Source organism: Amphiura filiformis, chromosome 3, assembly GCF_039555335.1.
Source record: "Amphiura filiformis chromosome 3, Afil_fr2py, whole genome shotgun sequence".
In the NCBI taxonomy this organism is placed as follows: Eukaryota; Metazoa; Echinodermata; class Ophiuroidea; order Amphilepidida; family Amphiuridae; genus Amphiura; species Amphiura filiformis.
The window spans coordinates 5,002,351-5,240,512 of record NC_092630.1 but is presented as its reverse complement, the minus strand read 5'-3'; the positions used below and the strand labels follow the sequence as shown (position 1 = coordinate 5,240,512).

General features: G+C 37.2%; 5 protein-coding genes and 3 long non-coding RNA genes across 10 annotated transcripts; 5 read left to right on the top strand and 3 right to left on the bottom strand.

Moving 5' to 3' along the window:
- Positions 1 to 9,575: 9,575 nt before the first annotated feature.
- Positions 9,576 to 49,111, bottom strand: LOC140147919 (molybdate-anion transporter-like). Of its 3 annotated transcripts, none has more exons than XM_072169715.1 (13): positions 48,961 to 49,111; positions 44,477 to 44,726; positions 43,065 to 43,209; positions 36,841 to 37,009; positions 34,350 to 34,468; positions 33,034 to 33,170; positions 27,981 to 28,141; positions 27,056 to 27,181; positions 22,883 to 22,985; positions 20,379 to 20,446; positions 19,416 to 19,495; positions 18,002 to 18,086; positions 10,344 to 10,429 (listed from the first exon to the last, which is right to left on the bottom strand). In XM_072169715.1, the coding sequence occupies exons 2-12, from the start codon at positions 44,622 to 44,624 to the stop codon at positions 18,017 to 18,019; spliced, it is 1,326 nt and encodes a 441-aa protein (XP_072025816.1). In that variant the 5' UTR covers positions 44,625 to 44,726; positions 48,961 to 49,111; the 3' UTR covers positions 10,344 to 10,429; positions 18,002 to 18,016. The 3 variants fall into 3 exon arrangements, with proteins under 3 accessions (XP_072025815.1, XP_072025816.1, XP_072025817.1); XM_072169716.1 differs by having other exon boundaries at positions 10,349 to 10,429; positions 17,986 to 18,086; XM_072169714.1 differs by lacking the exon at positions 18,002 to 18,086 and having other exon boundaries at positions 9,576 to 10,429.
- Positions 49,112 to 56,733: 7,622 nt separating this feature from the next.
- On the bottom strand, positions 56,734 to 99,627 carry LOC140147918 (histidine ammonia-lyase-like). Its single transcript, XM_072169713.1, has 20 exons — positions 99,102 to 99,627; positions 88,549 to 88,615; positions 86,518 to 86,545; positions 84,822 to 84,896; positions 83,420 to 83,492; positions 82,517 to 82,583; positions 77,720 to 77,883; positions 76,306 to 76,445; positions 74,573 to 74,620; positions 73,269 to 73,320; positions 71,901 to 71,996; positions 71,016 to 71,170; positions 69,874 to 69,954; positions 68,091 to 68,156; positions 67,186 to 67,264; positions 65,971 to 66,057; positions 65,355 to 65,489; positions 62,925 to 63,033; positions 61,753 to 61,822; positions 56,734 to 60,455 (listed from the first exon to the last, which is right to left on the bottom strand). Exons 1-20 carry the CDS (start codon positions 99,331 to 99,333, stop codon positions 60,303 to 60,305), a joined length of 1,977 nt encoding a protein of 658 aa, XP_072025814.1. The 5' UTR covers positions 99,334 to 99,627; the 3' UTR covers positions 56,734 to 60,302.
- A 10,376-nt stretch (positions 99,628 to 110,003) lies between these two features.
- On the top strand, positions 110,004 to 201,964 carry LOC140147922 (fibropellin-2-like). Its single transcript, XM_072169719.1, has 6 exons — positions 110,004 to 110,085; positions 113,906 to 113,990; positions 197,292 to 197,546; positions 198,452 to 198,706; positions 199,591 to 199,845; positions 201,092 to 201,964. Exons 2-6 carry the CDS (start codon positions 113,915 to 113,917, stop codon positions 201,130 to 201,132), a joined length of 882 nt encoding a protein of 293 aa, XP_072025820.1. The 5' UTR covers positions 110,004 to 110,085; positions 113,906 to 113,914; the 3' UTR covers positions 201,133 to 201,964.
- Positions 114,504 to 122,157, top strand: LOC140147924 (uncharacterized). The gene is made up of 3 exons (XR_011858419.1): positions 114,504 to 114,667; positions 118,302 to 118,400; positions 122,137 to 122,157. It is a non-coding gene; the product is annotated as an uncharacterized lncRNA (long non-coding RNA).
- Positions 122,184 to 127,518, top strand: LOC140147923 (uncharacterized). Its single transcript, XR_011858418.1, has 3 exons — positions 122,184 to 122,330; positions 122,857 to 122,968; positions 127,481 to 127,518. It is a non-coding gene; the product is annotated as an uncharacterized lncRNA (long non-coding RNA).
- LOC140147917 (uncharacterized) lies at positions 181,933 to 195,162 on the bottom strand. Its single transcript, XR_011858416.1, has 4 exons — positions 194,886 to 195,162; positions 188,407 to 188,506; positions 183,519 to 183,602; positions 181,933 to 182,014 (listed from the first exon to the last, which is right to left on the bottom strand). It is a non-coding gene; the product is annotated as an uncharacterized lncRNA (long non-coding RNA).
- Positions 201,965 to 203,580: 1,616 nt separating the features above from the next.
- On the top strand, positions 203,581 to 209,706 carry LOC140147916 (uncharacterized). The gene is made up of 4 exons (XM_072169712.1): positions 203,581 to 203,663; positions 206,769 to 206,853; positions 207,870 to 208,121; positions 209,185 to 209,706. Exons 2-4 carry the CDS (start codon positions 206,778 to 206,780, stop codon positions 209,232 to 209,234), a joined length of 378 nt encoding a protein of 125 aa, XP_072025813.1. The 5' UTR covers positions 203,581 to 203,663; positions 206,769 to 206,777; the 3' UTR covers positions 209,235 to 209,706.
- A 21,964-nt stretch (positions 209,707 to 231,670) lies between these two features.
- Positions 231,671 to 232,834, top strand: LOC140147025 (succinate receptor 1-like). The gene has a single exon (XM_072168797.1). It carries the CDS (start codon positions 231,671 to 231,673, stop codon positions 232,832 to 232,834), a length of 1,164 nt encoding a protein of 387 aa, XP_072024898.1.
- Positions 232,835 to 238,162: the final 5,328 nt, after the last annotated feature.

Below are 238,162 nucleotides of genomic sequence, written 5' to 3'. Positions count from 1 at the left end.
TACAGGTGCACATGATCAGCATGATATGGTTCAATGCAGAGGTTATCGCGTGAACACACCAGTCAGCACGGTATATTAAAAAATTGTTTTCACCTATTGCTATGGTAGTTAATCCGATTATTACATCACCTCGCCAGCATATATGTGTATGGTTTTTTGGGGGGGTGGGGGTGAGTGAGTGTGTGTGTCAATTCTGTTGTCAGTGTGCCATTAGCTTATTATCAATGTGCTAGACTTTTGTAATTTTGATAGAAAAATAATCTCAAAGCCATGATAATACGACATGGTCCACTCAAACGAAAGTCAAAAGTAGGAAATTAAAAAAAAATGAGTTATTACCATTACTTACTTGCTCAGTACCTAAGCTTAGGCTAAAAAAAAATGTTATGTCTCAAAGCCCACGAGCATGTTCGTTTTTCTTAGCGTTTCCATGTCAGCTGAAACAGCAAATTCTTTTTTTTTTCCTTTTTTTTTTTTTAGTTTTTTGCTATAAAATCAAGAAATTCTGTGACAAATTTAGAAGAAAAGTTACTAGATTTGATACTCGCATTTGTTTAGGTATAAACAACTGATATTTGTACTTCAATTGTGTAAATCAACCACAATTTTATGCAGTGTACTGGTACTTTTGAACAGTCAAATGACATCTTAATTCCATATTAAGTTTTTAAAAAATCTTTATAAAAAAATAAAAATCTTTGAAAAAACCTCACTCCGCATTCGTTTTTTAAACTGCCATGGGCTTTGAGACCTAGCATTATTTAATTTTTAGCCTCACATAAATTGATAAGTCCCTGGCATACTTGGTTGCAAAGTTATGAACTTATTTTTGCCTCGATCTCAGATTTCATTATTGCCAACTTTGGTTTGATTGGATCAGATTGTGTCATTGTAAGTTTAAATTTAAAAAGTGTCAAAGCTTGCAAAAAAATGCCAATTATAGTTGTGCCTTATTATATGTGAATGGTATTACAATTGAATGGAATATGATGAAATTTTAAATGACTCATTGAACACCAGTCACTTGATTACTGGTCAAGATCTACAATGTAATACTACACAGTAACACTATTGAGTTTATAGATGGTGTCAGGCATGAGAATTTTCAGGTTTAAACCTGAATTCAAGCTTTTTTGTTGTCCAAATTTCCGCACTTACTTTTATTTTTATTTTTTTCAAATACTTCTCATGCCTGTGACCTATGACCATTCTCATGCCTGTGGTGCTCGGATAATCTTGATTATAGTTTTTGGCAAGGTTCTTCAGCGGTCTGCCGATTTGGTGCTGTTTTATAGTGTAAACTCAGAAGTGGGGTTCTTATTGGCTAATTAAATAAGTCATTGCATCTGCACTTCATTCGCTGATCAAGCTGCGTAGCAACGCATGATCTATTTAGTTCTTTTTACAGCAGTCAGACACCACTGAAGGAATTTGCCAAATACTGTTGCCATGACTGCCCACTTTCTCTTAGGCACTTAATGGTGCTGAATTCACTATACAAGAATTTTTTTCTAACCCCATCCCCCAATGTCAAAAAGACATGCCTCAGCAACAAAATATGTCAGTAAGATACTTAGGTCAGTATGCACAAAAGAGTTAGACCGGGTCTAAAGTTAGTCTAAGTGGAATTTAGTTCCAGGAGAAAGGATGTTTTCCTTTACAGTTGCTTTAGTTATTTTTATTATTTTTGAACATTGCATTAAAATCTTTATCTGTTTATTTTGTCAGTTTGCCAGAGCTTAAATTTACAAGTAATGGAAATGGTAATTTCATAGGCTTGCATTCAATGCATTGTTTATTTCCGATCCTCGCATTTGCTAAGGGACTGTAAAACACGTATAGAATAAAAAATAGCAAATGCGAGTACCTAGTAGGCCTACTTTTTAAAATTGCCAAATATTTTATGCATGCGTCCAGGTTCTTTTTGGTGTATTTGTTTCCTTGGCCCTGTATTTTAACTCTTGCACACTTTGAACATTCCACTGAATTATACCTGTAGCCAGAGGAGGGAGGCAGATCCCCCCCCCCCCATCCACCAAGGTTTAAAAAATCCCCTCAAATCCACCAAAATCAATAAAATTCCACCCAATTCACCAAAATTGGCCCCATATCACCCAACAATTTTCACAGAATCCACCCAATTTTAGTGTAGCGCCACATCGGTCCACTTTAACCAAAATCTGCCACCCAAAAAAAATCCTGGCTACCTGCCTGCACTGAATCATGCATGCCTAACCTTCAGTTTGTGTATTTTTAATAACAATTTTGGGAAAATGATAATTGTATGTACTGCTTTTCAACTACACCTTGATTTTTTACACATTCCAGTCTTATATTTATATTTGAATATACACCTTGATTATATTGAATATTAAAAAAGTTAATAAAGTAAATTTGCAATTTGTCAGTTGTGATTTATTTCAACCAAAGTGGTCAATCAGTAGCAGTAATTACATTGTTTAGAGGTCTTGTGTCTGAAAATATGCACATGGTGCATCTGGGAGCCACTGTATGCATGTGTGTAACTGTTTAGTAGTGCTGTTGTCAATGTGTTATGTCGACAACAAATATCTTGACATGTCATCATAAATTTGATATTTCGACATAAACAGACAACTTTATACCAAGGAAGCAGCTGTGCTGCATTTTTGGTATTTTCACAAATTTTAATACTGCCAATGAAATATTGCACAATGAAATATTGCACATGGTCTAAATATATATATGTAGCCTACCAAGCAAGTCACGCTGGTCACTGGATATTCAACCAAATTACAACAGATTTGTTTCATTTTGTGATTGGATGTTTCTACAAATATTTCTACAATAGCACTACAGTCGGTCTACTCTGAAGTACAAAGGCGGATGCACACATTGTACTGACTTTGAAAGCATGCATACCTGCAGCAGAGACGCAGCACTACGCACTCTTAATGTGCTGTATATGCACGTGTTGTCACTTAAACTTACAGAGTGGACAAACTGTAGTAACAGATTTCATCTCGTCCAAACCAATTACATTTTACTGAACTGACATTTTTTAGATGATGACCATCTTCAGAGTGGTTTCCAACTTCAGTTCACCAACAGAGGTAGAACTATATATCCAGAAGTGGATATTTATATGAGGTTGGATCGAAAAACATTCTGAAGATGGCCATTGCCCAAGATGGTTGAAACTGTCCGGTCAGTAAAATATAATTGTTTTTGACAAGATGAAATTTATATTATGAGTTTTTACAAACCTAATGAGCCTCTAATATCCTGGGGATAAGCTTACTTAAAATAGCCTTAAATTGAGGGTGCCTTAGATAAAAGTGGTCGTCCCACCTGGTCCGTAAACAACTGTGCCATCTGACTAAATAAATCCCTGATCTCCTCTGTTTTTACTCGACAATGCTCAGTTTTTACAACCTAATAAAAAATAAAATTCAGTATAAATTACTTGTCACCAATTAATTAAAGTTGAGTTTATTGTAGATTTAAACACTCAAAATACGATTCAATATTCAAGATCAATTAATACAAATACTGTTAATTCATATAATTCATTTAGGCACTTCTAACATAGCACAATGTTATATTTACTATATATGACAATTTTGTTCCATTTACCTTTAATAGACCCTTTTTTCCTATATTTCATAATCCATGTACTAATCCAAGGGATACCTACCTGATAAGAACAAAAATCCAAGGGTCCTCCGGACCCTTGCCTTTGAAATTTCAAGGGTCCTCACCAATTTTCAAGGGTCCGACCCCGGACCCTTGTTGTTGAAATTTCCAGAAAGAGAATTAGCTACGGCGATCGGAGTAGAAAACTTGATGGGAAACTAAAATGAAAGGGAGCTGTACGTATTATGTGAATCAGATTTTCCAGTGGAACAACAAAACTAGGATTTTCTGCTCTTTGCTTGGTTCAATTTTTACGGGTCACGCGGACCCGTACCGTAGGAAATGTGCCGGTGCGCGCCTACTTTCACAAGTATTTGACGTAAGGACGCGCCTTATTTTGAGCGCTGTTTGCAGGCACGTTTTTTTCTTATCAATGTTCCAATGTTTGTTTTCATGTGCAGAGATTGACAGCATGTAAATTCTGGAATGCATCAGTAGAGAAAAAAGGTCTCTAGTTTGATTTTGGTAGGCCTGACACAAAATATACCATATATCCTGTCAAAATGTGATTTTTGATGGCAAAGTGTGGCTAAATATTCATGCTCATTAAGGATCTGTGTGTTAAGGTACTGTGCAGTGGCGGCACCAGGAATTTAGGGTTTTTACTGGGGGGAAATAGGGGGCAAGAGTTCTGACTGGGGGGATTTGCCCCCTCATGCCCCCCCAGTGGCACCACCACTGGTACTGTGCCAATTGAGGTAGTGCTTCATGCACAAGGTTTGACACATGTTGCAAGGTTTGACACATGTTACAAGGTCTGTGCATGAAGCAATAAAGTTATTGGCATAATGCATTTAACACACTGTATATTCTTAATGAGCACACAACTTAAAATAAAAGTTTGTCAGTTGTTCATTATTGTAAACGATTTCAGTTCTCAATGCATAGACTAAATCATATTAAAGGGTACTTCGTGATCCACAGCCTCATCCCCCAACTTACTCAAAAAAGTTGAGAAACCATCAGAAACCTAGGACTTTGTAATGTTTGTGCACATACAGAAACCTAGGACTACATAATGTAGTCCTAGGTTTACAATTTTGTTTGACAAATTAAATGAAATTTTGGAAATTAGCTTTTTTCGTGGTTATCTATTGAACCATACACTAAAGGGGGTGCTAAAATCACAAAATACCCCTTTAATATACCATGATATAAGTTTAATACTTCTGAACTTCTGTCTTAAAGACTACATATAGTACTGTATACACAAGGCTAAAACATCATAGTAAAAGTATTTTGTTCTTTTCCCACGACAATCATTAGAAATTCAAAAAAATTATTATGTGTATTCTGTTATAAATAAAAGTTCTAATCACAAGGTTTTAATACCATTACATACAAATTAAAATATAAGTTATATTATTTCATTACATAGATATCAATAGTACCAGGCACATTAATATTTTATAATATCCCCGGGGCCACTTGTATTTTGAGGTGAAAGGGCTAGTTTTTCATGGGCAAGCAAAGTATGTGTTGTGTGTACAGTGGTGACACCAAGAATATTTGGGGGGGGGGGGGCAAAGTGAATTTCGGCAAAATAAATGCAAAATAATGACACTTTCCAGCTGTTTTATGGTAGTAAACCAATATATGTCCTTAGGGTAATGTGAAAGCCCCCAGAAAATACTTTTGAAAGTCCATGCATGAGCATGGAATCCACCTCGGAATACAAGTGCCCCCACCCCCACACCATACATGTACTATAGCTACCATTTGTACATGTATATATATATAGTACCAAAATACAATGTTACGGACAAATGGTATATATTATATTGACTGCATGAGGAACATGGTTCAAGTTATAGGCCCAAGGTGATCTCAAAAACATGGCTATGCCCTGATATGAAGTCCAGGGGCACAGTCATTGTTTTGAGATCATTGAGATCACCACAGGCCTATATTTTTGAACCATTTTAAAAAGCATTCAATATTTGTTTTACATACCAAATAAAATAGATTCTTGTCATTTGATTGGTTTAAAGAATATATGCTAGGCTAGGGCAGGCCCATTTTGTCAGAGAGTGACGACTAGACCGCAGACTACAGCAAAGCCTCAGTATGTAGAACTATGGTTGAATTTAGGATCAAGCATTTGTTTATTCTTACAAACCCTTTTTCTCCAGATGAAAGTATTTGATAATTCTGATATTTGTGGTATTATCATTCAATCAATATCATAGGTAGGACACTTTCAGTGTGATTTTTTTCTAGAATTCAAATTCTGTGTCGATGATTCTTAAGCTTAGGCCTAAGCCTAGTTTTATCAAGTTTAAGCTTCAGTTTGTGTTTTCACTGCACTGCATAATGCTTACAGCTTTGAGCTTGTAGAGTATCTTCATCCGGTTCATCAACACGTTGGATTAAGCGTATGCCCTACTTCTCTACTGATTCAGTCCTTTTTGTCAACAATTTCTCTGCTTGCATGTTTTGTTTTCACCTGCTTAGTTTATCTCAGCATTGTGTTGCCAAAACAAAATCAGTCTCTTCTATATTCTTAATGTAACACTTGGCGGTGACGCATTGTAAATAGCGATATTATTCAATCAAGAAGATGAGATTTAAATGACTATTCCCTGGTAATAGTAAAAACAAATACACGATTGCCTGGGGAATAGTTCAGTTTTGATGTCATTCTTAAAAAGGAGGGCATAGCTAATTCAATGACTACAGTTTTAACCAATCAGATGACAGGAATCTATATATGAGGTACATACGATATCAGAGCACAAAGGTGATAAATGAAAGACAATAAATTGTAAGTTTTCAATCATAGCTTTGAAGATCAGAATGTATCTGACACACCACCAGTTGGATAAAAATAGGCCAATCAGCGATTGTTACTTTTAAAAGCGAGTTAATATAATTTTTTGGTGACAAAACGAGTCGCAAGCATCTGAGATAAAGATCACAGAACCTGATGCGCCTTTACTTAATGAGGTGTCAATATGTAATTCACAACATGATTCAATCAAGAAATCATACCCTACTATGGTATCAACATGCACACACTCAAACACCCTACAATGAAAGATAATAATGTAAAAGAATTGCTTGTTATGCAGAGTTGTAAATTTATCATTTTATGCACACATATGAAATTCATCAGATAGCAAACTTGTCTGAAGTGCATATATTTATACTCTTCCCCTAACCCATGTTAAAGGAGTATTTCGTGATCCTAGCATCCTCTTTTTATGACATTTTTCAGTACATATCCACGAAAAAAGCCTATTCCCAAAATTTCAGTTGATTCCGATTTTGCGTTTGCGAGTTATGCATGATTATGTGTATTACACTGCTCCATAGACAATGCGTTGTAATTTCGTTCTGGTGCACCAGAACGAAATTCAAATTTCACGATATCTTTGCAAAACGAATTAATCTGCAAGAAATATTTGGTACATAAACATTTATGTAGCCAGAGGTTTCCAGTGATATCAAAATCTCAACTTTTTTTGAGAAAAGTGGGGGGATGAGGCTGTGGATCACGAAATGCCCCTTTAAATAATTGATCTATATAATACAATGTAGGTCCATATGCACCAGTTTTTCATATTTTTGTAAAACAAAAAATTAAAAAACCCTAATTTGGTCCAATAAAGACAAAAGCCCCATTTTAATACACATCACAAAGTTTAACAAATACAAAATTTAAAAAAAAATCTGCTTATGTGGAATGATAAAAGTAATTAAAGCAGAAATGCTGTTTCCATAATCTTCCATAATGTTGAGATTTTTATATCACTGGAAACCTCTGGCTACATAATGTTTATGTACAAAATATTTCTTGCAGATTAATTCGTTTTGCAAAGATATCGTGAAATTTGAATTTCGTTCTGGTGCACCAGAACGAAATTACAACGCATTGTCTATGGAGCAGTGTAATACACATAATCATGCATAACTTCAAAGCAAAAATCGAATCAACTGAAATTTTGGGAATAGGCTTTTTTCGTGGATATGTACTGAAAAATGTCATAAAAAGAGGATGCTAGGATCATGAAATACTCCTTTAATTTCAGGAACATGACACTTATATTTATTGTCTGTTATAGCAAACAAACAAGGTTTTTATGACTAAAGCTGAATTTATACTCTATCGCTGAGCGATTGCGATGCACCGCTTTTGGAAAGCGATGGGAAATTGGGCAAATTCTGCGATGCATCGCTCGTCGCTTTTGCATTTGTACTTATCGTGGCGATTGCAGATGACAATTAAAATATTTTAATGCCATACAACATCCATTGCTGTCAACTGTCAAAATTTATTGTTTTGACCTAATTACTAAAAGGTAATAATCGAGAAAGGTAAATTAGTTGGTTGAAAATGACTGGTTGGTGCATTCACGTGTCTAGCGACATCCCCGTTGAGATTCTTCAACTTGCAAAAGCGACATCATTTTTGCCTCAGCAATTTGAATCGATCGATCGGCTTGACGCTCTGGAAATGTAAGTAAACACTGAACATGTGTAAGAATCCCTTTTCTGCAAAAGCAATTGAGTATAAATTCAGATTAAGGCTGCCTTAATTAGTTTACTCAAACCTCTTCAGAAATTGAAAACCAAATGCACAATGCATATTTTGTTTTTAATTTCCTGATTACAAGTTTATCAAGTACTTAAAACTACAAAAAAGTAATTGAATTTGTAGAGTGCAAATATGGATAAAAACATTCCTATTGGTTTAACACTAACAAAAGTTCATTAAATATAAACTACAAAAAAGTTCGTGTTCGAACCTGCAAAATAAACAATTACGGATGACATGGTAATAGTGATGAATTCTATCATAATATACAAACAAGGAAGCAGCTTACGCATCATACACTGGAACATGAATACATTCAAACATTACAAATTAGCGCATAAGATCAACCCAGCATCACAGGCAGGTATGTCCAGAGTTTTTATTCTGGTATATCTGTCTATATGCATGTCATGTTTCCATTTGAAAACTCATAAATTGTGCTAGTGTGCGATGCGTAATTCTTCTTTCCCCTGTATCATAATATAGTTAGCAGCTGAATAAGGGAGCAGGGTCAAAGTGTCCAATGAATGAGCTTCATGAATATACATTAGCAGAGAGTTGCAAAGTTTAGAGTGTTAAACACTTGACACTATAACACATTTAGTACACTATTTTCAACATGAAGATGATGTTACATGATCAAGTGAAAAGTCCTATGATGTTGTGTTGGAATTGCCCTTTTGTTGACCATTAGGGAGTTTTGGCAAGTCCAAAACAACATCATAGGACTTCTAATGAAGATATGTGTTACACTTGTTTAATACTTTAAATGACAACACAAAATGAAATTTAGACATTACATGATACTCTATGTGTAAATAATTAGAAATTGCACAAGTAGTTGTGTTTCTTTGGCTCGCATACATAAATGTTACCGTCCATCACGAAACACTCGTAAAGTCGGCCCCTGGTCAATATTGTTATCTTCCGTGTTTGGAAAATATATATTATAAGCTCTACAATGGTATATCATTTGACTTCAAACGATATCCACAAGCGGAATTATCATTTTATAACTTTGCTCCTTCAGCAAAAGGGTACATTATTTTGGTGCTACGTCATTTCTTTTTTTCCACATTGCTGGTATTAAATATTGTATGCTCATAATTGGCGGTTACTTCAAATAATCCCAGAGTCAACAAGGTTCGGAAATGTCTTCTCATTGTTAATTGTTGGTTAACCCACCACTTGAACAGGATTTAGCCAAAGCAAATAAAGACTAGAACTACTTACGAGTTCTATACATAAGTAGAAGCTTATTATCCTCTTCAACAATAGGATTAATGATTGGTTTAGAAGGTGATTGACTAGCACTAGGAAAATGAGAAAAAATGTCGCACCAACTTGAGGTACATACGAATTCAACAGAAATGGTCCATTGCAAATTTCGGACAGGGTTTGACAGGTTGCATACTGTGTAAAACAAGTGTTATTTACTATCATTTTTTCATTTACCTGTATACATAAAATTGTATATTTGTGACCATCTACCACGAAGTGGTAGTAAAGTCGGCTCTAGATCATTTTCTGTTTATTACAGATTTTGAAAGAATGCACTTTCAGCTTTAAAATGACACCTCTACCAGCTTTATCGGAGATCTGGAAGTGAAGTTATGGTTCATCAAAGGTCAAATTCCTAATATATTTTACATAGAAATCCACATACTGTTTTTGATTGTATCTCAAAATGGAAAATGCCGACTTTACGACCAGTTTGTGGTGGATGGGCACATTTATGATAATATTTTGATACAAAAGGCTTCACAGTCTGCACTGGGCATTGTCAAGTGTTACATTTGGTTTCAGTAATTTTCGGTACTACTCCAAGATAAAATTTCAGTGTTATAGTTTCATATATATTATAAAACAATATAATACAAAGGTGAACAGAGATAATAAAGACACTTTAAATTTACATTGTCGTTCATCTCCATCAGGGCCTAGATTTCGTCTTGGTTTGTGAGAATCAAAATGCTTCATTTATAGTCACTGTACTTATAGATAGAAGTTGATTCTTGCAACCGAATCTTACGAGAATCATTACGAGAATCGATTCTCGTTGAAATCTAGGACTTGTCCATTCAGACTTCTTCATCCACTGGAACCTTTTCTTTGTCAACACTGGTCATCAACGGTACCGATTGATGTTTGCTGGGAATTGAACCTGGGTCTTTGGCTGGTGCTGGTGCTGCTGAAGTTGATGTGGTCTGACTTAACCTGCAATGATACCAAAGAATAAATTGAGGAAAATTACCGTATTAAAGTAAGGAAAAAAAAAATAATGGTTTGTCTCAAAGCTCACGAGTGGTTTGAAAACAAATGCGAAATGCGATTTTTTTTTATTATAAACAACTTTTTTCATGGTATTTGGAGAAAAAATCTGATTTTACGCGAATTTTTCCGGAAAAACTATCAAAAAAATTCTGCATTTCTTTTTGTCCAAATCTCACGAATTTACAAATGCGCGCGCGAGCTTTGAGACAAACCTTCTTTTTTTTTTTGGCCTAATATTGCAAGATTTCTCTCAAATAACACAGGGCAGCTCCATGATGCAGAATTGGGTTATTCCACTTGAAATTCACTCCCCTGTGGAAGATTTTGGAAATATCTTCTACAAGGGGAGTACATTTTTCAAATGTAACTGGTCAGGGTTAATCCTTTTGAAACCCATACTCCCCTTGTATCATGGCTTTACCTATATCTTCCACAACTGGAGTGAGTATTTCAAATGGAAGTTTATACCCAATTGCCTATTCTATTCAAAATTCATACTCCCGATTTTGCACCCGACCTTCCAATGCATAACATTTCATTGGATTTGTACAACTCACAGAATTAAAACCCGAGAATCTGGACCTGATGGCCATCTTGATACGTACATGCTGGAGCAAAAATGTTGGGGTATTTGATTTTGCTCGGAATGTGCTCAAGGCTCGAGGCAATCATTGTCATGTGAGTGTGAGATCGCATACTACACGCGAGAGACGCACTTGATGCTCCCTACGCGGGACACCTAAACACTTCTGGTGAGACGCAGAATTGTTTTCGTTAATTTCCGTGCCACTGTAGACAAGGACTCGAATACCCCAATTAAAACCCGAGAATCTGGACCTGATGGCCATCTTGATACGTACATGCTGGAGCAAAATGTTGGGGTATTTGATTTTGCTCGAATGTGCTCAAGGCTCGAGGCAATCATTGTCATGTGAGTGTGAGATCGCATACTACACGCGAGAGACGCACTTGATGCTCCCTACGCGGGACACCTAAACACTTTGTTTTCGTTAATTTCCGTGCCACTGTAGACAAGGACTCGAATACCCCCAATTCCCCAATTTGAATATTAGCATTGATATTAATAAATATGCAAATAAAATGACACAAAATTATACAGCACATGAGGCCACCATGTCCTCTCACCATACCAAGTTTGAAGCATTTAAGCTGCATAGTGAATTAATGAAAATTGATACAAATATGCAAAGCAGAGGAATAATCATTTGAAATGTTTATGAATTAATTGTAGTATATTTTTCATTATTACCAAATCCAACATGCCACCATCATCCTACGCGCAAACTCGCAATATTGTGACTTGCCTTAGCGCAATATTGCGAGTTGCACTTAGGAAAAGTTAAAATTCAGTCAATTGAAATTGTGATGTGTCATGTCAAAATGAGACACTTTTGGGAAGGTTATCAATTTTGAGATTTTTACATATATTAAATAAAAAAGATATTTTGCTCAACAACACCGTTTTCCTCAATGAAATCGGACATTCCTAAGCGAAGATATTGAGTTCGTAAGTTATGGTATTACATAATTGGAAATTGAGATATTGGCCTTTGAAAATATTATTGATAATGTTGAGAGTAGGAATTACCTTGAAAAATACCTTATAAAATACAAGATGCCAGTTATATTCCGGTCTGAAACTTTCAGACAATATTTTAAACATGAATAACATCACAAATTCGCAACAAACTCAAATTGTGAAAAAATCACCACTGGGCAAATTTTTGGCTATTTCTCCATTTACGATCCTGCACAAAAGTGTCTCTTTTTGATATGACACGTCACAATTGAAGAATTTGAGGTACAAAGTTGTATATTCTCATGATAAATTTTGAGGATGATTAGTATTTTGCTATCAGCAGACCTGAAACTGACCATTAGTAAACAAAGCTGAAACTGCTCAAAAAAGCTGAAAAAACAGCATAGAATTAGGGTAAAATAGCTCAAATTGGGCTGAAAATTAAAAGAAAACACATAAATTTGAGCACCAAAAATGCTGAAATCAGATGATATGCTAAAAAGGTTCAGGTGATTTTTTTTAATTAAAAGAAATGTATTTGCATTTTGATTTTCAGACCACCTATAGGAAACAACTTTTTTTTGGCCTTATACTACGCATGTTGGCAGTGAACAGAGATACAAGGGCCGATCAATAAGTTTGTAGAACAATGTACTTTACTTTGTTGCGAGGTAAAGAATTTGATCTCATTTGAAAGCTTGTTCCTTCACAACATCACTGCAAAAATAGTAGAGTTCTGCATTCCTGTATGTGGGTAGTCAAGTACAATGTATCTTGTTCTACAAACTTATTGAGGCCCCTTGTGTGTGACATGATCAAGTAAAATAAGCCATATGTCAAAGAAAAATTCACTTTGAGATATGATAAAAAAAAAAAGGGCCAAACTCTCGTTCTCTTGTTATATACCAATTTTTATGTTCTTTTAAATATTTGTCACAAACAACTCATTTTGCTTGATCAGCTCAAATATATGGAAGCAGTCTTAAATAATCCTAAAAAATGTATAGTAATAAGAGAACAATTTATTTACAGTTAGACTACAACCCTACTTGTTTAGTAACAAGTTTTAAACAACACCCGATTACAAAATAAAGCAGATAATTATTTCCCCTTCAAAACAAAGACGTACCACAAAAATAGAAATGTTTTACCTAATGTTTGTTATAGGTTAATCAGATTCCACCAATCAGCACTGCTATGGTTATGGGCTACTACATCTTACATTGCCAAAAATAATTATAGGTGCCCTTAAATGGCCTATTCCAGTTGAAAACCATACACCCCCTAAGAAAAACATGACTTTAATCTCCCACAACATGGGGTAGATTTCAAATGGAGCCACTCATTCGGGTAACCCCATTTGAAATCCACAGTTCCTGTGTTGAAGATTGAGGTTATATTTTCCATACAGGGTGTATACACCGTAGAAGTGACATCATAATCGGATTGACTACCATAGCAATTGATGAATACAATTTGTGAATGTACCCCGCTGCACTACAGGCAGGTTGCACTCATCACCTGAGTATGCCCGCAATCATAGATTGAATACAATACCGCTCTTTTCAATGATACTAATCTTACATGTGCGAGTGATTAGCATTTCTTTGACATCTATGGTTCAATGCATCGGTACCACGTGAACGTTGTAGTGCGGGGGCGACATAGTCAGAATATTGTATTTGCCGTGTTCAAGGATTATGTCCGACACAGCATTATATTTTAGGCCTATGGCCTTATTTTGCGGACATGTCTCCGAATCAGTGGAAGAAACTCTACTTGGAACCTACTTATCAGAATATTGTATTCATCCATTGCTATATGGTAGTTAATCCGATTAACTACGTCACTTCTACGGCATATAGATTTCAATTGAAATAACCCCACAAATGGTACCCAACTATGTGACAGTTTCTATTCTACATTCTCAAATGTATAAAATGCCGGAAATACACCATATTGGATTGACCAAAATAGTGAGTGTGCCACTAGCAGGTTTGCACATGAAGCTTGTGTACATGGGACAGTGCATTATCAGCAATTCACCAACAAGCATACACTAAAAATAAATTTGCATATAAGCAAAATAATCCTGAAGTACACTATTTCCCCTCCATGGATGACAAACAATAATGGCAGAGTCCAAATGTATCTTAGAAAGGGGAAAATTGGTTAGACAGTCTGAAGAATAAAGTCTACTGTGGGTCATGCGTGTTAATGTGTCATATCACTTACCACCAATTACAAATTCTATTACCCCACGACCCATTATTCAAAATCGTGCACTGTGATTTGTTGAAACGCGTCACGTGACAGACCATTAATTAGCGATAAAGTGTCAAGGGCAACAAACTTTATGTTCTATCATCACAGCGCACAGCAGAGCGCACAGCACACCTGCTTATGTAGGGGAGAATGGAATGTCAGGGGTGTGTTATTGTATGTGCATACCTGCTTATAGGGGAGAATGGAATGTTAGGTTGTGTTATTGGAATGTGCATACGCTTTGGCTACGTGTATGCGCTCCACCTTGAGGTAAACAACTTGAAATATTTGGGCAAAAAATTTGATATTTTCTCTTTAAATCACACTATTTTGTGGTAATAGAATAGAAATAAAGGGTGCAGCATTATCCTTTACATAAATAATGTGTCCTCGGCAGTAAAAGCGTTTAAATAATGGGTTAAATGCCTCACCCATTATTTACGTTTTACTGCCTCGACACATTATTTTCGTGTAAGGATCATGCATTACCCTTTATTTCTTAAATATAAATTACAAAATATAAACAACCAAAACATACACACTGGTCTAGTAGCCTTGGTCTTGCGACAAATATGACATACCACAATTAAGTGCATCTATTAATAGGCAGTAAAATGTTACTCCTGTTGACAGATGTTGTCAATTCCCCTTTAATCTAACCTCATTAATTAGAAAACATTATAACCTGCTGTTACATATGAAAAAGTATATAGGTATAATTATGGAAAGCATGTACTGTATTCGACCAGTAATTAACGCCCCTCCCCTAAGTGCCCTCTATGAAATTTTGCGAGTAAGATTTGTCTAAGTCCCCCTTTTAAATGTACATGTACATATGTACAACTAAATTCAATCAAATGTCTGAATAAAATCATGTACAACTAACTAAATTCAATCAAATGTCTGAATAAAATTAACCTTCTATTATATGTTCCCACAACTGTTTGGAATAACTTTAATTTTTTTTACTTGCTCACTGACTCCATACTATGCAGTTAGAAGGAAATCAATAATACTCGATTCCGTTACATATTTTGGACAATAGTCGAGGTCCAATGCCCCTTAACCTTTTCCCAACACTCCAATGTGTTATGGAATATATTATATACTAGGCGGTTACCCGTATTTCGCGGTTCTCGGCAGTCATAGTTATTGGCTTTTGCAGATCTCAAACCTGGGCTTCCTTGGCCAAAGTTACACCCACCGACCAAGTTTGAGCTCCATGAGCAATTTGAAATCTTTGTTTTTTGACCTATGACCTCTCAACCGTAGGTCTGACAAAAAGGTCACAATGGAACTTTTGTTTGTTAGTCCAATTTACACCTACCCACCAAGTATGAGCTCCATAGGTAATTTGAAATTTTTACCTTTTTGACCTTTGACCTCTTAACCGTAGGTCTGAAGAAAAGATCACCGTGGAAACTTTTGTTTGTTAGTCCAAGGTCCACCCACCCACCAAGTTTGAGTTCCAGAGGGAAATTTGAAATTTTGACTTTTCTTGACCTATGACCTCTTAACCATAGGTCTGACAAAAAGGTCACCGTGGAAACGTTTTGTTTGTTAGTCCAAGGTCCACCCACCTACCAAGTTTGAGATCAATAGGGACAATTGAAAATTTTGACATTTCTTGACCTATGACCTCTTAACCGTAGGTGTGCCGAAAAGATCACCGTGGAAACTTTTGTTTGTTAGTCCAAGGTCCACCCACCCACCAAGTTTGAGCTCAATGGGAGCAATTTGACATTGATACCTTTCTTGACCTATGACCTCTTAACCGTAGGTATGATGAAAAGGTCACCGTGGAAACTTTTGTTTGTTAGTCCAAGGTCCACCCACCCACCAAGTTTGAGCTCCATAGGAGCAATTTGAAATTGTTACCTTTCTTGACCTATGACCTCTTAACCGTGAGGGTATGATGAAAAAGGTCACTGTGTGGAAACTTTTGTTTGTTAGTCCAAGGTCCACCCACCCACCAAGTTTGAGCTCCATAGGGGACCATTTGAAGTTGTTACCTCTCTTGACCTATGACCGCTTATCTTTAGGTATGCCGAATCGGTCACCGTAGAAACTTTTGTTTGTTAGTCCAAGGTCCACCCACCCACCAAGTTTGAGCTCCATAGGAGCAATTTAAATTTGTTACCTTTCTTGACCTATGACCTTTTAACCGTAGGTATGATGAAAAGTTCACCGTGGAAACTTTTACTTGTTATTCCAAGTTCCATCCACCCACCAAGTTTGAGCTTCATAGGGGCAGTTTGAAATTTTTACCTTTCTTGACCTTTGACCTCTTAACGTTGGTCTGACAAAAAGTCACCGTGGAAACTTTTGTTTGATAGTCCAAGGTCAACACAATGGCATGGCTAGATTTGCCATTTAAAGTATTTGAAATTAGACTTCAATTGAACTTGACCCCGTCCTTGACCTTTGACCTTAAAAAAATATAAACTTGTTCTTCCTCATACCAAGCTGCACCCACCCACCAAGTTTCAGCCCTGTATGACCTACGGTGGCCTCACATTAGCAGTCACAGACAAACAGAGCCACAGACAGAGAATAGCGTATTATTATATAGATAGATCCTTCAGCTTAGGATTATTTTTGTGTCAACTTTAGATAAATTGGCAGCATGGATACTGATATTGGACTCTGTCATTCTTGACATTTGTTTAAAAAGTTACCCTTTTCAGAGTCTTGGTTAGCAGCGACATAGCTTGTGACACCCTTACGGCATCTTCATTCAGCGTAGTGTTTACAATCCTCCAGTCACCATCTACAATGATCTGCTAACACTGGTCAGGTGACCGGAGGATTGTAAACACTAAGCTGAATGAAGACGCCGTGATGGTGACGCAAGCTATGTCGCTGCTAACAAGACTCTGAAAAAGGTAACTTTAGATAAATTGTATTTTGACTGAATCATTATGCAAGTAAATTGATTCCACTTTCATTTCATCAGGTCAATAAGCCCCCCGACTTGTCCGACTTAAGCATAGACCCTGGAAGCACCCAGGAACGCTAATTAGGTCGAATACATACATCATGTTATAAATACAACTGAAGTTTGTGAAGGTGAAATAAAATCTAGTATGCCTCATCTCAGGTTGAGAGTAACTCCATGTTGGATTTCGCTTTTGCGGATTAAATCAGTACACTTACGCTGTTGCTTGTGCACAAATCGCCCTCTTATGCGTATGTATACACCCCACAGGATTAGTAGCGAGCGATTCAAATTGGCCTCTGCAAAAACCAACATGGCGTTACTATCATCTTGAGACGAGACACACTATAGGATTTATTAAGACAGACTGCGAAGGCAGAGCAAAAATAAATAAGCATTAGGCAAACCTATTATGCACAACATAACAACTACCATAAAATGTGTTATAGTTTGATCAGCTTGTAATAGGTGGGAAATGTAAGGCTTTTACTACTATGCTGAAAAATATATCCACATTAAGAGTGATGTAGTTGACCTGTCTGGTCTAAATTGTGTGTGTTAAATAAAGCCGGCTAAGTATAGGACTTTAATTAATAATTCATGATACTTCTGACGAGTTGTCACAGCAAAATTCTTGAAAGAAGATATCGAGTTATTAATCCATGATGTTATAAGGCCCGCCGATAATTTACAAGCTGATCAAACTGTACAGAAATGCTAGATAGACCCCTCAACTATTCAGCAACGAGAACCTACCCATACACATACATACATGTATTCATCGTTACTAGCATTTCTGTCCTAGCTTTCTATCCTGTACTACTGGTAGTAAGATTTCCTGAGCACGACATTCAATCCTGGTGGAGAGGGATGGATATGTATGTATTAATTCTCCTTTCGGTATTATCTTGAAAGCCTTTGCAATGTAAACTAAGAATACATCACTGAGCACATTTGACTGATAAAAGAGGGTGCAATAATGATGTTGAGAGTGCGCAGTGTTGCCAAAACTTTTCAGCATCAAGGCGCGGCGCATTGACTCGCCAGGCCGCGGTAAAGGATTCTCAAGTAGCCCAATTTTTTCAGCTTCCAAAAAGCGCCCAATACCGGATATTTGGGCGGATTTACCCGAATTTAGAACGCAAAACACCCAATTGGGCGGAAAAGCACTTGACTTTAAAACTTCCGATACGTACTGGGAACTTCTTGACCGATCAATAAATGGTCACAAAACCCATTGTAATTTCAATTTGCCGCTTCAAAGACTCAAAACCCTTATAAATCGGCTAAATTGAAAGGAAAATACATCAAATTACTGCCGCGGCCTGAGACTGGCAAAAGTAGCCCAATTTTAGACAAGTAGCGGCATGCTTTTTTAGTAGCGGCAAGTGATCGCCAAGTAGCCCAATTGTGCGCCTAAGGCGCGGCGTTGGCATCACTGAGAGTGCGCAGTAATGATGTGCCAATCGACAATGACGTGTCTCGGATTCAATCATCATCTAACAATCGTAACAACAAACTGATAATCTGATTGGCCAATTTGATAATCTGATTAACCAATTTGATAATCTGATTGGCCAATTTGATAATCTGATTGGCTAATTTTGTGTCAAAGTTTGGTCGGAGCGGCGTCAATCAGGGCAAGAGAGCCATACATCTCTGGAAGCTAGTGTAGTGGAGGGGAAAATACACATGCAAAACCCTTGAAACACCCATGTTGGCATAGACACCAATTATAATCTAATATCCGCCTGTCTCTATTTCTTTGGTTATAACACACCGTCTTTTAAAAACTATGCTCATGCATTATGTATGAGTAAGATCCCATCAGGATGCAAGCATGTTTCTGCAAAATGTTTATGTGTCACTCAGAGGGAAAATATCTGGAATATTTCAGCACGCTGCACAGCAAACTCGAATTTTAAGTGTATGCTTGTTTGCAATCTACATGTAAAGAATTGTGGCAATGTAACAGACTTACAATGGTCTACACGCACAAACCTTTGAAAAGCTGCAGATAAATGCCCAAGGTACATTATTTAAGTCCCCATGCATGGCAAACCAGTAAAGCATGTGGCTATATGAAGCCAGGGCTAGCTGAACCTCTTGGCCATTGGCCATATACGGGTAGATGTTTTAATAAAATTAATAATAAGACACAAACTGTGATTTTCATTTTAACTTACTTATATAATATTTGTTGCATGACAAATGAAGCACACAGGAACCCAACACAACACCTGAAAATCACAACCCTCGGGAAATCCTGTAAAACAAAGATTGGATCAAATATTGTAATACAAATATAATTGGAATGTGTTCTTTAAGGCAGCTGTACACTCTCAGAAATGCATGTAGTAAAAGTGCCATAACTTCTTGATTATTCACACACAACACATAAAAGTATAAATTTGTGGGTCAACAAATCTAAATAAACACAGATTTGGAGAAAAGCACAATTTTCGCCTCTTTTTTTGACAACATCTATGCCTATATACGCAACGAGATATGTTCATGCACATATTTTGGGGGGGGGGCTTTGGGGGCGCGAGCCCCCCAGGGTAAAAGGGGGGGCCAAAACAAAGGGGCGGTGGAAGAAGAGGGGGCGGCCAAAAGAAGGGCGGCGGAAGAAGAAAGGGCGGAAAATTTTGAAAATTGGTACTATACATTGCTAGTGCCTATAATCCTTTTTTTTTTGCTCTTCATTTTTCAAACCACCGGAAAAAAAATTGGGTCAACCTTTTCGGGTTGTTGAGGAGGTGGCGGCAAAATTGAATTTTCTTCCCCTTTGCACAGATCCTCCATCTTGCTACCAAAACGAGGTTTTCTCTGCAAATGCATGCGCTAAATGTGCTTTTCTGTTTCCTGCGCTTTTGTAGTAACGCAACAGAAGGCTTTTGCAAAGCATACGCGCTAATTAAAGTGTTTGACAGGCGTATGTACACACAGCACACACTTTGCGGATAGAACCTCTTTTTGAGATAACCGTGCGATCAGCGAATTGTTTATCTTGTCATGTTGACTCACATTTCATGCATGCAGACTACCAATAGTATCCAATTGGTAAAGATTATTCAAGTTTGGGAAGATCAAATTTAGCTTCTATTATAACATTAAACGTTTACACACTGATTGAATTACATACTTACCTGGAGTAATATAAGGATGACTATGAAGTTCAAAGGTATTCTGAAGAAGTTCATAATAGTTGAACGGACTGCAAAAAGGAAAAAAAACAAGAACAATTTCTTACTTAAATTGACAAGCAGTAGGTGCAAGGTATTATTATTAATACAGAAGTAAAAGGCAATGACACTAAGCATTGGTTTTCTGTAAATTCAATAATGCAAACTCCGCTTCCTACAACATGAAAAAGGGACAACAAGGATATCTAAACTAGATGGACCGCGGTTCTCGGATGTCGCGGTTTTCGACGCACAGCGTCGACCGTGATGCCTCCACCAAAGGGAGCGACGTGGCACTCAAAAGTTGATACAAAGTTTCAAGCCTAAAAGGCAGACTGAATTTGACCTCAGATGACCCCTGGATGACTCGGCTGTCACGTTTACCTGGCTGATGGTGACCCCAAAATGACCGTCCAAAAATTTGGCTCTAAATGTTGACTGTACCCACCAAATTTCATGCCCATACGACAGTTTTTACTAATTGACCTCACATGACCCCTGGTGACCCCAAAATGACCTTCCAAAAATTTGGCTCTATGTTGACTGTGCCCACCAAGTTTCCTGCCCATATGACAGTTTGTACTAATTTGACCTTAGATGACACCTGGATGACCCCTGGATGACCTTCCAAAAATGTGGCTCTAAATGTTGTCTGTACCCACCAAGTTTCATGCCCATATGATAGTTTTTACTAATTTGACCTCAGATGACCCCTGAGTGACCCCAGATGACCCCAAAATCACCTTTCAAAAATTTGGCTCTAAATGTTGACTGTACCTACCAAGTTTCATGCCCATATGACAATTTTTGCTAATTTGACCTCAGATGACCTCAGGTGACCTTGACCCAATAACTAATACAAACTTGTTCTGCCTGTGGTCAAGATGCACCCACCCACCAAGTTTGAGGAACGTGCGACCCCTAGCCTTCGAGAAAAGAGGTAAATAAGGAAAATGGCCCCCTTGTAGGACTACAAAGTATAAAAAAGGTGCCCCGATAAATAAATGAGGGTTTCCATAATGCAGCTATGACCCAAGATTGGTTGCATTAGAATTTAAACTGTTCATATGAGACCAAATTTTAACCAAGTCTCAAAATAATGGTATTTTACAAGTTGACCTCAAATGACCTTTGACTTCAGTATATGACCTTTAATCGCCACCAATTTATGAGGGTTCACAAAGTGCAGCTATGACTCAAGTGTGGTTGCAATAGGATTTAACCTGTTCATAGAAGATCAAATTTACAATTTTACTTTGTTTGACCTCAAATGACCTTTGACCTCAGTATATGACCTTGAACCCCACCCAAAAAAAAGTATCCAGAGTTTTTGACCATGACCCACCTATCCCGAAAATATAAAGTCAATCCGCCCATCCATGCCCGAGATACAGCATCCGGACGGAAGCATGGAAGCTCAGACGGAAGCTCGGAAGCACGGACCTTGCAAAAATAGTATGCCACGCGGTGGAGGCATAAAAACACCCCCCCAAAAAAAAACATACACACACACTCCTACACCCCAACCACATCCACACACAAACACCACCCCCCTACATACACCCGCACACGCACAAAAAACTTGAATCTTATCTGAACCAAATAGTTCATGACTTTTTGTATGGCAAATTCACAGAAAAAAAAACCACTTAACTTTTTAACAGTATTTTTCTGATCATGCTCCAAAGCTAATTGGGCTACTAAATCACAGGTTTGAGCACCCTGACAACAGAATTTAATTCCTTATAACAACCTTTTAACTTTGACAGCAGCCTGATGATCATGATAAAAACTCAGTATGCTGGTGCCTGTCCAAGATGGGCTAATTTCTACTTGTTTTGGCCTGTGATAATTATTGCAGCAAAACATGCTGATGATATGTGCTTGGAGTGAGACATGTTGTGCTTGTGGTATGAAACATGTTGTGCTTTTGGAACGAAACATGTTGTACTCTTGGAACAAAACATGCTGTGCTCTTGAAGCGATGTGCTCTTGGAACAAAACATATTGTGCTCTTGGAGTGAGGTATGTTGTGCTCTTGGAGCGAGACATGTGCTCTTGGAACAAAACATGCTGTGCTCTTGTTGTGCTCTTGGAGTGAGACATGTTGTGCTCTTGGAACGAGACATGTGTTCTTGGAACAAAACATGCTCTGCTCTTGGAACAAAACATGCTCTGCTCTTGGAACAAAACATGCTCTGCTCTTGGAACAAAACATGCTCTGCTCTTGGAACAAAACATGCTCTGCTCTTGTTGTGCTCTTGGAGTGAGACATGTTGTGCTCTTGGAGCGAGACATGTGCTCTTGGAACGAAACATGTGCTCTTGGAACGAAACATGTTGTGCTCTTGGAATGAAACATGTTGTGCTCTTGGAATGAAACATGTTGTGCTCTTGGAGCAAGACATGTTCTCTTGGAACGAAACATGCTGTGCTCTTGGAACTCTTGTGAATAGAATGTCAACTTACCTTGTTCTGGTACATATTTGCCCCTCATTGTACCCATTGAGGGCCAGAAGATACCAACACACACCTCAAACACAAGAAAACTAATAAATACTAAGGACTGGTTCTGCAAGACAAAAAGAAAATTTATTATTTTTTCTTGAACAAATCCAAATTTACACTGCAACATAAATGCACAGAGTAAATTCTGCTAACATTGAATAAACACTTTCTTGCTCATCATGTATTTTGTTGTGAAGATGGTGTTGTGTGGGCTGTGTATGTAAATGTATATGCTCTAATGCCTGTAGGGCCCATATCTCTGTCAAATTGCAGTGACTGGTGGAAACTCACCACACCTCCCACAAACAAGGCTCCTCTAGATACATTTCTAGTGGATAGTATCATGGCATAAATTGTTTATATATGTGGCATGATCTGCTCTATGGGAGGCCAAAGGAGGCATTTTTGAAAATTGAGTTACTATAATTATTACCTCATTACGCTATCATAATAACACCGAAGGTCTAGCATACTTGGTTCTAAGGTTCTTTGATGTTTTTTTTCTTAATATCAGAGGTGTAAGTGAGGTAAATTGACATTCTATTCACAAGAGTTCCATAAATACTACTGACTCTAGCTCAAGTGCAACCATTAGTTCCTTCAGTGATCAATATGATCAATCTTTGCTTCTGCTGAATGCAGGGAAGTATTGTTAACAAAATTGATGAACTAAATTGCTTGATAAACACTATGAACTCTAAACCTGCCATTATAGGCATTACTGAATCTTGGCTCAATGCAAATATTACTGACTCTGAACTCTGTATAAGTAATGAATATTGTATGCTTAGAAATGACCGTGCTACCCGTGGTGGTGGCGTATGTATGTTTATCCACAACTCCCTTAAGCCCAGGATTTGTAATAATTTGTCCATTCCTGATTGTGAAAGTGTTTGGGTTGAATGCAAGTTTGCCAAATGTAATCTGATGATATGCTTGTACTATCGCCCCCCCCCCCCATATCGGAACACTAACACACTTCCTCAACTTAGTTCAAGTATTGCTCAAGCTCTCCGCTCTAGCCCCATGGACTCTAAATTAATTGTCTTTGGGGACTTTAACGTTAACCTGTTTGACTCATCCCATTATCTGTTTGATGAGTTATCTGATCTCCAGCACAGCTATGGTTTGAAACAGCATATATCCCAGCCAACATTCTTTGGTCCAACCTCTGAATCTCTTCTTGACCATATTTATACTAATGATGCTAACTTGATCAGCAATATTACTCACTTGTCTCCCCTTGGTGCTTGTCACCATACTGTCATTCAGTGTTCTATTAACCTTCAGCCTACCCCAACCAAGGCTGTTAGTCGACCAATCTGGCAATACAGCAAAGCAGATTGGGAGGCAGCTAATAGGAGCTGCTTAATTTTCAATTCAATGAATATGATGATGTTGCCCAAGCTTGGACAAGTTTCCATGGAGCCTTTATGCAGACCATGTGTACTTATATTCCTCAAATATCTGTTAAATGTAAGACCAATGACTCTCCGTGGCTGAATTCAGAGCTTCAGAACTCATTAGAAAGAAACACAGATTGTTCAATCAGTGGAAAAAGTCCAAGAAGACTAATGATTATAAGAAGTATAAAGAGTTTAGAAACAAACTTTCTAATCAGCTTAAGTATGCCAAACAAGATTATTTTTCCAACCTGCTTGATAACAACTCTCCTGGCAAACGCTTCTGGGGTTATGTTAAATCCAAGTCCTCTCAATCTTCCATTCCGGACAGTATCCACAACAAAGATGTCACTGCCAACACCCCATGTGACATTGCCAATGTCTTTAGTTGCTTCTTCTCTGAATGTTTCAACCAAGATGAAGTGTCTGATTCTTTTATTTCTAACTATGATACAGTTTCTTCTATTTCTCATTTCAGCTGCTACACTGGTGAAATCCATAAGCTTATCCGCAAACTGAAAAACAACTCTGCCGCCGGTGTAGATGGGATCACCAGTGTGATGCTGAAGAACACAGCCTTTTCTGTCTCTCCTCTCCTTGCGCAACTGTTCAATCTATCCCTTCATACTGGCTGCGTCCCCAGCGCGTGGAAGCTTTCCCGTGTGATTCCGATCTTTAAATCTGGTGACCGCCAGTCTGCCTCCAACTACCGTCCTATATCGCTTCAGCCGATCATCAGTAAACTCATGGAAAGAGTCATTCACCAGCACATCCTCCAACATCTCAATCAGAACAACATTCTCACTCCCCGGCAATTTGGTTTTCTCCCCAAGTCCTCAACCTCTGATGCCTTAACAACAGCCCTTCATGACTGGTATAATGCTCTGGAGAACCGGGCACGATGTTGCTGTGGCCCTCTTCGATCTTACAAAGGCTTTCGACAGAGTACCCCATGGTCCTTTGCTGCTAAAACTCAGATCTGTTGGCATCACTGGTCCACTCATGTCCTGGTTACGTTCGTATCTTTCCAACAGAACGCAGGTAATAGCGGTTCATGGCGATACTTCTGATCCGGCCCCTGTCATCTCTGGAGTACCTCAAGGCTCTGTCCTGGGCCCTCTTCTTTTTCTTATCTATGCTAACGATCTTTGCCTTTGCCTTTCTAATTTCTCCCAGGACAGTGCCTTGGTGCTCTATGCAGATGACACCACACTTTATAAGCCTCTTACTTGCAATTCTGATTTGACGGGCTTCCAAGAGGACATTAATGCTATCCATAACTGGTTCCGTTCCAACCATCTCTCAGCCAATGCCAGCAAAACCAAGACCATGATAATATCAACAAAAAAGGAACCTTACCCACAGATGAAGCTCTATATGAATCAACAGCCCATTGAAAGAGTTAGCTCTGTTAAATTCTTAGGCATATGGATCAGTAACAATCTCTCATGGAAAGTCCACGTTGATAGCATTTGCAAGAAAGCTCGTAGAACAATAGACTTCCTTCACAGATCTTTCCACAATGCCCCACTCCATATCCGCCGTTCTCTATATCTGGCTCTTGTTCGTCCAACCCTTGAATATGGCTCAATCACATACCACCCTTTAAACCAGACGCTCACAAACCGGTTAGAATCCACCCAGCGGTTTGCCTTCCGTGTGATCTTGCAGGAATGGAAGCTTTCCAATGAGGATCTACTTTCAAAGGTAGACCTCCCCCCTCCTCTCCAAACGTCGCGATTTGGCCACACTCTGCCACTTGTACAAAATCCTTCACAAGCTATGCTCTTCGCCAAACCCATTTAAACTGCACCCGCGCCTGGCCTTCGCATAATCTCAACAGCTGCGCCTTGTTATTCCGTTTTCCGTCTCTCCCTGTCTCAAAAATCTTTGTTCTCATATGCACCTACCCTATGGAATTACCTTCCTGACACTGTAGTCAAATCTCCATCCCTGGCTGCCTTTAAATCTGCCATTAATGACCAGGTGTGCTAGCCATCTCCTTCTCCACTTCATTTGTTTTGTCTTGGTTTATTTTTCTCATCCATTTTTGTCTGTCCCTTTTATTTTGTGTTTGGTGTAATTAGGTCACCCTTTAATTTAGTGCATAAGCACTATTGGGTTCTCGCCTGGTCTCTGACCGAATTGTTATAAATAAAAATAAATAAATAAATAAAAAAAGTAACGATCCACTCCCTGAAAAACGTGCGAGCCAAAGGTGAGTGCCTCGCCAAATTTCCGAAAGTGCAAGGGGGCTTGTCCGGGGAATAGGCTGCAGGGTATCACCCCCCTCAAAAAAGTTTTATTGGCTCTTTTTATGACGAATTATCATCATCCATCCAGGAAATGTAAAAAAAAAGAATTAAAATTTTAAAAAAATGTTTACATTTCCGGATTTTTTTTTTGCCACATTTCCGGAATTCCGGGAATTTCCGGAAGACTTACACCTCTGGTCTTATGTATTTTATTGTTTTTTACTCCATATTTTTGCCCATATCTCAATTTCAAAATTGCTGCCTTTGTTTGGTCCCCATGGACCAGATCGTGTCACATATGTATCATAAATCAGAAAGCATCAAAAATCACCAAAAAGTGTTGTGTTTTGTTACACATGTGGTATGATTTATGAAAAATCATGAAAAATCTTAATTTTAATATGTCATTCAATGCTGATGCGTAATCAATAGGCTACATGCTGGATTCAACTGTTTATAAATGAATTGATATATACCTCTGGTATAAAGGCTGGTACACACAGGGAAGCTGCTGCAACAAACAGGACAGACCTCATAAATGACTCCACCTTGCCAAGCTTACATAAGATTGTGAATAATGATGAGCCAATCATTATTGCAACCTGGAAGAAAAATTGTGATAGTAAATTTTAATAGCAGAGCATGGGCCTATACCAGCTATGGTATAATTTATTACCGTAAACACTTGATAGTAAGCATATGTGCTTACTATCGAGCGATTTTGAAAACATGAAATTGTGAAATTGTACCAAATTCCGGTGCTTATACCAATTGAGCTAATGGGATTGAGACACACATTTGCAGGTTTACTTGTTCATATACAAATGTATAACTATGTGTATCGATGATTTGCTCAAAATTCTTCACACTTTTTTGATGGGGCTCTTCATGTTTGCATGTTTTAAAAGTGCTCGATAGTAAGCACATATGCCAACTATCAAGTTTTTACGGTATTATTATTTAAGCTTTAAATGTGGCACACAGTAAATCCAATTTAAAATCATAAGGGAAGCCAGTAAAAAGGCCCTGTACTTGTTAGAACTGTAGCAAGCCTGCCATGAGCCAAATGCCATCCACATCCCCCCTTGCACAAGCTTGTGCACTCTTATTGTTTGCCAATGCAAAATACCTCATTACAGTTGGTTCCAGTCAGGGATTATACGCCCAATAGTTGGCTATACTTGTCTGTCCTGTAAAAATGCCCGACCAGCTATATATCTATGGCGACCCCCTTCACCGGGTCACTTGTGCCTGACCGAAGTTTTGTCAGGGTTATCTACTGGATTTCAGTTGTTAATGCCTAGATATGCTTGACCAGGCAGGGGCAGGCAACGCAAAGGTCACCTCACATCAAAACAGCCCATGGGCATTAGGGTTAATAATAGACCAATGTATACCTACCATAAAGCCAGCAAATATCCATCCATGTGGAATGCCTGTCTCACCGCCTTCAGCTGGTGTGGCTTTATCTGGAGTCAAAGCTGGAGTCCATTCCAATACAAATGTATACATAGCACCTTCAAACAGAGACTGAATCAGCCCTAAACACAAAATCTTACTATCTGCAATGACCAAATACAAGTAAATGAAGCATGTCAATCTCTGTCTCTATTCAAACAAGGCGGTTCTCGAACCACGAGTCTCGCCTGCTTTTGTGACCGCCTGCTTTTTCAATTACTTTTGGTAGCGGTAAATGAATTTGGCGGTTATCGGCTGGGCACGATTATCTGGCTGATGGTGACTGTACCCACCAAGTGTCATGCCCATGCAGCAGTTTTTACTAATTTGACCTCAGATGACCCCTGGTGACCCTGAAATGACCTTCCAAAAATTTGGCTCTAAATGTTGACTGGACCCACCAAGTTTCATGCCTATCCGACAGTTTTTACTAATTTGACCTCAGATGACCCCTGGTGACCCTGAAATGACCTTCCAAAATTTGGCTTCAAATGTTGACTGTACCCACCAAGTTTCATGCCCATACGACAGTTTTTACTAATTTGACCTCAGATGACCCCTGGTGACCCCGAAATGACCTTCCAAAAATTTAGCTTCAAATGTTGACTGCACCCACCAAGTTTCATGCCCATCCGACAGTTTTTATTAATTTGACCTCAGATGACCTCGAAATGACCTTCCAAAAATTTGGCTTTAAATGTTGACTGCACCCACCAAGTTTCATGCCCATCCGACAGTTTTTACTAATTTGATCTCAGATGACCCCTGGTGACCTCAAAATGACCTTCCAAAAATTTGGCTTAAAATGTTGACTGTACCCACCAAGTTTCATGCCCATACGACTGTATTTACTAACTCGACCTCAAATGACCCCTGGTGACCTCGAAATGACCTTCCAAAAATTTGGCTTTAAATGTTGACTGGACCCACCAAGTTTCATGCCCATCCGACAGTTTTTACTAATTTGACCTCAGATGACCCCTGGTGACCTCAAAATGACCTTCCAAAAATTTGGCTTCAAATGTTGACTGTACCCACCAAGTTTCATGCCCATCCGACACTTTTTACTAATTTGACCTCAGATGACCCCTGGTGACCTCGAAATGACCTTCCAAAAATTTGGCTGTAAATGTTGACTGTACCCACCAAGTTTCATGCCCATACGACAGTTTTTACTAATTTGACCTCGGATGACCTCTGGTGACCTTGAAATGACCTTCCAAAAATTTGGCTTTAAATGTTGACTGGACCTACCAAGTTTCATGGCCATACGACAGTTTTTACTAATTTGACCTCAGATGACCCCTAGATGACCTCAGTGACCTTGACCCACTAACCAATACGAACAGGTTCTGTCTCGGGTCAAGATGCACCCACCCACCAAGTTTGAGGAACGTGCGACTCATAGTCTCCGAGAAAATAGGCGGAAAGCAAACTTTAACCAAAACTTTAACCAAATTTGTCACATACGCACATACACACATACACCCCTACATACGGAAAAGTGATTATATAGTCTCCTGCCTTATCAGGCGAGACAATAAAAGGAAAAAACTTCAAACAAACACAATATCAGGAATATGGGGGATGCAGATTAAACTATTGTACTGTTATTTTCGCGTATCAGTACAGAATTGCTCAGCAATTGACTGAGCTCTTTATTTGCAATATTAATAAAATTAAGAAAAAAATCACCCACAAAAGTAATCCCTACCCCACACAAACACACATCCCTATGTGCGATCATCCCCAGCCCGGGACGCAGATTAGGGCTAAGGCCTGGAACATTAAAAATCCCTTACCTGTCGACAAATGTCTTCAAGAACATATCGTCCGCCTGCTACACTAATTGCCTAAAGTTACTTTTTTGTAACTTTGAGAACAAAGAACAAAATGTGGTTCAAATTAAACACGCATCAGTTACGCAATCACCCTAATTATTTCAGATTATTCCCTTTCATTTGTATCATTATCATTAGTTCTTGTGCAAAGATTGGTGAATAAATATGTTTAAATGCATGATTGAACCATATTTTGTACTTTGTTCTCAAAATTACAAAAAATGACTTGGGCAATTAGCGTAGCAGGCTGACAATATATAGTAACTTACTATAATAATAATATTTCTTCATATACCTGTTTACCTACCATTAGGTTACGCCTAGTGATGCAAATAGACTTCCTTGCCAATCAGGATTTTGGGTGCTGGCTGGGAGTGCAAGCCCGTGGAGGTCCCACTAGATGACCCCTGGTGACCCTGAAATGACCTTCCAAAAATTTGGCTTTAAATGTTGACTGTACCCACCAAGTTTCATGCCCATCCGACAGTTTTTACTTATTTGACCTTAGATGACCCCTGGTGACCCCGAAATGACCTTCCAAAAATTTGGCTTTAAATGTTGACTGTACCCACCAAGTTTCATGCCCATCCGATAGTTTTTACTAATTTGACCTCAGATGACCGCTGGTGACCTCGAAATGACCTTCCAAAAATTTGGCTTTAAATGTTGACTGTACCCACCAAGTTTCATGCCCATCCGACAGTTTTACTAATTTGACCTCAGATGACCCCTGGTGACCTTGAAATGACCTTCAAAATATTTGGCTTGAAATGTTGACTGTACCTACCAAGTTTCATGCCCATACGACAGTTTTTACTAATTTGACCTCAGATGACCTCTAGAGGTCCTCAGTGACCTTGACCCACTAACCAATACAAACCGGTTTTGTCTCGGGTCAAGATGCACCCACCCACCAAGTTTGAGAAACGTCGACTCCTAGTCTCCGAGAAAATAGGCGAAAACCAAAACTTTAATCAAATTTGTCACACACGCAAACATACTCGCCTTCACCGACAACCGTGGACACTTTTTGTGTGTGTGGTTGTTAACAGTGAAACCGTGGACCCACACACACGGACATATCATAATCCAAACATGGACTTCTTTGATATTTCACCGCTAACCGTGGTCCTGGTATTACACCTACCATAGAGGACCCTACCCCATATGCAAAGTTATGCTGTATAGCACCCTCTGCCACTGTCCTACGACCGTGGAAGTCCACGTTTCGCAGTTTCTGGTTTTTCACTACATAAGTGTGGACTCAAAGTCCACGTTTGTAGGTGAAAACAAGCGCACACACCCCCACACACACACGCCCCCACACACACACCCCTACATACGGAAAAGTGATTATATAGTCTCCTGCCTTATCAGGCGAGACAAGACAAAAATCCCTTACCTGTCAACAAATGTCTTCAAGAACATATCGTCCGCCTGCTACACTAATTGCCTCAAGTTACTTTTTTGTAACTTTGAGAACAAAGAACAAAATGTGGTTCAAATTAAACATGCATCAGTTACGCAATCACCCTAATTATTTCAGATTATTCCCTTTCATTTGTATCATTATCATTAGTTCTTGTGCAAAGATTGGTGAATAAATATGTTTAAATGCATGATTGAACCATATTTTGTACTTTGTTCTCAAAATTACAAAAAATGACTTGGGCAATTAGTGTAGCAGGCTGACAATATATACAGGGTGTCCCAAAAAAAAGAGGCCCCACATTGCGCCCTCTTTTTCTCCTATTTCTGAAACGTTGATCAAATATATTTTGGTATGTAAAGAAACCCTAAATCGTTAGCTTTAATAAACCAAAACAATTCTTTCAATCAGCTCACAATTTTTGATGATATGCCCTCTTTAAGAAATGTACCCGTTTTTCACTCTGTCCACGGATGAGGTTTGGCTACATCAAAGATTTAAACAAAACACACGGTTAATGACATGGAGAGATAATAGCATTAGTCTTGGGAAAGCATTCACTATAAGCGAGGATCACCAGCTAGCTTCAAACATCTTCGCAACCCAGACATTACTGCTGCATTCGCAAGTATCCGGCGCACAAGGCCTTGAGGATGGTACATAACGCAATTAATGCAATGAGAACTAGGGCTGAAACCTGTATTCGTCAAGGAGGCAACCAGGTAGAGGGCAGAGCAGCACAGTAAACTCACTTCAAAAGAACCAAAGACAAACTAAACAGCCCTTTTCAGGGCTACCTTTTATTCAAAAAAGAGAAATGACTTATGTTGTCAATAAAAAGAAAGCAAGAAACGAGAAAAACATAAGTAATTGCAAGTATAGCAAAAGAAGTCCCATCCCACATCAATTTCGCCCAAATTAATGACACTTAACAAAATCCATAACCCATAAGCCCACCGGTAAAGCCCATTCCTTTAAATAAAGTTGTTATTTTATAAAGTTATCATCGAGGAATGTTTTATATTCATACATGGTATATGCACTTTTCAATCTTTGAAGTAGCCAAACCTCCTCCGTGGACAGAGTGAAAAACGGATACATTTCTTTAAAAGGACATATCTTCAAAAGTTATGAGCCGATTGAAATAATTGTTTTGGTTTATTAAAGCTAACGATTGAAGGTTTCTTTACATACCAAAATATATTTGATCAACTTTTCAGAAATAGGAGAAAAAGAGGGCTCAATGTGGGGCCTCTTTTTTTTGGGACACCCTGTAGTAACTTACTATAATAATAATATTTCTTCATATACCTGTTTACCTACCATTAGGTTACGCCTAGTGATGCAAATAGACTTCCTTGCCAATCAGGATTTTGGGTGCTGGCTGGGAGTGCCAGCCCGTGGAGGTCCCACCAGTAGTCGAGGGCACACACCCTCAATTTCTTGTTGGGATTTTCTGGGCAGGGAGCTTTTCTAGTGGCGAGGGAGCCTATGTGCACCACTGGATGAGTCCTTGCGATAGGTATTTGGGCTTTGCCCTTTCTTAATTATATAGGGTAATTAAAACATTTTCTTCCTCTTTTACGCGACAAAAAAAACCCTGTTCTACGGACGGGCAGACCTTCCCAGGTTCTCAGTAAGTCCCTGGTTGGAATGTAAAGAATCATACAAACATATCCCTGTTCAAAAGTGATTACAAATCCAACCCCAACACACCCACCCTTACCTGTTTTCAAATATGTTACAGCAGATTGGTAAGAATCTGTCATGCTTGCTTGAGCATCACCATAATTCTGGCTCCATAATATGACAATCATCACACACATAATTACAAGCACTGTTAATGATACATCAAATGGTGCCCTGAAACGATGGTAAAACAAAAACATGTATCAACTGAGCATCAAGCTAGGCACAATGTATGTCAGGGAAGCAGGGACTGCCTTTTGAGGGGAGCTAGAGCTATCACTCTTCTACAGCTCCTCTTAAGTTGCATTTGCAAGAGTGATTAATAGCTCCTCTTATTCTTTATGCTTTAAGGTGGTACTACACGCCTGGCCAATTTTGTGCCTATTTTTGCATTTTTCTCAAATATTATAGCACATTGGTGACAAGTAAGATATGTATATTATAGGGGCAAGGACTACAACTGCTGCACTGAAAATTCAGCAACTCAAGGCAAGTAGTTATTGATTTATTGATCAAAAATTGGTTTCCCTCATTTTTGACTGTAACTCCACAACTGTTGTCTGTGTTGAAATAAAATTTCCAGTGCAGTAGTTGTAGTCCTTGCCCTTACATGTATAATATACATATCTTACTTGTCATCAATACGCTATCATTTTTGAGAAAAATGCAAACATAGGCGCAAAATTGGCCAGGGGTGTAGTACCCCCTTAATGGCCACAGGTGCAAACAGCTCTTCTAAAGCTCTTCTTGAAGAAACCAGAAGAGCATTTTACAGCTCTTAACCTGATTTTTAAAAGGCAGTCCCTGGGGAAGGATGTCAAATCTCATGTATTCAGCATGAGTCTGATGCATTTGGTCACTTTCTCACCCTCTCATGCTAAGGTTGTCAAAATATAATCTTTATTTCTCATTTTTAGGTTTTTTTTAGTTTTTGTCATAAAATTATAAAAGCTTGATTTGATACTCGCAAATTTTTATAAAATGAATTGAAAACTAAGTTTTCCAAATTTTTTTTTAAAAACAACAAAAACCTGAACTTGTTTTTGAAACTGCCATGGGCTTCAAGACATAACATTCTTTTTAGCCTTATACATGCGTGCGATAATTCAAGAAAGCTTGTGTTTTTGTGGAGTCTGTTTATGTAAGGCGGGGGTGTGATTGAGGGGTGTACATGTCAACTGCTCAGTTCCAGATGTGGGTAAGTGCAATAGCTGCCCTGTGAACATTTGGCAATTTCCCCAAAATTATACTCATATATATTTTTACATGGCAGCTACATATGGCAGCTATTGCACATTCCCACTTCTGGGATAAGCAGTCGACAAGCTTGGATAACCGTTAATCTGTACTTACACATATCCAAAGTGATCTGCAAATTTTTGGGCCACCAGGCCGGCTATTATTGCTACTATAGAGTTGCTCAGAGTTGCATTGGAAAATATACTACTTAAAAGTTCCTTATCAAAACCTCTCTGTCAACAACAAAAATTTTTTGACATGATAAATATTAATAATATGACAAATGACACTAATAACAACAATATTATCTGGACCTGGGAAAGTTTCAGTTTATACTGCTGCGGATTCAAAATAAAATATCATGAGTACCGGTATTTCAGAATTTCAACCAGACTTCAGCTGGCAATTTCCAAGTACAATTCTACCTGCTATTGATATATGGTCATTTTCACGGTAAAGGGTGTAACTTTGGATTTTTAACATTTTAATCCGTAGTGTTCTAATAAAGCCACAGAATTCCATAATTTTTGGCCACATAAGTCATCTAGTTAGCAGCTACCTTGGGTAGCATAATCAGCTTTGGGAGTTACTGCGTTCAGTTTTAGCAGGCTTAAATGTACTTAATATTGCCATTTTGAAAAACTATAAAAAACAGTAACATTTTTGTAAAACCCTGTGTTTTCTTCAGTTAGTTCATGGATAATTTTTCTTATCCTGAAAGTACAGTCATATGTTCAGTAAACACTGCCACATTAGATTTAATTGTGAACGGCCCTGTATTTTTGAGAACCGGACTTCGATATTTGTCGCTTCGAGGCTTCATTTTCCGTTAACAATTGTTAACAAACTTTGTGGGTGTAGCTTTGGTTCATAATTCTTGGTTATTTCTTCACTTCTTCTTGATTTACAACAGTTGTTATCTTAACTTGAAATGGGTAACAAAAATTAGCCGATTTGCAAGCTTTTAAAATTTTTATAAAATCTTGACTTCAAATAGCCGTTTTCCGTTAACTTTTTGAAGCCTCCGAAACAAACTGTTCAGCAAGCTTGTGCAAATATAAATAAAAGAGCTCATCCAATCTATTTATCAAAATGTAGCAAAGTAGATCCTCAAGTCACATGTTTTTAAATTGTGGAGATATATATCACCGTTTGAAAATGGGACCCAATACAAACTTTCCGTTAACAATTGAAGCCTCCGAAACAAATGAAGCCTCCGAAACAATAGTAAACTTAATTATCATCTATGCATATCTAAATTGGTGTGTTTCATAATGATATCTGCATTGTAATTATTACTTGATATGTGCAGAATGTCATAAATTTATAAAAAAATTGACATTATGGTTAATGTTTGAAAAATATACTGATACCTTAAAAAGCCTGTTTCGGAGGCTTCACATGCAAAAAACACCATACTTAACAAATGGGTGAAAAATTAATGTGTGATAAATCTACAATATCTGCCGCATAGAATCATTGATTCAATACACACAAGAAAATAACAGCTTAGATGATCCCAACACTGTTATTTTCAAAAAACTACTTCTGCAATGTTTAACAATTGTTAACATGAAGCCTCCAAACAAAAAAAATGACTTGCTGTGATAATTTAATTTTGTCACAACTGAAATTCAATACTTAGAAGCAAAGCATGAAAATTGTAATTGTGATATTTTTTACCTATTTTTTATGTCAACTTGTAGTAGTTAGCTAAATATTTTACTTTTATGATCACCTGTGTTGTTAACTGAAGCCTCCGAAACACAAATCGCTTGAATTGCCAATTCTAAAAAATAACTCCAATTTCTGTGAAACTTGGCTGGGAGGTTCCTTTCATCAAGTAGTATTTGTACATGAAGTTAGACATTCAAATTATTTTAGGAACCCAATTAAAACTTAAAAAATATGTTTAAGGTTTGGAAATTTCCATTGTAAATGACACTTGATGTTAAAAATTTTCAAAACTGCAATTACAAACATAGCAAAACATGGTATAAAATTTAACTTATATCTGTTGACTTACTTTGGAATGGAATTTCACATGTATTCCAGCTTTCATGTCAAAATTTTCTGAGGTTATGTAAAATACATTTTTACTTAGAATTTAACCAAAATGTTATGCAAATGTCAAATTTTTTATTAGAAATCAAAAGGTTTAAGCCTTGAAACATTATTTTACTTGAATTGAAGTTGCTTCTATGCATGATTTCAGTAAACAGAAACATATTTAAGTGGTTTGAAATTTTGACCCTAAAAATCAAAAGTTACACCCTTTACCGTGAAAATGACCATATACATGCTTGCATGTAAGCTTAGACCAAAGACAATGTGTTCTATCACAATCCATGTTTATGAAAGCAATCGATGCCCACTTATGAAAATATTTTCGGCATGGGAAGCAAATGCAAACTCTACATTCTGGGGAAGCTTGAGGGGGTATCCCCCTCAAGAGTACAACAAATTTGACAAATTTGTCAAAATCGCTTAAAATTTTGTGACATTATTATGATCTTTTATTGGGTCACCCTTGTTGTTGCATACATATTGTGTTTTGCCCCTGATGAAAACTCTTTAATTATGTCTACACTACATGTATACTTACACTATTATGTTCATAGACCAGCCATGATTCAAATGCGCTATACAAAATGGAGGTAGCCGTTCCCCCTAGCAACCTGCCTAGCATCAATATCCAAAAATTATTAAAATGCTTTGTAAGGCACGACAGCCCATACAATAATCCATATAACAGACAGTTGGTTTTGCGACCACTGAGAGAGAGAGACAAGAGAGAAAAAAAAACACATTAAATTATGATCAAAATACTTAAGGGGTGGGGTATGAACGTTTGGACAGTATTTATTTTGGGACATTAGAGCACATCAGACATATCGAATTGCATTCTGAATACTGAAGAATGTCATTCTGATATCAAATAATTTTGATTTTTGAAATTAGCAATGTAATATACATTTTATGGCAAATCATTTGATATTTTTGATATTTAACAGTACTTGAACTAAACTTTATAAATCTGATGATTTATACTTAAAGTGTATGTAGGTGGGATGAAAAACCGACGATCAATTGAAAATTTTGACCTTTCGTATTGAAGATAAAATTTTCAATTGACCGTCGGCTTTACCTCCCTGCTACATACACTTTAAGAATATATCATTAGATTTATATAATTTACTTCGAGGACTGTTATATATCAAAAATTTGAAAAATATCAAATTTTTATAATTTGTCATAAAATTTTATCCCTTAAAGATACAAATATGATTGTAAATTATTTTTCAAATTTGTCAAAGATTACAAATAATCTCAAAATAAGGTGAAAAATTATTCCTTGATCTTTGTTGGGGAATAATGGAAAAGCAGACACTCTTACATTTGTAAAGTTTCAAACATTTTGGTAGGGACTGCTGTGAATTTCACTGGTTCTTCCAAATCAAGCAGAGGCACAATAATAATACTATCTTACTAAAGCCAGGATGTGCGATTATCTTTTAAAGCCATAATGTGCAATTTGCTGACAGTGACGCCCTCAATTTTTCGTGCATTTCTACTTTATGCACAATTGTAATAATTGTAAGTGCATGACATCCTTAAATACCCTATAAAAGACCAAGCTTGAAATGCTTCAAATACAGGTAAATAATGAATTTTATAATAAAATTGAGATCCCGGTTTTATTCGCCAATGCATTGATACACATAGTGGACGATAGGAGCTGGGATAAAGTACTTAACAATTTTCTCTGTTTTACCTCATTTATTCGGCACAAAATTAAAAGAGGACATATCTGATAGTGAAAACCAACAAAATTTTGCAAAACAATAAAAATCTTATTTTTGATGCAATCAACACGTTTTGCTTTTATCTTTCACTTGAAAAAAAACCCACACAAAACCATGAAGATAAAATTACACTAAAAAGTCAAGTTCCTGAATAGTGATAAACAGATGTTCATAGATCCTTCCTCTGTTTACTAGTATCTGATTCACAAGGTGTTTCTTTGATTAAAAAGTATCACTTTCACAGGACATATCTTGTTCATTGTGTGCAGTTACTGCAGTGTGTCACTTCGCTGACCGAATCACAGAAAACTTTAATCACAGGCCAGGCTACAATGTAGATTGTAGTGAGAACTCTAGAATTTGATAAGGCACGCAGATGGCCATTATAGAGAGAAACCCTAGAACAGGCTTCCTCAAATAGATTTGTTGAAGCGATACATGAAATAAAAAGAAAACTGTAAGCGCCACTCAATGGCTGCGAATTCGCGGGGGGAGTCAGAGGGGGGTTCCCCCTCTGTGAAGCTATCGATTTTTTAATTTGAGGTGCAAATGGCGTCATTTGCTGCAACATTTTGTATTATTTTAGCCTGTTTTTACAAGGACAACATGGGAATCGCATTGTTTAATGTTGAAATGTAGAATATTGGAGATATTCCTGATGGATGAAGTTTGATCAAAGGGTTTGATTTGATTTGATTTTTTTTTTAAATGTGTCCAATCTAACGGCGCCAACCACTCGGAAGCCACGGGCGCCACAAGTGGCGCGATGCCGCTATTTGTGGACCCTCCCTAGAATCTATGATACAGATGACAGCTTCAATATTCATTGCGCATCACTGTTAACAGAAAATATTAATTAAAGCCCACTTCCAATTGTTAGCTTGCAGGCAGTGTTGTTGTCAAGACCTCTATGTCTGAGACCGAGACTGAGACCAAGACCTGCCTGTCCGAGATCGAGACCGAGACCGAGACCAAACCTTCCGAGACCAAGACCACCCCTTCCGAGACCGAGACCTCTAAGTTCCGAGACCAAGACCGAGACCACGACCTTGGTTTAATCCCGGGATACTCAAGTTTGGTTTGGGTAGGGGTGTGCCACTGAGAATTTGAAAGGGAGCCCATCATTGTACCAACTGTTAAAGAAATTTGGACCTGCAGTTTAACACTTTTTGTCTTAATTTTTACAATTTTTCCTCCAAATTTTGGGAAATTTTCAAAAATGCTGGCTATAATGGAGGCAAAATTAGGCTAGTGTGTGAAGGGCCAGTGCTTGAAGCACCAGTGTGTGAGGCGCTCAAAATTGAGCTATTTTACCATATTTGGGCCCAAAACACAATGTTTTTCGTGCTGAAACAAAAATGCACACTGCACAGGGCAACTCTTTGTTCATTATGCTTTTGTGGAGAATGTTCCCCTTGCAAAAGTTGAGTGGGATCCTCGCTTTCACCACCTGCCCACCTATGTTTAATCATGAACTGAAATTGGAAGCTCACATCCGAACATGCTCACTTATGATTCATTTATAACTTTTTAAAATGATTTCTGTATCTTTATTCTGAACGATTTCTTCAACATTCATTGAAATTTAGGGTAAGGAATAAATAATGAACAACAACAGAAAATAATATCTTTTTCTTCAGGTCTCGACAGGTCTCGAACAAAAAAACGTCAGAGACCGAGACTTTTGAGGTCCGAGACCGAGACTTTTGAGTTCCGAGACCGAGACCTTGACATCCGAGACCGAGACACTACAAAACCAGGTCTCGAGATGGTCTCGAGACCGAGACCTGGTATCGAGACCTACAACACTGCTTGCAGGATTCCCAGCATTTCACAAAAACAAAAGTTCCTGATATTTCCCTGTCTGAAAAATGGATACATTCCCCCCTGATATCCCTGAGTGGCTGGGAAACCTGGTTTGCATGTGTAATAATCTCAAGGTCAAATAAATGACAATAATAAATTGTAACATGTTTTTTTAAATACTTTTCTATATGGACAATCAATGATGAAAAAGGGCATTCAAGATATTGATTTAATAATATATTGCAGGTGCTGATTTTGTCATAATAGGACGTGCAATTTCAATTCCACAAAAATACAGGTTTTTTTTGGAATTAAAAAAACCCAGCTAAATCCTGATCATATAGTTAGTTCTAACTGGCGATAAATGTCAAATTTTAATATTTAGTTGAGGGAAAATTGGCAAAATTTCTTACAACTGTAGTCACAAAAGTCTAAGACTTGACACAAGTCTAAGGATTCAAAATCTTGAGTACAGGCTAAGGGTTAGCCCTTAATTTTAAAATTTTCTGTTATTTTGATAATTAGTTATGAAAAAAGATTAGAAATGTGTTTTTCAAAAAAGACAATATGACTTGAAATTAGTCTTTGCACAAGTCGTTGGGCTTGATTGTCACAGCATACGAAAAATGCATGTTTTGGCCCTTATTTCCAAAAATTGACCAAATATAAAATTTGACTTTCATTGCTAGTTTTACTATACAGATTTACCTATGTTTCATTTGGCGAAACATGGTAATATATTTTTAAATCCAAATATATTAAGAGTTGTAGTTATCTAGAATATGGAGTACCGTATTTTGTTCCATTTTAACCGCCCATGCCCCTAATAAGCAGCCAAACTCTTTACTACACACATGATCCTCTAGGTTAAAGACCACTATAGGCCTGGGCGATACATTGAAATACGATGAGTAACTATTTGTTTTCATGGCATTCGAAAAGACTGCATTAAAATTGCTGAAATTGATCAAGTTATATAGCCAAAAAGTACTTTTTAGAGTTTGATGCTTCAAAATGGTACATTTTCTCTCATTATATGACATTTTTGATGTAATAGTACCAAAATTCATATGCACGGCTTCGGTTTTTAGTAAATAGTCGCCCTATCATATTGTAACTTTCAGCTTCGAGGGCGCACTGTCATTTTAAGGTGTTTACGGTTCAGTGCGTTAAAACAAGAAAAGTCTCAGGTCAACCTATGTTGAATTTTTGATCATTTGGCATCTAAATCATATAGTTTCACCTGATATTGGTGGCATTGAACTGTGAGAGTTCTGAATATGAGAAAATTCCACCCGAAATTAGGCATTTTCCCATTGAAACCTGTGTAATACATAATTAGTGGTATTTAACCTCTATATCATTATGTGCAGGATTCATGCAACTAGACACGTGTATCAAACACAGAAGCATGATCAAGCATATGTGACGTGTCATGTCAAAAGGAGACACTTTTGGGCAGGTTATGAATTTTGAGGTTTTTACATATCTTAAATAAAGAGATATTTTGCTCCACAACGCCGTTTTCCAAAATGAATTTGGACATTCCTAAGCAAAGATATTGAGTTCGGAAGTTATGGTATTATAAAATTGGAAATTGAGATATCGGCCTTTAAAAATATTATTGACAATGTTGAGAGTGGGAATTAACTTGAAAAATGTCTCAAAAAATACAAGATGCCAGTTACATTCCGGTCTGAAACTATCAGACAATATTTTTAACATCAATAACATCACAAATTAGCAACAAACCCAAATTGTGGAAAAATCACCCACCAGCAGATTTTTGGCTATTTCTCCATTTACGATCCTGCCCAAAAGTGTCTCCTTTTGACATGACACGTCACATATATGTACACATAAAATCCATCATATTTTGGGTCATTTTTCACATGCAATTACATAGATGTAAACAATATAAAGAATAAGCGCCCACCCAAAATGACTTTGTTAAGTGCCCTGGGTGATAAATGGAACAAATATGGTAGGCACTTTTTAAGAAAGGTCAGAGACATTTTCAACTCAAATGCCCTGATAGGTTTGCTGTGTGTGGTTTTTTCAGAGATTCTCAGTAATGTAGAACTCAAGTCCTGGACTCAAACTTGAGTCAAAGTTTTGAGTTCTTATTTTTAAGGACTTGGGTGTCGAGGCGCTGCCTTGGGTAGGCGGGACTTCAGGACTTGGTCCAAATCAAGTCCAAGTCAAATATGTCAATATTTCTCACATACAAAAATTATTCTTCAACACAACACATCAGCTGGTGTTAAGTTAGTAATTGGCTAATTAAACACATTATATACGGGAGGTGAAAATAAAAAATACTAATGGATATCACCTGGTGCATTTAGTATGTATACAATTTCAAGCCTAATTTGCTTCAAATTTGTATAATCATCAGCTATCAATCATTATGAGTAGAATAATGTGCCATGTTTAAAAAAAATTGAAAGCAAGAAACCTCCCTGATAAAAGCTGTATCTTAAGCACTGCCATAAGCAAATAAGGCTAAAAAAACCGTTTGGTTGCCCTCAACCCACCGACACAAAAAATTGGAAATCTTGGGTCGGGTTTTTTTTTTTTTTTCACTTTTTTTTTAGAAGAAACCTTAAATTTGGACAGAATCAAGGACTTTATATTTGTTATTCACACATTTCATTTATTAAATGCATCTGAGCCTATTTGATTGAAAACAAGAAGTATTTCCATTTAAACCCAGTCCAAAAATACACAATTTTTTACCATAAAATGATCAAGCATTTGTCAATACTAGCCTTTTCAAAATGGAGGAAAAAATCGAGGAAGAGTCGATGAAAAAAAAAAAAAGTTGGACCTACCGACCCTCCAAATTTTTGTCTCGGAAGGGCAACCAAACAATTTATTTTTTTTGGCCTAATGAGAAAGTCAAACACTCTATCAATAATCAAAAATATTAAGATATAAGGCTGGCTATAAAAGCACTGAATGAAAAGGACTCGGTCATGGTAGACTTGACTACAAGACTGGAGTTTCTAAACAAATTTATGCAGGCCTATATATAGGCCTACAGTGAAATTTTCCCAAAATACATTTTTTCACACAGAAAAAAAAATCACTACTCTTCAATTATTTTTACTTACTTTTTTCAAAATTTGATATGCAATTTCATCTTGTAAGTACAAAATGGTAATTTTTTTTCCTTTGTTTGGGTTTTTTTTTTACTATCACTCTACTATCTTACTATTTATCAGCAAATGATCCGACTATCGTTCCAAAAACCATGCTAGCCCCAAATCCTGCCACAAAGAGCTGCTCTATTTCAGATTTGGACATGTTGTAACTGTCATATAAGGCATACACGTATGGGCCTTGGAGCCAATCCGCAGCTGAAAAACAAATGGGGAAAACTTCTGTCAAAGTCTGGCAATATAGCATCTGACAGGTTGGAGACAGCAAATACAGAGTTGTTAAAAGATGAAGCCCGCTTTTGGTTTAAGTTCCTTAGGGAGTTAGTCAAGGTTAAAATGTATCAATGTAAATTCTGTTCTGTCTATCATCAAAGTAACAGGTGTAAGTCAGTTCTTCTGTGGAGAACTGGCCAAGCGAGGCTTCCTGATTAAACTTTTTTCAAAGACACTTATCAGTGATTCGCTTTTTATGCTAACATACCCTAAAAGTACCATCTTTCAGTGTTATTACTTTTGAATAATCTTTTGATGTTCCAATTTTAGCACTTCAGACATTCAATAATACGGCTTTGCTTTGCCAATGATCATTTAACATAGGTTGGATGATTAATGTGAAGGAAGTTGTTGTTTTTTATCTAATCTAAATACATACCGTATAAAGGCTGCCTATTTTTGTCTTAATTTTGTTATTTGAAATGTAACCAGACACCAGTTTGTAATCGTAAAAGGGATGACCACTTGCTAGAGTGAGTACAATTTTTTAAAATAAAAAACTCATCATGTTCAAACTCATGTTCATTCAAAATAATGTTCATAACACAGTTACTAATAACCATAATTGGTTTGTTTTTAAAATAAATATAACAGTAACACTTTAAGGGGTACTACACCCTGGCCAATTTTGTGCCTATTTTTGCATTTTTCTCAAAAATTATAGCACATTGGTGACAAGTAAGATATGTATATTATAGGGCAAGGACTACAACTACTGTACTAAAAATTCAGCAATTCAAAGCAATTAGTTATTGATTTATTGATCATATATTGGTTTTCCCTCATTTTTGACTGTAACTCCACAACTGTTGTTTGTGCTGAAATAAAATTTCCAGTGCAGTAGTTGTAGTCCCTGCCCCTATAATATACATATCTTACTTGTCCCTAATGCGCTATAATTTTTGAAAAAAATGCAAAAATAGGCACAAAATTGGGCAGGGGTGTAGTACCCCTTAATAAAACACAAGGCAGCAGATGGATTTCAGGGAATGCCTCTTGAGGAGAGCGAGAGCAAATGCTCTCTACTCAGTCTACTGCTCTCCTTAACTCTGATAGGAGAGTGGTTTTTAGCTCTCCTATGCCCATTCTCTCCTTATGTACATTCTATTGCAAATGCTTTAAACAGCTCTCCTTGAAGGCTCCAGAAGAGCCATTTAATGTGGCCTGAACTGTTCATTTGCATGTATCTTACCCATGGCAAGAGCATAGACAATGAGGTACACCATCTGGAATTTCTTGAAAGCACCATCCTCTGACTTCAAATTAGATGACTTGGTGAAAAAATAAAGTAAACAACATATCACCACCAAAACCCAAAATGAAGAAATAAATATCGCCATGGTAAGTGTTGTTGAGAAATGATATGATTTGCTGGTCCTGAGTTGTCCACAAGCCTTCCTTCAAGTCATCACGACTCTCATTTCAGCAAAAAATTGAAACACCTGGATGTAAGAGAAACAAAGAGTATCATAATCAGATAAAAGGACAGAGTACTGGTCACAGACCTTTTCCCACTTCATTATTTCTAAAGTATTTCAAGTCCAAAGTATATAATATTTACATTTTTGGAAAGAAAATGAGTCGAGGAATCCTATGCTAAGGTCAGATTCAAACCAAAATGTTCTGTTTTTGAAAAAAATACCCCAAATTGTACAAAAAAAATCAGTTGAGTTACTTGAGGGGGCGCAGCACTAATTCAGCGTCCCATAGGATAACGTGTGAATTCGGCCTACTTCAAGCGCCATTCCTGGCGCCCCTGCAATACTTGGCAAAATAAATTTGGTATCAAATTAAAGCTCTGTTTCTCTAGATTCCAAAACTTTTGTCAACATATATCGATGACCATTGACTTTTTTCGCTATTTTGCGGTGCAAAAAAAAATAGCTAAAAATATACTAAACTCACCACTCACATTTCAAAATGGGGTTTTCTCTTAATCCGCCACAGAGAATTGCTTTTGAGATCAATTGTCCAGTTTTTTTCTGCATGTTATCATTAAAGACACTTGCCGAATTCATATGAGCCAATATTGAGTGATTTAAAGTGAACATGTCGGTAGATATGGTCGCTACAATCTCATATTCACTATGGACTATATTAGCCGAATTTCGTTGTTACATAAAATGCGGAGTAATTTAGTGTTGCGCCCTCTTATAAGGTGTTAAAAGGTTTTAAAATCCACATTTATTACTCATTATGTAAACTAGAGAAAATTTGAAGCTCAACACCGAAGATTTCATGTCTCTGCGACATTCCGCTCAAGAGAAATGATGTTTTAAAGATCAGTGCGAAATGCCAAATCGAATATTTCGACTTTTCCTCCAATATGCGAAAGTTTGTGCAAAACCCACAAAACTAGTGACAGACGACAATTTGAGCACGTCTTTGAACCAAGTTTAATTTCTTTTCTAGATTATCAGTGTTGCCATTTTCTTTTGCAAATCATTTATTACTGAGTTTGAAGTATAAATACCCCCGCTCCAGTGGTAACAATTACGATCTTTTTATGTAGGGCCTACTGAATATTCAGCAAAACGGCTTCATGCAGATTAACAATGTCTATTAACCTTAAAATCCATTTTTGAGCCTTTTTGAGGATTTTTGGACGCATATCTAGACTTTGTAGGCGCCTACTCGGCCGATAAAGTGTTTTTTTCCAATAATTTTTCATGAGGATGACTTTTTGTAATCTTTGTTTATCATCATGATTGAAATAGAACACATTTTGTGAAGCGCATCTCTTATTTTATTGCGCGAAGAATGTAAAAGGAACGCTGCGTTCATAACGACGGCCGTTACAATAAGGGGGCGCAGCACTAATTCAGCGTCCCATAGGATAACGTGTGAATTCGGCCTACTTCAAGCGCCATTCCTGGCGTCCCTGCAATACTTGGCAAAATTAATTTGGTATCAAATTAAAGCTCTGTTTCTCTAGATTCCAAAACTTTTGTCGACATATATCGATGACCATTGACTTTTTTCGCTATTTTTCGGTGCAAAAAAAAATAGCTAAAAATATACTAAACTCACCACTCACATTTCAAGATGGGGTTTTCTCTTAATCCGCCACAGAGAATTGCTTTTGAGATCAATTGTCCAGTTTTTTCTGCATGTTATCATTAAAGACACTTGTCGAATTCATATGAGCCAATATTGAGTGATTTAAAGTGAACATGTCGGTAGATATGGTCGCTACAATCTCATATTCACTATGGACTATATTAGCCGAATTTCGTTGTTACATAAAATGCGGAGTAATTTAGTGTTGCGCCCTCTTGAGTAGGATTTTGTCTGATAGATTTTCATAAAGTACATGAAATTAGGGAAGGTTTTTGCTGAACCATGAAATGGTATCAGCCTATACCAGTGTATGTTACTAGGTCACTAGCTAACTAATTTTTGGTCTGAAATGGACATATCTTTAAATGCCATGAAGGTATAAACTTCCGGGTGGTGTCAAATGAAAGAGGAAGAAGTAAAGAATATTTATAATAAAAATATTTCCCCACCTGGGGGTGGCACTCTTTGAAAGACCTGGGTCAATATTCATATTTTGGGTCCTTTTCATATCTCGAAATGCCAAGAAGGTATGACCTCCCGAGTGGTGTCAAATGAAAAAGAACAAAGTAAAGAATATGTCCGTACTAAAAATCATTTCCCCTTCGGGGCTGACACTCCTTATTATAAGATGTGGGTCAATATTCATGTTTTGGAGCCTTTTCAAATCTTAACGTGCCAGTTTATATATAGCCCGGAAGTATAGACAACATATTTATTCAGGTTTCCTTGACTATCTTTTCTTTTAATTTTCTGTGTAAAATTTGTATTGTGTTTTTGGACCAATTTGGCTGACGAGCAAATGTGTTACGGTAACTAAGGTTTACCTGTTTACCTAATGCATGATCACACACATTCAATCATAATATTGTAAACAAAATACATGTTATGATGTTATTGTTTATGTCATCATGTATTTACAGCTATACATTATTCATTCTTAGGGGCTATCATTTTCTTCGGAAATATACTGGGGGGTAAAATTTCCCAACGGCTCGCCGAAAATCGCTTGGCCCCCCCCCTCTCGGCCCACCCAAAAATCTTTCCCCGCCCCCCTTGCACATGCCAAACTTTTGGGATCCCAATTTGCAAACCTTAAATGGTCTATCATACATGTTGTGAGCGCAGCGACCAGGAAAATTTGCATTTAAGCGTTTCTGTATTTCCCCACTTCTCGGCTTGCCAAAAATTGCTTGCCCCTCCTTTCAGCTCGCCAAAAATTTCTTTCCCCCCAATTTTACCCTCCTCCCCAGGGCTCATAATTATTGCACAGCCCCTAACTTATTTACTACAGAAAGTGCTATGACAAAATGGTTTTCAGTTTATATGGCTTTCTTTACACAAGTGCTTTAAAAAATGATGTGGTTTGATGACATATTTGATTTTGCCTAAAGGTCCGTTCATACTACCAGTGCCGCATTTGCGATGCGTTGCTTTGCGTACTGCAAACTACTGCATTGTGATATTGCAATAAAGTTAAATACATTTTAACTTGGAAATGCGACGAGTTGTGTTGAGTTGCGGCAAAAAGTAATCGATATATCGGCATCGCAAAGCAACGCATCGCAAATGCGGCGGTGGTAGTATGAACGGACCTGAGTACATGTAATTGAGTTACGCATGCACGATTTATCAGTGACTGGTAAATGTCAGTCAACATGATTGTCGACCGATTGCCTTTTCGTAATTGGTGTGATGGCTATCAATCAATCAATCAATCAATCAATTTTATTTCATCCATTCATATACAATATAATTATGATACAATGAGTTTTACAATAAGGATGTGACATGTATTTTATATAAGGCAAAATAAAAAAATAAACATGTTTCACGTCCCCTCCCGCTTCCTTTTTTGAGGTTTCCTCAAATATATTTTTATTTTTTGAAATTCAGTTATAACTTTTCAAAAAATATGGCTAGGAAGTTGGAATGCTTTCTATAGCCTTGGTAAGATACAAGACACATTTTAGGAAGGTTTTGTGATCATTGGAGGGGGTGTAACTCTCAGAACAACAAATAAAAAAGGGCCTCCTTCTTTTTCCAGGCATTTATTGTATATATGCTAAAACAGCTCTAAGTATGGGTATTTACACCAATTTTGCGATAAAAAATAGAAAATAAAAAGCCCCCTCCTCCTCCTTTTTTTCGAAAACCCGGACGTGAAACATGTTTTATTTTTTACTTGGCCTAACATAACATGATCATTATATTATAATGGAAAAAGCAACCAAGAAAAACGTCAATGAGATGGATGAGGACACTGCTATCGGCCTATTCAAGTTACAACATATAACATTAACAAAAATAAAATAAAATGTGCTCGGCTCGGGACAACTTTAATACACTAAAAATCGTGCACTGAGTGCCTATGGACGAAATAGTGAAAGCAATCTGCACCACAGTCATGTATGGCTGTCCATGCACTGGCCACTGTATCATGACTATTTACTAGTTCCAGTAACTGTAACTCGGTATCTTTATTTAACATTATGACATTATCGGATACCAGTAAATGTCAGTATGTTGAAGGATAGGACCGAAGACATGCAGGCAGGTCTAGACTATTTACTAGAGTGCATGAGTGTGTTAGTGTAGCATATGTGTATGTAAGCTTACCTGATGCTGATTGATCATCACTGGAAGGAATTAGTTCACAACAATGTGAACATAAAATGGCTCAAAGCATCAAACTCTTAATTATGAAAATTAAAAGCACGCGTAGGAGAAAATCAAGCAAATGCAATCAATTATTGCTGAACTGAGAAAGTAGCTACATGTTGATCGAAAAATCTATCTTTTATGCACGACGACACGAGAGTTATGTGTGCATAAGATAGAACTTACGGCTATTTGAAAACGCGTCTGCATAGCGTTGATACTTTTTATAACGCAAGTAAAAAACAATCTTCCGAATGTCACTTTTGGCTACAATTTTCCTGGACTAACATAATGTATCTTCGGATTCAAGGTTGCTTACTTTTAGAGAAAAAATACATCTTTGAAGTACATTCTGGAGATGTTTTAGGTCACAGCAGTGCGATGCTCCGAGCAATGATCATGGCCGATTTACTGTCACCGATGTACACGCTAGAGACGACCTTTTTCAATTGGGTACATCCGGGTCATAATCAGTCACAGTCACTGATCAGTGGTCACAGTACATGCGCAGTGTAGACGGCTGGTGGAATAAGCACGTGCGGAGTTCAGGATTGGCAAAGCAGCGACTTAGTAGCCCAAAAGGATGACTTTTGAAGATTTTCCACACTACAGTTTCCTGTCCAATAGACACCAATTGATGGTTAAGAAAGTAATTGAGCAACTTTTCAAATCTGGCGTAGGCAATTTATGGTATTTTGCTATCCCATAGATACCAATGTATGAATTTTAAACAATCGATCGACTTTTAATTTATTTGACTCGCGATTTGGGCTAACATTTTTGGCAACACTGCTGGAGGTCAGTGGGTGCATGTACAGCAGAAACACGGCGTTGATCGAAGCCGTTCGGAGAACGAATATTGACGTTTTTCGTAAGTACATGTATGAAAATTTAAGAAAATATTATAGTACAGTGTGTCGGTAATATGTCACGAACTATTTTGGAGACAACAACTAACTTGAGGAAGAAGTTTTTATTCATATGCATGAAATTGTACTCTGTATGGCAACTGCGTACATGTATCACACGTACATGTAAACAAGTACGTTACATACGATAACATCCTTGCAAGTTCTAACTTTCGTATCACAAGCTATCGGTTGTTCATACGAAAGTTAGAACATTTCGAACAAGCTACATGTAGTCAGCTGGGGATGGGGATTTGCAAAGCAAAACATTTGGTCATCCTAGAGGGCGCGCTCATGACCAAAATACAGACCAGACCAGGTCAGACACTGACAGAGTGACGCCAGGTGAATTTTCATACTCAATTTTCAGGCCCTGTATTAATTAAAATGGAAAAAAAAATTCAATCTACTCCACACGGGTGGAAAGGCAGGAGGATGGTGAAGATAGAGATGGAGATGAAGGAGACGGATGCCTGGAGATGGAGATAAAGATGGAGATGGACTCTGTGGAGATAGGGAGATGGAGATGGAGATAAAGATGGAGATGGAGATAGGGAGATGGAGATGGAGATGGAGATGGAGATAGGGAGATGGAGATGGAGATGGTGATGGAGATGGAGATGGAGATAGAGATAGAGATGGAGATGGAGATGGAGATGGAGATGGAGATGGAGATGGAGAGAGGGAGATGGAGATGGAGATGGAGATGAAGATGATGATTAAATGAACTTGATGAAGATGGAGATGAAGATGAAGATCAGAAAATGACGATGATGTTGATGATGATGGAGGACGGGGTGGGAGAGGAACTTATTCTGAACTCTGAATTCTGAACTAATGCATCGCTGAGCAACAGCAATTGGTTTTGACCAAGAGGCAGAGAGCTTTTTGTTGCATCAGGATGCTCAAGAATCTAATCTCATTGCTCATCGCTCAGCTTAAGTGGAGGAAGGTGAAAGGCCCCTTGACCATGATGACAAGGAAATTGTCCAAAACTTACCAAAATTGTCGAAAGTAACAAAAGTTGTGTTGAATGTCAAGTTTATAGGCCTACTCATGCAAGTTTGCAAATTTTGCATAATATTTGTCAATTTTGAACTTTGGACAATATGGGTTTTTGATAATGACGGTTTTGTTACGAGACTAGTATAATATGTTTAATAAGATATCAGTGACCTTTCGGGTTATTTCCTATTATATGAAGGATAAGCAAAATTGATGTTCATGTGTTGCATTCAATGCCCAAATGGCTGGCATCTATTGGTTTACTCAAGGTAATCTTTCTAGGGGACGGGCTAGGTTGGGATTGAACTCCCCAAATGTGTTGGTTTGCTAACTCAACCATGCCCAACCAAACCAAATTTCAACCCCTCTAAAACCAACCCCAAACCCGTAACCACCCACCCCATTAATTGAAAATTGGCCCAGTAACACAAAATGTTACCTTTATTTTGGGCAAAAACATTTTGTTGAATAAAAAGTCTGCTGGTTTTTTTTAGGGGCTAGTTGCTCAATAAGACTTCACACACGACAAAATACATGTGAAGAGTTCAGAAACAAATTGGGCTGTTCCAGTTGTAATTTATACACCCTTTATGCAAGAAATTACCTTAATCTTCCACACAGGGAGTGTGTATTTCAAATAGGGTTACATGAATGGGTGACTCCATTTGAAATACACACGGTACCAGACCTGCCAACCTACCAAAGTCAGAATGAGGGACATTGAGACCAAAATCTTGTAAATGTACACAAACCAGGGCCAGGTACCGATAAATTCAAAGACTTGGGGTGTGCAATACTTTCAGAGGTTTTGCAGGTCTGAATTTATCATAATAGACTAAAAAGAATGCTATAGCAAATTTTAAAGTGACATTTTCATCATTTTCTGATGTTCTTACATTTAAATTTGCCATCACTGAAATTTTCAGAAAACAGGACTGTCCCTCATTTTCACTTTGGTAAACCCCAAATGAGGGACAGTCCCTCAAAACGAGGGACAGTTGGCAGGTCTGCACACCCCCTGTGTGGGAGATAAAGGTGTTTGGGTGTTTGGATTTCAACTATTGATATGTTTATAATGATTTCTTGTTTGCATGGAAATCAACTTTCAATTCACCTGGACTCTGATGACTTTTCTTTGATGCACACATACAGGGTGTCCCAGAATGATCTGTACCGGGAAAGATGGAATTTTTTAGGTATGAAGGGCATGTTGAATGGTCATATTGTTTTGCATTTTAAGTTCTACATATAGTTAGCTTTCTCAGATTTTTTAGTTTTTAAAATTTGACGTTTCTAGTAGAAGTTATAGAAGATTGCGTAAAAATGATGAATTCTAAGTTTTGACAACGCAACCTATTTTGAAAATCTGTAACATTACTAACCGCTCAGCACAAAGTTATTTGGAAAAAGTTATGCAGGTATTTTAGTTGTGCCCTGTTCATATTTCCACTAAATAGCCGATATCTATCTATTATTTATGACGTTCTGAAGCAATCATTATATGGAATTAAGGATTTGTGGCCTAATCCAATTCTCTCTTTGGCGGTAGTTGTAAATATAGTTATTGTGGTGTGAGGTCCATGTCATTTGAAATGCTTGCAGAGATCGAATTGGTTGTGGTACAGAAAAGTCGGCTCCTCAATTTACTGTACAGCAGCGTGGATTTCTTTCAAAAACTTACTGGCAAACCGGCAGCTATGTTGAGACGCAAAGAAGATTCATTAGACGATAGTGTATAACGTAAAGAAGTTTGACGAGCACGGAACTGTCAGGAATCGGCAGAGTGAAGCTTCAGGTGCTCGTAAGACTGTAAGAACTAGAGCGAACATTGCAGCTGTCCGGCAAGCTTTAAGGCGCAACCCCAACAGTAGTTGTCGTCGAAATGCTGTGCCAAACATCCCACGTTCTTCATTTCATCGTATCGTGCCATTTTTCAAAGGTATGCGAGTCGTTTTTCATTGATTTTACATTATTGCATGCCACGCCAAAACAAATAAAGGTAGCGTGCTGAAATTAACAGAATAAGTAGGAGACATGTCCAGCATTATAATGCTGGTATCAAAAAATAGATACACTGCCCGTCTTCTATTTTTAGTTATTTTTGCAAACACGGTACAAATCATTCTGGGACACCCTGTATATGTAATCTCTATTGACAACAATTAAAACAAAGTCAGAATAAACAGCAAATCAAGGCTTATTTCATTTTATTTGTATCAAACTAAAAAGAGTCATTTTAAGGCAACATAACATAACATTAACTGGATTTTCGGGGCTTGTGCATTAGACGCATCAACATCTCAGTATGTGTGCATTATCTTGTACAATTTCACTCCTAACAAGTGATACACATTTATTAACCTGTAATTAATGTGCAAATTCCATTTGAAATTCATATTCCCCCTGTGGATAATATTTAAATCTTCCCCAAGGTAGCGTGGACTATAAGGGGGTACTACACCCCTGGCCAATTTTGTGCCTATTTTTGCATTTTTCTCAAAATTATAGTGCATTGGTGGTAAGTAAGATTATGTATATTATAGGGGCAAGGACTACAACTACTGCACTGAAAATTCAGCAACTCAAAGCAAGTAGTTATTGATCAAATATTGGTTTTCCCTCATTTTTGACTGTAACTCCACAACTGTTGTCTGTGCTGAAATACAATTTCAAGTGCAGTAGTTGTAGTCCTTGTCCCTATAATATACATATCTTACTTGTCACCAATGCACTATTATTTTTGAGAAAATGCAAAAATAGGCAAAAATTGGCCAGGGGTGTAGTACCCCTTAAATGGATTTGCCTAACTAAAATAATGCAGTTCTATGTTCTCCCATAAGAATTTTTAGAATAAATCAAGAAGTATTTAACAAAACTAAAAACTTAAAGGTAATTGGTAGCACATTTCGTTGCACACAACTGGTCCAATAATATTAAACATGCCTACATGTAGGTGTGTCCACTTGTCATTGGTTCATAATTATGTTCCTGAAGTCAAAAAATACCAGCAATGACTCATAAAGAGAAATAAGGCACATTTGCTAATTGGTTAAGTATAGACAGTACATACACACAGATTGTTAAATCTTTGCAAACTTTATAAGGAATTTGGAAGCACCACTGCATTTGTCATATTTTGCTCAATATTTGGTATATAGATCGAAAACTCATTATGCAGCAATGACAGACTGGATAATAATTACAATTCACATTGTACTATTAAACTTTCTTTGAGAATATTTCAAATATATTGAGCAAAATTGGGACAAAGCAAACATATTACACGCACAAACTCATTTACATGCTTTCAGCTTACTTACTTACATAATACTGGGTTTTTTTTTGTGTGGGGACCCTCCCACAATGGGAATATTACAAGTTGTTATATTGACAAACAATTTATACAGTTGTTTTTTAATAAACAACAGAATACTGAAATGATCACAACAAACTTTTCATTCTTCACTCAAAATGTCCACCAATACTCTTTATACTGGTCATTACGTTTTGTTACCGGGAGAGAGTTGATCATGTCTCACCTCCTTTTTCAACTAAATCGATGGTAATAACTCTTGTAATGAGGGATCACCATTTAACCACAAACTGCCTCAGGCAAAACTCACTTCCTGGGAACCAAATACCACACAAGGTTATTTTTATGTAACTCATTGACCCACTTGTGTTATATACTGCCTCTAGCTATAATGACACCCTTGTGATCTGGTCAGCTCATTGGCAGATATGAACCTCAGAAGGGAATTCATTTTTTGATCAATTCTCTCCAGATAGTAAAACGTAATGTGTACATGATAGTACAGATTTTGTCTAGCAGGATAAGTATAACTTGCATAGTAGAGGGATTGAACTCTGTAATTCAGATACATTGCAATTATTATATAATAGAAGCCTCAAATACAAAATAAGATCGACATAGATCCGGCTAAATATCAAGTGAAATAAATTCTCATTGGCTAATTACCATTTAATATATATACTATCAACCAACGCTATTTGATAGTTTTTATCATTCCAAACAACACTTATACCACACAATATGATATGACCCTTGCGCCTGAGCCATATATATATCATCAAAAAATGTCATTACATCAAGACCAGTCTTAAACTTAAGTTTCTGGACGTTTCATCAACCATCGGTTATAATGAAACATTTAGAAATGCAAGTTTTGACTTGAACTTGCGTTTCTGGAGATTTCATCAACCATCGTCCAGAAATCAAGTTTTGATTGGTCTTAGTAATGAAATTTCTTGATGTTATGGACATTGGATAAACTACAGACCTAATAAATTTATTCAAGGACCATTATATGTGACGTGTCATGTCAAAAGGAGACACTTTTGGGCAGGTTATCAATTCTGAGGTTTTTACATATCTTAAATACAAAGATATTTTGCTCCACAATGCTGTTTTCCCCAATGAAATCGGACATTCCTAAGCGAAGATATTGAGTTTGCAAGTTATGGTATTATAAAATTGGAAATTGAGATATCGGCCTTTAAAAATATTATTGACAATGTTGAGAGTAGGAATTACCTTTAAAAATGTCTCAAAAAATACAAGACGCCAGTTATATTCCGGTCTGAAACTATCACACATTATTTTTAACATTAATAACATCACAAATTCGCAATAAACCCAAATTGTGAAAAAATCACCCCGGTCAGATTTTTGGCTATTTCTCCATTTACAATCCTGCCCAAAAGTGTCTCCTTTTGACATGACACGTCACATATAGTATGCATATTGCAGGTGCATGAAAGTGATTGCTTCTTACAATTTGTCCACTCTGAAGTACGAAGTGACAATGTGCACGTATACAGCAAGTTAAAGTCATAATGTACGATCTTATAATATGAATTTGGTTAATTTTTTTCAAACCTGATTTTTTTGCATATTTTTAATGTTTACACATGTCACAACTTGCACCAAAATGGAATCAGCCAAATTTGTTGTGTTTGTAGGTAAACAGAGCAAATTCGACATAAAGTCATAATTCAAGAAATTATGACTTTATGTCCGCCCATAGAACTGCGTGTTCAACGGCCAAAATAACAAGCAGTGTTTCTTTCACGTTACCTCGTTATTTCAGCTCAAAATGGACAGAAACCATTCCCGATCATTGTTACTAGTACTATTTCAGCATTTTGAGTATATAATGACAAATTAAAAATTTGAAGGAAATCGTATATTAAGCCTTTAACAGTGCGTAGTGCTGGGTCTTTGCTGCAGGTATGCGTGCCTTCAAAGTCAGTACAATGTGTGCGTCCGTGTCGGTACTTTGTACTTCAGAGTAGACTTACTGTAGCGCGATTTGCACGTGCAGGTAAATCACTGAAAATTATACAATGGCAAAACATGTGTTGTGTTCTCAAGCGAATATAAACCATTCTTGAAAAGTTATTATGTACAAGTGATAAAACAAACAAATATATAAACTTTCTTACATTTGTTTAATGGTAGAAATATAATCACCGAGATAATCACAAGGTGAAAGATGGATTATTCCATTTCAATTATATTTCCACCATTATTCGCTGCCGTAGTGCATGTTAGTAACCATATAGTTACTGGTTCAAGCCTGGGCTCATACACCTGTTCTGAATTATGATATGCCATATAGGCTTTGTGTTGTGATCATTTCGATCAGTGGTTCGTAACAAAGAAAGCATGAGCCAGTTGACCTAGCAACGGTCATATTCTAACGTGCACTACACCAGCGAATACTCAACAGTTATTACACTCATAGATGGTTAATATAAGGTGACTCCACATGAGAATGATGATGATGCGGATGATCTGCATTAAAGCGTTTCCATTCGGTCTCCTGGGATGTGCATCCATAAGGGAAAAAAAGGTTTGTCTCAAAGCTCACAAGTGGTTTGAAAACAAATGCTAAATGCCTTTTTTTTTTTTGAATTCCGACTTGGTATTTTTATGGTATTTTGAGAAAAAAAATCAGATTTTCACTGATTTTTCCAGATTTTCTACATTCATTTTTTTTCATATCAAGTTTTGAGACAAACCTTTTTTTTTTGCCTAATAGAATGTGTCTACACGGCACTCGAATCAGCATCCGGGAAATGATCGCATAGTGAGCACGCTTCTTATAAGTGCATTACAGTGTGTGTAGGACATTTTATGTGGTGTAATTACAGTGCATGTGTGTAGTGTGCTCATGGTGTGATGCCGTGTACTAGTGTGCTCATGGTGTGATGCCGTGTGGGGGTGTGTGTGTAAGGCTCTCACAAGAAGAGATCACATTGAAACCCATTCCAGGAATGCGTTTTAGTCCTGATCCTGCCGCCTCTCGTGTGGAGTCGCAAATTTGCATATAATTGACACTTGTTTTAGTAGCACCTTGTATACTAATACCCTGCACAAATGATCTGGAAGACCTGATATAATCCTTGAGGAAATTTACAAAGTTTTTACAAACTTCAAATGGAATGACCAATTCCTAGATGAAAAGGTATTGGTTGAAAAGTGTTGCAGTAAGTATAGCAATAATGCTTTGCCCTTTATAATTTAAGAAATTCTTTTGATTTCCTGCTGTGTGATTAAAGTTGAAATCTGTTCATAGTTATTCTTGGTTTTAAGTACACTTTATCAAGGCATTCAATATTATAAGCACAAATACAGACAAAAAATTTCTTCAAACATTATCTACACACTTTGTTGCATAGTGAGAAACAGCAATATAACTCAGAAAAACTATAAAAACTAAAATTTGTCCAATAATTCACTTACATTACAACTTAACATTTATACAGTGTGTGCAATCAATATCACTGATTCCATTATAATTTTTGGTAATTAATAATATTACACAATTTGATTACTTTTGTCAAATAATTTTAACCTTATTCACTAAGAGCAGAAAAAAGTGTCATTCCATAATGTCATTGTAAAATGTTCAAGCACAGAGTAACTTACTTACACAAATTATATTTAAAGTCAGCCATGGGATAAATAATTTCAGTTGAAACACTGATATTACAGCTTTTTATTACAAACTTAGATATGCATTAACCTTGGAACCATACCCATGATTGAGGGGATATGACACCCATATACCCCATCTCTATAGCGCTGGAAATTCAAATTGTGACCCAAAGTTACAGTAAAAAGTTTGTAAATGCACCCCAAATCTGCTGCACATCCCAGTACCCACCTTTCTGCTCAGAACCACCCTGCCCTGGAGATAAGCCTATAGTTAAGACTTCATTGAGGGATTATACAGCTTTATTCCATAATCAGTCCAAGAGAACGCCAAATATGGATCAGGAGTATTACATAATAATACCCTGCTATGACAATAGCTGCACTAGGTTAATGGTATAATCTCCTTATGTGGTTAGCATGGCTGGGCCAGAAAATCCACAAGGTCAGCCAATGTATGTACATGTATTCGGTACATGTACCATATCTTTTACAATGGGTGATAAATTTCTGGTTTGTTTTATTTCAAAACGCAACATTCGATATTCTAAAGCTTGGTCCAAATCCAAGAGAAGAACCAACTCTAGTAATTTATGTGGTTTCAAATTATATCAGACGTTGCCTTTTTGATAGAAATGGTGTTTGTTGATGTGCACAGTTTCCCATTAGATCATAACATGCTGTTGTACATCCAAGGTCAAAGGTCTTTTAATCCATATTTGGCGTTGTTCTGGGACTGATAATACTGATCAGCATAACATAATAGTAATAACAACTATTAAGGCACCAGAACCAAATTTGTTTGATCTTTGGATCAACAGTCGATAATGCTTCGATGATTGTTATTAATGAACTATCAACTAATTAGTCAGAATTAATGGTAAATTTATATTGGCCATTTTTATTACATGCAATGATTGCTATGTTATCCCAATAAACAATATTCAATTTATTAATTTCTAAAATAATACCAATTTACCAAGCATTGATGGTTGATCAAAAGATCAAACTAATTTGTACCTATTGCCCAAGGTAGCACAGTGAATCCATAAAGCACACCTTGTTCTGCATAACAATGATCACACTATAGTTGTATAAGACCCCATGTACAATATTTTTATACAAAAATATATATTTTGGCCCCATCCCTCAGCCCTGTAGTTTTTATCTGCCTAGAAACTCTCCTCCTCAAGTTTTGATAAATACCAGATCTTAATCTTGATTTAGACAATAATAACTGCACCATCTTAAACAGAGTAACTTAGAAACGGCTACAGTTCTTTGGACACATCCACAGAATGCCAAACACAAGGTATCCAAAATCCTCCTGGAAGCAAACATACTTCCACAACGACCAAAAGGAAGACCCGTAAGGAGAAGGACGGATTGCATCGAGACAGACTCCTTAACCATTAACTTGACATAGATGGCAAGGCAGAGTGATCCACCCATGCCAACGCCTTAGGTCAAGGTAGGTCAACTGTGCGCTATCTGTTTTGAGGTCATTGCAGGAAATCAGAGGGGTTTGTTTTGGGCTGAGGTAATATTCCGTTGGAGCACGAGCGCCGGAGGAAAAGCATCAAGGCCCAAAAATTTCACGCAATGACTGTAAAACAGATGCTGCAAAGTTATTATTGTCATTCATTCCCGCCATTTTACAAAGTTGTTTCATGAAAACCACACATTTTTTTTTTTTGCTTAAAAGAATACTGAAAATGTATATTCCATTCATTGTTTTAATGCGCATTTAATAAGCGGTCAAGTAACAGGTCTTACTCAGATTGGTTACGCATGCTTTTTGCATGCTAAGACACAATACGCAAAGCGGGTTATTTACATGTATGTGTGAGATTGGAACAATTACGCACTTTGCGGTCGATTGTGAAATATTAATATTAAATAATAAAATATGATTGGGATCACACACATCATGTATATTCATGAGGTTATGAATGATATATAAATTGGCAAAGCAATGTCTCAAACTAACAAGACTTACAGTTTACAATCTTAAAAGTACCAGAACCTTACGGGGACTAATATTTTCCTGTTCAGAGACAACTAAACTTATGCACTGAGAACTTGTGTAATATACTGTTGTGTCATTAACATCACAACTATATAAACTTGAATTTTTGTGCATCAATCACACGTCATACAATTTATTTAGTCGTCATTACAGCCAAACAGCAAAACTAGTCTTGTGTCCGTTTATTACAGCCAAACAGCACACAAATGAAATTTCATCCTGTGCCTCGCTCTTTTTCAGAAATCTCAGGCAAATCAACTACCAATATGTTACATAATATCAACAGACAAGGCACTCTCCCTGATTGCAGCTCAGGTTATAGTCACTATTACTCTTTTCAGAAGACAACTGTCTGTTATATATAAGGTCCAATTATCGTTGCTCTCGCCACTTGCTCTTAGTCCGCATTACGCTTGCTTGTTCTTGCACCTCCATTGTTCATACCGTTCTGTCTTTTCCCAAGCACGCTAGACGTAGGAGATCTGACATCCGCTTCCTTCAGTTGCTCTGACACATATTTGTCCATGAATGGTTTAACAACCTTCCATATCTAGGAAATGATAAGAATGAGAAATTATAAGGCTGGTCGGAGAGGAGCATGACCTCAGTGGCGTAGCGTGGGTCATCATATTGGGGGGGGGGCACCGACCATGATTGGGGGGCACCAGGTCTGATTGGGTGGCACAAGCCATTTTTCAGCAATTTTCCTATGGGATTTGGGGGGGGGCACATGCCCCCGTGCCTATGACGCCATGCCACTGCATGACCTAGCCGTGTTTGCACTCAGTTATTGAGACAAAGGTGACACACAAGAGGAATGGTATGGATTCTATAAATAGCTAAAACTGGACAAATATGACTCCTGCCACCTCGATCACCTGAACATGAAATCATACAAATTGGTTTCTTTTAAATCAGTCTTAAGGCTGCGATCACATAGAAGTATACTATTCGGGTATACAGTGCACGTTTTGCAGGTGCACGCGTATAGCTTAAATCGAGCAAGGTAATTTCATAGTACCGGGTCACATAAGAGCTATTCGAAAAGGTCGATACCTGCGTATAGTTTAGTATAGTGGGAATCGTATGCGTGTTTGATTTTAGTGCAGCGTATACCGTCCCTAATTTTAAAAAACCTAAACCATATGTGGGTAAATTCATTTTTTTAATAGATGCACTATCTAATTCTGCACATTATGACACCTCATTGAATGCAATGTGACCTCAAGAAGTAAAGTTACAAGCATTTGATAAGACGAAGAAAATGGGTAAACTGACATATTGCTATATGAAATCGCTCATTCGATCAGGCTGAGTTCACATAGTATACTCCTATATGAACTCAGCCTGATCGAATGAGCGATTTCAGATAGCTAATACCATATACTTCTATGTGAACTCAGCCTAAAGGAAGATTTTGTGATCCTAGCATCCTCTTTTTATGACATTTTCCAGTAGATATCCACGCAAAAAGCTTATTCCCAAACTTTCAGTTCTGCATTTGCGAGTTAAGTATGATTATGTGTATTACACTGCTTCATAGGCCACTGTTGTAATTTCGTTCTGGTATACCAGAATGAAATTCAAATTTGATGATATTTTTGCTAAACAAATTAATCTGCAAGAAAATGTTTGTACATAAACATAATGTAGCCACAGGTTTCCAGTGGTACAAAAATCTCAACTTTTTTTGAGAAAGGTGGGGGGATGAGGCTGTGCATCACGAAATGCCCTTTTAATATGGTCAATAAACCCTTTCTTGTTTCAAAAAGTTCACAGGGATGCTAATTATGGGGTGTGCTTAATACAGTGCCTTAGTAGGTTGAATAGGTAATATGGGTTTATACCTTTCCTTCCTGTAGGAGCTTGGTGACAGCATCAATAGCTGGAGACATATATCTGTCTTTGTTCCATGGCCTAGAAAATGAAAAATAAATGATAGAATGCCTCAAATAATCCAGTTTCAAAGCAACAAAAACTTATTTTGTAAATGCAAGTCCAGCCCTCCATCAATTTAAACGAACTATCATGAAGTATGTAGCCTAACTTGACATAAACTACACAGCAGCAGAACTCATCATGCTTTTTCACCCTTCCATACTGACAATTCATCAGCTGTTGCATTTAGGTGGTAGAAAGAAGAAAAAAAAGCGCAGTGATTTACGCACAGGCACAACGCCTAGACGTTGATCCACAAGCCTCAGCACACTTTACAGGTTGTCGCTGACCACTACAGCCCCACATCATTCCATAAACCAACAACAAATCAGGGACTTTGCTGCTACAAGAGCGCATACCCTAGACATTCCACAAATAACCATCGCAACCAGGATCAGCTCCCGAGTTTCAGACGGGTTACAACGAGACAATTAGCGGTAAGTTCCTTGTCCAGGGGAATTTCAAGCTAACTCCATTTTCCACAAGAGCATACTAAGAACCACCAGGCTTCGAACCCGCAACCTCTCACACCATAGTCGAATGCCTTAACGATTGAGCTAACTTGACTGGGTTATGATTCCATTCATACAACTACTATAAAGGAGCTGTGCAATAATTACAAGCCAGGGGAGATTCTTATTGCAACAATTACTTCTGAGAAACTAAGTTAAAATATTATTACACACCAAAGGCAAAAAAAATGTTTTGTTGCTCTCAGCGATCAACCCTAAATCCTGAAAATCAGGGAGGCAATTTTTTATTTGATAATAATTTTTATATGTTCAAAAAAATCCATATTTTTCACTTAAAATTAATATTTTATTGAAATACTAGTCTTACATTGATTATCTAACAAGTATCCAGTAGTCAAAAGTGACAAATGTCCCTAATGGTTGAAGCATTATTTAATATTTGTGGGGATTTAAAAAAAAAAGAAAAGAAAAGAAAAAAAAATAAGAAAATCAACCGACCGACCATACTTTCCCATTTTTCTCACTTGAGGGCAACACAATTTTTTTTTGCCTAATACTTAGGATCTAACTTATTATATTACTGATAAAGATTAATAAATACTACTTACGCCACAACAGAGCGGACAATTTTGTGCACTTCTTCCAGTGGTGCTGTGGTTTTAAGTGGACGGAGGAATTCAATACCCTGACAGGCAGCCAGCAACTCAATTGCTAGTACTAGAAATTAAAAAGAAAAGGCAGGGTGAATGTTTAATAAAGAAGCATAAATTATAAAGATCAGTTAGCAAAACATGTACTCTGTCTTCTTCTTCTTCCTTATACGTGCCTCCCTCATATGTATGAGTATTGTCGCACTGCGTACAGACAAGCTGTACTTATTTTTTTACTCTGGAACCTAGAGTAGATGAGTGTATTTTTGAAGTACAGTCAACATGACCGGGATGATCCCCTGCTCTTTTCGAATAGCCTGTGACGTTCTTTAACGTGCACACTACATTAATGTGAGAAAATATGCATGTACACAGGACCGACAGCTTAAAGTGCCCGCCGAAGCACTAAGCAAGTAGAGGGAAGTGTCTTGCTCAAGGACACAAAGAGCCGGACCTGGGATTCGAACCCTTGACCCTTGGTTCACAGTCCTATGCCTTAACCGCTAGGCCACGCTGACGTCACTTGCGATAGATCGCTTCATCCCATTGGTTGTTTTTGCCAAGATTCTACAGTTCCATCTTACGCACTTGAACACGAAGGGGACACTTACCGATGTACTCAATGGGGGCAATCACAAAACATGTCATAAAATAAATACCTCTTGGTGAAATAATTCAAAAAGTTTTGATTTCTTATCAGGAGAATAAATTACAAAAGGAGAAATAATTATAAAAGAAAAAGCAAAATGGTGCTTTCTATGCACAAAAAAATTGACTGGAACTGAAAGGCGGGATTTTGCGAGGGTGTCCTCTTTGATAGACATGAGAAATGGGTAAGTGCACTGGATGGAACAAACCTGACCGAGAGAATGGACATTGCCTTGGTAACCAGATTTGAATCTCAATTCTGATTTAATATTTTCTAGGACAATGGCCCAGTATCCCATTTCTACTATGATGTACCCCAACTATACGGGTCTGGTCTGTGAAACTTGTTAAGGTCGTGTGTCTTGAGCTCGCCACCAAAAAAAGGTGGCGACGTTACATTTGGCCAAAGTCGACTCAAAACAAATGATGATATCTCTGTCAAGCAAGAAGGTATTGTCATGCTTGTGGTCTCATTTTATTGCTAAATAAAATGCACTTTCAACCCTGTAAAAAGAAATACTTGAACTTTTTAAATACTGACACTGTGCTTCATAGAATTCAGAATGGGCAGGGTGGCGGTGGTGGGGGATGTGGTACACACAAACTCTATGGGATTGGTATTTTAGTGCGTAATCTGCTTCTGTAAAGGCTGTAAATTGGATTTGGACTCTATTTAGCATCTAAAACACTCATGGCCTTGCAGCTAAACAATTCTACTAATTGTTTTTAATAATTTATGATTGGTTTAGTCTAGAAAATACAAACTTTTCCATACAAAACTACCCGTTGTCATATTAAACACTGTAGTAAGTAATGCAGATGTCTTCAAAATCTAAAAGTTACTGTAAAATTTTAATTACCTATCCTATCATAGTCAAAGTATAGATTTTCTGAAGGGAAATTTGACAAGGAATCTAAATATGGACATAATTTTTCTGTATGATGGGTTAGGGGGAAATGTTTAGGTTCAAAATATGTTGAATTGTAAAAATTTCTAACATACTTTGGGACACCCTATATTCCTAGATTACCAAACAGCTGTGATTTTGGTTTCTTCCAAAGTCAGTTGGCTCTCCATATCCTCTAACCAAATGAATGTTGTTTACTTCCAGTTTATTACTGTAAGTTGGTAATAAGCAATGCATTGAGTGACCCATTTTTTATCAAAATCTTTTTTATTCCACCCTGTATAACTTGCAGGTCACCCTGTATAATGAGTTGAAATGTATATTTGAATTGCTTATGCCTTCAGCTTTCCAAAAATGTATACTTTTGCTAGTTTAGGGTTGATGATTGTCGAGATAATCTAATTAGAAACCTGGTTGGTGTAAAAATTCATAATATTTGTCATGTAACGCTAAGGGTGGCGAGTTCAGGACACACGGCCTTAATGAAACCTAAATGGTTAGGATTTGTGTTTCAAAATACCTTTCATGAGATTAATTTCACCAGAATACATACACATTATGTAACGGTGCATGTGATTGGTCAAGAGTCTGTCCTACATGATGTTAATGCCTAGCTGCTTTGTGTGGCAATTGTAGGATGGAAAAAACAACCAGGATACTTAGAAGAATCTTAAGTTATACATTTGATAAAATACAATCACAGAATGTATCATACGGATTAATTAATAGAATTGAGGGCATGACCGATTGTTTATGCCTGCAGCTCTGCCTTTGGAATAAACAAACCTTGCTCTCCATTCTAATAAAGAACCCCTAACCGATCCATTTTTACCTTGTTCCACATGCTCTACAACCTGCAATGCCTTCCTGGCTGCAAACCCACCCATAGACACATGATCTTCTTGACCAGCACTGGTAGATAAAGTATCCACTGATGATGGGTGAGTAAGGACTTTATTCTCAGACACTGTGTGAAGAAATGGGACATTTATGTCACAAAAATGTTATACATATCTTTTCTATCCATATAGGTCATGTGCGGCACTTGAGGAACATAAATATATTTAACTAGGCTTTTACCAACTTTAGCAATGTTTAACTGGGTTTTTACCAACTTGGGGCACAGTGGCGTAGCGTTCTAAGACTTTGACTCATAAACGCTAGGCAGCTTGAGGTCATGGGTTTGAATCCCCGCAGCATCACCGTTTTTTGCACTTAGGCACATGTTTGCCTCTCCCCATACCCAAGTGTACAAATGGGTACCTGCTTTATCAAAATGTCAGGAAGGTAACAGGCTCGCCATGGAGGAGATGTAGCTATCAAACAGCAGCAACATTACATGGAGGAGTTTGACCCTCCAGACTCTTCATCTCTTTCATCTTTTTTTAAACCAACTTGCCAATTGATCTAGCCATACAGCTGGACAATAAAATCATGAAGCTACCTACCTAGAGCAGCAGCTGTACAATGTGCAATCATGAAACCAGAGTTCAGTCCTCCTTCTTTTACTAAGAATGCAGGAAGCTCACTCAAAGCTGTGAAGATATAGAAACAATCCATCAAAACATTTCACAACATAATTATAATGAGACCCAAGGTAAAATATGACAACCTAACTCCAGTGATATTCAGTGACTCACGCCCATTGATTTTGTACAGTGACACGAGTGACTGGACCAAACATTTGGCACCTGTTCTTGGATTCCATAATTATTATCATTTATTTGGTTAATTTTAGGCCAAGGATATGCACTGGATCTCACACTTGGCATTTACCAGTGTCCTCATACAACATATGTATTTTTCTCAATATTATTAATTGAACACTTTTTAACCATGTACCTGCCATATCTATGAATTACAATGGACAAAATAAAATTGAACTGAACTGAAATAAAATGACTTCGCCTGAATTTAAGTTATGGTGACTATAACTTCAGTATAAGTTACAAAATTTTGATGTATCTTATGTGCAATATAATATTTTGGTAATTCGGTGCCAGTGATAAAGTGTAATAAGTAAAATAACAAATAAATATAAGTAGCAAGGGCCATCACGAAACATGAACTAGGGTTTTTTATGATTATAGATTGATAAGGTGAGCATGTACAGGGATCCCCAGGAGTTGGGCATAGACTTTTAAAAATGTAATTCATCCAAAAATTTCAAGCCCCATCATCATTTCCCCATATTTGCTGGATAGGAGGGTTGGGGGAAGTACTTATGCAGGTCTTGACGTCTAGATTTTAAAGGCGCATGGTCAATCACTCGCCAGCATGATGCTTGGCGAGTGGTCTAATCACTCTCTAGTGGTCGAATTAGCATTAATCCCTGAAAACGGTATACTTGTCTCAGGTGTCAAAAGTGCGTAAGTGTTTCATATTGGTACGAAACATTTACACACTGTTGACACCTGAGACAAGTATACCGTTTTCAGGGATTAATGCTAATTTATAATGATATACCAAATACATTGAAATTGTTGAAACATGAATGTATTTCCTTAATTGGATTCAATTTTCAGTGATTCGCAGCGAGCAGTATTTAGTATCTATGGCGAGTAGAAAATCGCTCACTAGAAATTGAGTTTGGGCGAGTGGGGGCGAGCGAGAGTGATCACTCGTCTTAAACGGCAAGGCCTGCTTATGCATAATATATTTACCTGGATTCACCAATCTCTCTGTTCTTCTTTCACTGATGTTTGCCAACTCATGAACACCAATGGCCAAGTAATCCATAGCCTATATCAACAGATAAACATATATTGACAAATGTAATTATTGTATGGTTGACGTGATTTTGGAAAATTACTGAAGTTGAGATACAGCATGTATATGTTATTTAATAACTACCCAGCAAACACAAAATGTTTTTTTAAATCTATCAACAGTTTTGGTTTTGGTCAAAATGTTTCATAACATTTAAATGTTGAGTTATATAAAGGTCATGGAAATATTTTTAAAAAGTTTTCTTATGTAAAAACACTACATAACATTTTAAAATGTTACTGTAAAATATTTGTTGGCTAAAATGTTTGGAAAATATTTTGTCAACACTTTTATAACATTATGTTAGAATGCTTTGCAGCAAATTTACCAAAAATGTTTTATACCCTTTATACAACCCAACCTTTAACCCCCTTAGCACTACCTGCCGATCTAACATTGCCTCTGATTGGTCAATTACATGATATCTTAACTTTAATCACCAATTAGAATGGAGCTTTGCAAATAATTCACCCTGAAACCAGAAATTGCTCCCGAGCACATTGAACAACCACTTCAGGACCTGCTACTGACAATGTGCCTGTATGATTTCAGTAGTTATCCCAACTATTTAGCGTTTATATAGCATGTCTGGTCGCAATTTGAGAGTAATGCCATGTTGGATGTCGCAGTGGCAATTTTGAATCCCACACATTAACCTAATCCCTCAGGGCATATACACACACGTAGTAGTGTGGTTTGTCCATATGACAACACAACCGAGTAAATGCACTGCCACTGCGACATCCAACATGGCGTTAATCTCAACTTAAGATGAGACACACTTAATATACCCGCTTACCTTTGCAGGGTATTCGCCATGAAAGTTACCTCCTGAAATCGTCTGCTCACGTTCTGCAAAGACCATCTGAATATGCCCAGGTTAAGGAATGTTTCATTATATATTATATAGATTTACATGAATACATACAATACATCATCTTTGTGACAATTCTAAGAATACCATAAAGATTTGCATGTGGGAAAATCTAATTTTTTAGTGAGTTTTGCTTTATTCTATGTTAAATTATGAAAAACGGGGAAAAAATCTAAATTTAAAAATTTGATGTACGAATAAAATAATTGCCCCCCCCCCTAGTGTTCAAATTACCAATAGACCTGTTAAGCACATAATTTTACCTAGTTTAAATTTTCAGAAAAAATAGTGTAAAATTGGCCTGGTGAACATAAAATTTTACCTTAATTTTGAGCCAAAATAGTGCGCAATTGAAAAAATGTTGCTATTGTCTTTTCCGCCTAAAATACTTGGACCTCCCAGAAGGATTTTTTACAAAGACCATACTGTAACATTGGTTACATCAGAGTAAATGTTAAACAGGGTGTCCCAAAAAAAGAGGCCCCTCATTGTGCCCTCTTTTTCTCCTATTTTTGAAATATTGATTAAATATATTTTGGTATGTAAAGAAACCTTTAATCGTTAGCTTTAATAAACCAAAACAATTATTTCAATCGGCTGACAACTTTTGAAGATATGCCCTTTTGAATAAAAGTACCCGTTTTTCACTGTCCACGGATAGCAAACAGAGTGGTTGTGATGGCTCATGCTATGGAGTGGCCTGCCCGACCACCAGACCTCACACCACTTGATTTTTTTCTTTTGTGGCAAAATCCAAGATCTTCGCAAACGTATTACTGAATGCATTCGCAAGTATCCGGCGCACAAGTATGGTACGCAACGCAATTGATGCAATGAGGACCAGGGCTGAAACCTGTATTCGCCAAGGAGGCAACCAGGTAAGGGCAGAGCAGCACAGTAAACTCACTTCAGAAGAACCAAAGACAAACCAAACAGCCTTTTAGGGCTACCTTTTATCATAAAAAGAGAAATGACTTATGTTGTAAATAAAAAAAAGAAAGCAAGAAACAACAATGTAAGAAAGTAAGAAACATAAATAAACAAAAAGGCATAAATAACCAAGAAAAATAAGTAATTGCAAGTAAAGAAAAAAAAGTCCCATTCGGCATCCATTTTACTCACAAATTAATGACACTATTAACAAAATCCATTGCCCATAAACCCACCGGTAAAGCCCATTCCATAAATAAAGTTATTTTATAAAGTTATCATTGAGGAATGTTTGATATTCATGCATGGTATGTGTACTCCTTTTCAATCTTTGAAGTAGCCAAATCTTCTCCGTGGACAGAGTGAAAAACGGGTACATTTCTTTAAAAGAGCATATCTTCAAAAGTTGTGAGCCGATTGGTATAATTGTTTTGGTTTATTACAGCTAACAATTCAAGGTTTCTTTACATACCAAAATATATTTGATCAACTTTTCAGAAATAGGAGAAAAAGAGGGCGCAATGAGGGGCCTCTTTTTTTTGGAACACCCTGTACATATCACAATGGAGCACAATAGCCTCTTCCAAATGGCATAGTTCAATAACCTCAATTAAACACTCATAGTGCACAATTTGACCTCAAGTTGCAGAGTATGAGTTCTTGTACCCAATTTTTCAAAGGTCATTCAACGAATGTGCAAATGTATTGGGGTTAAACAACTGTGCCCTGATAGATGAGCATGTTGTGGATCCTAGTGTATTATATAGCAAGAGGATACAGGGTTGTCAGTAGCACTGTTCATCTCTGTACTGATGATCTGTCTGACAAAGTCTATTGTATCATTTACAACACCATGTACCTGAAAGACACAACCAAATACGGATTAGTACAATAAATTCCCATCTGCTATACCTGCCATGGATACATACACACCCCTGCATGTTCCTACTATCAAACGTGGATGCTGGGTCAAAATTCACTGAGGACACAACTTTCACTATCTGACCGTGGACACACCTGGCTAAACATGGAGCGATCTGTGGACCTTTTATATAGCCGTGTATGGGGTGAATAGTGTCAAATACGTTTTTACAATTCCAGCAATAACAAAAAGCAAGGTCGATGCCCCATTGCATGTGCGCCCTTGTTTGATAGTTAAGAATCAGGTGTGTGTCCTTGTTTACTGCAAATCTCCACTAGTACTGGACCAGACGAAAAGGCCATTATGTGACACGATCTGGTCCATTGTGGCGAAGGCGCAATTTTGAAATTGAGATAAAGGCAAAAATATGGAGTAAACAACAATCAAATACATAAGAAAATAGACATCACAAAACTTCATAACTTTAGAACCAAGTATGCTAGACCTTTGGTGTTTTCAGTATATGATAGCCTTTTGTTTGTATAAGGTAATAATTATAGTTACTCAATTGTCAAAAATGCCTCCTTTGGCCTCCATGGACCAGATCGTTTCACATATACTGGCCCAGAGATGGGCCAGATAAAGTGAGCGCCAGCACTGGACTAGACAAATTCGGCCACAACTGGTCCAATATAGTGTGGTACTTATGGACTTCCCATTGCAGCCAGAGCTGGCCCAGTTGTGGGTGGCCGGACTTACATGCTGCCCAGTTCTGGCACTCACTTTACCTTTAAGTGACCCATTGCAAAGCACTAAATTATAGGGTCCAGTTAAAGAATCGCTTTGGCTGGACTGTGCGAAAGCCTTTTTGTCTGGTCTGCGACACCATATGTTGCCCAGTACTGGGCCACATCAGCGAAGTTCCCTGTGTTTGGCACCGTAAACAAACTCATAGAAGAAATACACTTTCACAATACGACTCCTTGGAGATTAAAAAGGAATAATAAGCGGATAAGTATTCTCATAGTTGGTGTGCATGGTTCCTTTATATCCATTACCTGTGGACAGCATCTGAGTGTATAGGAATCCTGCACTCTATTACAGAATCTATGAGACTGTGAAATCTCAGATGGAAAAATCTCAGAATGAAGCAATGATTGAAAGCGTCTGGCTACCGCAATCTGCCCTTTGTGTGGTCTAGCTAAATGGATATCTGAAAAGACAAACCAAACGTAATGTAATGCAGTCAGTTATTCAGTTTAAAAGTAACGTTTCACCCAAATACATACTAGATATCAGAAAGAAGAAAAACAAAGATTATCAGAACTTATTGACCCTAACAATGATGGGTCCTTTTGACGCTGGGAAAGGAAAAGAAGGGACTTTTGAAAAGGAACAAAATGAACAAAGAATTTGTTTTTGAAAGAAGTCATGGTGGTAATGCCTCTGGTCATAGCAGGGAGACTGTTCCATAGGCAAGTCGTGAGCAGAGGTTGAAAAAGCCCTATCGCCAGTTAGAGTGCTGGTCGTTGGAACATTAAGATGGATGTCATTAGAGGACCGGGGGAGTAAGCAGGCAACTTGCAAGTGGGACGAAGGTATGAAATATAGTGGGTTGTTCAGGGATTTCAAAGTGTGGAATTGGATATGTTGCGCCACCGGAAGCGGAGAAGAATGAGCTTGAAAATAAGCCAAGCCCGCCCGTTTTGGTTTCTCTGAAGACGGGTGGTTTTTCTTATTTTGTGATATTACCCAGGTAACAAATCTTAATCAAATACTGGTGGATTCGCGCGGGCTCCGCTAGCTAAGGAAATGGGAGCAAACACTAAAACAGGAGGAAAAATCACTGTACAAGTGATAGATTATGACACTTCTTTATCAACAAATTGTTGAGGTGCTGAAAATCGACTAGTTTTTCATGCTTTTAGCGGTGCATGTCTCACCTGTATCAAAAGCCGAGGTAGTTCCTTTCAGTACATCTAATGTAAGTGAAGCAATAACGTCTGCTTGCTTAGCTATCATGGCTGCACGCTCCACAGCTGAATGTTTGGAGAAAATACATAAAATATTTGGATTATTTGGTTTTTTTAAATATTTTTCCTCTCAAAAGATTGTGATACAAAATTGCATCTTTGACTCTTTCTATGCATTTGTCAGAATACAAGTCACAATTTGAGTTTAGCTGCATAAGCCACTACTACTTCACTTTCAAACTCTAAAGGCCTATAAGGGAGGGCGGGTTAGTGTAGTGGTCTTCTCACTCGCTTCTCACCACTGTGGCCCGGGTTCAATTCCCCGTGGTGCCATATGTGAGTTTGGTTGCCGATCCATGCTCGTCCTCGCAGGTTTTTCTCCGGGTGCTCTGGTTTTCCTCCTGCTTCTAAAATCGGACCTCTTCCCATATCCCTGTCCCGTCATATCTGGAGGCATCCCTTGAATTTAGTAGCCTCTGAGCACTATTGGGTTTAGCCACGGCCGAATGTTATAAATAAAATAAATAAGTTATGACCACCAACAGCTGCATCTGGCCTATATAATTATGCTAGCTTTAAATTGACACCCTACTTTAAAACTTCCAAAATAAATTTGTAGAATTAATTATTTATTTATAACATTCGGCCGAAGCCAGGCTTAAACCCAATAGTGCTCAGAGGCTACTAAATTCAAGGGATGCCATCCGGATATGATTGGTCAGGGATATGGTAAGAGGCCCGATTTTAGATGCAGGAGGAAAACCGGAGCACCCGGAGAAAAACCTGCGAGGACGAGCATGGATCGGCAACCAAATTCACATGTGGCACCGCGGGGAATTGAACCACAGTGGTGAGAAGCGAGTGAGAAGACCACTACACTAACCCGCCCTCCAAATATGATCAAAAGTACCACTTAATTTATTTTCTTATTATTTGACCAGTTATCTGCTTATAGAACCTATCAAATACTACATCACTCATCCTCATTTAAATCAAATGTATAAAAAGTTGTGGAATTGAACTAGAGACCTGTCCCTCTGACACTTATTCTTTGGTTCACCACAAGTTCAGTAGTGATGTCATTGCTTTGTCGCGTTTGCACTGCAAGTGTGCCGACAAACCGCCCATGTACAAGTGCGTGTATGCTCTGGCTATTAACTTTACGCACACGATTCGATACTGCGACCTGCAAAATACGCACCAACGTCACTACCAAACTTGAGGTGAACCAATGTATAGAATTGTCCCCCAACATGGCTGCCATTTCAATTGTAATACCATTCTGGTTGGTTCATTAGTCCCTATCTCTAATATGTGATAATACTTTGAAATGCCTACCTTCTGCACCCAAGGCTGTTATTAGTTGTGTCCCATTGATAAGTGCAAGGCCCTGAAAATAACAATTAAAATAAAATGTCAACAAATGATATTAAACATCCAAAATGTGAGAAATGATGATCACAAACCATTAATTGCTCAATAAGCCAAAAGCTGTTAAAGCTGTGAGGGCAACTTGGTTTTACATTTATAAACACCATATTACTTTGAGAAAAGTAGCTTAGGGTAGACGAGGTATTGTTGGTCGAAGCAACCTAAAAACCGATTTTCATTATCTAGATCAATATATTATTGAAAATTAACACCTTGATGTTTTGCAAAAGTTCATTCTAGAAATCGTATACTTTGCAAAGTTGCTTAATTTATTGTTGTTAATTAGTTGTGTACATTTTACAAAAGTGTTGTTGTTTCAGCCCTCTTTACAACGTAACTCAAGAACTGCAGCACCTATAAAAGTATATCTGTGATATTTGAATTCTTCTACACGCTCGCTATGAATTGAGCAATGCAGTTTTTGCCAAAGCTCACTACCATTCGTAAGATGCTATGAACTACCAAATCACAACAGTTTAAAATAATTAATAACCTTAAGGTAGGGCTAAATATTCTGTTCTTCCCCAGCTGACTCAAAATTCAGATTGTAGAGCCAAAAACCAAAGGTCCAAGGTTCAAATTCTGAATGGTCAGTGGAATTATTTTGGAAGTTTAAATCCAATTATAGTGCATTACAGTTTCATCCTAATATTGATTTCAATTGAACCTGTTTGAAAATCTTAATTAGAGAATTGATCATTTGGTACATTTGCTGAATCCTATGTTAATATGACATTTGATATAATTTACAGATCCTTTCTCCACTGAGAAAAACCTAAAACCTTTTTGGGGTCATTTTATAAATTGTTGGGTAAGAACTACCAAAATGTGATGAAAATACACTGTTAAATTTGGACTATAAAAGCCTGAAAGTGACATCTGCACCAAATACCAGTAAGGCCTAAGCGCCTTTACACTTAAAATAACAACACATTTATGTAACTATAATATTGGTTGTGTAAATACAGGGATACAGGGTTGTAGCCACGGTGGTCGGCGCTGGTCGGCAATAACCAGTACTCAGCCTGACCGACCGGCACTCAAGGGAATTATGGGTCTTGCCGACCAGCACTAACTGTGACAAATTGTCCTCAAAACAGCTGTCAAATGCCATTACTGTCAAGTAATTGGCATTCTGATTCAATTTTCCCTTAATTTTAACCGGCACTAAAATTTGGCTAGCTACAACCCTGCAGGGGTAGTAAGCTTACCTCTTTTGGACCAAGTTTAATAGGTTCCAACCCATGGGCTTTCAGCACCTGAATGAAAAGAAAATAACCATAATTATAAATAGACAATCCCCACATTTGACCTAGACCATCTGTAGAACAACTTCACAGGACTAACCAGAGACTGCTTTTTAGAGGAGTGAGAGCAATTGCTCCTCTGCAGCTCCTCTTAATTTGCATTTGCATGAGCGATTTATAGCTCCTCTTGATGACTAATAAAATTCTAAATACTTTAAGGGATCTGTTGTGGGACATGGGAGCACATCAGATATATCGAATTGCATTCTGAATACGCAGAATGTCTTTTTGGTATCAAATAATTTTCATTTTTTGAAATTCATGATATAATACAAATTTTATGACAAATTATTAAAATTTTATATTTTCACATTTTTGATATATAACAGTCCTCGAAGTAAATTTTATAAATCTAATGACATATTCTTAAAGTGTATGTAGCTGGGAGGAAAAGCCGATGATCAATTGAAAATTTTGACCTTTCATATTGAAGATTTTTTCCCCCAAAAGACCTTTTTTTTTTGTGTGTGTTTTGGAGGAAAATCCATATCTTCAATACGAAAGGTCAAAATTGTCAATTGATCGTCGGCTTTTCATCCCACCTACATACACTATAAGTATAAATCATCAGATTTATAAAGTTTACTTCGAGTACTGTTAAATATCAAAAATATCAATTTTTCATCATTGCCATAAAATGTGTATTACATTGCGAATTTCAAAAAATCAAAATTATTTGATATCAGAAGGACATTCTTCGTATTCAGAATGCAATTCGATGTCTGATGTGCTCTCATGTCCCACAAAAAATACTGCCCAAACGTTCATACCCCACCCCTTAATGGCCACAGGTGCAAACAGCTCTTCTAAAGCTCCTCTTGAAGAGACAAAAAATACTACAGCTCTTAACATCGTTTTCAAAAGACAATCCCTGACTTACTATGTCAATATATTTCTTGGGCATCTATAGGTCTTTCAATAGAGGAGAGCGTGGCCTAGCGGTTAAGGCATAGGACTGTGAACCCAAGGGTCAAGGGTTCGAATCCCAGGTCCGGCTCTTTGTGTCCTTGAGCAAGACACTTCACTCTACTTGCTTAGTGCTTCGGAGGGCACTTTAAGCTGTCGGTCCGTGTACATGCATATTTTCTCACATTAATGTAGTGTGCACGTTAAAGAACGTCACAGGCTATTCGAAAAGAGCAGGGGATCATCCGGTCATGTTGACTGTACTTCAAAATACACTCATCTACTCTAGGTTCCAGAGTAAAAAATAAGTACAGCTTGTCTGTACGCAGTGCGATAATACTCATACATATGAGGGAGGCACTTATAAGGAAGAAGAAGAAGAATAATACTTGTGGTCTTGTGTCCATTGTGTAACACTTGGTATGTGTGCAGCAACACGCATACATTGCAGAAATGACCAATCGTACTCCTGGATAACATTACCATGTACACTGTTTCCAAGTAGACTGTGTCTTATGCTGTACACTTTACACTACATGTACGCTTTGGGTTGGGTATGTTCAATGATCCATGGCCACACATTTGGAAAGATCCATAGTTGATAATTTGACCCTTGTTACGCTAGACACTCAATTAATAACAAAACCTTGATCATGCACTTTGCTAAAATCCTTAAATATCTGTGCAGTTAAGCTGTGCAGTTAAGTTAAAACATGGGACCAGATACTTACACAGTTGGCTTCTGACCATCCACTCCGAGGACTCCACATTTTACCTTCACCCATCATACCCAAGGCGAGATGAGACAAAGGAGCCAAATCGCCACTGGCACCAACTGTACCCTTCTCTGGTATCCATGGAAGACATGAAACTAGAAGAGACAATATATATACATGGTCAAAACATCTTTGGTCAAACGTTGGCTAAATTAACTTTAATATATCATGGCTATTCATCAAATGCAAGCATGGCACGATGAGGACAAAGATGACAAATTTGTTTTTGGTTTTTGAAATCATTATTAATATGATATTATGAAGATAAATTTAATTACTTTCTTCCTATTATGTAACTTTTTTAAAGATTTTACAGTAAAAGTTACTTTCATAATGATCTGTTGAACTTTTCATCTAAATTGGAAGATAGTGCTAAGAGGAGTATACATACATGCTGCCCCTTGCAATTTGAAGAAAGAAAAGATGCAACAGACATAAGGCACTTTTTAAAATATGTCACATACAAGAAATCCACTTTTTTATGGTATTGATCAAAAGTGAACAAAATGAGTTCACTTTTGAGGCACAAGGAAAGATGTGTCCCTCATTAAATACTGAGATTCTCCCTCAATCATGCTTGGTGGTCATACAATGCAGGAAAATATTTTCAATTGTAAAACTATTTTAACCCCGAATTAAGGTGAAATTACATTGTATTTGCCAGGCAAATTTTATACTATTTTTTCCCAAAATTTAGGTTAAATTTTGTGTTTACCAGGGCAATTTTCAATTTTACAGGGGTCGATTTAGCCACTGGTCAGTAGTTTTCTCGTTGGGCCAGGAGATTTTCTGTTAGGATGGCCCAGTTGGGATTATGGCATTATGAATGACATGTTACAATATTAGAAACACATAGAAACACAATGAAGTAGAATCTAGGCCAGTAGATTTGATGTTGGGCCAGCTGGAAACCTTCCCAGCTAGCCCGAAGGCCAGCTGATTATTGCTCTTTATGTCTACCCCTGATTTGACACTATTTTTTTGTGGAGGAGGGGGGCTAAAGGGTCCTGAAATATAGTTTTGGGTGGTTTTAAGGTGGTACTACACCCCTGGCAAATTTTGTGCCTATTTTTGCATTTTTCTCAAAAATTATAGCGTATATTGGTGACAAGTAAGACATGTATATTATAGGGGCCTTGATTTGCTGAATTTTCAGTGCAGTAGTTGTAGTCCTTGCCCCTATAATATACATCTCTTACTTGTCACCAACGTGCTATAATTTTTGAGAAATATGAAAAAATAGGCAAAAAATTGGCCAGGGGTGTAGTACCACCTTAAGGGGGGTTGAAATTTTATTTTGGAAGGCTTGAGATAGCAAAACAACTCATTTTTAGGGCTCAACCCCCTCCCCTCCCAAGACCACACTTACCATTAAATGCATCAATCATTTGACTCAACACCTTGGGAGAGATGCCACTATATCCTTTTGCCAATACATTGATGCGTAGTGCTAAAAGACGTCGGGTGCGCTCAGGGGTCAAAGGTGATCCGACTCCAGCAGCGTGTGACCGGATCAAATTTTCTTGAAGATCCCTGAAATATTGTTCATAATATGCTCTTGCTAAATTAAATGGGGCAAGAAACTATATTACATACTGACAATAATTATGTTAAAAATGAAATAAATTGTGATATTACATAAAGTACATAAATACATTAATCATCGAAAACAAGACAACATCAGACAATAATATTATACTGGAGCATCTGTGGAGAAGTCCAACAATCACTGTTGCAACAAAAATGAAGCTTTTTCACACCACTTGTGTTACAGTATTGCTCTATGGCGGTGAGTCCTGGGTGATATCTACTGACATGGAAAATAAGATCAACGCTTTTGGTACATCATGTTACAGGATAATGCTGAACATCAAGAGCAGTAACCATGTTAGTAATGAAATAATCTATACCATCACCAACACTGTGCCTCTTATCAACTTTTTCAAATCACGACAACTACGATTCCTGGGACATATCCTGAGGATGCAGGAAGATGAACCATGCAGAAGATATGGTCTCTACACCTCATTGGTAAAATAAGACCTGGAAGGCAAAGAACGTCCTACTTGTCTTATGTGCAAAAACTGTTGGGGGACTTTGACAACTTCTTACTGCCAGATGCCATACCACTTTGGCTTCAAATCGTAGTACATGGAGAAACTTTGTAGTCGTCTGCTTCGCAGCCGAATGAAATGAAATGAATGAATGAATATTATACAAAAGGATTTGTTGAATATAAATATTAAAAAATGGAAGGAAAGAAAATAAAATAAATGCAAAACAGTTACAGTACACTCAATCAGAGATATCAATTGGGGAAATCAAATTAAATATTGTTTCTTGTTTACTTTCTTTCTGCTTTTGAAAATCATCTGAATCATCATACATTTCCAGTGCCAATGGTTATACACCATGGCATTTCAAGTTGATTGAATTAGAAGTCATTAAAAATAATTATATATTTAGCCTTGATCCTTCTATAGGCTTTCTATGTCTTGCAGGAGCTTGGTTAGATCAAGGAAGTGTCTGAGATGTGAGAGAAACATTCCTGTTGCAGTAGAGGAACCCGAAATTTTGCTTTATTTGCCCCGGGGTTGCATTTCAGGTGGGGGAGTCCAAAAATATACCTCAAATTGAGATCTTTTGTCCCAAATAATGTCACAATTTTCTTATTTTTGAACTGGGGGAAAAAGTTGGGGTGGGGTCTTTTGGAGAAAAATGCGTATCTTCAATAACAAAGGTCAAAATTTTCAAATGATGGACGGCTTTTCCTCCCGGCTACATGTACACACTTTTTAAGTACATATCATTAGATTGATACAGTTTACTTCGAGGACTGTTAACAGTGTTAAATATAAAAAATATCAATTTTTAATAATTTGCCATAAAAATTTCCATAATATCGCAAATTTTAAAAAATCAAAATTATTTGATATCAGAAGGACATATTCCTCGTGTGCTCTCAGGTCGCACACACAAAATATACTATGCAAGCTTTGCTATAAGACCAACCTTATTACCCAGCATGAAACTTGGCATGTTATATGGGTGTCAAGGTTATTCAACTGTAGTAATTTAAGAACTGGCACATGATAAAATTGGACCTTCCTACTCTAACAAAGTCTGGAGGTCAATACACAGCTTGTCATCACTCATGCTCTATTTTGCTTTAATCTGTTTATAAAATATCTTGAACTTGCCCTTTAGAAACAAACAAACAAACAAAAACAAAAGCAGACATCACACCATATCATACAGCTATCATTGGGCTATTCAAGTTAAAATCCACACTACCCCTGTGGAAGATTTTGGAAATATCTTCCACAGAGGGAGTATGAGTTTTAAATGGAATGAACACATTGGGTAACTCCAATTGAATTTCATACACCCTCTGAGAAAGATTCAACCTGAATCTTCCACAAAGGTAGGATGAGTTTCAAATGGAGCTGCTAATGTGTTAATGCCATTTGAAATACATACTCCCCTTGTGAAAGATATTCCCAAAATCTACCACAGGGGTAGTGTGGATTTTAAATGGAATATTTTAAAATTGCCTGTAACTTGTCTAGGCAAAATAGGAGGATAAATATACAGTGAGATTACTACGCTTCCAACTAAAAACTTTTTTTTTTAAATAAAGCATTTTCTTAATTAAATTTTCGCATAAAATACTAGAAAAGACTTTTTTAAAACTTAAAAAAAAAGTTTTCTGCTATCCTGGTGTTTGTGTGTTCAATGGGTGGGGGTTTCCAGGAGGAAAACCACTTTTTGGTCATGTAAAAAGGGGATATAGATAGGCGCAAGCAGTTTTCGACAGATAAAACTGGGGAGATGTCAAGAGGCTTATTGTAATGTTTCAGTATGTGCTTGCATCACATAACTGGCCCATGACTGAATAGGTTACATGCTGAGGGGGAGGGACAAATATGTTTTAGCCACCTCTCCCCCACCGGAGGGGGAGGGTACTCGAAATAACCATACAGGAATGTGCAGCAAACATGCGTAGCACTTTCAGCCATTTGTTATCATGGTTATATTAATGACCCTTTTTGTAGGATAATCTTTGTTATGGATGGGTGATTTTTTCAAAATTTTCGCAATTTTTTCCTGAAAGTAGTTTTGAATCACTGTAGCCAAAATTTGCCAAAATGGGGAAAATTTTAAAAACTCACTTTTGGTATATCAATGGGTACAAATTTCTTGGAATATTGGTATATATGGAAGGGTCCACTTTCAAATTATCAAGGGCAGATCGATCCCTATCCAAGCCAAACATGAGTACCCCTCCCCCCAACCTTATGGAACATCCATGACATTGAAAGGAGGGCAATTGGAATTTGCATTTCCTCACATCACATCAAGCTCACATTTGGCGCCCCATTCCTTTTTTAGAGGAATTTTTATTTATCCTAACCTCATCATGCTCACATTTAATGTGCTAGACACTCTATCCTAACCTTCAGCATTGAACTTGTTGCAATGGTATGTCACAGTACATATACTGGAATATATCTGTGGTCACAGTTGATATCATGACATCCAAATACTGGTATAAATTAAGTTACTGATATGCAATAGGATCTGCAACATGCTCATCTCGACTGCTCACTGCCAGAAGTGGTAAGTGCAAAAGCTGCCCTGTGAACATTTGGTAATTTACACACAGCATATTATACTCATATCTACACATAGCAGCTACACATGGCAGCTATTGTATTTACACACTTCTGGCACTGAGCAGTCGATCTGTCAGTGCACAGTCCTTTAACTCCATGATTTTTGGTATTCTGTGAGAGCAAAAATCAGTGTACAAAATATGGGGTCATTGGGTGAGAGAGGGGCCGTTTGGATCTAAATTAGGGGGGCATTGGGTGAGTATATGACCTTTTTTAATGGGGTCTTTGGGTGAGAGCCAAAAGAAGCCTCGAAAATCAGTGATAGATGACTCATTGCTGTTCAGATAGAAATATTAGGGTCTAGGCCTTTGGGTGACAGATCTAAAGGAAAAATATGGGGTCTTTGGGTGACAGAGCATGTGCTGGTATTGTGTAATGGGGTCTTTTGGTGACAGCGATGGTGAAAAGGGGGGTCTTAATAGCCTGGTCTTTGAGTGACAGAGCACATGCTGATAATGGGGTCTTTGAGTAACAGCGATGGTGAAAAAGGGTGTCTTAATAACCCTACATACGCGTCACCTCCAAAGTGGGAGTACCCCCCTCCAGCATTTCAGCACATCACATCAAAGCTCCCATTGGGTGCCCCATTCCTTTTTTAAAGGACTTTTTATTACATGCATGGAATGACCTTTGAGTGTGTTAGGTACAAAAACTCATACGGTACTCCAAAGCTTGAGGTCAACTTTCGACCTATTGCTTGTTGAATGAATATTGAACTTTCTCAGCAGAGATGAGATTATTTTGACTCACGATAGGATCTTGCCTACAAGTCAATCCATAATTACAGCGCTTCAAAAAAATGTGAATTATGTCTATGGGCCATCGACACTACTTGAAATATCTCCAAGTAATTACTTTGTCAACTATTAATACATAAATATTCCGTTTAATAATTTAAAAGATTATTTGTTTTTGCAAGGTAGGAACAAGTTAATAGTGCACATTGCCAGATAATATCCTGTGACACTGTGTATCATACTTGCACACATCTTGTGTATTTGCTTAAAAATAAGTCTTGTAGGTTCAAATGAGCTTAACACAGTAAAATTTTCTCATTAAATTTAACTCTGGGTACTGCTGATTTCCCTTTGCAAACAATTTTAGTCCACACCCAGGGGAAGGGGTCTTGATTTTGGATTAGGTAGGGGTGTCAGCATGTGGCTGAGATCCGAAAACCTATGCCCCCAAAATACACCAATTTTTTACAAACAAAAAAACAGATCCACAAATTTTATATTAACTTTCTATTACTTCTGTTCAAAATTATTGTAAATTTCCCAAATTTTGGAAACATTTTTGTAAATCTGGATAAAAAAACAATAAAAAATCTGCACTTTTTCAGATTTTTTGAAAAAACACCTCATCTCTAAACAATTCAGTTTTCTGAATAAATATACTAAAAAGCGTGAAAATGCACCCCAAATCTGATGCACATTCCTGTACCCACCTTTTCACTAAGACCCCCTCCCGAACAAATCTAATTTGCTTACCGTAATTTTTCTGGTGCGATTACAGTGCTGGCAAAGTTCCCAAATCCTGTCGTAATGCCATAGACCACTACATGCATGGATTAAGATAAAAACAAATAAAAATCAAGATGAGTCCAGAAATGTGGCACATGGATACAATAACGCTGTAGAATAGACACTCAATTTGGGCGCTCCAGGAAATGGTAAAATAATGTTTTTAAAGTACGGCCAAAAAAAAAGTTAGTCTCTGGTATTGTGTGCATTGTTGTTTTTTGTTTCCCCCTCAATGATTTTTCGATTATTTTCAGACTTTTTGATGATCATTGACATCAAATGAAAGATCCTATTTTTTCTCATAAACATACTGAAATTAAAGAGTTTCAAATCAGTGTATTTCCAAGCATATCCTCAAAAAAGTAGCCCTATACCACATTTGAGACTAATTTGACAGTTTTTTGATGATTTTTTCAGACATGAATCTGATACCAAAATCTGCATTTTGATGAGGTAAAGTGGAGGATGAGGCTGTGCAGGCCCGTAGCCAGGGGGTGCGGGGGTGCAACGCACCGCCCCAAAAAATGCCAAAGGCCCAAAAAGTCCCCTTTTTTTTACCCAAAATGTCCATTTTGTAAGTGTAGCGAGCGAAAAAATAGAGGTTTTTATGCCTTTTTGGTCCAAAAATGTTTAAATCTGCCCCTAGTCCAAAAAGGTCCAAATTTTGAAGAAAAAAAGTACACTTTTTCAAAATCAGCACCCCCCCCCAAATAAATCCTGGCTAAGGGCCTGAGGCTGTCGATCTGGTCACCCACCATTAAGTGATTCATGCCGGGGATTCATGATACACTTTTGCATCATCGTAATGAATTGCTAAAACTTTAAAATCGTAAGTTGAAAGTTGAAAAAGAAAAACATAGACCAATTTACCTTTGTTTTCTTTTACTATGTTGTCAAGTAGCTCTCGTGCCTTCTTCACTTTGTCCCACGAGCTGTCTGTAAGCTAGAGCAGAGAAAAAAGGTTGAATACAGTTGTGATTAGTATGTGTTTACATGAATGTTTTAATTTGTTTATTGACAATAACCCTAACCCTATCATATAGATAGCAAACCTCATCATATTTGACATAGTAAACCCTCAGGTATAGAGGAAAATACCATTTTGACATAGCAGGCACTGAGACACCTATATATACCATTTTCCACCCTCATGTGGCAGTGACGTTGGTGCGTAATACTGCATACATGTATTTCAATGACTTCATAGAGCGCAGCTTCGCAGCATGCACGCACTTAAATACACTGTATAGATGTGTGCGTGAAAAAGCTACCTCAATGCGTTGATGTCACTGCCACATCAGGGTGAAAATGGTGTAGCAAGTTGACACCAAAAGACAGGTATATTCATTAATTTCACCCAAACGGATTTAACGTGCAAATCTTGCAACCTGAGCCTGTGCACTAATTTCTCCCTCATTTACCAAAAGAGTGGAGCAGCAGGGGTTCTTAACAGGCAGCCTATGGGCCAATTTCAGGCCTCCAACCACAGATACTAATATTTTTGGCCCCTGAACAACTCTAAAATGTAAGAGAAAACATTTGTAACTACAGTCCCAGGCTTTGCCGTTTGAAATTTGCAGGGAGCTTTTAATCGCTCTCCTTGAGTGCTACAGGAGAGCACTAGGAGAGCATTTTTACTGTACTGTATATATGTGGTTATTATTGTTACACCAAAGGTAGGAGAGCAATAATAAGCTCTCCTCAGCTTTATTTGAGGGGAGTGATGGGGAGCAATGGCTCTAGCACTCCTCAAACGGCAACGCCTGCAGTCCAACCTCCCTTCGGCCCAAAAAAAATAATTGTTTGTTTGTCCTCCACAGCTTTGAAAGAGGAGGTGCGGGCGGGCGGATTTTTTTTTTTTTTTTTTTCTTCGGATTTGGCTTATTCCTGGACCTAGCTAGAGCTAAAAGCTACTATCATTCATGGTGACTTAAAAAAACAACAACATTTTGTTTCTTTAATATGCAAAGTTATAGTTTGACACAAAATGATTTTTTGGGGGGCTTTTTATTTTCAACTATGACCGATCCTAGCATTTTTTAGCTCTAGCTAGGTCCAGCGATACTCAAAATCTGAAGAAAAAAAAATGAATTTTTTATAAGTTAAAAAAAAAAAAATTGAAAAAAAAAATATTGGTCAGGCCTTAAACTGAGGAGTGGGCGGTGGAGGACAAACAAACAACTTTTTTTTTTTGGCCTTATCCAGACATCTTTTACACAGATCTGTTATCCAGGTGCGTGAATTTTCATGCTTTGACAAATAACAAGCATACCTTTATCTTGTAATCTGCTTTGCCTAACTTGACCAGGTCATCTGTAGAAAGGCTGCATCCGTCTAATGCTAGAAACTATGGTAAACAACAAAAACAAATATAAATTAGGCATTAATTTATAGAATTAAGGGCATGATTGACGTGTATGCACGAAACACAGCCGAGCCTCATTCCCCAACATTTGGTGATTACATTTCATCAGGTAAAGTAATTCTGGGAGTGGGTCAGCGAGATGGCTGTGAAATTTTGGGACCCTTTAAGGGAAGGGGTATGAACGTTTGGACAGTATATATTTTGGGACATTAGAGCACATCAGACATATCGAATTGCATTCTGAATCGAAGAATGTCCTTCTGATATCAAATAATTTTGATTTTTGAAATTGCAATTTAATACACATTTTATGGCAAATCATTAAAAATTGATATTTTTGATATTTAACAGTACTTGAAGTAAACTTTATAAATCTGATGATTTATACTTATAGTGTATGTAGGTGGGATGAAAAGCCGACGATCAATTGAAAATTTTGACCTTTCGTATTGAAGATATGGATTTTTTTCCAAACCAAAAACACCAAAAAAATTAGGTCTTTTTGGGACAAAAATCCATATCTTCAATATGAAAGGTCAAAATTTTCAATTGACCATCGGCTTTTCCTCCCAGCTACATACACTTTAAGAATATATCATTAGATTTATATAATTTACTTCGAGGACTGTTATATATCAAAAATTTGAAAATATCAGATTTTTATAATTTGTGATAAAATTTGTATTATATTGTGATTTTCAAAAAATGAAAATTATTTGATATCAGAAAGACATGCTTCGTACTCAGAATGCAATTCGATAGGTCTGAGGTGCTCTCATGGCTGCCCACAAAAAATACTGTTGAAACGCAATAAACGCTCATTCTAGATCCCTTATTAATAAACTGTCAAAATATTTAGGCTGTCAGAGCTACTGTACTAACAGTGGCATAGCCAGGGGGCAAAGCTAGGCAGCTGCCTGTGTGAAATCTCCCTCTCCCCTGTGGGATGCTCAGTTTTTGTCCTTTTTAGCCCACTTTTGTCAAAGTTTGCTTGCCCCCCCCCCCTGGAAAATATCTTATTTTGTGCTCCAGATCAAAATGTCCACTATAGGATTGGGTATAAAGCTAGAATAAGCTACAAGTACCCCCGGGGGGCACTTCAATTTGAAATGTATATAGGTGTAGGGCTGGCGCTTTCGCACTAAGGGGCATTCGGTGAGAGCAACATGTAAAAAATATGGGGTCATTGGGTGAGAGCATGATTTTTGGCATTCGGTGACAGCAAAATGTAAAAAATATGGGGTCATTGGGTGAGAACATGACCTTTTTTAAATGGAATCTTTAGGCGAGAACCAAAACAGCGCCACAAAAACCTCAAAATCAATTTCTAGTTCTAAATGGCTTCAAATTTCTTTATTTTTTCAAAATAAGTAACAAAATCAGTGATAAATGAAAGTTGCTGTTCAAATTGAACTTATAAGGGTCTTTGGGTGACAGATCAAATGGAAAAATAGGGGTCTTCGCCGGTGACAGAGCGCTGGAGCGAGCATGTGTTAAGTAAAAATATGGGGTCTTTGGGTGACAGCGATGCTGAAAAAGGGGGTCTTAACAGCCCTACATACGCGTCATCTCCAAAGTTGGAGTGCCCCGGGCAAGTACCTACCTCTGTGGGCTCTTCTAATTCTTTGTTTCTGCAGATATTGTCAAGGTCAAATCAGCTCTTTCTATTGCTATAATTACAACATGCACATCTCTGTAGTTCCTTCAGAGAGAGAAATTAACCAACTTTGGGTCAAGAGTCAAAAGTCAAAGGGCATCAAATGGTCTTGAAAAGCAGGGGACACAGCTTTAAAAGTGCACGTAGGCACCAGGATTATAGCTAGCCCAAGTTAAAAGCGCACACCACTAAATAAACATCCCATTGAAATCCATATGAAAATACAAGAAAGTATGTTTGTTTTTCTACCCCTGTAACAATATTTTTAATACTTTGATCCAACCAATGTTTAAAAATAAAGATTAAATTTTTATTTAAATTTGATTTTTTAAGGGGGTACTACACCCCTCGATAAATATGTGTCTATTTTTGCATTTTTCTCAAAAACTAATAACACAGTGGTAACAAAAGTTATGTATATTATAGGGGCAAGGAATCCAATTACTTCACTGGAATTTCAGTGACCCAAGACAAGCGGTTCGTTATTTATGATAAGAAATAAGGTACAACTAGGATGTACAAGGTGTCCCATAAAAAGGTTACATGTAGAAAATTAACCGTATTTTGTGGGCTGGTACAACAAAACAATGTCATATTTTCAGATATAATTTTTTTATAGTTCTTGTAGTTTTCTGTTAAGTTTCAACTCCGTATCTTAAAACCAACGTAACTTATGAGCGGGTGTCAAGAGTGGCTAACCATCAAATCATCGCACAACGAAAGTTGAACAAAAGCACATCTTTGTTTTTTCTTCATTACTTTTTTCTCTTATCTTATTGCACAAAATAAACATATTAAACAATTAAATATTAAACCCTGAAATAATTCAATCAAGGGTTTCTTGACACTTTGTGGTAGCAAATAAAGAAATGTGGTCATTTAGAGAAGTGCATGTTTTTGGTGAAGTCGTTTCTGCACGCTGTATCTTCTGACATCAACATTGTGAAATTAGTAACAATCTTTGCATTTATGCTTTGTTTGCGTTTTGTTGAGTTGAAATCACTGCTGTGTTGTGCTATACACTGTAAGAATATTGTACATTTCTGGATGAACTCTTGAAATAAAGCTGAAAAGATTTATTGTCTGTTCATCAGATTAAAATACTGCATCTACCATGCTATGGCTGTGCCTACTCAAATACCCCGCCAAATGTACGGGTGGCTGTGTGATAATGGTACTGTGCCTTGTGTTGCATTATGTCACGTAAACAGCTTGCTCAGGAATGTGTGGAATGCGGGATAAGTGCGCACGTTGTGAACTTGACATTCACATGGGTACTAGTAGAGGGTACATAGATAATGTCATTAAAAGCATGCTTATATTTGTTAACATTAACTTATATTATTTACAAAAATCTATATGTAACCGTTTTTTGGGACACCCGGTACCTTGTTTCCAATCATATATACTAAACCGCTTGTCTTGAGTCACTGAAATTTCAGTGTAGTAATTGGATGCCTTGCCCCAATAACATACATAACTTTTGTTACCAGTGTGTTATTATTTTTTGAGAAAAATTCAAAAATAGTCACAAATTTACCACAGGGGTGTAGTACCCCCTTAAGGCTATACAAATCCCAAATTTCAACTAACACTCATGCCTCCTTACCAGTTCCTGCCATGATATTGTTCCGAGAGCCAATCACCCATGCACATGCGATTCAGAACATTTTCTGAACAGATCATTTTGTAATGTGAGCTCCTATTCTATTGTTTTTATCAAAACAACCAAGAGTTAATCAAATTCGAGTCCCTTGGGATGCCAATATATTTAGCAAAGGCGCTAATTTTTTCCAGGACTATGAAGGGTTACACCAAATGCGGAAGGATTTAGTGTAGTGCACCCTTGAGTGCCAACTAATTTGCTATCCAATAGCAATCAGGGAATAGGCTAAATGGGGTATCAACCCCCTCCCATAGAAAATCTGGATCTGTGCCTGTGTTGCCAACAGACCTAGAATGTCACATAAAGGATACACGCGATCTGGAATCACTGGAATAACATGGACTGGTTTGACTGGAGTAAACTCATCACTGTGCAGAACTGGAATAAAAAGACATAGAAAAAGACCAGTTACTTGGGGATCCACAAGTTCTATGGTTCAAAGTTTTACAGGGGTGTGCCACTAGAACTCCTATCCATAGGGATTTTTTTTTACCATAAAAAGTGTAAAACGGCTGATTTGACAGCTTTTGACCAATTTTTCTCAAATCCGGACCCATGCTTTATAGGGATTATTGTTGCAAAAGAATGATTCATTAGAGCAGCACATCCCTGATATGTGCCTACCAAAACCCAAAACCAACATTGAGACCCCAGCCTGTCATCACATGAAACAATTGAATACCTGAGTGGAAGAAGGGCCCAACTCCATCAAAACTGGTTTTGAGATATTAAGAAAAAACTTAATATTTGGAAAAGTTTTATAGACAGAATGTGCTCATCTTCAGGGGACCTTTAATACATGAACATACAATATTACATACATTCAAAATTATATATGATGTTTCTATGGCTACGGTACAGGTCTTAATACGAGCTGGAGTTGGGCCCTTCTTCCAGTAATATACTGCAAGTACTAGTTCCGTAAGCCAATGGGGTATAAATAGCTAAAGAAATTTGGTAATTATCCATTAATAAATTAATTGTACAAGTAGAAGCATAACTAATATGTTAGCAAAAAAGTTTATTGTAGTAAAAAGCAGATTTCATGAATGAACAAAATTCTTCTTTAACCTAATATTTGTGGAAGAAGGGCCCAACTCCATGGAGTTGGGCCTGTCTTCCATGAAAACCATGATTAAGTGTACATGGAAGACTATTTAGAGAGTGAATTTTGGCTCATCTTTCACACACAAGGAAGAACAGTCTGCTGGTAATAAAATGCTGGGTCAAACTCATTTTTGTAAAAAATTGGGAGTTGGGCCCTTCTTCCACTCAGGTATTCAATTAAGAGCTCTGGCATGTATGTTTTTCTCTGAAAGCAGTCCACAAAAGCATATTCAATTCGCCAGCGAAGTGTTACATGTAATCCGATTATCATGCCAACTGGATCACGCTTTTGAGTTCTGTACCACGATCGAAATGATCGCAACACAAAGTCTATGGCATACTACCAATTCCAAAAGGTGCGTGATCCAGTTGCCAAGGAGAAATGTTGTAACCACTTTGCTGGCGAACACTTGAATATAGCCTACACATAGCAGTCAAATTCTTCGTTACAGCACAAGTCTTGTAAAAGGCTAAAAGCAAACACAACCTGATGCCAAGTTGGTAAGGGCACAATACTAGTATAATACTATGCAGTTTGCCTAAAGGGCTATTTTGCTATTTTTATGCTTCAGCCTTCACCATGTGATCTAAGATATTCAATAAATGTATTGATTATGTGGTCTACAACACTATAATTTTACTTTGAAGCACACAGTTTATGAGGCTAGTCATTCTGATAAATATAAACATTATGAATTCTAGTATGCTAAACTGGCAACATTGTTAAATTATAATTGGCATGTGACATACTTGACTTGAGTGAAGTTGAGTCAGTGCTGCATGCAACTGGTTCTAACCAGATATTTTCAATAACATAGTTACAAAGCAGTGTGGTTTTTGCGGGATGGAGGGTTGAACCCACAATAAGTTGTTTTGCTAACTCACCCCAAAAAAAGAAACCCCCCTAAAAAAACCGAAGAAAATATCAACCTCCCTACAGTGTAACAGTAAAAAAATTGAAAATTGGCCTGGTAAACATAAAACTTCACCTAAATTATAATGGGTTGAAATAGTGTGCAATTGAAACTAGAGCGATAACCGCACCATAGCTGAACCATGTGGCTTTGGCAGTATATTGTGAGAAGCTGGCATTTTGAAAACTTGACTTTTGATCTCTGTATGACCCCTTAATGACCTTAAATGAATTTTAAAATATTTAAAACATGTTAAGAATGTCATAAGGATCATTGCATTTAAATTTCAGGTCAATTGAAGCATTTTGTAAACTTGACCTTTGACCCCTTTATTGCCCCTTAATGAACTTAAATGAATTTCAAAATATTTTCAAGATGTTTAGAATGTCATAAGGATCATTGCATTTAAATTTGAGCTCAATCGTAGCATTTCGGAAAACTTGACCTTTGACCCCTTTATGACCCCTTAATGACCTTAAATGAATCTTAAAATATTTTTTAAATGTTTAGAATGTCATAAGGATCATTGCATTTAAATTTCAGCTCAATTGGAGCATTTTGAGAACCACGACCTTTGACCCCTTTATGACCCCTTAATGACCTTAAATAATTTTTTTAATGTTTAAAACATGTTTAGAATGTCACAACGATCATTGCATTTAAATTTAAGCTCAATCGGAGCATTTTCAGTTAAAATGACCTTTTTGACCCCTGTGACCCTGGATGAACTCCGACGCTTTGGAAATATTTTTATTATATTCTTTATGTTTTCCTCTTTCATATGACACCACTCATGGGGTCATACCATGCTGAATGGTATCATTGTCCTGTACACTCATAATTAGAAAAGATATCTCTATCAGACCACAGATATCGATCCTGGAAATAATCAGACAGATTGTCAATGTCATAGGTGCTTCTAAAATTATCAAGCAATCTTATCTGCAAATCTTTGTAAAAAGAACACTTCATAACAAAGTGAAACTCATCTTCAACGCAATCCTATCTTCAGGCTTAATATTTAAATGACAACCTTTTTCAATCATTAGCTGATGTGCGCTAATTCTTAATTTACAAATTGAGACACAAGAGGAGCGGTTCACCATCATGACATAATTTTCTAACGAAAATGTTTTTTTGAAACTAGACAAAATGTCCTATGTTTAGCCTGATAACAAGTGATTTGTTTTACCCATAAATCACTATTTACATCGTTAATACCATTATGCACAATATCATCAAATTTAAAATTTGATAAAATAATAACTTTGGTTTGGGTTTATCCCATAGGCCTATATATCTAACCTATTTATCATTTTTGTGCTGGGTTGTTGTGCTGGGTTGCCAGCACTTATTGATTGGGTTCTGTTTCCTGTTGTTTCTATAAATGAAGAGCTTATTTCCAAACCGTGTTAAGTCCACCCACCTTCAAAATTGAGATTTTGATGAAAATGGGTAGTGAGTAACTAGGGCTATCCAGCAATGTGTTGGTTTTTTCCCAAAATTAGTCAAGTTCCGAAATGTTTACACACAAAGTATCGATTTTTTTCCAAAACGTGTTAAGTCCAATCCAGTTTGGTAGCAAACTGTGTTAAGTCCATTTAACAATGCCCTTGTGGGCAGCTTGTAGGCAAGTAGCACGGCATAGGGCTTCCAATAGTTAATCGCCAACGTTCTTGTTTGGTCCTGAGACTAGTATACATGAATTTGGTCTGCATAAAAAGTTGTTGTTGTTGTTTTTGTTTTATATTAGTAGGCTTAGTTTGTATGGGATTTCTGAAATATTTGATAGATACCTCCAGAAAGACATGAATAGGGTGGGAAGGGGAAGAGGGAGAGGCTGTGATGGTAGAATCAATGTTAGAGGATGGTGGTAGAGTTAGATTTTGATATTATTATTTTGTATGATTATCAAAATGTGCTACTAAATTCAAGGTATAATTTTAAAGTTAAAGGTATAAAAAAACTTAAACTTACAAACTTACGACTGTCAATTTGAGATTAGGGTGGCAGCATGGGGGGAGGGGGAAATATTTGTGATAATGTGTTAAAACAAGTGGATATTTCAGGTCATCACTTATGATTGTCAGTGAAATGATGTTTATTTAATTCTGAGAAATGCAATTCAACTAAGTTTTGAATTTTGAACTATTTTAAACGTCGAATTTTGGTAAAAAATGGGCAGCAGGAGGGGGTTCGAGATGCAAGGTGTTTTGTAGCAAAATTGTGTTTTATAGTAGAGAGAATCACGTTTTGTATGTTTCTAATAAATTTGTTATCTTTTAAGACTAGTTTGAGAAAAATATGGTTAGTTCTGTGTTACAGATACTATGTTTTGTGTCAAAATGTGTTAAGTCCATGCCAGAAATTGCGTGTTATTTTTAAAACAAATTAATTCATTAAAAAAAATCAAAAGTCTCTAGATTTTAACTTAACATGTTTTTATGGTCCTATTTATGTCGCCTTCACTTCACTGTAATTTTATAGAAATCGAATTTTTTTTCATTGCCATAAAGAAAATTCCTGATATTCTTCAAAGTGAATCTTGTGGACTTAACACGGTTTGGAAATAAGCTCTTCAAATAATTCATGAAGAAAACGGAAACTTGTAAAAATGTTGCAAAAATTGATCAAAATGGTTATGACAAACAGAAATACTAAAATTGGCCTGTGCAGATATCAGAAATATTGTGTTGATTTTGCATGTTAAGGTAAAATAGGTATATGTTTTAGGAAAATAATTTTTCTGAATCTTGACTAGGAAGTTTTGCTGGTTCTCTTCACTAGAACACTTATCTTGGCAGGCTATGGGATCATGTGGGCAGACACACCGGGTACCATACATGCTTTGTTTGAGTTCAGTATCTCGGTGTGTTGTATGGTAGGGGAGAGCGGGGAGTGTTCGCCCTAGGGGCAGGTTCGCCCACCCCTTGTTTCTCAGCACTACGGCTATCGGGGGATTTGGTGATGGCAAAATTAGGTGACATAGGTCATTATAAACTTCTCATATTAGCTACGCGACATATAGGGACGTGTTCATCGAACTGCAGCCAAAACAAAAAAAATTACACCAAAACGTAATTTTTGTTGCATTAATAATGTTGTATTATCATTGATACATAAATACAGATGGTTTTAATGGAAATCTGTGTTGGGAACATGTGGGATTTGTCAAAGATTTAATGCAGTTATAAACTCCTTATTCGATTTGTATTTTGCATACCCGGAAGAAAATACAAAAATGTGCATAAGGGGCACGTTCGCCCTTTTGAGGATGGGGCATGTTCGCCTATATCTTCCCGGCGGACTTACCCCCAAACTGGAGGGCGGACCTGCCCCATCAGCGTATTATGCAAAATATTGATAATTATACCATTAAACAAGGTAAAACTACTGAAAAGCATGTTTTTTAAAGTTATGTGGTATCAGTTTTACTCATGCCACCGGTTATGTCCTAATCCTCAATCTCCCCGCAGTTGTAAACATGATCCGTTTAAGCTCACTTTGGACCCCTGCATTTTACCATGACCCGACCCCTGCAACAAATTTAGTGACTCCCCAGAAGAGAATGAATGCCCTGTATACTCTTGCTAAATGTTTGCATTGAATATGTTATTGTTATGCAATGTTTAAATCTTTTTTTGTGATTAGGGTGAACTTACCCCACCACATGGGCGAACCTGCCCCAATATGGGGCAAGTTCGCCACTTTGCAAAATTTTTTTGTTTGCTCTATCCTGTTGCTATTGTAAGGCCTATAGTTCTGGGATTGTGGCCGTATATAGCTAAGACATAGGGCTTTCACATGGGCTAATCAGGTCATCCCTAACCTTAAAATTGACATCACTAGGCTGGTCAGAAAAAAATAGGGCGAACACTCCCCGCTCTCCCCTATTTGATCCAATATCTCTGGTGAGAGCTACCTGCTGAGTTATGATGACATATTTAATTTACACATCTTACTCTATTCATGTTCCTAGTGGTCTGTCTGTGCAGGGAAGTGGGACGGGTGGTCTGTTATCTTAATATGTGTTGATAATTTTCAACTACATGTAACATGTTTGACCATGCAACATGCAGTAAACATGGTAAAAGTTGAATCCCTCACATCGAAGACCTGCATAAATAAGCAAGATCACTGAATATTGGAAATATGTACATTTCCTGGTAACACGATGATGACCAAAAGCTATTGATGCACACATCACCTTCAAATATTTGGGTCAATTTTTATGATGACAAATATGTCACAACTAGAATGAAGCTTCAGGGCATAGGTCCTAAGTAATGATTGAATTTTGTTACTAAGAATATTACCAGTAAACATTCAATTCTTGGCTTTAAAGGTGCTATTTGGGGGTTCAGTATGTGTAGGCCTGTAATATGTACTGGTACCTTTCGAAAAATAATATTTCTTGAAATTTTGCTTGTTACTTTGTATGCTTTATTCTCAAAAAACAAAAAGAGCTATGAATGAATTAATCTATACTATAAGGTGCGAATGTCGGTTGTTTTTAGGCCACAAGACTATTTAGCAAATCCATGTATGTGGGTTGTGGGTTGTGGGGTAGGCCTATATGTGTAGGGGTGTTTGTACCCTAACAGTGTCTGCTTCCTACTCATGCCATCCAAACCTGGTGATAATAATATTTGAGTAGGAGGACAATACGTGAGTGGAGATATTTGAGGTCAAAGGTCATCTAGGTGTCAAATGAGGTCATTGTTGATTTAGATTAAGCGATGGGGGAAATTGCTCTCCTTTGTAAAAGTAAATTTCAATATCAAACATTACCTAGTGATAATAATCTCTGTGTAAGGGAGCATCAGGTGAGTGAAAATGTTTTGAGGTCATAGGTCATATAGGGGTCAAATTTTGGAATTGTTCGTATTGGGTTTTAAGTTGGTGAACGTAAACCTGAAGAGGAGTAACAATGTAAAGAGCATATGAATTGAAGTATAAGAATTGGAATGGAACTGATGTAATTGTAATGAATCCAACTGATTCATCAGTATCTGGGAAAAAGTGCCTGATTTTGGGGTTTGAACCAATTTCCTTTAAGCCATGCATAAAAAAAATGTTTTAATGTTTGTTAATATTTAAATATTTTTTAGTATAAAAAATGCAGAAAAATTATTACTCACAATTTATTCAATCTTGGAAATTTTTGATGGATCCCCCATGAAAACTGTGAAGCATGCAGAAAATTTAACATATTGAAGCTAAAACTGACGAAAATATGGTACAAAAGGGAAATAAATTTGCTCAAAGCACAAAAAATTGCACTTTTTTTAAATTGCCAAGTATGAGGTTAATTTGGTTAGAAACCCACAAAAAAGCATCAACAATGGTGGGGGATTCCCCCCCGGATCTACGCATATGAGTGTGATATTGACTATTTATTTTATATATGGTCAATTCCAAGCAACCTCGCCCAAATTGTCAAAATTTAAAAATCAAGTCAAGTATGTGATTTTGGTCTCATATTGTAGCTAAAAAGCTATATATTCTGAAAACGTACTTTTTAGGAGGAAATGGTGTCCATTGTTAGAAAAACATCCTAATTTGCATAAATTTGCATATTCTTGACTGGTAAAAGCAGCAAAACTAAAAACACAGCAACTGCTCTGTACTGTAAAATTTTGGAAACAAATTATGCATGTGAATATAAAGCTTATAAGTAGCTCAAAATATAAACACCAGAAATTTTCAAATTTTATAACGTGTAGCTTCGTCAGCATTGTTTGAGTACCAATTTTACGATTAAAAGCATCATTCCGCAACGCAAAAGTATCATTTATTACCACTGCAATTTTAAAATAAGGTTGATTTTCATTGAAACTAGAATGCAAAGCAAATTTATTCATCCCTATCCAATGACCCAAAAATAATTTTCAAAAGTCTAATTTATGGCGGTAACGATTAATTAAAGTTGCATCATTTCGCAATGTTGCGGAATGATGCATTTAATAATGTGCCCGTTTGAAAAAAAATATTCACAATTTTGGGTTAGAACTTTCTGAAATGCATTGCACAGAATTATCTTTACAGTAATTGATGTTTCAGCATTGCCTGAACCATTGTAAGTGACATAACTCCACAAAACCCACTGCATCATTCCGCAACGCCATATAAGGATTCATGGATTGCAAGGATTTTTTCTTTAAATTTACGATAAAATAAAAACAGTGATGATTATTTCTTGATAGATGGTGATAGTTGTTATGTTACATCCTATGGTTAACACCCAGTGCTAAATTTCACTTCCAAGAATTTTAGACTAGCAAAATGTTGACATAATTTTAGTTTCAAAATGTGACCATGCAACACAAGTTATCTGATTTAAAAAAATCGGTGATAAATATTTTTGGATAAATATTGATATTTGTCAGCTAACATATGTAGCCAAGTATATAAAACACAATTTACTCAAATTTATTGATCTATTTATTTTTATTTTCAAACATGGACTGCTTTTCATTTTCTACGGATTTTACACACAGCATCATTCCAAGCGCTCCTTGCATCATTCCATAGCGTGACCTAGTGTCGGAAAATTTGGCATAAAGAGACGATGCCCAAATTTTTTAAATCGATACTGACAATTGTCAGTTTACATCCTAAGCTTTAGATTAAGTGGCAAATTTAATATACTAAACACACAGAGTTTGTCAAAAATGTTTTAGTGCAAAAAATACTGGTCCCGTGCGCATCATTCCGCAACACGAACTTTGCATATGCAAATTAGGAAATTAGGGTGGTTTGGAAAAGTTTCTCCTACATGTACCTTAATCATTCACTAACCAAAAATACTTTAACATTATGCTATTCACCTTGTGCTGAACATATTTGGCTGCTGCATCAAAAGAAATTCATACAAAGGCAGTTTGCATCATTCCATAACGCTTGGAATTGCCCATATATCAGGCTTTTTGAGCGATACAATAAAACTGTATATTTTACAATACTTGCAAAATACGCGGATGCAATACAATTTTTTTTATCCCCCTTTTTAAGACCCAGTTAAAACTTCAGGGAGTATTTGGAGGTATAGCATCCAAGAAAACTATTTAGATCCCCCCATATTTGTGGATGGTGAATCAAGCTGCAGTGCCTACCCATTCCCAAATAAATGCAGTGACCAACCGCCCGGGGGGGCACTCACATTTCCCAGCTATACGGGTATGTGCCGCGGCGACGACCCCCTTTTTCAGAGCCACTGGCCGTTCCTTAGACCCTCTGAATTCATTGTTTGCCCGCTCTGAAGCCCCAAAATTTTTCTTTTTTTTTCATAGACCCTCAGATCATCGATTTCCGCTCTCATCGGCATCTTGAGAGACGTGTTTTCTGTCCTACTATTTCAAGCCCAAAAGCAGAACCAAAAGCCACTTTTGCGAGCAAAAAAACTACAAAGGGAATGGTCCATTAATTTCTTCCCCATTGAAACACATTGTAAGGAATAAGGTGAACTTTGGGTGGGATTTTGGGCTCCTTTAGTAGTGGCAACACTGGTTGACTGATAATAAATAAACATTGCAGCAATGCCGATCGCGAGAGTCCAGCTGGTGAACATTTAGCTAGAAATAAATGATTTTGAGATCTCTTTTTGGAATTGAATTGCCAAATATGAGGAAAAGTACCTTAATAATTATGTACACATCCTTGCAGCTCTCCATAAACAATGAATTAAAAGGTAATTTACGATCTACTGGTCTAGTAAAATCGGGAGTGGAATGGCTGTCAAATTCTGCACACTTCACTCAATCATCTCATGGTATAAGCATGACAGTTCAATGTAGTCTAAATGTTTTTCTATTCGGCACTGAAAAAAATAATTCTTGTGGGTTTGTTTTTATGGTGGGCTTTTGTAATGCTGCTATAATTATCAGTAGGCTAATAGCATAGATTGTAGGTCTACAGGGTCTAGTCATTTTGATTTGAATGCTGTTTTGCTTTGAGGTTTCCATCGTAATGGGCCAAACCAGACCTATTTTGCATTAATGGTTTTCCTGATTAATAATTTAATGCACAATTCAAAGTGAAATCGATTCCTTCAAAAATCTGTGGCAAAAACGCAACACAATTGAACCCTGGTTTGGCCTGCGGGTTTAGTTTCCGAGATTTTTCAGATTTTGGCGGCCGATCAGTTCCCAAGACCCCCCTTTGGCCAGTCAATCAGTTCCCAAGACCCCCCTTTTTGACCGGCCAATCAGTTCCCTAGACCCTCCTTTTTGGCTGGCCGATCAGTTCCTTAGACCTCAAGTTCGAAACTGGCGGTGGCACACCCCTACCAAAAAAAAATTCGAGTGCCCCCCCCCGGGACCAACCGGTGTTCACTCATGATTATTTAGATCCCCCCATATTTCCCAAATAGTCCGAATAATCAGACCCAGAACAAATTATTAATTTCTGACATTATCGTGTACTGGGTCTGAACTGTTTTCATTCGAAATCTTGATGGCAAATTGGACAATAGAAGCACATGGTGCTACTTCACAGTTTTTAATCCCCTATTCATGTTGCGTGAATCACTGATTTAGTCTCTATTGTGGACCATCCTTTTGATACTTGAGTATTTGGACAAGCGGAACAGGTTTGACAGGCCCCTTTGTCTACCTCTCTGTTTGTAAACAAACGAGGAGGTCGAAATACCTCGCCGAATACGAAAGTCAGCGTAATAGTACGGCACTATTTCCCAAAGTATATAGGCCTACATTTAAAAATGTTACATGGCTATAAAGCTAACCATTTGAACTATTTAAATGATAGGGATAGCAGTATCTCTACAGTCAAAGGTGTACGTGCAATGAGGACAAGGTCAGCCTAACTTCCTAAGGTCGACTTACCAACGTAAACAAAATCGTTATCCTCAATAACGTCTTCGATTGGGTCATCTGGAAACAACAAGCTCCCTCCTTGCGATCTTCGTATTTCTTGTACACTGTCACTGTTGTTGTTATAACCCTTTAAACCTCTATAACGGTGCAAGGCTTCATTCCCTAACCATTCCACGGTACATTCCTGTGTTTTACAAGGAATCAGAAGCCATTCATCGCGGATTCGAACGTTAACTTTCATGTTTAGAGGTTTCTCGCGCCGCAAAATGGCGAAATGATGCCCGAGCTGAAGTGGAATTGATGTCCGCTCGTTGACCTCTCGATGATGATGAAATCAAACTTCCTTAAAAAGTGACCCTAAAACTTCCTAATTTTGAACACAACTCTCCTCAGAATTATCTCAGTATGCAGAACAAGGTTTTCATTTGATCAATCTATTTTAAAATAAATCTTCTGTGTACTAAACTGAACTAGCTCACAAGCAACAACAACAGCTTCCAATCTGTTTTCGTATGGCGTGATTATAAAAGCCGTGGTACCACACATCATCATAGAGCACATGCTCACAAGCAACACAACAGACTTGTATACAATCGATGACGTTGTGGAGTGGTGGGGGCACGGTGTAGGCGTGGCAGTATATAAGAGCGTTGATTGGTCAAATACCCCGCGAAATTTCCAAGTGATGGTTGATTATTTTAGACTTACAATAAGTCTCTATTATAACATGTTTATTTTAATAGGGACTTAAAGTTTATGCTTTTCTATGGGGGTTGACCCATAATTTTCATGTCAAAAAGGGGGAGGGCCCTGAAATTTTTGAGACCTGAAAAGGGGGGGCCCGAAAAATGTTTGCGATGCAATTTTTTTGCATCAGGCCCCTAAAAATTTGTGAACGGTCCCTATGCTTCCGATTATAGGCCAAATAAAATATTAATTCGTTTTGCGTCGGTAACCCCTCCCTCCTCACTTTCTGGGAACAGTCCATATTTTATTTTTCAATTTTCATATTAAATTTTAAGTTTTGAATACTTGAATGTTAAAGCTGATAAGTGTTTTTGTGGAACTCTAACTAAGTATTGTATAGCGGAACCGAGTGAAGCCCCCTGCAACCCCCCACACACACACACCCCCACCCCCACCCCTGCACCCACAATTTAATCAAACCACACTATAGGGCCTACGTGATGTAGAATAACATGTTGTGCATAGCCTACTAGTATACTACTAGCATGACTAGTCTCAGAGCTTCTCAGGTTAAGGGGGTACTACACCCCTCGATAAATTTGTGTCTATTTTTGTATTTTTCTCAGAAACTAATAACACAGTGGTAACAAAAGTTACATATGGGCAAGGAATCCAATTACTACACTGGAATTTCAGCGACCCAAGACAAGCGGTTTGTTTTTTATGATAAGAAAAGAGCAGAGAAAATAGGTACCGCTAGAATGTACCTCATTTTCTATCATATAAACTGAACCGCTTGTCTTTAGTCACTGAAATTCCAGTGTAGTAACTGGATTCCTTGCCCCAATAATATATATAACTTCTGTTACCAGTGTGTTATTATTTTTTGAGAAAAATGCAAAAATAGTCACGAATTTACCACAAGGGTGTAGTACCCCCTTAAGGGATGGGGTATGAACGTTTGGACAGTATTTATTGTGGGACATTAGAGCACATCAGACATATCGAATTGCATTCTGAATACGAAGAATGTTCTTCTGATATCAAATAATTTTGATTTTTTGAAATTCGCAATGTAATACACATTTTATGGCAAATCATTAAAAATTGATATTTTTGATATTTAACCGTACTCGAAGTAAACTTTATAAATCTGATGATTTGTATTTGAAGTATATGTAGGTGGGATGAAAAGCCGACGATTAATTGAAAATTTTGACCTTTCGTATTGAAGATGTGGATTTTTTTCCCAAAACACCAAAAATAAATTAGGTCCTTTTGGGAAAAAAATCTATATCTTCAATATGAAAGGTCAAAATTGTCAATTGATCGTCGGCTTTTCCTCCCAGCTACGTACACTTTAAGAATATATCATTAAATTTATAAAATTTACTTCGAGGACTGTTATATCTCAAAAATGTAAAAAATATCAAATTTTATTAATTTGTCATAAAATTTGTATTATATCGTGATTTTCATAAAATGAAAATTATTTGATATCAGAAAGACATTGGGCTATTCCAGAAAATAGATGCACACCCCCTATAGAGGAGTTCGGATATCCGGACTTTTTGTCCTGTCGTGACTGTTGGAAATCCAGACTTTTAAAGTGCCCAAAGGCAAAAAATTCCGGCAGAAAAATAGTTTAAAATCAAAAATCCTCAATATGAGAGCTCATTTTCAACATTTCCGTGATTTTTCCTTTATTTGATTGGATTTCCAAGCCTTTTCCAGTAACATTGGCATCTGGAAATCCAGTCGTTTTCAGAAAGCAAACTTGGAAATCCGGACATTTCTTTGATTGAAAATTTACTCCTCTATAGGGGGTGTGCACCTATTTTCTGGAATAGCCCATTCTTCGTATTCATAATGCAATTCGATATGTCTGATGTGCTCTCATGTCCCACAAAAAATACTATCGAAACGCTCAAAACGCTCATTCCAGTTCCCTCAATGGGACAAATCCTTTTAGTTGACGATGTTTTAAAAGTTGAAGTAAACGCTTTCAAAGCCGTAAAATCATTCATCTATATTGATTTACCCTGTTTGAATAAATTAATAACTTTGTTGTGGATTTTCAAAATTCAAAGTTCACGTACCGAAGATGCGCGTCAGGTCGTTCTAAAACTATACCGTAGTTTAGAACGACCTGGTGTGCATCTTCATTGTTAAAATCATACAATTCAATTGATGCTGTCAAATGTTATTTATCTGTCACAAGGTCATTACTACCTTTATGGCATTTAACATTTAATTTCCACCAATATTTAATTGATAAACTAATCATTATGAATAAGTAAAGGGAAACTACCAAGTTCACCTCTAATAGCATGACTTGTAGATTTTTGTATGCACACCCCCTCCTTTACAAAATGAAGAGCGCCATCCAAAGGTAAAAGGGTTTTGAACAAATCGTCGTTACACATTGAGTTCATTCTTTTATTTTTCATAATTTTTCTGTAAAAATTGGAGATGTTAATGCCAATTATGTTTTGTAACTATCCTGCAAATTACAGCAACATAACTTATTTGTTTTTTCTGTATACGTGTGAGTCAAAATTGGTCCATCGCCACAGTGCGCTTAATTGCCAGTGGCCCCCGGGGGGGGGGCACTTCAATTTGAAATGGATATAGGTGTAGGGCTGGCGCTTTCGCACTAAGGGGCATTCGGTGAGAGCAACATGTAAAAAATATGGGGTCATTGGGTGAGAGCATGATTTTTGGCATTCGGTGAGAGCAAATGTAACAAATATGGGGTCATTGGGTGAGAACATGACCTTTTTTTTTAAATGGAATCTTTGGGTGAGGACCACTGAACAGCGCCACAAAAACCTCGAAAATCGAATTTCTAGTTCTAAATGGCTTCAAATTTCTTTATTTTTTCAAAATAAGTGACAAAATCAGTGATAAATGAAAGTTGCTGTTCAAATTGAACTTGTAAGGGTCTTTGGGTGACAGATCAAATGGAAAAATAGGGGGTCTTCGGGTGACAGAGCGCGGAGCGAGCATGTGTTCGTAAAAAAATATGGGGTCTTAGCGTGACAGCGATGCTGAAAAAGGGGGTCTTAACAGCCCTACATCAGGGGTAGCGTTTTAAGGGGTCTTGGGGTCCAGGACTCCTTGATTTGGCAGGTCCCCGTGATTTGGACCCCTTAATTTTGTGCGTCTGTGTAGAATTAGATGCTTGGACCCCTTTATTTGCCAATTTGGACCCCTGGCCTGGGCAGGTCACCGCTAACCCTGCCCTACATACGCGTCACCTCCAAAGTTGGAGTGCCCCCCCCCGGGCAGTGGCCAAGTGCAGCACTGCTCAGAAGGGCACAAAATATTCAGATGAATAAGATCAGGTGAACACCTTGACCTACTGAGCTGTAATTTGGCAGAGTTGTCGTTATTACCTCTATCATACCCTCTGTAAAAAGGTTTAAAAAATGGACAAGTAGATCTCGAGTTAAAAATTAAATCGCCAGCTTCCCTTTGGAATTTCCATACACCTTTCGAATCATGTTAAATAGACACCTTTCTGAACATAAATGTGAAGTTTCGTGCTCATTTGTTGTATTTTTCACCTGATCTCAACCCTAAACATTTTCTTACATTTATACCATCTGCACTGACTTGCTGCTATACACGCACAGGAGCTTTACTTTTAAAATACGCGCCTAATCAATAATAAGTCTTTCACTCCATTGTTAAAGTACTGTGCTCCCTGTAGCATAATGGAGTGACCAGGTCCTAGAGTGTGATGGTTTTGTAGCAGATGACAGTATTCATTCAAGCCTATCAAGGTCAGTTATTAGCCACTTGCTGAATGGCTGGGCATTATCAGCTATCAAAGAGATACCTTATGCTGCTGCCAATCACAATAGAGGTTAAACATTTTGTTAAAACCCCAGAAGTGATATCAGGACAAAGCTGTGCATGTTGGTAATTGATTGTTTGGATTCCTATGTTGAAAATCCCTTGTAGTACATTAGTATTTTTCTTATGTGTAGTGTATATTGTTGTGGAAAAAAGTTCACCTGGACTTTTGATTTTGTGCCACTTCGGCCATTATGGATGATTTTTGGCAAATGTTTTCTAAAAGCATGATTTCAGTGCCTCGGTTTGAAGAAATACTTCATGCTATTGACTAGTAAAGTGCCATTTCAAAAGAAACCCTTTGATACTTTCACAATATGCTTGTTTCATGTTTGCATATATATTAAAATAAAGAAATATAAAAGGTAAATTTTGCTCACATTGCTATTTTTAGACTTTGTCAATTTATTTCGTTCCAATGACCGGTCAGAATGGGAAACTTTGAAAATTCATAATTCGAAAAGTTTTTGACCGATTTTGACCATTTAACCACCAAAATACTTCTGTTGATGAGTTCTTTCCAGAAAACAATCTTTTGTAGCAATAGGGGCAACATGTAATTATGATGGTCATCCCTACTATAAGTCTTACTTGGCTTGCAAACTATAATACAACAACCTGGCTTGTCTCGTCTGTTTGACCTCACAATAAAGCCTCATTATATGAACCCATCTTTATGTCAGTCAGTGTTGCCGATGCCCCATACGTGAAAGCACAAAGGCGTAGCGAACTAACAACCGACCTCCCAGCCGGGCCTCCCAGTCTGCACCAAATGTCCTTGGATTAAAAAAAATGTTACGTTTAGCCAATTTAACTGAAATTTTGACCTTTCGTATTGAAGATTGAGGGAAATACGAAAGGTCAACATTTTCAAATGATGGTAGGCCTTTCCTCCCAGCTACAAAATACTTAAAGTACATATCATTATATTTATAAAATTTACTTCGAGGAACGTTAAACGTCACAAATATAAATCTTTAATAATTTCCATAAAATTTGTATTATATCTCGAATTTCAAAATTATTTGATATCAGAGGACATTCCTCGTGTTCACAATGCAATTTGGTGTGTCTGATGTGCTCTCTCAGGTCCCACAAAAAATACTGTGCAAAATCGCTATCCGATCCTTTAAGTTGGCATTAGAAAAGTCTTGAAGTGCCAACCGTTCGATGGGTCATGCAGACAATGCGCACGTCTCTTCGCCTTGGTTTCTTTTCAGTGTAAAAAGGTAATTATTTTGACTCTTTTGTTATTCATAATTAATGGCATTGGCCGCACCTTCTACTTGGAATAGAAATAATTGTTTCAGCTAGCCCTGACCACGTGAACGACCGTCAAATGTAAAACGTACCCTGAACTAGAATCAGCCAACTAATTCATTTTTGTCTTGGGAAGCAAACAGGAGGACGTACATTCACTTTGACGTTATCTTGAGTCCTGACAAAGTTAACAGGTACGTTTAATTATGTTAAATTTGGCATTTCTCACGTTATTGTGTGGTTGGAAAGAAGCGACTATCCACAATTTCATATTCGTGATGTGATGTTTAGTTCCCCACCCACTATAAGGTGTAATTTTGAATAAAAACACTTTCAGGATATAGGGAATGTGTGCCTAATGATAATTAACATGGTGTGTAATTTGAATCGCATTAAATAATTATATAGAAAAAGATACATCCATGGAAAACGGGAACAACCAAAATGCAGCAAATGTATTGAGCACAGTTTTCCGATTACCCAATACTGGCAATAAAATATGTATATTGGCAACTCTCTTTTATCCCGACTGATCCTACGATTAAGTGTTGCAGTGGGCGGGCAATAAAAATTGGATTTATTCGAGCAATTTTATGATGAATAATAGAATATGCACATTTCTTTTACTGGATTCATAGATGATGACCCTCCTTTTTTGTGTGTTTTGAAAAATTACCCCTTTTTGTATGTTTTTGCGAATCGCGTTTCTTTAGCAGAAATGAGTATGGACTGCTTGCTTTCTTGAATCTCCGAACTTTTGTCTGTATGCTTCAGGCACCAGCTCGTAGGCCTTAACAACTGCATGTTTGACTTCATCATAATTATTACACTTCTCTATTCGCTGTAGAAGTGACGTCATAATCGGATTAACTACCATAGCAATAGATGAATACAATTTTTGAATATACCACACTGCACTGCAGCAGGATGCACTCATCACCTGTCTTCAATCAAATAATAGATTGAATACAATACCGCTCTTTTCAAAGAGACTAATCTTACAGGTGCAAGTGATTAGCATTTCTTTGACATCTATGGTTCAATGCATCGGTACCGCATGAACGTTGTAGTGCGGGGCGATATTGCCAAAATTGTATTCATCTATTGCTATGGTAGTTAATCCGATTAACTACGTCACTTCTACGGCGTATTGGTAGAGCTGAGTAAAATCTCCATGGCCTTCCCTACAAATCTACTTTGTAACAGTAGGGCACATCGTCAACACCAGATCAATCATTATATTTGTAGGCCTACAGACGGAAACGAACCAATAGAAATACCACATCGTCAACACCAGATCAATCATTATATTTGTAGGCCTACAGACGGAAACGAACCAATAGAAATACGTCCAGTAGCGAAGTACGTGTAAATGTAAACGCACCACCAAGCGCTAGTTTATAACATCAAGCTGAATTAATCAAATAAAATTCACCTATAAGGATATCTTTCCCATTCCATTTAAGGGGGTACTACACCCCTCGATAAATTTTTGTCTATTTTTGCATTTTTTCTCAAAAACTAATAACACAGTGGTAACAAAAGTGACGTATATTATAGGGGCAAGGAATCCAGTTACTACACTGGAATTTCAGTGACCCAAGACAAGTGGTTTGTTATTTATGATAAGAAAAGAGGTACCGCTAGAATGTACCTCATTTTCTATCATATAAACTGAACCGTTTGTCTTTAGTCACTGAAATTTCAGCGTAGTAATCGGATTCCTTGCCCCAATAATATACATAACTTTTGTATCAGTGTGTTATTATTTTTTGAGAAAAATGCAAAAATAGTCACGAATTTACCACAGGGGTGTAGTACCCCCGGAGTACAAGACTACATGTATGGTGATGGTGGTGCATTTTCTTTTGATATGTCAATGTGTGATTATAATCTCAAATCCTTGAATATATCCCGTTATTTTTGGTCTATGTAAAAACCTATTGTTGGACTTGCAGTTATGTGTTTAAAGATTATGGTAATCTCTTGTCTGTGCTTTGCACTTCCACTCTGTGCCTTGAAAACAAAAACTGGAAAAAAAATCGAATTTTCTTGAGTTTAAATAGTAACGTTATGCGCAGATCGTAAAAAATGAGTAATTTCATCTGATGAACGGCAACGCTGCATTCATAGTGGGAAAGATATCTTTTTATCGTACATGTGGTGTGCTTAGCCTGAGTCGCTCGGCCTATCTTGAACAAAATCGTCATGCTTGGCTGTTGAAGAACTAATGAATTCGCCCTACTATCACGGCCGCTTTTTGACACGAAGATATAGGGATCAAATTTGTAGTTTTTTTTTTTAAATGAATACTTGTCTACTTCTTTTTCTTGGAATTTACATCGAAGCCTGACTTTTCTGTTTCTTCAAGCGTCATCTTTCTTGCTGTGCTTTTTCTTCCATTTCTATATAGTTGTTTTTTTTCCCAATGTCTAGTTTTTGTTGTTCAAGAGCTATTTTTTCTTGTTTTTTCATCTAATTTTTGCATATCTAACTGCAATTGAATTTTTATTTTTTCCATTTCCAACTGAACATCTAGTTCTTTCAATTCCATTGCATCCTACCGATTTCAGTTTGAACTGCAACTTTCTTATCCACAAAACCTGTTCATCAACCAAAACATCAATCAATGTATTTTTGATTCATTGTTTTCAGTTAGATCATTGCTTTACTTTCAAATCATAGTATTTTGCAAATTCTAGTAAATGCAGGCTTTTTCAACTCATCAAACTCCTCCCAAGTTATAGTTTCAAGAAACTCTTCTGCATTGAAAATATAATTTATACTGTTATAAACTAAATTAAAATCAGATGAAAAAATAAATGACACTATTGGTGATTTCTATAATGACACATCCCATATAGGGTTTAGTGTGGACAAACTTAATTTGGGTCCTGCCCGGGGTCCTGTACAGGTTGTAAAAAAAGTTTATACAATTTAGAAAATATAATTAGGCAAACATGTCACTTATTGATTGTATTGAGATTAACTTGGTCGTTAAGGTAATTTCTTCAGCTAAAACATAAGTTTTGTTTCAATAAAATCGGTTTTCTACAAGCGAAGATGTGGCCAATTGTTTAAAGTATTCCTAAAACAGCTTGGGCCACTTTAGTGTCCTTGTGTAGCAAAAGTATCTGAATTGAGTTGAATCATCTGGTCGGCGCTCTTAAAATGAATAATTTTAAACAATGGGACATTTGAAGTGGTATTTTGGTTCATAAATTTGAAATAAATATCATATTTTTTATTTACGTATATAATAAGTGAAAAAAAAACCCAAGAAAACCCTCTGCTTTTGATCTGAAATCTTTAACGATAAGCATGAGAGTTCATTCCGCGATAACTTGATATGTTCGAACATGGCAAAAAGTAAAAGAAAAAAAAGGAAGGTTTTATTTCAAACTCTAATGGTGACCCGCAGGTCAAATTGCTAGAATTGTACATTAAACACACCTACACAGACACAATGCAATTTGCAGGCAGCAGCTTATAAGGGGTGGTGCAATAATTATGTGTACCCCCGGGGGGGTGAATTCTCAAAATGGTCTGCCAAAAATCGCTTGCCCCCCCCTTTGGCCGTGCCAAAAAACCTTTGCCCCCCCCTTTCGACGTGCCAAAAACCTTTGCCCCCCCTTTGATGTGCCAAAAATCTTTGCCCCCCCTTACACATGCAAGATTTTGGGGAACCCGAATTTAAAACCTTAAATTGTCTTAACATATAATGCGAGCGCTGCGAGCAGGAAATTTTGCATATTTGAACGTGTTCGTAACGTTTTCCTACGCCTTTTTAGGGCATAATATAGAAACGGTGCCCAAAATATCTGTGCCAAAATTGCTTGCCCCCCCCTTTCGACATGCCAAAATCGCTTGACCCCCCCCCTTTCGACCTGCCAAAAATGCTTGCCCCCCCTTTTGGCCTGCCAAAAAATCTTTGCCCCCCCCCCCTATAATTCACCCCCCGGGGGGTACACATAATTATTGCACCACCCCTAATCAGCGCCAATATTGCAACATTGAAACAAACAACTATACAAACATCCAATCCAACCCAACCCCATCCCCAGTAGGCAATGAGGATAAAGTGCCTTGCCCAAGGACACAACACGTTGGCACAAGCGGGGCTCGAACTCGCAACCTATGGATTGTGAGTCGGGCGCCTTATCCACTCGGCCACACGTGCTCCACAAAAAGTGGCCCAAAGCGTTTGAACCTGAAATAGGAAAGTAACCAAGTAAAGTTTTTCTGTTAGCCAAGATTACCGATTCTACTGTATATCAAATTTACGCCATGTCTCCCATTAGTTTTTCCTTAAAAGCAAAAATGCAATTGCTAATCATGAAAGTCGATTTTATGCAAATGTAAGCTTTATGCACGAAAATGTTACGAGTATTCCAACTCGTTTTCTGGACGATATAGTTAATGAGCATAGCGTTTGAGCCCAAATTAGACAAGAAACCAAGGAAAGTTATTCTGTTAGCCAAGATGTTACTGATTCAACTGCATATAACATTGTTGCCACAATCTCTTTTTATGGGTTTTTTAGGTCGTTTGGGGGAAAATGTATATCTTCAATACGAAAAGTCAAATTTTCAAATGACGGTCGGCTTTTCCTCCCAGCTACATAACATTCACTGTAAGTGTATATCATTAGATTAAAAAAAGTTTACTTCGAGGAATGTTAAATGTAAAACATATAATTTGCCATAAAATTGGTATTACATCGCGAGTTTCACAAAATCAAAATGATTTGATATCAGTAGGACATTCCTCGTATTCAGAATGTAATTTGGTGTGTCTGATGTGCTGTCAGATCCCACAAAAAAATACTGTGCAAAAGTTGCTATCCGATCCTTAAGTTGGTATCAGAAAAGTCTTGAAGTGCCAACTGTTCGATGGGCTATGGTGACAATGCGCACGACTCTTCGCCTTGGTCTCTTTTCAGTGTAAAAAGGTAATTATTTGGATTCTTTTGTTATTCATAATTAATGGCATTGGCCTAACCTTTTTAATTTCAACTTGGAATAGAAATAATTGTTTCATGTAGCCCTGACCACGTAAACGACCGTCAAATCTTTAAATTTTCGTATCCAAAATCCGCCAACCATTTCATTTTAGTCATTGGAAGCAATACGGGAGGACGTACATTTACTTTGACGATATCTTGAGTCGTGACAACGTTTAATAGGTAGGTTTGATTATCTTTAATTTTGCATTTGCATTTTATTTGGTTGGAAAGTAGCGACTATCCACAGTTTAATGTTGGCGATGTGATCATTAGGCGGTGGCGCCCTATTTAGCGTTTATAATAGCTTTGGATATTTAATTATTTTCTCTCTTTTCCACCCAACTTATCCAGGTGAAAAATGAATAAAAAATTTAAATGTCCAAAGCTAACGTTAAATAGGGCGCCTTCGCCTAATGATGTTGCATTAAACCCGCTACATAGTGTAATTTTGAATAAAATCACTTTCAGGATATGTGGAATGTGTGCCAATGAAAACACGGTGTGTAATTTGAATCGCAGGAGACTTAGAAAAAAAATACATTCATGGAAAACAGAAACACCCAAAATGCAGCAAATGTATTGAGCACAGGTTTCCAGTCACCCAATACTGGCAATAAAATGTGTAAATTGGCAACTCTTTTATTTAGGCTCTTTTTATCTTTTCAGTGTTGGTTTCTGTTTTTGTTCTCGGTTTCAAATCTCATTGTTATTTTGAAGTGTTAGCATGTAGATGGGAACAATCCTTTTATTCTAGCCTTTTGTTGCTCACTAAAAAGTTGAAGAAGTGAATTTTTCTTTTCGGTTTGTTGAGTTATGTTAATTTCTAACATAAAAACTTGAGATGAGAGGGTTGGTGCTAATCCAGACAAAAGAAGTGTCTAAATTTTACGGTCTTAAATTCGCGATAAGTTGTACGGCTTCAATTGATTTGCATTCGGTGTAGCCTATAGGCGGGAGTTGGTCGTGAAAATAGTGTAGCATCGAAATAATAAACTAACCATGTCGCCAAGTTGTATCCAAAAGTCGGTCATATTGGCGATGAAACAAGAGACTGAAATGGCCAAATATCTCTATAATGGGGCGTGCAAGTGGCGATTTGGTAATCACGTTATATTGATATGCAATACAAAAGAATTGCATTCGATCGACTTAAGGTAATTTATTCTATTCATTCGTAAATCGTAACAATAGCAATAGCTAATCTGATAATTGGTTGGGTCCATTATGAGAGTTTATTTTAAATATTAAAAAGACCTAAAAAATTAGATCTTTGGGGGAAAAAATGTGTATCTTCAATACAAAATGTCAAAATTTTCAAATAATCGTCGGCTTTTCCTCCCAGCTACATACACTTTAAGTACATATCAGTAGATTTATAAATTTTACTTCAATGAAAAATTAAAACAATTTCAATTTTTAATAATTTAAAAATGTGCTCTCATGCACCACAAAAATACTGCGCAAACGTTGATATCCGATCCCTTAAATCATCACAAACTGAGTAGTTATAATTTGATAACCAATAATCTGAGCTTACTGCTTGCAAAAGATCCAGGTTTGTGAAAACTCACAAAAGGTGCTTTTTCTTGAGGAAATATGATAAAGAGAGACATCAAAGTGCATTTTTAAATGGCATAAAAGGCATAAAGTTCACTTTTGTTTGTTACATCAACGCCGATTTCTTCGCAAAAGCAGGTCTACATCTTGGCAAATTAACATGCCTGGATGACATAGGCTAAATGACAGCTGCCCACCCAGAATTTTTTTTCTTTTTTGAGAGCAAACTATATTAAATTGCACACCCAGTAAATTATCCTTATTTACCTCCCTGATTGGCCTCCACTGAAAACTCACCCATCGATATACCAAAATCACTGAAAAGGTATCCCCAAACCATGGCACCAACTAGGAAGACCCCCCATGAGTACTAATCATGAGTACCAATCATTTTAATCTTGTTCTATGTGTTGAGTCAAAATAGTTGATATGGTAGAAGCAAACACAAACTTTGACGCAAATAAAACATTTCAAAATCAAATGCGCACGTCGTGACAACACTGCGACTCAAAAAAGCCTTTTTTTACTGTGCCTCAGTCAATACCATATTAAATACTTTTACAATTCACACCACCTATTCTACTTTAGGGCGCACCTTAATTAGTATGAACGATTGGTTTTGAATTAATTGGTATGGCGAAACGTCCTGTTTCCATCGGGACATGCACTGGAATGAGAATACAGCATACAGTGATTTTCGGGATGCCGGACCAGAATGCAATTCAGGCGCATATAATTATACCAACGCATTGGCTTGCTAACTGTGCTAATTATTCATATTTACGCTGAAAATGTTCCCGTTTCTCACACAGATGCATATTCGGGACGACGTTTGAATACAACTTATCCTACCTAAACCGATAGGGTTATCCCCTTTAAGGGCGAACATTACTGTCATATTGTCCAACTTCACTATGTCTGTAACTAGCGTGTCTTTAAAATGTATTACATAAGAAAGTTGCATATCAGAGGATGCCACTTTATATGTCATGTAAGTTGTGATTTCAGGATGGTAGCTATTTGGATCCTGTGCATGATGAAATAATTTTTAATTGGCCCAATAGTGGAGCCTTGTGGTACGCCATCTTTTAGAGGTTACGTACGTATACGATATTGCAAGAGTATGTAAGTGTCGCATAACCCACTTTGTGGCAACTAGAATAAAGGCTGTGTGTTTTAGCCTACCAAGTAACGCGTCGGTCAAAAATAATAGTTGAAAATTTAGACAAGTTGCAAATTAATGCCATTTTAAATGGTCGAGGTTCTTCTTTGTTAAAAGATAGTTATTGGATCTTTTGATTTTTATACAGAAAACAACAAACGGGGTAGAATATCGTTTCCAGTCTTTAAATGGTCAAGGTTCTTGTTTGTAAAGAAAATGGTTATTGGATCTTTTCAATGGTAAAGGCCTGTAGAAAGTAACAAACGGAGAATTAACATCAAGGTTCTTCTCTGTAAAACAAAATGGATATTTTGATTTGTATTATAGAAAGCAACAAACGGAGAATCTTTAACATTGTTTCCAGTTATTAAATGGTCAAGGATATACTTTGCAAAACAAAATGGATCTTTAGATTTGAAATAGGCCAAAAAAATTGTTTACTTGCCCTCCACCGACATTTTTAGATTTTAGTTTATACTTTTAATGCTTTTTTATACTTTTTCTGTGTGCACAAACGTAAGTCTCGGTCACAACCGGCTTGTGCTCTTTCGTGACAAAGGAGCACAATTCAGCTTGGAACCGATGTACGCACGTATGAACGCGATGTACTCGCCTCTGGTGCATGGTGCAGTCCCGGGTTCAATCCCCGGCTGTGCAGACTTGCTGGGGTCTTCTGCATAGTGTAGGTCCAGTGTAGGTCTGCTATTGACAGCCCTGATAGCGATGTACTCGCATCTGGTGCATGATGCATTCCCGGGTTCAATCCCCGGATGTGGAGGGGTCTTTAAGGGGCGCAACCCATTGAGCGTCCCATTGAAACACGTTCGAATTCGGCCTACTTCAAGCACCACATGAATCTGTGGGATGTCTAAACTATTGCATTTTCAAATCATTGAGATTTAGGGGAATGTCTATAACTGTTCCTCGATCCTCATTATATTTCAACTAGACGGAAGTCCCCCAAGCCGTCAACGTGTGGGTACTAGGCTAAACGAATTACTTGGACGCAAACATATTACACATTTGTAGGTCCAATAGTTGAACCCTGTGGTACGCCATTATGATATGCTTTGTTAACAGTAGCTATACAGTCACTCGTTGACATGATTGAAAACCCTCTGAATGAAAGAGATGATAACAATAACTTCAGGGTTATTACCGTAATTATAATGTTATGGGGGTTTAAATGTAAAAGACGTGTCAACAAACAAACAAGTTGCATGCCACAAACACACAAATCAATTATTCAATAATTACAAGACTAAACCTTTTTTCTCACAGATTGGCAAAATGACGTTCTTCACAGTGACTCTGTTAACTGCTCTACTTATGGTAGGAGTACACCAAAGCACAGCTGGAAACATCGGTATGTGTTAAACATGTGATTGAAATAATAATAATAATAATAATAATAATAATAATAATAATAATAATAATAATTACAAATAGCGAGTTAGGGCATACGCCCTAAATGGGCAGGCAACACTCGACTCAAAACTGTTTCATATTAGCTAATTTCAGGGATTAAGTACGCTAAACGTATTTACGTGTCATATAGATAACTATTGTATTTTTTGTGAGGGTAATTTCAATTTTTCATCATGCATGTTTTTTCAAAATGCCCTAACTTTGTGGGGATGAGATTATTAGTATAAATTAGGACTTAGGGCATCCAAATGACCCAGGGTCACCTGTGTTAAAAGTTCCATTGCCTCAAACCCAGCTCTATGACTGGCAACTTCTGACTTCCGGGCCGAAGACCTTGTTTATCAATCAATCGATTTTATCAGCTCAGTCACGGGCTCAGTGTAGCTGTGTCAACGCTGTCATGGCTGTGTAGCTCTATTTTTGTCCCTACTGATTTTATATCTGGTGTTTCAATATCGACAAAACCCGCGTCCGTGGTTCGTGGAAAATGATTCGTCATGACAGTTTACATGTTTAGGAAGGTCTTCAATCGATCTAATTCGTAATGTACTGTATAGACGAGGTGTTTGAATGATGTTACAATTCATGAATCATGTGAATTACATTGCAATTCAGGTAAGCTTAAATTTTCTTTAATGTCATGAATGATGAATGTAGAGGTGTACCATGCACAACTGCATGATGCTGTTACATTGGTACTACTAAAGCCTCCAGCATACTTTCCTGCCGCTTGCCGCTGCGGCAAGCGGCAGGGCGTTTCAACCAATGACAAGCCTTTATTGTGTCCGTTTGTCTGCAATGCGCGTGCGCCACGCCGCTCAGCGGCAAGCGGCAGGGTAGTATGAAACCAGCATAAGCTTAATATTCTCATGTATAACTGTAAATCATTTGCAAGGTCTTTGGTTTCATACTACCCTGCGCTTGCTGCTGAGCGGTGTGGCGCACGCTGATTGGCATTGGCATACATACTATAAAGTAATTCTTGGCCAAGCTCGAACATACCTGTTGCATCCATGTAGCGTACAAATCGTGTCACCGTACGCAATCATGTAACATGACATGAGTGCATGCTTTCTACTGTACCTCACTTAGCGCACTATGTTCCAGCTTGGCCAAGAATTTAATACTTAGATAATAGGCATATAGTTTAGCTGCAACTCTATGTCAGTATAACGGACTAGATTAGGCATATAGTTTCTGCAACGCATAGGCCTAGATATAAAATTGTTAATTCTGATCTTAGCCAGTGGCTGTGGTTTAGCTTGTAAGCACTGCATTTCATTGAGTTCCTGTATGTCGCCTAAAACACGGTAGAGGATATGGTTCGCGTACATGCATCATTACATAACACGCTTGTCGAGAGATGCGCACTAGCTGCACGAATGCACGCGCAACTGAATTTGTTAATTTTAGAATAAGGGAAGTTTTCATGGCTGTTTGTTTTATAGTTAATTTATTTTCCCCTAAATAAAACTAGTTTTAGTTATCAAAATAATAATTTATGGTAACTGACTAAAGAATGACAACAAATGATAGGAATTTTTGTTTTTACTATCCTCTCATTATGATGGACGACAGACAGGTCCAATTTTTATCGTAGTGTGCGCCGGCATCCACTACGCAAAATATTGGTCTTGCCTGTCGTCTCTCATACGATAAGCAAAACTCTTGCCAACCCCCAACCCAACCCCCTTGCCCCCCCCCCCAGTAATAAGCCAAAATTACGAAAATGTTACCTTTTTGCAGTAATTTTGCACAAAATTTGTTGGTTTTGCCCCCCAAAAAAAAAAATTCACTTTGCCCACTCAATGCCCCCATTGGATGAGAGCATGATTTTTGGCATTGGGTGAGAGCAAAATGTAAAAAAATTTGGGTCATTGGGTGAGAACAATTTTTTAAATGGAACTTTTGTGTTAGAGCCGAAACAGCACCACAGAAACCTCAAACATCAAATTTCTAGTTCTAAATCTAAATGGCTAAAAGTAATAAAATCAGTGATAAATGAAAGCTGCTGTTCAAACTGAACTTTGGTTGACAGATCAAATGCAAAAATAGGGTGTCTTCCGGTGACAGAGCATTTGTTAGATTGCCAAACTCAAAAACAGGGTTCGCAGGTTTTTGCCGCAGGTGGAAAAAACCGTGGTTTTAACCGCGGTTTTAACCACTTGGCAAAAACATTTTTTGCCAGTTTTTGCCGGCAAAAATGGCAAAAACTAAAAAAGTGATTTATAGTTCAGTTTATTCATTTCATTTACAAAAATAAGTTCCCGAGTGTAACAAGGCCAGATTTTGTAATTATAAGCAATATATTAAGATATTAAAGGCATGCATTTTCATTGCTCAGGTGCATTTAATCGAAATGTGGCATGTGATCACAATTCAAAACTTTATTAACTTTTTCATTTTAAGGACTTGATGAGACAAAAAATATGTTGAATGATTCATCAAAAGTTGTGTGTTACTGTTTATGAGCTTTCTGTGTCACTTTTAAATATTTGAGTGACTATATGTGGGTTTTTGTTATTTTTTGCCATTTTTGCCGGTTTAAACCAGGCAAAAACTGGCAAAAACAGTTTTTGCCAGGTTTTTGCCACTTTGCCGGCAAAAAACAGGTTTTTGCCGGCAAAAACCGAACCCTGCTCAAAAACTTTACAATGTGCACAATCTTGGTCATACTGCAATGATGATTGTTTAAATTCATGCACACAGTTGTCAGGATGAAATAACTTCATGGTTTGATTGACACACATTTATGTTACAAACATGTATGTCAAACTGTTTAAATTGAACTCCTGTCAACTGTGAGCATGTTTAAAAGTATTGAAGTGAGGTATGGGACCCCCCCCCCCCCCGGGTCTACACTCCCTGGACGCCCATCAACTTTGGTCCATGGATGAGGGCTCAGTCCCCCCATGTTGGAAAGGCTTTCATGGGGTATGTTCCCATTATTAGTGAACTTCTGTATTTTTTAAGTGGGAGTAGGTCCTTTTGAGAGGTCAAATATGGTGAGTTGCCAAAATCAGATCATAAAATATCCTTTCCTTTTTGATCAATTTTCAATACATACAATCAAATAAAAGTCTGAGTCTGCTGCTGACAACTCACCACACGTAACTTTCAAGTTAAATGACCCTCCACATTTTAAAAGTAGGCCTACAAACATATCCTGTGCATGATATACATCACAGTTTTACCAAACACAACTCCAGTATGGTACTCTGACTTAACTCACCACATTAAGAACACACTAATAAGGTTCTTTCACTTCCGATTCCAACCATAACCAATGAACATAAAATGCTACATATCCAATCTTCTACATTAGCTAACTCTTGATTTCCAATACTCTGAAGATAACAACCATATTTGAACTCACATTGACTACATTTTTTTTATTCCCATTTAGTGAGAAAGCCCACTATTCAGAAAACAGAAAACCTATCACCCAAGGTCCGCTATTCAGAATTGTGGGCTTATTTTCCTAATAAAAAATGACATGCTAAACAGAAGACCCGCTAATCAGAAAAGCCATTAATCAGAAGGCCCACTACTCAGAAAATATATTCTGAGTAGCGGGTCTTCTGATTAACGAAATTTAATGAGCCCTTTTGAAGAATCACACCCAGACAACCTGCCACTCAGAAAACCCAGTTCTCATGGTATCATTAGAGTTAAGAGGTTAGGTTAAGGTTAGGGCTAACTCAGTTCTTTCAAATGATAAAAGCAGGCCACTATATTATAGTCATAGTGGGCATTCTGAGTAGCGGGTAAAGGATCGGATACAGCCCGCTAGCCAAAAAATGCTAGTCGGGAAAAAAATTCTTTTACATAAAATACAACAAAAAGCCCACTATTCAGAAAGTCCATTATTCAGAAGGCCTGCTGCTCAGAAAATTCTGACTAGCGGGCCTTCTGAAAAATGGGTTTTCTGAATAGCAGGTCTTCTGACTACCAAGTCTTCTGAGTGACAGGCTGCACCCAACATTCTATGCCATGACCAAATCTCATCAAATATGTTTGTGTAACTCCTAATGTGACATCTTAACATATTAAAACTCTCCAAATATCTTCCCCAGGAATGGCATCCACCATGGGATCACAATTAATTGATTAATTTGAATTAATAAAAATAGCACTACTTTTCTTGCTGAGTTCTAAAGATAGACCATTGTCCAGCTCATGATACAATAATAATATGCTTTTATTTATTTTTATGTTTTTACATTATGTTTGCTTTATATACACTTAGAATGGCTGAGAAATCTATTGTACTGGTCCACCAATTTTTTGAATGGGAATTATGACAGCGACAAAAGATACTGAATTTTGATTGCATCTGCAAAACAAGGTAAATCAACATTTGCATTGGCTTAGGAAGATTTTTAGCACATTTGCAACGCAAATGATGCTATTGTCATGGTCCAGATTTGCTGTATGTTTTTTTTTTTCTTGCTACATCGTTTTGAGCAATGGATCTGGTAATTTGAGGCAGCGATCTTTGCATGATCGTTCATGATTGTTACTTATTTAGCTAGGAAAATTCGGACGGAAAGTGTCATTTTTGGAGCATTTTGTTACGAAAATTTTTACCAAATTTCATGGAATAGTCTCCTATGCAGACTGTTTGTGGTGCTTTTCATATTACAAACACTGTACAAACTCCTTGATCTGGCGATTTTGTAAAAGAGATGTTGAACTTTACTGCTTCAATGCGGCTACAATGTTTGCTTTTCAGTGTTGCTTTGCCTTGCATTCGCAAGTCAATAGATAAAGCACCAATTGGGCTCGTGCTGTCTATAGGCCCCTACTTCTGTCGAGTCATGAGCAATTAATGTCTCACCTTCTCCAAATTAGTGCACATTCAGAACGATTGTAGCAAAACTTAGTTTATATCATTGGCACTGACACATTTAATGCTAGTTCAGACTTTGTGTCTTTGTAACATATTAACACCTTTCTAGTTTTTCAATTAACACATTTAGTGCTACAACATTTAATCGTTTATTGGTCTTGAACATATCCTGTACACTGTAAATATGAACTTAGAAATGTGAGGAAAAGTGATTGACTATAGCATGTAAGAAATTAATGTCCAGACTTGATGTCTTTTTAACATATTAAGGGGGTACTACACCCCTATGGTAAATTTGTGACTATTTTTGCATTTTTCTCAAAAAATAATAACACACTGGTAACAAAAGTTATGTATATTATTGGGGCAAGGAATCAAATTACTACGCTGAAATTTCAGTGACTCAAGACAAGCGGTTCAGTATATATGATAGGAAATGAGGTACATCCTAGCGGTACCTTATTTCTTATCATAAATAACAAACCGCTTGTCGTGGGACACTGAAATTCCAGTGTAGTAATTGGATTCCTTGCCCCTATAATATACACAACTTTTGTTACCAGTGTGTTTTTAGTTTTTGAGAAAAATGCAAAAATAGACACAAATTTATCGAGGGGTGTAGTACCCCTTAACACCTACTTGTTAGGTCATTGTTAAGGTGGTGTTAAAGGCAAGGTTTAGGGAAGTCATGAATTCCAACATTTTTGCAAATATCTCCAAACCTTTCATGATACAATCTCAAGTCAGTTTGTACTTATGTAGGGATATGTTGGCCATGTTATGAAGGTAATAAAACTGTTGCCATGGTAACCAAGCAGTCGCTATTGGCTTCTGACCAATCACATTGAAAGTTTTTGCTGTTTTTTGAGTCGCAAATCACTTCATTTGTCCCAATAAAAGTATACTCACATGTTGAGTCATGTTCCTGCGCACCTCCACTGATTTTCCCGTAAAAAAAATACCAGTGGAATTCCCCCTGGGGGTCAAAGTGAAATTTTTGTTTTTTTGGCCACAGATTCCACATTACTTACAAACTTTTTACGGGAAAATCAGCAGGGAGGTCATTCTTGATGTTCTTGAATGATTTGACACCATTTCCTAATTTATTTGGACATGTGCAATTTCAACCATATGAGAGCAGTATCCAGGTCTGAAATTTCTCGGTCCCTGGAGAGCAATAATCAGAGGAGGTAGGGTGCTGAAAACACTGCCGAAAATCTTTACAAATAATTATCTTCTTCTGTGCCAAAGATGAAAACGATCCATAGATCTTTAATTTGCATTTTAAACCACCTTAAGTTGTAAATTTCTCAGTATCAATAAAATAACTGAGCAAACATAGATAATGGAATTATCTGTGGAGCAAATTAATATGCTTAATTCCAATCAGTTAATTTCAATCATTTACAATCTGATTATATTATCTTCTGTGCCAAAGATAAAAACGGTCCATAGATCTTTAATTTGCATTTAAAACCACCTTAAGTTGTTGTACATTTCTCGGTATCAATAAAATGACTGAGCAAACACAGATAATGGAATTATCTGTGGAGCAAATTAATACCCTTAATTCCAATCAGTTAATTCCAATCATTTACAATGTGATTAAAAAACTAAATTCATGTATAAAGGGCTGTAACTACAGATCTATAATACACTGTAAATGAAAATATCTACATGTTTCAATAAAAAAAAATTGATGTAACTGCTCACAGCAAACCCAAGAATAAAACCACCCATATTTAGCGGCACACAAAGTACACAGGTTCACTTCCCACATACCTAGTTTATGCATATTTTTAACATAATGTGACATAAAAATGAACAAATATGCTACAATTTTTATTGAACCTTACCTCTGGCAAAACTACACTTTTCCAGATTATTGTGCAATATATTATATATTTATTTGTATGGCGCAGTTGTATATAGGTTACTGTATATTGGTTACTATATATTGGTTATAGATGGTACATTTAACTCCACAACTTCAAAAATACGCACTTACACAACAAAAGTCCTAACATTCCCAGCAACCAACTCCACACAACTCAACCCTAATACCTTCAACTATAAACTACAAACCAGCAAACATGAAACAATCCAATTATACCAAATTTACATTGCCTGCCCAATGCAACCAGCCAAAAACCTGTCAACAGCACCAAATACACTAACAAATATCTACAATCAATAAGAGAGGTACACCACTAACCACTACATCTCAAATTAACTTGTCAGTATACCTACTTTGTGCAATTTCACTGGTGCTTATTTGAATTATGCGATGTCTTGAAGTAATTTGGCAACTCAATTTTAGTACAATATTGTATTTCTAATGTATTTTATAGTGTTTTTTAAATGTGTTTATAATTATGTACTGTGTAATTTTAGTTCTTTTATTTGGTGTGTGTGTATAAGGGACCCCATCTAGTGGGCCTGCGTGCCTGTTCGGGGTTGCCCTTTTGCAGCACACACCACAATTTGATATTTTTATGTGCAATGAAGGTAATAAACATGATAAACTAAACTACACTCTTTATCACAGCCCTGCCAACAAACTAATAAAAATTAACAACTGCACTTACAAACAACATAACAAATAAAACCTGCACACAACCACCAACACAATGAATTTCAATTCCTGACCATAACCCATAACAAACCTACTACAGCACCATTGGTGCTCTTGTTTACATTTGGGGAGCTAAAAATTTAAAACTTTTTAGTGGGCCCTCTGCGGTGGCAGACGGGTTTTCCACCCCGAGTCAGAAAATTTTGCAAAATATAGGTCACAAACACTCTTTCCTCTATTTTATCACAATTTGTTAACTCCACCTATAGGATTATTGGGGGGAGGCTGAAAGGTATTCAGGCTCCCACAAAAATTAATATTCAGGGGGCTGAGCCCCCCTCCCCGTTCCAAAGCATATGATTTATGTGCTCTTTGACATCTGTGGTTCAATGCTGTTGCAGTGGTACAAACCGCATGAGCGTTAGTGCAGCGCCATATATTAAAAAGAGATGTCAATTAAGGTAAAGCAATATTGTAACATAGTTCATAGGGACACCCTCAATGTTTTTCAAACTCTACCACACGTACGTACACACATTTACCAGGACCAGGAAGAAGCATACTTAGATTATAGGTATTTACTTAGTATGAAAAAGTTATTCTTTCAACTCCTATAAAATGATTATTCTGTTGCAATTTGTTTTTGTTTTTTCTCAGGGATTTGTTTCTCACTTCGGTCTGTTTTTGCCGGGGGTTTTGCATGGCACAACACAGGCTACACAGCTCTAGATAACTGGTGAAAAAGTGCTTCAACGATTCTCCTTTACAGACACAGATTATCCAACCTGGTATGTTCACAGCAAATCTCGACCAGCACTGGACGGTATGAAACATTATATGGGTCAGATAAAGTGAGTGCTAGCACTGGACTATTAAAGCCATAATGTGTGATTTTCATAAAATAGATTCCTAAATGTTAGTTTTCACTTATCATCACATTGCCCCCTTTTAATTTTGAGCCAAACAAATGAAATAAAAAAAAAAATTATGATTTCACTCCAGCGCTTACAATGTGTGTATTTAGCTGCTGTTCATATTACATTGATCTATTTATATTGCACCAAGCATCGCGCAGCTGGGATGTATACATAATATGTGTGCATGAAGAAATTTGCAGCACTTATCCAAAGCATGAAAGGGTGCTCACTGCGCAGTTTACTTTAGCGTGCAAATATTAAAATAGCCAAACAATTCACTAATACATTTTGAATTTGGTACTGATCAGTCCCACCTCCCATGTAACTTTGGAGCTAGGATTCTTTTACATGTAAGTGCAGCATGGAGAAGCCCTTTTTTAGAAACCTGGAGGATAAATGCTTGTTCTTGTAAAAGGTTGCTCCATTTTATAAAATCTTATTTCTTGAATTTCCACACTAGGTGATATCAGTGATGTCAACTTGAAGTGAACTGTTTAGTAATGCAGCAACTGGCTTACAAATCAGAATGTTTACTGTTTTAGTGATGAACTCCACTGAACATCAAAAGTCCGGTATGTACAATGCGTAACTGCTTTATTGGATGAAAAAAAAGGATTAGGTCATACAGCCTAATGCAAATAGACCTCAAAATGGTCCAGAATGATTAATAAATGATACCTCAAACAATGGTCCAGAATTATACCTAGTTTTTGTTCACGGAGTGAACTTCTAATTTCACTTCCACTCACATCTATGCACAATTTATCCCCTATATACCATGTGTCTTTGAATAGCTATTGTAGCCCACCAACCTTGTGGTTAAGAGGCTGGGAAATATTTCCTCGTTTGAATGTCTTTTTCTAATCCTGCCTCACATGTCAAGAACAATTTATCCCATTTAATCTAGCAATGTGACTGTACAGTGTATGAAATAGCCTTTTTTCTAATCATATTTACTATTGGATTCTGGCCATCACATGATTATAACAGGCTTTACTGATTGGCGAGTAATTATTTACAAAGTAATGAGGCTGGGCATATAGGAGAAATACACTGGACTTTTCACTAGGCCAATTTACTACCGAAAGCCGGGGCAACTATGAGGTGGGGTCAAATAAAAATTAGTTTATATTCTTGAACATGATTTAACCATAACCTCCATTAAATTCTCTCATCTTCCCCTGGCTAGGTTAGGCTATGATAGTTGTTCCGTTATATGACCTATGACACATAACACGGCCTGTTATATGACCTCTGACACATAACATGCCCCGTTATGTGATCTATAACACATAACACGCCCTGTTATGTGTCCAATGACACATAACATGCCTATTATGTGACCTATGACACATAACGTGCCCGCTATATGACCTATGACACATAACGCACCCCGTTATGTGACCTATGACACATAACGTGCCCTGTTATGCATCCTATGACACATAATGCACCCGGTTATGTGACCTATGACACATAACGCACCCCATTATGTGACCTATGACACATAATGCGCCCTGTTATGCATCCTATGACACATGCGCCCATTTATATGACCTATATGTGACACATAACGTGCCTCATTATATGACCTGTGGCACATAACGTGCCCGTTATATGACCTATGACACATAACACGCCCGTTATGTAACATATGTCACATAACGCCCCGCTATGTGACATATGACACATAACGCTCCCCATTATGTGACCTATGACACATAACGCGCCTCGTTATATGACCTATGACACATAACGCACCCCATTATATGACCTATGACACATAATGTGCCCGTTATGTAACGTATGACACATAACGCTCCCTGTATGTGACCTATGATACATAACACGTCCGTTATGTGACCTATGACACATAATGCTCCTTTTATGTGACCTATGACACATAACGCGTCCCATTATATGACCTATGACACATAACGCGCCCCAGTATATGAACTGACACATACCGTGCCGGTTATATGACCGATGACACATAACGCACCCCGTTGTATGACATGTAATGCGCCCCATTATATGACTTATGATACATAACACGCCCGTTATATGACCTATGACACATAATGTGCCCGTTATGTGACCTATGACACATAACACGCCCGTTATGTGACATATGTGACCCGCAAATTTCCTACGATGCGGGTCCGTGTGACACGTAAAAATTGAACCAAGCAAAGAGAAGAAAATCCTAGTTTGTCGTTCCACTGGAACATCTGATTCACATAATACGTACAGCTCCCTGAGTACACTTTCATTTTAGTTTCTCATCAACTTTTCAACGCGGATCGTCGTAGCTAATTCTCTCTCTTGAAATTTCAAAGGAAAGGGTCCAGGGAGGACCCTTGAAAATTGGGAGGACCCTTGAAATTTCAAAGGCAAGGGTCCGTTATATGACGTATGACACATTACGCGCCCTGTTATATGACGCGCCTATATATGACACACCCCCTATGATACATAAAGTGCCCGTTATATGACCTATGACACATAACACACCCCATTGTATGACCTATGACACATAACGCGCCCAGTTATCTGACCTATGTCACATAACGCGCCCTGATATATGACCTATGACAACTAACATGCCCTGTTATGTGACCTATGACACATAATGCACCCGGTTATGTGACATACGACACATAACATGCCCGTTATATGACCTACTACACATAACGCCCCCCGTTATGACCTATGACACATAACGCACCCGTTATCATCGTTATGCGACCCGTTATGACCTATGACACATAATGCGCCCATTATATGACCTATGACACATAACGTGCCCGTTATGTGACCTATATACAGAGGAGAGAGAAAACAGAGCGTACCACCAGTCAAAGTCCCCGTATTGTATATGCTGAGTTCTCGCATATTCATGAGGGCCGATTGTTCTTTCGTGCCGTGTCAAACAATCACGCCAGCGCTGCGTGCCTTCGCGTACGCGATAATAGAGCATTGCATGCTTTCGTGATTACGCGATACACCATGAAAATATGCGGTAATTGAGTAGCGGTCTCGCCTGTCGCATTTCATGGAACAATCGGCCCTCATTATCAGATGATGCGGAGACTTTGACTGGTGGCATGGGCTCTGTTTTCTCTCTCCTCTGGACCTATGACACATAATGTGCCATGTTATGTGACCTATGACACATAATGTGCCATGTTATGTGACCTATAACACAAAGCGTCCCATTACATGACATCCTATGACACATAATGTGCCATGTTATGTGACCTATGACACATAATGTGCCATGTTATGTGACCTATAACACAAAGCGTCCCATTACATGACATGACACATAACGCGCCCGTTATATGACCTATGACACATAATGCATCCCGTTATATGACATGACACATAATGCGCCCAGTTATGATGTCATATAACGTGCCACGTTATATGACCTATGACACATAATGCGGCATGTTATGTGACCAATGACATATAAAGCACCCAGTTATGTGACCTATGACATATAACGTGCCCCGTTATGTGACCTATAACACATAACGTTCCCCGTTATGTGACCTATGACAGATAACACACCTGTTATATGACCTACGACACATAAACGCCCGTTATATATGACACATAATGCACCCGTTATGTGACCTATGACACATAACTTCGCCCGTTATGTGACCTATGATGCATAACGCGCCCGTTATGTGACCTATAAAGCATAACATGCCCCGTTATGTGACCTATGATACATAACGCACCCCCATATATGACCTATGACACATGACGCGCTAATTATGACCTATGACACATAACATGCCCTGTTATGTGAACTATGACACATAACGTGCCCGTTATATGACCTATGACACATAACGCACCCCGGATATGACCTATGGCCACCGAATTAGAGAAGGAGAACCGGGACTCCCTATACCGCCACGCATAATCGCGCCATCAGCTATGGGGAGAAAATTGGGGTATTCGGGTCCTTACCGACGGTGCGCGAGACGAACGAAAACAATGTGGCATCTCACCTGAAGCGTCTTGGTACTCGTGTGCAGGTCGCATCAAGTGCGTCTCTCAAATGCTCCATTCATCCATGTCGCGCTTGCATGACAACGAATGCCTCGAGTGCATTCCAAGGGAAACCGAATACCCCAAATTTTTGCTCCATGCCTGTATTAATATGGTGGTCAAGTCACGATTCTCTGTCTTTAATTCTGTGCGCTCAGTTATGTGACCTATTACATGTGACCTGACATGACACAACACGCCCTATTATATGACCTATGACACATAACGCGCCCTGATATGTGATCTATGACACATAACATGCCCGTTGTATGACCTATGACACATAACGCATCCTGTTATGTCCAGTCATGTCCATAATCATTTTGATACAGCCTGTATACCTGATCTGTGAACTTTGTCTTTAATGCCTTTTTAAAGACAATTCTTGTTTCAAGTTACACTTGCAGCTACATACTTACAGTTGAATTGTAGCTCTGTAAATCAACTACTATGTAAATTTCAGCTACTGGATAATTGTTTTGAGAATCATAAAACAAATCAAATTTCATGGAATCATTCCGGTTTTGTGATTTAAATCATGTTGAATCAAATCGCAATTTAAATCACATGACTTGTTTCAAAAAACAATTTTTGATAAATGTAAGTTAATTTCTTTCTTAAATTGATGGTTTTACCTCATCCCTAATGCTTCTACAACTTTTGGATACAATTAAAATACCTCTATGATGTCATTTTTATCTATTGCTAAAAATTCACCTTCAAGATGTAGAATGCTACAGGTTTTTTTTTATTTTTTTACCAAATATTTTCTTTGAAATTTTCACATGTAAAAAAATGTTTCAATTGTGCATTATGTCTAGCTTTCCACTGGTCTCTTTTGACTCTATCATGGGGTATAGTCCGGGGGTATAGTTCTTGGAATAAAAAAAAAATAAACAAATCAATATAAATAAAAAAGAATCAAAAAAAAAAAAAAAATATTGGATTTGAATTTTGAACAATCTGATTTTTAAAAATTAAATTTTTAATTTATATTTTGGTTTATTTCTTTACAGATGAAATTTGAACTTGTACTGGAAGGAATCATCTGCATCTAACATGCTAAAGCAAGAGATGGATCGAGATGATGATACTGTAGTGATGAGTGATGACGATGTGTAAAAGTAAATGCAAACACCTGTGCCATATAGCATGTTGGCACTTCAACTAGGTTCAAGCGAATTAAAATTTGAGGGAAAACAATTGACAGAAATAGACAACTTGTCAACAAAATGGCTGGTAGGACCTACATGTAAACATAAACATGTACCGGTACATGTACAGTAGGCCTACCTATCAATTAGGCTTAGAGGACTAGCTAGTAGTAGTCACCTGCTGTTAAACTTTTATCCCAAGGCTGAGCACAAAGAAACGTGAACAGAACTAAGTCTTCTTCCATTAAGTTTTAGAAGAGAATATGTTGATCTCAATATATACATGTATAAGTGCAATCTGGGATTATATGACATTAATCTAGATGATTATGTAGTTTTTAATGGAATTAACAAAGACCGTCCCACCGTACCACCAGATTTTCATTTATCAATTGTTACTGGTAGGAATCAGCTTTCTAAAACTGAGTGCCACAAGATGGGCTTTTTACAGCATATTGTGCCCATTTGGAACTAGTTCGCTAGTATTAATTATTAGATCCACAAATTCTGTTGCTTCATTTAAGGGTATATGATGTAGTGTTGGTCGAAGCAGCAAAAAGTATAGTTCACAGCACCTTGCGAATGGTAGTGAGCTTTAGCAACAATTGCATTGCTCAATTCATAGGGAACGTGTAGAAGAATTCAAATAACTATGTTGTGTCCTCATTTAAATAAAATTCTGTCAACCATAAGGTACCACAGAGCAATTCGAAAGAATGGTTGCGGAATCAAACTAAAGACCTTTCCCTCTGTCACTTTTAAGTCCGCAACCAAAAAAATGCTATTTCTGTTATTATTTTGAGATTTAACATCTTCAAAGCTTTAATTAGAAATACAATGTTATCAAATTTTAAAAAATGGCTAGCCCTCTTTGGTCATAGTTTCTTAGGGTTGCGTATGTGACAAAAGTTGTGGATGTGACCATGTTTTAGGTTGCCTGACCTAGATTTTGCGTTTCGAAAGATTTTTATTTTTAATTACTCAATTAATTTTTTGCATTTTTTTGGCCAAAATGTATTGATTTTGACTGGAAGTTTTGAAAATAATTCCGAACATTTTCAAAATTTGTTTCCAAAAATCAAATGTTTATTTGGGTTTTTTGCCAACAATATTAGTACTAAGAACGTTTTTGAATCTGTTCTCATGACCCTGGACATGAAGTTATGAAGTTTTAAAATGGTCTGATGGTAGTGCAAACAGGAAAATTGCAACAGTTGGGCACACTGCTAAAAATCTGTACTTTGGCAGAATAGTACAGTAGTCAAGACCACAAAGAATATTTTCAGGGTAGAAACCAAGCTGGTTAGACCCCTGGGTTAAGTTGGGTAAAAAAAAAAATGTATACGCTGGCGAAGTTACTTAATACTCGGATTAACTACCATAGCAATAAGTGAAAACAATTTTTGAATATACCGCAGCTGCACTGATACGTTCACACGGTACCTCTACATTGAACCACATCATGCTGATCACTTGCACCTGTAAGATTAGTATCTTTGAAAAGACCAGTATTATATTCAGTGATGAGTGTAACCTGCTTGTAGTGCAGCGCAATTTGTTCAAAATTGTTTTCACCTATTGCTATGGTAAGTAGTCCGATTAATTACGTAACCGCCAGCGTATAGTGGTCAAAATATCCTCTTTTGTTCCTCTAGTCCTGTGAATTAAAAAGGATAGTATAATCAACAGCATCTGCACTTCTCCCCATCAAAATGGAGATTTTTGTATCAGCAGAAAGTGCATATTTTCTAGTTTCCTATTGACCCTGATTTTAAAAATAACATTTTTTTACATAAAAATGTATCACTTGTTTTAGGTTTGGCAAACTTGTGTATTATTTTTTTTTTTTTTTTTATACACTTAATACAATTTTGGAATAGTTACTTTTGTGTGTGTTTTTGCATGTTAGAAAAATAAAATGACATTGAATAAGAATACAAAGGAGCATGTATCTATGTGTTTGTTTTCATGGTGACTGGTGCAGGGACTGGTGTTTAGGCAGTATGCAGACTCCGAGTATTAGACCTATAATATTTGATGATCTACGTTATTTAATCTAGTCCCATTCTATTTCCCAGTAATGTTTAAGTTCTAACGAATGTTTGATGACGAAAAATCGATAATATGTTACGTATAATATATGGTAGAAATATATTATCGCTTTTACGTCATCAAACATTCGTTAAACATTACTGGAAATAGAATGCCAATAGATCAAATAATGTTGATATGTTACATCACGTCTAATAAAAAGTCTGCATACGCCCTACAGGACTGATCAATTATTAGACAATTTTATGAGTGAGCTTTTTTTTCATGGAAACGTTTGATCGAACATGAAAGAAAACGCAAATTTAAAATTGATAGAAGGGTCTTTTTCTGTGGAGGCATGGGTAAAATTCGGCATTTTTTTTGCCCGAAATTGTGTAGTTTTCAGTGAAGGTTTGTTCTGATGGGGGTTGGGGCCCGGGGTGGCAAGTTTTTAGGAAAATATCCAAATTCGAAAATGATTGGTCCAACAAAATTGTCAGGAGGAATGGACACAATGATCCAGAGACGCTTACGAAGGAGTGAGCATTTCCCTCAATCATGGGCTTTGTCACCAAGCAGCAGCGAAGCTAGGACTTTTTCAGATGGGGGAAGGAGATATTTCGAATGTTTTTTTTGATTCACCCTCCCCCACAAAAAAAAAAAAAATCCTGGTGCCACCACTGGACGCATCAAATTCAAAATGGTTTTTGTGGCAGAGCTAACCGTGGAGTCAAGCACATATCCATGTATTTTTCATGAACCATGAAATGGTCTCAGCCTATTATTCTAATTTACTTTCTTCCTTACTGACGTAGTCAACAACGGTCTGAAACAGTGGACATATCTCCAAATCCGGGAGGGGGGCACTCCCACTTTGGAGGTGTCGCGTATGTAGGCCTGTTAAGAGCCCCCCTTTCAGCACCGCTGTCACCCAAAGACCCCATATTTTTTATGTACATTATGCTCTGTCACCCAAAGACCCCATATTTTTCCTTTCGATTTGTCACCCAAAGACCCTTATATACTTCTATGTGAACACCAACGAGTCATCTAAATTCAATTTTTGAGGCTTTTTTTTTCTCTCACTCAGGCCCCATTTTAAAAAGGTCATATTCTCACCAAATGCCCCTAATTTAGATCAAAACGGTTCGTCTCTCACCCAATGACCCCATAGTTTTTATATTTTGCTCTCATATGGAAAGGTTTCTAACGTTTCTCAACCATCATGCGTTCAGTTTCCACCTCGATACACCTGAGCACACATTTTCGTCCAAGAGCTTCCAAGCAGAGAACAAGCAGTGAATGTATACATCCAGTGATCATCCACCACAGTCTTTGATTACACTACGCGGTTGAGTGCATAGCAATGTGAGAGCTGTGGAGCTTCTAGCTGAAAAAATGGGCCTCTTTGATTGGTTTTTGTCGAAACCTCAAGTGTCCCCTTCATCCAATCAGAATTTTTTTTATATCAAACGAAAGCTAACACTACCCCCTAAAAACACTTTTAGTCACTAGGTCAACAGATAACGCAATTCAATGTTATAGCAAGGCGAATGTGGTAAATCTGTTGAAAACTACCTATTCAAGCACAATTGTTTCACCAAAATGAAGGTTTTAAAAGTCAAAGCCTCAAGTGTTCCTTAAAATATTTGTCAAATTTGTCAATAAATGAAACAGCACACTTATATTGTCTCTTTAAATTGCAAATCTTGTGCAATAAGTGACTATTTTCGCCTGTTTTGTCATACGGTTGTAAATTCAATGAACTATGGCTTTGCTAAAAGAGCGCTTACAAATTGATATGCACCTGAATGCCAAAAAACATGCTCTCACCCAGGGCCGCCGCTAGAGGGGGGGTATGGTGTGACACCCCCTCCAATCGTCAAATTTTTATTCAACCGTCGGCAAAATCGTTCCGTCGTCGGCAAATCGCAGAGAAAGGGGAGGAGGAGGAAGAAAAGGAAAGAAAGAGGGGAGAAGGAGAAAAAGAGGAGAGAAGAGAAGAGAAAGGGTAAAAAGAAAAATAGATAAGAGAAACGGGAGAAGAGAAGGAGAGAAAAAAGTTACATTGCACGTATAGTAGGCCTCTCAGTCGGGTCGATCGGAAGTAGGTCTTATAATAATCATAGGCCTGCAATTATTTTAGGCATTGCTTGAAGGCGGGTCCTCGTCCTAAAAACATGTGAAAATTACTGCCGGCCCGCCGATATGCAGGGCCCGTCGTCACATTTTGTCGCCAAAGTCAGTATTAGGTATGGGCGGCCATGAGGGCCAAAAGGGTCTCAAAATCACACACGGGTCTCAAAAGTACAATAAGGTCTCAAAAACACACAAAGGTCTCAGAAATAAACACATAATAAGGTCTCAAACGTATAATAAGGTCTCAAAAACACATAAAGGTCTCAGAAATAAACACACAATAAGGTCTCAAAAGTATAATAAGGTCTCAAAAACAGAGAAAGGTCTCAGAAACAAACACACAACAAGGTCTCAATAGTACAATAAGGTCTCAAAAATAGAGAAAGGTCTCAAATACAGAGAAAGGTCTCAAAAACAGAGAAAGGTCTCAAAAACAGAAAAAGGTTTCAAAAACAGAGGAAGGTCTCAAAAACAGAGAAAGGTCTCAAAAACAGAGAAAGGTCTCAAAAACAGAGAAAGGTCTCAAAAACAGAGAAAGGTCTCAAAAACAGAGAAAGGTCTCAAAAACAGAAAAAGGTCTCAAAACACGTTATGGTCTCAAAAACACGTTATGGTCTCAAAAACACGTTATGGTCTCAAAAACACGTTATGGTCTCAAAACACGTTATGGTCTCAAAAACACGTTATGGTCTCAAAAACACATTATGGTCCCAAAACACGTTATGGTCTCAAAAACACGTTATGGTCTCAAAAAACAGAGAAAGGTCTCAAAAACAGAGAAAGGTCTCAAAACAGGGACAGGTCTCAAATACAGAGAAAGGTCTCAAACACAGAATGGTCTCAAAAACAGAGAAAGGTCTCAGAGACATATACCTCGGAGACATAGACGGCACATAACGGTCGGTTGACTTTGTAATACCTGATTTGAGACCTAGACGTGTTTTTGAGACATGAACGTGTTTTGACACCCTTTTGGCACACACGGCTGCCCATAGTATTCCTCGAGCGTTGACCCTTTTGGCCCCAGCGGCCGCGCCGTGAGTGCCAAAAGGGTCTCAAAAGTACGTCTTGGTCTCAAAAACACATCTTGGTCTCAAAAACACGTCTAGGTCTCAAATCAGGTATTACAACCGACCGTATATATATGCAGTACCGCATACAGTACTGCAACATCCGCTTGCAGTCCCGTATGGCCAATTTTTGGTGTATTTCCGTATGGGGAACTGCAATATGTTTGGTGTAGGCCTATTTCCGCATGGGGAAATGCAATTTTTGGTACATTTCCGAATTTGATGTATTAATCAAAAGTTTAAGTCAAATGGCTACGTGCTTTGACATGCAAAAGTTAAAAGGGCATTTCGTGATCCACAGCCTCATCCCCCCACTTTTTCAACAAAAAAAGTTGAGATTTTTATACCATTGGGAACTTTTGGCTACATAATGTTTATGTACTAAATATTTCTTGCAGATTAATTCATTTAGCAAAAATATCGTGACATGAAAAATTTGAATTTTGTTCTGGTACCGGTATACCACATTACCAGATCGAAATTACAACAGTGGCCTATGGAGCAGTGTAATACACATAATCATGCATAACTCGCAAACGCAAAATCGGATTGAAATTTTGTGAATAAGCTTTTTTCGTGGATATCTACTGTAAAATGTCATAAAAAAGGATGCTAGTATCACATGCTAAATTAAGGGACCGCTCATTATTAATGCAGGAGGGGGGGGCGGGAAAATGTTGAGCTTTATGGGTGAAAAATACCTAACCCCCTATTGCGATGAATCAATTTCATGTACCCCCCTATTGAATCAAACAAAATCACATAACCCCCGCTTCAAGCAAACTTAAATATTAATTAATTCAGTCACAGAGATTGGGATTTTGACATTGGGGTGATGGGGTGGTAAACAATTTCTTGAAGTCATAGGGAATCCAGCTCTTTTTGGCGACAAAATAAGTGTATTGTACAAATGCGCGCGAAGCGCGAGGACATTTTTGCAATTTTGAAGCTGAATTGATGAAATTTGATGCAAAAGTGGAATAAATTCGCGCGAAGTGCACAAAAATTTGCAATTTTGTGACTAAAATTACCAAATTATTATAAGGTTAATATGGTCAGAAACCCACATAGGCCTACAGGTGATTGTATGGACCATCTCCTTGGCCAAATAGGAGGGAATTTAACCCACACCCATCCCCATGGATCTACCCCTATGCCAATAGATCTACTTTTGATCTTGAAATTTATAGGTGTGTGCTTGGAGGTGGGGTGGTCAAAATGTGGTGAGGAGTGAGAGGTGTGTGTAGCATATGGCAGTGGCGTAGATTTCTTTTTTGACATTGGGGGGATGGGGTAGGAAAAAGAAAATATTTCTTGAACTTGGTATAGTGAATCCAGCACATTTTGGCTATTGACAATGTTTATAACTACAAATGTGCGTGAAGCGCGCAAATTTTTGCCCCAATTGAAGCTAAAATGGTGACATATGGTGCAAAATGGGAACAATTTTGTTCAAGTCAAGTAACTGTTAGACAATTATGTATGGTATGATTGATATTGTTACTGTATGCAAGACCTTCCAGGATTCTTGGTATTAAAAATAGTGAATGACTGTTATTATTTCACATGACCCCCCTATCAGGAAAAATTAAATCACATAACCCCCCTGTTTGTCAAAGTGAAAATCACATAACCCCCCTACATTTTTCCCGCCCCCCCACATTAATAATGAGCGGTCCCTAAGTTACTAAGCTCATCACAATATAGGCCCTATCATACTTATTGGGTTAGATGGTTTGTTAATATCTACACCACATTTCGCCATACAGCATTTTAGAAACGCTTGCTGTTAGAATAAGAAAAAATTTAATTGTAATTATTGCACATTCTAGGGAAGCGTGGTTACCTTTTTTAAAATAACCGAGTGAGAGGGTTTTCAAGAAAATATTTTTCCTGTCAAAACTGAAGAATCCTCTGTATAAAAAAAAAAATATGAATATTAACTGCACATCATATATAACGATTCGTGATACCCAATTGTGGCACATTTGATGTCGTTTTATGAGGCAGAGAATTTTATTTCAATTTTATATACGCCAAAATATTTTTTTAATTGAGCGAGAATGGCGATAGAAAAAACGTTGAAAAGGCCATGTATAAATTACATTAGACCCAACCAATGATAACTGTTTCGTTTTTATGGTAATCTAATCTTTTATTTCCTGAAATAAAATTAGGGGTCTAATGTGGATTAATTGTGTAATTGACGAAAACATCGACGTGTATAAAATAAGCTACAAGAACAATGGTAGGCCACGCCACATTGATAATCTATGCTTTTAGTATACGGCGAGTTCGTAGCGCACGTGTGAATCAAAATCGATTATAGGCCTACTGTGATGTACCCTGTATAATTGTGTATCATGACATAGGGTAAGTTACCTTTATAATCATGCAATAGTTTGTTTATTATTACATCTGGGGAAAACCCAGATGACTGCAATAACAACATCATTAATCAAGACTATTTATGTCAAGGGAAAATCCCTGAGATAGTAAAGTGAACTGAAATAGTGGGAAAAACCCACAGGAAGTGATGTAATGTTAAAGGTGAATGTCTATTATTAGAACATTGGGAAAATCCCAGATTTGCTTCAAAACATCATGGCCGCCCATAATTAAGACCAGTGTTAAGACGGACTCCGTGCTGACTTCAACATCGATACATGCATGCTTTAATTGTGAGTCTCAAGTCTTGTAAAGCAATGATAGTGTAAAAATGATGCACGAAATGGCTTCAATTGGACCTTCATTTTCCAACCTCAAACACCCCTCCGTAGTGGATAAACAAATGGCCATTTTCGCTTCTGCTTTCAACATTTGCCAGTTTAGGGCCTTCGTTTAACAGAATTTATACACTTACAATAATAGGGAAAACTTGTCCACGAAAGGCTTCAAACTAAAATTTTACACACTAATAATAGTGCCAAAATGGTCCACCAAATCGCTTCAATTAGGTCTTCATTTTGCAAAAGTTTCTTACTTCTCAGGGGTGATCATTCCCCCCTCAGCAACCCCCTGCGTAGTGCACAAACAAAACGAGTGGCCATTTTCGCTTCTGCTTTCGACATTTGCCAATTTATGTTAAACACAATTTATAGGCCTACAATAATGACTCTTACACCCCCCTAATGAAAAAGGTCTGGCGACGCCCTGCTCTCACCCAATGACCCCATATTATGCTGAACCATGAAATGGTATCAGCATATATTAGTGTATGTTATAGGGCCTACTTATACTTACTTGCTTACTTAAATAATACATAGGCCTACTTACCAACCTTTTGGTCTGAAATGGACATATCTTTATGCCACGATGGTATGAACCCCGCAATGGTGTCAAATGAAAGAGGAAGAAGTTAACAATATAATAAAAATATTTTTCCACCCGGGTGGCACTCATAATAAGCCCTGGGTCAATATTTTATCATTACTCGTTGACTGCCGATAAACGTCCCAATAAATCGGACTTAGTCACCGGTCAGTTCTCATGATAGATATCCATGGCTAACGATGGTTAACTATGAAAACATGTTAAAGGACATCAAGAAAATTTTCTAAGTTATTTATTTTGAGCTCTTTCGAGTATCGACGAGTAATGGATATATTCTGTAGATTTAGGTTTTGTCTGTGACTGCTAATGTGAGGCCGTCGTAGGTCGTACGGGGCTCAAACTCGGTGGGTGGGTGTAGCTTTGTCCTGGCAAGAAGAAGTTTATGTTCGTTAAGTCATCCGACCCCGGGGCCCCCTCCCAGGGGTCATTTGAGGTCAAATGACTAAAAACTGTCATATGTGCATGAAACTAGGTCGTACGGGACTCAAACTCGGTGGGTGGGTGACGTTCTGTCCTGGCAAGAAGATGTTTATGTTCGTTAAGTCATCCGACCCCGGGGCCCCCCCCCAGGGGTCACTTGAGGTCAAATGACTAAAAACTGTCATATGGGCATGAAACTAGGTCGTACGGGACTCAAACTCGGTGGGTGGGTGTAGTTCTGTCCTGGCAAGAAGATGTTTATGTTCGTTAAGTCGTCCGACCCCGGGGCTCCCTCCCAGGGGTCATTTGAGGTCAAATGACTAAAAACTGTCATATGGGCATGAAACTAGTTCCTACGGGGCTCAAACTCGGTGGGTGGGTGTAGTTCTGTCCTGGCAAGAAGATGTCTATGTTCGTTAAGTCATCCGACCACGGGGCCCCCCTCCCAGGGGTCATTTGAGGTCAAATGACTAAAAACTGTCATATGGGCATGAAACTAGGTCGTACGGGGCTCAAACTCGGTGGGTGGGTATAGTTCTGTGCTGGCAAGAAGATGTTTATGTTCGTTAAGTCATCTGACCACGGGGTCCCCTCCCAGGGGTCATCTAAGAAGTACAGTCAACATTTAAAGCAACATTTTTTGAAGGTCATTTTGGGGTCATCCAAGGTCACCACGGGTCATCTGAGGTCAAATTAGTAAAAGCTCATATATGGGCATGAAACTTGGTAGGTACAGTCAACATTTAGAGTTATAAGTTTAGGTCATTTTGGGGTCATCCAATGTCACCCTGGGGTCATCTGAGGTCAAATTAGTAAAAATTGTCATATGGGCATGTCACCATCAGCCTGGTAATCGCGCCCAGCCGAGAACCGCCAAATATGGGTAACCGCCTAGTCCATTTTACAACTGATGCATCAATGACTATGTTCATCATGTCATATAGAGGCCTTGCATGCTATCATCCCGTAAATATGGCGGACTACTCAAATGCATTCAACAAAAGCATGATTGCAATCTACCGTGACAGTTCGTCTCACACATAATCCTGCACTACGATCAAATCGGTTGATGACAACATTTGATTGAATGGACTGCACTCCGCCATAACTACGGTGAAGGACACCGGTTGAAAACCTTTGTTTGGAGCCAATCAATAATTTCATGCAGGGCCTCTATTGTATCATTCTCACATAGATATAGAAATACTAAATTCGTTCACTATCTATATTTTTACTTCTAGTAGAGCTCCAATCTAAGGGTTAAAGTTATGTTTTAGGTTCGGCTCGGGTTTTTATACAGTACCCAGTACAGTGAACCTTATGGTACAAATGCGCGCGAAAATTTTAGCATAGGCCTATTGAAACTAAACTAGTGAAATATGGGACAAAAGTGGAATAAATTCGCGCAAAGCGCTAAAAATTGCATTTTGTGTCTATAAAAATGGCCAAATATGAGGTTAATTTCGACACAAACCAATACACAGGCGTCAATATTGGGGGGTGATTATATTGAACATCCCCATGGCAAAATATTGTGGCATTTATCCCCCCCCCCCGATCTACGCCTATGTAATTTAGAGCCCTGTGACTCCATCGGTCTCCCTCTCCCTCTCTCTCCTTCCCCCCCCCCTTCCTTTTTTTCTTCCTCCCCTTGGCGGAAACTCTAATAGGCACAAAGGACCAATATGCGATACGTAATCTATTTCCTCTTCTTTCTATATCTAACCTCCTTGGGCCTACATATTAGTACTGATATATCATACGCTGGCGAAATTACGTAATTAATCGGATTAATTAACATACTGAGCAATAGGTGAAAACAATTTTGACAAAAGGAGTTGTCCTTGTCAATTTGTAGACATGTACTTTTGATTATTTACATAGCTTCTTCTCCAATCACTGTGTAAAACATCCATCCAAAAATCTGATTGCTATTATTATATGGATGAATGGACATATCACAAAAGGATTGCTTATCTCAATTCGCCACTTGCACGGTTCCGCCATTATGCACTATGTGCGGGAGAGCCTCGAACTGGCAGCATACATGAATGGGAATTGAACCAGTCATATAACATTCTGTGTAAGGTTACGTAATTCTTCCTTTCATGTATGCTGCCAGTTCGACGCTCTCCCCGCATATAGTGCATAATGGCGGAACCGTGCAAGTGGCGAATAGGGCATGTACTTAAGCATTTTTTTTAACTGACCGGCGTTATTGGGCGTTTTATCGGAGGTCACCGAGTAATGCCGAAGATCAAAATCGATTTTATGTATTGTGTATGTATCATAGGACGCTCGTATTAATTGTCTCTATGCGCTTGAGAATTCAACAATATAAATAATGGTAGCTCTATTATAATACACATTAATGTTTTAAGCAGATAAAATTCCAAAATATAATACGTTTTCTGCCTTTGCTTGTCACGTGGTAGGCCTATGTTGAAGTTGCGATTATATTTTTTAATAAGTTTCAGCTGAATAACAAGAAGACAAGTGGCCTAGTGGTCTAAGGCGCTAGGCTCATAGAGTACTAAGCGTTGCGCCGTGAGTTCGAACCCCGCCTCTGCCAAACTTTAAAAGAAGTAAATTAAAATTTGACTTTTTTTAATTTCATATTTGGGAAATGTGACTGGGAGAATTTATGTATGGTGTGGAGTGGTGTGATAGGGCATGTACTTTAACTGGCCGGCGCGGTCCGGTGACTAAGTCTTTATTGGGCGTTTTATCGGCAGTCAACGAGTAATGTATGGGTCCTTTTCATATCTCAAATGCCAAGAAGATATGTACCCCGAGTGGTATTAACGAATATGAAAATAATTCCATGGGTCAATAATTATACATATTTTGGGTCCTTTTCATATCTCGAAATGCCAAGAAGGTACCGGTATGGCCCCCTGGGTGGTGTCAAATGAAAGAGAAAGAAGTAGAGAATGTATTAAAATTATTTTCCCCACCGAGGGTGACACACTCACTCATAAGCCCCGGGTCAATATTCATATTTTGGGTCAGTTTCATATATCGAAAAGCCAAAAGGTATGGCCTGAGTGGTGTCAAATGAAAGATATAGAATGCATTAAAATTATTTCCCCATGCACTAGGGGTCACACTCATCATAAGACCTGGGTCAATATTCCTATTTTGGGTCCTTTTAACCTTTTCATATCTCCCAAGAAGGTATGAGCCCCACGGGTTACAGTGATCTATCCACAATATAAGCTAATATACTGCTGAAGCATCATGGTTCAGCTATGGTGCGGTAACCGCTCTAGTTTTATATTTTGCTCTCACCAAATGTCCCTTACTGCGAAAGTACCAGCCCTACACCTATATCCATTTTATATAAGTGCCCCCGGGCTCCAAATGCCAAGAAGGTATGACCCCCACCCACCCTCCCCCAAGTGGCGTCACATGAAAGAGAAAAACGTAAAGAATATAATAACAATATTTCACCACCCGGGGTGACATTCATTTTCAACCGGGTCAGTATTCATAGGCCCTGTGGGTCCTTTTGATATCTCCAAAATGTCAAGAATTTAAATTTGACACCCAAGGTGTGTCAAATGTTAATGAATGAGAAAAAGTAAAGAATATAATAAAACTATATCACTATATGACAGTCATCATAAGACCCGGGTTAACTATGTTCATATTTTGGGTTCTTTTCATATCTTGAAATGCCAAGAAGGTATGACCCCCGAGTGGTGTCACATGAAAGAAAAAAGTAAAGAATTAAAGAATATAAATATTTTCACCATCAGAGGTGACGCTCCTCATAAGACCTGGGTCAATATTCATATTTTGGTTTTACATTAAATATCTCGAAAACATTACTTATGTAGGGGCCTACTTAAAATACTTTAAAAATCTTGACATTTCATATTGAAGTATTAGGCCTATATGCAAACGTTGCTATTCGATCCCTTAAGTACAGTGAATGAATCAAGTGTTTTTGCTCATAGAATAGCCTAACCTTTTTACAAACGAATGCGCACATACTTATTACCATGATTACCAATTCGAAGCTAAAATATGACCAGAAATGGAACTTTTCTTCACAGCTATACAATGTAAGTACATAGGCATATCAATAGATTGACAAAGTTTACTTCGAGGACTGTTTAAATCTCAAAAATAAAAAATATATAATTTGCCACAAAATTACACAGTCACCATTTTCAACCCTTGACCTTATTTTCAAATTGGCTACTTGAAATGCCCTTTTTTCTATTCGCCAGCTGTAAGTACCGGGTATATAATTGATAATGGTATAGAGTACATGATATTATGGTACAAAACATTGTCTTCAAAATTACAATGTTGTCCCAGCAAACCCGGGCAGCAAACACAAAAACGTTTCAAAACGTTTCAAACAAGCTATATTTTGGGGTTTGGTTTAGATAAAAACGGTTTTTTTTTAATGTTATTAAAATAACATTATAATGTCGGACCAGGGGTCATGAAACGTTTCGTTTGAAATTCCTATGATACAATATAGGCCTAGGCCTACATGTACAACAGAGCTTAAATACAACAATGTTTTTAAAATGTTTTCAAAATGTTATGTTATTGTAAAATATTTTTGCAAACATTTGTTGCCAAATATTTTGTCAACACTTAATTAAATAACAATTTTATAACCTTTTGTGGATGAATTCGAAAATGTTTTGTGTTTGCTGGGATAGGCCTAAATACAACATAATCTAAACCCGACACACAAGGGGTTTCTTCGCGCTCGCGCTGTCGTGTTGTAGCATAGCATACGGGATATAGGCTTACGGCTCGTTTAGGGTACGACTCGTTTGAGTCGTTTCACACAGTGTGGGCTCGTTTTACGTTCATTTCATCAGAAACATACCGCCCTCTATATTCGCGCTACATTAAGTACAGAAAAATCTTGTCGTGTTGCATAGCATGTATACGGGATATAGGTATAGGCACGTTCATTTCATAACGCGTGTACCCCGGGCGTGTGTGAGAAGTATTTTTGTGATTCTAGCATCCTCTTAATGTTTGAGTAGGCCTATATCCACAAAAACGTTTATTCCCAAAATTTCAGTTGAATTATGCATGATGAGTAAGCATATGGCTCATTATTCCTACATAGGACACCCCCGCTGTAAGTTTCTTTGACGTTATTTTGCTTAGTATAGGCCTAAACATGCTAAATGAATCTGCAAGTAAAGTCACTGAATGAACCCTAAACATAAATTGACTTTGTTTTTAAGAATAGGTAAAACAATAAGTGATAAATTGAAAGTTGCTATTAAAATGCAAATTATGTTCGACTCAGGAGCAGTGGTGTAGCAAAGCCCCCACCCCCACCCCCACCCCCCCCACCCCCACCCGTGAACCGGTATCTAAGATTTTTAGGCCTTTTTTGTACTTTTAGCCCAGCCCATTTTGAATTTTGACCATTTTTGTCAATGTTTACACCCCCCCCACCCCAATTTGATTAGGGAGAGCGGGGAGTGTTCGCCCTATTTTTCTGAACAGCCTAGCGATGTCAATTTTAAGATTAGGGATGACCTGATTAGCCCATGTGAAAGCCCTATGTCTTAGCTATATACGGCCATAATCCCAGACCTATAGGCCGTACAATAGCAACAGGATAGAGCAAACAAAAAAGTTTTGCAAAGTGGCGAACTTGCCCCATATTGGGGCATCAGGTTCGCCCATATGGTGGGGTAAGTTCACCCTAATCACAAAAAAGGTTTAAACATTGCATGTAACAATAACATATTCAATGCAAACATTTAGCAAGAGTATACAGGGCATTCATTCTTTTCTGGGGAGTCACTAAATTTGTTGCAGGGGTCGGGTCAGGGTAAAATGTAGGGTCCAAATTGAGCTTAAACGTATCATGTTTACAACTTCGGGGAGAAATGGATTAGGACATAAACTGTGGTATGAGTAATACCGATATCACATAACTTTAAAAAAACATGTTTTTCAGTATAGTTTTACCTTGTTTAATGGTTTAATTATCAATATTTTGCATAATACGCTGATGGGGCAGGTTCGCCCTCCAGTTTGGGGTAAGTCCGCCCGGGGAAGATATAGGGCGAACATGCCCCATCCTCAAAAGGGCGAACGAGCCCCTTGTGCACATTTTTGTATTTTCTTCAGGGTATGCAAAACACAAATCGAATAAGGAGATTATAACTGCATTAAATCGTTGACAAATCCCATATGTTCCCAATACAGATTTCCATTAAAACCATCTGTATTTATGTATCAATGATAATACAACATTATGAATGCAAGAAAAAATTACGTTTTGGTGTAATTTTTTTGTTTTGGCTGCAGTTCGATGAACACGTCCCTATATGTCGCGTAGCTAATATGAGAAGTTTATAATGACCTATGTCACCTAATTTTGCCATCACCAAATTCCCTGATAGCCGTAGTGCTGAGAAACAAGGGGTGGGCGAACCTGCCCCTAGGGCGAACACTCCCCGCTCTCCCCTACCCTCTGAAAAGTGCTGGCTTTTCGAATTTCCCGTCCATCCCTTTAGCACTTTTTGTATTAACTTTTCTAATGTAGGCCTATATGGAAGTGAAAAGTTACATATGCCAAGTACACGTAGGGCCTACACATGAAATAACAAGAAACAAAAATCCCCCGAAACATCCACACGCATTATGCTCTTTGTTATAGGCCTGCATGTAGGAGTTATCAGCGATAATGTCAAATTGCTTCATTATTTTGTGACATTCACTTTTTGTTACATAGGCCTATTTCATGCAAGCATGTAGGAATTTCTCCTTTAATTGTCACTGTGGTCTCCCTTGCACCTCCTCATCAAAATTAATGCGTCTAAAACCCCCTTTTTTTCCTTTTTTTTTTTTTTTATACTTTAGTTTTTGCTAAACCATGCAATAGGCTATTCCAGAAAATAGATGCACACCCCCCATAGAGGAGTTCGGATATCCGGACTTTTTGTCCAGTCGTGACTGTTGGAAATCCAGACTTTTAAACTGCCCAAAGGCAAAAAATTCCGGCAGAAAAATAGTTCAAAATCAGAAATCCTCAGTTTGAGAGCTCATTTTCAACATTTCCGTGATATTTCCTTCATTTGATTGGATTTCCAAGCTTTTTCCAGTAACATTGGCAACTGGAATTCCAGTCGTTTTCAGAAAGCAGACTTGGAAATCCAGACTTTTCTTTGATTAAAAATTTACTCCTCTATAGAGGGTGTGCACCTATTTTCTGGAATAGCCCAATGGTCTTAGTCTTTCTCACGTCCTTACTCAGCAATGCCAATTAGGTTAAGAAAATGGGAGCTGTTCCAAATCTATACCTTACACAGAGTGGGCTGACATTTTTTAGATGTACTAGTTCACCCGTATATAGCTGTGAGAGTAATTTCGCACATATATTCCCCTCATATCAAGGATTCCACCCACCAAGTTTGAGTCCAATTGGACAAAGTTTGAAATTTGAACCCTCCGTGATGATCTTTGACCTCGGTTGACCTCAATTTTATTTCGGACATGTATTCCCTCGTATCAAGATTCCACCCACCAAGTTTGAGCCCGATCGGAGAAAGTTTGAAATCTGACCCCTCCGTAATGCCCTTTGACCTAGGTTGACCTCAAATTTTATTTCGCCCATATATTCCCCTCGTATCAAGGATTCCACCCACCAAGTTTGAGCCCGATCGGACAAAGTTTGAAATTTGAACCCTCCGTGATGACCTTTGACCTTGGTTGACCGCAATTTTATTTCGGGTATGTATTCCCATCCTATCAAGGATTCCACCCACCAAGTTTGAGCCCGATCGGACAAAGTTTGAAATTTTGACCTTTGACCTTGACCTCCGATGACCACGAAAACCACACGGTCAACATGCTTTTTCTGATACCTATCCATATCCGAAATATCGGATCGATGCGTCGAAGCACGGTGAAACGCATAGCCGGACAGACAGAGAGACAGACACACACAGACTTCGCTCATTATTTTAGTATAGTAGATAATATCTTGGACAAACATTAAAATTGGGTATCGCTACAAAATGTGTCATAAAAACAAAGCGGTAAATGATAATTCCTTGATTTTTTCACACAAGATCACTAATGGATATGTTATTTATGAAATGTTTTAAAACCTAAAAAGTTCAACTCGGGATAAGAATGGATTCTTTCTCTATTGCACTTGTTTGACGCATCCTCTATTTCCCAACCGGGGTGACACTTATCATAAAACCCGGGTCAATATTCATAATTATGGGTACTTTTCTTATCTCAAAATGCCAAGATTTTTTTTTTAGATTGCCACCCTGCATGGTAAACTGGCTGCGAGTCGAAGCGGTGCCTGACGGAGGTGTGTTTGTGCTCAAATATATAATTTCAGGCAGCTATAGCGTTTTGTATCAAAATCGATAAAGAACCAGTCGTTTTAGGGAACAACCCAAAAGTTCGATGAAGCCCTATAAACGAAAGTCCTTTCGTTAGGGAGGGGGGGGGTGTCAAAAAGTCCGATTACATTTGTAAAAAAAGTAGTTAAAACATCGGTCAAAGTTGATCTTTTTAATGATTTAATAGGCCCTAGGCCTATATAATTTCTGAAATACGACATTGACATTAACAGTGATTGCTTCAAAATAATTTTGAATCAGTACTCGCAACCTGTAATTTGTAAGTTCATTTTTTTAATCAGCTGTACCGCACCTTGATTCTTTTTTATTTTTATTTTAAAATCCAGCAAGTCATAATTTTTTTTCGTGCCCAAAAAGGTATGAAGAAAAATATTTAAAATAATAGAATATTGGTTTCTTCCATAAACGTGATCAATATCATTGCATTGTTGCACTCCTGCATGCACATCCCCATCCACCATAGCGACGGATGAATCCGGGTTTGAATTTTCGATATTTGAAAACTTACGTTAGACGTGAGGGGGGAGGGTGTTAGCCTTTCTATCGAAAAAAACTTTCGTTTATAGGGGTTCATCGAACTTTTGGGTTGTTCCCTTATGCATGATTAGGCCTACTGTATGGTATATTGATCCATATAAGGTTATGAGCCCGGAGGATATAACTGGCATTCATTTGGCGATTTATCTTGGGAACTAAAGCATGTTTCTTTGAAACTTCAATACACTATGATCCTGCCAAGACTCAACACTCATCGAAACTCATCATCCCTACCATGCGCGTATTTGGGGGGCTTTGCGGGCGCCAGCCCCCCTCGGGGTAAAAGCAGGGGCGGCCAAAACGAAAGGGCGGCGGAAGAAAAAGGGGCGGCAAAAACAGGGGCGGAAAAAACGAAGAAGGGGGCGGCAAAAAGAATTAGTAATTCTTTTGCTCTTCACTTTTTCAAACCACCGAAAAAAAATTGCGTCAACCTTTTCGGGCTTTTGGGGAAGGGGCGGCAAAATTGAATTTTCTTCAGCCCCCGGGGTAGGAGCGGCCACGGTACGCCACTGCCTACGTCAAAAAACAATCACTACTGATGAACACAGCTTTATTAGGAAAATGGGGTTACTACCGGTATTTCATCATAAATGGGTCTTGTCAAATAGTGCACTGCTGAATATAATACGGCCGGTAGCTAAATGATGTCATAGGAGAGTGAGGCTATTTTTAGCCTGCAAAATTGTTTTACTGAGGACGAAGAAAATGCATGTTAAAACAAATGAGATGCTCGGCTTTTTGAGTAAAACCCCAGCACATTTCACACTGTGCATCAGTCTTGCGTGTATACGCTTTCCAGTCCCGGAACTTATACGTTATGAATATTTTCTGATATTGGCACGCTATAACGGGACAAGAACAAATAATAATTTTCGACTCGGGAGCTAAAATTCTCCCCATTGTCCCCAGCACCTTTTATATTAGCTTTTCTGATGTAGGCCTATATTATATGGTAGTGACAAAGATGCTAAGTTTTCAATTATACATGAAATAACAAGAAACACCCACCCCCTCCAAACATCCACACGCATCATGCTCTTTTTACCGTGTTTATATGCTATTAAAGTTATATAAGAGTTATCAACGATAATGTCAAATTGGTTCATTATTTTGTGACATTTACTTTTTGTTACATATTATTAGCATGTAAGAATGATCCTTTAGGGCCTATTTTTCCCGGAGATCTCCCTTGCACCTCCTACATGAAATAACAAGAAACATCCACCCCCTCCAATCATCCACACACAATGCTCTTTTTACCGTGTTTATATGCTATTAAAGTTATAAGAGTTATCAACGATAATGTCAAATCATTATTTTGTGATATTTACTTTTTGTTACATATTTAGGAATTCTCCTTTAGGGCCTATTTCTCCCGGGGGTCTCCCTTGCACCTCCTCATCAAAATATAAAAGGTCATCTTATTAATAGTTCGTCTCAAAACCCTTCCCAAAGTGAATGCTTTTTTACTTTTTTTAAACTTTAGTTTTCTTCAATCTGTGGGATGAGCTTATTTTTTATTAATATTTAGGTATAACTAAATCTATAATTTTTTCCACTATACTCGAAAAACATGTGATATACAGTACCGTTTACGGTCCTTCAGAGAACCTTTAAGGGTGCTCCAAATTAAAGAACCTTATTGAGAAGTTCAAGAGGGAGGGTTCTCCTGAGAGGAGAAAAAAGGTTCTATTATTTCTTAGAGTGTACACTACTCCTCCGAAGAACTAAGTGATTCCGTTAACTTGATCGTGTTTAGCCAGTGGCGTATAAGGGTGGGTAACTCGCCCGTGGGTGTGCTCCGGTGGGTGGGGTGAGCGGTGGTGATGGTCAGGGTTTCATTCAGGTCTCTGCAGTGGTTTTGGTGACTGGGGTGCTGTTGGAGTGTTTTTCGTACTGACCCTGGTGTTTGCCTGCTGGTATGTCTTGGGCTCAGGGATGTTCTTTTTCCATTCTTGTACAATGTATGTCCCTGTACATGTGTTCGGATTCGAAAAAGCTGGTTTTCAATTAAAAAAAAAAAACAGGTTTATCAAATCGAAAACCAGGTTTTGCAGTGAAAAACCAAGTTTATCGGCGAAAAAACAGGTTTATCGGTCGAGAAACCTGTTTTTTTCGCCGAAAAATCACGTTTATCGACGAAAATCCAGGTTTTTCTGTTTGATATGCAATATACCGGTACTTGCCATATATGTGTGTTTGTGCTCAAATACATAATATTTCAGGCAGCTATAGCATTTTGTATCAAAAACCAATAAAGATATCATGTCATAGATATCCATGAACATTTGATTTGAATCCCAAAATTTCATCTGAATTATGCATGATTATATGGCCTATTTCTCCATATAAAGGTTATGTGCAATAATTATGAGCCTGGGGGATACAATTGGCATTTGGCAAAATGTATCTTGGAAACAAAAGCATGTTTTTTTTAAACATATGCATGAACCTGTCAAGACTCAACACTCATTGAAACTCATCATCATATGGGTCAAAAACAATCACTACTGATGAACACAGCTTTATTAGGAACATGAGGTTACTATTTCATCACTGGTCAAGTCAAAAATTCACTGCTGAATATATATAGGTAAATGAATCATGTCATGGGAGAGTGAGGCTACTTTTTGCAAATCCCTCTGCCTGCAAATCCACCATTTCAATACTAAGCATCATCCTGCAAAATAGTTTTACTGAGGACGAAGAAAATGCATGTTAAAAGCTAAAAAACAGCACCAATACACTGTGCATGGCGACAGTGCTTGCGTGTATGTGTATTGTATCTATATCGTACGCTTTCCAGTCCAGGGAACTTACGTTATGAATTCCTTGAATGAAAGTTGCGATATAGGCTCCCTAATTGACATGCTATAATGGTACAAGAACAAAATTAATAATAATAGTAATTTTTGAGTGAATGTTCATACGTGTTGGTGGGCAGTCATTCAACACAAAAAATAATTGAGACTAACCTCAATATTTCGACGTGAAGACACACGCTGAAATAGATTAACTTATACGGCCGACCAAAAAGTTTTTAACAATTCACTACTTTTATCTTGGTGTAAAAATTCATATAGTTCTTTAATATGTTCAATTTCTTTCATCATGTTGATCGTTGTTGTTTATAATCTGTCTATAATAGCCGTTTCATAAATAGGCCTACAGCTCTGTGATATGGCCACATAAAATTAATTCGTTTCATATCCATATCTTTTTGGAAAGGGAGGAGGAAGGGTGTTGTGTACGTGTGTGCGGGGGTGAGTTAGTTTGACGTTATGACATATTTTTGCCCAGAAGTCCAAGATGACACCCATAAGTGTGTCGTTTCCGCTTAATCTGGGGTTTGTGTCCCTTATCTGGGGTTTAAACTGCCTTATCTTAATTGGGTTTACATCCCTTATCTAGGGATAAGGCGCCTTATATGTGGTTTAGACGGCCTTATCCTGGGTTTACGTTCCTTACCTGTGGCTAAGATGCCTTAACCTTAGCATATCGCAGGCTAAACCCAGATAAGGCATCTAAACCCCAGATAAAGCAGTCCAAACCCCAAATAAGGCGCCTTAACCCTAATAAGAACGTAAACCCCGATAATGCATCTAACCCCATATAAGGTGCCTTAACTCTAGATAAGGGTCGTAAACCCCAGATAACAGTCGTAAACCTCAGATAAGACATCTAAACCCAATAAGGCACCTTAACCCCAGATAAGAGACGTAAACTCAGATATGGCATAAATCCCAGATAAGGCGCCGTAACCCCAGATAAGGGACATAAACCTCAGATAAAGCAGTCCCAACCCCAAATAAGGCCCCTTAACCCTAAATAAGGAACATAAAGCTATAAGAGAAGTAAACCCCATAAGGCAATCTAAACCCCAGATAAGGCGCCTTAACCCCAAGGAACGTAAACCCCAGATATGGCATCTAACCCCCAGATATTGGCGCCTTAACTTCAGATGAAGGACGTTAACCTAGGATAACACAGTCTAAACCCCAGATAAGGCATCTTAACCCCATACGGCGCCTTAACCCCAGCTAAGAGACGTTAGCCCAAATAAGGCAGTCTAACCCCAGATAAGGCGCCTTCCAGCAGACAAGGGGCGTAAACTTCATATAAGGCATCGAAACCCCATGCCTTATCCGTAGATAAGGGTCGTAAACCGCAGATAGAACAATCTAAACCCCAGATAAGGGACGTTAACCCCAGATAAAACTGAAATGACATACCTATGCCTCCATATCCATTACTGAAATTTAAAGCACGTTCTAACATCCTTCCCCTAAATGGCAGAATATATAGATGGAATGAGGGCATGGACAAATCTTGTTCTCTTTGTAAAGGGAGCATTGAAGACCTCAGACACTTCCTTTTCACTTGCAGCTCTCTGAATAATATTCGTTCTGAAGAGTATTTAAAGCTGGAGCGTGACCTCGGTGACCGAAATCTAGAGGCCCTTTGGCAAACATTCATTGCAGGTGATTTAGATATAAAAAATATGTTTCATGTTAGGTAGGCCTACCCCCGTAAGTTGGGAAGAAGGTGGTAATTGTTTCGATATATTTTGCAAATCCTTTTTAAAACGTGCGTGGACATATAGATCATCGATTATTAAGGAAATATCTTTTTGTATCTCGAGTGGTGTCAAATAAAAGAGAAATAAAATAAAGAATGTACCGGTAGGCCTACCCCCTCCCGGTATTAAAATTACTTTTATAAATTTCCACACGGTGACACTCCTCATAAAACTATATTGAGATGAGTGGTATTCGTCTGATTGGAAGAACCCCAAGAAGGGACAGCGCGGAGAGACAGGGGTATATAATCTGTTCTTCCCTGGTATAATACAATAACATGGTTCAGCTATGGTGCGGTAACCGCTAACAACCCGACAGGAAAATTTCATGGATTTAGAGAAACGACTCAGGCAAAGAGGCAATTATTTAAAGATGGATGCTCGCGAACCCACACGTAAACACTAACCGTGATGGAATAATAATGCTGCAAAAGGTGTTAATATTGCAAGAGCAACTACAGTTTCGAATCGAAGGTAATTATTTGATCTAAAATATTCTTAAAATGAATTCGGTTTCATCATCAGCGATGAATATTTCATGAAATTGTACATTACTTTGCACCCAAATCCCCACCCAAATTCTGTACTTGTTTCCCGAGCTCTGCATTGCCATTGACTTGTGATTGACCGTCCTGCAACACATGAACAAGGCAGCACAGCGGTATGAGTTTCAAATCTTTCTGACTTTTTCAAAATTTTGGGCACTTGGTACACCTTCTTTATCTGGTCTCGTATGTAAGTAAATAAACGAGACCCGCCATGCATGTACTATTAACTATGCACGGCATGCCGTGCAGACGGGCTGAGTGCTGAGAACAAGATCATGTCAGAAATTAATATTTTGTTCTGGGTCTGATTATTCGGACTCCCATGTTCGGACTACCTGCATGTTAACATGGCTGTGGAACCATCTTGCCACAGAGATGCACACTATTCAATATTAGACTGAACAGCTGGTAAGCTTACTGTCTGTGTGTCATTTGATCGAGAAACCTGCTATCCACGATGACACGATAGTTACTGTGTGGACAGAGATAGAGCATGGAACTATAAATATGAGTCACACTGTAATTTTTCAAATGCATTCTTCTTCCTTGTAAGTGCCTCCCTCATGAGTATTATTGCACTGCGTACAGACAAGCTGTACTTATTTTTTACTCGGGAACCTAGAATAGATGAGTGTATTTTTGAAGTACAGTCAAGAGTACCGGGATGATCCCCTGCTCTTTTCGAATAGCCTGTGACGTTTTTAACATGCACACTACATTAATGTGAGAAAATATGCATGTACACGGACTGACAACTTAAAGTGCCCCCATTAAAACATTATTCTTCATTAAGTTTAATGATACAGAAATTTGTTTTGATGACTTATCTTATCTGTATCTTCAGAGCAGTTTGCTCATTTTTATTTGAAATTAGGCTAATGAAAAGAAATTATCAGTTTCCCGTCACCCGCCCTCATAACTTTTTCAATTTGACCAAAACTTTCATTATTTTCATATAAAAGTCAATTATCTGAAATTGAGATGGAAATAATTAAAATTGAAGCTCTCAAAATGTCTGATATCCCCTGCTGATCATAATCAGCAGTTTTTCTTAGTTGTAGGGGTAGAGGATGTAGTAAATAATGAAAATTTAAGGATTACCTCATAATGTTTCTAGTGATTACAAAATTGCAAATTTAATTCTGTTCATATCAATAAAAACAAATTCAAATCATTCCTCATTCTGTTGCAAAATGTCTGTACTGATGATCTAAGCATTAATACCTGTTTTGAGATGGTCTGTTATCAACAATAAAGGTAATAGGAATAGCCATGTAAATGAAAGTTTTGAATATAATGAAATTTTCCAAAATAATGAATAATGAAATCATTCACTGAAAAAAATGTGACGGGAAACTAATCATTTCATTTCATTAGCCTTAACCATAATTTGCTGCTGTGTCATTTGACCAACTTTTTTGGGGCGCTGGACATACCCATCGCCATTGGCATTGTTTACTTGAACAGAATTTCCATTGCTTTACGTGGTGTTAGGCTTCTTTACAGAGGAGGCTTAAAGGGGAAGCCCCGCCAGAGCAGTTCTTCTGGGGTGAACCAAACCTGCCTGGTTATCAAATTAATTAATGACAAGGTTATTGCTGAATTTGACAGGTGCACTAACATTAAAACATCAATTAGCACTTGCCAAATTCTGAGATAACCTTGTCACTGATTAATTTGATAACCAGGTAGGTTTGGTTCACCCCAGAAGACCTGCTCTGGTGGGGCTTCCCTTTAAAGGCATTCCTACAATGCACTATGATTGGGAAATTTGATCAATATAACCTAATTTTAAAGGCAAAGTCCCCATTGCCACACACACAAAATGGTAATTTTAAAACTGCAGCCAACAAGCTAATAGATGAGACTTATGACTGATATTTGATTTTCTTACAGGAAACATTCATATTGTCCCACTGCATTAATTTCATTCCTAAGTCTCGATGTTTTGAATGTTAAATAATAGGATGAAAACACCAGATATTTGCACACAATCCCAATGCAAGGTATGATCAACATGTATAAAAAAAGCCAGACATACAGCTCAACTTACTGTACTTTTCCTAACCAGACAGTCCATGCCAAAATTGTTACTACACCTTTACATTTCATCGAATCTCTTTTTGATGTCTGTCATTTTGAACATCATACTTGAAATATGTATGCTATGTAGAAACTTTATTTTGAATTTCATAATTTGCATATTATTAGCATATTTGCAAGAAAAAACATGAAAATCAATAAATACCTATATTTTTCACAAGTTCAATATTTTATTAGAAATTAAGCATGTAGGCCGTTTGTTATGACTTGATGAATGAAACTGTTAGACAGATTTTGATATTTTGCTTATTTTTCCTTTTTGCCCCAAAATGTGTAAAAATCACAATTTTTGGATGACCTATATTTTCTTTGAATATTTATCAAATTTCTTAATTTAGGTATAATACAGTGCAGAAAAGATGTCAAAAAATCTGTTAAAACAGATTTCCAATAAATTGTTCCATTTTCATTTTTGGGTTAAATACTCAATTTTCATGCGCGGGATATTTGAAACATAAAATGAAAACATGCCCATTGCACTTTTTCCTCAAGATGTACTATAATATCAAGGTTACGGATATATTATAATCCCTTCTTATCTTCACTGATCCATCAGATACATATTGTTATGAATGATCAATGAAAAGGTTCAGAACTGGGCTACTAATGGTCTTGTCAAGTATCTATAGTTATTTTCATAACTGTGTCAACTCAAAAATCATGCAAGGTCGAATGTAGGAAAAGTATGATCAGTTGAGCTGTACAAGGTCAGAAACCCCATTGGGTTATGGGAATGCCTTTAAACATCCTCTGGCTTCTTTATGTGGTGCCATGCTTCACTGATTCCAACCGATTTGAGATTGACCTGGATTGAGGATAGACTTCTCGATCAAGTGTGTTTTGTGTGTGACATGCATCATAATGATATTAAAATCATGCAATTTATTTCAAGTACCCCATCCTTGAAAATGTGAGGCTGTAAGCTGGGAATACATAGGAATTAACCAGTTGGTAGGCTCAGGTGGAATGAATGAATGTGTAGCATTTTGGAACATTGTGTAATTTTCCAACCCCACACAACCCAGGGGATTGGCAATGGTAACTGTAAAATAGCTTCAAATTTGTTCACCAATAGCTTTTGAGGCTAGAGTCTTGAGCTATCAAAATCTAGTAAAATTTGATGAAGCATGACACTGTGTTAGCAAGGGAGGTTCTGGTGCTAAAATAATTGCACCTCAACTAAATTATAGACTGAACCAGGGTTCAAAATAGCTAACATTTGCTCTAAATCATAGGCTGTTGAAAATAACCGACCTTTGCTCAATACTGGATACAGTTGATTCATCAAAGTAACTTTCATCCAAATTTTACATTTTAAATGGAATTTAAACGTGCGTTGCAAAAATGTCACCGCTGATCAAAGAAACACGATAGCTTGAGACTCTAGCCTCAAATGGAAGATGGATACTTGTACTGGTCAGCGTGAGTATTAAATGCATACAGTTGTCTCTTGAAATAGCTGCTCACCTATAGTGTACGCCCCTATGTTGATGAAACTTAGTTTCATCAGTTTTTGGGTGAAGTAATTGTAAAATTTCGCAGAATTACAATGAATGCGGAGTCTGTGTCATGATGTGTAAGGCCCTACATCATACATGCCCTACTGGCAAATGCTGGGGAATTTCAATTGACGGAACACAGCTCTGCAAATGACTGTATGAGATCCAACTGCATCATATCTGTGCCTATTTCAAAATACAACACAAACACATAACCTTGGAAAATGCTAAAGTAAGTTGACATGGTCGAATTCATGTCCATGTGACGCACACAGTGTACGCGGACGCTGTTGTGCAACTGTGTTCATTCAATTGAAATTCCCAGTAGCTACCCCCGGGTAGCTACCCATGCCAGACATGCATACATCATTTTGTATGCCTTGCCCAGAAGAATGGCAGTCCCTTACTCAGTCAGATTGACACAAGTGCTCTGTAAAATGAGGCGACATACGCCGAGCTTTGTGTTTCCGCCAAGAGCACAGATCAATACCAACAATTATTTTTATTTTTGAAAAATAGCTCTTTAGCAAGTTATTTTGTGTAGCATCATAGCAAAATATACTTGTAAGAGAGTATAAAGAGGCTGTTAAAAAACACTGAAATGTATTCATTGTTAGGCCTACAGTGTGGGGGTGGGTGGGTGTGTGTGTGGGGGGGGGGTGCATGTTAAATTGCATATTAAGCCTATGTTGAACATAAGTGTCCTATCCTACAAAAATTGCTCTGCATCAGATAAAATTGCACCACAACTTCCAAAATGAGGCGCAAAAGTGCACCTAAAGGTAAAAACAAAACAATTCGAACACAGCATGTTGCTCATAAAGAATATTATTTTATTTTTGCTTGATTTTGACAGTGAACTAAAGCCAAGGACAAATATGTTAGTGAAGAAATTGGAGGTGATGTCCCAGCTTTTCTGCAAGCCATTTGGGTCCAAGAGCCAAACATTTTTAAGAGAAGATTGGAGAAAATGGGAGGTAAGAGCATTATACATTCATAACGGTACAAATATACAAACTAACAAAGTTCTCTCTCACAAGTTAGGTCTTCATAGTATGAACTTTCTTTCCTGAAGGAACCATGTCAACAACTCCTAGAAGAATTGCTATCTGCCTTGAAAAAGTACATACTTTTTTGCCATTCTCTGTGATTCCTTTTCTTGGATTGGTACCAGATAGAAGTGATATTACCACCAAAAAGTGACATATTATAAGTGACATATTACCACACCATGATTACCACCAACTAGTAACTAGTACCATATGTGACAGTGTTGGAGGACTCCTGACAACCTTGCACTCCTGGGGGGTTATTGATGAAATGGTTAATGCACTCACATGTTAAGGTGGTACGGTATGTGCGGCGCTTACAAGGGTCCTTTTCAGGCTCTCCGCAGTTCCTTAAGCCCCACATTTGGATCTGCTCCAGTTCTTTGAGCCTCAAACTGACAATTGTAGCTCATAAAGCTCAAATTTGGAAATAATTTAGAAATTTTTAGCTCAACAGCCTATAATTTGGCCCTAATTTCAGTTCTTCAAGCCCCTATTTTGCCTGAAAATCAGTTCTTAGTTCCCAAAGTTCGCGGCGCAATGGGTCCCTTTTCATCGCCAAGCACACCCCTACCAAAATTTAAGTTGAGTGCCCCCGGCTTGCACTTGGCTTCCAGTTTGCCAATAAGTACTCATTAGTACTGTTTAAAATCTACTGTTTATGTTCCTGCTCGTATCTTCAGCTCTGCTTTCTGACAGTAACTGGCTCGCTATTCCAAGACATAGCTACAGAATCAGTGGCAAAAGCAGATTTGACATTGCAGCTGCTACGGCATGAAATTCGCAACATGTGAACATAAAATCTGCCACGACTCCATCCCTGTTCATGTGTTTTCTTGAACTGTTCCCTTGTTTTTTTACTTTTTGTGTATATTTCTTGTAAGCGCCATGGTATTTTCTGGTAAATGACACCATAAAATACCTGTAAATGTAACTGTAAATGTAACCAAAGAAATGTTTGATATAAAACAGGGTTTCTAGCCATTCAGGGAATTTTCAAAAAATGGGGAAAATCAGCGGATTTGGTTGACCCAAGAACATGCAATTGCTTTTTACCCTTTAGCAGAAATTGTTGTGCAGAAAATAAAGTGTCATGCAGAAAACGTGATATCATAATTTTGCAACACACAAATTGGAATGCGATACAGTGTGCATACAGCGAGATGCACCCAAAATGTGTCACATCATAGTGAACCAATTTGACATGTTTGTAAAAGAATAGTACATCATTTATTGATATGCGAAGAAAAGTGGTATGACTGAAGAGGATGAACCTTAAATTGTATAGAAGTTCAATTTTAATTGGATATTCACTTGTAGGTGTCAAGGATATACACAAATCTTATTCCACACATTCATACACCTCAATGGCAACCATTGAAGGGGCCATCCCACCTAAAGTTTGAAATGGTGCAGGCTTTACGGGAATTTTAAACTGATCTATCACCTGTGCGATAAAAGGATGTTGAAAGTTTACAATGCAATACAATATATAATAGATGACTATTTTGAAGCAGCGCTTTTCCACCCAATTGGGCAGTTACAACATCAGTTTGGTGTGAATGGTCCCCTGTAATGGCGGAATGAATTCTGACCATTATTTGGCTCGTCGGAATATTGTATAATTGGAGGTTAATGAATGTAATGATTCCATAATACATGGAATGTTGGGCAAAGGTTAAAGGTCATTGTGCAAGGTGACTTTCAAAGGGGTTGAATTTCCATAAAGTAATCAAAAATACACAAAAGTTGTGGCGATCAGAATACTGGAGGCAAGAAGGGGGAGGGGGGAGGAGGCATGTCAGAACTCTTGGGGAGGAGGCATGTCAGAACTCTTGTCAGAACCAAGTCAGAACTCTTGCCCCCCCTGTTGCCCCCCAGAAAAAACCCAAAATTACGAAAATTTCCACTTTTTACGGTAATTTTGCACAAACTTTGTTGATTTTGCCCCCCCTGAAATTCACTTTGGCCCCCTAATGACCCCCCCGTAAAAAAATTCCTGGCGCCGCCACTGGTAGACACTAACCTGTCTATTTTTTGTTTGCAGGAGCAATGTCTCCACTGACATCTTGGACAACAATAATGAGTTACCTTTTGAAGATACCACTACAGATGGTCAATAATGAGAGTTCAGAAAGTCTTCACATGGACCTCCAGGCTCAACGTACCATCATTCAGTGTGAATGTTCTGTTAAACTCTTGGTGAGTGCACTGTGTGAGTTTGATGTTGCCAGAAAGATAACCTTGGGTGCGTTTGTAAAACCCTATGAATAGGGACTTTTGTGTGCATTTTTCCCACTAATTGGGGACTTTGCTACAAGTGGGGACGTCCCCATTTATAAAACTTGGGCTAGGGCTCCATGGGTGAAAATGTAAAATAAAGCATTACAACTGGGGTCTTTTTAGGATAGGGTGAGGTCCCTGTTGTACTAAACTTGAAAACACACAGGTCCTGATTGGTAGGAGTTTGGCACATAAAAGTCCCCAGTTGAAACACAACTCATAAAAAAGTCCCCGATAGTGAAAAAAAAGTCCCCAGTCGGACACACATGTATGGGGTGTATCTGTGTGTGTATCTGGTTAAATAGCATTCATACATTGGTCTACCAAAAATAACCATAGAAGCTCATAGTCAACATTTGGATACATAGAAACAATTCAAATCTTATGTTGCAACCAAAATTGGGCAATAGCTGCATTATGGGAACTTTCATGTATTGAGGATTTCTCTGTATGTATTATCTGTATTGTTTAATCATTTCATTTCATATTTCAAGCAGTAAATATGTATTTTAAGTTAGATATTAGAAGATTCATTTACATTTAACAAGAAATGTTGGCCAGATTCATCTTGTCTTTGATGTTGTGAGCAGGCTCAGTTTAATTAATAGAGTTCTGCATATTACTTATACTCTGTTACATATGCATGGAGAATATGTACCTTGCTTTACAGTTTATTCTTTACATTTAGGTTTAGTTTCATTTATGATATTTTACTGTATTGTTTTTGTAGAAAAGTCAAGACTACAGGTGAAAACAGCCTTGTTTGTATTATGGCATCTGAGAAGTTAATGAGGACAAAAAACACACCTTGATTTCACTCAAGTGATGGCCTCAGGACCAAACTGTGCAACCAGATAACTGAGTGTGCTGAATCTGTAAGTAAAGTTAAGGGTTACCACTATGTATACTTTCAGTCATCTGGGATTTGATCAATTAGTAGATAATTAAATCTGGTCAACCAGAAAAACTCACTTTTGATTAGATGGAATCACCAACGCTGCGGCCAAAACCTTTGGCCTTCAGCTGGGTGGATGATTTAGGGTCATCCGAGGTCAATCGATGAGGAAGTTGCTTGATGACCTGATCCCAACCATGTGACAGATTAACTCTAATGCCCCCGCTCCTGTTGAGGGACGGTTGTTCGCCTGCACTCCACACTGCTTCTTTGACTCCTCGCTCAAACCAACGGGTTCATGGTCCAAAATAACAACGTCGTCAATGTCAAAACTGTGCCCGCTGCCATCAGACAGCTGAATCGCTACACTTGAAATGGCACGCCTTGTTGGGACATGCGACTCTGCAAGGTTAGTGATTCCATCTAACCTAAAGTGAAATTTTCTGGTTGACCAGATTTAATTATCTACTAATTAATTAATTAAAGTTAAGGGTTGGTAATTTACGGTGAATATCATAATTTAAAAAATGGGAAAAATAAAGAAAGCAAATATTTTGAGAGATGTTGAGCATTCAGTTATTCCAGCAATTAAGTGCACACCTCCCAAGCTTATCCCTCCACAAAAGTCTGAATTTCCAGTCACGAATAACCACTGCAAAAACCTTGAAATCTAAAAGGCTTTGTTAAAAGTGCAAACATCCAGGAAATTTAACCACTTTCATCTTGAAATTGCGGAATTCCAACCACATATTCTACACAAGGGTATATGTCACCCATCACATAAAAAAGCAACCACTTGGCTTCAGAAATGAAAACGGAGATTTAAACACTATAGGATAAACTTCAATTTTTAAATGACACCTTGTTGAAATCAGATACATTAAACATCTAGGCTTAAGGATGTAACAAGGATCATTGCATTTAAATTTCAGCTCAATTGAAGCAATTTGAAAACTTGACCTTTGACCCCTTTATTGCCCCTTAATGACCTTAAATGAATTTTAAAATATGTTCAACATGTATAGAATGTCATAAGGATCATTGCATTTAAATTTCAGCTCAATTGGAGCATTTTGGAAAACTTGACCTTTGACCCCTTTATGACCCCTTAATGACCTTAAATGAATCTTACAATGTTTTTCAAATGTTTAGAATGTCATAAAGATTGTTGCATATAAATTTCAGCTCAATTGGACCATTTTGGAAAACTTGACCTTTGACCCCTTTATGACCCCTTAATGACCTTAAATGAATCTTACAATGTTTTTCAAATATTTAGAATGTCATAAGGATCATTGCATTTAAATTTCAGCTCAATTGGAGCATTTTGAAAAACTTGACCTTTGACCCTTTATGACCCCTTAATGACCTTAAATGAATTTTAAAATATTTTTAAAATGTTTAAGATGTCATAGGATCATTGCATTTAAATTTAAACTCAATTGGAGCATTTTGAAAAACTTGACCTTTGACCCCTTTATGACCCCTTAATGACCTTAAATAAATTTTAAAATATTTTAAACACGCTTAGAATGTCATAAGGATCATTGCATTTAAATTTCAGCTCAATCGAGCATTTTCGGTTAAAATGACCTTTTTGACCCCTGTGACCCTTGGATGACCTCTGACGTAAAACAACCAATAACTTTTGTAGCCAGCTACCCAATACTGCTTGTGACTGAGTTTGATCAATTTACCCACACAATTTCCCTTTTTTCAGGAGAAATACACATAAAAAAAAAAAGTGTCAACTTGTAATGTAATAATTATTCTCTTCGAACTTGTTTTTGCAATAGATCTGCCCTTTAATTCACAATTATATTGCACACAAGATCTCATATCTGGTTGCCAGTACCGAGATGGTCGCTCTGCACAATGCTCTGAGAATTGCATCATGTTTTGTTGAATATTTTTGACTTTTAATATATGTGACGTGTCATGTCAAAAGGAGACACTTTTGGGCAGGATTGAAAATGGAGAAATAGCCAAAAATCTGCCCGGGGTGATTTTTTTACAATTTGGGTTTGTTGCGAATTTGTGATGTTATTAATGTTAAATATATTGTCAGATAGTTTCAGATCGGAATATAACTGGCATCTTGTATTTTTTGAGACATTTTCAAGGTAATTCCTACTCTCAACATTGTCAATAATATTTTAAAAGGCCGATATCCCAATTTCCAATTTTATAATACCCTAACTTACAAACTCAGCATCTTCGCTTAGGAATGTCTGATTTCATTGGGGAAAACGGCATTGTGGAGCAAAATATCTCTATATGTAAAAACCTTAAAATTGATAACCTGCCCAAAAGTGTCTCCTTTTGACATGACATGTCACATATATATTTGCATCATGAACATAGTATTATACTCATACGAGCTATTTTGTGCAACTTGGGAACATATTGCATTTAGCACCCATGTATTTCGAGATGTACTCAATGATAGCTGGTTCAAATTTGCGGTGCCACAAACCACTCTAGTATATACATAGCAGATAAATGCAGAAGTGCTTTTGCAAAAGATTTGCACATCAAGGGAAAGAAGGAAGGTTGCTATGTCTGCCAAGCAGGAAATTTATCCAATCTGAGATAATGATCATTTTCTACCCAAGTTTTGTTTCAGTTCTGTGAATCAAGCAGGGCTCAAAATACTTCTTGATGATGAGGGCTATTTTGATCTGATTTCATTCAAAGTCCACTGGCTGGTAAAATCACGTGAATGTACTATTATGTGAACAATTTGATTTCATTACTGCATTTTTCTGTATTTTATTGCAGTGCCTCAGACTAAGGAAGAAAATGATTGGCTTAAACGGGCAATGGATGACATTCAGTAAACTACCAGAAACATAGCAGGTGACATCATGGTCTGAAAAAACTGAGAAACTTCACACACAGAAAATTACACACACTGCGTTAAAACAGTTTAACTTTAGAAGATGACCTATTTATAAAGTCAATGACTGTGCAGTGTGCACCAATTGTTTGAGGGTATCGTGAAAAATTAAAACCTGAATATAATGCAGTCTAAAATGCCAGATTTATTAATTATTAATATATAAAACCAGAGCGGTTACGGTACCACAGCTGAACCACAGGCCTTTGCAGTATACCACTGTCACCCGGGGTCATACATTCTTTGATATCTATTATCTAGATATGAAAAGGACCCAAAATAGGAATATTGACCCGAGTCTTATGATGAGTGTCTCCCCACAGAAATTATTTTCACATTCTTTACTTCTTTCTCTTTCATTTGACACCACTCGGGAGCTCATACAACCTTGGCATTTCGAGATATGAGAAGGACCCAAAATATGATTATTGACCCAGGTCCTATGAGGAGTATTACCCCCGTGGGAAAATCATTTTTATTATATTCTTTACTATGTTCTCTTTCATTTTACACCACTTGGGGGTTCATACCTTCTTGGCTTTTGAGATAGGAAATATGAATATTGACCCGGTCTTATGTTGAGTGCCACCCCAGTTGGAAAAATATTTTTTTATTATATTCTTTACTTTTTTCTCTTTAATTTGACACCACTTGGGGAGGGGGGGTCATACTTTTGTGGCATTTAGAGATATGTCCATTTCAGACCAAAAGGTTAGTCAGTCAGTAAGTAAGTAAGATACACTAATGTATGCTGATACTATTTCATGGTTCAGCAAAAATATGGTACAGGGTGTATCAAAATGATTGGTACCCATAAATATCCAGTGAACATGGCCAAGTCTGCTACATCAAAATGCATCATTACATCTACATGTACCTTGTTTGTAGATTTGTGTCATTAAACAATAAATTGTAGTAATTTCAAGAGGCTCTAATGCTGAATGTGGAAGAAGCAGGTATTTGATTAGACTAACAATCTGATGGGTCCCAATCATTTTGATACACCTTGTATGGATTTCTTCATAATATTAAAACAATAACTAGCTAACGAGGAAGAGGAGGGCCATGTTTAATTGTTTTGTCTGCATTTCCACATTTACGTGCAAATTTTTTGCAGACTTTTAGTAATTAACTGCATGACTCTATGAGCTGGTAAAAACCCTGGTAGCCAGGAGCCCCCCCCTCCGCCTCTTTGCTTAACCCTAACACGCCTGAGTACTACAGAATACTACTTGATATATGCGCTGTTTGTGCATGCATCCCATGTGGTGTGATGATAGGCACGGTTTTGCTGGCCAGCGAAGCCCAAGACCCATGGCAAAGTGTCGCCGACCCAGTGATTGGCATGCGAGGGGTCTCGGTTCGAATCCCACCCAGAGCAAACAAATTCTTTCTTTCTTTTCTCTCTTTATATCTTCCTTCTTTCCCTTCCCGTTGTCAAAAAGTTTCCTGGCGGGTTAGGGTTAAGCTACCAAATTGAACACTGATGTGTGAAATGTATAAAGCTGCTTTTACATGGTGAGTGAAAATACGCAGGGGTGTTTCACGACTGGTCTAGATGAGTTATGAGTGCTGCGTTGAGTCTGTTTCACATCTGGTCTAGATGAGTTATGAGTGCTGCATTGAGTCTGTTTACAAGGAGCAGTGAAACCCATGGTTAAAGTTTGGATGAAAGTTCAAAGTAGATTAAGGGACAACCATCAAAATTTCCTTTTGTTAAGGGGTACTACACGCCTGGCCAATTTTGAGCATATTTTACATTTTTCTCAAAATTATAGCGCATTGGTGACAAGTAAGATATGTATATTATAGGGACAAGGATTACAACTACTGCACTGAAAATTCAGCAACTCAAGGCAAGTAGTTATTGATTTATTGATCAAATATTGGTTTTCCTCATTTTTGACTGTAACTCCATAACTGTTGTCTGTGCTGAAATAAAATTTCCAGTGCAGTAGTTATAGTCCTTGCCCCTATAATAAACATATCTTACTTATCACCAATGCGCTATAATTTTTGAGAAAATGCAAAAATAGGCATTAAATTGGGCAGGTGTAGTACCTCTTAAAGTAGAAAATGATTATTAAAGGAAGGTGACCTGATATATTTGAAAAATCAAATTATTTAAAACTTGCGTGATAACATAAAATGTCATCCCTTTCAAGCACTCATGCAAAAAAGAAAATGTAAATGTTTTTGTAAATGTGACTAAAATGGAATTACCAACATTTATACACTGTGCTATTGGTAGTCTACAGTGTTTTTTATTAATGTAATATAATGTAATATACAGTGGCAACTCATTAACACAAACCCTCTTAACAAGAAGTTCCTGATAACAAGAAGTATGTTTTACATTCCCAAGCATACATTTCACATGTTATTAGAACTGGATAACACGAACTCTTGATAACAAGAAGTAAAATTTGAATTCAGACAACTTCGTGTTAATGAGTTTCCATTGTATTTATTTCAAGTAAAGGCCCTATTTTTTCTCAGAAATATTGAATTAGAAGTTCCAACTGCTGGATTTCCAAAGACATCATCAAAAAACTGCTGATGATTTCTTCGGATATACACCAATTTGGAATGTTAAATTTCAATGTCTATGAAAAAATATGAGTTTTCATCTCATATCAAAATTAGCATTTTGATGAGGTAAAGTGGAGGATGAGATTTTCAATCAGGTTACCCACCTTTAAAATACTGTTTACTTTGGACTGAAATTTTGGCCCAAAAATATCAAAATTTTTGAACTTTCGTTGAAGGTTCGCTGTCTGTGTGGCAGGTTACATGGGAACAAGTGAACACGTAACAAGGGCACACTCCACAAGGGAACAGCCTATGGATACTGGGCCTAAGCAAGTAGGCCTATTCACTTCTTATAAGGTCTAAATAAGATCATTGTCTGTATTTTACTCTCACATTATATACCGTAATAAAGTAACTTGATTGTCCTATGAACATGCATATGGGATATGAGTACTCATTTAGAGGTCATGTCTTTCAAATTCAATGATTTAAATAAGAAATATAGCCTATATTCATCCTTACTTTTTTCTAAATAGACCAACGTGCTATATGTTTGCCATAATATTACTACTGTGGGTGTGATTGATAGCTTGTGAAATATCCTGATAGAAAATTTTGAAAACAGTGTGAAATTGGGCTAAATTACCCCAAAATGGGCTGAAAATCAAGCAGAACAATTGTGTAAATTTTTGCCAAAAAAAAAATGAAATCAGGTAAAATCCAGAAGAACAAACCCCGGTATGCCCTAGCTACTCTCTTATTCTTGGGCACATAATCAGATTAGTGCCCTCAACCGACCAACCCTAATTTTGGAAATAAGAAAATGTGCCGAAAAGAATACCGACCCTATTTTTGGAAATTCTGAAAAACTTCCCTCCAACTTGGTGGTTAGGTGCGACTTGGTCCAAGCCAGAGCAAGTTTGCATTTGTTAGGTTGTCCAAGTCAAATGAAATTTAAAGTTCAGATTGGGCTGTAACACGGGGAACTGCAAAGATCATCCGAGGTCAAAGGTCAGGTTAAATTTATAGTTGCTTCGATTGGCCTGTAACTCAGGTAAAATGAACCCAAGACTTGGGGAAACTGCAAAGGTCATCTGAGGTCAAATGTCAGGTCGAATTTAAAGTAGCTCCTATCAGCCTTAACTCGGGGAAAATGATCCCTGACACTTGGGGAGTATCCAAGGTCAAATATTAGGTCTGCTCCGATTGGGCTGTAACTTGAGAAAATTGATACCTGACACTTGGGGAGTATGAAACCGCAAAGGTCATCTGAGGTAATTGGGCGCTAACTTGTTGAAAATGATCCCCTGACACTTGGGGAGTATGAAACCGCAAAGGTCATCCAAGGTCAAAGGTCAGGACAAAATTCAAGTTGTCTCGATCAGGCTGTAACTTGCTCAAAATAATCCCTCGTGACTTCGGGAGTATGAAACTGCAAATGTCATCCCAAGGTTAAGGGTCAGGTAGGGCTCAAACTCGGTGACAACAAACCTCATGACCAGGGGTACATTTTGGAACATTTTGCAGGAGTCAGATCAAAGGTCATCTGGGGGCAAATCTTAGAATTGCATTTTCAGGAGATCTGTATGGAGCCCATGGCTCAAACTCGGTGACAACAAACCTCATGACCAGGGGAACATTTTTGGAACATTTTGCTGGGATCAGATACCTCCAAAACACCAACATGCCCCAGCTAGGTTTGTTTTCTAGTATGTAATAATATATGGAACACACTTATGGGTGCCATTTGAATAAAAAGCTTATGAAAATAGTATGGAAATCTTTAAACATGCAATTTTCCTGCTCGCTGCGCTCAGAATATATCAAAACCATTAACATTTACAAACTGGGATATCAAAAACATCTCAAAATTTGTGCAGTATTTTCCAAGCCGCTTGTTATGAATGAACTGAAGGACACAGGTACTGCTTGAGCTGGCTTCACTGCTAAAAATGGTCCAACGTATGGATTTTATGTGTAAAAGTTCCGTGTTTGATCCATGTGTTAGTTGGATGCACACATTGATAAGCTTTGATGGAGGATCATACAGGCTGTATCAAAATGATTGGTACCCCTACGATTTCATGTTTATTAACAAGCCTGCATCTCCCAAATTGGATCACAGTAAAATGGCCTTAATTTGTAGTTTATTATCGCTCACATTATTTGTCCACAAATTAGGTACATCTATGTTGCATTGTGTTGCGGCAGTCCTGTCCATAATCCCTGAAAACTGTACACCACCCTGTAGCAAGTCGCTGCTTGTCTAAGGAACTGATCACAAAAAGTAGGGTTTTGGGAACTAAAAACGTCCCAAGAACTCAAAAATGGAGGTCTTCAGAACTAATAAATATAATTATGGTTAATGAAATAAAGCACTGGACACATTCTTTGCTTTGATCTACTTTATATTCAAGGCACATTAAAATCAAGCTGAAATACTGAAATGCTATTAGATGATAAGAATTTGACTTTGTCAAAACATCATCTTCATAATTTCAGCTTCAGACTAATGTTTTATCATCATCATCATCATCATCAAAACCTAAAATAAGCAAATCTCTTCATACTTTATTTATTTCCTTTCCATTATTTTATAAACATTAGGCTTTGTAACAAGTAGCCTAATCATGTGTAAAAAAATAAGTACATATTTAGTAACTATAATTTACATGAGGAAACACATTAGAACATGACATACATATTTCAAGTATTTTATTTGATAAGTGCAATTATACAGGGTGGTCCAAAAAAAACTTTACCCAATTTGAAAGGTTCAGTTTTCGAAGTTTTGAGCAGCTATTCTCAAAAATGTTACATAGCTTAAAAATATAGCTTTCTAAGAATATGTGGAAAATGAGAAAAGAAGCCAAAGTAACAAAATGGCAGCAGTTTTATGTCAGAGGGTCGAAAATCACCTTGTCCACACGAAATTCAATGGATGTATCCGATTACCAACAGGATACACTAGGCATGCATATTGGTAAACAACCTCCGCTTGTCATTCAAAATTTTACATGCATGAGCGAATTTTTACAATCCAAGATATTAATCCTCACAATTTGATTGCATATTGTGACTGTGGATTTCTAGATGGGATTTCAAGGTGTCAAGATATGGCAATTTACAATACAAGACATGATTTTTTGGCAGAAGTATACTTAATAACAGATATATTTTTTTGACTTGTCAGAATCCCACCCAAACCTATCATAAGAAGTACATTACTATTAGTAACTATTATTATGTTGAATAGATGTGAAGGACTGAGGGACGTAATAGAACTGGCCGAACTACTGCCTAATACTCCATACTCAAGCTATAATCATGCATATATTTTTTTTAGAAAAATTCGGGTCCGTTTTTTTTAAATCACATTTTTTCCTAAAATGCCCTCAACGGCGTCAAAGCAGGGGGCCCTAAAATAAAACGGACGCATAATTTCCTCAAATTTTGCATATGATGTAAAACATCTGGAAGGGACGGTGGGAAGAAGGGGAGGCAAAAAGAGGGGTGGAGGCAGAAGAAGGGGCGGCAAAAAGAATTAGTAAAGAAAAAAGAGTGGAAAATGTGAAAAAATTGTACTATACATCAAAATGTGTTGCTTTTGGGGCGGTAGCGCCTATAAATCCTTTTTTTTTTTTTTTTTTTGGCTCTTCACTTTTTCAAACGACCGTAAAAAAATTGGGGCAACCTTTTCGGGCTGTTGAGGAAGGGGCTTTTCTTCAGCCCCCCCGGGGAAAGGGCGGCCACGGTACGCCACTGATAATACGCAACAGTTTGCCTCGCATGGCGTTTCAAATTGTTTTTGCATATTTTTATGAAAATCTTTTTCAGAGTATTGTGATTGATTTGTTAATTTCATAATTCTTTTTTGTCAATCACGGAATTGAAGTTCGGTACATTATTGTATCTAGCATGAATAGTAAGGATTAACATCTTGGATTGTAATTTATTCATGCATATAAAACATTTATTACTTTGAATGACAAGTTTAGGGTGTTTACCCATTAGCCCTAATGCAATGCGGATAGTAATTGGGTACATCCCATTGATTTATTGCGTGTGGACAAAGTGATTTTCAACCCATTTTTAGACAGATATATATTTAAAATATGTAACAATATTGGAATGACTGCTCTGAATTCTGAGAAATTAAGCTTTCAAAGTGGGTAAAGTGCTTTTTGACCACACTGTATGCAAAATACAGAACACCACATAACGCTCGCAGAGCAGGCAGCAAATTCAAAATCTAATTACAAGCAAAAAGTGAGAAACCATGGAAAGCACATGAAAAGCAAAAATCCAAACCATGGCAAAGAGCAAACCCATAGCCAAGCAAATGGCAACCAGAAGAGCGAAAACTAGCTCGGTGCATTGACCGCACAGACCAGTGGTGGGGAAGGCCATAGGGGCACATGTCCCCCAATCAATCTGAAATTTTAAAATCCCATAGGAAAATTGCAGAAAGACGACTTGTACCCCCAATCAGATCCGTGCCCCACCAATCATGGTCGGTGCCCCCCCAATGTGATGGCACACACTACGCCACTGGCACAGACATGCATTTGCCACACAAATTTTGAGCCAATGGCAGCACTGATGCTCAAATACTTAGCAATGGCTTTGAAATTCAACTATATATGCCTTTTTCAATTGTTCATGAAGGATGTGTAAGTCCGGTTTTCTATGTACATAATGACATACATACACACCTACACACATACGCCCCTACATTAATATTGAATTTTAAAAAAATTCCCCAAATATATTATTGTTATATTTAATTCATCCAGTAAAAAATATCAGCAGACCTGTAAAAAGGCAGGCAAACCTGCTTGGCCACTTAAAGGCACACTATAGAACATCTTAAATTGTGATATGATCTGGTCCATGGAGGCCAAACACGCAAATTTGAAATTGAGATATGGAGTAACTAGAGCAGTTACCGCACCATAGCTGACCATGGGCCATTGACAGCGGTTTCTGAGAATTGAAAAACAAGAAAAACATGAAAATTGAAGGAAAAAACTGGGGGAATCCACATTGTCATCCACTACCTTGATCTCAAGGGCTTAACACCCAAGCAGGTCCACTAAGTCGTAGTGACCACACTTGGAGGTTCCTCTTCGTACAGCATGAAGTGGGCTGTCAAGTTCAAACGTGGAAAGGAGAGACTGGAATACAATCCCTGCCCAGGAAAGCCAGCCACCATCCCCACAGGGTCTAAATTGACAATTCTTAGAAACTGCTGACTGTCAAGGTTCAATTGTCTCTAACAGAAAAACTAGAAAAAAAAATTACTTCAAACTTTCTGTGTAATCATTCAGTGAACTGCAAAGAATATCAGTTAACAACTGTATAGCTCATCTTCTACCTTAGGTCACAAACTTATCAATTGCCCTCATATCTACTGAAGATAGCACATGAATACAAAACAATCAAAGTGCTCTTTAGCAGACAGCACCTATATGGCATACAAACCGATCCAAGTGTTATCTTCAATAGATAGCATATGTGAAATACAAAACAAACTATGTGCTATCTTCAGTAGATAGTAATTAGGTATGTCACAGTGGCTGCACATAATTCTGCTACACTGTGCATGCAAGCATAACAGTGAATTGAAAAGGCGCTTCAAATTTGGCAAATTTTAGAAAACATCCATGTCGATAAATGAATTTATTCATATGCTTCATTTATCCAAATTGTTTAAATTTTTAATATATGATGTGTGAAACCTTTCCGAGGCTAACATCGGGTCCTCAAAAATTAAAAATTGTTTTGTTTAAGAGCTACTGCCTGTTTTTTAGGATTTTTGAAGATCGCTCATAAATCAGTAAATATAGGCCTATTGAAGTAAAGGAACTACCACCATTTAGCTGAAATACTAATCTTTCTTAGCATGTAAATTAATTCACGACAACAAATGAAACACTTCCCTAAAACCAGTTGAAGCAAAACAATAATCAATGTTTTTTTTTTTTTTTTTTTTTCCAAACCACAATAGCTCTAAGCCATTGTGTGTGTCCAAGGCCATACTATTTTTGTATACGGTACACGGTACAGTAAAATTGCTGTTCACTTTACCGATTGTCCTCCCATGTTAATCCAGATGACAAAATGTTAATTTAAAGTCTCATTGCAACTGAATTTTAATTTTTACTTTTCGGACTTGGCTTTGAGTAATGGTGACACATACCATGTTTACAGTAAAATGAAAATTATATTCTAGACACCGTCAAAATGTCAAACTTTTTATTTTTTTTGTATTGTTTTTAAATAATTAACTGCAGTTCATTTATTCAAGCTCATAACAGGATCATACTTAAAAAAATTATGATGAATGAACAGACTTTTATAAAAAAAAAAAAAAAAACCTAAAATTACTCATGCCTAATTTACATAATAATATCATAAATACATAATTAGCTGTAATTACCTAATTTGCATAATTAATTACTTTTTGTGTATTTTTGTTATCAATTGAAAGAACGTTGTATACATATGTGTGCAAAAAAACCCGCACCTTTATATCATGTACGGTTTTCTATTGGCATCAATTTTGCATATTAATTAGCTGAACTTAGTCATTTTTTGAGATTTAATTTGTCTGCAGATTGGCCAAAATTGCTAAAATAGTATATTTGGTTAATTTATTATGATTATTCAATGATAGATTTTTTAATTTTGTTTTCTGTAACGAAGTCAGGAAAGATAGGCATTTAACATGTGATATTTAAATTAACGCTGCTTTTTCAAGCAAGCGTCCAAATATACCTTCAAAATCTCGAAATGTGCCAATTTTGTCATTACAGCCATTTGTGGCAGGATTTCATTCCATCTACAAGCATCTTTAAATTGACACTACATCACAATGCATTGACCGATTTTAATTCTGTTTTTTGATTTTTGATGCTTTAATAAAGCTCAATAATGTAGGAACATTAAATAACGTGTTTCTGCTGCCAAGCATTATTTTTGAGGTGATATGCCTAATAGTATGCATGTAATACAAAACAACAATCTAAGTTATGATCTTCAGTAGTAAGCATGTAATACAAAATCTACCTGGTACATTCTATCTTCAGTAGTAAGCATGTGTGTAATACAAAATCTACCTGGTACGTGCTATCTTCAGTAGATAGCACATGTGTAATACAAAACAATGTAAGTGATATCTTCAGTAGTAGATTGCATATGTTTCACACAAAACAATTTAGATGATAATATTAAGTGCTAGTGACAAACCAGCAGTGGGGGAGCAAGCACATTTTCAGAGGGTGGGCAAATAGGGGGAAAGGGGGAGCCAACTTTTAAGGGGGGGGGGCAAAGATTGACAGAAATGGTCAAAAATGAAGGAAAAAACTTATCTTCAGTAGATAGCATGTGTAAAATACAAAACAAACTACAAGCTATCTTCAATATATAGCATGCATGTAATACAAAACGACAATCTAAGTTGTGATTTTAAAATCTTATCGGGATATGTTCATTCAAGTGAAATGTTTACTAAAAGGCCATGTGTCGTGAACTAATAATAGCAAAATTATACATTTTCTGAAAGAGGAAAGTCTAATCTTTCCCAAAATAAAAGGCAAAAATATGGAGTAACTAGCGCGGTTACCACACCATAGCTGAACCATGGGCCATTGAGAGTCCGCGGTTTCTGAGAATTGGGGGGAAATTCAGCCAATCCGCAGTGCCATCTACTACCTTGGTCTCAAGGGCTTAACACACAAGCACATAATCTACTGAAGATAGCACATGTATACAAAACAATTGAAGTGCTATCTTTAGTAGACAGCACCATTATGGCATGCAAAACGATCCAAGTGTTCCCTTTAGGAGGCTTTTAGTTTAAAAAATTAATTGAGGTGTGTGATAAATAAAAACTTGTGAGGAGTGCTATTTTGTGAATCATGAGTGTTAAGCTTAAAGATTAAGGAGTGTGATAAATCACACCCATTTAAGGAGTGTTGTGGAGTGAGATCACACTCGCACTCCTTAAAACTCAAAGCCTGCTTTAGTAGATAGCATATTTGAACTACAAATCAAACTATGTGCTACTATTAATTTGTAAGCACTCTTTAGCAAAGTCATAGCTCATTGAAAATAGTAACCTTTTGCACAAGATTTGCAATTTAAGAGCCAGTCTTCCTTATTATGTACCAACTGCGATACAAAAAATAATTAAATTTTCTACAAAATTATATTGGTACATATTAACACCAACAACTCACATGTACAATATGAGCATGCACAGCACTCTCATTCAGCTTTAAAAAATCTTGAAATTTCAGCCTCTCTGAGCCTAATGGCAAACTTTGGAGGGGCATAACATCTTGCGTAAATCATCATCCCAACTCATGCTTTTGCATTTTTTTTTGAAGTACCAAATGGTTACATCACAAAAACCAAGAAAAAAGTTCTTGATGGCGATAAAAACAACAAATCCAATGTTTTGATGAAAAGCTACCTCAGGCAAACTTCAAAGCATCATAATGGGCCGCGCCATTGAGATCCCAAGTCGGAACAAGTTTGTAATTAAAGACCTTCATGGTAAGTTTCATTTTCCAGCAAAAACTTTTTGGATTTTGATGGCGCATAGATTTAATAAAGGTCAATGGTCAAAATTCCCTATTTTCGGGCATTTTTACGTGCCTTTATTTCTGCGCCCAACATCACCTGACTTTCAGAATAGCAACTCATTAAAGAAGGCATAATTCTCTGTCAATTAATATAAAAATTAGCTTGGAATCTCTTGATCTTCATATTTTAATGATTTTTTGAAAATTGACTTAGCCTCATTGTGGAGGTCAATTTGACCTCAATTCCTTTGAACAATGATGCGCAGCGTAATGTGGGCTTTTTACTGCATTACAAAAAGATACGCCAACAAGATCCCAATTTCATTTTTCATGATCTAGCTTCTTAACTGATATAATAGAGGTCAAAGTTCATACTTTGTGCCAAATTGGCATTATATTGCCTTATGTGCAGCATAATATGGTATAGATGATAAGAATTCTGTACAGACTTTGTCAAAACATCATAAACTGTATCATCTTCATAATTTTAACTTCAGACTAATGTTTTATCATCATCATCAAAACCCAAAATAAGCAAATATTGGGTGTATCGAGGTGGAAACTGCATAGATGCATTTATAAGAGAATCGCTTTCATAGTCAAACCTGTCTTCAGTAGATATCATGCATGTAATACAAAGCAACAATCTAAGTTATGATCTTCAGTAGTAAGCATGTGTGTAATACAAAATCTACCTGGTACGTGCTATCTTCAGTAGTAAGCATGTGTGTAATACAAAATCTACCTGGTACATGTGTAATATAAAACAATGTAAGTGATATCTTCAGTAGTAGATTGCATGGGTTTCAAACAAAACAATTTAGATGCTAATATTAAGTGCTAGTGACAAACCAGCAGTGGCGAGTAGCAAGCACTTTTTCAGAGGGTATGCAAATAGGGGGCAAGGGGAGCCATCTTTTAAGGGGGGCAAAGATTGACAACGAAAAAAAAAAATGAAGGAAAAAACTAATCTTCAGTAGATAGCATGTGTAAAATACAAAATAAACTACGTATATCTTCAGTAGATAGCATGCATGTAATACAAAACGACAATCTAAGTTATGATTTTAAAATCTGATCGGGGGTATGTTCATTTCAAGTGAAATGTTTACAAAAAGGCCATGTGTCGTGAACTAATAATAGCAAAAATTATACATTTTCTTTCAAAATAAAAGGCAAAAATATGGAGTAACTAGAGCGGTTACTACACCATAGCTGAACCATGGGCCATTGACAGTTAGCGGTTTCTGAGAATTGAAAAAAAAAATCAAGAAAATTGAAGGTAAAAACGGGGAAATTCAGCCAATCCAAGCAGTGCCATCCACTACCTTGGTCTCAAGGGCTTAACACCCAAGCACATAATAACCTTGTATCTACTGAAGATAGCACATGTATACAAAACAATCAAAGTGTTATCTTTAGTAGACAGCACCATTATGGCATGCAAAAGGATCCAAGTGTTACCTTTAGCAATTATTAATTGAGGTGTGTGATAAATAGCACACCTCCATCTTGTGAGGTGTGCTATTTTGTGAATCATGAGTGTTAAGTTTAAAGATTAAGGAGTGTGATAAATCACACTCCTTATGATCATTTAAGGAGTGTTGTGGAGTGTGATCACATTCAGCACTCCTTAAAACTCAAAGCCTGCTTTAGTAGATAGCATATTTGAAATACAAATCAAACTATGTGCTACTATTAATTTGTAAGCACTCTTTAGCAAAGTCATAGCTCATTGAAAATAGTAACCTTTTGCACACGATTTGTAATTTAAGAGCCAGTCTTCCTTATTATGTACCCAAAAAAAAAAAAAAAAAAATAATTAAATTTTTTCTAAAAAATTATATTGGTACATATTAACACCAACAACTCACATGTACAATATGAGCATGCACAGTGCCTTCATTCAGCTGAAAAAATCTTGAAATTTCGCCTCTGTGAGCCTAGTTTACAAATGGCAAACTTTGAGGGGCATAACATCATCATCCCAACTCATGCTTTTGCATTTTTTTTTGAAGTACCAAATGTTACATAAAAAACAAGAAAAAAGCAAATCAGCAATGTTTTGATGAAAAGCGCCTCAGGCAAACCTCAAAGCATCATAATGGGCAACGCCATCGAGATCCCAAGTCCAAACAAGTTTGTAATTACAGACCTCCATGGTAAGTTTCATTTTCCAGCAAAAAAATTTTGGATTTTGATGGCGCACAGAGTTAAAAAATAAAGGTAAAGGTCAAAATTCCCAATGTCATGAACAAAGACAAGGGGATCCACTTTTATAAGTCATGTGAATGATCCACTCCTGCCTAATACGACACCATCTTCAGTCGAGTCAGGATACATCCAAAATTAGAACATTTCCACTTTTTGCAGCTATTTTGCACAAAATTTGTTGATTTTGCCCACCCCTCTTACTGAAATTCACTTTGCCCACCCCTGAAATTCACTCCCCCAATAAAATTAATTGTGCTGTCACTGACCATGATAGGTGAAACCGCAAGAATCAATTTTGATCAGAAGACAAGGACCCAATGTCATGAACAAAGACAAGGGACCCACTTCATAAGTCATGTGCATGATCCACTCCTGCCTTATAAGACACCACCTTCAGTCAGGATACATCCAACTGGAGGAATCACCAATCATCATTTTGATGATGCCCATCGATCATGATCAGTGGCGGAACTACAGGGGGCAGGACGGCATTTCACCAAAATTAGAACATTTCCACTTTTTGCAGCTATTTTGCACAAAATTTGTTAATTTTGCCCACCCCTCTTACTGAAATTCACTTTGCCCACCCCTGAAATTCACTTTGCCTCCCCCCAATAAAATTCATTGTGCTGTCACTGACCATGATAGGTGAAACCATCAATGGCAAGTGAAAGTTTTGGTTTTGTTCAAAAGAAACCTTTCATATTGTCTACCAATAACCTTGATGAATTTATTTATATAGCTAGCACCTGTGCTATCTTCAGTAGATAATACCTGTTTAATACAAAACAATCTATATATATATGGTCATTTTCACGGTAAAGGGGGCAACTTTAGATTTTTAACATTTTGATCCGTTGTGTTCTAATAAAGCCACAGAATTCCATGATTTTTGGCCACCTAAGTCATCTAGTTAGCAGCTACCTTGGGTAGCATAATCATCTTCGGAGTTACTGCGCTCAGTTTTAGCAGGCTTAAATGTACCTAATATTGCAATTTTGAAAACTATAAAAACAGTAACATTTTTGTAAAACCCTGTGTTTTCTTCAGTTAGTTCATGGATAATTTTTCTTATCCTGAAAGTACGGTCATATGTTCAGTAAACACTGCCACATTAGATTTAATTGTGAACAGCCCTGTATTTTTGAGAACCGGCTTCGAGATTTGTCGCTTCGAGGCTTCATTTTCCGTCAACAATTGTTAACAAACTTTGTGGGTATAGCTTTGGTTCATAATTCTTGGTTATTTCTTCACTTCTTGATTCATAACAGTTGATATCTTAACTTGAAATGGGTAACAAAAATTAGTCGATTTGCAAGCTTTTAAAATTTTTATAAAATCTTGACTTCAAAGAGCCAATTTTCCGTTAACTTTTTTTTAATTCTCCTAAACAAACTGTTCAGCAAGCTTGGGCAAATATAAATAAAAGAGCTCATCCAATCTATTTATCAAAATGTAGCAAAGTAGATCCTCAAGTCACTTGTTTTTAAATCGTGGAGATATATATCACCGCTTGAAAATGGGACCCAATACAAACTTTCCGTTAACAATTGAAGCCTCCAAAAACAAATGAAGCCTCAAACAACAATAAGGTTAATTATCATCTATGCATATCTAAATTGGTGTGTTCCATATTGATATCTGCATTGTAATTGTTACATGGTATGTGCAGAATGTCAAAAATTAAAAAAAATTGATATTATGGTTAATGTTTGAAAAATATACTGATATTGCATGTGTCTAACAGGGAAGAGAATCCAACTCACTCGTGATTAGCTAGTGTTTTTCATTAAGTATGCAAGGTTGTGCATTTGCATTGTATTTTGAAATAAGATGGGGGATATGTTCATTCAAGTGAAATGTTTACTATAAGGCCATGTGTCATGAACTAATAATATCAAAAATTATACATTTTCTGGAAGGAAAAATGGTATCTATATACAGTAGTAGGGGCAAGTCTTAAGCAGTCCAAGCAGTATTCTTGTACAGTCCTCATCTCTAATGAAAATTTTGTGTATCATAACGATACATCAACTTGGTGCAACCTTATCAAAGTTTACAATTTTAGATGAGCCATTGCCCCCACTTTGCACCAATAAGGTTGATTTCATAGGTGCTATGGTTTTGATGCTACATATTTTTGATGAGAAGCTACTTTGTGACAACTTTGTGATAAAGTTAAAACTTTATTTTGTTTTTCAAATTTAAAAGAAGAAAATATGATGCAAAGTGAAAAGTGGCAGTTATGAATGTGGTTAATGACTTTGCATCAGGTATTTTGAGGGTATTGTAAAATATCTAAACATTGTGCTTTGCACTGCTCCTGATATTTTTTGATTCCAAAGCACAATGTTTTAAATAAAATTATTTTACAATACCCTCAAGATTAATGATGCACAGTCATTAACCTCTAAACAAAATGGACTATATTCAGTAGCACCTGTGTAATACAAAACAATTAAGTAGATAGAATCTGTTAAAATAATAACATATGTGATGCGATCAAGCAAAATCAGTCGGAACTCGAAATATCGATTTTGAGATATAGCCACACAAAGTAAATATTTCCTTTTGTTTCTGGTTGCTTTGGAAACTCTTTAGTTGCTCATATCTTTGGAATTGGTTGTTCAATTTCAATGCTGTTTTCTGCAAAATCCAGATTTGTAAATGTTTTTACTATCCTATAAGAAACAGAAAATTTAATATTTCCAAGTTCCAACTGATTTTGCTTGATTACATCACATATTAATAACAAATTACAATATTGCTATGATCTTCAGTTGACAGCATGTGTGGAATGAACTACTTGGCATAGCTTCAGTAGATAGCATACAGACTATCTTGATAGCATATGAAACATACTTAGCATTAGCTTCAGTAGACAGCATGCAGACTATCTAAGCATGCTAAGTGCTACTTTTAGTGGGATAATTTTGAGGAGATGAGTTTACAGGAGCTTGCAGTGATTATAGTTCTGTTCTAGACTATTTTAGTCTCAATTCCATGAGACTATTAAAACCGAACTACCAAGCAGCCCTATATGAATATTCTTAAGGAACGCTTACTTTTTTCCGGTATAAGGTAGGCTAGCAAGTGGATGTCATCAAGCGCCCATCACCTCTATGGAATTCTCCTCTTTTGAGATAAACAGCTGCACCTCTTGTGTTCGATGCATTGTGATTTTGGTATGGCGAATATGATCACCTGTGATAAAATGAAGATTTATGGAAATTAAAATTAATAAAATAACAGCTCAGTGGTTAGCCCATCTTTCTTGGAATCATCAGGCTTTCAGTTCAAGTCTATCACATAACACAATACATAATATAGGTTTTTTACTCTTGTTACTCTCGTTAAGAGTTTAAGTAATGTTGTTTGTTTAAACTTGCATTTAATTAACAAAATTAAGTTCTTGATTTGAGATTAATGACTAGATATGATTTTTATTGTAGTTCAAATGACAAATTTCAATGTAAATGCTGTTTATTTTTTTCCTATACGATACAACACCGAAGGTGGAGTGCACTGTGATGGAAAAAAATAATGTGCAAGGGTATCAGATTTTGATTGCTCAATGCCAGAAGTAGGTAAGTTTAATAGCTGCCCTGTGAACATTTTGGCAGTTTACACACAGTACATTGTACTCATACTTCACATGGCAGCTATTGCACTTACCCACTTCTGGCACTGAGCAGTCAATTTGGCATTTGAACATCAACAAACTTGTTTCAAACAAGCCCCATACTAAATAGGGACAGGTACTAGGTACATGTAGCAATCAGTAACTATTGATGTGACGGGTCACATATTCTTTATGTCAACATGATAACAATTAACATTGTTATCATGTTGACTCAATTGGTCATAACCTTCCTGGGCTGTCTGGCAGGAATTACTGTAATAAAAATTAAAATTGTTAATGACCAGTCAAGATTAATAGGAAAATATTCACGGGAAAATTTTCTGGACATGTGATACCCATGGGCGCAGACATATTAGCATTATGGAATGTGACCCCGAGCACAGCGGGTGGTCTTCCAATGTATTTGAATAGGAAGAATTTAACTTCTCCTTGGATGCAAAATAAGTTACTTGTCGGAAGTTTATAATATATTATAACAAGAGTTTCCGTGAGATAAATATTTTTTCCGTGAGGTAAATATTTTTGAAATTACGCTTTTGATGATATTGTGAAGAAATCAATAATTTTGTAATGCTCAATTTCTATCGAAACTGCGCCAAAACTAATTTTTTTCAATTCAAAATAACTAAGACTTGAATAGCGAGGTCACAGCCAGGGGTCAGAGTCAGAGATCAGGCTCAAGGTTACACTTACATTGATACGCATTGGTCACGTGTCCAATTTTCCCGTGAAAATTTACCTATTAATCTTGACTGATGACCAATTGAGTCAACATGATAACAAAGGTGTCAATTGGGTGCTACTTATGGGTGCACACCACCAAATAGATTTCCTATTCATTTATGTGTTAAAAGGTATGGAGGAATTGATCGCTTTTCATTGTTAACCCTCCCTGGTTCATTCAAAACACCATTTTACCTAATGTTTATGATATCTTCTACAATATAACCAACAAATATTGGGTAGGTAAGCAGCTCAATGGTTCTTACAATAAAAAACACTGATTTTTTTTTACCAGCCATTTACCTTGGTGGTGTGATTTGGTGGTGTGGAATCTGCAGGGTTAAAATTTTTTCTTAAAACCCCATTTTACATGATCTGCAGCCTTTCTCAACATATCTTGACCATTAAAAGTGAAATTATTCAAGTTTAAAGCCATATTATAACATTTTCAAACAAAATAGATTAGCATTTCTTTGCCATAAAATGTTAGCTTTTACCGTCAGATATATCCCCTTTTATTTTTGAGCTGAACAACTACGGCAAAGCAAAGAAAATTGGAATTTACTACCAGCGCACATGTCGCCTAATACGTACCACTCACTCGGTCATGTTGTGGTACGACCCTTTGTTGTGTATATCACCGCCCTGCACACCGTGTACATACATTGTGTTATGAACATTGTGTATGCGTCGACTAATAATTCCATCGTAATAATAAAGCGCCGTTCTGGCGCTTTTATTAAAATCTCGGATTTTGACAAAACTACAGCACTACAGAGTCTTGATTTTTGCAGGGTATATTGGTTTAATAAAGTACAATTTAATCGTGTAAAAAAAGAAATTTTAAAAATTCAGTGAGGGAGTCTTCATCAGCAAATGTTATAATATGGCTTTAAGTATTGATGCCGACTCAAATTAATGCAGCATGTGTATTGCTAACCATGTGCTATCTACTGAAGATAGTAACATTAAGATATGATAATCAGGCAGGGCCTAATTTGTTGCTTCTCAGCCTTTCAGATGTTTTTAATTGAGTCACAGAACACATGTTAAAGTTGAAACAAAGATTAATATAGCCATACCTATTGTCAAGTAGGCAAAGTGATAGTTCAGTGAGTTGGACTTACCCATGAAACACAGCATCCCTTTTAAAGGCTTTTCTTGTTTGGCGGCGTGTTTTCTTTGTAAATAGTCAAAGGGATTTTTTCTGTAACTTCATCATGATGCCAGATGGTCACATACATGGTCATATCTGAACAAAAACAAAATTGAAATCAGACAGATTACTGCAGCTGCATTAATTAAACCAAACTCGGTCATGTCTCCGAGTCAGTAACTAGCACCTGGCCAGGCTACTTGACAAAACCCCAATTTTTCAGGTTAGGCTTATAGGCCTTAATTAATATCTTGTGCAAGAAGAATGATCTAGACTAGCTGATAAATAATTACATGTACTTGAGCATGGTAAGAATACTTTTTCAGGTAAGCTTAAAGTTTAATCAGTACGATTTCCTTCAAATTTTAAATTTGAAGGAAATCTTTAACTTTCAAAATTCAATCTGAAGCCATTTTTGAGCATATTTCCAAATCCTCATATCTAGCCCCCCACCCCCATGTAATGCAAATTAGCAAAAAACTTACACCAAAACAGACAAATCTGGTTATATACTATTCCACAATTTGTATTTTATCTTGCTCAGTGATCTACATGTACATGTAAATATAGTGCATCCCCACACAGTGTTTCTAGAGTGTCTGTCATACATGTCACATACTATTAGTTATCCCCTGTTTGTTCATGCAATACGAATGCGGCCTCGTGTGATACGACCTCAAAACCAGTGATATTTTTCGTATTGCATTTGAACAGACAGGGGGTAACAAATTTATCATTCAGTATACATTTAACACAAATAAACACAAATAAATACATTAAATAAATACATTAAATAAATACATTAAATAAATAAATAAATAAATAAATAAATAAATAAATAAATAAATAAATAAATAAATAAATAAATAAATAAATAAATAAATAAATAAATAAAAAAAATAATTAAATAATACCACAATCATAAAGTGATCAAGTTATAGGCCTACTCCAAACTCTTCAATGCATGCTTTACAGTTTTCTGTCATTTCTTTGCCATAAAATGTTAGCTTTTACCGTCAGATATATCCCCTTTTATTTTTGAGCTGAACAACTACGGCAAAGCAAAGAAAATTGGAATTTACTACCAGCGCACATGTCGCCTATACGTACCACTCCTTCGGTCGTGTTGTGGTACGACCCTTTGTTGTGTATATCACCGTACCGCACGCCGTGTACGTACTGTGTGTTATGAACATTGTGTATGCGTTCGACTAATAATTCCATCGTAATAATAAAGCGCCCGGTTCTGGCGTTTTATTAAAATCTCGGATTTTGACAAAACTACAGCACTACAGAGTCTTGATTTTTGCAGGGTATATTGGTTTAATAAAGTACAATTTAATCGTGTAAAAAAGAAATTTTAAAAATTCAGTGAGGGAGTCTTCCTCAGCGAATGTTATAATATGGCTTTAAGTATTGATGCCGACTCAAATTAATGCAGCATGTGTATTGCTAACCATGTGCTATCTACTGAAGATAGTAACATTAAGATATGATAATCAGGCAGGGCCTAATTTGTTGCTTCTCAGCCTTTCAGATGTTTTTAATTGAGTCACAGAACACATGTTAAAGTTGAAACAAAGATTAATATAGCCATACCTATTGTCAAGTAGGCAAAGTGATAGTTCAGTGAGTTGGACTTACCCATGAAACACAGCATCCCTTTTAAAGGCTTTTTCTTGTTTGGCGGCGGTTTTCTTGTAAATAGTCAAAGGGATTTTTTCTGTAACTTCATCATGATGCCAGATGGTCACATACATGGTCATATCTGAACAAAAACAAAATTGAAATCAGACAGATTACTGCAGCTGCATTAATTAAACCAAACTCGGTCATGTCTCCGAGTCAGTAACTAGCACCTGGCCAGGCTACTTGACAAAACCCAAATTTTTCAGGTTAGGCTTATAGGCCTTAATTAATATCTTGTGCAAGAAGAATGATCTAGACTAGCTGATAAATAATTACATGTACTTGAGCATGGTAAGAATACTTTTTCAGGTAAGCTTAAAGTTTAATGTGCGATTTCCTTCAAATTTTAAATTTGAAGGAAATCTTTAACTTTCAAAATTCAATCTGAAGCCATTTTTGAGCATATTTCCAAATCCTCATATCTAGCCCCCCACCCCCATGTAATGCAAATTAGCAAAAAACTTACACCAAAACAGACAAATCTGGTTATATACTATTCCACAATTTGTATTTTATCTTGCTCAGTGATCTACATGTACATGTAAATATAGTGCATCCCCACACAGTGTTTCTAGAGTGTCTGTCATACATGTCACATACTATTAGTTATCCCTGTTTGTTCATGCAATACTTAATGCGGCCTCGTGTGATACGACCTCAAAACCAGTGATATTTTTCAGATTGCATTTGAACAGACAGGGGTAACAAATTTATCATTCAGTATACATTTAACACAAATAAACACAAATAAATACATTAAATAAATACATTAAATAAATACATTAAATAAATAAATAAATAAATAAATAAATAAATAAATAAATAAATAAATAAATAAATAAATAAATAAATAAATAAATAAATAAATAAATAAATAAATAAAAAAAAAAATAAATAAATAAAAAAAATAATAATTAAATAATACCACAATCATAAAGTGATCAAGTTATAGGCCTACTCCAAACTCTTCAATGCATGCTTTACAGTTTTCTGTCATGCAACTACCGCCAGGCCATGTAATACAGTGCGCTTAGTGCCAACGCAGGACGCACACTTAGCACACGACGTGAGGTAGCACGTAATTGCCGCCTCTACCGCATACGCCGATCAGCACAATACAACGCGAGTATGCAGGCCCGTTAATTACCGGTACTGATTAAGAGCTGAATAATACGGCTATATATTGTACGGTAATTTATGAACGCTGAACAATACGAAATTATATTATTTGGCTATAAAACCAATGAAATGTTGTTATTCATGTCTACTGAATGATAAAGGGTCATACATGATCTGTAGCCTTTCTCAACATATCTCGACCATTAAAATTGAAATTATTCAAGTTTAAGTATTGATGCCGATTTGCCGACTAGAATTAATGCAGCATGTGTATTGCTAACCATGTGCTATCTACTGAAGATAGCAACATTAAGATAATTATGATAATCAGGCAGGGCCTAATTTTTTGTTTCTCAACCTTTCAGATATTTTTAATTGAGTCACAGAACAAGTTGAAACAAACATTAATATAACCATACCTATTGTTAAGTAGGCAAAGCAATAGTTCAGTGAGTTGGACTTACCCATGAAACACATCATCCCCTTTAATGGCTTTTCTTGTTTGCGGTAGGTTTCTTGATGGCAGATGGTCACATACATGGTCATATCTGAACAAAAATAAAATTGAAAGCAGACAGATTACTGCAACTGCATTAAACCAAACTCAGTCATGTCTCCGAGTCAGTAACTAGCACCTAGCCTACTCCACAAAACCCCAATTTTTCAGTTTAGGCTTATAGGCCTTAATTAATATCTTGTACAAGAGGAATGGTCTTGACTAGCTGATTAATAATTACATGTACTTTAGCATGGTAAGAAGACTTTTCAGGTAAGCTTAAAGCCTTAATGTACGATTTCCTTCAAATTTTAAATTTGTTATTATGCACTTAAAATGCTAAAATAATGCTAATAATAATTATCGGGAAAGGTTTCTGTCCATTTGAGCTGAAATAACAAGGTAAAGTGAAATAAACCCTGCTGGTTATTATGGCCGCTTAACATGCAGTTATATAGGAGGACATAATGTCATAATTCTTGAATTATGACATTATGTCGAACTTTGCTCTGATGACCTACAATTACAAACACAACAAATTTGGCTGATTCCATTTAGGTGCAAGTTGGGACATGTGTAAACATGACAAATATGCCAAAAAATCAGGTGTTCCACTATTCCACAATCATGACAATTTGTATTTTATCTTGCTCAGTGATCTAAATATAGCACATTGCCAGACAGTGTTTTTAGAGTGTCTGTCATACATGTCAAATACAGGGTACACACGGCCAAATAGAGTTCCTATTCATGTATGTATTAAAAGATATGGAGGAACTGATCGCTTTCTCATTGTTAAACCTCCTGCTTCATTCAAAACACCATGTTACCTAATGTTTATGATATGTTCTTCCATATAACCAACAAATATTGGGTAGGTAAGCAGCAGCTGCAAGCTTGATTTTTCACAGTGACATGTTGAAAACTATGTACATCCTGTCAATCTTACAGCACACTGATTATATGTAGTGACGCATCTGGTGAAGATCTCGAGAACAAAAAACGTGCCTCAAATTTCATAATTGTAACAAATGTAATCTTTTTATGCTTAGATATTGAGAAAACCATCCACAAAGTACAGCTATCACAAAGATAGGCACGTGAGCCTTAATTCTTTTGAAATCAATCCTGGTGTGGTTCTTACAATAAAAACACTGATTTTTTTACCAGCCATTTACCTTCATGGTGTGATTTGGTGGTGTGGAATCTTATATTCCAGACAAGGGTATGGATGTGCTGGATGTACCTTGCCTTTCCTGCCAAACTTGTCCAGGATCTGAGCAAGACTTAATCTGAGCCATTCCTCACCTTTTTTCAAGGTAGTGAAATGATGCCACTTGCACCCACATCTCATATGCACAGTTTGTCCCTTACATACCCAGTGTCTTGAATATCTATATAGCCCACCAACCATGTGCTTAAGAGGCTAGGAAATATTTCCAATATCTCATACCCTAGTTTGTATGCCTTTATCTAATCTTGCCCAACATGACAACTTACTATTAGCACTTAACCTAGCCAAGAGTCTATCCAGCGAGGAATTGTTTAGCCTTTTTAGAAACATGTTTGTAATTGGCTTATAGCCATCACATGCTGACAATACACATAACTGATTTGGTTAATCAAAACTAGCAGGTCGAGGTCAGGCCTCATCACAAAAGGACTCATCATTCTGTATAGAAAACTGTGTAGCATGTTATTTACTTCAGATAAAGTTCAATATAACTACATTGCACAAAACTAAGTCTATTATCTATAGTTAATTGAATGTTTATTAACGCTTGTAATAACCCATGTGTATAAACCTGTATAATATTGACAAAGACAAATATCCCTGACACCCTGACCCTAACAAAAGCTAGCAATGAGTTAATAAAATTCCTTTTAAAGGAATTTTTATTGGGTCCCAATGTGAGCTTGGTTGTGATGTGGTGAATTTCATGGTCTTTATATTTGGTATTATTATCTCTTGCAAACCTGGTGACACCTCATTACAGAAATCAGACCTGTTGATAGGTTGTAAGAGGGATAGCCTTTTCCAGGCAACGGATTGGGCCATATATAAAGAAAGTTTTGCGACTTTGCAACGCAATAAAAACCTTATGCAAAATGAGATCCTGTAGGTGGCTCCCGCACAGTGTCATCGACCCTATATCTTCATGGCAGAAATCGCCATGGTAGGTTGAATCCATAGCCACGATTGGCCATTTGGTTCAGACCTTTGAAGCTCTTTGAGACGAATAATTAATCGAGGGACATGACTTAGGCTACTCACAATAGCCGGGTAATCGATCTTGGTTGTGCGTGAATAAGCTTGTATACCCCATTGAGGTCGATGGTCATCGACTTTTATACTGCCTAGTAGTGAGTGCAGCTGTACTACACGCTGTAGTCCATACAGGACCAACGCAATATAAAATTAGAGTTTTGGTCCGATTTTGAGTTCAAAGCGCACGGCCAATTTTCAAAGCGCATTCTAGCGACCATCATATCTGTTCAACACATATTTTCAAGTGTATGAGACCACATCTGGTTTCTTGAGAAAAATTCATTTACGGGAGATATTCATCATTTTCTAACCCGGTATCCAAAGATTTTCGTCTGATATCAAAATCGTGCATAGCAATTCATGTGTATCGATCACGCGTGTATTCATTTTAATGTCTCTGCTGCACCAAATAATTATTAGCCAGGCGGTGTCGGTGTGTCCCGAGGTGGCTTAAAAAACTAAATGCAAAATGAGCTTTTTAAAAAATATTGTTTTCCAGAGTCAAGACGCAGGTATCATTATTAAGCCTCATATCACTTATTTATTGTCGAATAAGTGCAGAGTAGGTTAGATGTGAATATTAAATGTTAGATCAAAGTACATGTACTATACACTTGATCCGTGAACTTGTCTTTTTTAAAGACAAATTCTTGTATGCTACCTTGTCTTTTACCTTTTCTCGCCTAGCCTCGCCAAATATGAGCACTTTCTTGTCTTTGTGGGTTTCTACTAGTGTGTTTGGTCTGTACTGGGTCTGTAAGCTGTAGCCAGTACAGTATTTACTCGTGGTGATGTTGCATTTTCAAAGAGGGGGCATTTATTAGGTCTTTTTCACAACAGTAAAAATAGGTAGGCTTAAAAATCACACCAAAATGACTAACTATATTTGGACTTCTGGTTCAAATGTTTCGGTTGAAACAAATGATGGGGCATTGATGGGGGGGGGGGGCAAAAAATAGTGTAAATACGGTCTATAATATGTTCAATATCTAGTTGGAGCAAACATCACTTTTGTGCAGGTGGTGCCCGTGGAATGGAGGGGCTCAATAATGTTAAAATTGTAGTGGACTTATTATACTGCAATAAGGCCAAAAAAAATAGGTTGTTTGTTTGTCCTCCACTGCCCGCTCCTCAGATCAAGGCCTGACCAATTTTTTTTATAAATTTTTTTTAATAAAAATAAGTAAAATTCAACTTCAGATTTGGAGTATCTCTGGACCTAGCTAGAGCTAAATACTAAGATCTTTCATGGTTGAAAGTAAAAAAGCCCCCAAAAACATGTTGTGTCTTCAATATGCAAAGTTATAGCTTGTGTTCATGTCATAGTCTATTATTTTTAGTGACTTCAAAATACATTGGATATGAAATCATTAAAAGACTATGTCATGAACACAAATTATAACTGCATATTAAATACACAAAATGGTTTTTTTTTAAAGTCACCATTATTAATGTGGCATTTATTTTAAGCTCTAGCTAGGTGCAGGAATACGCCAAATCCGAAAAAAAAAAATTTTAAAAAAATTTAAAAAAATCCGCCCGCCCGCACGTCCTCTTTCAAAGCTGTGGAGGACAAACAAACAGTTATTTTTTTTGGGCCTAACAATTGATTTATGTTAATATACGCTAAATACCGGATAATCTGGCTCACTATAAACACACACATAGAGTAGTGAAGTAAAAATAGTCCTATAGTAAAATAATAAGCTAAGCACAATTTTGATTTCATCATCATCATCAGCCGTATTCAGCCCACTGCAGGCCCGGTCCCCGCACTCCGTGCATCCGCGGGTATTCATGCTCATCGAAAATTTCGTGAAATAAGGGATGTTTTCAGATGAAGAAACGCGATTTGAGAAACACACAAAAAAGGTGTGCTTTTTCAAACCACTTGTTCGCGAAATTGAAAAAAGGGTATTTTCGCCGAGAAGCCTATACGCGTTTTTTGCCAGAAAAGGGCATATTAGAAATATCGTTCGTTGTTAGTGAAAATAGGGGTATTTTCGAAGGGCAAATAATTCGCGAAATCGCTAAAAAAAAGGGGTGTTTTTCCTTCTAAAAACTTCGCGAAATGAGATGCAAAAGGGGGTGTTTTTAAAGTTCACCGACAAGCATGAATACCATGGATGCACGGAGGCGGGGACCGAGACTGCAGGGCTAAAGCCTCCCAAGTTGGCACCAAAGTTTCCTGTCATTTGACTTTCTGTCTGCCTTGGTATCATTGCCCAAATCAATATAAAATTCAAATAACATGGTGAATTTTTAACATGGTGAAGTACATGATTTAGGCCTATAATTATGTCAACAAAAATTATAGTTGATTGTACGAACAACATAACTCCTTTTTCTTTCATGGCAAGTTTCTTTGAGACGCTTGAATCAGAAATTGATAATATAAATCTTAATGACCAATAGTCTTAATGACCAATCGTCCCCTATTTGGGACAATGGTCGAGGTCCAATGACCTTTAACCTTTTCCCATCGCTCCAACATGATATGGAATCTACATAAGTATCAGGGAGCACAGAGATTGCCCGGGGAGAGATTGCCCCAACTGCAATACTGGCTTGCTTTTCAATTTCTTACCTCTGGAAACCTCGAAGTCTGTAACTTGTTACTTGTGATATACTGCCATTTCGGAAAAAAGCTCTCTATATACTTTCCTTCTACATTAAGGTTCTTCTAGCTGTAAAATAAAAAAATACAAATTAACAAAGAATAATGAAGAATTAAATTTTACACTCCTGTGTAATAAAATAAAAGATCTATTCCTATTACTTGGCAATTAAAGCAATGTTCAACAGTTTTAGTCACAGGTTTTAAGAGCCTATGCATATGATCCTAGTCCCAATTCTGCTACGAAAAAGGAAATATGTTACTCCTGCTGACCCCTATAAGGCCTATATACATGTACTGGAAGTTGACAAGGACTTACAAGCATGTCCACTAATTCAACGTGTTCCCGGCGTAAAGTTACGCTAACAATGATAAAAATTCCACAAATATTTTCGCTACTCCTACAGCGTGTCCACACCTAGCCTACTCCTAGCACTACGCCGATCCACCAAGCATTCACTTCTGGTCGGTGTAAACATCGACTACCACTTCCAGTGTTTCTGTGACCTTTTTCAACCACGCAATATGTAATGTCTTAGTTCCGACCAACAAAAGGTGAAACTTACACCGGGTGTCAGGAGTAGCAGTGCCCTTACCAAACACAACTGCCTAATAGACAGTTAATAGGCAGTTCATAGGCAGTTGAAGACAAATGACTGCCTAATCAAACTATCAACAAGAAGTTGCTGGAAAATTAGGCAGTTGAAGGCCTGTGACTTAGGCAGTCAAAGAGCTTGACAGATATGAAGGTCAATAATAGGCAGTCACTATATGAAGCTCTAATACTTTGATTTTTTTTATCTAATCAAAATGAAGCTCTAATCATGAAAATGAAGCTCTAAATGAAGCTCTAATAGGCAGTCAGACCTAATAGACAGTCAGAAGCTAATTTGCATAAGTCATGACCCGGTCACATGATCACCAACTGCCATTTCAAATTTGCTGTTGGATTCAACAAGCTGTGCTTTAGATGGTGGTGTTTTAATGGTCTCTTCACACAAATCATTCATTCTTTATGGGGAATTTTATACTACAGATGACTATACACCTGTTGATGCACAGGTAAATTAAAGGTTTGCAGGGTTGTATTGCAAGCAGTATAAATGTTGTAAGCTTATCAACTGCATGTACATGCAGATAATGTGTGCACAGGCTGCTGAATTTTGCAGTATGCACTTGCATGTATCCAAAATTAGTTTTCTGTGATAACCTTGCTTTCTAGCAACTGCAAATTGGATTCATATCATTGGCAATAACTGATACATCTAAAAGGTTGGGGATCGGAGGTATATAGTGGTACAATGCCGCAAAGTATATAGCATGTGGTGTACTGATGGGCCCGGGTTGGCACCTAGGAATCGGGCTAGGATTTTGGAATCGGCCTTGGATTTTAGATTTGCATTTTACTTTATGTTGTCATGTCATTATATGGTGTTCAATTTATGCTTGGGACTCAAAATCATTTAGTGTTTAAAATCAGGAACAGCTAGGGCTGTCAACTCTCACACCTATACTCATAGCGCAGTCTAAACGAGGAGACAGAAAAGCATATAGTGTGTGAAGTGTTTTAAACTGTGCACACTTTACATACAAAACGAGGAGTTTTCACAGGAATGTGAGGAGAACTTAGCACAAATACAATTATGGATCTCCTCGAATTGAAGGAAATGCCGGAAAAGACGTCCTAACCCCCCTAGGGTTCTCCACTTTCAGAAGATCCTTGAATTACTGCTTTTTGGGTCTAACCTCCTCGAATTCCTGTGTTTGTAACCACTCAACTCCTGGTTTCGCCCGCGGCGCACACGCGCGTTGGCCCCGAGTCTCACGCATTGGGTCACTTTCTCACGGTCTCACGCCAGGGTAGTATTATCTCACTCCTAGGTAGTAAATCTCACGCAAAACGCTGGAAAATGAGTAAAATCTCATTTCTCTTTACAGTTTGTGTTAACAAGTAAATTTCCATGTACTGTATTGGGCTCAGGGACTGATCGAGATCTGCTGGCCTACCGCAAAAAATACAGACTGAGCTAAAGGCATGCCACGGATGCTCATATGCTTTGTTGGATGCCAGTTGATCAAGTTAAGGGCAGTGGCTCCAGAACCGGGGAGGTCTGAAATAATGAATACATGATTGTATGATGCTTGTATTACTTTGAGTAACACAGATTGAAGTGTACACTGTCAAAATATGGTGAAAAGATGTCATGTTGACCAAGAAAAGACTGCAAATTGCTTTAATTGTTGGCTGCCTGCTGAGATTTGAGGCTTCATTGAAAGAAATTATGGCATGATTGATTGTCAGCTGAGGGCATGCTACAATCAAACATTCCCCAATAATTAATAACTAAAATGGAAAGTAAGTACTTTGATTCATGAAAACAAGTTTCCACAGCAAATCGGGAGACGTCCAGCGATCTTCCTTAAAATTTAAGCTTCCGTTTTATTTGAGGCAGTTGACGACTGCAAGGACTGTCTTTTTGGAATTGCAGGAGAACGTTTTAGGTCTGATGGAGCCTTCAAGGAGAGCTGTTTTATAGTGCATTTACAATAGAATGTAAGGAGAAAATGGTAAACTAAGGAGAGCTAAAATAACTCTCCTATATCGGATTTAAGGAGAGCAGCTAGAGTGATTGCTCTCACTCTCCTCAAAAGGCATGTCCCTGCAACTGCTTGGATTAGAGCTTCATCTGAGGCAGTCAACTGCCTAATTTAGAGCTTCATTTGACTGCCTAAATTAGAGCTTCATTAGAGACTGTCGACTGCCTAAATTAGAGCTTCATTTTAGGCAGTCAACTGCCTAAATTAGTGCTTCTTTTGAGGCCGACGACTGCCTAAATTAGAGCTTCATTTGAGGTGAACTGCCTAAATTAGAGCTGAAGGTGAAGGTCTAAGAACTGCCTATAGTGCTTCATTTTGCCCATTTTACAGGTCTAGGTACTGCCTATGTGCTTTCAGGTCTATATAGAGCTTCATATATCAACAGCTTCAAGTGACTGCCTGTATTAACTGCTTAACAGACTGCCTAATAACTGCCTAATGAAGGCTTTCATTTCGGTAAGGGTGTTTACATTGCAACTTACACCTGGCGGAGGGTACACCCAGCTTGCTACTCCTGACTTTTGTCAGGAGTAAATCGTCGATGTACGCGCCTGGCGGAACTTACGCTGACCATCGGTCACACTGCCGCTACTCCTGGCAACGCCTACCGCTACTCCCGCCAAGTTCCGCCGGGCGACGCCGGACAATGTAAACACAAGTAATAATCATCCTTTTCAGCCTATTTACAAGTTGACCTCAAATGACCTTTGACCTTGAATACCACCATTACATGCAAGCTCTCATATTGAGATTTGGCTCAAGTTTGGTTGCTTTTGGATGTAAACTATTCATTAGATACATGTACCAGATTTTTTTTTTTCAGCCTACAAGTTGAATTGTCAGAGCTAAACCAGATGAATTTTCGTGTCTTTCTTGTTCTTTACTCACATAACTGGGTATTAATCAAATCAAAAGGGCAGTGGTTCAGCTCTTCTTCTTCTGTAGTGCAAAATGGGGCAATTTCTTTCTAGCCATGTTATAGAAAACTGGTGAAACTTTGATGACAACATGGTGTTGTTTTTTTTTCTGAAAATTGTCCTTGCTATCCACAGCCCGTAGCCAAATGTCTAAGGGCGCGCACCACCAACTTGCTATTATGTAAATTGTGTAAAAATCGGAATTTTGACAAATAAAATAGGGGGGGCTAACTCATCATATTTTACAATATTGCTATAACAAGTTTAGCCTACTTTTATACAAGTGACTAACTTTGGAATTTAGAGTGCTCAAACCCATACATAAATATATATATTTTTTTATGAATATCTAACTTTTTAGTGCATTTTTAATTAATTTATTTTTTTAATCTTCCAAAATTTGAGAGCTTTAAATAATTAGCAAAAAAATATTTGTCTTTTTTAATTGTCACTGTGCGTGTCAACTTACATTAAAGGAGGATTTTGTGATCCTAGCATCCTCTTTTTATGACATTTTTCAATAGATATCTACTGAAAAAGCTTATTCCCAAAATTTCAGTTGATTCCAATTTTATGCTTATGAGTTTATATGCATGGTTTAGTGTATTACACTGCACTGCTCCATAGGCCACTGTTGTAATTTCGTTCTGGTACATACCAGTTCAAGGAAATTCAAATTTGGTGATATTTTGGCTAAACAAATTAATCTGCAAGAAATTTTTGGTACATAAGGGCTGTGCAATCCCGGTGTACAATAATTATGAGGTCCGGGGGTAAAATTTCAAATGGCTCGCCAAAAATCGCTTGTTCCCTCTCTCGCCTGCCAAAACTTGCTTGCCCCCCCTCTCAGCCTGCCAAAAATCTTTGCCCCCCCCCTTTAAATGGTCTATGTACATGTTATGCGGCGTGGCAGTATGAAAATTTGCATATTTAAGCGCTTCAGACAGTTTCCCTACGCCTTTTTAGAGCGCTTTTATTTAAAAGGCGCCCCAAGAACGCTGCGTGCCAAAATCTCTTGCCCCCTCTCAGCTTTGCCAAAATTGCTTCCCCCCCTTCGACTCACCAAAAATTTCTTGCCTCCCCAATTTTACCCTCCCCAGGGCTCATAATTATTGCACAGCCCCAAACATGTAGCCAAAGGTACAGTGAGTGGTATAAAATCACAACTTTTTTGAGAATAGTGGGTGGATGAGGCTGTGGATCACAAAATGCCCTTTTAATGCACGTTCTCTGCACGCCATAAATGTATCAAGTAGGCTGTAGGCACAGCACCTGTCACGAATTGTGCTTAATTGCGTGTTGTGTAAATGCGCATACTTTGGTGAATTTTACACTTCGCACACATAATGTTAATCGCACAGAGCGTACATGCACACATCAAGGGTGGTTTCTCAGCGCCAGCTTACAGCGCACTGTAACGACATCACTATCGGACGAACGTGACATGAACAGTGTTGAACATGATGCACATTAGACTAGTACCGTACTCAAAACCCCACTCTAGGCCAGGCCTACATACAGTATGCATACGCACAAGGCAAGCTTGAGTCAGCAAACTTTGTTTATGCATGATTGATATAATATATTTCCAATTATCTCCCTAAGGTGAAAAGTAGTCCCTATAATATTTTTGCAGTGAACCTTTGACGAGCACATATTTTAACCGTAGGCCTACATGGCGATGGCGTAATTACTGCATTGAAATGCACTTGCCCTGTTTGCTGCTGAGGCAATCTGCTGTTGCAGAGTGGAAATTTATGAATGAACTGTGCACCGTACACGTTGTTGGCTCTGACTCTGCAACATCATGGTTGGTAGTACGTGCTCGTCAAATGTTTACTGCAAAATAGGCCTATTATATACTAGGTCTAGAGAACATGACATTTGTGATGCTCGGGCCTATTAGCCTTCATGTGCTTTACAGATTATTCCAATTGAATGAACACAGCCTGACATAGGCATAGCGTGACAAATTTGTGCGTACACTGCGTGATATACGCCACCATGTACGACTGTTCATGCCTAACGCGACCCATCCATGCCAATGCACTCATGATTGGTTGGTATTGTATGGTAATTTTGGTATCCATTGTGCGCCGACCGCTCGTGTTGTAGTTTGAAATACGCGATATAGGATCGCAGTTGGATTGTGTACAGCTGTTGAAAGCTGCATTCATTCAATAGAGGCTGTCAGCGTGACGTCATACTCATCTATGCCGCCATATTGTGGGTACATGCTGCGATGGTCCTTCGGTCTCCATGCGTGATGATGCATGATAACAGTTTCATGGCAAGCTGCGCCCTGCGAGTAGTGTCCGACGCATGAACACGCGTATCATTTGTACCCACAAGATGGCGAAAGGCTGACGGCCTTAATTCCCAATGACCAATAACATGAACAAGTGGAATAATTTGAGATATGCTTTTAAATCTCAACTCCCTCAAACAAATAGCTTAGCCTTAAATAATTGCCAACTGCATCGAGGCAACGGCACTAGTTTTCTGCCGCTTGCCACTGCGGCAAGCGGCAGGGCGTTTCAACCATTGACAAGCCTTGATTGTGTCCGTTTGTTTGCAATGCGCGTGCGCCACGCCTCTCAGCGGCAAGCGGCAGGGTAGTATGAAACCAGCTTTAGCGTGGTTAAGTTGTGTGCACATAATTTTATGCGGCACATTGATGCCCGCATAAAAGTATGTACACGCAAAATAACGCTCTGGCGCGAACACGCTAAACTTCAAAGCTAGTGCCAGTGTCTCGAGGTAGATAGACTATGACGCATGCATGCCGGTGAAACTAAAACCATGAATGATGAAAACAATTATAAGTAAAGCCATACTGTGGTTTAACCCATACTGTACACACTGGTGCAGTTCATGTGCAGTGTGTGTTGCTGTTATTTGTTTTAAGCTAAAATATACAAGGTGTATACTTACTTTGCTTAAATCAAATCTATACATGGTTACAGATTTGAAGTCGCCATGTCCGTACATACACATGTACATGCATGATGTATCCTGGAGATATTTATGCCACTGAGCAGCGACTTCTGAGGTGTGTAGAGATCAGTGCTTCTGATTCAGAACGTGACGTCGAACGGATCTATCCAAATAACATGGCGGGTGCGGGTTGACTATTGTATACGTTCTTAATTGATTGAGGATTTCGCTGTTTAATTTGAAATGAATTCTAGATGCTTTTACAGCCATTGCATATGTTTAAAATTCTACAAAACATGTTTACAAAAAATAAATTTTATAAATGATTGAAAAAAAAAATGTTTATGCAAAAACATAAAAATTAGGCCCCATGAAAATATTACGGCAGTACGGGGAATTTCGAAATCATCAATTTGGCGACACAAAATATCGGGAGTTATTGATAACAACATCATCCCAAAGACAGACAAATAAAACCTTTTTATAATCAAATTTGATTTTTTTTGTGACATTTTTACACACAATTAGTATTTACAGTCGCTCAAGTTAATATATTGTATCGTAGTTTCTCAATAATAAAGGCCACTTTTAATGATATCATCGAATTTCATATGAATGCCCTAAGTCGCCGTCTATACTTTGAACGTAAATAGTATTTAATACGCATTTTCTAATAAAACATTCTTTCTTCCTTATTTCTTGGAAAAAACCTTACAAATACAAGATAAAATCTTCGAACATAATGACATTAGTTGGCAGAAGTAACATGAATGAAAAATAATAGAGATTACGTGAGATACACGGAAGTGAAAATTAGGGCATATGCCTTAACTGCTAGTCAACTTACAAATCGCGAGTTAAGGCATTTTTGAATGCCCTAACTCGCTATTTATAATAATAATAATAATAATAATAATAATAATAATAATAATAATAACAATAATAATAATAATAATAATAATAATAATAACAATAACAATAATAATAATAATAATAATAATAATGATAATGATAATGATAATGATAATAATAATAATAATAAAAGGGGATTTTAAAGCGCCTAATACAAAAATCATAATGATAATGATAATAATGATAATGATAATAATAATAATAATAATAATAATAATAATCATAATAATTGAATTATTCAAATATATGCTTAATTTGCTTAATAAATCGTTGTAATATCATGAATATAGTCGAATATCATTACAGAAATAGGGCCTATATAGGCTTAAAAGCAAACAAAACCATATGAAATGAAAAGAAATTTCGCCGTAACGTACAAACATTCAAAATAGTAACACATGTATAATAGTATACATGGCATAATTTTAAAAAATTAATAGACTTTATGTAGTCTCATGTCACCAGATTTCAATGTGAATGATATTCTTGAATAAAGTAGCCTGAAGAAAAAAGGATATATAGGTCTTTCCGAGCTTCAATAAGCTTTTCAAAGTGCCGTTATTTAACCACCCCCACCCCACCCCAGGACCTATCATTGCAACGCTGTTTGAAGCTTTATTAATCGCCCCTCTCCACAAGGGTGTCGACGACAGAGTTGTACATTTTCATGACCATATGTGGCATCAGCATGAATAATACATTAAAATGAGTACAAACAAGCCTAGTATTGGTTGGGTGGTTTTGAGATAGCTCTTGATATTTTGAAAAAATATATCTCAAAACTTGAAATTTGTATATTGAAGCCTGCGTCTATAGCCAGCACGCAGAGTTCTTGAATTAAGCTCATGAATTAAGGGAAGGGGTATGAACGTTTGGACAGTATTTATTGTGGGACATTAGAGCACATCAGACATATCGAATTGCATTCTGAATACGAAGAATGGCCTTCTGATATCAAATAATTTTTAATCAAATAAATGTAATACACATTTTATGGCAAATCATTAAAAATTGATATTTTTGATATTTAACAGTACTCGAAGTAAACTTTATAAATCTGATGATTTCTACCTAAAGTGTATGTAGGTGGGATGAAAAGCCGACGATCAATTGAAAATGTTGACCTTTCGTATTGAAGATATGGATTTTCTTTCCCAAAACACCAAAACAAATTAGGTCTTTTGGGAAAAAATCCATAAAAGGTCAAAATTTTCAATTGATCGTCGGCTTTTCCTCCCAGCTACATACACTTTAAGACTATATCATTAAATTTATAAAATTAACTTCGAGGACTGTTATATCTCCAAAATGTAAAAAATTTGTCATAAAATTTGTATTATATCGTGAATTTCGTAAAATGAAAATTATTTGATATCAGAAAATTCGATAGGTCTGATGTGCTCTCATGTCCCACAAAAAATGCTGTCGAAACGCTCAAAACGCTCATTCCAGTTCCCTTAAGGATCAAGTGTTTTCTTAATTTCTATGCAGAGGAAATAGAAGGAGAAATGAAGGCTATGTTGGAGACGAGGTTGGAACACGAACTCGAAATAGAGCGACGCGATTCTTACAAGCGATGTATGGCGGATACAGATGACTGTACAAATACAGCCAAAGGAGGAATAGGGCCTAATGCAGCGTGTGTTGAAGGGGCTCGCGGGTGGTATTGCAAATGCAACCCTAACTATACGTGGTCAATTTCGTCAAAAGCATGTGTCTCGGATTCCAACAACGCACGAAACCTTGGTAAGCTGATGAGGAATAATATATTTTGAAATAACAAAGCCATTTAGAAATAGAAATTTAATGTTCGAGGCTTCTTTTGGCTCTCACTCAAAGACCCCATTTAAAAAGGTCATATTCCTCACCCCACCCCCGAATACGGTAAAACGGTCCGTCTCTCACCGAGTGACCCCATATTTGTTACATTTTGCTCTCACCAAATGCCAATATAGAATTGGTCGATTTAAGGAAGGGGTATGAACGTTTGGACAGTATTTATTGTGGGACATTAGAGCACATCAGACATATCGAATTGCATTCTGAATACGAAGAATGTCCTTCTGATATCAAATAATTTTGATTTTTTTTTTGACATTTGCAATGTAATACACATTTTATGGCAAATCATTAAAATTGATATTTTGATATTTAACAGTACTTGAAGTAAACTTTATAAATCTGAGGATTTATACTTAAAGTGTATGTAGGTGGGATGAAAGGCCGACGATCAATTGAAAATTTGGACCTTTTGTATTAAGATATGGATTTTTTTCTCAAAACACCAAAAAAAAGGTCTTTTGGGGAAAAAAATCCATATCTTCAATATAAAAGGTCAAATTTTTCAATTGATCGTCGGCTTTTCCTCTCAGCTACATACACTTGAAGAATATATCATTAGATTTATAAAATTATTTCGAGGACTGTTATATATCAAAAATTTGAAAAATATCAATTTTTTTATAATTTGTATTATATCGTGAATTTAAAAAAATGAAAATTATTTGATATCAGAAAGACATGCTTCGTATTCAGAATGCAATTCGATACGTCTGAGGTGCTCTCATGTCCCACAAAAAATGCTGTCGAAACGCTCAAAACGCTCATTCCAGTTCCCTTAAGGATCAAGTATTTTCTTAATTTCTATGCAGAGGAAATAGAAGGAGAAATGAAGGCTATGTTGGAGACGAGGTTGGAACACGAACTCGAAATAGAGCGACGCGATTCTTACAAGCGATGTATGGCGGATACAGATGACTGTACAAATACAGCCAAAGGAGGAATAGGGCCTAATGCAGCGTGTGTTGAAGGGGCTCGCGGGTGGTATTGCAAATGCAACCCTAACTATACGTGGTCAATTTCGTCAAAAGCATGTGTCTCGGATTCCAACAACGCACGAAACCTTGGTAAGCTGATGAGGAATAATATATTTTGAAATAACAAAGCCATTTAGAAATAGAAATTTAATGTTCGAGGCTTCTTTTGGCTCTCACTCAAAGACCCCATTTAAAAAAGGTCATATTCCTCACCCCCCGAATACGGTAAAACGGTCCGTCTCTCACCGAGTGACCCCATATTTGATACATTTTGCTCTCACCAAATGCCAATATAGAATTGGTCGATTTAAGGGAAGGGGTATGAACGTTTGGACAGTATTTATTGTGGGACATTAGAGCACATCAGACATATCGAATTGCATTCTGAATACGAAGAATGTCCTTCTGATATCAAATAATTTTGATTTTTTTTGACATTTGCAATGTAATACACATTTTATGGCAAATCATTAAAATTGATATTTTTGATATTTAACAGTACTTGAAGTAAACTTTATAAATCTGATGATTTATACTTAAAGTGTATGTAGGTGGATGAAAGGCCGACGATCAATTGAAAATTTTGACCTTTCGTATTGAAGATATGGATTTTTTCTCAAAACACCAAAAAAAAAAGGTCTTTTGGGGAAAAAATCTTCAATATAAAAGGTCAAATTTTTCAATTGATCGTCGGCTTTTCCTCCCAGCTACATACACTTGAAGAATATATCATTAGATTTATAAAATTTATTTCGAGGACTGTTATATATCAAAAATTTGAAAAATATCAATTTGTATTATATCGTGAATTTCAAAAATGAAAATTATTTGATATCAGAAAGACATGCTTCGTATTCAGAATGCAATTCGATACGTCTGAGGTGCTCTCATGTCCCACAAAAATGCTGTCGAAACGCTCAAAACGCTCATTCCAGTTCCCTTAAGGATCAAGTGTTTTCTTAATTTCTATGCAGAGGAAATAGAAGGAGAAATGAAGGCTATGTTGGAGACGAGGTTGGAACACGAACTTGAAATAGAGCGACGCGATTCTTACAAGCGATGTATGGCGGATACAGATGACTGTACAAATACAGCCAAAGGAGGAATAGGGCCTAATGCAGCGTGTGTTGAAGGGGCTCGCGGGTGGTATTGCAAATGCAACCCTAACTATACGTGGTCAGTTTCGTCAAAAGCATGTGTCTCGGATTCCAACAACGCACGAAACCTTGGTAAGCTGATGAGGAATAATATATTTTGAAATAACAAAGCCATTTAGAACTAGAAATTTAATGTTCGAGGCTTCTTTTGGCTCTCACTCAAAGACCCCATTTTAAAAAAAGGTCATATTCCTCACCTCCCCCTCCCCCCCAAGAATACGGTAAAACGGTCGGTCTCTCACCGAGTGACCCCATATTTGATACATTTTGCTCTCACCAAATGCCAATATAGAATTGGTCGATTTAAGGGAAGGGATATGAACCCGGGGTATGAACGTTTGGACAGTATTTATTGTGGGACATTAGAGCACAACAGACATATCGAATTGCATTCTGAATACGAAGAATGGCCTTCTGATATCAAATAATTTTTTTTTTGAAATTTGCAATGTAATACACATTTTATGGCAAATCATTAAAAATTTATATTTTTGATATTTCAGTACTTGAAGTAAACTTTATAAATCTGATGATTTATACTTAAAGTGTATGTAGGTGGGATGAAAGGCCGACGATCAATTGAAAATTTTGACCTTTCGTATTGAAGATATGCATTTTTTTCCCAAAACACCAAAAAAAAAGGTCTTTTCGGCTTTTTCTCCCAGCTACATACATTTGAAGAATAATCATTAGATTTATAAAATTTATTTCGAGGACTGTTATATATCAAAAATTTGTATTATATCGTGAATTTCAAACAATTAAAATTATTTGATATCAGAAAGACATGCTTAGTATTCAGAATGCAATTCGATACGTCTGAGGTGAAAAAAATACTGTCGAAACGCCATAAACGCTCATTCTACATCCCTTAAGGGCATGTGGAATTTAGGAAGACAGTATTAAAACATTTTCTGTAAAATTCCCTGAATGGATTTATGGCAGGTCGAAAGGACTGAGAGCAGACTATTTTTGTCACATATTTTGGCGGCAAATTATCGATCATTCGTCTTAAAAAAAGAAAGATAGAAGAAGGGTAAGGTTCAAATAAGCAAAACATTGGCGGCATATATAATGGACAATTGTGAGAATTCACCCCACACTCCCCCACTCCCGGTTTACACATTGTATAGCAGGGGGACTGGATTCCTTCTTTCTTGTTTGTGCTATGGGCCCAAGAACTCCTCGTGTTTATAGCCAATATTTAGAAATGTTTCAAATTTTGACCTCGTTTTGTGCGAAGTTTTGGTATCAAATGTCAACAATTAAAATTTTGAGAACGCTAATGGTTTATAATATCTTGTGTTTTTTTCCGCAGAGAATTTGTTGAGGGGCCTTCTCTACGAGAACCAGGAATAGAGTGAAGCAGTATGTTTTGAATGATTTGGCGGTGTACATAAATATAACTAGAATAATAAGACGTCTTCAAAGGGGCACTTCGTGATCCATTAGGCCCAACTTACTCCAAAAACCGCGCGATATAGGCTAGTCTTCATCTATTGCTATGGTAGTTAATCCGATTTATTACGTCACCTCTACAGCGAATTGACTATGTGATTATAGATATACCTATTCACCGTAGAAGTGCCGTACTAATCGGATTATGAACTACCATAGCAATAGATTTTTGAATAGATCGCCCTGCACTACAAGCAGATTGCACTCTAACAGGTGCGAGTGATCAGCATAATATGCATATTCTATAGAATTACGATACAGGTCTTTATCATGTTTATCTCTGCTCTTTGACATCTATGGTTCAATGCATAGGTACCGAGTGAATGTTGTAGTGAAGGGCGATGTATTCAAAATTGTATTCATCTATTGCTATGGTAGTTGATTCGATTAATTACGTCACTACACTTCTACGGCGAATATACTGCATGGGATCCAGAGGTAACAACGCTAGCTCAGGCTAGCTCAGGCTAGATCAGACAAGCTCAGGCACCACTATTACTCGCCTTAATACGTTAAAAAAGTTTGACTGGTGGGCTCGATGTGCCTCTTTATGGTGGTGTCGATTAAAAATCATGGGTATGAACATGATGCGTGATGGAGTATTCAGTTTATAGTTTTTAGGTAACGGAATTAAAGATTATTATTGCCATGAGTTTCAAATCAATAAAAAATGACGAAATGCTATCTTACAATATTTGCGTAAAGCAGCCTTATATTATGCTTTAAAAACAAATTTGTTTCCAGTAAGTGGCCTGGGAAAAAAATTCGAAATGCATTTTATTTCCATTTTTAGGAAAATTATAGATTGATTATTATTTATTTGTTTATTTATTTATTTATTTATTTATTTATTTATTTATTTATTTATTTATTTATTTATTTATTTATTTAATAGGATTTATTGATTTCATATTGATTGTAAAACAAATTGTATAAGAAAGAAATCTGTTGAAAATGGTTTCATTCATCTTTGCTTGAAAATGTCAACAACCGAAATATTGTAAAACGAAAATATGCGCGCGGCCTACAAGAAACAAACCTGTTCCCCCCTGTTGCCCCCCCAGTAAAAAATTACGAACATTTCACCTTTTTGCGGTCATTTTTGTTTGTTAATTAGTCTAATTAACATGTATTTATTTTTAGTCCCTACCCCATCACAAAATGTTCAGATGTCAGCTCTGATTCGGTTAATATGTTATGCATGGCGACTATGGCACGTATTTTGCACAATGAAAGAGAGAACTATGGAATTATTGGTGATAAACCAGATTTTTCGATCGATAAACCAGGTTTTTCGATTCACAAAATCAGGCTTCTCAACTTGAGACTGAGCAGAGTTTTTTTTTAACTTGGTTTCTCTGCCTGGTTTTTCGATTGAAAATCTAGCTTTTATGGAATTAATTTGATAAACTTGGTTTTTCGTTTTGAAAAACCAGGTTTATCGATTCGAAAAGCAAAGGGTTTGAAAAACTTGGTTTCTCGAGCGAGAAACTTGGTTTTTCGCCCATAAACCTAGTTTATCGCTCGAAAAACATGGTTTTCCGGCGAAAAACCGTGTTTTTCTCTTCTATTGTGCAATATGCCTAACATATTCGACTTTCCTCATTTAAACAATCGACATGTAGAATTTACAACTCGGGAGTAAGAACATAATTATAGTGCATGAGCCCGTCCCCCTCTAATGGGTTTTGGTACCACTTGAGGGCCACCGCAATCAGTCGATTCTGGTTTGAGGTAATTGGGCCAGGTAGAGCATGCATTCCATAAGTGAGCTGAGGATGGAAGGAATGATCTCCGGTGGCTGACCAGGTTGGATCTGATCTTGGAATTTTGACAGATTGATTGTGGGATCTGATGGAGCGCCGCAGACGGGGATCAATTATCATGATCTGGTAACAGGTGTTGGAGGAGTACTGGAGCTTCGTCATAGAACATCTTATGAAATAGAGTAATGGCTCCCACTACTCTTCTTTGTCCGAGGTAGTTCTTTCCATCTTCTCCGAGACACCAAGTTGGGGCTCAAATAGTCTGAAAATGACATTTTTTAGCGCGCTTCTCCCGCAAATGTACCTGCGATGAATTGTTATATTATAAGCCTGGCCTGCTTACCTGATAAATACAATTTAAAATTACTAGTATTATTTGTGCAATTACCTAGTTTTACAAGTCATTAATCACAAAACCACTTGGCCTTGTTTATATTCATAATTTTTATGGCATTCCACACCTTTTGAAATTCAATTTCAATGAAGTAGAATAGAAATAATTGTTTAAAGTAGTCACGTACAAGCAACCCTGGGACGGGTCAAATCTTTAACTGTAACGTATTCACAATATATAGAATCATTGAGAATCAGTCAACCGATATTCGTTGAAACGACAGCAATACTGGAAGTCATACTCTTTGTCTCCAATCCTGACAACGTCAAAAGGTAAGTCAAAATAATTATCTTTTAATATCGCATTTATAATTTATTCATATTTTTAAAAACAAGCGAAACAATTTCATACTTTTTATCTTGGTAACGAACAGTGATAACAATGACTTCAACTGGTTAAGAGTATCTAATGCATCACATTTTATATAAAATGGCTTCATATCAGTGGCTGGGCCGCTAGACGAAATTTTGTATGAGAAAACGGACATTTTGGTGAGGAACGGCCAAAATGGAAAGAATTTAAATTTTTTTCATTAAAATAATAATGTTTTGTTTTGAGCTCAGCGGAGATTACCAATTCTCACTGGTTTTAATAAGACAATAGTGATTGACACATAAACCACGAAATTCCTCATCCAAAAGAATGAGAAAAATTTTTAATTTTCTCATTCTTTTAAAAATCCTTTCCATTTTGGCCGTTTCTCAGCAAAATGTCCGTTTTCTCATTCAAAATTTCCTCTGATGGGCATAGCCAGTTTGTGGCTCATATCAGTGGCATAGCCAGTTTGAGTCAAGACCAAAATTTCCAAGCCGTCACGTTGGTCCGCTCCCAGAACAAGTAATAGTTACTGGGAACATTGTGCCCCGCCCTGGCATTGTGCGCAAAGCTCGGTAAAACAGTGCCAAATTGGAGTAAATTTAAACACACCATCGGAGAATTTTTTTTACTGGCGAAGTGTACCATAGACAGTAGAGTTCTACTGTCTATGAGTGTACCCCTGGGGGGGCACTCCAACTTTGGAGGTGACGCATATGTAGGGCTGTTAAGACCCCTTTTTCAGCATCGCTGTCACCCAAAGACCCCATATTTTTTTACGAACACATGCTCTGTCACCCAAAGACCCCCTATTTTTCCATTTGATCCGTCACCCAAAGACCCTTACAAGTTCAATTTGAACAGCAACTTTCATTTATCACTGATTTTGAAAGCCATTTAGAACTTAAAAGTCGATTTTCGAGGTTTCTGTGGCGCTGTTCCGGCTCTCACCCAAAGATTCCATTTAAAAAAAGGTCATGTTCTCACCCAATGACCCCTTATTTTTTACATTTTGCTCTCACCGAATGCCAAAAATCATGCTCTCACCCAATGACCCCATATTTTTTACATTTTGCTCTCACCGAATGCCCCTTAGTGCGAAAGTGCCAGCCCTACACCTATATCCATTTCATATTGAAGTGCCTCCCCCCCCGGAGTGTCCCGACGGGACGGGTCGCGATCAGGGCTGTCAACTTAACTGTCCGCGCTTTAGACGTGATGTGAGAGCGCCCTGGCGAAAAACATTAGGGTAAACATGATAAACGATAAACCATATCACATGTATTAGTAGGCAAACAATATCTTCGTCCCTGTACGCCCCTGCTTGACAATACTAGAGAGGTTGCGATTCCAATGGACTGAATCTTTTATTTGATCTATTATCATAAAAAATGTCAGATTTGAGGGCTGATATATTGGGAAATGTTGTCAATCAATATTCATATTCGCCGTAGAAGTAGTGATATAACAGATTACCATAGCGATAGGTGAAAACAATTTTTGAATGTATTAACTTATGAGTAGGCTGAACTCATCACCTGTCATGTTTGTGTACGTCTGCAATCATAGATTGAATACAATACCGCTCTTTTCGAAGACACTAATCGTACGGGTACCGGTGTGAGTGAAACGTACATTGTCTCAGCATAATAGTATAGGGATTTGAAATTTTCTTTTGCTACATTAGTGGAACCAAAGTTTTTTGGCATCCTTAAACCTGAAAGGATAAACAAAAATAATTTGATTGGTTCCATTTTTTTCCATGCCCTCTGTGGGGCGCAGTGGGCCAAAACTTTGAAATAGTCCTATCGTGTTGTAGTACGTCTCAAATTGTTTCTCTCATCACAGGGAATAAAAAGGTCAATTGTTATATTTTGCTACGGTGCTTAGTTCAGAAGTTAAAAGGTCGAATAGGTCAAATGTCAAAACTTTTATACACATAGGTCAAAATTTAAAAAATGGTCCGATTTCATCGAAACTGGTTTCAAATCACTCCCCTTAACATAAGAAATCTCAAACATATACGTAATTTACAATTTTGGTGCAATTTGCATTGTCACATCCCATTTAAGAGTTAATGCAGCCAAGGTCCAATAGAAAAATGTACATGCATAACCTTTGAGCCGTGATTTTATCCGATTCTGAGGTTATAAATTTCTCAAACAAATTGTATTCCTATTTCGTTTGTCGAGAGGAGTAATTTGAGACAAAACGCGATTGAATCGGTGCATTTTGAAAATTCGGCCTCTGTGCATGAGATATTTGACATTTGACCTAATTTACTCTATAATTCCTGAACGAAGCACTATAGTGCAATATAATAATTGACCTTTTACATTTTGGCCCCCATTATGACCTTCGACCCCTCGTGTGTATCATAGGGGGCATAGAAAAAAATGGAACAAATTCTAGTTTTATCATTTGAGGTGTAAGGATCCCAAAAATCATTGGTTCCACTAATGTAGCAAGACATGTCGACAAAATGATAACCCAAATATCTCCACAGAGCGCCCTGTACTATAATATAACAGTTACCAATTTAAAGGCGGAACTCTTTTGTTCGAAACAATGGTACTACTTCATGAATAGCGTGTCAATTTAGCGCAAATGAACAATGCGTTTTACAGCAAAACCAGGTCATGGTTGTGAAATCAAACTAGAGACCATGGAGCTATCATATCAGAGGAGGCGTAATAGATTACGTAACGCATTGCTCCTTTGTGCCGATTTGATTTACCAACAAGCTAGGGGTACCTTTTGTTCGGAACTCGGAAATATTGATTTTGAGATATAGCCAAACAAAGGAATATTTCCTTTTGTTTCCTCTTGTTTTGGAAACCCCTTAATTGCTCGGGGAATTGCTCATATCCTGGTCGTTCAATTTCAATGGGGTTTTCTGCAAAAAGCAGCCTTTTTAATGTTGTCAGGGGCAAGTGAGGAAGTGAAGGAGGTTATGGATTTTTAGCCTACAAGAAAAAACGACGTGTCAACACACAAGAAAGTTGCATGTTTAAACATACAAATCAATTCAATAATTACAAGACTAAATATTTTGCTCACAGATTGGCAAAATGACGTTCTTCACAGTGACTCTGTTTACTGCCCTACTTATGGTAGGAGTACACCAAAGCACAGCTGGAAACATCGGTATGTGTTAAATATGGGATTGAAATAATAACGATATTGATAATAGTAATAATATATACGGTCCACAACTAATAAGTTCCCTCCTAATACTTTTTAGAATAAGTCCAAAAATACTACTACTACTGCTACTGCTGCTGCTGCTGCTGCTACTGCTACTGCTACTGCTACTGCTACTGCTACTACTACTACTACTACTACTACTACTACTGCTACTACTACTACTACTACTACTACTACTACTACTACTACTACTACTGTGATAAATATCTGCGTGCTTCGAGGGAAGAAGTCAATGCAAATTTTTGTCACTTTTGAAAAGCTCTCCTACTCTCTAAATTCCAGGGACTTATTAGAAGGACAAAACCTTGAAAAGACTTAAAATTCAAATCTAATGGATTTAAATCTTACTCTAATAAAGATTTGAATTTTAAGTCTCTGAAAGGTTTTGTCATTCTAACAAGTCTCTTAGACTTATTTTTAAATCTTAGGAATTTAGAGAGTATATATTCAAATGCAATAAGTAAGAAAAGTAAAGTCTTATCGTACCGAATGATGTATCAAAATACGCAGAGCTGTACCCTTCGACTACTTTATTTACTTTAAGAAATGACTTTTGTTTAAGTGTTCGGATATTTTTGCCCAGGACATTTTGGCGCCATATACTTGATTAAAAAATAGCCTGGACAGGAAAGGGTATCGATCATCCCCAACTTCAAAAAGCTTTCAAAAGTGCCATTTATTTACCCCCAGGACCTATCATTGCAACGCTGTATGAAGCTAATTGCAGACGACAAGTTTCAAATCTTCTTTAGAAAAAAATCAGAATAGAAAAACGCATTAAAATGAGTACAAACACACCTGGTTAAGTGGTTTTGATATAGCTCTTGGTATTTTGAGAAAATAATCTCAAAACTTGGACTTTTTATCATGTTTATGTTGAAGCGCCCTATAGCCAGCACGCAGAGCATAAAAAACTCTTGAATTAAGAATCATGTGTTTTCTTAATTTCTATGCAGAGGAATTGGAAGACGAATTGAAGGCTGTGTTGGAGACGAGGTTGGAACACGAACTTGAAGTAGAGCTACGCAATGAAAAACAATGTATAAGGGATACAGAAAACTGTACAAATACAGCCAAAGGTGGAATAGGACCCAATGCAGAGTGTGTTGAAGGGGTTTACGTATGGGTATGCGTCTGCAAACCTAACTATACGTGGTCAAAAACGTCAAAAGCATGTGTCTCGGATTCCAACAACGCACGAAACCTTGGTAAGCTGATGAGGAATATTTTGAAAAAACAAAGCCATTTAGAACTAGAAATGTAATATTCGAAGCCTCTTTTGGCTCACTCAAAGACCCCATTTACTATTACTAAGGTCACATTCTCACACAACCCACCCCCTCCCCCAATTTAATAGTAAAACAGTCCGTCTCTCACCCAGTGACCCCATATTTTGTACAGTTTACTCTCACCAAATGCCAAAAATCATATATTAAAGTGCCCCACGGGGTCTATTATATTATTATTGTCAAAAGGGACTCGGGGCACAGAATTGATCGATTTAATGAATGGCACGTGAATTTTAGGAAGACAGTAGTGAAATTCCCTGAAAGGGTTTATGGCAGGTCGAAAGGACTGAGTGAGTGCAGATATTTTGGCATCACATTTTCGATTTTAGAGAGATTGCGATGATGTTACATGTTCAAATAAGCAAAACATTCGCCAGGGGGCCCGCGATTTTTAGCAGAATTCACCCCACACTCCCTCACCCCGGATTACACATGGTACAGCAGGGGGCTGGATTCCTTTTTCATGTGTATGCTATATGGCTATGGGCCCGGGGGGCACTCACATGTTAAGGTGGTACGGGTATGTGCGGCGGTCAAGGGTCCCTTTATCAGGCTCTCCGGCAGTTCCTTAAGCCACACATTTGGATCTGCTCCAGTTCTTTGAGCCTCAAACTCTGACAATTGTAGCTCTTTAAGCTCAAATTTGGAAATAATTTAGAAATTTTTAGCTAAACAGCCTATAATTTGGCCCTAATTTCAGTTCTTCAAGCCCCTATTTTGCCCGAAAATCAGTTCTTAGTTCCCAAAGTTCGGCGCTCCGCGCCGCACACCCCTACCAAAATTTAAGTTGAGTGCACCCCCCCCCGGATGGGCCCATATAGTAATAACCCATCAAAGATCCAAGAATTAACTCCTCGTGTTTATAGCCAATAGAAATGTTTCAAATTTTGACCTATAGTTTTCATAGTTTTGGTAACAAATGTCAACAATTAATATTTTGAGAATGATAGCGGCTTATAATTTCTTGTGTTTTATTTCGCAGAGGATTTGTTGAGGGGCCTTCTCCGTTTTAAGGACGAGAACCAGGAATAGAGTGAAGCAGTATGTTTTGAATGCGGTGTACATAGTTATAGATAAATAGAACTATTAAATTAAGATAAGAAGGCGTCTATAAAAAGCCAAAGAGGCACTTCTTGATCGACTGCGCCTCATCCTCCCATCCCCGGGCTCCCCCTGGGGGCTCCCACCCTATCTTACTCCAAAACAACTTAATACCATCAGAAATATAGGATTCCATAATGATTGTGCCGGATAGATTGTAGATTCGGTCGTTTGACAGAGCTAATCGTCCAATGTTTCCGGCTGTTATCATGGTTATTATGGATCGCAACGACCCAAGGCTAAAACACCCTTTACCAACGCAACGTTACATGTACAATGTACAACAAAACACGATGTTTGTATAAGTTAACAAAAGTAGCAAAATTTAATAGAATCTTATGATTGGACAATGTTCTTGCATAAACATGAATGTACACAATCAATAAACTACTGATTTATAATATCTTCTTCTTGTTGGCGTATTATTGCACTCAATGTTCTGGACCGGGGTTCTGGACTGATGTTTATCCTGTTTTAACTTAAAGGAGTATTTCGTGATCCTAGCATCCTCTATTTATGTCATTTTTCATTAGATATCCACGAAAAAACCTATTCCCAAAATTTCAGTTGATTCCGATTTTGCGTTTGCGAGTTATGCATGATTATGTGTATTACACTGCTCCATAGACAATGCGTTGTAATTTCGTTCTGGTGCACCAGAACGAAATTCAAATTTCACGATATCTTTGCTAAACGAATTAATCTGCAAGAAATATTTTGTAAATAAACATTATGTAGCCAGAGGTTTCCAGTGATATAAAAATCTCAACTTTTTTTGAGAAAAGTGGGGGATGAAGCTGTGGATCACGAAATGCCCTTTTAATTGAAAACCACTCAAATAATAGATCTTACTATCCACCCCTTTCATTTGATACCATATTTGTGAATGTTGTACTTACATCATGTACATTTGACGAATTCCATTGTAACACATAATTACCCATGTATAGTTACAGATATAGAAATGTCTGCATGGGTCCTACATAAAATCTACCAAAGCAAATTAAACAAAAAGGCACCATTTGTATACATTTGTGTAGGGCCGTTGTCAAATAAGATCACGTTAAATAATACATCAAAAAGTTATCCAAAGAAGGAATGAATAGCTAACCTTGTGATTGTTTGTACAACCTCAGCCATGAAGTACCTGTTCATTCGTGAAGTCACGATTTGCACACAATACACAATTCCAATCGTGAACTTCAGAAGTAAGACTTTTCTCTTATTATGGTGTATTTCAGATTTAAGCGTATGTAGGCCTACATAATATAAGCTAATATACAAAATGTACAATGTACATAATAGCAAATATCACAAATATGAAATATAGCGGTTGAAATATTCGCACTTTGGTGTTTTACCGCTCTCTTGCGAAGGGCATTAAAGCTAAACCACTTGACGGATATTTTTGTTTAACTTGGATGTCAATCAATAATAATGAATACATTATATGTTGGCTAAAAACTGAGTAGGTTGGGCATCTGCAAATGGTCGTACCTCCCTGATATGTGAATGACAGATAACACCAAAAAGAATTAAGAAATTATTTCCAAACCGTGTTAAGTCTACAACCATTATGTTTCTAATTTTCAAGAATGCAGGTTAACAATATGCAGACTACTGTCTCATTTGGTAAACAAACGCCCACACAGTATTGTTACCTTGGGTTTGCTTTATAATCGTTCACCCAACTGAAACTATAATACCAGCTCATTGCAATATCGCACAGGTAAAACAGAAACATGTGTACTGTGGATTTAACCGGAGCAGATCTGATTTAACATAGTTGTAAAAGGACTATTGCACTCCGCGTCCGTGCAATATTTATTTTTCACGGACGCGGAGCTACCATAGCAACACTGACAGACGCGCGAGCGTATAGCGAGAGGTTTCCACCTCGACTAGCCAATTATAGGTGCGGGTGTTGCTTCTAAAATAAATATGCATTTAGATAACTTTTAATTTATTTTGTTTTCCTGGTGATTTATAAAATTAAGTGGAAGCAAGGGAACTTATTTATGAGTTAGATAAAACAAATATTGAATGTTTTTATTCGTTCAATGGAAAGAATATTATTTTTCATGCGGTGAAATATGAACTGTTCCATTCCTCGGCAAAGCCTCGTTGAATGGAACAGTCCATATTTCACCTCATGAAAATATGTCTTCTCTTTATTTCTCAGCCAATTTCAATGGAAAAATGATGGGTATACGACTAAATTATTCCTTAAAACCCATTCAGTGATCCCAGCGAAAGTGTAAAACAATAAATTTAAATTGTACATAAATTGCTTACATGTGAAGGATAAGTCGTGAAAATTGTCATTAGGTATTTTTGAAATAAAACAAATTTTCTAAAAATTAGGAAATCAGCAGTATTGACAACGTTGAATTTAAATTCAAATACATACAGCTACATGTATTTGAATTTGAATTTGAATTCAACGTTGTCAATACTGCTGATTTCCTAATTTTTAGAAAATTTGTTTTATTTCAAAAAATACCTAATGACAATTTCTCTACTTATTAAAGTAAATATAGCATTTTACAGTTTTATGTGAAATGTCCTGTTTTGTCTTTAATACACGACTTTCGGCTTAATAACTGCCAGGCTATGTTAGCACATCCATGCTGTACTAACAAAGGTGCAAAAAACTATTAAGATGATTTTTACGATTTTCCGAATGAGCAAATCGCTGAATAGACATTTAAGTAAGTATGAATAATATAATAAAGAATCTTTTAATTCACAGAGCTAGAGCAATTATTTAAAAAAAAACACCGAAAAACATGAAGTGTGGAAATTTCCCAAATTGACAGTATATCGATACGAATTATGATGATTATGACATAACATGCTTAATTTAATACGCGTACGAGAACTAATTAGTTTAATAAATAGCATAGTTACCATGGTAATATTTACTTTATTCAGGGTTTTCCGGTTTTAATCATTTTATTTACTTGATTTGACGTATAGATTTGCCTGACCAGTAAACATTTGTTATAGATCGAAACACCCAAGGCCAAAAACACCTTTTACCGACTTACCTTCAGAATGCACAACAAAACAGACGATGGTGGACTACATTATGTGGCAACAGCCAAAAGCGTAAACAAGATCCGTTTCTAGCTCTATTGGCCGGGTGGCCCCATTATAGAAAAAAAATGCACAAAATAAATTTCCCAGTGCAATATATACATTTTCACATGAAAATAAATAATTTTAAATTCAAAGAAAAAAGAAAAAGAAATTTTTTTATCCATCGCCGGGGATGGGAATCGATCTCGGTACCCTCTGCGTGGGAGTCGAGATCCGTAACCACTACACCACGTAAACTCATTGACACACGTAGGGGAAATTTTCAGTATATATCGTAACATATCGTGCGTTATTCATACATAAAAAATCAAAAAAACAGTACTTACCAATAGCATTAGCTCATATATCATAAAAAGGTTAACATTTCTCATAACAAGCTGATTTTTTCAGGATAGGTCCAGGAATATGTATAAAATCAAATTCCAAAAGTCCCCGAGAATCCCCCTTGTGCTTCCCTCAAAATCCAAGATGGCGTCCAAAATGGCCGCCATTTTCAGTTTTTATCATAATTTTGCCCCCAGACATGTTAAAATCATCTAAATATATGTTTTGAGGTACAAGGAATGTTTTAAAAACATTTGCAAGAGGTTTCAATGATCCTAAGTAGCCAAAATCCAAGATGACGTCCAAAATGGCCGCCATTTTCAGTTTTTATCATAACTTTGCACCCAGACATGTTAAAATCACAAACAAAGCATCTAAATATATATTTTGAGGTACAAGGAATGTTTTTAAAACATTTGCAAGAGGTTTCAATGATCCTAAGTAGCCAAATTCCAATATGGTGGACAAAATGCCCGCCGTTTTAGTAAGTAAAATTAGTTTTCAACCAGACATGTGTTTAAGATGTGTTAATTGGCATTGGAGAAAGTTCAAAACTCATGATTTGTAAGCAAGCAGACTTATAATGCACATCATCCAAATTCACTACCATTATTACCATCATTATGTTACAATATTGATTCAGTGCTTTTATCATGTGTACAATACAATAGTTACCATTATTTTCTATTTGCCTCCAAAAGAGCTCATGCCAAGATGGCTTAAACCTATGTTCACATCGGTATCCCCGTGATGTAATGCAATCAAATGGTACACCTTAAACTTAATCAACTTGCACTGTGTTTTCGACATTAATGTTCTTCAATGCTGGTTCGGTCTCCTCCTCATTGTCCCCAACTAGTACAGGTGCTGTGTTGCTGCAAGACTGACCACAGCAGTTGCTGCACATCAATGTACAGAAGAGTCTCAAGTTTCTTGCAGCTGCATATCATGTTGTTGCAGCCATCTTGTTTGCATCCACATGATATCATGTTGAGCAATGTGTCTGGTGCAACAGCGAGTAGCTGCGAGTTCTGTTTCTACTGGAACAAGAATTCCATCATGTGATCTCCATCCCCAGTCAGTTACCATTATTTTCTATTTGCCTCCAAAATAGCTGAGCTCATGCCAAGATGACTTAAGCCTATGTTCACATCGGTATCCACGTGATGTAATGCAATCAAATGGTATACCTTAAGGGTTGACGAGGGATTGTTGGTCGAAGCAATATAAAAATCGATTTTTTATTATCTAGAACAATATATTATTGAAAATTAACACCTTGGTGTTTTGCAAAAGTTTTTCAGTCTACAAATCGTATACTTTGCAAACTTGCTTAATTTATTGTTGTTAATGAGTTATGTACGTTCATCCCTCTTCACAACGTAACTCAAGAACCGCAGCACCTATAAAAGTATATCTGTGATATTTTAATTCTCCTACAAGCTCGCTATGAATTGAGCAATGCAGTTTTTGCCAAAGCTGACAACCATTCGTATGATACTGTGAACTACCAAATCACAACAGTTTAAAATAATTAATAACCTTAAACTTAGTCAACTTGCACTGTGTCTTCTGCATTAATGTTCTGCAATGTTGGTTCAGTCTCCTCCTCATTGTCCCCAACTAGTACAGGTGCTGTGTTGCTGCAAGACTGACCACAGCATTTGCTGCACATCAATGTACAGAAGAGTCTCAAGTTTCTTGCAGCTGCATGTCATGTTGTTGCATCTTGTTTGCATCCACATGATACCATGTTGAGCAATGTGTCTGGTGCAACAGCGAGTTCTGTTTCTACTTGAACAAGAATTCCATCTTGTGATCTCCATCCCCAGTCAGTTGGATATAGGTTGTTCCCCATCCATTCTTGAACCGTGAGGAAAGTGCGGAATGAGTGCTGTTTTGCAGCAGCACAAGTTGGGGGTAAACTCGCGAGCTCAAATGAAGAGCTAAGGGAACAGCGACCAATTGCCCGTTTGTATACAGTGTGGTGGTATTCATTCAATGAACCGTTGCTAACCCCATACATCTTCAGGATGAAGCTCTCCCCTGCTCTCTGTATCTCATCATGCATGCTGCTGGCATTTGTAAAGGTATCTAACAAGTCATATTCATGTTTCTTGTTCAGGGTTTGTGCTTCCCTCGACGATAAATGGCTGAGACTGTGTCACAGCCTGTAATAGCGTGAAGAGACATCAAAGCAGGTGAAAGCAGAATTGGGAAGCTGTGGGTGCAATACATCAGACAGGTGGCCCTTATTCGGCATTTCATTAGAGCTGAAAGAACAGGGAATTGGAAGCTCCGCTTCTACTGCATAAGAGAGATAATGCATCACTTCCACGCTGCAGGGCATCTCCACTATGCCAAATCTGCAAGGTTGTATTTACAACAGATGGAGTCTTTGGGGAAAAACATGCCCGCAGATGAGTACCAACTGTTCACAGACAAGGGATATTTCACCATCCGACGTCTAGATTTTTTCTGGGGTGGAAACTTCTCTGACCAAACCATTGAGCAGTTTTAGTTGTGGACTTTGAAGACATCAGGGGGAATGACACATGGTCGCGGCATCACAGACAGTACATTAACCAAGTGAGTCCACGCACTTTCTCGATGTACCCCAGATTGTGATGCTTTAGAGCAGTTCACGGGTATTCATACGGGAACATAAGGGACCGTAAAGTTTTTGTTGGTTGGTTGAAGGCACATCCCCTTTGCTGGGTATGGACCGGATCGTCTGGTATCTGTGTCAACTGGGACTGTAGCAGATTCATCCGCTAACTGTGATAGAGCGGTGGAAGTTGGCACGAAGTCAGCAATAGAAATAACGGGTACGAAGTTTCAAACATTGCCTTACGCCGAAATGACAAGGTTACGATTGGAGCAAAGGACAAGATGGTGCGAGTTAGGGGACAACAAGTAGAAGTGAATCCGACTCTATTATTTAATAGAATCACATGTGTACTGAACAACAGCTCGAGATAGCATCGTTCTTTACCTACGAACTAGGTCCTCAGCCACCTTCTCTCTTTGAAGATGACCTTATGCGTAAACCGCCAAAGAGTTCCCTGGACCTTCTGTTGAAATCGTTCACTGAGCATTCCAAGCTGCCAGAGAATTGTCTCTATGTAGTAGATGGTGGTTACCTACTTCGACATGCCATTTGGCCACATTCCTCCACCTATGCAGGCATATGTCAGAATTACACACCACACATGCTAAAGCATTATGAAGCACACCCGATTGTTGTATTTGATGGATATGGCACTTTTCTCACGGTTCAAGAATGGATGGGGAACAACCTAAGTCCAACTGACTGGGGATGGAGATCACATGATGGAATTCTTGTTCCAGTAGAAACAGAACTCGCTGTTGCACCAGACACATTGCTCAACATGATATCATGTGGATGCAAACAAGATGGCTGCAACAACATGACATGCAGCTGCAAGAAACTTGAGACTCTTCTGTACATTGATGTGCAGCAACTGCTGTGGTCAGTCTTGCAGCAACACAGCACCTGTACTAGTTGGGGACAATGAGGAGGAGACCGAACCAGCATTGAAGAACATTAATGTCGAAAACACAGTGCAAGTTGATTAAGTTTAAGGTGTACCATTTGATTGCATTACATCACGGGGATACCGATGTGAACATAGAGCTCTTTTGGAGGCAAATAGAAAATAATGGTAACTATTGTATTGTACACATGATAAAAGCACTGAATCAATATTGTAAAATAATGATGGTAATAATGCTAGTGAATTTGGATGATGTGCATTATAAGTCTGCTTGCTTACAAATCTTGAGTTTTGAACTTTCTCCAATGCCAATTAACACATCTTAAACACATGTCTGGTTGAAAACTAATTTTACTTACTAAAACGGCGGCCATTTTGTCCACCATATTGGAATTTGGCTACTAAGGATCATTGAAACCTCTTGCAAATGTTTTTAAAACATTCCTTGTACCTCAAAATATATATTTAGATGCTTTGTTTGTGATTTTAACATGTCTGGGTGCAAAGTTATGATAAAAACTGAAAATGGCGGCCATTTTGGACGCCATCTTGGATTTTGGCTACTTAGGATTATTGAAACCTCTTGCAAATGTTTTTAAAACATTCCTTGTACCTCAAAACATATATTTAGATGCTTTGTTTGTGATTTTAACATGTCTGGGGGCAAAGTTATAATAAAAACTGAAAATGGCGGCCATTTTGGACGCCATCTTGGATTTTGAAGGAAGCACAAGGGGGATTTCCGGGGACTTTTGGAATTTGATTCTACACATGTTCCTGGACCTATCCTGAAAAAATCAGCTTGTTATGAGAAATGTTAGGGTTATAGCTAATACTATTGGCCTGTAGGGTTGGGCGAATCACCATATTTTTTTTGAAACGAGTTGTTTCTATGGCCAAATTTGCCGTAGAACACATATCCGCCAAAATTTTTGACCTCCGATGACGTTTGACCCCCCTACTATTCAAAAATTCAAAATGGCTGCCAAAATAGCATATTTTTGTTTTTTTTTTGCATATTTTAGTAGATACATAGCTTCAATGTGTCTTTTTATATGTTTTGGGGTTTGAGGAACACAAATTTGACTCTTCTGAGATGATTATCTGTACCCTGTATAAGTTAAGTCGCCAAAAAATCAAAATGGCCGCCAAAATGACGTCATTTTGCTTGTAATAGCATATTTTAGTAGATACATAGCTTCAATGTGTCTTTTTATATGTTTTGGGGGTTGAGGAACACAAATTTAACTCTTCTGAGATGATTATCTGTACCCTGTACAAGTTTAGTTGCCAAAAAATTAAAATGGCCGCCAAAATGACGTAATTTTGCTTGTAATAGCATATTTTAATAGATACATGGCTTCAAATAAGTCTTTCTTTATGTTTTTGGATTTGGGAGCACAACTTTTACACTTATAAGAAGATTTGGAGTACTCTGTACGAGTTATCAGTTGCCAGAAATTCAAAATGACATCATTTTGCATGTAATAGCATATATTGACAGATACATGGGTACGGTACAAATATGTCTTTATCTATGTTTTGATGTAGGGGAACACAAATTAGACACTTTTAAGGTAATTAGCAGGAACATATACGAATAATAAGTTGCCAGCACTGAATATCATCCCAATTTTGTTGAAGAGAACAGCTGAAATTAACTTCTTAACCCTAACCCGCCTGAATACTACAAAATACTACTTGATATATGCGCTGTTCGTGCATGCATCCCATGTGTGATGACGCAATCGCCCTAAGTGATATATAGGCACGGTTTCGCTGGCCAGCGAAGCCCAAGACCCGTGGCAAAGTGTCGCCGACCGAGTGCTTGGCATGCGAGGGGTCCCGGTTCGAATCCCACCCAGAGCAAACAACTTCTTTCCTTCTTTTCTCTCTTTATTCTTTCCTTCTTTCCCTTCCTGTCGCCGAAAAGCCCGTAGGGGTTAGGGTTAGGGAGTAGAAATGTAAGCGGGATATTACATGTGTTTACTTGACATGTCATTGCATTTGTAATTTCTAGTAACTGAGAGTAACCTACATTTTGTATTACACTAGGATATTTTCTCTAAAGCACCAATATCTACTGACAAGTTTGATTCTGGTTTCTTTGCATTTTGAATGGATTGTCACAGTTCTTCACACGAAAATTTCACCATTTGAATCTACTGTCGACTTTCATTGGTCGCATTTGATGAATATCTGGGGCTTCTGTAACCCTGATTTTGCTACGTTGTTGTTTTTCAGTTAAGTGTGCAAGGATATTGATAGAATCATGTATCACAGTACATGCATCTAGAAGTTTCATGGTTCTAGCAAGTTTCCTTATTTTCAATTCTGTTTTCTTCACGAGTGTTAGTCGCTTTGATATTTAACCGTCTGCGGGTAATTGCATCTGAAACACTGTCAGAACTTCTTCTTGCCCATTTCCATTTTTGGCGTTTATCAGCATTGCTAATAAGTGGTGTGAATGTCTGACGGGTTTGAACTGATCGACGTGGACCCACCACAATGCGCAGATCATGCACCTGATAAAGTCTCAGAAACATTGAACAGAAAATTGGTGTTCAGAAGCTGCTAAACATGACTGTCGTAGAGAATGTGTTCACCTCACGTGGATCTAGTGTCCATAACATTGGCCCTTATTCGAAGCTACTATCTCCAAGTCATGCAGCTCACTCCATATCCCTCTATAATGAATAAACTTCATGGGTGGAGACACAAGGCATCGCTTCAAAGGTTTCATATCAAATAGATTTGGTAGGATTGCTGAGATTGCGAAGGAATTCTAGTGTCATCGGCAGTGTCCATCATAGACTTGGCAGATGGTGTCCACGTACAGAAATTGGTTCCTGCATTGTAGAAAGTGGTGAAGAACTGAGACAATCCATTCAAAATGATGTGTATCCAGAACCAAACTTGTCAGCATATATTGATACTTTGTTGAAAAATATCCTATTGTAAAATACAAAATGCAGGTTGTCACAGTAGAAATTACAAATGCAATGACATACCATATTAAGCACATGTGAACTAACCCTGTTTATATTTCTACTCCTTAGAGAAGTAGATTTCAGCAGTTTTCTTCAACAAAATTGGATGGTATTTTTATTCTGGCAACTCACAATTCGTGTATGTTACTGCTAATTATGTTAAAAGTGTCTAATTTGTGTACCCCTACATCAAAACATAGATAAATATACATTTGTAGCCATGTATCTGTCAAAATGTGCTATTGCAAGCAAAATGACATCATTTTGGCGGCCATTTTGAATATCTGGCAACTGATAACTCGTACAGGGTACTCCAATTCTTCATATAAGTGTCAAAGGTGTGCTCCCAGATCCAAAAACATATAAAAAAGACTTATTTGAAGTCATGTATGTACTAAAATATGCTATTACAAGCAAAATGACGTCATTTTGGCAGCCATTTTGAATTTTTGGCGACTAAACTTGTACAGGATAGAGATAATCATCTCAGAAGTGTCAAATTTGTGTTTCTTAACCCCCAAAACATATAAAAAGACACATTGAAGCTATGTATCTACTAAAATATGCCAGAAACAAGCAAAAATATGTTATTTTGGCAGCCATTTTGAATTTTTGAATAGTAGGGGGTCAAACGTCATCGGAGGTCAAAAATTTTGACGGATTTGTGTTCTACGCTAAATTTGGCCATAGAAACAACTCGTTTTAAATCACTTTTGTAAAAAAAGTTCAGATTCGCCCAACCCTACTGTTAGACTGATAAAATAGTGCTTAATAACATACGTACAGTTTTGGAATAATTTGAGACATTTTTGTGTTTACGTGTAAAACCAATGACAACGTCAAAATTGAGCCAATCTTGGCCGCCCCCCCTGCAACAAAACACACTTATTATACATAGGCGTAGATCCGGGGGGGTAGGGGAGATATTTTGCCCCCCCAATGTTGGCGCCTGTATGTGGGTTTCTGACCACATTACCTCATATTTGGCCATTTTAGCCCCAAAAGTGCAAACGTTAAATATAATTACACTTCTTAATTGCTTTTATTTGTTCTTTGCTGAAAAGCAACCATTTTTGTTGGAGTCAAAAAATCTCCTGACACGTTCGTGCAGTGAGATTAAAAATCCGTGCATGGACAATTGAAAATCAGTGTTTAAAATATGTGGTAGAGATGCTTGTAACGTTCACAACTTCGGACAGGGATAAATATGTACACAATGGTATAGGAGGCTAAAATTACTGCAGTTATTTTGAGCAATTTCCACACAAAACCTGGAAAAATTGAGAGAACTCATAAATTTTGTTATATTATCTGACAAATTAAGAGCACAAAAGGGTATATCAAATATAAATGTTTTACTATTGTTACACTACAGATCATAGTTAAAGCTTTTGTAGAGTTTAAATCCTTCTTTAGTGAAAAGCAGGTACAAGAAACTTAAGTTTTGCCTTATATTATCGGAAACTAAGTCCAGTTTAGAAAACATTTCACGACGCCCGTAGCTACAAAATTAAATTTAAATTGTATCACTGCTACACTACAGATAACAACTTTTAGAATTTGATTTCTTCTTCGATAAAAAGCAATTAAAAAAACTTCAGCTTTGCCTTATATTATTTAAAATTAAGTCCATTTCAGATCACATCTGAAAATAAAGATCTTTTTTTTTCCCTTTTTGCAGTTCCTCCCCCCTCTAATATATCTGACTGGTCTAGATCCGCCCTGCTTCCCTCCCTGCTTCCCTTGCTGTCGGAAACTTTCCGTTTCCCGGCGTGCAACGGTGCAATGACTTTTCCCTCATAAAATAGCCCCTGATTGAAGTTACGCTTTATTTGCCATTTACATAATTTTCAATATTATTTGATGTCCGTTCCAATGTTAAGCCAACTGAAGTGGCCAAATGGTATTTTATGGTCACTTCAATTTGATCTACTTCATTTTTTGTAGATGCTCGTATATTATCAGATTATACGTATTATCACTGATTATACAGATTTCCTCCATTTCTGTGACACCGAATCCTGATTTTAAAAGATGGAAAATTTTCTTTACAAATTAGATAAGACACAAGGTTAAAATATTGGAAAATGTGAAAGGGCTAAAATATGCAGAAGCTGAGATTTGAGGGTAGAGGTAGAATTTTTGAATAACGCTCGTATCCTTTGCGTACAAAATCCTTGCACAGAAGATAATTTCTAAAACGGTGCTGCTTTCATCATTCACTCACTGCTTCCACATACATTGATAGACGTGTTATTTCATAAACCAGACTTCAGCAAGTCGTCAGAAGGATATAATCCCTTTTTGGGAAAGATGCGCACTTTGACGTACTCTCGATCTTCTTTGTTATAGCTGGATAATTGTTGGCACATTGACTATGTAAAACATATATGTGACCGTACAGCACGAATGAGCCGTAAATGTCCTCAATTGTATTCTGAGTTACAGTGTAAAATGGGCACGAAGGTCGTATTCATATGTACCTCAATTTGGTGCTACGTGTACCTCATTTAATGAGATACACGTAGCACCAAATTGAAATACCTATGAATATGACCTTCATGCCCATTTTACACTGTAACTCAGAATACAATTGAGGACATTTACGGCTCATTCGTGCTGTACGGTCACATATATGTACCTGGCTCGCAAGTACCTTTCCTTGGAGGCAAATAGACTATAATCACATTAATTAGCCCACGACAACACAAGTTTCATAAATCTGCAACGAAATCATGTTTACATTTTGTTAAATACTTAACAGATAAAAACATTTAGCAACATAAATTATGTAAAAAATAATTAATACTCCTGGGGAATTTTTCGTAGATTCCCCAAATAATGTTATTTCCATTTACATTCTGGGGAATTACCAACACATCCTGACTGATTTTGTTATTGTGATTACATGAGAGAAGATTTCTATCTTTCATGAAATAACCAAATATCAAAGCAAATTACTCAGGGTACATCACACATTATCTATATAAATAAAAGGAAGTCGCTAAATCTTGTGCGCGAATAGACTCAGAGATGCTTTCACTTTCAGCTCTGATTTATTCGTACATTGATCGGGTACATATTGCCATTAAACCATCTGAGGTTCATTTTTGCAAAAATTGATGGTAACTAAGAGAATAACATAAAAAACTGTCGTGTTGCTATGCAAAATCGCATGCAGTGGCATTGTGGGTAATAAGGACAACGTGAACCGCGTAATAATATTTCCATTACAAAACCATACGCAGAGCAATATTGCCCTGTTTTCTGCCAACTGCGAGGTGGCCAAGAAATGATTCAGGCTATCTAAATGCACAACATCGCGTACTTTAAGAATGATCTTACGAGCTTTTCGCCCCTACGCAGAGCTACGCACCCCATTTTCCGCCACTGCACCGAAGTTGGCAGCCAAGAGATTAAGGCTACGTCGCGTGAATTTTATTATTTATTCTAGGCCTATGAATCTTCGTTTAGTTTTACAGCCAAATTCATACGGGAGAATATGCGGGGAAAGCATTGCACTTTATTTGGTTAAAAACGGTCAAGACCAAGAATTGGCCTCAAAATCAGTGAAAATATGGTTAAAACCGGGTTTTTTCCCCGGGATTTTTTGTTGTCAAAACTCAGTGGTAGCGCGTACCGTAACTAACTGTCAGCAGCGCGTTGGCGTTAGTACGTCGGCGTACTGAGAAATGTGACTCGCACATACTTGGTGCATAATATGCACAGACCAACTTTCCGTGCCAGAGAAATTGAAAAGAAAAGAAAGGAAGACAAAACTGAAAATGTAGGCCTATGGACGGGTCGGGTTGTGGATTATATGCATGGTACTGGATTCGGTTAAGAGATTACCCGCCAAGATGATAAAAAATCGTGAGGATACGAGAGGAAGGAAGGAAGCTAAAAATGAAAGAAAGAATAAATAAATAAATAAATAAATAAATAAATAAATAAATAAATAAATAAATAAATAAATAAATAAATAAATAAATAAATAAATAAATAAATAAATAAATAAATAAATAAATAAATAAATAAATAAATAAATAAATCTATAAATAAATAAATAAATAAATAAAAAAAAAAAAATAATGAGAACAGAATTAAATAGATAAAATTCAAACGGGAAATCAGAAACTAAGCAGGAAATATGACAAATGGGAATAAAATGTAGAAAAAAGCCTAAACTAAAAGGAGAAATGTAAGAAATGGTAGATTTTTAAAATAATGCATGGGAACGGGGCTCAATAAATGAATAACGTAGAAACGGAAATCACAAGCTAAGCAGCATGGGAACAAAATAGACCTATGCAAAAGAAACTGAAGAGAAAGAAAGGAGCTAAATGAATAAAAACAAAAAAAGAAAAAAGAAGAAGACAAAAAAGGTACAGGTAGGCCTTAATATACGGGTTATGGTTGCAGTAAGTTAATATACGGGTTATGGTTGCAGTAACTAAATGAAACGGGAGCAAACTAAAGAGGGAAAGAAAGAAAGAAACTAATCAGGAAAATTAAGGGAAAAAGAAGTTAAAATTAGAAACTAATCAGGAAAAATAAGAAAAATAAATAACAACTGAAGGAAACGGGAAATCACAAGCTAAGCAGCTAATAAAAATGAAGCTATAAAGGGAAAGGATAGATTTAGAAAATAATGGGAATGGGGTTAGGCCTAGATAGATAAATAACATGGACACGGAAAATAACAAGCTAAATAGCATTTTGTTTTAATGGAAACAACCTGGGCCCGTGCAGAAGAAACTGAAAAGAAAATGGAAATGCAAGAAGGGACAGGTTTAGAAAAATAAAATTTACCTTTCAATGATTCTACCTTTTCAGTAATTCCTCCTGTTTTAGTGATCGCTCCCATTTACTCATCTAGCGGGGACCCGCGCGAAGCGCGGGTATCCCGCTAGTAATAAATTATTTGTATGGAATCACTGACGAGTAGAACGATTTGTAAAGATTGAACGCCTTTTGCGTTTTGACCGTGCAGAGATACATTTGGGTTCTGATGGGACCAGATTCACTGAGCAAAATACTCAAACCATGCTCAAACCAGGTTAGAAAGATCGCATACGCTGGCCTCTATGTAGACAGAAAAGCACGACTCAACTTGAGTCTCAAGATACGTCAAGAAAAAGAAGTGTTGTTGAGGCTCCTAACTTCGACCATGAAGATTCTTCTAGCTTCATGTTTCGACCTGGCAGTAAGTGTATAGACGAATCCAACGAGCCAAGTGATGGTCAGAATTCAGTCGGCCATTAATGGGTCCCGTCTGCACCAAACTGGTGTTGTTATTGCCCAATTGGGTGGATTAAATCCGCTTAAAAATCGATGTTGAATTGTATTGTGTTGTAAACTTTCAGCATTCTTTTGTCTACATGTAACACGGGTGATGTAATGCAGTTTAATATCCCCGCCAAGGCCACATCATTTCACATTTTAGGTGGGATAGACCTAAGGGGAGACCCAGCTATGGCTGCCATTGAGGTGTAATGCGTGAAATGGATTCGTCTATACTTCGACATAAAAAAATCCCTTAAAGGGAACGGTAAAGCTACTAATATCGTTCTCCCACATTAATCATTGCTCAAATTTTGACCTCAGATTTTAGAGAATGCGTTTTTGTACCTAACACATTCAAAGGTCATTCAATTATTACACAGTCATATTGGGCTAAAGAACTGGTGCGATGGGGAATGATGTTACTTTTATTACAGTTGGAACTGTGTAGCGTAAGTTCAATAACCGTAAACCACCAAGCTTCAAATTATGACCTCAAGTTGTGGAGCATGAGGTTTTTGTTATCTTTTGTTCGTGACGTCACTATCGTGTATTAGAATATTATCATCATGGAATACTAGCCGACCCAATGAATTGGGTCGCCAAAAAGCGGTAAAGACGACATTGATATTGCTCTAGGGGTTTGGAAACTTGTTTCATAAAATCGAGAGCTGACATCACTGTTTTAGAATACAAACAATCAAATGACTGTATGAATGACCTGGGGAATGCAATGACCATTCAATGATGAACAAATCAAATCTTGCAAAGGGATCTTTGGGGAATTGCATCTTTCAGTATTTTCTTATTTATTCACTGCATCTTGTTTAATGAAAGGTACTTAAAATTACCAATTTAAGTTATAAACCACTAAACGTTTATTATAGCAGCCAACGCGTTTCAACCTTAATATGAACTGAATGAGATGGAAATCGTCAAATGCAATTTGCGGTCAAGGCCAAAACTGAATAGGACTTTAGCTGAATATCTCGTGTTTCATACGCTTTGCAATTTTATCCTGAATAATCTGTCTTTTAGTGGTTGCACCCTTCCCACAAAAAACGAGTTATTTACTATGCGAGTTTTGATCATGTGTGGATCGCATTCTGCTTGCAATCTTCTTCATCAAATGGATTTCCAAACCCAATTCATGCTAATTATATTGATAATCCATCTTGTCAGAAACAATTCATTCATTCATTCATTCATTCATTCATTCATTCATTCATTCGATTTATTAAGTCCCACCCATGGGCTGTAATGTTCTTCGCTATTTGTGTTGGTGTCATTTACTGGTCGAATACGATAAGATTTCAGTCATAGGTACGTTAACACAGCTACCCAATAGGACTGGGGTCTAAACTTAGTCTCCGATCGAAGCAAGTAGTCGAATTTGGCAGACGATCATGCAAGGAGGCTTATAGGCTTGAAACAGGCACTGTCATTGATAGCTATTTGATTGGTTAGGGTTAATTTAGGGTTAGGATTAGGGTTATGAATATGCTTAGGGTTAGGATTAGCTTACACACAAAAATTACATGAAGGTTGGACTCCCTTCCTCAAGTAGCTTGTTGAATCAAAAGCTAGCTAGAGAGGGCTCAAACATGATCAAAACGCTCATTAAAAAAGTTTCTAAGTTTTATAGAACCAAAATCTTATCGTGATCGACCAGTAATGTGTAAGGGTTATTATGTACTAATAATGGTGAGTCGGGTACGCGATCGTGTGTGGTGGTGTTGTGATATTAAGTGCATGTTTAGGGAAGTGCGTATCATTACTATAATCAAATTAAGTAATTCTTGGCCAAACTGGAACACTGTGAACGCTAGTGGCTCCGCGATAAACACGTACACTACATGGACGCAACGCGCATGTTCCAGTTTGGCCAAGAATTACTTAATTTGATTATAGTCACTTTATGTTGTTTAATTTGTTTATTAGGGTGTGCAAATGGTAATTCCATGGCCAAATAACGGGGGAATAAAATTGGAAAGTGGTTTCTTGTACTTTGAGGCATTGGGGATCTTTTTAAAAGACTGAAATTTTAAAAAGATTTGGGATTATCAAGATGTCATCGACCACCTATTTATTGATTTCTATCTTACATTTACAATTCAGTTTGTTTGTTTGTTTTTAATTAAAAAAATATAAAAGGCTGTTTGACCCATGTACATAAAGTAGCTTGACCGTCACTAAGATTGATTGCTACGACGATACTTACGAAAAACGTTAATATTGTTGACATTTCCTTTCGCTCATCGGCTAATGGGCAATTCCAGTTAAAACACATACACACCCTATGGAAGACATGGCCTTAACCTCCCACACAGGGAGTGTGAATTTTAAATAGGGTCATACCTGTAGGTGAATGGGTAACTCCTATTAATATATACACCTCCTGTTTGGGATGTAAAGGTCATGTCTTCCATATTACGCAATGAAAAATATAAATAAATATAAATAACTAAAACTGATGATTCGTGTTTCATTTAATTAAACCAACAGCAAATATAAAACACGTTTCTGTTCAAATATAAACACGCTCCTGTGCACAAAACTGATATTTTCTGGAATGGAATCTTCCTACGCTAGGATAACGTATCCACTCATCACGCATGGTTGGTATACCCCACCCCCTTAAACATTTTAAAAGAGCTGGCGCTGATGATTTGTACCAGAACTGTTTGGTCGTTTAAGATTCACCGGAGTTTTCGTTTTTGGATCATCCGTAAATTTACAAAGAACGTTTTTGTCAAGTTGATGGACTGGGGTTGTATAATAGCACTCCTATTGATCTCTGATCGTGGAATCGCGGAAGAACAATATTATATTGACTGAAATAACTGAAGTTAACTGCAGACCACAGAGCAACAATCTTCAAGAATTTGTGCAGGTGAGTAATGTTATTATTATTTTTTAATCATTTTATGTATTGTATACATGAAATAAAGTAATTTAACATAAATATATAAATAAAGTTGAAATATATTATGTGCAAAGCGCAATTAATCGTTAAATTATCATATAAATTTACCCAACATGCCATATAGAAACTCCATATGATGAACAACCCTTTTGTTGAATTAAATTTCACTCTTTGTTGGGTATAATAAAAATATTTATTTATTCTTTGGTGAACAAGCAAAAATATTACTTTTTATTGCATTTGGGCTACTTTGCTCCTACTTCGCGGCCGAATTTCGTTACTTTTTTCTGACGATTAAAAACAGGAATAAGGGACTATATCAATATTCAAAATCTGGGATGTTTTCAATATAAAGATTTGGTCGAAGTTACGATGTATCGTAACTATCGTAACTTCAATTTTATCAAGGAGTTTTACAATTCGTACACATCGTAAGTAATATTACTGGAACACCTGGGAACACATCGTAAAGTCGTAACTTTACGACGCCACGGGTTACTTACACTGTACGATGTGCTGAAAGTGAAACACATCCCTCGAAAGAAAATAAGTCCGTAAAAATATGAAATTTAAAAGCTACCTTTTTCCTTACGTTTGTTTTTTTACATGAACGAACCAATAATTTAGACCATTTATTTATACCATATACACTTTACTTCGACGTTCTAGTGGTTAAGGTGGTACTACACCCCTTGATAAATTTGTGACCATTTTTGCATTTTTCTCAAAAAAATAATAACACACTGGTAACAAAAGTTATGTATATTATAGGGGCAAGGAATCCAGTTACTACACTAGAATTTCAGTGACTCAAGACAAGCGGTGCGTTATTTATGATAAGAAAAGAGGTACCGTCAGAATGTACCTCATTTCTTAACATATACAAAGAACCACTTGCCTTGAATCGCTGAAATTTCAGTGAAGTAATTGGATTCCTTGCCCCTATAATATACATAACTTTTGTTACCAGTGTGTAGTTACTTTTTTGAGAAAAATGTAAAATTAGTCGCAAAATTTATCAGGGGGTGTAGTACCACCTTAAGCAAAAATAAATATTAAAATAAATAATCACAAAATAATTATGCCTATGCCAATCGCGTATATAGAACTTCATGAACTGGGGCGCGCGAATTTCTTCGTGAGCTAAGAAAGGATCTTGAAATCACATGCACACAGGCGTTTCTATTCTCCTTTTCTTCAACTTCTCTTTTATTTTTTCACGGCAGTGAAATGATGCCACTTGCACCCACATCTCATATGCACAGTTTATCCCTTACATATCCTGTGTCTTGAATAGCTATATAGCCCACCAACCTTGTGGTTAAAGAGACTAGGAAATAATTCCTAATATCTCATACCTTAGTTTGTATGCCTTTATCTAATCTTGCCCCACTGACAACTTACTATTTAGCCCTTGGCCGAGGAAGAGTCTGTTAAATGTAGGAATTTTTTAGCCTTTTTTATAAACATGTTTGTAATTGGCTTATAGCCATCACATGCTGACAATACACATAACTGATTGGTTACCAGGTCATGGCCAGGCCTGATCACAAAATAAACATCATCTGTATAGAAAACTATGCAGCAGGCGATTTACTTCAGAAAATTACTACATTGCACAAAACTAAGTCCATTATCTATAGTTAATTGAATGTTTATTGACTCTGATAACCCATGTGTATAAACCTGTATAATATTGGTGTTCAGTTCATAAAAACAGGACCATGACCAAATGGCTGTGTAATCAGTGTTTACTTTAGTGATAAAGGCATCTTGCAATTTTCTTCGTATACTTATAGCCAAATGTGTTTCCTGTATAGGTAGCTTAATAAAAATTCCTTTAAAAAAGGAATGGGGCGCCCAATGTGAGCTTGGTCGTGATGTGGTGAATTTCATGGTGTTTAGATTTGGTATTATTATCTCTTGCAAACCCGGTGACACCTCATTATAGAAATCAGACCTGTCGATAGGTTGTAAGAGGGGATAGCCTTTTCCAGGCACAAATTGCGCCAAATATAAAGAAAGTTTTGCTACTTTGCAACACAATAAAAACTTAAATGCAAAATGAGATCCTGTAGGTGGCTCCCGAGGGGCTTAAAAACTAAATGCAAAATGAGGTTTTAAAAATATTGTTTTCAGAGTCAAGACGCAGGTATCATTATTAAGCCTCTTATCACTTATTTATTGTCGAATAAGTGCAGAGTAGGTTAGATATGAATATTAAATGTTAGACCAAAGTAGCTCAAAGTACATGTACTATACACCTGATCCGTGAACTTGTCTTTTTTAAAGAAAAATTCTTGTTTTGATATGGGGGGGGGGCGCCCGTTTAAAAATGGCTGTATAGGCGACTGTATACCCATTTATCAGCCGAGGTGGAGAGAGGCAGGCGACGATGGCACTTGATCATCCTGGCGATTTTGTCATTGAACTATCGTCGTCATTTTATTTTTACTGAGAATATACTAATTAGATGATTACCAAATTGACTGACTACGGTTTAGATGTGAAATGAAAAAAAAATCTTGTGGATTATGATATATCGCGAAGTAGCGTGGCGCAGTGGTTAGACTCGTTTTTGGCGCATTGCACGTCCCAGGTTCAATTCCCGGCGGTGGCAGCTTGCTGGGATATTGACTTGGAATAAAATTGATTGGCAACATCTGTAAATTAAGTTCAGAGTTCCGCTCTCCCTTAGGGAGACTCCCTATGGTTTATTTAGAATTAAGTCAATGAACTATGAGAATGCTCAGTCCTTTGGAGGGAACGTTAAGCCGTCATGTAGCGGTATTCGCTGTAGAAGTGACGTAAGGCTACCATAGCAATAGATGAATACAATTTGACTATATCGTCCTGCACTACAACGTTCACGCGGTACCTATGCATTGAACCATAACATGCTGATCACTCGCACCTGTAAGATTAGTATCTTTGAAAAGAGCGGTATTGTATTCAATCTATGATTGTAGACCATATAGTAGGCCATATAGTCAATTGTATTCATCTATACTATGGTAGTTAATCCGATTATGTCGTCACTTCTACAGCGAATAGGGACTCATACCTATACATGTCGCAGTCAATTTCGTAAACAGTAGGGTGTTTACCAAGTAAACCTGGCTGGCCCCAATTTGTTGATCCGTCCCGGTTTGTTGATAGGAGGCCCTGCACTGCGTCATCATTCCTATATCTTCGTGTCAAAAATTGCCGTGATAGTACCATGAATCCTCTCATTTTTCAAAAGCTACGCATGGCGATTTTGTTCGAGATAGGCCGAGCGACTCAGGCTAAGCATACCATTTACATGATATGAGATACCATAGCCCTGCCATAGAGCCCGCCGCTTAGTTTCTATTCTACGATTTGCGCATGATCAGTACCACATGGTGTTACTATTATAGAAAATTCGATTTGTTTTCAGGTAAAATCCAGGTTTTGTTTCCAGTACACTAACTCGAAAAGCAATACACTAATTAGCGGGGCCTTGCTGTTTGCTGTGGATATCTTTAACTGCATTTTATAAGTAAAGATTTTGAAATCCAAAGTAAAAATTGTGATATTTTCAACTGTTTGAGAAATGAATTATACAAAGGAACCCGTGTAAAACCCAGGTGCTGTATCTATAATACAACGTACATTTATCGACTTTCTTTATCTGCGTCAATAATAGATTATCGATTCAATCGAATTGAATATATGTCTCCATTTTGAGTTTGTACTACACCTCTCAGCGACAAAGCGATCGATTTCTAGCCAATCAGATACGGTATGCCTCCTTTTCTTGCGTTCGGTGCAATACCAATCGCCCCTCGCGTCGCTCACCAACGGAGTATTAAGTTTATATTTATAACACTGGCTGTTGACACTGTGCCCAATCTATTTTATATTGAGGCTTATCATTAAAACAACATGTTTTTGATCTGACTATAGAACAAAAAATGTGTATAACAATGCCCCATATACATATAGGAACATTCTTTCAGTTGTAGTTACTTCAATTCATCTCGTTCACACCCCCGGGTTCACAACTTCACAAACGAAACATATCTCTGGCGTTACATTTTACCAAAACATCAGTTTTGATGAAGAGAAATTATGGAGGATGCGGCTGTCGCTCAGGTCACACCCCTTTGTCTATTTATGTTCAGGTCAATATAACAAATAGTCATTTTTAAACATAAAGTCATATTTCTTTTCCACATTTCTTTTCAGACCAACATCAAAATGGCAGATACACCCGATGACAATACTCCCTGCGACAAATATTTTGCCATTAATTTAACCCATCCAGAAGCAGCTTCAGCGTGGATCTTCAGCGAGACTGATAAAATCGTCAACGTAATCGTCATCCCTATCATCTCTTCTATTGGTTTACTCGGTAACCTGGCTTTTTTATTCTCTATTTTTCGACTCCGAAGTATGCAAACCAGTTTGAATGTTTTCACTCGCAGTTTAGCAGTTGCAGATGCTGCATATCTCATAGCTGTTATCTACTGGGCTTTAATGGATTATCAAAAAACAAAGATACCTAATGACGCCTTCGGATCTTGGGCTGAATGCGGGGTGTTCTCGATCGTAATCCACATGTCCTACTTCGCATCAGTAGGATTTATTACCCTCATATCAGTCGAGCGATATTTGGCTATCTGTGATCCCCTTAAACACAGGGCAATGAAAAGCAAAGGTCGTGCCCACAGGTTAGCCGCAATAGTTTGGATTGTTGCTTTAGTTATTGCTGCGGCATACGTCCCCCAATTTGCTTTTACTAAATTTTGTTTAATTTGGCCTGACTCGGAAGAATACGGTTCCTTTCCGACAGTCTTTAAGGCCTGCTTACCGCTGAATGTTTACGTAGCGATATATGCTATGTTGATCGCTATTGTGTCGTTTATTCTCGCTTTACTCATTAACGGCACAATATACGTTAAAATTATCCTTGCTCTGACGCGACGCTCAGATAAAGATGTCCACCTTCATCAAGACAAGACGGCAAAACTTCGCAATCAAGTAACCCGCATTCTTGTCATCAATGGCATCATTTTCTTCATTTGTCAAATGCCATATCGGATCGCGAATACTGATAATCTGATGGACAACTTGGGCAGTGGATACGATTTGTTATCTAAGAAAGAGTACGATACCGTTCATAATATCGGTATTTCTTTCTTTATCCTCAATTCCTGTATTAATCCGTATCTCTATATCATGGGATCCCGACAATACCGTAACGCTATGTTCGATGCATTCAAGATTACATTTTGCAGACGCTGCACTGCCACTAAGGACAAAGACCCGTCAGCAAGTGAGGCACAATCTTCTACACAGACAGGGAATGGGGCGACAGCTATTAACACCGTGTCGGGATCGTCACATGCGCAGAAACTGTAAAACAATACTGTAAAACGACGTTCGCGATAAAATGCATCATGCACAGATTGTTAAATAAGATAAATAATTTACTTTACCCGTTTTACTTGAGATCCCTTCATAAAACCCCAACAAAGACTTCTTACATGCTTACTGGTGCAATATACGTTAAAATATCCTTTGTCAAATGAAGATGTCAATCTTCATCAAAACAAGACAACAAAACTTCGCAATCAAGTAACCCGCATTCTTGTCATCAATGGCATCATTTTCTTCATTTGTCAAATGCCATATCGGATCGCGAATACTGACTGATAATCTGATGGATAACTTGGGCAGTGGATACGATTTGTTATCTAAGAAAGAGTACGATACCGTTCATAACATCGGTATTTCTTTCTTTATCCTCAATTCCTGTATTAATCCGTATCTCGATATCATGGAATCCCGACAATACCGTAACGCTATGTTCGATGCATTCAAGATTACATTTTGCAGACGCTGCACTGCCATCGTCAGCAAGTGAGGCCCAATCTTCTACACAGACAGGGAATGGAGCGACAGCTATAAGCACCGTGTCGGGATCGTCACATGCGCAGAAACTGTAAAACAATATTCGAGATAACATGCAGTATGCACGGATTGTTAAATAACATAAATAAGACGGTAAATACAGTAATTTACTTTACCAGTTTTTCATGTCTGGGTGGGACTGTCGCAACGATTTCGTTTGAGCCACTATTATAAGCATTGATTTCGTGTGGTCTTGATCACCAATTAATATTGCTGATTATAAACAATAAAAGGGACTTTCGCAATCATCACATACATTCCTGATAATTTTATGCAGTTTACGAAACGTGACGAAGCTGTTAAGATTCCCACAGGTTAATAATAATAATGCATGGAGAAAACAACAAGTTTTCAACACAGATACCCGAGGGGTCACTCTCACACAAAAGTGCCTCCCACCCGCGTCCGAACACCTCTGAAATGCACCCTTAATGGTGAATTTTCACATAACCAAATTGCACCCTTTAATGCCGAAAATCCTACCCTAAATGGCGTAGCACCCCGTAGGACATGCAAAAACCATACTCTAAATGGCGTCAACTTGGAAATATCTATATTGATATGGCGTAAACAGGGAAATGAGCTAATTTGAAATTTGATGTTGCAGACATATAGATACTGAAGAAAACATGCACAAAAGTAACAAGAATCAATTAAAAAGTGGTAATTTTTATCAAATTAGTGCAAACTCACTCAAACAATAATATTACTCACCCTAAACGTCTAAGGATTTGGCTGAAAAAGGACCCCTAAATGGCGATGCCTTCTGTAAAAGTACCCCTTTTTCAAAAAGACGTCGACGCCGCTGTGTGGTGAAAAACATACCCTTTTAGACGTTTTTCTTGGACACGGGTGCGTAGCAAGTCAAGTAGTGAGTGACCCCCCCGGGCACAGATACAACTGTCACAAAACTAGCAATATATAAATGTAGTGACCCAAACGAAATCATTACGACAGTCCCACATTGACCAGTTTACATGTCTGAGTGGATTTCGTTTGGGTCAGTACATTTATACATTGTGACAAGCTTTGAGTCCATGTGGTCTTGATCACCAAATGTTTGCACATTATAAATAATAAAGGGGAATTTCACAATTACCACAAAGTGGCAAAGTGGTTAAGGTATCTGGACTCTGAAGCAAAAGGTTCTGGGTTCGTTCCCCTTTGTGGGCAAAAGCCATTAACATTATCCAATCCTCCCTCCCCCATTGCTGAATTTGAATTGTGGTACACATATAGTGGATGAAAGAGACCTCGCAGCTAGTTTCCATCAGGGTAATGCATGGTTGTTCGCACCCCCTTTATAATACCATGGGCGATATTTGATGGTATCTCTTAACTTGAGATATCTGAGAAACGACACTGAGATACATGTATCGCAATAAACTGATAACCGGTTCCTCATATTGTAGAACAATAAGTGGGGCGAACGGTCTTGTGAGCACCGTACACAAGTGTGATCTTTAAAATGATGGTTTTGGGGTTCGGTTCGACAATAAAATCCCTTCAAATGAAACCAATTTGAATGTTTTCACTCGCAGTTTAGCTGTTGCAGATGTTGCATATCTCAGTTATCTACTGTGCTTTGACGGACTATCAAATAACAAAGATAACCAATGACGCCTTCGGATCTTGGGCTGAATGCGGGGTGTTCTCGATCGTAATCCACCAGTCCTATTTTGCATCAGTAGGGTTTATTACACTCATATGAGTCGAGCGATATTTGGCTATCTGTGAGCCCCTCAAACACATGGCAATGAAAAGCAAAGGTCGTTCCCACAGGTTAGCCGCAGTAGTTTGGATTATTGCTTTAGTTATTGCTGCTGTATACGTCCCCTCAATTTGCTTTCACTTTATTTTTGTTTAATTTGAACTGACTCCGCTGAATGTTTACGTAGCGATATATGCCCTGGCTGAAATTTGATACACTTTTGATACACCACTTTTGATACGTATGAAAAATGTATGAAATAAAATGCTTTGAATTGGAACCCTCATTTCATACACTTTTATGTATCAAAACTGTATCAAATTAACATTGCATACACATTTTATACATATCAAAAGTGTATCAAATGCCAAGATAATGTATCAAAAAGTATCAAATGAAATGTATCCTTTCATTTCATACATATTTGATACATAATTATATCAAAAGTGTATCAAATAAGTAACTGTATCAAATCAGGGTTCCAATTTAAACTGTATCAAATTAGCGTTCAAATTTTTATCCTTTCATTTCATACACATTTCATACATAATTTATATCAAAAGTGTATCGAATATGTTACTGTATCAAATGAGGGTTCCAATTTAAACTGTATCAAATTTTCGTTGAAATTTTTATCCTTTCATTTCATACACATTTCATACATAATTTATATCAAAAGTGTATTGAATATGTTACTGTATCAAATGAGGGTTCCAATTTAAACTGTATCAAATTTGCGTTCAAATTTTATCCTTTCATTTCATACACATTTCATACATAATTTATATCAAAAGTGTATCGAATATGTTACTGTATCAAATGAGGGTTCCAATTTAAACTGTATCAAATTTGCGTTCAAATTTTTATCCTTTCATTTCATACACATTTCATACATAATTTATATCAAAAGTGTATCGAATATGTTACTGTATCAAATGAGGGTTCCAATTTAAACTGTATCAAATTTGCGTTCAAATTTTTATCCTTTCATTTCATACATATTTCAAACATAATTATATCAAAAGTGTATGAAATATGTTACTGTATCAAATCAGGGTTCCAATTTAAACTGTATCAAATTAACATTCAAATTTTTATCCTTTCATTTCATACATATTTCATACATAATTTATATCAAAAGTGTATCGAATATGTTACTGTATCAAATCAGGGTTCCAATTTAAACTGTATCAAATTAACATTCAAATTTTTATCCTTTCATTTCATACACATTTCATACATCATTTATATCAAAAGTGTATCGAATATGTGACTGTATCAAATGAGGGTTCCAATTTAAACTGTATCAAATTTGCGTTCAAATTTTTATCCTTTCATTTCATACACATTTCATACATAATTTATATCAAAAGTGTATGGAATATGTTACTGTATCAAATGAGGGTTCCAATTTAAACTGTATCAAATTTGCGTTCAAATTTTTATCCTTTCATTTCATACACATTTCATACATAATTTATATCAAAAGTGTATTGAATATGTTACTGTATCAAATCAGGGTTCCAATTTAAACTGTATCAAATTAACATTCAAATTTTATCCTTTCATTTCATACACATTTCATACATCATGTATATCAAAAGTGTATCGAATATGTGACTGTATCAAATGAGGGTTCCAATTTAAACTGTATCAAATTAGCATTGAAATTTTTATCCTTTCATTTCATACACATTTCATACATAATTTATATCAAAAGTGTATCGAATATGTTACTGTATCAAATGAGGGTTCCAATTTAAACTGTATCAAATTTGCGTTCAAATTTTTATCCTTTCATTTCATACACATTTCATACATAATTTATATCAAAAGTGTATGGAATATGTTACTGTATCAAATCAGGGTTCCAATTTAAACTGTATCAAATTAGCGTTCAAATTTTTATCCTTTCATTTCATACACATTTCATACATCATTTATATCAAAAGTGTATCGAATATGTTACTGTATCAAATGAGGGTTCCAATTTCAACTGTATCAAATTAGCATTGAAATTTTTATCCTTTCATTTCATACACATTTCATACATCATTTATATCAAAAGTGTATCGAATATGTTACTGTATCAAATGAGGGTTCAATTTAAACTGTACCAAATTTTCGTTGAAATTTTTATCCTTTCATTTCATACACATTTCATACATAATTATATCAAAAGTGTATGAAATATGTAACTATATCAAATCAGGGTTCCAATTTAAACTGTATCAAATTAGCATTCAAATTTTATCCTTTCATTTCATACACATTTCATACATAAAGTGTATGAAATATGTAACTGTATCAAATCAGGGTTCCAATTTAAACTGTATCAAATTAGCGTTGGAATTTTTATCCTTTCATTTCATACACATTTCATACATAATTATATCAAAAGTGTATGAAATATGTAACTGTATGAAATAAGCGTTCCAATTTAAACTGTATCAAATTAGCGTTCAAATTTTATCCTTTAATTTCATACACATTTCATACATAATTTATATCAAAAGTGTATCGAATATGTTACTGTATCAAATCAGCATTCCAATTTAAACTGTATCAAATTAGCATTGAAATTTTGATCCTTTCATTTCATACACATTTCATACATAATTATATCAAAAGTGTATCAAATATGTCACTGTATGAAATCAGCGTTCCAATTTAAACTGTATCAAATTAGCATTGAAATTCTTATCCTTTCATTTTATACACATTTTATACATAATTATATCAAAAGTGTATCAAATATGTCACTGTATCAAATCAGCATTCCAATTCTAATGCTGGCCAGCAGGACCGCCCTATTTTTGATACATGCCATTTGATACACTTTTGATATAGTTTTTGTTACACTTTTGATACAGTTTTTATACACTTTTGATAGGTTTTTGATACACTTTTGATAGTTTTTTGATACACTTTTGATACAGTTTTTATACACTTTTGATACAGTTTTTATACACTTTTGATACAGTTTTTATACACTTTTGATACAGTTTTTTATACACTTTTGATACAGTTTTTCAAATTTCAAAATTGGTCCAATCAAGCTCAAA

Bases quoted from the DNA above. Each gene is read 5' to 3' on its own strand.
- LOC140147919 (XM_072169714.1), bottom strand. From the start codon at position 44,624: ATGGCGATATTTATTTCTTCATTTTGGGTTTTGGTGGTGATATGTTGT. The intron at 33,171-34,349 runs GTAAGTACAGAT...CCATCGTTTCAG, and splicing joins GCAGATCACTTTGGATATGT to GGCACCATTTGATGTATCAT. The intron at 27,182-27,980 runs GTAGGTATACAT...TTTTTCTTCCAG, and splicing joins GGATATTTGCTGGCTTTATG to GTTGCAATAATGATTGGCTC.
- LOC140147918 (XM_072169713.1), bottom strand. From the start codon at position 99,333: ATGAAAGTTAACGTTCGAATCCGCGATGAATGGCTTCTGATTCCTTGT. The intron at 77,884-82,516 runs GTAAGCAAATTA...ACAATATTTCAG, and splicing joins ATCGCACCAGAAAAATTACG to GGATCTTCAAGAAAATTTGA. The intron at 66,058-67,185 runs GTAAATATATTA...ATATCTTCACAG, and splicing joins AGAGAGATTGGTGAATCCAG to CTTTGAGTGAGCTTCCTGCA.
- LOC140147922 (XM_072169719.1), top strand. From the start codon at position 113,915: ATGACGTTCTTCACAGTGACTCTGTTAACTGCTCTACTTATGGTAGGA. The intron at 197,547-198,451 runs GTAAGCTGATGA...ATTTCTATGCAG, and splicing joins CAACAACGCACGAAACCTTG to AGGAAATAGAAGGAGAAATG. The intron at 199,846-201,091 runs GTAAGCTGATGA...TTTTTTCCGCAG, and splicing joins CAACAACGCACGAAACCTTG to AGAATTTGTTGAGGGGCCTT.
- LOC140147916 (XM_072169712.1), top strand. From the start codon at position 206,778: ATGACGTTCTTCACAGTGACTCTGTTTACTGCCCTACTTATGGTAGGA. The intron at 206,854-207,869 runs GTATGTGTTAAA...ATTTCTATGCAG, and splicing joins AAGCACAGCTGGAAACATCG to AGGAATTGGAAGACGAATTG. The intron at 208,122-209,184 runs GTAAGCTGATGA...TTTATTTCGCAG, and splicing joins CAACAACGCACGAAACCTTG to AGGATTTGTTGAGGGGCCTT.
- LOC140147025 (XM_072168797.1), top strand. From the start codon at position 231,671: ATGGCAGATACACCCGATGACAATACTCCCTGCGACAAATATTTTGCC.